General features: G+C 41.6%; 11 protein-coding genes and 1 long non-coding RNA gene across 22 annotated transcripts; 8 read left to right on the top strand and 4 right to left on the bottom strand.

Annotated features, from left to right (window-relative positions):
* Nucleotides 1-2,988: 2,988 nt before the first annotated feature.
* Nucleotides 2,989-10,754, bottom strand: LOC117453063 (uncharacterized). 5 transcript variants are annotated; one of them, XR_011643852.1, is made up of 7 exons: nucleotides 10,662-10,754; nucleotides 6,366-6,511; nucleotides 6,070-6,222; nucleotides 5,031-5,177; nucleotides 4,422-4,521; nucleotides 4,143-4,256; nucleotides 2,989-3,979 (listed from the first exon to the last, which is right to left on the bottom strand). It is a non-coding gene; the product is annotated as an uncharacterized lncRNA (long non-coding RNA). The 5 variants fall into 5 exon arrangements; XR_011643850.1 differs by having other exon boundaries at nucleotides 5,031-5,988; XR_011643851.1 differs by having other exon boundaries at nucleotides 5,573-6,222.
* A 6,088-nt stretch (nucleotides 10,755-16,842) lies between these two features.
* Nucleotides 16,843-32,475, top strand: marco (macrophage receptor with collagenous structure). The gene is made up of 11 exons (XM_034091920.2): nucleotides 16,843-17,048; nucleotides 19,896-19,994; nucleotides 20,796-20,947; nucleotides 21,725-21,842; nucleotides 22,198-22,269; nucleotides 23,795-23,884; nucleotides 25,889-25,975; nucleotides 26,324-26,359; nucleotides 29,019-29,078; nucleotides 29,687-29,851; nucleotides 32,116-32,475. Exons 1-11 carry the CDS (start codon nucleotides 16,940-16,942, stop codon nucleotides 32,244-32,246), a joined length of 1,119 nt encoding a protein of 372 aa, XP_033947811.1. The 5' UTR covers nucleotides 16,843-16,939; the 3' UTR covers nucleotides 32,247-32,475.
* A 3,755-nt stretch (nucleotides 32,476-36,230) lies between these two features.
* On the top strand, nucleotides 36,231-41,161 carry LOC117453061 (arrestin domain-containing protein 3-like). The gene is made up of 6 exons (XM_034091918.1): nucleotides 36,231-36,486; nucleotides 37,122-37,179; nucleotides 37,356-37,503; nucleotides 38,190-38,286; nucleotides 38,909-39,165; nucleotides 39,258-41,161. The coding sequence occupies exons 1-6, from the start codon at nucleotides 36,231-36,233 to the stop codon at nucleotides 39,927-39,929; spliced, it is 1,488 nt and encodes a 495-aa protein (XP_033947809.1). The 3' UTR covers nucleotides 39,930-41,161.
* A 953-nt stretch (nucleotides 41,162-42,114) lies between these two features.
* Nucleotides 42,115-44,927, top strand: LOC117452864 (arrestin domain-containing protein 3-like). The gene is made up of 6 exons (XM_034091662.1): nucleotides 42,115-42,391; nucleotides 42,914-42,971; nucleotides 43,053-43,200; nucleotides 43,468-43,549; nucleotides 43,668-43,924; nucleotides 44,229-44,927. The coding sequence occupies exons 1-6, from the start codon at nucleotides 42,136-42,138 to the stop codon at nucleotides 44,634-44,636; spliced, it is 1,209 nt and encodes a 402-aa protein (XP_033947553.1). The 5' UTR covers nucleotides 42,115-42,135; the 3' UTR covers nucleotides 44,637-44,927.
* A 2,122-nt stretch (nucleotides 44,928-47,049) lies between these two features.
* On the top strand, nucleotides 47,050-55,993 carry LOC117452663 (uncharacterized). The gene is made up of 6 exons (XM_034091371.2): nucleotides 47,050-47,206; nucleotides 48,546-48,949; nucleotides 49,144-49,300; nucleotides 52,927-53,040; nucleotides 54,081-54,171; nucleotides 54,698-55,993. The coding sequence occupies exons 1-6, from the start codon at nucleotides 47,155-47,157 to the stop codon at nucleotides 54,894-54,896; spliced, it is 1,017 nt and encodes a 338-aa protein (XP_033947262.1). The 5' UTR covers nucleotides 47,050-47,154; the 3' UTR covers nucleotides 54,897-55,993.
* A 14,992-nt stretch (nucleotides 55,994-70,985) lies between these two features.
* On the bottom strand, nucleotides 70,986-77,000 carry aqp3a (aquaporin 3a). The gene is made up of 6 exons (XM_034091411.2): nucleotides 76,853-77,000; nucleotides 73,369-73,495; nucleotides 73,010-73,147; nucleotides 72,750-72,865; nucleotides 72,411-72,628; nucleotides 70,986-72,267 (listed from the first exon to the last, which is right to left on the bottom strand). The coding sequence occupies exons 1-6, from the start codon at nucleotides 76,958-76,960 to the stop codon at nucleotides 72,066-72,068; spliced, it is 909 nt and encodes a 302-aa protein (XP_033947302.1). The 5' UTR covers nucleotides 76,961-77,000; the 3' UTR covers nucleotides 70,986-72,065.
* A 4,348-nt stretch (nucleotides 77,001-81,348) lies between these two features.
* Nucleotides 81,349-105,857, bottom strand: nol6 (nucleolar protein 6 (RNA-associated)). Its single transcript, XM_034090501.2, has 27 exons — nucleotides 105,696-105,857; nucleotides 105,297-105,603; nucleotides 104,742-104,951; nucleotides 104,506-104,622; nucleotides 104,224-104,403; nucleotides 101,023-101,191; nucleotides 100,741-100,875; nucleotides 100,426-100,589; nucleotides 100,187-100,307; nucleotides 100,005-100,063; nucleotides 99,808-99,909; nucleotides 99,601-99,716; nucleotides 99,147-99,324; nucleotides 98,801-98,923; nucleotides 98,310-98,458; nucleotides 94,926-95,001; nucleotides 94,194-94,334; nucleotides 93,933-94,050; nucleotides 93,537-93,691; nucleotides 93,199-93,362; nucleotides 92,772-92,924; nucleotides 92,559-92,656; nucleotides 92,313-92,437; nucleotides 85,226-85,315; nucleotides 84,907-85,107; nucleotides 81,872-81,973; nucleotides 81,349-81,718 (listed from the first exon to the last, which is right to left on the bottom strand). The coding sequence occupies exons 2-27, from the start codon at nucleotides 105,333-105,335 to the stop codon at nucleotides 81,569-81,571; spliced, it is 3,435 nt and encodes a 1,144-aa protein (XP_033946392.1). The 5' UTR covers nucleotides 105,336-105,603; nucleotides 105,696-105,857; the 3' UTR covers nucleotides 81,349-81,568.
* Nucleotides 94,959-98,317, top strand: LOC117452063 (E3 SUMO-protein ligase ZBED1-like). Of its 2 annotated transcripts, XM_034090508.2 has the most exons (3): nucleotides 94,959-95,015; nucleotides 95,206-96,785; nucleotides 96,934-98,317. In XM_034090508.2, the coding sequence occupies exons 2-3, from the start codon at nucleotides 95,232-95,234 to the stop codon at nucleotides 97,483-97,485; spliced, it is 2,106 nt and encodes a 701-aa protein (XP_033946399.1). In that variant the 5' UTR covers nucleotides 94,959-95,015; nucleotides 95,206-95,231; the 3' UTR covers nucleotides 97,486-98,317. The 2 variants fall into 2 exon arrangements, with proteins under 2 accessions (XP_033946399.1, XP_033946398.1); XM_034090507.2 differs by having other exon boundaries at nucleotides 95,008-96,785.
* Nucleotides 105,858-106,036: 179 nt separating the features above from the next.
* On the bottom strand, nucleotides 106,037-108,952 carry LOC117452064 (uncharacterized protein C2orf81 homolog). 2 transcript variants are annotated; one of them, XM_034090510.2, is made up of 5 exons: nucleotides 108,892-108,952; nucleotides 107,835-108,174; nucleotides 107,515-107,679; nucleotides 107,383-107,433; nucleotides 106,037-106,189 (listed from the first exon to the last, which is right to left on the bottom strand). In XM_034090510.2, the coding sequence occupies exons 2-5, from the start codon at nucleotides 108,159-108,161 to the stop codon at nucleotides 106,127-106,129; spliced, it is 606 nt and encodes a 201-aa protein (XP_033946401.1). In that variant the 5' UTR covers nucleotides 108,162-108,174; nucleotides 108,892-108,952; the 3' UTR covers nucleotides 106,037-106,126. The 2 variants fall into 2 exon arrangements, with proteins under 2 accessions (XP_033946401.1, XP_033946400.1); XM_034090509.2 differs by lacking the exon at nucleotides 106,037-106,189 and having other exon boundaries at nucleotides 106,196-107,433.
* Nucleotides 108,953-108,954: 2 nt separating this feature from the next.
* wdr54 (WD repeat domain 54) lies at nucleotides 108,955-113,189 on the top strand. Of its 2 annotated transcripts, none has more exons than XM_034090512.1 (10): nucleotides 108,955-109,037; nucleotides 109,344-109,627; nucleotides 110,076-110,138; nucleotides 110,269-110,335; nucleotides 110,777-110,833; nucleotides 111,470-111,597; nucleotides 111,758-111,858; nucleotides 112,099-112,261; nucleotides 112,437-112,511; nucleotides 112,658-113,189. In XM_034090512.1, exons 2-10 carry the CDS (start codon nucleotides 109,403-109,405, stop codon nucleotides 112,787-112,789), a joined length of 1,011 nt encoding a protein of 336 aa, XP_033946403.1. In that variant the 5' UTR covers nucleotides 108,955-109,037; nucleotides 109,344-109,402; the 3' UTR covers nucleotides 112,790-113,189. The 2 variants fall into 2 exon arrangements, with proteins under 2 accessions (XP_033946403.1, XP_033946402.1); XM_034090511.2 differs by having other exon boundaries at nucleotides 109,013-109,134.
* Nucleotides 113,190-123,585: 10,396 nt separating this feature from the next.
* On the top strand, nucleotides 123,586-176,889 carry rhobtb4 (Rho related BTB domain containing 4). 4 transcript variants are annotated; one of them, XM_034090503.2, is made up of 12 exons: nucleotides 123,586-123,671; nucleotides 124,314-124,449; nucleotides 153,753-153,954; nucleotides 154,277-154,380; nucleotides 158,226-158,411; nucleotides 158,763-159,582; nucleotides 159,707-159,926; nucleotides 161,008-161,126; nucleotides 169,964-170,114; nucleotides 170,391-170,479; nucleotides 170,624-170,729; nucleotides 171,310-176,889. In XM_034090503.2, the coding sequence occupies exons 3-12, from the start codon at nucleotides 153,763-153,765 to the stop codon at nucleotides 171,486-171,488; spliced, it is 2,166 nt and encodes a 721-aa protein (XP_033946394.1). In that variant the 5' UTR covers nucleotides 123,586-123,671; nucleotides 124,314-124,449; nucleotides 153,753-153,762; the 3' UTR covers nucleotides 171,489-176,889. The 4 variants fall into 4 exon arrangements, with proteins under 4 accessions (XP_033946394.1, XP_033946397.1, XP_033946396.1 ...); XM_034090506.2 differs by lacking the exon at nucleotides 123,586-123,671 and adding an exon at nucleotides 123,847-124,094; XM_034090505.1 differs by lacking the exon at nucleotides 123,586-123,671 and adding an exon at nucleotides 124,103-124,243.
* A 9,856-nt stretch (nucleotides 176,890-186,745) lies between these two features.
* On the top strand, nucleotides 186,746-217,679 carry LOC117452514 (drebrin). The gene is made up of 16 exons (XM_034091203.2): nucleotides 186,746-187,073; nucleotides 203,340-203,395; nucleotides 203,592-203,704; nucleotides 205,974-206,048; nucleotides 211,693-211,836; nucleotides 212,084-212,161; nucleotides 212,260-212,411; nucleotides 212,566-212,620; nucleotides 213,400-213,474; nucleotides 213,623-213,734; nucleotides 213,848-214,354; nucleotides 214,879-215,307; nucleotides 215,476-215,574; nucleotides 215,702-215,835; nucleotides 216,426-216,477; nucleotides 216,592-217,679. Exons 1-16 carry the CDS (start codon nucleotides 186,982-186,984, stop codon nucleotides 216,726-216,728), a joined length of 2,310 nt encoding a protein of 769 aa, XP_033947094.1. The 5' UTR covers nucleotides 186,746-186,981; the 3' UTR covers nucleotides 216,729-217,679.
* The last annotated feature ends 70,679 nt before the right edge of the window (nucleotides 217,680-288,358 follow it).

Here is a 288,358-nt window from a genome sequence, read left to right on the forward strand (position 1 = left end):
GCAGGCACGTAACACATTACCAGTAGAAATACATTGCTTTTAAAATCGTGCTGTGCAACACGACAAAAAAGGGGGAAATCGTGTTGGTGAACACGAATCAATAGATTAAAAATCGTGTTGGTGAACACGAAATGCCATGAGACTGGGTTGTATATTACCCACATTTCATTAGTAATGGGTTACATTACTTCGTTACAGCAAAAAGTAATATATTACTGTAACTCCGTTACTTTTGTAACGCGTTACACCCAACACTGCTTGGCATACAGGGTACAGTGATGAGTAAGTGCTTTACAATTTGTGACAAATCTCAGTGCGCTGTGTGTTTGTGTGATGGATCGTTGGAGCTCTTAGCCTGCAACCTAACCTGGTCCCGACCAGGTTAGCTGCTTAGCATATATTACCATGGAGATCTAGCCTGCTAAAAAGAGAACCAGCTTCGGATGACCGGAAAGCCGGAGTTTCCCCTGAATTTAGCCGGCTAAGCGAAAATCCTGCTTCGCAGTATACCCCCCAGGTTAGGTTGCAGGCTAAGAGCTCAACTCAGTGAAAGCACCGCCTGCTGACCAATCAGAGCTCAGTGTGCGGAGTTTAAAGCGATCAAGTCATATTACAGGAGAAAGGAAATACAGAAAAACTGCTGTCGCAGGAAAGACGGCCGGCAAAAATCACCGACTGTGTGAACGTGAACATGAATAGAATATCACCTCCATCTTCAGAGCAATCTGACTATTATAACATTAGCGTTAAGAAAGCTTACGTAAATATCGGTCACAACATAAGTAACCGGATCAGAGTACATTAAGTACAGTCCGCGGCATATCACTTCATAATGTATCATATATCTCCTTATCTGAGTCAGCTGAGCCGTATCTGGCCGTGCAACACTCACAGTGTCACATACTGTATGCAGAAGTATTATTTTAAGCAACACATTAAGTTGACGAAACACTCGAGACAAATGTAATTGAAGTCAGATCGTGTTTTAGACGGGGCAGTGATATCATAAACCTGTTAATGTACGCATTCAAACACTTTTTCTTTTGCCAGCTGTATTCACCTTGCAGGTGCAGCTCTGAGGCTTTGATCCTGGATAAAGTGTTTAAGTCATGGATGTTTAAAGTTTAACTTCTTCATTTTTGACTAGTATTAAAGTTCACTTTTCATTCAGGAAGTATGACGCTGCGCTGTCAGTACTCTTCTCCATGTTTGTGATTGGTCGAATGCTCCAAATACTACCCCTTTCATGTGAACGCGCACCTAACTAGATAGGACACGGCTGGCTTGAGCGATCCACTTGATAACCCGCGTCGTAGTACAGTTTAGCGAGAGCGCGTATGTTTTGGATTAGGCCAACCGGCCAACTCAAACATATCCAGGTTAGGTTGAACCAGCTTCGTAGTATAGGCCCCTGGTCCCGACCAGGTTAGCCGCTAAGCATAAGTTACCATGGAGATCTAGCCTGCTAAAAAGAGAACCAGCTTCGTAGGACCGGAAAGCCGGAGTTTCCCCTGAATTTAGCCGGCTAAGCGAAAATCCTGCTTCGTAGTATACCCCCCTGCTGTCAGACGATCAGCTGTGCGGCGTCATCACAAACGGACGTCGCTTCACGTGACGCCCCGAGGAAAGGACGTCCCATTGCTCTTACAACTCATTTCCCTGCTTCTCGTGGTTTCCTTAGAGGCTTCTCAATACTCAAATTTCCCCTCCTCAACTCCTCGACCCTCCGGTAGTGACCCGGAAATGAATTTCAGCGCGCCATTTTGAAGGACGTCTCATTTCTCTAAATGCACATCGAGGACCGAGGATCGAGCGTCGAGGAGGCTCTCTGGAGGAGCTATAACCGAGGATACACTGATGGTTCCTCCACGGCTCCTCCGCGGATGCATTTCCGGGAACGGTGGAGGCGTTGTCACTACCCGATCCGTCACCCTACCCGATCGGTACTGCGCATGTGCGAGATGGTCCGGAAGTCCGGACGGCAACCCAAGATGGACACTTGACACAGTGGCTTTTAGCAAAGCTCAAAAAGAAAAACCGAGAGAGATGAGTTATTGTTATTACAACGTGACTTCACTATTATTTAACAACTCTTTTTATTGGGTTCTTTTATTTGGGGTTAAGTACATTGTCAGAATAAGTGAGAAATAGATTTAACTTCTGTTAGACAGCTATCATACTGAATAGATATTTACTGTGAATGTATGCAAAAATGTATGGCATATGGCTGTCTAACAGAAGTTAAATTCATTCCTCACTTATTCTGACAATGTACTTAACCCCAAATAAAAGAACCCAATAAAAAGAGTTGTTAAATAATAGTGAAGTCACGTTGTAATAACAATAACTCATCTCTCTCGAGTTTTCTTTTTGAGCTTTGCTAAAAGCCACTGTGTCAAGTGTCCATCTGGTGTTGCCGTCCGGAGTTGTCCAACATGGCGGACCCTCTCGCACATGCGCAGAACCGATCGGGCAGTGACAGGCGTGACGCACGGCCGGACTTATCTCAGCCAGAGCCATAGAGAGATAAGAGTTACGACACTCTTTGATGTCGCCGCCAGCCGGTCACGTGGTTTATGTATGCCGGGATAGTTCAAAACGCACTTCCGTGGCAATGCTTCTCTATGGCAAAAACAGCACAAACATGGTCAAAATAGTCATAGATTAAACCAACGCTGTTATTTTTTAAAGATTGCTTTCATATTTACATGATGTGGTTACACTTTGTATGGATTGGCAATATTTACAAGTTTCGTTATTTAACGATATTTTGAGGGGAAAGTGTGGTAGCACAAGCAGGCTATGTTGCTGTCACTGCCAGGTCAGTCACGTCCGTAGTATAGTTGCGCTGTCATGTTCTTATATGGGACAGACAGACCGCAGCGATTGCGTTATTGAATGGTAAATATATATATATATATATATATATATATATATATATATATATATATATATATATATATATATAAAAAACACACACCCAAGTACTTTTTCAGCTGTAATTGCATACTTTTTATTGACAGTATTGCATTTGGAGAGGCAGGGTGACAACGGAAAGCTTGGTAGCCTATTACTTAGATACGTTTTACATTTTTGGAGGTAAACACAGCATGATCATGTTAAGACTATGAATATCATTTTACCACAACAGTGGATGAACAATTGATATATGTGTTTGAACAAGAACAACAGGAAGAACAAAGTAAAAGGGACGAACAAATGTGTGAACAAGTATTAAGAACAGTGTATGGAAAAAGTGATGTGTGTTAGAACAAAACAAAGTCAAATGAATGAGAATGAGAACAAAGAGGGTTAGGGTTCAACAGAAAAAGATTAATTCAGCCAAAAAACACAATTTTGATTAATCTAAAGTGTAAAACAATCTTCAACACAGACCAAATTAGTGCCCTTGGACAACAACATATATGGTGGGGCAAAGAAACGATAAATTTAATTGAGAGAGTGGGAGACTGAAAATGATTACTATGATAAATATTCAAACTATTTACAAAACTATTTACAGAAGCTCCTGTTGAACCATGGTTCAACAGAGCAACAAAAACAGGTTTGTCAACAATAACAATTAAAATGACGAGGCCACTTTGCCAGGGGGAGGTGATCCAGCGACGAGACAATAAAGCAATTCATATTAAGTTCTGTTGAGACACCACAGGATATAAAACCTTCCAAGCGATGACCTCTCCTCACCTTTCACCTGTATTTCCTCAGGAGACTCAGGTCCTTCAACGTCTGCAGCACAATAAGCACCCACCCACAATTGTTGTTCGCACAAGCATAATTGTGCGAACAACAATTGTGGGTGGGTGGGGGGGAGGCATTTTACAAATATTTACAAACAACTATTTACAAAAAAGCAATACAGAACTCTAGTCTAGGGCATCCAGGGGCCTAATCATTTTGAAAAAAACAAGAAGGTTCCTTTGTGAAAGGGACATCCTCTTCATCTGTTTCCTGGGCCCTAAAAAGCAGAGCAAGAATAGGAACAGTGGTGAATAATGGGAGAGAATACAGTTGGGAGCAGACTGAACAGAGGACATAGCAATATTCATGTTAAAATGTTTGCACAATAAATATTATGGCACTTTCGTTTATATTGCATTTTAATAGATCAGTTGTCATACATAGCATTTGGGTGCTCTAATCGATCCGAGAAGGGGTTCCGGATGTATGGCTTCCCTAAGGACGTGGAGCGAAGGAAGAGATGGATGGCAATGGTCAACAGACAAAACCTGTGTCTGAAAGAGGACAACAACAGCAGAAAACTCTGTCATGTAAGTAATGTTCACAGAGGTGACATGACTTATTAACATTTTAAAGGGCATCATATTTCCAAGTGTAGAGAATTATGACTCTTCAATGACATTTGAAGTGTGCAGGGGAAACTGATCAAACCTACGTACCCACAGGTACACTTTGAAGACGACCAATATATTGGCAACAAATCAGGAGGAAATTTGAGGTTGAGGCCAGATGCTGTTCCAACAGTATTTATACATCGGCCTAAACCGAAAAGGAGAAAATTCACGTCAAGGAGTATGCCTCCAGCTGTCAGGAATAATGACCACACCTATTACTGCACATCAAACATTGGTATGATATATGAAGCTAACAATGTTTCCCATGTTATATCATTCAAGGATAGACTACACTCCTAATGCAACTTTCAGATTATACAGCTTCAAAAATACCAGGGTTCATGAATTCTCTGAAGACTCATATACCACATGTACATAATCTACAGATTTCTTCATACTGTAACATTGCCAATAGACGAACTTAGATGAATGTCACTATAGGAGTATAGTGTACCCTTAAATGACAATAGGTGCACATGTAAAGGCAGCATACACATAGCAATTGCCTTGTTATTGTTACAGAGATTCAGGGAGATATTGAGGTGGAGTTCCAAGGGAATGAAAGGGACATCACAGACAGAGAGAGTGAGACAGGTGTCAGCAGACTGCCAGGGGCCAGTATGTCAGGGGCCGACAATCAAGAGGCCACCTTACCAGAGATCAGTGTGCCAGGAACCAGTCAGTCAGGGCCCGCTATGGGTCAGCTATGAAGAGGCCAGTTTGCCAGGGTCAGGTGCTCCAGGGACCAGACTGCCAAGGGCTAGTTGTGACCGGGCTCACGTGGAGGATCTAATGAGGCAACTGAGAAGGGAGAGATTACTAAGAAAGAGAGCCGAGAGGGCTCTGGTAAACCAGAAGAGGATTCATTCGGCATTAAAAACAAAACACAATTTGATTAATCTAAAGTTTCAAAAAATCTTCAACACAGACCAAATTAGAGCACTTGGGCAATCAAAAAAAGGTGGGATACGGTGGGGGAAAGAAACCGTGAAAAAAGCAAAACAACTAAGGTTCTGTTGTGGCACTACAGGATATAAAACCCTCCAAGCCATGAATATGCCTCTGCCTGACATCAGGACCATTCAGAGGAGGATGCAGCACGTCAAACTGGAGCCAGGAGTGTTGGGGGAGGTGTTTGATATGCTGAGGCTGAAGGCAGATGGCATGAGTGAGATAGAGAAGAAATGTGTGCTCACCTTGGATGAGATGTCCATCACCCCTAGCGTGGAGCTGCATCTGGGAACAGGGAGGCTGTTTGGGAACACAACTCTACCTGGCCACAAAGGCCAGGCCACTCATGCCTTATTTTCATGCTGGCTGGTGCTACTACGCGGTGGAAACAGGTTGTGGCTTACCACTCACCGTGGGCCAGTCCCTATCGCCAGTGCATACTGGCAGTTACGTGGAGGATGGATCAGACCACTTGGCAGACTTCCTGGACACGCAGAACAGCAGCTGCAGTCCTCCTGACGTTCTGAGAGTGGAGCAGCTAGGAGACCTGACAACACCACCTGACATCACTAAAACCGAGTCCTGTGTGCTATACCACCTTGCAGGATACATCGTGAAAAGGGTCATCAGCTTCTCACTTTGTGACAAATGCCAGTGTGCCCTAGTGAAAAATGTCAGTGATGGTGAAAATGAGAGAGCTGGTCTGCTGGTATTAAAATAATTTAAAAGGGGTGCACTTTACCGTCCATCAGATGAGGTTTTCACCCTTGTTCAGAACGTGGAGCAGCTGTTCCGTGTGAGGACGAGCGATTCCCTCATGGAGTCCTCAAATGCAGTGTCACAGCTGGAACAAGAAGCCATGTTGCTGGACAGCAACCTGCCCTCATGCCATGACCTGAAGAAAAAAATCCTCTCAACATATATCAGGCTGAGATTAAGGATTGCATCAGAGTGCATCAAGGCTGAGAGGAAGGATAAACATAAAGGGTATCTTGGCAGCAAGAGTCAGAGTAAGAAGGCAAAGAAGACCCAACAGACCTCTGCACCGAAGGTCATAACATCTAGGCGATGTACTTGGCATCTCCATTCCCGGTCCTCCGTCAGCAGCCTCCAGCCTCCTCTTCCTTCAGCAGCAGCAGCCTCCGCCAGCAGCAGCAGCAGCCATATGAGGCTGACATATGAGGCTGAATAATAAAAAAAGTGCTAATTATTTTTTTTACAGTGTTTATTTTGTTAAAAATAAACATTTTGGATGCATGACCATGTTTTAGGCTCATCCTTCATTCACTGCTGTAGAGTAGCCTATTCAGTAGGCTATCATTTGTTTAAGACTGAATAATACCTTTGAAGAACAATCATTAAACTAGTGTGTATATTACAACACAAAGGAATCTATCCTAGCATGCCATCAAGCATTGAAAAGTAGAGCTAGGCTAGTTGTACAGTACAGATGAGTTAACACGGAACAGTACAAAAAAGAAAACTAAGTACAATCAACATGTCACATAATGAAATGTTAGTATATCCCAAAATGCAATGAAATATTTATCACAAACGCCACCTCATTTCTACTAGCTAGCAGTTAAGTCATATCATACAGAAAAAGCCGACTAAGGATGGCTGACACGGTCAGGTTCAGCAGATAAAAACCAAAACAATAAAAACACATAATCAATCTAAATCCTGCTTGTTAGTTACCCAGCATCATTGATATATAAGCTGCTAGCGATTCATTACTGAAATCTTACCTTCAAAGCTGACGAAGTCGCGCTAGCTAACTAGTAGGCAATGCTAGCAAAATTGGTTGTGACAACCAAGATAAAATATAGATAATTACGCTGTGCATATACAAAAGAAGACCAGTATAAGCATCATAAAGGGCCTCTGATACAATATAGACAGTTGACAATTCAAAAGAGTTCGATATTTCAGCAACTTACCTCTGGAACTAATCGACGCGACGCAATGTAAGTGAATGAGGTCCAACGCCCAAATGACAATATGTTGAACTATTTCGATGTCCATACCCCGGAAGTAGGCGCCGCCATTTTTTACAACGGAGGTCTATGGGAGTGTCGTAACTCGGGGTTAGTATCTCTAGGGCTCTGGGTACACTATACTCAAGATGATGCTGCACAGCCTGTGCACCCGACTTCTGTCCAGCTAAGACATTACATTTATATGTTATCGTAGTAATCAGTACAATAGTAATATTAGTGAAAATAGTTTTTTTATATATATATTTGTCTCACTATACAGGTTCATTTTGATTGTTTGTTTTTGAAAAAAAGATGCATTCTTTTCATATAAGCTGTTGGAATATTCAGGGACTTCACTCCTCAACCTTTGAGGTTAAGAGTGAGAATCCAGAGTTCTTAGAATCTATCAAAGATGTTGATCTAATTATATTAACAACAATGAAGTCATGGTGCCCTCTATAAAATCAAAAAACATACGCAAGGGCAGAACATCAGTGGGGATCTTGGTGTGGTATAAAGGAGATATTTGCCGTCAGATCTCAGTAGTAAAACAAGGTAAATCACACATTTGGCTAAGGTTAGATCAAACCCTGGGCATAACTGACAGGAATCTATACGTGTGTGCTATTTATATACCCCCAGTAGATTCTCCTTATTTTGAAGAAGACATTTTTGAAACTCTCCATTCAGAAATCGCCTATTTTCAGGCCCAGGGAAATGTGCTTCTAACTGGAGATCTGAACGGACGAACAGGAATTGAACCTGATGTCATAGACCCACAGGGCAGCCACCATGTATTTGGTGAACCTTACCACACCAACCGTCAGCCATCGGAACAGCCTTGACTCTGAAATCAATCAGAATGGCAAAGAGATAATGCATCTCTGTCGGGCCTTAGGCCTGTACATAGTGAACGGGAGGTTCAGAGGGGACTCTTTAGGGAGATTCACATACTCCTCAGCTCTAGGGTCTAGTGTAGTAGACTATGCAATCACTGACATGGACCCCTCCACTATCAGTGCATTCACTGTCAGATAGCAATCCCCCTTTTCAGACCACAACCAAATCAATGTGTTCTTTAAACTCTCAGGTCCAATGAGTGACACAACAAGGGAATCCAGTAAGCTGTATACATTACATCCTACTTACAGATGGGCCCCAGACAGTGGAGACAAATTCATCATGGCCTTGAACTCACCTGATCTGATGAATGACATTCCACTATTTGACCAAAATCAATATGTTCCTACCAAAGATGGTGTAAACATGGCCATTGATTATATCAATATGATATTTCACAAGGCAGCTATTAAAGCTGACCTTATAAAACAAAAGCAGAAGCCTGTTAAAGGGCAAAACGCTGACAAATGGTTTGACCAAGAATGCAAGACCATCAGAAAAGACCTGAGAAAAATAGCAAATGAAAAACATCGGCAACCAAACAACCCAGCCTTACACATTAGATACAATGACGTTTTAAACAAATATAAATGTACAATAAGGAACAAAAAACAAAATTATACCCACATGAAACTTGAGGATATTGAGAAAGCCATTGATCAAAATCAATTCTGGGATCTGTGAAACAACTTCAACACAAAACAACCACAAGCATTACCCATCCAAAACGGTGACATCTGGAGAGAACATTTTGAAAGTTTGTACAAAGACATACCAATAAATCTAATGAATTCAAATCAATGTATTACAAAAGAGAAACTCCAAACATTAGAAGAAACTATTAAAGACAATCAAAACCCCCTTGATTTCCCAATGACTTGGGAAGAATTGACCACACAGACACAATCTCTCCGGCCAAGGAAAGCTTGTGGCCCAGACAACATTCAAAACGAAATGCTCAGATGCAGCACCCCAGAGATGCAGGGTACAGTGTTAAAGCTGTTCAATATCGTATTGCAGTCAGGATGTTTTCCTGACATCTGGTGCAAAGGGCTCATTTCCCCCATTCATAAGAGTGGAGACAAATCAGACCCTAATAACTACCGTAGCATCTGTGTCAGCAGTTGTCTGAGGAAATTATTCTGTAGTATTCTAAATAAAAGAATACAAGATTTCCTTAACCAATAATCCATCTTGAGTAAAAATCAAATTGGCTTCCTTCCAAAACACCGCACCACCGACCATGTATATACCCTTCACACTTTAGTTAACAAAACATGTACACCAAACACAAAATGGTAAGATATTCACTAGTTTCATTGATTTCAAAAAAGCTTTCGACTCTATTTGGCACGAAGGGCTCTATTATAGAATTCTACATTGTGGTATAGGGGGCAAAATGTACGATCTGGTTAAATCAATGTATTTAGGGAATAAGTGTGCTGTTAAATTTGGAGACAAACAAACTGAATTCTTCACCCAGAGAAGAGGTGTTCATCAGGGTTGCAATGTAAGTCCCACTTTATTTAATATATATATAAATGAACTTGCTGTTCAGTTGGATCACTGTGCTGCTCCTGGCCTCTCCCTCCTAGATAGAGAGGTGAAGTGTCTGCTTTATGCCGATGACCTTGTTCTGCTGTCTCCTACTGAACAAGGACTACAACAACAGCTGGACATAGTAGACCAGTACTGTAAGAACTGGGCCCTGGCAGTCAATATGAAAAAAACTAATGACATGGTTTTCCAAAAACGCCCCAGATGTCAGGAGAAAAAATACCATTTTACCATAAATAATCATATCATCGAACATAGTATGAGTTATACCTACCTCGGTTTAACCATAACAGCATCGGGAAGTTTCAACATGGCAGTGAATGCACTCAAAGAAAAAGCCAGAAGAGCTCTAAATGCAATTAAGAGAACATTTTATAATGTCCAAATTCCAATTAAAATCTGGCTCAAAATCTTTGATAGTGTAATCCAGCCCATTGCGCTGTACGGTAGTGAAGTATGGGGTCCACTCAGTCACCAGAGCTATACCCGCTGGGACAAACATCCAACAGAGTCTTTGCATGCAGAATTCTGCAGATACATTTTACGTGTTCAGAGAAAAACACCAACAAATGCATGCAGAGCAGAATTAGGCAGATACCCTCTGATCATTAACACTCAAAAGAGAGCTCTAACATTCTTTAACCACCTTAGATCCAGCCCCCGAGACACCCTCCACTCCAAAGCCCTGCAAAGCCAAGAGCTAACCCCAGAAAAGAGTCCCCTATGTCAGCTGGTGCTGAGGCTAGCTGCCCCCTCTCAGAGCCACTCTGACCAGTCTCTCAACAATACTGCTCTCCAAACACCAATCACAGTCAAACGCATTATAACACAATGTAAAGACAACTATTTACAACATTGGAAAGAAGAAACTAAAAGCCAAAGTAGATTAGAATGTTACCTGGCTCTAAACAGAGAGTATGAGCTGGCAGAATATCTCTCTACTGTCAGAGATAGAAAGCAGAGACAGATCCTAACCAAGTACAGGCTCAGTGACCACAAACTGGCAATCGAAACAGGAAGACTCAAAAGATCCTGGCAACCAAAAGAGAACAGAATATGTGGTCACTGTACGACATGTGAGACTGAGACAGAGATGCACTTCCTCCTGAAGTGCCAAACATTCAACGAAGTAAGGAGCATTTACTGGAACAAGTTGAACTCTGTAATCCCAGGTTTCAAGGAGGTTGATGACCTCTCAAAACAGTTTAAAAGGGGAGTGATTAGTAAAATATGCATAAAGAAAAAGAAAGAATGCTAACTAGGTAACATAAGATAAGAATAAACAAGTTGAAATGATTTGTTATTGGTTGTGATGATATTCTAAAGATGTTTGGATTATTGAAAAGTATACAGCTCCCTTTCATATGAGTGTTGAGAGCTGTATCCATAAATTCATGTTGTGCTCAAAGTGCACCAGATTGATGCATTTCACTTCAACATTTAAAAAACATCTTCCTAGGGGAGCATGCCCCCGGACCCCACTAGAGGAGGTGAAGACCCCCCTAGAGGAGGTGAGGTCCCCCCTAGAGGAGGTGAGGTCCCCCCTAGAGGTGGTGAGGTCCCCCCTAGAGGACGTGAGGCCTGTCCACCCCCAAATAAAGCAGGTTAAAATAATTAAATTGAATACATGTTCTTTTAGTAGACACTGAAAATTGGTCCCACAGACCCAAACAGCACACAAAGGTTAAAGGTCAGCATATAATAATGTTAAAATGTGCCAAATATATACACTGCAAAAAACAAAAAAAGAGAAGTAAAAGTAGCCCCCGACTTGTTTTATTTTTTGAAAGTAGCCCTCACCCTAAAAAAGGTTGGTGACCCCTGGTTTACACTGTCTGTCGCCTCATCAAGTCCCGGCGACGTGGTAGAGGTTTGCAGTACCTAGTACACTGGGAGGGTTATGGTCCTGAAGAGCGTTCATGGGTGCCCGCTCGCAGTATCTTTGACCTATCTCTCATTACTGACTTTCACCAGGCTCATCCCGATCAACCACGTGGGACGTCAGGAGCCGTCCTAGAGGGGGGGGTTCTGGCTCAAGTTAGACACTTATATTATTGTTTGTTTGGTGGCTCATCTAAACTCTCCTGTCATTTCAGATCCCGCCTTCCTCCAGGCCCTTGTAATCAGCTCACTTCCCTCACCTGGTCTCCCCAGCCCTTCCCCTCACCTGTTACTCGTTCCCTCATCACTCCACAGTATTTATACCACCTCACTATCACTTGTCCTTTGCCAGATTGTCTTGTCGTTTCCGCCAAGCTCTCCAGTGAGTGTTGTGCTCTAGCCTAGATTTTTGTCCTTGAGCATTTTCTTTTGATGCGAACAGATCTACCGCGGCTCGGCCGTAACACACCCACAGCTGACTCACAATTATTGGATGTAGAGTCCAGTCTGCATATAGTGGTGCACCTCTGGACAGCAGATCTGCCCCGAGGTTCATCACTCCTGGTACGTGTGTTGCTCTCAGAGAGAGGAGACGTCCGCAGCTCCATAAGATCAGTTTGCGTGCCAGCATGTGTAACTGGAGAGAACGCAAACCCCCTTGGCGGTTTATATACGATATTGTGGTCGTGTTGTCTGTCCTCACGAGGACATGATGTCCTCTGAGAAAAGGCAGAAAGCGTTTCAGGGTGAGGAACACCGCTAAAAGCTCCAGATAATTTATGTGTGACCGTTGGAGGTCTCTGCTCCAGAGACCCCTCACAGGTCGACCTTCGTATATACCCCCCCAGCCCATCAGACATGCGTCTGTGGTGACCACCTTCCGCAATAGGACAGCACCCATAGGCACGCCCCGTACTAGAAAAGTCGGGTGTAGCCAGTGGCGCAGTGCCATTACGCATTTCATAGTGACCATCCCTCTCCGCACGCCATGACGCGCGGGGTCCAATCTGAGGGCAGCTACCCAGCGCTGAAACTCCCTCATGTGTAAGCGTCCCAGTCGTACCACCAGAATGGCTGACGCCATGAGCCCCAGCAACCGCAGACATGACCTGAAGAGAACATATTTGCGTGGCTGGAAATGAGCGAGGCAAGCCCTGAAGGCTTTCACTCTCTCTGCTGACAGGCGGGCTGTAAAGGGCTCCGAATTCAGGCGTAGGCCCAGGTAGAGTACAGTCTGGGCTGGAGACAACATGCTCTTTTCTGTGTTTATTACGAAACCCAGGTCGAGCAGGTGTTTTACGAGGACATTCGTCTGCGTAATAGCCTCTTGCTCCGACTGTGCGAGAAGGAGCCAATTGTCCAGATAAGTTGCCAGGCGAATACCCTGTTGTCTTAACGGGGCTATCGCGGCTTCCGTACACCGTACAAACACTCGCGGGCTGAGAGACAGACCGAAGGGAAGTACTCTGTACTCGTAACAGACACCCTGAAAGGCGAACCTCAGATATTTTCTGTGTGGGTAATATACTGGGATGTGGGAAATACGCATCTTTCAGGTCGACTGATGTGAACCAGTCGTTTTGGCGCACGAGACGCAACAGAGATGTGTGAGTGAGCATTCTGAATTTGTATCTTTTGAGATATTTGTTCAGAGCTCTCAAATCTAGTATAGGCCGAATTCCGTTCCCTCCCCGTTTGGGAACGAGGAAATACTTGGAATAAAAGCCGCTCTGACTCTGTTCGGCGGGTATTATCGATATAGCCTTCTTTTCTAGTAGCGAGAAAATCTCTTGCTCTAGAATATGGGCCGACTCTCCCCGGGCCTGTGAATACAGAATGCCAGTGAAGTGAGGGGGGGTGACAGCGAATTGGAGCCTGTAGCCCCGTGTTACTGTCTTGAAAACCCATCAGAATCTGTGAGCATCCTCCACTTTTCGCTTCTCAAAGCGAGCAGAGATGTCACAGCTCCGTCGTCTGCCCTGAGTGTCTCTATTTGTTGTGTTATGGGGCCCTCTAGTGTCTGAATACGGTGGTACCCCAGGTTGACAACCCCGGCCGACACTGCGCATGCGTGTGGCGGTGGTGCCTTCACAATCCCGTCTATTGTCCCCCTTTTGAGAGAGGCCGTAGCCGCTCTCAAAAGAGGGGCAGACGACAGACTGTTTATTGTTTTTATTTTCATTTTTATTGACTGCGCCCTTGGCTTCAAGCCTGGAAACGACAGTGGGAAATGATTTATTCTTAAACAACAATGATGACATCAGGCAGCGGAACTTGCTGTCTTTGATGTTAAGTCCATTTCCCTGATGGCGCGAACTTGAAGTTGACGTTCTGGCATCACTCGAGGCGGTGGGAAGATGGGGGCATGGCGGCACCCCGAAAACACATGAGCATCTAACACTGGAACGTGCTCTGGAGCTGGGGAACAGGGAACTTCCAGCTCCTTCATCGAGGAGAGGAGAGGAGGCTGTCAGGCCGCCCGCTTCTTCTTCCTCGCCGCGTGGCTGAAAACCTGGGTCGGCTGGAACCGGCGATTGTCTTGGCCCGCTCCCCCTTGCCTCGTGCCTGGGCTGGGGACCCAGGACGGGCTGCGGTCTCTGCTGCTTCGGTATCTTGAACCGGGCAGGACGTGAGACAGCTTGAATGAAGGTCTGCCGCGGGACCATTGAAGGTGGCGGCTGGACCCTTCGGGGGAGAGAGAGCTGGAGAGCCTCGTCTCCCTTCCTTTTTTGACTCGCATCTCCGCTGCATTGAAGCTAGAGCGGAGCCAAATATGCCCTCGGGAACAATAGGCATGTCCAGAACATCAAACATTTTCCCGGTCTGGAAGGTTCGTCAGGGTAAGCCACCTGGCTCTCTCCTGTACCACCATCATTCCCAGTGCTTTGCCCGTGGCTTGGACTGCACAGCGCTGCACACGGAGGCAAATGTCCGTGATTGCTGCGATCTCGTCCCACACGGCAGGCTCAGGTTTGCTCGACATGTCTTCGCAGAGCTCCGCCTGGTAGGCGGTCAGCAGCGAGGAGACGTTGAGTGCCCTGGTGGACAAAGCTGCGGCTATATAGGCCCGTTTGGTCATCGCTGACTGGAACCGGTCTGCCTTTGCCGGTAGCATGGGGTTCCTGCTCGGTGTCGAAGCCAGCCTCGGTTGGAGGTGGGCTGCCACCAGCGGTTCCATGGGCGGCATGCGGAGCAGGCCGAGCCTCTCCATACAGTCACAGTCCAGGGAGGAGGCACCCTGGATTGGGGCCTTGTTGCTAAAGGGGCGGTCTCTCCACGAGGCCGACACCTCGTCCAGCATCTCCGGAAAGACTGGAAGGAGCTGCCTCTTTGTCCTCGCTGCTTGGGGCAAGTTCTTCCCCTCGTAGCGAGATCTGGAGGTCTCCTTGGCCACTTCAGGCCATGGGATGTCTAGCCTGGACGCAGCGCGTTGACACACGGCCTGCAAGTCCATACGTAGGACGGGCGAAGCTGGTGTGCTCTCGCCCGGGGGAGCGGACATCGCTCCCGGCTTTGCAGCCTGAGCCGATGAAACGAAGATGTCATCCTCATCTGAGTCAGACAGGAGGAACTCAGAGGTATCCTCTTCGTCCTCCATATAGTCCAACTCCAGGACATCCTCTGCGGGTGGGACCATGGTGAGGTCCAGTTGGGAGCCCCAGCTTGACACAGCGCGGGGCTCCACTCTCGCGGCTCTTGCCGCCACCGGGTCCCAGCCTGACACGGCGTGGGGCTTCGGTTCAGCGGCTGTCGCTGTTGTTGAGCTCCAGTCTGACACAGCGCAGGGCTCAATCTCTGCGGCGGACGCCACCATGTCTTGATTGCCGGCCGGCGAATCAGCGGACATGAGGGGGTCCTGTCCCGACAAGCTAGCTTGGCGTGCTTACCGTCGGCGGAGGCTCTTAATGGTGAAGCGGGTACAATGCCCGCACGAGCCGGGGTTATCGATAGCCTCCCGGGCGTGTTCCAGCCTGAGGCAGGACGAGCAGACCGTGTGAGTCTGTGCCTGAAATCTTAAAGCCGCAGCCGCATAGTCGAGCCTCCGAGTCCCTGACTCCTCTGGTGTGAGGGAGAGAAGGGTCCATCTTTGTTCGCCGGGGTGTCGGCGTGGAGTGGACGCGCTAGTAACAGGTACGTTACTGAGAAAAAAATCCAACCTTGCCGTTAGTCCGAAAGGAAAAAAGGTGACAGTGTAGATTTTATTCTTTAAAGAATATTAACTGGTGTGTTAATACCTTTTTTTTTATCTCTGTCTCCTCTGGTGTGAGAGAGAAAAGAGAACGTCCTCTTTACCGTGGTGTCGGTGTGGAGGGAAGAAAAAACTAGCAACAGGTATGTTACTAGCTTGAAGAAAAAAATCAAACCTTACCGTTATTTCGACAGAAAGAAACGGCGAGGCAGATTACAATATTAACTGGTGTGTTAATATTGTTCAGTCTTCTTGCAAAGCAAAAAAGTAACCGGCAAGCGCCCGTCGACCGAATGTTAGCTTTGGGTTCAGTTTGTGGACCGTTAAGCTAGCCCGGTTACTGATAATTCGAGATGTGCTCTGAAGCGAGAAGAGGTGTTTTGAATGACGCTGCGTCGTAGCGCAAGCTACTTAAAGGGTGCGTGGATTCCCTGACGTTGACGTCAAGATCACCAGCCAATCAGGATTGGCGTAATGAGATTGATGCTTCTGTTTGCATACGCGTTGAGGCGCATCCCATAGTGAGACATCGAATGGAGTGTTATGAATGAGAACTATCAATGTTGTTTAAATGTGTGTCAACCACAGACCTTATTTCGAGCTATTTTCCAAAATCCTATGCAGAAATTGCATTGCTTTTTTGTCGAAGGAACCCATGCGATTTGGTATTTCCACTTGAAATATGGTAGCTTTGATATCCTCATAATACTTTAAGGTGTGTGTTGCTAAAGACCCATGGGGAGTGGCACACACACACAAGTCATTTTAATCAGAAGTTATATATTAAGTTTCATTGGGGGGGGGGAGCAAACACAACAGAAGAGACACACCAACCAAAAGACCATGCAGAAACATACAAATTGTTTCTCCTTGTTTTGCAAGGCTTTCTTGCATATGTGGTTAAAGTGACTTCCTCATTTTACTTTCCATCTTTACTAAATGGGTGTTTCACAGCAACATTTGTGCAACCTCAGCTACCACTCAGATCCAGTTCCTTCCTCTACTTCAACCCATGTCCTTGAGTTCATCCATCCCACATCATGCACCGAGGGTTATAAGTGTTCCCGAAGTAGGAATTGAAGGTGACAAGGGACTCTAGAGAGCGCATGGAGACATCAGTGAACCAGACCATGGATAAGGTATCTTACACCCAGAGTAACCCACTGTTTGACTTGTCCGTCAGCACCACTGACCTCTACAGTTTCCAGCCCGAGGGTGAGTATTAACAGATGCTGAAAACCTTTCAAAGCCAATAGATTGAGCTACTATTCCAAAAACATGGTAACACGATTCACAAGATTTAGATTTTTAGAGGATCAAGTTAACATGTGAGAATGTAATGCTCAATTCAGAAAGGTATAAATAATAGCTATTAAATTGCATTGCAATACCAATATATATAAATCACTTTTGAACCATAGCTCTTCAGCGGAAGTATAATTAAGTGACGAAATGTTGTTGAAACAAAATCTCTCAACACCATCCATCTTCTCCCGCTTATCCGTGGTCGGGTCGCGAGGTAGCAGTTCCAGCAGGGAGCCCCAAACTTTCTTTTCCCTGGCCACATCAACCAGCTCTGACTGGGGGATTCCAAGGCGCTCCCAGGCCAGCGAAGATATATAATCCCTCCACCTGGTCCTAGGTCTACCCCTCGGTCTCCTCCCAGCTGGACGTGCCTGGAACACCTCCCTGGGGAGGCGCCCAGGTGGCATCCTTACTAGGTGCCCGAAAACCACCTCAACTGGCTCCTTTCGACGCGAAGGAGGAGCGGTTCAACTCCGAGTCCCTCCCGGATGACTGAACTTCTCACCTTATCCCTAAGGGAGACACCAGCCACCCTGCGGAGAAAACCCATCTCAATCCATCAATCAATCAATCAATCAATCAATCAATCAATCAATCAATCAATCAATCAATCAATCAATCAATTTTTATTTATATAGCCCAATATCACAAATGTTACATTTGTCTCAGTGGTCACAGTGTGTAGAGAATATCAGTATGACAATACGACACCCTCTGTCCTTAGACCCTCACATTGTACAAGGAAAAACTTCCGGAGAAAACCCACAGTTTAAAGGGCAAAATGGGAGAAACCTCAGGGAGAGCAACAGAGGAGGGATCCCTCTCCCAGGACGGACAGAAGTGCAATAGATGCCGTGTGATCTGGCCGCTTGTATCCGCGATCTCGTTCTTTCGGTCATGAATCTCTCAACACAATAAATGATTACATTGGTCCAGAGCATGTTCTGGAACATGCTTGGAGCTATATATTTAAATGTATGTAATAATATGATATTAACCTAAACCAAAAGAACAATTTAGAATATACTAAACTCCACGCAGTCCATTTGTGTCAGTTATATTGCTGAGATTAAATCATTCAAATATTACAGTTTAGTGTTGTTCACATTGCAATAGAATGAAAAAACACTTTATTTTCTTCAGGTACCTTAAACTCCAGAGTATTGTTGTTTTGTAGATAATTTACATGTTTAAACCATCAAATTATGTTTCAGTTGTTAGTGAAGTTTTTAACAAATAGAAAAACACCTGAAGTAAGTCAGATCTTAAAAAATAATGTGTTGGAGCCCTTAACATCCTTTTTAATTATGATGGAAATATCTGACAGATACAGTATATTTGAGTTTCATTATGTATAAAAATATTATGTTTAGAACTGTTCAAATGTTTATGTGATCTAATATTTATATAGTTATGATTTGATATGTACACTTTTGCGAATGAACAGTGTCAGCCTCCACCTGTGTGTGTAGGAGGGGGGGCTTTAAATGGACGCAACACTTGTGAGTTTTCGGGCCAGATGGCGGAAGTCCTGCAGTTTTCCGACCACAATAGGATTAGACACTTCAACATGATGTTGTGCACCGTCAAAAGTGTTAATCAGTCATGTTCCATGTTTATGTTGTATTGTTTTTCACTTCCTGTTTTGTTGTTGTCACGTCTCATTTCAGGTTCCTTGACTCCCTTTCCTTATGTGTTCTCCCGCCCTCATCAGCGTCAGCCCCGCCCCTGATTGTTTTCACATGTGTCTTGTTGTTGAGTGTTTAAATTCCCCAGTCTCCCAGTGTTCAGTGTCAGTTCGTCTTGTCCTGTCCTCATGTCAGAACTCTGGTCATCAGTTTTTTATTCTCTTGACACATGCCTGATTCATGCTCCTGAAAACTTTTTGTAAATGTTGTTCCTCACGTTGTGAGCGTTTTTTGTTGAGCCTTTTTGAAACTCTTTATTTTTGTCACCTCGCAAAGAGTGTTTTTTCTTTTTGTATATCCTTTTGGCAAATAAAAGTATATTACTTATACTTTATCTCTGTCTCCCGGGTTGTGCATTTGAGTCCTTATCCTTGTGTAACCAAGTTCGTAACACATGATACACAAATATAAAACAAATCACAGGTTGTACGGAAACCATCAGTCCCATGGCAAATTGGTGATTGGTTGATTTATGTCATCAGAGATGTGAATAAAGGAACAGGCCTGCAGGCATTAGGAGCGACAGTGAGCCAATACAGGGCTCTGAAGCACCCAAATAGAAATAATCTTTTTAATATTTACACTTGGGGTATTTATTATGTTAAATACAAAATATTTGCACTGTTGCCAATGAATAGTGTTGCGGCTGATGAAAATATGAAAACATCTAATTGCTATTCTAAGATGAAAAGCCTCACTGACCACTTTATTGTATACTTATTCCTCAAACCTGTAGACCGTACAGAAGCACATGCACACACATGCTCTGCTCACACATGCACACACATTCACCTCTGAAGCCTTCAGAGGGGATATTAGTTCACGTCTCCGTCATAAATAGTTTGCTCTGTCAGTCTCTTGACTTCACTGATGGCAAAAAGAAACCCATCTCGATTGCCCTGGGTTTTTATTGTGATTGACAGCTGACGGTCTACCCTGGTTGACCATGCTTCTAACTTCGAGAAAAAGCATTTGTATCAGTTGAACCAAGCTACTGTTGGTCTCCTGAAATGACTCAAAATATCTAAGTTTGCTGCAGATTGTTCACAGTTTCCTGTTTGTGTTTCAGATGTGAAGCAAGCGAGGCCCAGGAGACAGTGGTGTTTCAATGTGGTCATTGTTTACCTCATTTTACAGACTGCTCTTAATGCCTTTCTCATTTATAAAGGTACAAACCCATAGTATTATTTGTTTTCAAATATACAAATATTAAAACGTTTTAAATGTGGTATATTCAAGAGAATCAAGAATATTTGTATTTACATTACATGTTACTTCAATCAAGAGAGACGTGATGTAGGAAATACATGTTTATTACCGGGACACATAATATGAATGGATAGTGATTGACGGATTATAACAAGTGAATGAAATGGTGTTCGGCGATTAGGCCCCGGTTTGCAGGATGATCATTCAGGAGGGGATAAGCCGCTCTGATGAACCCCCCGGGGTCTAGACACTGGTGGTGGTGATAAGTAGTTTGGTCCGGTCTGAAGGGAGAAGGTTTTAGCTTGGCCCTGAATTAGGAGACAGGAGGGCGAAGGGGTGGAGGAGGGTTGCGCGTTGCCACCTGAAATGACAGCTGACGGAGAGGGAAGAGCAGATTTAAAGGGGTTAGCGGGTGCAATGATAGTGAGAATAGGGGGAAGTGATTGGCTAGCTGGGGAGTAACGCCCCCGATCACTTATTGAGAGAGGAGAGAGTATTGAAATGACGTGTAACAGACAGAAGATATTGGTCTTCCTGACTGAACTTGCGCTGAGCTTCATTTGTTAGACGCTTTTATCCAAAGCGACTTACATACTCCATACTGCGGGCAATCCCCACAGGAGCAATTTGGGGTGAAGTGTCTTGCCCAGGGACACAACGACATGCTGACTGCAGTGTATAATCAAACCCATATTATTTTATACTGTAAATGTGAGGTTAGTTAAGTGTCTGATCAGTTTCCTTATCCTCTCTGTCCCAGTTTTCACTGTGGAATCTTCAGTGTCAGAGCCCCGGCTGGAAAGGCTGATGTCGAGACTCCCTCTGGGTGGAGACACCTTCCAGACTCGACTCTACAACAACAGTCGAGACACGGAGACCCTGAGGGACCTTCTGTGGGCCCTGAAGAGCCAGGTCCTCCGCTCTTTATTTGGAATCAATTATCATCACTTATATCTTCATGTTGTTCATTTCATTTGTATAGGTTCAGTTTAGATGTTCAGTATTAACTGATTATCTAGTTGTTTCTTGACAAAAGATCCTACAGCATTTAGAAAAATATAGCAATTTTCGTAGAGTGAGAGTAGATATCACTCATCATATCACTCTCATGTCTGTTTGTGTACTACAGAGTTGGAGTCAGGATGCAGTTGGGTCAGCTTGAACCTAATCATTAATAAACTGTGTTTATGAGAAGGTTATGGGCTGGATTTATTTTTCCGGCAGTAAAAGCTGGTGCAGTGAGGTCATCAGGTTTGGCTCCATCTCTACAGCCGGACTTCAGAGAACAGGCTCACTGACTGACTCACAGATGGTTACACCGTTATTTGTCAAGAAGCTGTTTAAGCAATGAATTCAACATAAAACGACACAATGCAGACACGTGTCGAGTTAACGTACAGGATTTGCCACGTTTTCGAGAAGACATGGAGATCTCTTATGGAGATTCTAAAGGGGAGAAATTGTTTGAACCCTCTTTGCCTTGAATATTTGCTTCATGCAATTATTTTTATTAATATCATAATCTCTTTTGCACTTTTTATATCAAACCTTGATGAGAAAGTAGTTATATGTGTTTGTTTGGTATTTGTGGAGTTATGTTGAATACTCAGTCAACACTTTGAAGCAGTGGTTGGCAGAGGGGCATTGGGCTGATGATTGACAGTGTTCTCCACCTGTTGGAGAGGACAGGTGAGCGGGCTGTGTGGAGAGCAGGGTCCGCTGGAGAGACTGCAGGCTGGGCTGAGTCTGCTCAACAGCAGCACACACACCCTGGAGCACCACGTGAACAGTATCAGCCTCCAACCAGGTAGGACACACATACTGTATGTGTGTGTGTGTGTGTGTGTGTGTGTGTGTGTGTGTGTGTGTGTGTGTGTGTGTGTGTGTGTGTGTGTGTGTGTGTGTGTGTGTGTGTGTGTGTGTGTGTGTGTGTGTGTGTGTGTGTGTGTGTGTGTGTGTGTGTGTGTGTGTGTGTGTGTTTATATTTAAATACTATTCCAGGGAAATTCATTTACATCTCAAAAAGCGTTCGTAGCTGTTGCTTTCTTATAGATATATTTTAAGATTAACACTGCTGAACTGCAAATTGTAAAACTGTAATAACCTGAACATAACCTTTAGGTCAGAATGTATGAAGCTTTGCATCATTTGTGTGTCCCCAGGACCTCCTGGTTCTCCAGGTAGAGAGGGGCTTCAAGGAACTCAAGGTGTGCCAGGAGAGAGAGGCCTCAAAGGTGAGTCAGCATTAAGACCAATAGAGTAAAAGTTAGCACTAGAAACAGGATTGTGAAGGGCTGGCCAAATTGTGGCCCCACGCAAAGTTATGTGATGAGGCCCTGTGTGTCACGAGCGTCGGCGGGGTGGAGGGGGGTTCTAGAGGAGCACGTGCGTGAACTGTGAGCGCCCGAGCCTCGCAGCGGCGAAACTGTGGCGCACTGAAGCTGAAGTGCGCCGCATTTGCACATACGATGAGGCTCCCTCCGCAAGATTGAGCCCCCCTCCGAGAGGCCCCAAGCAGTCTGTGTGATCTGCGTGTAGTGAGGGGCAGCCCTGGGTTTTGTGTTAAGCAACCAAACATACCCTGGTGCTGAAAACACAGAGATACACAACCATGGGAGAAATATATGGACCTACACTAATCTCAGAAGCATCTCAACAATACTCATACAATGTTGTGTCTGACATCAGTGTGCTTCAGAAAACCTGTTGGAGCCCGCTGAACCTCTGAGCAAAAGAAACATCAGGACCTTATTTTGAAACGTTCATTGTATAACATCTGTGCAGAGCAGCATGTGTGTGTGCAGCATGAGACGTGAGGCCGCCATGATCAGGGCCATGATGAGCTGTCAGCCTGCTGATTATTCCGGCTGATGAACTCTGCCTGTTGGATGGGCTGCTGCCACTACATCACAAACCCACACAGTTTAGCCAGTGCACTGACATCACCTGAATGAAATATTTATCGGGGCTGGATAAAGTTGACTAACTACCTCTGTCTAATTTTTCTATAGAACCATTAGGTCAACAAAAATGTATGTGAATAAATTACATTATTTATAAATTAAAGGATTTACAAAGTAAGTTTATTAACTTCAATTAGGGTTAGGGTTACTTTCAGGGTCAGTTGGAGCCAAGAGATACAGTATTACTCAAATCATGGCTATGGCTGCAGCTCTAAAAAATCTCTTGAAAAAGTTTTACTTTATCCCCAAACTACCCCAGACTGCCATGCACTTAGCCATTTATGTTAGTGATCCGACAAGTCTAAAATATTTTGCTGACTGAAATTCCGGTGGTGCTTCCAAAGAGCGAAATTTCAATTAAAAAAACAAAACAAAATCCAACTAAAGGGGAATGCTGCATTATAAAATGTGAATTTCAAAAATTCAAATTTTACGATCTACTCCCTAGGAGGAGTTCGTAAAAGTTTGCTAAAAACCCAGGAAAAATACACATCATTTAAAATACACATCATTTAAAATGGCCGACTTCCTAATGAAACATTTTTAGCTTTTAAAAGTGTTCACAATTGCATGAGTAATTTGCAATAGGGAAATTTGAATATGTGAAATTTCAGAAAACTTAATGTGTGGCCTTTCCAAAATAAATTCTACCTGGTGGTGTTAGAGAGCTGGCCACGCCCGAACGCATTCATTGTAGAACCTTGCAGGTTTTTGCTAGTGAACCTGTGACTGAACTATATATTCATATAATTGTCACATGTGTGTAATGGCCTAAAAGCTGAAAACTGCTTTTCAGGTGACAGTGGTGGTGCTGGCCCTCTAGGACCTAAGGGTGAAATGGGACTCAAGGGCCAACCTGGAGAGCCTGGAGTTGATGGTCAAATTGGTGAGTTTCATAATAATTATTTGTAAATGTATTTATTTGTTGTAATCTTCTAGATGTGATTTTTTGAGAAGATGCTTGCATTTAGAAAAGACAACAGAAAAGGGGTGTCCCAAACAAACTGCTGAAAGTTGAAACAGTATAAATCCTCCAGATAGACACATTTGGAAAGACTTTACCTCTACCTCAGCTGTGCCTTATTTTTTTCAAATGTAGTCAACATTGTCCTGTTTTTAAGTTTTAATTGTCTCAAATAATTAGTATTTAAATCTTAAGAACGTACATTTATTTTAGTATAGTTGTACTCAATAAAAAATGCTGCCATTTCAGTCCTTAAAGCTTAGCAAACTTAGATAATCTATGTCTTCCTCACTGTGCTCACGGTGAGGGCCGCCCTAAGATATTCTAAAAAATAATATTTGAAAACATTAAAAAGAAAACGTTTTTTTTGGAATATTATTTTTTTTGTTACATTTTTCATTAGTTTTACCAAGATAAGTTGATTTAATTGTATTTAAAATAACATTTCCAAAGAAATAAATCCTTCGAATCTGCCTGTTCAGTTTCTGTTGGAATGTGAAGGGTTAAATGCTGTCTCTGCGAGTTACTGTGAAGACGGGAGAGCTTGTTGGTCCCTCTGTACATTCACAGAGGGCCAATGAGAGAGTAATGTCAATTGACCAATCATATCTTCCCTCTAAATGGGTGGGCTTTATTTTCGCGGACTTTATGACAAGTTCCCCCCCGCTGTGAGCTTTATACATGTGCAGTGGTGGTGGTGCAGTGGTAGTGGTGCAGTGACAAGTCGTAAAACCCGGAAGTAAGCTGTGCTTGGGTTCCCTCCATGGAGGTTCCCTCGACAAAAAAAGCAATGGGATTTCTCCATAGGATTTTGGAAAATAGCTTGAAATAAGGTCTGTGGAACGAACCTGTTAGATAAATGCACGTTTTGTTCAGCCGGATAATATCCATATGTCTACCCTACTTTTATTATTTTTGAATCATAAATCTAATCGATAGATTTATGATGGATAGATTTATGATTAGCATAAGTCTGTTCATGATGGCTCACTTCAGTGATAGTGATGACATCGTTGCGAAATTATTAACTGAGTCATTTTCAAGATTGAGTTACAATGATAAACTGGAGTGGCAAAGGATCAGCTGAATGACCCGCCATCAAGTGCTTCATCCAAAAGGACAGGAGGATGGACTTTGTGTTTAAGTTATTTGATCATCAGAGGTAGGCCATTTTCAATGTGGGCCGCCGTGCCGACTTAATTCATTTGTAATTGCTACTTGGCTGTGGGTGCCCTGTCATGATAGGTGTTTATATAAATGGTGTTGTTTTGTGTGGTAGATGCACCCGGGCCGCTGTTTTGATATTCCGGTGAAGTATATGCTGTGACGTAATAACTCTTCTTTTTTTTCTCGAGGGAAGGGGGGGTCAGAGGGCCTAGGTATAAAAGTCACGGCTCGCCACTGGTTTCATGTCTATCTACCTCTTCTTTTTACTACTTCCGTAAATCACATTTAATTTAATTGAATTCCCACAGGCAAAGTCTGCAGAAATGCGCATTACTTAAATTAGCTTTTAAGGGTTCACTTCAAGCAATATATATTTGACAGTGAGACAGCCTTATTGGGCCATCGACTGTATGACCAATGACTGAAAATCAGCAGATCAGCAGACTGTAATTGTGAAAATATGAAAATTCAGTTTCTCTTCCTCCTTCCACTTCTAGTCATCTCCTGTAATATCGCTGACACAGCTCCATTTCACATGATGTATGATACAATTTGCACAGCTTGATTTTAAGAAATATATGTGTGTGTGTGTGTATGTGTGTGTGTGTGTGTGTGTGTGTGTGTGTGTGTGTGTGTGTGTGTGTGTGTGTGTGTGTGTGTGTGTGTGTGTGTGTGTGTGTGTGTGTGTGTGTGTGTGTGTGTGTGTGTGTGTGTGTGTGTGTGTGTGTGTGTGTGTGTGTGTGTGTGTTTTGAATGCAGGTCCCAGGGGTTCATCTGGGGTCACAGGAGCCCCAGGGGAGCAAGGTCCAGGTGCAAAGGGAGAGAAAGGAGACCTGGGGGCCCAAGGTAAGGGTTTGGACAGTGTTTGGTTCTATTATCTGATGAGCCAGTTGCTTGTGTTCATACTTTGTTGTTGAAATTACTGTTATAGACCAATCTGCCTGTCGTTATTTATTTCAAGGAGTTTTTTTTCCCTGAAAAGTCGAGGGACTTCATTGAGCTGCACATACTGAGTGTTGTCAATCATTGCTTGTGTTTCAGTTGGAACAGACTCAGTTTATGTAACACTAACATTATGGGCAAGTGTTAGTTGGCCTCTAAACATGAATATGTCTTTAAACTGTAGATTGAATCCACTCAGTGATGTTCAGCAAGAGTCTTTCATAAGATGTATTTTTGTTATCTTGTCTTCAGGTGTACAAGGACCTCCAGGTTTCAATGGAACTCAAGGTGAGAGTATAATAAGGTTAGAGAAACCTCAGTTAGAATCATGTTTCTTCCTTATGTGATGTACTGTGCAAAGCATATACATTCACATAAAACATAGAATAACAAAAACTAATACAATATAAAAAAACATTTCAGATTAAGTTGAAGAACAGATTTAACACCAGGTGTAATGGCAATTTTAATGTTCCAATGTCCTATATCCTTTTGCCATTACTTCACAGGAGGGTTTAGAGTGATCCTGACGCAGACACAAACAGATGAATTTCCAGTCTTTTGCTGCAGTTTAGGATGATGTTTTATTTTTGCTTTACATACCAAGGTTTAAGTATACTTTGTCAAAGGGTTGTGGTATGAGCATCTGCCGGGCTGTGTAGAATCGGTATGCTCTTCCTCCTGTGTCCTTGTCATTTCCTGTCACCTGTGACCCCTTTATACACCCGGTGCAACTAAACCCCGCTACCAAGTGTTAAAAAATAATATTGCACTATACATATAAATAAGGTAAACTGAGACACCAACAACACCCAATAAAATGGCTCCTACACCAGGGTTTAAATGTATGAATGATATCTGAGAACAAAAAAACATCCAGTTTTACAAAAAGAACAGGAATAAGAGACATGTCTGTAGTTCTTACATCTTAAGTAGTAAAGGTGGGGTAGGTAATTTTGGAGAAACCAGCTCGAGTGCGCTAGAATTAGAAAATACACAGCCGGAAAAAATCTGCCACTTCCTTACAGAGCCCCTCCTCCAACACACACAAACGCGCACATGACCAATGAGAGCACGAGATAAGTTTGTGCCCCGATGGAAGGCTGACAGGCAGGTAGGCCATCCAATCCCTTTAGCCGGGCCGGCAAAAATGATTGGTCGTGCTTTTTACAGTACTGCGGCTTCCACAGATGACATTTTTTATGGATTTTTTGTCAAAGCACTTGAGATATTCTTTGCTATCGGGATGTGAAGAGCATTCCATGGAATATAACAAAAAGTGTATCTCGAGCCGGTTTCTCAAACTTACCTACCCCACCTTTAAGACCCAATTTACACGGGAACGTTTGCGTTTATGCACCGTATGCGTTTTCAAAAAAGTCTTCCGTTCACACGCATTCGGCTCAATTAACGTGTCTGTTCACACGAGACCTGGGCACGCTGTAGAGGCGTCTGCCGGGCCTGTAAGTGGCACTGCTGCCGCCACAAAATACACCAAAAGCAGCGAAGAAGACCCCGGAGTATGGTTGCCCTTCTGTTTATTCTCCGCGGTGGACGGCGTGTGCTCCTGCTGTAAATCTCTCTGGTAGTCCACCAGCAGATGAAAAACATCCACCTCTCCGCCTCTTCCAAGGGATGAGGGAACCATGCGGCAGAGTTTCCGTTAACATTTTCTTTCGCCGGTCAACATGTCCGTTAACCTGTTAAACCCCGAGCCTGTTTTTCAGGTTTCAGGCTCGAAAATGACATTCCCAGAACAAATGACCATATCTTCCCTTCTAAAAGGGTTAAATTAATAATCTTTTTTCTCAAAGTAATGATACACCTGTGAGTTGGATGTAGAAAAGTCAGAATAAATATAGATGTTTATTTTAAAGAAAATTCAGATTGAACATGGTAAAAAACTGTAAATGATAGTGTCCGTCCAAAAGATATGTTGTACTTATAGTGAAAACTAACCTTGGATGATGGGTTAGTAGACTAAAAGCTTTAGGAATCCAAAGTAAAACATATAATAAGTACCCTGTATCAAGATTGATGCAAAACAAGTGATATTTGACCTTTTTAGACAGATTTAGCACAAAAAAACCTCTTCTGGGGCCATTTGGGTGGATTTTCCATATCTCTGGCCCCCCTTGCTGGATTTTGACATGTGACATATCTTACATATCTAATTACAAGTGTATGTCATCTATATTTTTCATAATATGGAGAGTGTACACATGTCTGAATAAGGTGAGGGAGAAATAAACACTTAATGTTACTCAGCCCAGTTAGACTCCTTTGTCTTTGCCTACTACAACAACCCTAGCTTGAGTTTAACATTAAAAGCTTAAAAGGTTTAAAATGTGATTTTACCCAAACATATTTTAAAAACATTAACGGAAAAGAAAAATGTAAGAGAATATTCTCAACAAATTCCCTTGCAATCCAGAAGTCTAAATTATCTAGCAGTCTCAAAGTGGCTGTATTGATATGCACTCACATGTAAAGGCCTCCCAGCCTGCTGACACCTGCACTAAACCATGTTCAAAAAGACCTCAGACCTACATACAGGCCAATGTTGTAAATGTATTATCTTTTCAATGTACACACGGCATCTATTGCACGTCTGTCCGTCCTGGGAGAGGGATCCCTCCTCTGTTGCTCTCTCTGAGGTTTCTCCCATGTTCCCCTTTAAACTGTGGGTTTTCTCTGGAAGTTTTTCCTTGTACGGTGTGAGGGTCAAAGAACAGAGGGTGTCGTATTGTCATACTGATATTCTGTACAAACTGTGAAGACCACTGAGACAAATGTAACATTTGTGATATTGGGCTATATAAATAAACATTGATTTGAGGACATTCTCCTTTGATGGAGTGTCTACCTATCATTTCATGTAAACTGTCAGTGTGTTGTGAAGATCGATTCCCATAGATATATTTCTATAAACATGTTTCTTCCACAGGCCCCCCCGGTTTCCCCGGTGCCAAAGGAGACAAAGGAGACCCAGGAATAACACAAGAGAGTAAGTCAATAAGTGAATTTAGAAAGTCAACAATAGATTTAAAAAAACTTCTGAGTACATTAAATCAAATGCTATACTTAAATACATTGTTGAGGTCTTTGTATTTTACTTTATACTTCTACTATGATACAATTTGTAAGAAAATATTCTACATTTTACTTACATTTATCTGATAAGATTAGTTGCTAGTTACTTTGCAGGTTCCACTTATTAATCCAAAAATCTACACATATTTACTATAATGGCTTAAAAAACCTGGCAGTATGAAATTATTTAAATTAGCTCCATCTTTACCAGCTGCAACATTAATTTCACAATAATGGCTCGTTAATTATAATCCAGTGATATTATACATGCATTTTATTGATACAATTTGTCATTCTGCATGAGAATGTTTCCGTTTGGTTCTTGACTTATTTTTATACTAATTCATTTGTACTTTAACTTACATAAAATATGTGATTCTTCTTCCACCGACTACAACTTTAATAAATTGCTCTTAATAAAAAGGTCAAAGCAGCAGTACGCATATAAATATATATATACATACAGTATATTATAAATACTGCGTATATCCACTTGGACCCCCCCTCTTTGTGTCCTCACAGAGCTGGTGCGGCTCGTCCCGGGGCCATCTCGAGGCCGGGTGGAGGTGCAGCATGACGGGGTATGGGGCACCGTGTGTGACGACAGTTTCGACACCGTGGATGGGAAAGTGATCTGTAAGATGCTCGGCTTCCAGGCCGCCGTCAGCACCTTCATTGCCAGCGAAGGTGAGTCTGCTGAGGTCGCCACTCTGCAGCACACAGCAGCACACAGCATCCTACAGCACCACACAGCATCCAACAGCACCACACAGCATCCAACAGCTCACATCCAACAGCTCACACCCAACAGCATCACACAGCATCCTACAGCACCACACAGCATCCAACAGCTCACATCCAACAGCACCACACAGCATCCAACAGCTCACACCCAACAGCATCACACAGCATCCAACAGCACCACACAGCATCCAACACCACCACACACCATCCAACAGCACCACACAGCATCCAACAGCTCACATCCAACAGCACCACACAGCATCCAACAGCTCACATCCCACAGCTCACACCCAACAGCATCACACAGCATCCAACAGCACCACACAGCATCCAACACCACCACACACCATCCAACAGCACCACACAGCATCCAACAGCTCACACCCAACAGCACCACACAGCATCTCACATCTGTGTTTTTTCGAGAGAACTCTTTTCATGGCGTTAATGTATTCATTAACTAGCTAAGAGAGCAGCATGGTTGAGTGTTTGCTGGCACATAAAGGACATTTTGTCATGCACCTTGGATTTTATTTGTATAAGTTAAATGATAGATATTTTATGGATAAATTACTAATTACATAAGTAACAGCTGATCATCTTTGACAAGGCCAATGTTTGACAAGTAAACAATTCCAACACTTTGTCCAGTTTATTATAATATAAAAGCTGTAATATTAGCACACCATAAATACTGGAAATAATAAGAAATTAAAACATTTTTTATTAGAGCTCTTTTACAGGTGCTCAAAGCGCTTTACAATTACATATTACACATATTAGACATGTAAATGTCATTACTGTGGACATTACCCACAGGAGCAAATGCGGGTAAAGTGTCTTGCCCAAGGACACAACGGCCTGACGCAGTGGCGGCCGAGGCGGGTTTCGAACTGGAGTTCACCAACGCCCCTTAATCTGATGAACGCACTTTTAAGATTATGTTTTAAACAGGACCCAGGCGCAGGCAATGACTGAAGATGTTTAAATAGTTTATTGTTTCGGAGACTCAGGCAGGTTTGGTGATTATGGAGGTCCGGAGTGGAGGTAGGCTGTTCAGGCTGGACTGATAACTAGGGAGGTATGATGCAGGAAGAAGCAGGCAGGTTGGCTGGAAGCTCTGGTGGACGATGGCCGAGGGATTGCACTGGAAACACAAGGAGAAACTCGTTACAAAAAGTACGGAATTACACACAGACAGGATAACTAAATGGGCAGCCAGGAGGATGTAATACCACTGGTGTAGAAAACAATCTGGTGGTGAGTTGCTGGGAGACTGGAGTAGATAAACTGTGTCCTGATTAGATGATGAGGGACAGCTGAGTCGGACGGCCAGGTGAGAGCAATCAGGCTGCTGCCTGCAAGGGAAACCACACCCTCCACACACACACACACACACACACACACACACACACACACACACACACACACACACACACACACACACACACACACACACACACACACACACACACACACACACACACAGGGGAACAAACAGGAACACAGTTTGGACCGTGACACGCACTGCGCCAATGCCAAAACCAAAATCAGTCATTGCACCTAACCACAGAAAGTAAATTGAAACAGGACACTAGCGTGTAACGTTGAGCGAGCTACTGACTGTCATAAATAAAACATTCGCTTTTATTTTATTTTCAAATGATGTTTTAAACAAACCTGCCATTTGTTTAACACTGAATTTATACTAGTGCTGTTAATCGCTTAAAAAATGTAAACGCGTTAATCACGATTAATGACATTTGTAATATCTGTATTTGTATGGGAGGGGGGGTGGGGGGTGTTAGGTAAAGAAATGCATGACAAAATATGAGCGAAATCAGAGGGTTTTTGACTTTATTATAACAGGATTACTGAATAATTGGCATGAAGTCAGACAGTAATCTGACAGCTATCTAAAGCATGGACAGAGCCGCTGTGATTCCCCTCTGTGTAATGTGTGCTACACAGAGCAAATCCTCTCTGCTGCTATCATACTGTTCCTACAGTGGAGACCCTGTCCACTATATATATATATATACACCTAAAACTAACAAGTGCTGTTACAGTGAAGCAGTGATTGTTCCTACTGATGTCCGCTGGTCTCTAGTCAGGGCAGTAGATGTAGCTTTCTTTGCCTTTTCACTGCCATGGTAAACATCCATGCTGGAACCATATACAAATTAAAAAGCGCTGTCCTTCTGTAGGGACCGGGAGGATCTGGCTGGATGACCTGCAATGTTTGGGAACAGAGTCAAACATCTTCAACTGCCGTCACAGTGGAGTGGGTGTTAACGACTGCAAACACAACGAGGACGCTGGGCTGCTGTGTGTTTAGAGTCCACTCTGAAAAATGTGTTTCAAAACCATTCATTGACAATATGCACATGTCTCACTGGGGATATGAACAATGAATTGTGCTGCTACTAATGATGTTCACAGCTGGATTTATATTCATGTTATTGAAACACAGCATATCAAATGTCTTTTAGTTAAATTGTCACTGCATCACTTAACAAGTTCTGTCTGTAAAATTGATAATGGCATAAAAATGTTCCTGGAAAATATCTCTGGCATCTTTTCTTCATTCTGTACTCAGTGGATTAATAATATGTATCCCCAATTCAACCCCAAATCACTGCTGCAATGCCCTCCTCAGAATCAATCCCCTTCCTCCACATGGCCTCTCTTGCCTTATAATTGCTTTTTTATTATTATTTGATACCCTTTTTATCCATCTGTGGCCAGAGCTGTTGTTTTTCCGGCCTGTTCAACAGAACCATTTTATCCAGATATCTCAGGGACGTTTTTAGCAGATGTGACCACTGAAGGATTAACTCATTAGGTTTTTGTGTTCAAAGTTACTTTGAACTCATGTGTCCATTCATATAAACTTAAACTCAAGAATAAACAAAAGAAAATATGATTTGTCATTATGAACTCACAAAAAAGTTTTGGGCCAAAAGGTCTCACAGGATGTAAAATGCAACTTGACTATTCGGTAGATTTTTGTTTTAAGCTTGAATTAATGATAACATTCAAATATTTAGGATAGATGTACAGTATGATGAATACATTGGTAGGTAGAACTGATATTTTTAGACCAACTCCCTCCTGGTGAAATGTTAGAATACTTACAATCCTGCTCATTCTCAGTCAGTCAGTGAGGGGGTGAGATAACACAGAATGTACTTGAATGTTTGAGGATCATGAACTTTGAAAAATAAAATCATGTATTTAAACTTAAAATAAGTATTTGAAAAGTTAAGTTATATCCTTGTTAATTACACAACATTGATTGGTTTAAATTGTGTACAATGGTTTTGTGTTTTTCCCCTTCGACTCTGAGAAACAAATAGTTGTATCGGAGTTTAGGATGGCCGAGGACACCCCTAATCCTCAGCTATCGTTTGAGACACCATGCTCTTTGCTCGACAAACCCCGTGATTAGTCCTTAAACTCTGTGATTGGTTGACCTCTGACTGCATTCCATATGAAAAAAAACGTTTCGTAAAAGATAAAATCATACTTTATTCAGCTAGTGCTTGCTTTACTCTTTGAAAGTCATCACATAAATGCATTGTGATGAATGGTTCGGCTGCATTAAATATTACACATCTGGCTTAGTTCTTTATTTATCTACAGAGATTGGACCTCAGAATAGACCGGAAACTATTCTTTTACCCTTCTGTTTTAATTTAACAATAAAGTTAATAGTAATATTTTGTTTGATATTATATTTTTTTATTAACTAGACAGCTGGGTCATGTTAAGATCATCTTTTCTGTGTTGCTGTGGGTTTTTCCCATCGCTTTTGTGTTACAAATATCAAAACAATATGTGTGGTCGTCTGTGGATAACAAAATGTATCCGTCGTAAACTAAACCGGAAACAGCAATATATTTTATTGTGTTAACACTGTAAACTTCACAGCTTTTGAACCCAAACCACCTACTGGTTAAAACACGTTATTACACATTTAGAGTAATTCCAATGCAGGTAGATTGTGTTGCTTTTTAATTACTGTTTTTAAATGTCTTTTTCTTAATTAACAAAGGTAATCTGGTGTTTTTGAGTTGATGAGTAGTGGAGATATCACTGTCAAATCAATCGACAGTAAGGAGAATACTTACTTCCGGGTGTACAATTCTCCGTTATCCAATGGGAATGGAGGCTCACATTGCTTTTAAGAGCTGGCGACATAAATGGATGCGGTGCTTCCCTAAGCGTCAAATACCGCCGCCGATGGGAATACATTGCAATCAGTTGAAAGCTCTTTACGTCCGTTTATGAAGCTGAAGGAGCCTCGGCGTGTCACAACTGGACGCCACGGGACCCTGACCAAGCGTCGCTCATGGACGCTTAGGGAGTGAGAGTGTGTTGAATAAACACTTTGTCATACAATCTAAATGTAATGTTTTTTAGCATTACCTGGTGATTTCAAAGAAAGCTCTCTGGGAAATGTTGACTTACTGTTCGACATGAAGCTAGAAGCTACCTTACAGTACACAGTTGATCCTGAATCCTGTCAGTTAAAGTGTTGCATAGTTAGCTTATGAGCTTATATATGGATGTTATGTGACAGTATTTCTGAGAAAAAGTCATCTGAAATGGTGGCATAGTTGCCACTGCTTTACGTGTCGACAGCATGTTTGAACGTATTTGCAGCAGTAAATGTGGCTGTTTGGCCACTGACGTTGCCTGAATTTAAATGTACAACCTCTTTTTGTGACAGATTTTTGCATGAAATTATAATTATTCTGAATAATATTCCTATTGACAGCTAATTTCTATGTGAACATTATGAGATGGACAGCCAGAGAGAATACATGAAAAACAGTTATGAAATACTTATGACAAAACAAGAATACAGTTTAAAAGGGGAGTGATTTGTAAAATATCCATAAAGAAAAATCTGTTTACAGTTCTGTTTCATATGGGTGTTGAGATATGTATAGATCTCTTAATTTTGCTCTCAAAGTGCAGCAGATTGATGCTTTTAATTTCAATAACCCCCCTAGAGGAGGTGAGGTCCACTGTGTTAACATGCCTATTTATACAATATGTGTGCTTATGCTAACATCATAAGACAAAAGTTGGTTCCGTGTTGTGTGTAGTGAGAATACGCTAGAGTGAGGGGGGCCCACAAGCCAAAGCTCGCTTAGGGCCCCCAAAAGTCTAACCCTGGCTCCAACCCCCTCCAACCCCCTCCCTCCCCCCACATCTACAGGTGAAAATTACTTTAGCGACACATTCATAGCAAGAAGTGTAGCAAAAGTCAAGGCCGCAGATTCGTCGATTTATACTGCCACAGAGCAGATTCGTGAAGTTGTAATGACTGATTTGAGAGGTTGTAATAACCAAGTTGCAGTTGTAATGGAACATATATTAAAAAAATATATTTTCATCACTAAGTTCATTTTTTTTCTACAAGCTACAACACTTTTCTTTCTGTGACTTCAAATTTGGTTCACAGATACGTGGAGATTTTATACAAGTGTAAATGTATGCACATGCTCACATCAGGTTTTACAAGCATTTTGCACCATATCTACCTTCATCACTAATTAAGCTCCAAACAATTTCGGATATAAAGATTACACCAGTGTCATGTAAAGGTTTAACGACATTAAATTGAGCTATAGACTTGTCTGCCACGTATGCTGTCAATGTCTAGAGGATTTAACCAATATTAAGTAAGAGGCGTGTATGCCTATGTCACTAAATTAAATAAAAAAATCATTGAACTGACATATTTTGTTATTTACAGTAGATATTGTAATATGTGTTTTGACATCTTGATTTTAGTTAGTGGGTCGAATTATTTACCTAAAGAAAATGTTTCTGAAAGCCAGGGGCCCATATGGTCTTTGGTCAATCTTTAACGACCGCACCTAACATACAGTATCTATTTTATTTAGTTGTCTCTTTCTTCACCTTTGCTGTAACAATGTGAATGTCCCCTCTGTGGGATGAATAAAGGAATTCTGATTTCCTCCATTATTTGTGTTTACGTGTAGGCCGTTATTTCCTGTGATTAACCTCCAGGGGGCTCCATATCATTCTTTTTGAATGATTTCAATGTGCTTTGCCCAGCGTGATCTTCACTGGTTTCCTGAAAGCCTACATTATCTCATCTGTACATTGGATGGCGATAGAGGTCTTTGAGACTTTCGCAGGGCGTGTCTTCAACAGACCAGACGCCACCAATGCCCTCTTATCATACCATTCAAGGGAAGTGTTTGGAAACGAGAAATTGGATCGATCACATGGTTTTATTTATTTTACTTGTTAATCTCTACACTCGCCGCTCGCAAAGACAATGCCTTCGATTAAAAGTTTAACGTTGACTTGTGACGCGCTGAATGAGCAGGGGACGTTTTCAGAGGGTGACACTATCTCTGGAAAAGTAACCCTGGCCTTGTTAAAGCAGATCACAGTAGATAGCTTTTTCATTAAAGCAACAGGAGACGCAAACGTACATTGGACGACAAAGAGCGGCGATAAGACCCATTCACACTCTGCTCATACAAGATATTTCAAACTAAAGCAGTTTTTATTCCCAGAGGCCTCCAAGGGTAGGCGCTACATTTCTTGTCATTTATGCATGCCTTAACCCAGTGTTTTTCTAACGGGGGTACTAGGACCCCTATGGGATACTTGAGTCCTGCATGGATGCAGCCTGCCTCTGTACGCATGTTTGTGAATGGGTGAAGGATGACTTGCACTTTGAGGATTCCTAAAGACTGGATAAAGCCTTAATGTTTATCCAGAGGATGTAGAAATACTCAGATCTTGTACTTCAGTAAAAGTAGAACTACCAGAGTGTAGTAATACTCTGTTACAAGTAAAAGTCCTGCATTCAAAATGTTACTCAAGTAAACATAAAAAAGAATTAGCAGAATAATCCATTTCAGAATAATATTATATGTGTTGATTACAATTGTGTTTTTATCACAGCTGGTAAAGGTGCAGCTAGTTTTAGCTAGCTTGTGAATTGAATCCATGTTTAACTAAAGTCCTTTGTAAGTGTTGATTATATTTCACATTATTAATACAAATCTGTAAAGTAGTATTACATAATAGGGCAAAATTAGAACTTTGCCCTATTATGTAATTATAGCTTTGCCCTATTATGTAATAATAAAATGTAAAGCAAGCATTTCATGGATAAATATATAAATATTAACACTAAAATCAATTTTCCTTTTAGACACTGTACTTCCCCAAGGAATCCATGTCTACAAATTCAGCTTAAAGATTCCACAAGGGTAAGCGCACAAGACAATCAACCAAGACAGGATATTTGCACTTTCACTGTGTTTTTCTTTGCAAACAGGAACACATAGCCAATCTCAGCACATAACTTAATTTGATTCAATTTAAATTATTGATGTTAATTCATTTCAGATTATATAACAATTATTCGGCTGGTTCTCTATTTCAGAAGCGTGCCTTCATCCTTCAAGGGACCTCATGGAAAGATTGTCTACAAGCTGGAAGCCAAGCTGTCCAGGAGTTGGAGGATGGACCAGACAGTGGAACAGAAAATACTGTTTGTCTCCAGGTGTTATCCAAACCTTCATTCTCTGATGGTGTGTAAAAAAGTGATACTTAGATATACAAATATCAGGTATTGTTATTGGCATCGGTACTAAAAAGATGTCACAGTCGACAGTCATTTTCTCGAACACAGCATTTGTCATCGGGGGTGAAACAGAGAAGATAAAATCAAAATATAGGTATTACACCACATTCTATGTTATTCCTTACTATATCTAGCAATGTAGATAGTCCTACAGTTTAGGGATATGCAGCTATGATTATATATTCCACCACTACCCAACAATAGTGATGCACTTAATTTGGAGGGTTCCAGGTTCAAGCTATTGTGCACAGCAAGCTTGCTCACTGGTTTGGCTTACTAAGACACATATATATAGAAAAGAGCTATCGTAAATGGCATGAGCTTCACATGATAAGTCAAAACTTCTGCATTGATAAATGTCATCCGGAAATGGGATTTAAATTGGTCCTGCTTGAATTTCAATTAAAATGTATTTGCAACGTGTTTACGTAAGTTCTTCAGTAGAAATCTTTTCCAGTTGAAATTGCTCACCATGTACAGTAATGACATAATGTGTGTGTGTACAGTAAACAATAATATTCACAGGAAATGTGAGTGACACACAGTCCTCGTCCCAAGGACTGAAACACTAAGTCATGCAATGTATTGGAAGTGGATCAGAAGTAATAATTTATATAGTTTATTGTGTTCTAGTTGCCCCAAATTGGTGCAACAAAGAAAGAGATGGGACTTTTCTCCAAAGGACAAGCAGACATGGAAGTCACGATTGACAGGATGGCCTACGCCCCAGGTAATAAACAATCTCCTTCAAACAGGGTGGTTCCAGTCATGGAAAGTGTTCCTCTCTGTGATAAATGCAGAAAACCATTCATCACAGACTTGCAAAACAGGGAATTATTTTTAATAAAATAAAGTACTGGTGATATTATAGTTGAATTGTCATATCCTAAGTGTTACTATTGCCAACAAGAACAATATCCAGGGAACTGTAGTAGGTTTGTTTCACAACAGACATGTTGACATGTAATTCCAGGGAAAGCACTTGTGTAACAAATGGCATTAATAACAGCTGCTTACACCTGTGCCCTTGACAATTTAAAACATCTGCCATTAAATTAGTCTGTTGTAAGTGATGGTTTTAGTAAAAAAAAAAGTTGCTAAAAATAATGTTTTGATTAAAGTAATTTGAAGGAAGTAGCCTAAGGAATTGATCAGACAAAGGTTTCCAATAGCATGAATAAAATAATAAGTGGGTGGGGTTTAGCTTTTTAACTCTGTTGATGGATAAGTTGTGTCTCACAGGCATAACAATAAACTGCCTTCATATGAGACACACTCTTTAGCACAGTGCATTGTTCTATGCGGCAATGAATACAAAATGAACAATACATGTTATGTTGTTTTCCTCATAGGTGAAACTATCACAGTTTTGGCCAAAATCAACAATTCCTCGTCCAGTGAGATGACACCCAAATTCCGTTTGGGTAAGAAGGTGATCTACCGTGCCAGAGGTAGTACCAAATGTGAGGAGTGCACTATCATCAAAGTGGTCGAAAACCGTATTCAAGCCCATACAGAGCTGGAAGTCAGGTGTAGAATGAAGATTCCTCTCGATCAGACAGCAACTATCCAGAATTGTGACATCCTCTCAGTGGAATATCATTTAAAGGTAGGCAACAGTGTATCTTTATTGTAAAGAATAACAAGCTGCCTTAAGAAATTGTCAATTAAGTCCTAATTAAGCTGTCATATTTTTCTAAGGTGTATCTGGACATCAGCTTTGCCTTCGATCCAGAGGTCCTCTTCCCATTGGTCGTTGTTCCTTTAGGCTTTGCTCCTGTCCCTCAGCCTGGTATGGCTGCAGGTCCTTATCCAGCGGGAGCTGTTGGGGGCCCAAGCAACAGCGACTTCCCTCCTCCTGCAGTGTCCAGGCGTCCTTATCCTGTCTCCCCATCCTCAGGCAGGTCTGGAAACCCAGGAGCCCCAATGTATTCAGCACCACCACCACCTGTGTACCCAGGTAACCCAATGGTGTTTCCTTGTCCACCAAGTGTTTACCCTGCTCAGCCTGCACATGTGAGTGGGGGCTACAACAACCAAGTGCCTGAGATACCTTTTCCGTATGGAACTCCATTTTCATCTTCTGTGATTCACCCTCCGCCATCTGCCCCAACATTTCAAACACCCCCAGCTGCCCCAGCGATCCACCTATCCCCATCTCTCCCAGTGATCCACCCACCCCCATCTCTCGCAGCGTTCAACCTACCCCCTTCTTATTCACCCTTCAATGTATCCCCAACGGCTCCATCGTACAACCTGGGGCCTTCTGCACCAATGATGAACACAGACTTCCTGGGTCAATCGGATGAAGCTCCTCCAGCATATGCACTCCTTTTCCCCTCCACTACTACTGACAAATCAGTTGCAAAATAATAGTATGATTGCTCGATGACTGGATTTTCTTTTTTAATCATGATCGATCATGATGTTAAAAAAACGAATAGATAGTTCAAAGGTTTAATCCGGTCACTTAATTCGTGTCTTTATTTTTGTTGTTGATTTCTAAGCATGAATGTGATATTGAAAAGGCATTGTGTGCAACATTAACTTTTTGCATGTAAAAAAGTATACCCAAAATATCACTTATGCATTGTATGTGATGGTTGTGTGATGGTCAATTCAGAATGATCATTAGTGTTGCCAGCTGCTAACATAACTACTCAAACTTCAGCCTTCAGTATTGACTGTGTATTTCACGTGCCTTGTTTAACTCAGGTGTCTTTAACTGATCAATCTTTCAGTTGTATTGTTTACAGTGTTTCCCTTAGGTTTACTGCCTTGGCAGGGTGCTGCCGAAACTTTTCGGGACACCCGCATTTTTCTTATCCTCTGGAGCAGAGAGATGAGCTGTGGATTATTGTTATTGATATCGTACAGTAACAAAGTATTTGTACCTTAAAAAGTAATAAAGTACAGTGTTACACTGTACTGTATTACTTTTATTCAAACTGTATTCCATTCTTATCATGTAGCCTACACTTCTTCCTTTCGTTGACACATTTAAATCACCTGACTACAGCATATAACATACCTGCTGCAACCCTGTGCTGCTGCTGCTGCTACTTCTCTCTACCTCATCCTCTATTGCTGGAAGCAGCTCCACCTCTTCTGATCTCTGATATGAAAGCAATCGTGTTCTGATCATATTGAGCTATTGGTGTGAGTCTAACATTAAACAAGCAGTCTGCTTGTCATACATTGCTGACGATACATTTTAAGTGGAAATTTGTTGAGTCACTGCCGCTAAATGCCGGTAGCATCAAGCTAGCAAATCCTGCATTAGCCTCACATCAACAGGTGTAGTAGACAGAACATCCAATTATCCTGAGCTAAAAATAAATAAAAAACACCTTGAATTTCAGGCGGGGCTACGTTGGCAGGGCGCAGCGCCCCGCAAAGACAATGGGGGAAACACTGGGCTACATACTCTATCTGCCTCACTTATGTTTGGAAGCTATTTGAAGAAACTGGATAGCTTAGAGGTAAAATATAGGCCTGAATGTTCTTTGAATTTTACAATCTGTCAATTTTATACCAGAAAACATTTTTTTCTAATAAATACCCAATTCTTTGCAAACCTGATTTGTAATACTCTCAAACTGCCATTTTCTTCCCTGATTTCAATAAAGACTTTTACATATTTAATGTCAGTGTGAACACTAAATTGTATTCTGTTCTATGTTTTCAAGTCTAAGCCACAAGGCAGCACAACACTTATCTCCTGCATCTGATACCTCTCATATTAACATGACATACCTATATTTTTGTATTTATAGATAAACCATTATTCTCATTTTTAAACATTATGTATTTTCATTTAGTAATATTGTACAGTATATAAACCTCTACACACTACAACAGCACATTTAAATATAATACAAATAAATAAATAAATGGGTTGACTAGAATCAGATCTATACGAAAGGCCTTAGTACGTGTCCATGTACAATATAAAATAGATAAAAACAAAGGGTGACATAATTATCAAGTTCCAGTGTCTCTTTATGACCTCAAACACATTGCCTGTGGCTGCCCATCACTTTCAATACCATTCTCTCAGGACCACTTCAAAACATATTACATGGAAATGTCCAATGCAAAATCTACCCACCATCACAAAAAGCAATATTTGAGATCAGTCTGTACAGATTATGAAATATAGCTTTCTTCTTGTTTTTTAACAACTTGATTCCAGATTTGTAATTTCACGAATACCATTTAAATAGCCTAATAATTATATAATATTATTGAACCTATTTTAAGATAACGTTATTTATAGGGCACTTAAGTGGTGTAAAACCTGTATATCTGATTGTGTATGTTGTTGTAATACCTGGTTTGTTTAACAGCATGTTGTATTAAAGGTGTTAACATCATGTGAGCCACACCTTTAATAACCTTAGCGCTGAAACCAGGGGAGGGAATTTAAACTGCGCCCATTTTCAGCTGCACAGTAGCCCACACAACTTGTAGGCTACTATTGGCCAGTTGACAGATTGACTGAACACTATAAAACCCATAATCCTCCCCTTCCTGTAGTCACACCTGTGGTAAACAGAGCCCGTTTTACCGATCCAAAATGTCTCCGATTAAGGACTTCATTGTATCATACGAAGCTTCCAACGAGAAAGGATTTATTTCTCAAGGAGACACTATCGCAGGCACAGTCACTTTCACTTTGTCTAAAGAAACCGAATTGAAGGTGCTGGTGGTGAAAGTCAAAGGGAACGCTCGTGTACACTGGACAGAGGGAACCGGAGATAGACGGAAATCGCGCACTGCGCACAGGAGATACCTCAAACTCAAAGAGTACTTAGTGCCAGAAAATGACAAAGGTAGGCAATATAAATGCGTTGGCCTTTTGATTTTCGCAACTTTTCTCAACACTTGGATGTTATTTTAATATTATGGGTGTTAATTTGATAGATCTATGTGTTAGGGTTGTTACTGTATTGGCCTACTTGTATTGCTTTTAATATTGGTAATCTCTGCACTGGTTGCTTCTCATATGAATGATTTACTTGCAAATTACACTTCCATTACTTATATAGATAAGCTGTTTAAGAAAATATAAAAAACATTGCTGACAATGACAGGTAGCCTAAAAATGCATCTTGAATGAATGTTGTGTACTAATGTGTACCATATACTTTATTATGCTTTATATTTTATAAATCTACACAATTTGACCTACTGCAAATAAACAGAAATGGATAGGGCTACACAGGAACTTCCTGGAACCACCCAAATCCCTCAATCTAATACGCATGCACAAAGTAGCCTACATATGCTAAATAAAGCCTCTGTCATTTGTCAGGTCTCTACAAAACGTTAAATAAATCTCACTTATTTTGCAGGCACTGCACTCCCAAAAGGGGCCAATTGCTTTAAGTTCAGTTTCACAATCCCACAGGAGTGAGTACACATTACTAGCATATAGCATACTGTGTCATTGTTTGCTTTTGACCAATTACTGCATCTTGTTCTGTCTTACAGGGACATGCCATCATCCTTTAAGGGGTTTCATGGAAGAATTGTCTACATGCTTGAAGCAAAGATGTCCAGGAGCTGGCGTCCATCTTCTGTAGTCCAGCAAGAGCTCAAGTTTGTGTCAAAGTCCTTGTCACACCCTCGCTCTGTAATGGTAAATGGAACCCTAATAAAACGTGCTATGAATTTGATCCACTATTTAGACTTTCTAGAGGAGTTGTGTTTTAAGTCTAAAATGGAGAAAATTCAATTTAATACATTATGGAGAGTTTTCCCATTATGATATGTAACATTTGAGGAATCAGGATGGCCTAATCTAAAGGGAAACAGCAAGATACATTTTTCAACTGAATTTATAATTTCCACTATATGAGGCATTCAGTTCATATGAAATCATGTTTGTCTGTATTATTTGTTCTAGTGTCCCCAGTCTGGTTCAGTGGAAAAAGACAAAGGAAAGGTGCAAATGTCTGCTACCGTTAACATGAAGGTTTGCTCTCCAGGTAAAATCACCAGCTTAATACAGTGTGTATATACTGTATGTGTAATTATTTTGTTGTGGTCATCTTATTTTATGAAGGAACATTTGCATAATCAGATGTTATGATTTGTTTTTGATAGGTGACACTTTAACTGTTGTTGCCAAAATCCGCAACTCTTCATCCAAAAAATTGAAGCCCAAAGTCAGTTTACAGCAGAGAATAGTGTACCGCGCCGAAGCCTGCACTGATGTCAGCGACCTAAGTCTGTACAAAATGGAGGGGGACACTATCACATCAGGCTCAGAGGAAACTTTCTCATGCCAAGTGAAGATTCCTGGCGATGCAAATTGCAACATCCAAAACTGTGAAATCCTCTCAGTTGAGCATTACGTCAAGGTGTGTAAAAGGTCCTGTTACACTTAATTAATTGCATTAATGACTTGCTTTTGTTTGCAAATATTGGTGGTAAAGCAAGTGGAGCGCCATCAATTATTGTCTAACATCACACAATTCAACAAAATTAGAAATGTAAAACAACACACCAGCTTATGTATACATGTTTATAGTATAATCCAATAATAGTGTTTATAGTCAATCAGACTGCATGATCAACTTAATAAATAGTTCCATAAATGTTTTTTTATTAAAAAACTCTCTGATGTAGACAGATTTTACTTCTTGTTTTGTTTCTGTTTCCAAGGTGTACTTGGACATCAGCTTTGCCATTGACCCTGAAGTGAAGTTTCCACTGGTCATCATTCATTCAAGCTTGGCTGCCCTTCAATCTGGTCAGGCTGTGGGGCCTTACCCGGCTGGGGCTTTTGGGGCCCCAACTTACACCGACTTCCCTCCCCCTGCCTTCCCACCGGGACCCTACCCTGTACTAGCAGGCCCAGGTGCTTATGGGTTCCCAGCACCAGATCTCAGTCAACATGCAAACATGACAAGTGGCTACAATAACCAGTGGCCACAACCTGCTGCTCCATATGGTTTTTCAAATGCTGCTTCACCTCCGTTTCAGCAGGGTACAGAACCTCCACCCTACATGTCCCTTTTCTCCCCTCCTCAGGACGACTTAGGTAGGACTGGGTCCGATTATAAAAACTAAGCTTCAAAAGGAAAACAACATAACTAATACAAAAAGACTAGCTACCTCAGTAAGAGTTGTTCTTTTCTTCAGAGCTGTATATGTGAAAAACAATTTCATTTGTAAAGGGTGTGTTCTGATCTACAGTAGAGCCAAAATAACCTGTTTTGTGTGTTTGTAACTGGGGTGGAGTGCTGCTCCCTTTATCTTTGACTGTCCCTTTCAGAAACCAGACTTATGTTTTAAATATCTCAAATGCACTCCTGCACTAAATGTCAAGCTAATATCAGCAATAAAGCATTCTAACTTTAACCATTGTGGGACTGCAGTATTTGTTCAGTCGTTGATGGTGATTTTCCATTTGTTTCATGCAAAAAGGGAAGTTCTGTAACAAACGATAAAGGAAGCTCACATACATTGGACAGACAAAAGGGGTGAGATCATACAGTGCACACAAAACATACTTCAGACTGATTCACTCAAATGGTTGGCCATATGTATGTGTTGGCCTTTGATTTACTTTCTCATATGAACACTAGACACTTTGTCCAAATAAATTATTTAAATGTTGTTTAAATAATTATAAAATTATAAAAAATATGACTATTGTTTTCTTCCGCATTCGACTACAAGTAAGTACAATACCCAATATTGAGAAGTTTTGTTTTGAAACTAACATTTTAACTTAGCCATGTTGGTTTTCAAAAAGCTGACTTTTCAAAAGTCACTTTTTAGTTATCTGTTCTGGTTTACAGTCAACACATGACTGTAAGGGTTACAGGAAAACAGGAAATTCCTGTTTTATGTTGGCATTTCAATGGCCTTGACTGTTAAATGTCATTGACTTCCATTTTGTTGTATTTCATATTTATTAGGCTACAATAACAATACATATTTTTTTTTTTTTTAATGATTCTAAGTCCACTGTGTCAGGGAATAATTTTGCCCTACATGTTTACCTTTTGCTCTCTGACGCAGCTGACCAACCTTGAGCAGCCGTTATCTCCCTTAAGGAGGAGCTGTCCTAGCAAGTTGTTGTTACTAGTTTACGGCCGGGCAACTCTCGGTCAGAGATAGTTATTGTTGTGGGACACCTGGAACACATCATTCTCGAGGTGTAGATGACCCCGAGCCATAAGCTATAACAAATGTGATTCAGTTTCCCCTGCTGTTTAGTCTATCTATTGAATAATGTTGATTATTACACTCTGAACTAGTTCAAACCTCGAGCTACAGGAGGGTTCTTCAGAATTGATTGTGGCATCTCAACCGTGGCCCGTGATATGTCTTGTGAATTCTCCGGTCGAAGCTCCAAATAAACCGTCAGTGTTTGCCATCAAAGCTCCAGCTCTCCTCGTGTCTCTCTTTGGGTCCTGACTCCAATTACTTCAGAAGTTTCCCCCACACACTGAATGTGTTTATTTGGATAAAGGTTTACCACATGCTCTGTGGTGCATCATTACAGAGAAAAACATCATGTGACCATGCCGCCCTGAAAGCTGTCCATTCCTCACAGTTACAAATGGGCAATCCTATTCAGCCTGAGACAATGTTTATACGTATAACAGATTTATGTTCTTACATCTAATTGGTAGTCCATGGAGTTGTAGCACACTGGTTTAAACACATTTCATTCCTGCCATCGTGGAAAACAAGGAATGTCTATGAGTTGTTGATCTAAAAAAGGACAGTAACAGAATATGCAAAACAGCAACCTAATTTGCATAAACAGTGGAAAACAGGAATGTATTTTTTCATCTCAAAACCTTGTTACAGTGAAAGAGTAGAAATAGAAATGGGCAATCAAAGTTATCTATGGAAAAATACTCAGAGCCTGTCTGCTACTTAAGTAAAACTACTAATACCACACTTAAAAAATAATTTAATACAAGTAAAAGTATTTAGGTACATTTTACTTACATTTTAAGTACCCAAGTTCTATCAGCCAAGTGAACTCAAGTATCAAATGTAAAAGTACAGATTTTGCAGGATCGGTCTTCTAAAAAAACGTGTATTATTATATTATTCTGTTTTTATTTTTAGAAAATGCTTTAATGCTGTAATTTGACATGTTGGATACTTTGTAGTGGTAGGCCTATATAAATATGTCATTTGTATAAAAAGTACCCACTACAAGAGTCAAATGTACAAAAATACGATATTTGTTTTTGAGATGTAGTAGAAGTTTAAAGTAGCATAACATTTGTTCCCAAGTTCCCCAAACTACACTTCAGTACAGTGCTTGAGTAAATGTACTTAGTTACATTCCACCAGAACGTAAACAATGCATTCTCCCTGGACAATAACAGTGTATTTCAAAGGAATTCTGCATGTCCCCCAAAGACTGAGATGTCCCTCTGAAGAGTAATGGGGAGGAAGGCACGGATCCTCTATGGATCTATCCAAGTGATATATGCATACAGGGAGGGTGCATAAACCTTTGTTCCCGCCCACTTGCACTTGCTACTGTTGCTGAATAGATGCAGGCTGTATTGCCACTGAAGACCCCAAACTATCTGTGCCTGTGATCGCCATCACCATGGGAAGAATGCTGCTGTGTGTCCATTTGCTCGTCTTCGTAATTTACAAAGGTAATGTTAAGAAACCTTTAGCTTGCAGGTAGGCCTACGACTGAACTTTTTAACGCAGTTAGTTGTGTGATTTCTAGATTACTAAACCGAGAAGAAAGCGATTCCAATCCAAGGAAAAGGGTCATTTTCACCTGCAGTCGAAATAGTTGCGTAGTGTTTATCGTGTCAACACTTCCCAAGTCTGAGCTAACGTTAGCTAGCTAGAGTTATCTTTGTTAAACCCGTTTAGTCAACGTGAAATCGTCTCTCCTGTATCTTTCAGAAGAAGAATGTAGTGATGTAAGTGAGCTACGAGTGGATTTATCGCTACTTAAATACATGGGGAAATGTGTTGAAGTAGGCCAGAGGTAGAAGAAGTAGGACTACTAATGTGTTTATCGCAGCTCGTACAGGTGCAGCCAGTTTCATTTACTTTGTATGTTGCAGGAGCTTGTGAATGTTCCTCCGGGTAAAGTCTTGATTATATTTCCTATCAATAATCGAAATATGTAAGGTAACTAAAGGTGTAACGACAATGTAGTGAAGTAAAACTACATGATTTACCTCTGAATTGTAGTGGGGTGGAAGTAATAAGTAGAAACAAATACAAATACTTAACTAAAGTACACGTTTCTAAAAATGTTACTTAAAGGTGGGGTATGTCATTTATTTCAGAAACACTTTTTGTTGTATTCCATGAAATGAGCTTAACATCCGGATAGCAATGAATATATTAAATGCTTTGACAATAAATCAATAAATACATAAAAAAACCGTCATCTGTGGAAGCCGTGGCGCTGTAAAAAGCACGACCAATCATTTTAGCCGGCCCAGCTAAAATAACTGGATGGCAGACCTGCCTGTCAGCCTTCCATCTGTGCACAGTACACACTTATCTCGTGCCCTCATTGGTCATGTGCGCGTTCGTGTGTGTTGGAGGAGGGGCTCTAAGGAAGTCTGAAGGGGAAGGGGCAGATTTTTTTTGGTTGTGTGTTGTTCAAGTAGTACTTGAGTAAAAGTACTTAGTTACTTAAAGGTCCATGGCCATTTCTACTGATCATAATTCCATTCTTGAGGTATACTAGAATAGATTTATATTGTGCAATTTTCCAAACTCACATTGGTTTCTCATACAGCATCTCTGTATAGTATGTGTATTCACTCTCTGTCCTAAACAGCTTGTTGGAGCTCCTGCCCAACAATTAATTAAAAAATATAGCCTAGGTTAATTTGACAATTGTAAACCTAGCCTAGCTGCCTCCCCAAATACAATGGCTGAGAGGTAGCCTATATGAGTTGTGATCTATGGTTGTAATACTATTTTTAAAACAATGCTTTTTGTTTAATGTCCCTTCCACAGAGGTGTCTGGCTTGAAAATTCAGAACAAGCTGCTGGGTAAATGTCTGCAGGTTCAGGAAGGATCTTCGGGAGGGAGAGTATCTCTGGGTGAATGCAGCCCATTTTCAGCCTTACAGGAATGGCGCTGGCTCCCACAGAGCCAGGCTCTAAGCAACCACCACACCGGGGAGTGTCTGACTGCACCTGGAGAGCAGTATGAAGGTGTGCGCCTGCAGTCCTGTGTCTTTCTCGCTGAAAGTGGCAAAGCTGCTGCTGGAGAGGCAGTGGAGGATATAGGCAGAGAGGCAAGCAACCAGGCGTGGTCCTGTTCCAAGAGGGGCCACCTCACTTTGATGGGGAGGGGGCTGCACCTGAGTGCCACACAAGAATCCACTTTGGTCTTTCTTTCAAGGGAACATAAGCAGGTAAGAATGGTATAACAGGAGGAGGACCTGCTCCATGAGACAAAACATCTGATGTTAGTACATTAATCATATTACTTATTGCAAATTGGGAAGAAATATTGATATTTTATAACAAACCCTCTCTATACCAAGAGATTAAACCTAAAATATGTCTAATCCAGCCTGATTTTTTTCTGCCTCGTTTTATTTACAAGCCTGGCAGCAGGTGGCGGACACTTGACAACCAGACATTGTGCAAAGGGAGAGACATCAAACACAACCAACACCAATTTCACCACAACCTGGGGAAATCATTGGAACACAGGATTGTTCCAAGTGCCATGTCTGATATACGCAGACAGGCTGAACCATGTAAGGACCTAAAAGTATCTCACTAACAGTAGTTTAGTGTGTTGTCTTCTAACATTATGTGACTGATAAAAGTGGCAAAAACCTCCGTAAAGAGATAACCAGCAACTAGATAAAACCCTCCTTTGTTACTAATTTTTGAACTAGGCTACTTGACATTATTTTAAATTATATGAGTTCAAAGCCAGAGTTTCCGTTAGCCGGTAATTACAGGACTATGACCGGTAAAATATGCTCAAGACCGTCAAATATAAATCTCTCTCAAAATGTCGCTTATTGCTATAGGTGTCCATTGATATGCAGGCAATCATATCATTAGCTAGAACTAGCTACAGTAGTAGGGATGCCAGAAACTGACCATGATCAAATTCGAAAATCGGACAGCCCTGGCGAATATTAATCGATTACCAATAAATCAATCGCACGTGTGACGGAGAGGAGAGAGGGGGGGGGGGGGGTGTAGCAGCGCAGCGCAGGCGCAACAAACTGGTGGTGTGACCAATGGCCATTTACAATTATTAATACTATTACTATTATTAGCATTAGTCTATATTTTGGTTGAAACTAAGCCAGGAAAAAAAAGAAAAACATAAATAATAATATAAAAAAAAATATATATATATATATATAAAAAATATATAAATAAAATCAAATAAAAAAATAATAATTTTCGATTATGGAGACTGTAACGAATATTCGAAAAATCGCTGGCATCCCTACTAGCTAGATCTGATCGATATGGACATACACGCAAGTGAAGTCTAATCGGACAGGAGAGAGAGATCAGAGATCAGCTGCTGCTGACGGAGACACACAGCTCTGCATGATCACCTGCAGCTCCGCCCGCTTTGATGGACCGGTGAGCGGAGCAAAACACACAATTTAAGTTAGATCATCACACTTAGCTATTTCTAAACTAGTTATAAATATGTTTTTTTTTACTGTCGGCTCACTCATTACTGGATCAGCCAGCTGCATGAGACGGATACTGATGGGCTGTCAGGAGAGGGGGAGGAAAAGAGAGGCTCCGTTTATTATTCTTATATTATTATATAGAGTCGTTATCAATTTGTTTAAAAGCTCAATAAATAACAAAGAAGACCTTTGACCACCACTTTTCTCATTTTGTCCGGAAGATTTAAACGGACATGTTGACTGGCGAAAAAAGATTCTAACGGAAACTCTGTTCAAAGTGTATAAATACTCTCTAGCTAGCCGTTGTAATCAGTCATGCCAGGATGATTTACATTGATGGTCTATTTTTGAAAATAATTAATACTAAAAAAACAGTAGATTTTTTTTGTTTGTCTGGATGCAAATCAGTGACCATTTCCAAACTTGGTGGTGCATTCAATTATTATGTCAAAACTCAAAGTAAACACTACATTTGAAAAGGATAATACATTTAGTAATTGTTCTTACATTGAAAAGGTTGTTGTTCCTCAAAGCTTATTTCTCTTATTTATTCAGCGAGGGCTTTCACTTAATGGAGGGCAGAGCGCTCTTTCAGCAACACCCTCATCACATTCGCATAGTTCACATACACACCTGGAAGCTACCCAGTACAGCCACAGTCGGATGACCTCTGAGCAGAAGCCTTTCCAGGATTCCCCTCTTCCCATTCATTTTGATGGGTTACTTTTGTCAACGTTTTTAAACATTTGCAAGTTTTAACCATTTTGCACAATGATTAGCATTTAAACATATGTGTGCAAACAGTAGTCCATGGGCACAAACATTCAAACTACACATACCTTTTTGTCACTGGGGCGGTAAGGAAGGCAGGACTGAAACACAGTATGAAAGAGTGTAACAAAAGGCAACCTTGATTAAATAAAAAGCTGGTACAAAATAAACACAAAAAAACTGGAGGACCAGAGGCCTGTACTACGAAGCTGGTTCAACCTAACCTGGATATGTTTGAGTTAGCCGGTTGGCCTAATCCAAAACATACGCGCTCTCGCTAAACTGTACTACGACGCGGGTTATCAAGTGGATCGCTCAAGCCAGCCGTGTCCTATCTAGTTAGGTGCGCGTTCACATGAAAGCAGTGGTATTTGGAGCATTCGACCAATCACAAACATGGACAAGCGTACTGACAGCGCAGCGTCATACTTCCTGAATGAAAAGTCAACTATAATATTAGACAAATATGAAGAAGTTAAACTTTAAACATCCATGACTTAAACACTTTATCCAGGATAAAAGCCACATAGCTGCACCTGCAAGGTGAATACAGCTGGTATAAGAAAAAGTGTTTGAATGCGTACATTAACAGGTTTATGATATCACTGCCCCGTCTAAGACACGAGTGGATCTGACTTTAATTACATTTGTCTCGAGTGTTTCGTCAACTTAATGTGTTGCTTAAAATAATACTTCTGCATACAGTATGTGACACTGTGAGTGTTGCACGGCCAGATACAGCTCAAGAAGCTGACTCAGATAAGGAAATATATGATACATTATGATGTGATATGCCGCGGACTGTACTGTTACTTTGATCTGGTTACTTATGTTGTGGCAGATATTTAAGTAAGCTTTCTTAACGCTAATGTTATAATAGTCAGATTGCTCTGAAGATGGGAGGTGATATTCTATTAATGTTCACGTTCACACAGTCTGTGATTTTTGCCGGCCGTCTTTCCTGAAACGGCAGTTTAAACCTTTCTCCTGTAATATGAATTGATAGCTTTAAACTCCGCACACGGAGCTCTGATTGGTCAGCAGGCAGTGCTTTCACTGAGTTGAGCTCTTAGCCTGCAACCTAACCTGCTCCGGGGCAGGTTAGCCGCTCAGCATAAGTTACCATGGAGATCTAGCCCGCTAAAAAGAGAACCAGCGTCGTAAGACCGGAAACCCCAAGTGTTTCCTGAAGTTAGCTGGCTAAGCGAAAATCCTGCTTCGTAGTACAGGCCTCAGGTTAGGTCAAAAAAAAAAAACTAGCAACCAACCGGGAAGACTCAGAAAACTAGACGAGGGAAATGTAGAACATGCCGACAAGAGACTAGGAACCACACCAAGGAAACAACAACTGAAAGAGAACACTGGGGGAAGACAGGCCTAAATACACACAAGACAATCACCAAAACAAGACACAGCTGGGGAGGGGAGATCACACACAGGGGCAGCAGGTGAACATAATCAGGCCCAGGGGGGCAAACACAGGAAGTAAAACCAGATAAGACACAAAGAGGAAATACATTTCCAAATAAAACAGAAATCTATAAACACAAAAACTAAGCTCATGACACCTTTTAAAAGATATTCCATGTTCTATATTTGATATCTGATGTATTTTGCCATGGCCTCTAGATTTGTATTACAAAATGCCTACTTGTAGCCTAAGGATCTGATTTATTCACCAGACTCTTGACTGATCAATATTTCCCTAAAAAGGCAGCTAGACAGGCCATGAATTTGCATCATTGAAATGTGATCCATCTTGTTTCTACATCAAGCTGGTCCTGGATTAACTGACTTCTGTCTCACTAATAAAGATGGACAGACACTACTGTAGCTTATTTGGTCAAAAGGCATATCAATTCAACTTAGGATGTTCAGTTTTAGTCCTTGCTTTTAGTTGAGTTGATTCGTTGTAACATGTTCCCTTTTTTCTCCACTTCCAGTTGAAGGTTTAATGGCCGTCTCACAAACATATCCTGTAATGGATGTGCCTCATTCATCCCTGAACACCAAATCTCCTGAAGATCCCACCATGATTTTCTTTAGTATGGACTATGGTAAGTTTGGTAACACATCATTTAATGTAGGCTGACATAGAAGCATAGAAGTATCTGAAGTCATTAGTCCATTTAGCTGAGGAAGGTTTCCAACTGGGTGAAATTATTACATGATAAAAGCCATTCAAATGATCTAAATGTCAAGGAAAAGGTGCATCAATGCTACCTTTCCTATGTCCTTTAGCAACAGGAACTCCGGACCATCCTTTACCAAAGCTGTTTAATTACACAGATTGAAACATCCTTCTTAGGAAATGTGATTTTTATTTTGGACAGGAATCAGAATCAAGTTTATTGCCAGGTACGATTAAACATACAAGGAATTTGCTTTAGTGTCTGGTGGTGCAAATGTTAACGATATAAGAAAAATAAGTTGCAATAGGTCAAACATATGACAATAATATCAATTAGTATTTTTAAGAAACTGTTTAGCATTAATAAAGACAAGTATTTAATTTTAAACAGAACCTTAAAAGCTTAAAAAACTAAAACACAGAGCTGAGCATGAACATGTCTCCCAGTATTAAGAAAAAAAGAACAACATGTTCTTCACATGATGTGTATTAATGTAATGCATAATGTTTGTGGGGTGGATAAACAGTCACTCTCAGTGGGGGTCCCTGTCCTTGTTGATGAGGCGGTAGCAGAGAGGAAGAAACTGTTCAAGTGACGTGAGGTTCAGGTCCTGATGGAGTTATTACTTTTTTTTTAATTGTATAGCATTCAATTGTCTGTTATAAATAAAGTTGCTTAGAAACATAGGCTGTCACATTATGTTAGTGCAGTCTGATTCTCTTAGCACTGAAGTTGTCATTTCCTTCTTCAGTACAGATGTAGTTGTTTTTCACCTCTAGGTGGAGATGGATGGCTGTTGATTTGAGAGCAGAGTATATAGTGGGTGTGTTGCAGTCTTTGTAAAGGAGTTTCAATGGGCTTTTATTTGCAGGGTCAGAATCTTGACATAAATGTTAACAAATGCAATGCAATGTGGGTTGGGTAAAATGAATGATGTGTGGCTTGGTCTTTGTATATGTATACAGGAATGGGCTGGAAGATAACCATGTTGGTACTAAGCTCTTTGGCTCTGGTCCTGGGGACTCTCATTCTTATCCTCAGTGTTTACTCCAATAGGTGAGTGCTAAACACACACACACACACACACACACACACACACACACACACACACACACACACACACACACACACACACACACACACACACACACACACACACACACACACACACAAGGGATTTGATCAAATGCATATTCATTTACTTTTGAAATGCTAACTTGATAATTAATCAGTAAACCAACATAACATAAATGTATTTTATTTTTGCTTATCCATTAATAATTAAATGGTAAAATAGAAAACATTTGACCTGTAACAGTTTCTCTGAAGCTAGAATTGCTTGTTTATTTCTATTTTCACGTCATTGCAGGTCAGATACATTGGTCTCTATAGACATTTTAGGGTAATAAAACAAATATATAAATGATTAATCATATCATATATGCCAATAATAATAGTACACATAAGACATTGACAAACATTGGATAGAATAAATAGGGCAATATATTTCAAAGAGCTCTGGTACAAAGCCACATGTTTTTCCGTCGCCAACTTTCTGCCCTTTTCTGTCTTGCTGTGACAGAAGGAAGAAGGTGGTGTGTGTTTTGAAGTCATACACACCGAGGCCAGAGGCGAGTGTCCCTGGGTCCCCGGTGCTCAGTGAAAGAGCGCCGCTGACCCAGCATGCAATGCGGTTCCCACACTCCACCCCGACTTTACAACGAGGAGAAATCCTGATTGAGTGGAAGGATGGCACTGTTACTCCACTGTACGAAGCCTGAACGTTGGACTGTAAATAATGTTTAACATGGTTCTGTCTGTGCAAGCAAGCATTGTTTTTCATGCAACTTTATTATCTTCTGAATGTATCTGAAAGGGTTAAAAGAAAAGAGAATATTTTCTCAGAATGTTGGCATCCAAATGGAATTAAACAAAAAGTTTCATAAAATGGAAAGTCAAAGGATCAGTATCGGACCATTTCTGTGATACTTGCCAAAAGGAAGATGAAAGCTGCTATGAAGCCGCCAGAAAAGAGTTGGACTGTCAGATTTGAAAAAGATCTAACTTCTGCTGATTTAAGAGATAGTTTATTAGATTAAATAGTATTTGTTTTTAAGCAAACCATTATTTGTATGCTTAATAAAACTACAACTCAAGCACTTAACAAAGTAACCAATAGCTTAGGCCTTTAGTTGGAATAATACTAAGGAAAGTTATTTTTGTTTGTTGCATATTATGAAGATTTGAACACTTGAGTTACTTCAGGTGTCACTTTGGCTCCTGAGACTCAAACCCTTAATTTTAGGAATTGGGGTTTTACAGAAAAGTGTAATGACCATTGTGTTGCAAGAAAGATGTTTTCAGAACAGAATTAAGTATTATTTAGCTTGTATTTTATATTATAAATATATAGTTATTGAGATTTTTCAGAAAAAAATCATAACCTAGTTTACATAAGTAAGGCCACTAGACTGGCAGCATAATCCTGTTCTGGAATACACTAAAGTGTTAAAGGGGGGGTACTTAATACTAAAATTGCCTTTGACCTCCACTCAAGGTCCACTTGAGCATATCCTTCCTACACTTTCTTCATCAGCAGAAGAAGTTAGCTCTGTAGTCATGTAGATGTATTTAACTTGCCATTATTCTGAGCACTTTTGGGGTTTTGCATCCTTAAAAGCCCACTGTGAAGATTGTTGATAAAGTTAAAAGCTCCAGAACCAGCTTTTGAGTGGAGATTGTTTCGTCAACTATAATTTACTTTTGCATTTGATATGGCTACCTGGCAGACCACTAATTTGCGGCAAATGTGTTGGTTATTTTTTTACTAAAAAAGTATTTTCATATTGTAAACTATCTAATAAAATCATACAGATGACTTGTGCTGTTTTTATGACTACATAGTATTGTGATGTTTTATCTAAAGCGCATGCTCTTCTGTGTTTGTTGTATATCAGCCAAATCATTCCCATAGTAGTTTCATATCATCATCTTGAGTTAGGAGGAAAGGGAATGGTTGCTGGCAAAAGCACCATTTGTAATAATTTCTTCAGACTGTCTGTGGGCTGCAGTAATCCCAGTTAAACTAATTAAATTGACGATGTTGATGAGGCTTCCAGAGAACATGGCATTCCCTGTGGCACGGAAACTTCCCAGCAGGAAGTGTGTTTACAGCAGTAAACCAAAGGCTGTTATACTGTTGTTTTCCTGGGAGAGGCCTCTGTGTTGTTTGGTAGGTGAAGCACATCCCTCTAGGGGTGTAACAGTATCCGTATTCGTCACGGTTCGGACGTCACGGTTCGGCACATGCAGTCACATGGCGAATACGCCTTTTTTTATGAGTGGGGAAAAAGTCTGTCACTCAGGGCAGTATTACACTATATATAATCCAGGGGGCGGTATTGCGCCTAAAAGCCAGCTACCTGTAAATGACAAATGAAGAACAAAACACAACAAAACGAACACAATACATGAAGAAGAAAAGTTAGTAGCTATGGCGAGTTCACGCAACACACAGGAGCTAGAAGACCCACCTGCTTCTTTTAAATCAGGTGTGTGGGAACATTTCGGGTTCCCTGTGGACTACAACAATGATGGGGTGCGACCGTGCGAGTTGTGGATCGGACGAGGACGGTGTGTCGGCGGTGTTCGACAGCGGTGCGGTATGCTAGTGGTAACACGTCAAACATGCTCAATCACATCCGAGTCAGTCTCAGTCCCCAGCGAGAGGGTTTTCTCGACGGCAGGTGACATAGTTACTGCCAACAGATCTGCCCTCACTACTGACAACTGGGTTACGTAATTAATAATTAATTACGTAATTAATAATTAATTACGTAACCCAGCTTCTATGAGTATGAGTATAGGCGCAGCCCTCTAAGGCTATAGCTATTGGGTAATCCCCACTGCACGTGTGCAGCACTGACATACTTATTCCACGCCCACCTATGATGTGGGCCCCACCTCCAGGCTCACTTCCGTATAAATAGGAAGTAGGCCCTACAATCCACTCCAACAGCTTTTCTTCAGCTATTCGCGGAGCCAGTGGGGCCCGAACCTTAGAGGGCTGTGCCTATACTCATAGAAACTGGGTTACACGTAACCCCAGTTCTATATCGTATAAGGCTTCGCCCTCTAAGGCTATCACTATTGGGTTAAGGGCGAAGCAGGATGTAGTCCACGCCCCACTGGTTCCGTCCGTTACCAGAAGCACAAAACACACCTACTCAGTTAATAACCCATGTCCATTTCGTCGTGCGTAAATGGAGCATCCCATTCCCGGGGAATATAGCATTAAAAAATGAATATTTCTCCATCAGGGAACGAAGGTAGGCTTACTCGGGCTACCTGTCGTTTATAAAAAGTAGAGATCGAGTCTCACTTGTTAAAAACGATCAAGAGAAGGGAACAAAAGGCCGCTCTCTAAGTGCCGACAGGCAGGAGAGAGGGCATGCAATTGAAAACCCCCGACATTACTCATTCTGGCAGGCTATTCAGTACTGAATGTGTCAGAGAGGAATGGGAGACATCCCTCAAATAAAAACGAATAAAAGAACAGGGTGAAGACCAAGATGCAGCAATGCAAATGTCTTCCACTGTCATTCCTCCGTGCAACGCTGTAGACGTTGATATTCTCCTGGTGCTGTGCGCTTTAATGTTTTCCGGGGGATCCAACCCAGAGGAAACATACGCCTGTGACACAGCCTCACACAGCCAGTGTGACAGGCGCTGTGCAGATAGAGGCTGCCCTAATGAGCGCTCTCTATAATGCACAAACAGACGCTGGGATTTGCGTAAAGCAGACGTGCGTGCAACATAGCATGCCAGCGCGTGCACGGGACGGAGGAGATGAGATGTGGCTTCCTCCTCTGATGTGTGAGGAGGAGGAAAGAAGCCCTCCAAGGTTATCACTGTCGATCTAAACGAGCTTGTGATCACCTTTGGCATAAAAAACGGGTTAGGGCGCAAAACAGCTGAGCTGCCATCTCCTTGGATCTGGAGACATGACGGAGCCACAGAGAGAGCAGACAAATCACTCACCCTTTAAGCTGATGTCAGAGCCAAGAGGAGAGCTACTTTGGCTGACAAGAACTTCAGGGGAACCTGATCTAAAGGTTCAAATGGAGCTTTACTCAGTGCGCGTAACACTAAAGCCAAAACCCATTGAGGCGCCAAAGCGCGTGACACAGGTCTGAGTCTCTGTGCTCCCCGTAGAAAACGTTTTGTCAGAGGGTGACTAAACACCGTGCTAACCCCAAACCTACGTGGCAAGATGAAATGGCAGCAGCATATGTTTCGACCGTGCTATAGGTCAAATTCCTGTCCAGCAACAGCTGGAGGAACGACAGCACGAGGCAGGGGGCCCGTAACGGGGTCCAGGTTTTTCCCTACACACAAAACGGAACATTGTCCATTTGGCTGTGTAGGATGTGTGTTCAGCAGCTGCGCTGATCGAACACCTCCCTGGCGATTTATGATTTATTTATGTACGCTGCTTTGTTGTCTGTTCGAATCAACACATGTTTATTGTACAGCAACGGGACGAAGTGCTGGATTACTTTCCATATAGTAATTCCAGCACGTTTATATGGAGAGACATGTGACCCGGCCACTGTCCCCCCACTGCCTGCGACATGCACGTTCCTCAGCCTGCGAGAGATGCGTCTGTGAACACTGTGGTGTGTGACGTCACTCTGCTCAGGGGCACCCCCACTGACGTGGAGATTTTTCCATGGGTTCAATCCCAACCCACGGAAGGAGGAATGTACACCATGCGTCTCCTCTGACGCATGGGGTCGATACGCAGGCAAATAAACCACCTCTGGAGTCTCCTCACTGTGAAGGAGCCCCAGGGGGATCACCACGTGACCAGCTGATATCCTGCCTAACAGCTGCATCACGGAGAGGGCCGTCACCGCCCCGCGGGGTGTGACGCGCCGGAGGAGAGCTGTCCGAGCTGCTTAAAAACCTATAGGTTTTTAAAGACAGCCGGTTTATGCAGCGAGCCATGATGCCTATAACCGACAGGTCAGGGGCAGCCGGCTTAACCGGTGAGCCTTGCTGCTTATTATTATCCATCTGTCCATCGAACACGCGCGTCGCCACTCTGAGTAATACTCTTGAGAGCGCGCGACCTGCTCTGGATGTGCTGTGGTTGTCATGGTGACGAGCCACGTCAGAGCCCTCGCCGCCATTGCCCGTGAAGCAACCCAAGAGGGGCCCGGTCCGAAAAAGGCTGTGAGGGGGCCTCCACACACTGCATCTTACACCGGCTCTCATCCTGTCTCTGTTTAGGAGAAGGCTCGTAAACTGGACATTGAGGCCCGTTCACGCTCAAACCTGCTGAGGAATGAGCGGAGGTGTGTGCAGTGCTATTCACACAGTGATAATAACAGCCCTGGGCTTATTACGACCGTGTGTAGTATAAGGCACATCTGGGACAGAGGAAAAACCGTGCTTCCTGCTAACCGACAGGTTAACAGCTGCACCGGAGGAGAGCTGTCACTTTCTCCATTCTCTGCTATGAGAGTCGCGCTCTCATGCGGGCTGAGTTCAATTCCACTCCCAGTTAAATGTCTGGGAGGGAAGAGGACAGCTCTTCTTCCAGTTGATAATGAAAACCCAGGCTTGACAGATGAGATACGAGCTGTATCGTCTGAAAAACCGCTTCCTCCCTGGAGCGAGCCAGCCACAGCTGGTCGTCCAGGCAAAATAACCCTCATCCCCATTCTGAGTAGCTGCTCCAACCGTCTCCACCCACTTTGAAAAAAGTGTGTGGAGCCAGGAATGAGAAACGCAGGAATTTGCTGTGTTTCGGGATGATGGTTACGTGGAGGTAAGCATCCTTCAGGACTATGGATGTGCACCTCCCTGGTGAACACACTCCAGCACCTGTTTGATCGTCAGCATGGGAAAAGGCCATTCCCTTGTTGGAAAACTGACAGATCGAGGACGGGTCTCATTCCCCCCTCCCCGTCTCCTTCTGGACCAGAAAATAGCGGGAGTAAAAACCCCTGATTTTCTTCCCTTTGAGGAACCCCGGGAAAAGGCTTTCTTTAACCAGAGTTCCTGCCGCTCTGCACGGAGCACGAGACACTGTTCTTGGGATGACAGGACTTCCTGTATCCCGTAGAACTGCGGGGGGGAGAGGCGAATTGCAGAGACTACCCTCTGCCCATCCGCCTGCTCATCCATCTGTCCATCAGACACACTCGCCGCCACCCTGAGTACCATACAGTACTCTGATAGTGCCGGGTGTACATTCTCTGGATGTGCTGTGGTTGGTAACAAACCATGCCAGAGCCCTCCACACGCTGCATTCTACACCGGCTCTCAATATGTCGTTGTTTAGGAGAATACTCGTAAACTGCGCGTTCACACTCAACACCACTAAGGGATGAGCAGAGGTGTGTGCAGTGCTGTCCACACGAGGCGTAATAATGGCCCTCCGTGGGCTTATTACGACCGTGGGTAGGAGGTGTCTGAGACAGAGGAAAAATCCATGCTGCCTAAACCCAAAAAGTTTACGGTAGACGGATTTGAATAGCAAGCCCAGCTGTTTTATTAACCGATAAGTTAAAAAACCCAGCCGGCTTAGGCAGCGAGCCATGCTGCCAAGTAACCAATAGGCTATTGGCAGCTGGCTTAAACCGGGGAGCCTTGCTGCATATTAACTTCCCTCTGTCCATCTAACCCACACGCCGTCCTCAAGGCGCGAACCTGCTCTGGATGTGCTGTGGTTGTCATGGTGACGAGCCACGCCAGAGCCCTCCAGACGTTGCATTTCACACAGGCTCTCCTTATGTTGCGTTTAGGAGAAGGCTCGTAAACCGGACATTTAAGGTGCGTCCACGCTCAACACCCCTAAGGGATGAGCGGAGGTGTGTGCAGTGCTGTCCACACTGTAATAATGGCACTCGTGGCTCATTACGACCGTGTGTAGGAGGTAGGTTTGGCACAGAGGAGAAAAATCCGAGCTGTCTAAAACCCAACAGGTTTTAAAGACAGCCGGTTATACAGTGAGCCATGCTGCCTATAACCGACAGGTTAGGGGCAGCCGGCTTACCCGGTGGGCCTTGCTGCTTATTATTATCAATCTGTCCATCGAATACACGCGTCGCCACTCTGAGTAATACTCAGCGCACGCCTGTTTTGGATGTGCTGTGGTTGTCATGGTGACGAGCCACGTCAGAGCCCTCCACATGCTGCATCTCACACCGGCTCTCATCCTGTCTCTGTTTCGGAGAAGGCTCGTAAACTGGACATTGAGGCGCGTTCACGCTCAAACCCGCTGAGGGAATGAGGTGTGTGCAGTGCTATTCACACAGTGCGTAATAACAGCCCTAGGCTCATTACAACCGTGTGTAGTATAGGCACCCATTACGGCGCTCACAACAACAACAACAGCGTTGGGTCGATGATCGTGTTGCTTTTAATCACACGAAGCCAGAATAAATTGAATAACGACTTCTCCAACCTTATACTTTGCTCCAGAGTGCCGTGGTTCATTGTTTATTAATGTGTTTCTGCAGCATTTACCGACCGCTGCAGTGCTGCTCTTCCACAGGAGTTTATTCTCCCGTTAGCTCCCGGTTAGCTCACACTGCAGCGGCCGCTCTAAAGTATTCACTGTCCGACTCACACAAGCAGCTGATGCATATCCCCAGTTCCCCTTAGCCTAAGTGAATGTGTGTCAGTCTGAATTGACACTGTTTGGTATCACAACGCTGTTATGAAAGTTTCTCTGGTATAAAACGGGTGATGTTAGCATAGCAACCGAAGCTAAACTGACTACTTGCATCCGATAGCAATAATACAAAACAACACGTCTGCCTCTCTCCACAATGATCGATAACAGTGAACGGATGGTCAAAGTAAGGTACAAATAAACAGAATCACACGAAGCCTGGTTAGTGTTGCCTGACTTTATAAAGTGTGTTTATAAGCACTACTGCTTGTAGGCAGGCATGACAGTCGACCCATGTTCAGGGGAGGTGGGTTTAGTTTCCTGCACGCCTCGACGTAAGAGAGACGTAAGCGACGTCGCCTCTTAGCTCCAAAGCTCTTGCCTCTGGACCGACAATTTTTTGGAGCTGGAAATGAACCCGATTCCGGAGCTAAGAGCCGGCGCCACTGCGGTGTGAACAGGAAAACCCGGCGCTTTTCAGGCTCTAGCTCCGAGCCGGAGCTGAAAAGGCGCTGGTGTGAAAGGGGCATGTGACAGCTGGGAAGACATCCCTCATATAGGACAAAATAGGGCTTAGATGTTCCCATATGGCTGGGGGACCCTTCAGTCGTGATGATGAGATGGTACTGAAGCACAAGGGCTCATCATTTAATCCTACATATAAAACTCCAGTGTGCAGTGTCGCTTGCTCATGAGATGCACCAAAGTGCACTGCCTGGATCTCTGATGCATATTTACATGTATAATTCTCAGAGAAGTCAACATGTATGATACATTCGTTCTCTGACATATTCCTCTTCAGTTCTCTGCAATATTTGTACTGTTGTCGGATGTTGAATGTATGGCGTTTACATTTCACAAGCATGGTAGTGAAGATGTTGATGAGGTAATTGAGTGTGATCTCGACCATTTTCTTTACGGTCTTCTGAATGTTGTTTGAATATTGTTCTTGTCTTGTCCTTTAGTGTCCTCTGTGACCCACTGCATACATGCTACCCTGGCGTAAGCCTCATATACCCCGAGAAATGGGAAGTATTTCTCTTTGCAGTCCACACAGTCATTGTACATGCACTTCTTACTAGTTTTGTCACAACAGATCTGTGCCATCAATGTCTCTAGTTCAGGGGTGTTGAGCAACTTCAGACTGCAAAGCTTTTCCGCTATAAAGCTTAAGTTCTCATGCAGTTTGCACAAGCATGTTTCCCTATCTGAAAGTGATGGGTGCACAACCCAGTAGGGCCTAAGTCTGCACAACAGAGAATAGGAAATTGATTTCCTTGAGTTCTCTGCCAAGTACTTCTTGTGCAGGTTGTGCAAGGTGTCCATGAGCAATCTTTTTTGCATCTTGACATTGGCATCTGTTAAAGTCTGCTTTTTTCCTGTTGTTATACGGCTCACATCATCTCTTGTGTAAAAGGCTCTTATTTTGTTTTTATATTCTTCTTTCATTCATATATATTAGAGGTCTCAGATATACAAAATATGTCTCTGAAGTGTTTGGCTGTTTTGTGACAGTGCCTGACGTGACAGGTCAGGGCTTGACGTGACAGGGCCTGACGTGACAGGGCCTGACCGTCGGCCATTTTAACTGCCATTACTCAGCATTTCAACATGTTAGCTTAAAAATAGTTAGCTTGCTAGCAAGGGATTTTAGTGAACTTTAATACATGTTTTAAAAACAAAAACAATATAATCCTTTTCTGGGATATTTGAACGTGACAGCACATGACCCTTTAGCTTGTCCACGTAAAAAAAAAAGGTGTAAAAACAAGATTAAAATATTAAAATTCAAGGACAGAATTTACCCAATTCAAGGACAGCTCCTCCTCAGTCAGATGATGCAACTCTTTCACAATCATGTTCTTAAAGGTGTATTACACAATTTTTTAAGGAGTATTTTATGAAGCGTGACAGGACTGACCAAAAACATGGGGACTGTTGTAAAACACAATTTTTTGGTCAAATGTAAGCATTATTCAATGTTTTCAATGAACTGTGGTAAAAGATAACAAGTTAAATGTGTTATTAATGACGTTTGTTTTTAAAATAAAAGTTTTTAGTTCATTAAGAAATGTAGACCCCTCGCTCCAATTTGGCTGGGGACAGGCCATTTTTAAGAACTTCTATTTTTCAAAAGTGTTTTTCAATAAATTAAAAAACACCTGAAACCCTAATGAATCACAGACCTATGTACAAACAACTCACAAAACACAACTATCTCATCAGTTTTAAGATATTTTATGGATTATAATTTGTATTCACTGTAACAATCCCAGGACAGATAATATACGTTTCTGGTAGAATGTCCCTGTAATACAGTTAATGATTCCAAATGTTAGAGTTCCTTATTTTCATACCAAAACGTTCACTACTGTTAAATAAATAACAGCAAAAAAATTATGCATTTGGGACTTTTCTTTGCTTTTCCTTGTTGTACCGAACCCGTACAGAACCGTGACCCCCAAACTGAGGTATGAACCGAACCATGACTTCTGTGAACCGTTACACTCCTACATTTAATAAGAAATGAGGAAAACGTGTTTGGACAAAACTGCCGGAAGAAGAGCTTGTTCTACATGATTCTGTTAAAAGCGCATTAGCAAGCAGTTCTCTTCTCCTCTGGTATATGTGCTTTTAATGGACATTTTTGTACACTCAACCTGGAACTTGACACCCCGTTTCCCCTGCTGATAGTGTTTGTACTAATGAGAGGGCTCAACGTTTAATGAACAGCACACAGCACCCTGGAAATGAAATGGCATCCCACACCCTCCCAAACCTCCCAAACCACATCCACATGCCTGAAGGTTACTTTGTTTGTTTCTTTAATTTATTTTTGCAAACGAATCATTTAGCCTTCACACAAATCATATTTGTTTTGATAGGCCAGTAAATGTTATCAGGGTATTAGATTCATCATACTTTATTGTGTTTTATGTTGAGTTCTGCATGATATTGATATCAATGATGATGGTCCATATTCAGAGGGACACATTTATTTTATGTTTCTGTTGCTCTTTGGATTTAAAAATAAACAATGCCAATGAGGGCACCTTTCAGCTCCACTATAATTGGACTGCTAGGTGTTTACATACATTGCACGAAGAGTGTTAGCACTGTAACCCTATTATTGTCCTTCTCTGCAATGGACTGTAGTGTCAAAACTATTTGGATCAAGTCAACACCCTCAAACTCCCTTAAAGCAAGCACTGAGGCTGCTCTTTACGTGCACTAACATGTTTTGTTTGCAGGTGAGGCAGAAGAGGATGAGTGAATAAGGGATGTCTGAGAGAGGACTGACTCAGCACTCTGTATACCTGTCGAATCATATTTCCTGTTTCACAGTCTCCAAACAATGGTTTGCTCAAACTTGCATAAATATCCTTGTAAACTTTGTTGAGATGTTTCTGCTTGTTCCTGGGAATTTGAATAGCACTCCTTTGTCTGTATTCCTTTCCTTTTTGTTTTTGTTTACCTCAAGTAAATGTTTTCTTTGGGAGAAAAGTAGTTTATTAGAGACTGGAGTACCACATCCTGCTCATCCCTAAGCACCATACCACAAGACAGTTACTAGATGAAGCAGAATGTTTTTTTACCTCAACCTCCATATGACTGTTCAGAAAAGTATAGTGTTTTCTATATAAATAACCGCCAGCAAGAAACAGTCGGGGGAAAAAAGCTCTTTACATTGTGAAGTGGTGTGGACAACATTTTAGTTTGAGACTTAGAGGAAAGGGGATCAACAGGAGGAAGGAACAGAAGCAACCTTAAACAGATGTGTTCTAAGGACTCAGAGATTTCTGAGCTTCCTCTACCTCTAAGCATTGCATGATGGATACTCTTCAATTAATTTCCAAATTCCAGAACAAAAAATGCTAACATCTTTGGAGCGTGTGTTATTTGTTTTTGTTTAATCAGTTTTCAACACATACATAGATTGACACTCACGGAATAATACACATTTCACCCACACTTGAGCATTCTTTCTGTTACACAGTAGCAAAGGTTGTAACTAAAGATTAAATGTCGCTTTTAGCAAGTTTTTGGAAGTCTAGTCTGAAATTAATACAAATATTTTAGAACCCCAATTATAGCGTAAATCTGCTAATGGTTACCTCCTTTCCACTCATGGACAAATTAAATGCAGTCTAATTTTGTAGGATTGTTGGACAGCCTATTTTTATTTTGGCTGCAATTGCACATTACATTCGATAATGAGGGTAGTTTATGTCAAATAATAGGAACCAATTCAAACATTTGGTGAAGAAGTGTTCTGAATAAATTATTGTTGGTCCAAAAAGATCCGTAAAATGCATTTTATTCTGCACTGCATAGTTTAGAAGTTATGAATATGTCATGTGGATTATTGTGACCATCCATGCCAGAAAGATTTATTACATTTTTATTAAATGCTGCTAACAGACAGAGAAGTTGACCAAAAACAAAACATTCTTTGTTAAGGTTTAATATAAAATGTTGCATTGAGCACCACCTGAGTTTTGATTCATTTTGATATGTTTCAGGTTTTTTAATTAGCAAAAAGTAGAGAAAAACTACTAACGAGAGCTTGAAAGAAAGATTGATACTTTAAAAATATGAAAATGCACCTACCAGTATGGATCAGTTTATTTTGTTGTGTGTGAATGTGAAAGATATAGAATTTATAGTACTTTTCACCATGTTTAACAACAGAGCATTTAACAATAAAGTGTTTTTGTGTATAATAATAATAATAGATTTAATTTGTTAGCGCATTTATAGGTGCTCAAAGACGCTTTACAGATATAGTGAAGAGAAAATAAAATAAAGGAACAACAAATAAATATAAAGTTAAAGTCAAATAATACAAAAACATTCACACATTAAAAGCCAGATTGAAGAGGTGAGTTTTTGTAAGTTTTTTGAAGGTTTTTTGAAGGTGGTGGTATGTCTCAGCATGTGGACTATGTGTCCATAGTACTATTGTTGGCAGAGGTAGGAAGGGTCCATTCACTGCCTCACAGGTTGTGTCTGTCTATTGTAAATCCCAAAAAGATTCTAAATGGATAGGAATTAATCAAGTCCCTCATAGTTCCCGTTTTGATGTAGCTGTTTATTTTCTGGATTCACTGCAGCTTCACAAAACTGTCCACAGATGGCCGGCACATGGTACTAACTCTTCCCTCAGGTGTTTTATGTGATGTATAAAAAAGAGACCATTAGAGTCCAAGCCTGAACCAGACACACAACTGTGTGAGATACATTTTATTGCTCTGTAAAAATATATGGTGAAAGTTGTTTGAACTTCCTAGGGCCATTCACCTTATTAAGTAACTTTTTTTCCCTGTCTTTCTGTCGTTCTTTCTTTGTAAACCAGACATTGTGATAAGAAGGTGAGAAAGCTGATGTTTATCTCACATCTATCAGCTTGTTTTTCCTGTGAAAGTGTTATACAATGCATCACCGTGTTTTTCCTGTGAAAGTGTGTTATGCAATGCTGAAATAAAGCCAGTTGCAAATATTTTGAGACTCTGGCAGGACTCTGGCCTTGGGGATATGATGGAGATTTTTCAGGTATACTGGGTAGCAGAAGGATTATACTTGGTATGTGGGATGCTATATTGAACGCATAATACAGGTTTAAGGCAAGGCAATTTTATTTATATAGCACTTTTCAGCACCTGGCGATTCAAAGTGCTTTACAGATTAAAAGCAAACAACATTTAAGAACAAATACAGCACAAATACATTATTAAAAAGGCATTTAAAAACAGGCATAATAAGCAAAGGTAATGAAATAAATTAAATAAATAAACACAGCAGGTACAGAATACATGACTGAAAAGGCATAGCCTACTGTAGTGTGAGTATGGGAAGCTCAATTAAAAGCAGCGGCAAATAGGTGCGTTTTTAGTCGGGATTTAAAAATAGGAAGTGTTTTGGCGGACGTGCATGATTTAGGCAGTTTGTTCCAAATTGTTGGGGCATAATAACTAAAAGCTGCTTTTCCATGTTTAGTTATTCTCGGAACAGAGAGCAGACCCGACCCAAAAGACCTGAGACTCCTGGATGCTTCATAGTGATGGAGTAGGTCGTCTATATCAGTGATTCTCATTTTCAATAATGTACCCCCTTTGAAAAAAAAATTCAGCCAAGTACCCCCTGATCAGCACAAAAACAATTTGTTAGGGAAGAAATGCCTATTATAAAGAGGTACAGCACAGTGCTGCACCATCGGTGTCTGATTTATTAAAACAGCAACATTGTAACTGAGAAACACTTAAATGCTACATTTCAAATGTTTACAATCCATCACTAAATTCATGGCAAACCAATTTTAACATCATGCAATAACACTAAGACGACATTAGTTGCATTGAACTGATCTTTTTAATAAGTTGTACTTATAATTTAGTGAGAAACATGGGCTTGTGCTTCACTGGGGAGCTTTGTCATTCTGACAGGGAGGCAACTGCAGTTATTACACTTCGCGTTTTGAAATATGTGTAACTCTGTTAATATAAAACCCACACTGCTCAAACTTCCTTACTTTTCCTAAAATTGGTATTTATTTTTTCATTAACATAAAAATAAATCTCACGTCCCCCCTGCAGTACTCCAACGTACCCCTAGGGGTCCGCGTACCCCCATTTGAGAACCACTGGTCTATATACCTCGGTCCTAAGCCATTTAGTGATTTAAAAACTAGCAGTAGTATTTTAAAATCAATTATTTGGCAGACTGGAAGCCAGTGTAATGATCTCAGAACCAGAGTGATGTGATCCACTTTTCTAGTGTCAGTGAGGACTCGAGCAGCAGCGTTCTGAATCAGCTGCAGCTTTCTGATCGATTTTTTAGTGAGCCCATGTGAATACACTATTGCAGTAGTCGAGTCTACTGAAAATAAAAGCATGGACAAGTTTTTCTAAATCCTGTTGCGACATTAGTTTTTTAATCCTTGATATATTCTTTAGGTGGTAGTATTGCAGACCTAATAACTGTTGTAATGTGACTGTTAAAATTCAGGTCTGAGTCCATCACTACACCCAGATTTCTTGCTTTGTGAGTTACTTTGTAGTCTGCCGACTGAAGCTCTGTGATTACTTTTAATCGGTCCTTCTTTGCTCCAAAAACAATTATCTCAGTTTTTTGTTTGTTTAATTGGAGAAAGTTCTGAGTCATCCAGTCAGTGATGTGCTCAATGCACTTGCTCAGTGTTCTAATCGGAGAATAGTCTCCCGGTGTAATTTTAAAATAAATCTGGGTGTCATCTGCATAGATGTGATTTCAGCCAGAGGTAGCATATAAATATTAAAAAGCAAAGGTCCTAAGATGGAGCCTTGAGGAACCCCGCATGACATATTTATCAGGGTTGATTTGTAATTGCCTGTTGAGACAAAGTTTGTTCTGTCCTTCAAGTAGGAGCTAAACCAGTTTAGAGCTGTTGCTGAAACTCCTACCCAGTTTTCAAGACGGTCTAACAATATGTTGTGGTCAACAGTATCAAAGGCAGCGCTGAGATCTAATAATACTAACACTGATATTCTGCCACTGTCTGTGTTCAAATGGATGTCATTTTTGCCTTTTTGTAAACCCGGTATGCCTCTTGTCTTGCAATATCATATGATGTTAAAAGCTTTGCCTTCCAGATTACTAACGTCCACATACATTTTTCATTGTACAGCTGAGTACCTGCTAAAACAAACAAACAATTTTATTTTATTACTTTTTATGGGTGGTAACAACATGTTGGCTTATCATTGTTAGATTTTGGCAAACATTATATTTCATATTTAAAGGCATTGATTCCCCAGTAATGTCTATGTAGTTGAAATAAGCGGTTGAATATGAATATGGCTAGCTGCTACATCTGGAGCTAAGTGAATCCTATGGACCTCAAAATAATGATTCAATAATAAAAATGGCAAAGATTTATCGAGACAATATCTTACAGAGCCATAATACATCAAACCTGATCTGATGTTAGAATTCCACCAGAGCCTCTGGCGGGACTGTGGGATACCTTGCAAGGCGGCTGAAGATAGAAAACACATGGTGAGAGCTGTTTGTCTCAGCTCTTTCAACCATGGTGGCAGGTTTGCACATGTTAGTCCATTAACTGAACATTGTGTACCTCACAATAATGCTTACAAGTTTCCAAATCCCAGTTAAGATATTTTCGAATAATTTCTTTAATTCATGGAAACCATTAGGTCTTGATATTTCATTGTGGCTTTCGGCTTCACTGCTATCACCTTGAAGAAACTTGAAATGTCTATCATTGCCTATTGCGAGGAACTGTTTTGAATATTTCTCCTTCTGTGTGTAAGATTTATACCACCATTGTAGGATCTGGGTTTGAATAGCTTTGCAAAGCATAAAGACTGGAAGCAGGGGAAAGTAGCCTGACAAACCTTCATTGCTGATTTTTGGCAAACCTTTCAATAGCAGTGACAACAGCAGTCCTTTTTAACAACCTGTTGAATCTTAGTACAGTGTTTCCCCTCTCTATACCTTTTGGTAACCCTCAAAGCAAACAGCATTAGGATTATCTTGAATTTTCAATAGTATTTTGCTTGCAATAATAACAGTAGATTATGTTTTCCCCTCTGGCTAAGGCTTGGTTATGCACTACAAGGAGGGGAAAGTAAGCTCAATATTAGTCATTTTTATTCATTGTGATTTTATTGGTCTCCCTTTGTTATCATGAAGAAAAAGGGAACTCAATTAACTGCTTTTAATCTACTTTACTCATGCAAGTGACCTGCTCAGACCTGTTGGATGTAATTAAATAATACTGCTGATTTATACTGGAAAAAGACCAGGCATATTTAAGCCTGCATGTTTCCATATCTTGATTATATATAGGTGGCAAGTGGGCAATAGTTTCTATCAAAATGAACCCTTGCCTTATTTGATTTATGCTCTAGGACGGCAGCCCAGTTCTGGTTTTTGGATACTGAGGTTTGCTTGGAAATAAAGTGAAGCCTTTAAATAGCAGTGCAAAGTATTGCTTTCCACTGCATAATAAGGAGCAAGTCTCCCTTTGGAAACACAACATCCTTATTAGAGAACAGCTGAGTGAATGGAGTGACTGCTCTGTTTCCTGCTTTGCTAACTTATGACCCGGCTGGTTCATTCTCTTAACAGTCATTTATGTTGTAAATGCACAACACAAGAACGTAACATGATCCACGTACACCAATCAAGAACAAAACTTTATTGTATAAGTACAAAAGCATTTCCCCTTAACCTACATACAATCTACCAAGGTGCTCACAGTCCAGTTTAGCACCCAAACATCAACAGTCATAAGGAAGAAAGATGTCAATAGGTAAAAACTTCATAAGAATGTAGTGGTAGTACTTTAAAAAAAACACAGTCATTTGTTAATACATATATTTCTCAAGCATGAAATTATAAGGCAAGGCAAGTTTATTTATATAGCACTTTTCAATGCAAGGCAATTCAAAGTGCTTTACAAAAAAAAATGAAAGACATTAAGCATTCAAAAAGAAAAGCTAATAAAATAAACATTAAGGAAAAATACATGGATAAAAGTTACAGTGCAGTCTAAAATATGAATAGTTCAATTAAACATTACAAATGATTCTTGTTATTAGATTTAAGTCACAATAATTCTAAGCTTGTTTAACAATTCCTGGTTATGGCTTTTACAGGGAAAAAAGAGTGTTTATAAAAAGAAAGCCGCTTTAATATGGCTGCTTTTAGATAGCTATGGTACAGTGAAGAATTTCGTGGGAAGGATTTACGACTATCATGTAAGCTTTAAACAAAAACGTTGACTTTAACGAATAACATGAACATGGAGTCATTTCACTAGCTTTTATTTTGAAGTTTGAAAAATGTTTTTTCCCAATTTCCTGACAACTTCCATGAATTCAAATGTTTTGGACGGAAAAATGTCTTATTACAAGTTTTCAAATATTATTTAAAAAAAAATAGGTATAACGCATACAATACTGTTAAAACTGGAGAGCTATAGACGTTAAGATCCAAATGTTCATCTCCTAAATGAATTAATGTAATTCTGTGTTTATGAAGTTGTGTTTCTCTCACTCGCACACAATCGTTCTCTACAATATAATACAATACATTTATTATGAAAAAAGAATGGCCCTTTTCCCCAAACACAGCTTATTTGGGAAATATCTAAACAGCTTTGAAGATTCTTTGTAAAAAACATTTGTGGCCGGAAGGTACTTTACTGGGGTGTTGGTATTTACAGAAAGCGCATATTTTGCTGTGTATCTCTCTCACACACTCACAGATGTTCTTTGCTAGTGTTATTTGTTTTGTCATTGGAGTTGACATTGGTGAGTCGGACATTCTCCTCCGTTGGCCTTTTCTGGTCATGATATTCTCCCTCCGTATGAAAGCCGACCATCAACTGGTAGATTATCACACCAACAATGGTGCCAATGAAAGGGGCGAAAACAGGTACAAGGAACCAGCCGTTTCTAACCCTACGGAGAGACAAATAAAAAGTCAATTATACAAGAAAAGTCCCTCTGTCCTGAAATAACAAGGTCAATAGATAATGAGCGTCTAATCTTTAAGAGTGTCACAAGTTCACATAAACACAATTATTAAAAATCTTTGAACTTACGTGAAAACCTCACTGCCCCACCCAGCCATAGCAGTGAAAATACGTGGTCCAAGATCTCTGGCAGGATTTACAGCATAGCCAGAGTTAAAGCCCATGGACAATCCAATGACCAGAACCACAAATCCCACAGTGAAGGCCTCCAACCCCTGGGGGATGGGGTTGTTGTGTGGATCCACAATTGCCAGAATGCAAACAATTAGTGCTGCTGTGCCGATTATCTATATAGCGGAGGGGAACATGTAAGAGGAGATTGTGAGTTGGACACCTGAGTTGTATAACCTATATTTGTCAAGTTTGAATTCAGTTTATGAGAGCTGTTTTCACATTTTAAATGGGTACCTGATCAAAGAAGCCATTGACAAGGGTGAGATGTTTTCCAGGGTATGTAGCAAAAATGCTAGCGGTGGCGCTAGGCCCAGTCACATTAAAACATCCAGGAATGTCCCACAGGGCATCTAAAAGTAGACAAACAAAAAAAGAAAAGCATAACACATTTTATATTTGAAATGTTGTATATTTCACATCTGTTTATATACTGTAAATGGTCGTAACAAGATTTATTTTTTAAATATCGCTCCATCTCTAAAGCCATCCCTTACCGTAGTACATGCCGAATATGATAGCTGCGCCGAAGTAAGCACCGATTGTCTGAAAGAGGAAGTACATGGGGAACTTTCTCCAGGGCTCTCTTCCGAGCAGGCACATGGCAAAGGTCACTGCTGGATTTAAATGCCCCCCTGCAAATGTACAGTGTGACAGTAGGTCAGTGCATTTTATAAACCAAACCTAAAGGCAACATCATTACCTAATTATATAAAAAAAATGCAGACTCCCAGAACTGTCTGAAAAGGGTTACATTTTTACATTATTCTGATTAGGGAGTTAATCTCATACAGCAAAAATAATACCAATTGAGTCATGTTCTTTAATTTGAATCATAATATTTAATTATATGTACCTGATATCTGGCCACAGACCAGAATGCCTAGCATGGCAGCAAAACCGAAGGCAAAGTTGACTGTGAGGAACATGCCATGGGAACCACTGCTCAACACCTGCTGGGCCACGGCACCACAGCCGAACATCTGAAGAGAGAATAAAAAAACAGGTTTATGCTTGGCTCCAAAAACGTCTTGTGCGTGCACATAATAGCTTAAGTAGTTTTCTTTGTTGGGACAAGTAATCTGATGATGTGATGGGTGCTGTGTGTGATATTGAGGTGTTATTTGAAAGAAATACAAAGGCCTTTTGAATGTCTAGTGCCCATTTTGCACACAAACCATGACCTAGTCTCAGACTTGTATAAAGAAAAAACATGAATACTGTACATTTAGTGCTTAGTCAGGACATCGAGGTCAAGCCAAGGACTGAAATTAGACAATGTGACGTTAATCAGTGAAACCGTTTAGAACAAAGACCCATTATATAAGCTCTTCTTAGAATTATATCAGCTCCATTGTGTTTGTAATGGCACACAAGAGTACAGTATGTCATTTCTACTGCTACTGCCCAGCTGATTTTTCTGGGAAGCGGAAAACACAGGTCGGTTTCTACTTGAGGGATGAGGGAAAAGAGAAAAACATATGTTTAAGGGCGACGTGACTAATTCTGTCAAATGAAGCAGGATTTAAGAACATGTTGCCTTTAGATGTTAGCTCTGCCAAACAGGTGCCATACTGTTTATTCTGCACACTGATTATCAGTGTGTGTGCTCATCGTATACATGTTTAGCAAGAGTAATATGTGTGGTCCATGTCTAGGCTTCTGCTCTGTAAGCCCCCTGATGAGGATGCTTTTCAGTCAGACCGCAGTACTCAAATGTTGAGGTCAGCTTGAGGGGAACCACACTCAGAAGGACTGGCGCCTGAGGGGAGTTCATCATCACTAGGCTCAGTATAAACTCTTTTCCAACCCTTATCCAGCCAGACATTATTGGAAAAATACTTCATAAATATTAGAATGTGCTTAGCTTACTTTTTTTTGGAGTGTGGGAGAAAGGCTTCCAGATGTTTTGCCATGATAGGCTTGTGTGATGTGACAATACAAATAAAAATACTCATGACTTTTCACTTCAGAGTTTTTTCTTAATGTCAGAGGCATCGGATTACAAAGATGGTCCATTAGCTAGTAAGAGCCAATTCACTTACTTGGATCACATTCCACTAGAAAGGTCTGAAGTAAGTCTCTGAATCTGTGAGCCAATCGTATTATCTTAACTCTGAAGTGCTCATTCACTAATGTGTGGTCCCTCTGTTGAATTATTCCAACAACTTGCTGTGTTGCTGCTATAATGTTATAGTTAGTTAACAGCACCCCACCACCTCCTCAGCCAACATTCAATTGGCTGCTTTAGCTTGCACGCATCCATGCAGCTACTCCCAGCTTTTAGCACAGCTGGGGACCTTATAAAAGAAAACCCCACAGTAGCCAGTCTACTAAAACACATATTTGGAAATTGTTTAGGAGCTGAAGGCAAAACAAAAAGAAATTGCTGGCCTGGAACCAATTTCTAAAACAGTACCTGTGTGATGATGAAGAGCCTTAAAACCCCCCTACGGCTACTCAAGGCACGGACATTGGTTTGAAGTGCACGTTGTGAAAGTGCATTGAGGGGGTTAACAAAACAGTCACAGTAAGATAACCAAAGACAATAACTGCCTATAGGTGACTTTCAAGGACATACTTTCAAAGCCCCTTTATAGTGACCTATACCGGACTAGACAAACCACTATGCTGACATCAGCCTGTAAGCACACAATGTCTTCAGCATGACCTGAGTTCAGAAACATCCTGTTTAATGCTCCGAACATGTTGCTAGGAGATAGGGAAACATGTCAAGAATGCCAAATCGTTCAAAGAGTTAAACACACCTACTGTACACACACCCTCACACACGTCAACTATCCTGATTTCCAAATGACTTGTTGAGTTTGTCCCTAGTAAAACAAATATTTTGGAGAGAGAGGATATTCAACATTGTTTATTTAAAAGTGAGAGAGAGAATATCTCTGATGGGAATTATGTCAGTCACGTCTGTGATGTGCTGCCTTTTATCCATGACTCTCCCAGTGCTGCCATCCACATGTGTCACCATTAAATTACTCTGCCACACCTTTCTGTCACATAACATACTAAATGTCTGACTAACAACAATAAGTAAATATGTTCAGTCCTTAGCTCTTATAAAGTAAGAAGTTTACCTTTGCACATCTGTGTTTATCTGTGTTTACAATGTATTCATTTATATTATTATATTGTGCTAATTGAAATTCGGTCTAAGGTGTAATGGAGGGAAATATGACATATCTTTTAAATAAATTGTAAGATTCACTTGGATTGTGTTTCAGAATAAAATGTTCACTTAAATTAAAAGTACCACGCTTCTATGCCTTTAGAAATGGCTTTGTTTATCCCTGAAAATGAGTCACTAAGATCACCACAGCCACACTTTACATTTAAACCATTACAAGAGCCTTTAGGTTGCCCACTAAGCTGGTGTATTTAAAGTATTTCAATTAAATGACACGTTTCTGCCAACACAGGGTTAGTAGAAACCATTGAAGAGTAGCCTTTGTTATCAGTGTAGATAACCTTGCCTATGGATCTCTTTTACTTAATTAACAAAGCAAGTGTCTGTTTATGCTACAGTGCAACAATGTTCATATGATTCTTTCAAACGAAAACAGCTTTTATATATTAATATGGCTAACTTAAACAATTACTGATGTTTGAAAGTGCAGTTTGCAACTTATTGTCTTTGATACTGACTTATTATTTAGCCTTGACATTATTATGCACTTTGACAACACACAAAAACCAAATTAAATAATAATAGGATGCCATGAGGTCTTGGATCCGGGACCACAGCTTCCAAGCAATTATAGGTGTCATCTTAAAACCTCCTTTGTCTACAAAGCATCAAGTCCTGAACAACCTGTTACTTACCTGATTGTTCTTAACTCAGTAAACTCAAGTTATACTCAGTTTGAAGTCTATCAATGGTTTATAAATGTCATGTTTATTTTGCAATCATTCAAACACGATACAATAAGAATGCTGTCATATGAAGGGTTATTGATCATATTGCAACATCAGAAGAAAATGGAATGGTAAATTAAAAAAGAAAACACTGAGAGAGGATAGAGTTCAGCTATTATAAATGTACATGTACAGAATGGTGATGGTGTAACCACTTCATTTAAAGCTTGATAGCTCTTTTAAAATGTCAATTTTCACAACAATCTATTTAAGATTTAGATGATACGGTGTAAGTGCCATGCAAACACACACACACACACACACACACACACACACACACACACACACACACACACACACACACACACACACACACACACACACACACACACACACACACACACACACACACACACACACACACACACACACACACACACACACACACACACACAATCACTTACCACAAGGATGAGGGTTCCAAGACATTCGGCCAGGGCCTGGCGCAGCAGCAGGTTTCGGATATGAAAGAACCGGGATAGTTTGTCCAAATACACCTTCTGTCTGCCCATGTTTTCTTTCTGGAGGCTGATAGGACTTTGAGAAGCGAGATGGATGTAGTTCTGAGTGACTGTGAAGCTGGGAAGACTGGGCTCCTCTTATATAGGCAAGACAGGCTTGGTTAGGCGCCCCACCCTCTGCCACACACCTCCCTTTATGTCACAGGGTGATTCAGATTCAGAGGTATTCTCACTGGTACACTTTCTCCCTCTCCCTCTCGCTCACTCACTCACACTCTCTCACACACACACTCACACTCACACACACTCACACACACACACACACACACACACACACACACACACACACACACACACACACACACACACACACACACACACACACACACACACACACACACACACACACACACACACACACACACACACACACACACACACACACACACACACACACACACACACACACACACACACACACACACACACTTTTCAAAACCATAGCTTCCCCAAGTGTAATCTGGTTATCTAGCAGCTACAAAAATATATTATTTGTGATGAGTCTTCTTTCTCAATCAATCTAAATTAGATTTTTTAAAAGGTGGTATGTGTATATTATATATATTTGATTTTGATGACATGCAATTAAGTTTACTTTGAATGTTATTTTGCACACTTAACAAATCTATTTGCCACCCTCAACATTTAGCATTAGATACTGAGTGCTCTCAATCTGCTAAATCATAAATTCAACTTTTCTATTATCTACTTTTTGTAGATTTGAGGTCAGTTCCTAAGAATAGTCTCCGATTATGCAATTGAGTAATATAGATAAACATAAGGAGAACCGCACTGCAAAATCCTCTTAACAGTAAATGGAGCCTTTATCAACCTTAATCCAACAATCTGCCTTTTACATCTTTTTTTTCATAATAACATAATTATTAGTCTAACTTTAACCCAAATTCCAGTCTTAAAATACCCCCTTTGAAATATGCCAGATGCCCCTAATTTCACATCATTATGAATATATGTTGGTCTTCATAAGAGTAGAAACAAAACACATACAGTAATGCTTATTTGTTTGCCCGGTTCATTCCCACCCGCTCACATAAATCTTTATCTTTTCCCTTTCTGTCCCTCACCTAATTTTCTCTGTCCTGTTCTTTTGTCCCCGTGTGAAACCTCATCACTACATATTATACCTTCTTTGTCTGCTTTCAAAAGAGGTGTGAGAACATTTGCAGTTTTGAAATCCCACAGATAGGCTACCCCTTTTCCACCATAGCGGTTCCAGGGCCAGATAGCGAACCAGTTTTTCCTGTTTCCACCGCAGCGAGTCCGGCTCTCGGCCCTTAAACCTGGTTTTCATTTGGAACCAAAAAACTGCTGGGCAAGAACCAATACCTATTCTGTAGTGGTGGTGGAATACATTATAATCCCGCATTTCCTTAACATTAAACCTCTGTGGGCATATCTGTATTTATACACGTGCCAAAGAGAGCTTTATTTAGTTTAGTTTTCAATTACAGAATATCCCTGCTGCCCAGGGCCGTCCCTGGCCAACTTGGGGCCCCAAGCGACATTGTGAGATGAGGCCCCGGCCCCCCCAACCGACAGGAGTGAAACATTTTTTGTGTGGAAACAAAGTAGGCTACTTTGCAAATAGGGGGGGGGGGTACGTGGAGGGGTACGTGGAGAACTGCGCGGAGAACTGCACACAGCAGCTGAGGCCCTCTGGGCGGGGCCCCCTGCGCAAGGCGGGGCCCCAGCCTGCATGATTGGCCGGTAGGGAGGGGCGGCCCTGCTGTTACCTATGAAAACTGCAGTAAGTGAAGATAACTTTAATATCTGTGGGAATATTCCACTTCACAGGCATGCAGAATGTTTTTTAATGAGAGCATGGGCATACCATAGTTCAGTTAAGGCCATAGTACGTCACATATTTCATAATTTAAGGACCCTGAGGCATTCTGAGTCAGTCTTAACACAAGCGTCAAACCTACATGAGTAATGAATGTTGCACAAACTTTCACAAAAAACTGTTTCAATGTAGTCTCAATTGAGAAGGATGGGGCTGAAGGAGGTGACTGGTTCATCAAAATGTTATTCCCATCTGTGTCATACAGGGATGTTAACTCGAATTTCGGTATAATAAATGTATGCAATCCAAATCGACGACAGTAATACATTTGATAATTTAACAAGAATTACATTCAACTTTGTGGTGCGTTAGGGTTTCTCAGCTTGACGGGGGTTGTCACTGCATACCAGTGCATACAGTGATAAGTAGAGGAAATAAGCATTATTTTGTATGAAACTTTTCAGTTATACTGCATTATCCCATTATCCTGTGGTGCATATATGTGGTCAAGTCCTAAATTCCTCTGGTATCGGCTCAAACATTTGAATGTACTAGTCATTATCTTGTAAAAAATGTTACCTGGCCAGGGTTGGCATCTTCTATAAAGATAGATTGAGGAGTGTGCTTTTATTTATTCTACTTTGCTTTTTTTCTTTCTGATTCAGTTAACCTATTCGGGCCTCCAGAAGGAAATGGCCAGAGGAGCTGCATTTTTGGGCCATATGGTTTTGAATCACTTTTCCTGGAATGGTTTGGCTCACAGGCAGGACAGTAAATCGGAAAGGGAAAAGAATGGTGGTACCCACAAACATAACGGAAAGCTATTGAACCAACATGAATTTCTATGCATTTCCAGAAATAGCAACTCAGTTTTCTTGTTTGATAAAGTTCCTTTTTTACAAGACTGAGGTCCTTAGGAAATTGCACTGATCATTGTTGTTTCTGTTTGTGAGTCATGTCCTTATGTCTACCAGATGTGTTTGTCTTCAGCAGGAGTGCCAGTTTGCCAGTTGTTTTCCATCAGAGGCTGGAAGACAGCTTGAGCACAGACAGGTGAAGATAGATTTATATTTCTCAGCCAGATTGAACATGGGGCGGGAGCATACTGCCTTGCGGGCAAAGATTAGGTTAGCAACAAGTACACACTGAAATTAAAAGGTCTCAAACACTTCACTGCAGGTTAAAAGTCCTAAAAGTAGCACATGATAATCTCTACTTCATTTCACAATACAGCAACAAGCACCATGGCATGAATCCCGACTGTGTGAAAGGGAAATCTGAAGTCATGTCAGGTCATGAAATCCCTGAGTAATGCCCAAAGTTACTGTCACCAGGTTTAGGGATCCCGTAATGTTACTCATCTTGCATCCTCAAATCATTTTCCCAGGAAATGTTTTGCAAATGATCAGTGAATAATTCAAGTCAATTTTGGCAAGTTGTGGTTTGCATCCAGACAAAACTTTGACGTGGCAAGTTGATTTAATGATACGCGTTAACTGGGAAAAGGTTAAGTAAGTCGTCACTGGTACATTGCTACTTTCTCTATAATTATGATAGACTTTAATTGATACAACCTGCTGTCTGTCAACAGCTGCAGACATAACACTCATACACATCCTATGACACAGCTGAATGTGTCATCTTGGCATGTTTGTCATTTTATATGCTGTGCTTTTCACGGCTATATTTTTCACAGTGACATGACAAACAGACTGTGGATCTATACTGTACCGTTGATCATCGGATAGATCATTATTTCTTTCCTAAATGTATTAATTTAAAGAAAAAAGTTAGGTCATTATTTTCAGTAAGACAATGCTAATGCAAACCAAATTTAAATTGTAATAAACAAATGCATTAAAGATACACAGTAAACTAGAAATACCATCTTGCGTTTTGATTTTTCGCCAAACCTCTTGCATACATTTGACTAGATTACATTAAGGACTCCTTTGTTCATAACATAATGTTACAGTGACATCGATTCCGACAATATTTGACTACATTTTATAGCCGTGTTAAATACCTCCCTCACCTGCATCTCCGATTGTATTGCCTTTCAGTAACAGGTGGTTATCATGAAATCTTACACTAGCCTTGCAGAGGGAGAGAGGGATTGTCACGCAACAAGCTGTCTTTAAGTAACAAAAAGCCTACCTGCATCCAGGTTATTACAGATTTAAAACACACACGTCCATGTACATGACTTATTGTCAAACCAAGGAATAAAAGCAGTTTAACTGAATGTACCCATTATGTTCTGTAAGTATATTCGGTCTATTTACACACTGCGAATAACCAGCAAAAACGGTTGTGTTGCATCACAAGCCTGTTTATCGTCACAGAGGTCGGGAAGGCTGACAACATCCGTTTCATGAACGTTAATTAACAGAAGCGACAAGCATAGACATAAACTGGTTTAGTCCTAATAAATATATGAAGTGCTATAATTTGGAGCATGGACATTTCCAGAACAAAATGTGAGAGCTAAAAGTCAGTCACTGTAGTGTCCAATCTGCCAAACTTTCATCAAATGTCATCTACTGATTAAGAAAGAAGGCAAAGGGATCAAATATGAATCAAAAAGTGTAGATAAGCATTTATTAGACATGATATTGCATCAACAAAACAAATCACCTGGCTCATCTTTAACAGCAAATGTATTAACCTATAATATCGTTAACAAAATGTCCAAGATGTCTTTATGTTTCCATTGTTTGAATTTTTCAAGTCAGGCACAAACAAAAACAAAGATATTGTAATGCACTGTAATGTACCTGGTGAAAATACTACGTTTAAAATGACCATTTTTCAGTCCTGGCTTCCACTGATTTGATCAAACCCTTTCCCATGACGCAGAAGTCCTCCAGTATTGCTTCAACGTTAGGAATGGTTTTTGCTTCATCTCCAGTCACCTCCACGCTCCGAGCTGATAGCTGTGACGTCTGTGAGGAAGGAAAAAGTAAAACATAGGAGAGAGGTTGATGCTGACGTGTGACAAGAGGAGGATGAAGGAACTAAGGACACATGATGCAACAAAGCAAGCTGTTTTTACTTAGATAAAGCTTGTTATAGATGGAGGACATCTATAGGCTTACCTTAAAGGGTGTTGGCATGAAAGCCTTTGGCTTCCACAAAACTGCGATCACTGTTCCACCATGCGGGTCACAGAAGAAGAGGGCCAGGTCCCCGAAAGCTTCCTGAAATAAATTAGGTAATATGATGAGTAGACATTCAGGACACAAGTGTGACATAACATATTGTGTTGCAGTGCTCTAGGCAAAAAGTCAAGGGAAAGTTTTATTCAAAACAGAACTACACGCCAGGACAAGAAAAGCAAGGGAAAATCGAATCCTCAGTTAGATATAATCTCAATCTTTATTTATTTATATAGCAGATTTAAAACAACCTTTAGTTGACCAAAGTGCTGTACAGGCAATAACTACAATATTAAATAACACAATGGGAGTACAATAATAAAACAATAATTAAAAACATGATAACATAGAAATAACTAGAAAACATATAAAAAACACATACAAATGTAAAAATGTAATGTTCAACTAGTGTTAAACGCCAGTGCAAAGAGGTGAGTTTTTAGCTGAGATTTAAAAAGTTCAATCGACTAGCAGTCCGGATATGTACTGGGAGGCTGTTCCAGAGTCTGGGAGCTGCAACACTGAAAGCCCTGTCACCTCGGGTTTTTTTCCTGCACCGAGGAACCACCAACATATTTTGCTGAGCTGATCGCAATGCTCTAGCAGGGGCATGGGGGTGCAACAACTCAGACAGTGTGGTGCCAGTCCATGCAATGAGTAAGTAAGCTGAACACAAATATAAATGCAGCACTTTTGTTTTTGATCCCATTTTTCATGAGATGAACTCAAAGATCTAAAACATTTTCTAGATACACAAAATAACCATTTCTCTCAAATATTGTTCACAAATCTGAAAAAATCTGTGATAGTGAGCACTTCTCCTTTGCCGAGATAATCCATCCCACCTCACAGGTGTGGCATATCAAGATGCTGAGTAGACAGCATGATTATTGCACAGGTGTGCCTTAGGCTGGCCACAATAAAAGGCCACTCTGAAACGTGCAGTTTTGCTTTATTGGGGGGGTCTGGGGTGTCCGAAAACCAGTCAGTATCTGGTGTGACCACCATTTGCCTCACGCAGTGCAACACATCTCCTTCGCATAGAGTTGATCAGGTTGTTGATTGTGGCCTGTGGAATGTTGGTCCACTCCTCTTCAATGGCTGTGCGAAGTTGCTGGATATTGGCAGGAACTGGAACACGCTGTCGTATACGCCGATCCAGAGCATCCCAAACATGCTCAATGGGTGACATGTCCGGTGAGTATGCTGGCCATGCAAGAACTGGGATGTTTTCAGCCTCCAGGAATTGTGTACAGATCCTTGCAACATGGGGCCGTGCATTATCATGCTGCAACATGAGGGGATGGTCGTGGATGAATGGCACAACAATGGGCCTCAGGATCTCGTCACGGTATCTCTGTGCATTCACAATGCCATCAATAAAATGCACCTGTGTTCGTCGTCCATAACATACGCCTGCCCATACCATAACCCCACCACCACCATGGGCCACTCGATTCACAACATTGACATCAGAAAACCGCTCACCCACACAACGCCACACACGCTGTCTGCCATCTGCCCTGAACAGTGAAAACCGGGATTCATCCGTGAAGAGAACACCTCTCCAACGTGCCAGACGCCATCGAATGTGAGCATTTGCCCACTCAAGTCGGTTACGACGACGAACCGGAGTCAGGTCGAGACCCCGATGAGGACGACAAGCATGCAGATGATCTTCCCTGAGACGGTTTCTGACAGTTTGTGCAGAATTTCTTTGGTTATGCAAACCAATTGTTGCAGCAGCTGTCCGAGTGGCTGGTCTCAGACGATCTTGGAGGTGAACATGCTGGATGTGGAGCTCCTGGGCTGGTGTGGTTACACGTGGTCTGCGGTTGTGAGGCCGGTTGGATGTACTGCCAAATTCTCTGAAACGCCTTTGGAGACGGCTTATGGTAGAGAAATGAACATTCAATTCACGGGCAACAGCTCTGGTGGACATTCCTGCTGTCAGCATGCCAATTGCACGCTCCCTCAAAACTTGCGACATCTGTGGCATTGTGCTGTGTGATACAACTGAACATTTCAGAGTGGCCTTTTATTGTGGCCAGCCTAAGGCACACCTGTGCAATAATCATGCTGTCTAATCAGCATCTTGATATGCCAGACCTGTGAGGTGGGATGGATTATCTCGGCAAAGGAGAAGTGCTCACTATCACAGATTTTTTCAGATTTGTGAACAATATTTGAGAGAAATGGTTATTTTGTGTATATAGAAAATGTTTTAGATCTTTGAGTTCATCTCATGAAAGATGGGTGCAAAAACATAAGTGTTGCATTTATATTTGTATTCAGTGTACTTGAACTGGATCCTGTAACTGACAGGAAGCCAATGAAGATCTGCCAAAACGGGTGTGATGTTGTCATAACGTCTCTTCCCAGTAAGAAGGCGGGCAGATATAAAGTTTACTTTAACACTTTAACTTCTGGTTAAACTGGTCTTGTTATTAACTCTAGGATTGATTGCATGATTCATCATTATTAAGTGTAAGTGTAGACTTTTTCATACACTGCAAAAAAAAGAAGATATGTCTTAGCGTCATAACATAGCCTGTGTCTTATTTATCACACTATCATTGGAGAAAAAGCAGAAATAAGGAAACGGAGAGGCCCTATTTGTTCACATTACTCGACAACAAGGAAAGACCCTGGCCATTAAACATGCTTAATGGTGCACCAGAGTGTAAGGACAAGTTGAAGGACAATCTGAAGAAGTTGCTGACTTTGTTTTTAGGAAATCTATCCGTTTTGTGAACAATGTAAGAACCCTCTTGGTATTTCTCTTCTCTGAATTTCATTTTTAATGTCAGGAAGCTGCTGGATGTCACAAAGAATTGACTTTGTTCCTGAATAGCCTAGCTGCGACTTGCATGAGCAAATCCTGCTGCATAGCTTCCACATCCCGTGTCAAAGAGGCCTCATTACCACCACACATCCTTTTTAACACAAGATTATCCCCGACAGACAACACTCACTCTGAGCTCTGCCAAGTAGAGGGTCACAGGGTTGTAGTCCACGACAGGCAAGGCCCCTCCAGTCTGGCCCGCACTGCCGGCGATGGCGCCCCTGCTGAAGGTGACAGTGGGGGGGTCCACTGCCTGAACGAGCAGGGGAACCTGCTTGGGGTTCAGCTGAATCAGCACGTCGTAAGCATCCAGCGGAGGGCGCATGACCACCTGCACAATCACAGACGAATGCATCACAAGGCAGAAATATTCTAACCAAATTCATTCCGATAGTAGGATATTCATGAAGATAATAGTAAATGAGACACTTGAACTGCTTTCTACTCACCCTGACATCTTGTGTCTGGTTGCTGTCCATCAACTGATGTTCCAGTAATTTAAGACTCTCTGCTGCCACCATCACCACACGCTGTAGCATCTGAAGACACACACAAAATACAACACTATTATGGTTACACTTGGTAGCATTTCGTATTCACTGAAGATATTCTGAAAGGTCATATCATGTAATATATAACCCTTCATTTGTGGTTTTAAAGCTATACATCATGGGGAGGCAGTGGATAGTGCATTGGTGTTCGGATCAGGGGAGCACAGGTTCAAACCCCACTGCAGTCAGCATGTCGTTGTGTCCCTGGGCAAGACACTTCACCCCAAATTGCTCCTGTGGTAGGGATGTGCATCTCCATCACTGAGGCCGATGCGATGCGCATCTCGATACGTTGCCACGATACGATACATTAACGATACATTTTAAACACCAGGCGATGCGATACGATACGATTCACCCCTGTTGCGATACAGTTCGATACGATTTGATTCAACATTATGCGATTCGGTGCGATACGATGCGAGTCAACACGATGCAAAAATAATGATACTTCAATATGGTACGACAGAGGATTTTTGTTTTATTCCTTACTATATATGCAGCAAATCATACATTAACAAAAAAGTGCTTTACATATTTGGTACTGCACATCTCATCATGCCGTTTACTTTTTTACCTTTAAAAGCTCTCCAGAGTACAGTACAATTGTATTATGTAACATTTGTGATATTGGGCTATATAAATAAACATTGATTGATATAACACCTCACAGTAAAACAATGTAAGGATGCATTGCTCATGATTAACAATGTGCTAATAACAGCTACCATAGTGCCATGCCCATACAGCTGCCAGCCTGATGTGCTTAACACTCATTCATAGGCTAACTCACCAGTGAGCAGAAAGCAGTGGGTTCCATATGAACAATAAAGAATACAAATAACCTTTCACAAACAGGTATTTCATAACTGCTTACAGTAAGGAAGACATTTAAATTATTATTGGCCGTCACAGGCTGCTGTAAACTAAACACCACTCTCTCTGACAGAACACCTCACTGAGTGATTTAACTCATAGTCTAACTTTCAGGTTTCTCTTTTCAGCCGCAGACCCCATGTCGCCTCTTTATGTGCGTCGCTAAGTTCCTCGTACTACTTGTGTACTTTAAAGCGGCTCGGCATCGTTAACAATTTGCGAGCGATTTTTCAAGTTGACCGTCTGTAGTATATAGTGCCGCGCACATATACCATCAGGACGTTACTGATGGGGTGCGGCTGCGGAGTGATACTGTGTGTATGCAAGCCCGCATCTAGGACGGATCTATGTATCATGGCTGTAGACCTGTTAAGTAATAAAGATACCTCATACAAAGGTCTACGGATACCTTATTACTCTCCATGACCTGCGGTCAACTATAGAGCATAAAGGACTATTACACCGTCTTTCTTGAACAATCCAAAGTGTTGCCAAACGTTTGATTTGTAGGTAGTTTTCGGTGCGCTGTGTTTCTCTTTCTCCTCAACTTCCGTGTGTGTTGATAACTGAGACTCTCGGCCTCCGTAGTGGCGAAGCAAATATCAAAGATCGTCTCTGCTGAGCGTTGACAAGATGAGGGGATTTTATATGAATGAATCGGTTTTTTACCTATGCAAAGACGCTACGCAATCGATGCATCGCGAGTTCAACCCGGTTCAACCCAAACTGTAGCCGATGTGCACTCTTTCAACCGGTGCACTCGCATCTTGAACGTTTATGCCGGTGCACCGATGCGAATCGGTGAATCTTAACATCTCTATCCTGTGGGGATTGCCCACAGTATTGAGTATGTCAGTTGCTTTGGATAAAAGCGTCTAACAAGTAACATGTAATAATGTAATGTAACATCAGCACTGGCATATTCAATAGCCACTTTCACAGGGCACAGAAAATACAAACAGCAATTCCAGACACGAAAAAAGACAATAACAACATGAACACCATTATATAGAGCGATTTCCAGCAATTGTTGTATTACAAGGAGCCGCCTACTGTATTTTGTCAACACGTATGATGAAAGTACACCCATATGTTTTTTGTATCAGTGCAAAAACGTAATTACATTTACAGCTGGAACCAAACAAGGTCATGTGCCAGTGTTTCTGACTTGAAGTAAATGAATGTGGGTACAGGGCTAACCTGAATATGGGCTTGACGTTGATCCGTGTCTTATATTGGATCTAATATTTATGGCTCTCAAGTAAATCTATACACCTGCAAAATGTTTGAAGATTCTTGTCTTTGTCATTTTTGACAATATAAAATCAATGCATGAAGTTGTCCAATAAATGTTCTTTATGAAATTCGACATCACTATTATGCCATTTGCACTATTTTTAGCAAATGTTATGCCTTAATCTCCTTAGGCTTTGGTAAAAGGTATTTAATTAGTTAAAGCAACTTTCTTCCTACTGAAAGGGTTTCCTATAACCCATTTTTTCCAACATTTAAACTAGTCATGACTGTTTTTTGGTTTACAGTTAATGAGATTATAACCCATTATCATTTATCATAGAAATGTTAAATGCAATTTTTAAACCAATAATGATCTTTGTGAAAAGGAACTCAAATGTTGGCCCAATTCCAAACTGCCCCTACACACTACCCCTCCATTCGCGGAGGGTCTGCCATATTAAGTGCTGTTCCAAACCAACGAGTGTGACGGGGTAGTGGGTTATCAAGCCCTCAAACAGCGAGTCTGCATTGGTCCTGACTTCACCAGAGGCCTGTACTACGAATCCAGTCTGCATTGGTCCTGACTTCACCAGAGGCCTGTACTACGAATCCAGTTCAACATACCCTGGATATGTTTGAGTTACCCGGCTTACCTAATCCAAAACAAACGCGCTCTCGCTAAGCGGTCCTACGACGCTGGTTATCAACTCGGTAACTCAAGCCAGGGTTTCTCTGTCCGACTGAGTGCGCGTTCACATGAAAGGGGCGGGGTTATCAACATTTGACCAATCACAAACATGGAGAAGCGTACTGACAGTGCAGCATTCATTTCCTGAATGAAAAGTGAACTATAATATTAGACAAATTAAGAAGTTAAACATCCATGACTTAAACACTTTATCCAGGATAAAAGGTGAATATAGCTGGTAAAAAGAAAGTGTTTGAATGCGTACATTAACAGGTTTATGATATCACTGTGGATCTGACTTTAAATTACATTTGACTCGAGTGTTTCGTCAACTTAAAGGTGGGGTAGGTAATGTTGGAGAAACCAGCTCGAGTGCGCTACACTTACAGAGCCCCTCCTCCAACACACACGAACGCGCACATGACCAATGAGGGCACAAGATAAGTTTATGCACAGATGGAAGGCTGATAGGCCATCCAGTTATTTTAGCCGGGCCGGCTAAAATGATTGGTCGTGCTTTTTACAGTACTACGGCTTCCACAGATGACATTTTTTTATGGATTTTTTGTCAAAGCACGTAGGATATTCATTGCTATCGGGATCTTAAGAGCATTCCATGGAATATAACAAAAAGTGTATCTCGAGCCGGTTTCTCAAACTTACCTACCCCACCTTTAATGTGTTGCTTAAAATAATACTTCTGCATACAGTATGTGACACTGTAAGTGTTGCACGGCCAGATACGGCTCAGCTGACTCAGATAAGGAAATATATGATACATTATGATGTGATATGAATGATAATGTGACACATCGAAGTCTGCACTCACAGTGCCGCGAACTGTACGTAATGTTTGATCCGGTTACTTATGTTGTGGCAGATATTTAAATAAGCTTTCTTAACGCTAATGTTATAATAATCAGATTGCTCTGAAGATGGGAGGTGATATTCTATTAATTTTCACGTTCACAGTCAGTTGATTTTTGCCGGTCGTCTTTCCTGCAACAGCAATTTTTCTGTATTTCCTTTATCCTGTAATATGACTCGATAGCTTTAAACTCCGCACACTGAGCTCTGATTGGTCAGCAGGCGGTGCTTTCACTGAGTTGATGCTCCGGAGCAGGTTAGCCGTTCAGCATAAGTTACCATGGAGATCTAGCCCGGTAAGAAGCAGAGGTGGGGACTCGAGTCACATGACTTGACTCGAGTCACATATTTTTTGACTTGAGACTTGCTTGACTAACATTGATAAAAGACTTGACATTCATGACTTGAGACTTGACTTAAGCTTGAGACAGATGACTTGAAAGGACTTGACTGTTTAAAATTAAATATTTGCGTTTGTTTTTGTAGTGAGATATTACGTTTAGTTTTTTCAAAAACGTGATTGGGTGATTATAGCGCCATGCGCGCAAACCTGGCAACCCACTAGAAGGCAGGAGTGTCAGTTAACATGGCAGCGGCTAGCTTTACTCCAAAAATAGTGAAGTTTAGAAGAAGTAATAAGGTAATAAGAAGAGAACAGCGGTATGCAGGGTCTGCAGCATAAAGACCAGTGACACGACCACCACAACATCCAACTTCATTCGTCACTACAAAAAAAACCACAGAGAAAGGTAGGCTACGTGCATGTGTTGTGTTAGCTAGAAAGCTAACGTTACCTTTAAGCTACGTTAGACTTGGTTTCAAATCGATTAAGCATTGCAAAGAGAAGACAAAACAGAGAGAGAGAGAAAAAGAGATGCCTCGTTTATTTCCCCTGTGTTATTATCAGAAGTTACTGTAAACTTTTGAATAATGTAGTTTATCTACTTTTAGTAGTTTGTTTAAATGTTTTAATTATGTTGTTTTTGTTTGTAGAAGTGCATCATTCCTTGATTTATTGTAAAATTAATCTGAACTTTTTGATCTGTTATCTGTTATAAACTGAATTAACCCAATTAACTGAGTTTTAAATCGTCCTACTTAGTTTCTAAGGAAATTATGAAGAGGAACAAATTAAATGATTTGAAAATGATATCTATGTACTGACGCTGTTGGCGGTTCTAGTGTTAACAGACATTTAAATTAAATATGTGTAATGGCAAATGCCATATACGATTTTCTTACCTGGAATTCTGCCTTTTTGAACAGGCTTTTTGATTGAGTCCTAGCTATATTGTCTGTAGTTCTAGGGTTAATATGAATCTAATATGATTGTCATCGGTCTAAATTAGACCGTGTATGTAATGAAGATCATAGTGTGGGTTGAATCCATGTTCATAACCACTGTCTTTTAACCGATTTAAATGCGGAATCTGGGCTTATTCATCAGAATTTCGTATGACTTGACTTGCTTGACCTGAGCAATGACTTGACTTGCTTGACTCTCATCACAGTGACTTGGGACTTGCTTGATACTTGTAGGTCAAGACTTGAGACTTGCTCATGACTTGCACATGTAGGACTTACTCCCACCTCTGGTAAGAAGTGAACCAGCGTCGTAGGACCGGAAACCCAGAGTTTTCCCTGAAGTTAGCTCGCTAAGTGAAAATCCGGCCGCTGCTGTACTACCTGACCGGACTCAACGCTGTTTGTGTTTACAAACAGTTCCGTGGAAACATTCATTGATAAACTGCACAACAAGAGCTATTTCATATCTTCATACAGATGATAACAACTTCATGGTTACCTCGTATTTGTTTAAACTTAGAATAAGTTACTCATGTCTATTCTAAAAAACGGTAAAGGTTTACACAGATTTTTGCTAAAACTAGGCGGCTTATAAACATCAGATTTTAAGACAAAAATATGTTTACAAAAAAGATATGCCATAAAAGATTTTTAGAGTTTTCTTTTTGTTATTTTTAATCCAAGAGATGCTAATTTGAAACCGTTGTTACGTATTATGGCATTTCCTGTTTCAGCTGGAGAGGGGAGTTCATCCCAAAGCTTGCCGCTGTATTTACTCCCTCCACCTGGAAGAAGGGAGCCTCATTAAGCTGCGAGTGTGACTACAGACAGGAGTGGCTAGGGTGTGGTTTGGAATTGGGCCGTTATGTTTACCATCACCTCCTGCTCCCTAGTGGCCATTCAGAGGTATTGCGACAACAATAATAACACTGAGCCAGGAACATTCACTCGACCCAGCTATTTGTTTTAAAACGATTTAAATGTGTGCTAGTCCTTGAAGGTCTCTTGTTTATTCAACAATAGCTGATGTATGCACCCTGTGCCACCAAATAAAGTAAAATTGAAATGATCTTGTGCATTGTGAGGAGTAAATAATGACGTCTCTGTCAAGACGTCACAGAGCACAAAGTTCCTGTTCTCCGCCACCGGTATAAAAGGAGGATGCTGGGGAGGCTCAGTGTTAATGTTGGGCTTGCAGAGGGAGTGAGGTGCTATAGCACAGGAAGTTTATCTGGGTCAACGACGCACGATGGGAAGTTGCCGTGTTCCCCTTTTCTGTTCAGTACTGTATGCCACTGGACTCTTCTACAGCCAAACAGGGGGATACAAAACCAAACACTTCACTTATTTCACCACGACAGAGGACAGCAATGAAAGGCAACTGGTGAGCTACACCTGATAGTCTCCCAAAGCACAAGTGCTAGTCAAAATGTTGTTTCTTATTTGATGTTCTGCTGATATTCTTAAATTCCTTCAAGTAATTCATAAAATGTCTGCCTTTTCAGATCATTGATTTACATGGAGTTTTGGAAAGACTACAGAACAATCCATTTCCAGCTCTAAGAAAAAAGCATGGCTATCTGTCTGTGGTATGTAATGTAACAAATCTGTCCATGTGCAATGATCTAAATCACTTAAATCAACCTATTCAGTCTGTTTAAAAAGTATTTATTATCTTTCAGTTAAACAATTTATTTTGGTGTTATATATTTTCAGTGTGATCCAGGAGACCAGTGTGCACTCAGAAAAGGCTCAAGGATCGGGAAACTATGTGACTGCCATCTGCCAAGAACATGCAACTCTTTTCTACACCGTTGTTTGTGATTCTCTGTGTGTTACAACATAAAACAAACAGGGTAAAAAAATCTATAAACTTGTGATCTATTTGATTGCATATTATTATTTGATTCGATCTTTTCTTCTGCAATAAGCATTTTTCAAATTCAGTTGAGTCCTATTCTATTAAATGTGTTGTTGAGCGAGTGTTGAGTGCTTGTATTTTGTTCCACTGACCTGTACAGTGGGTCCTTTCTTGGTCCACATGGATTGTTTCGTCTCTTTAGGCGTAGCTATAAACATGACAGGCAGAGACTCCCTGGAGGCCATGAAGTCATTCTTGATCTCTGTGTAGTCGGAGACTGCACGTGACAGAGAGGTGTACAACAACTTAACATTGCGTTCTTTCAGTGTGTATATAAAAAGAGGTCAGAGGTGTATTTGTTTGCGTGTCACCGAGGGAAAGGGGGTGTGAGAGCTTGCCTGCAAGCTGGTTATTGAGGTTGACTATCAGCGGGTTGTTCCTCCAGTCAAAGGAGGCGAGCAGATGAAGGAAACGAAGGAAGCCAACCTGAGGAGAACTGAGGGAGACAGAAATATATTGACATGACCTACTGAACGAACAAAGAGAAGTGACAAAACAATGTGTCCACTAATGAGTTTGACAATTTATTAAAAAGTAGAACTGGTAGTTACCCAGGAGGAGTAAAGGGTGCGGGCTGCAGGAAGAGGGACGCCACCAGCAGGTCTGCTGTGTCCTCTGTGACGTCTTCACTGAAGAGCTGAGCCCCCAGCCAACGCTTGGCCAAGCGACACACTGCCCCGAAACACGGGTGCTCCTGCTGGAGACTAACGAGACCAAGATGATATGTATAAGATGGAGCAAAACAAAATGAGATAATTGTGCATGCAGAGCAAGCTAAATAAAATAGGAAAGAGGCAAAAATATGTTGACCAAAGGTTGACTAAAGTGAACATTTAGAACCAATAAAAATGTATCATGTGTTATTATATCAGCAACATGTAAGGTTGAAAATAGTGTGGTAACCTGTAAGAGCACAACAACCCTGCTTTACCAAAACAAACACACAGATATTGCTTTGTGTCACTGTTTTAGTTTTACCCATGCAATGTGCTGGTGAGTATCGGCTTGTGATTTGTGGCCATCTCCAGAGCCTGAGCCTTCTCGTTGTCCCTAACAACCAGCAGCCCCACGGCATTCACACTCTCCCTCAGCACTTGAGGCTCCCGATGGTAAGCAACCTGGATGCGGAACACCAAGCCATCCTGGATGCACAAAAATATTTGAATTAGCTAGCATAGATGAATGAATACGTAGAAAAACTCTATGAAAACAACTTTCCTAGACATAACACAAACGTATAATTAGATTCCTCAAAACAAAAACCACAGTCAAATTACAGATAAGTGCGCAACCTCTACACAAACTCAAAAATATACCTTCCAGACATCTAGGTGTGTAGGGCAGGGCTTGCATGTATAATTATGGTGCTTCTTGAGTAACTCTCCCATGCGGATGTGGAAGGCGGTTCGGATGTGGCGAATGGCTAAGCGGTCATGTGGCCACTTTCCACTCCCCTCCATGTGACAGATCACTGCAAAAGCAGGGTTACCAATGATATTAGTTTGCATATCAACATGAGTTCCAATAGCTTAATATCTGTGGTTAAGGACCTATGGGTATTCCTACTTTGAATACATGGTTGTCACATAGCAGGTAAATTACAGAAATGAATACAATACACGAAAAAAATAAAAATAAGTTAGATGTAGTTTTAAACTGATTAAACAAGAGTTAAAACTCCTAAGTATTTGCTAGTAGTGGTAGGTGTTTACCTGTGATAGGGGTGATGTAAGCAGGGCAGGGTTTGCCTTCTTTTGGCACCAATGATCTGGAAGTCTTTTCTTTGTCAAAGAAGGAATAGTCCATCTTGAGTGGCACAGGAGGAAAGACCTGCAAGGCACAAACGAAATGTTGGAGCGGTCCTAACGTCAAAGTCACAATTTATAATATTAATTCAAATTAGGAGAAATTACTTAACGTTCACTACTACTACAGTAATAAAAGCAGTATGATGTCAAGAACAAGAGCTTTACCTGTGTGTATCTGAGTGCAGGGTGGGCTCCTTGCACTGCTGTGATGGAGAGAGGCAGACCTTCCAGCCTCCACAGTTTTCTACTCAGGTCATCATAGGACTGAACAACCAGTAAACTCTCCTCCTCTCCAGTACTAGGCACCTGCAGAATACAATACACGTCAGTAACTTGATATATATATATATATATATATATATGCATACACACGCACACACACACGATTAATACTATAAGAGGAAACAGCAACAACAATCTCCCATCTGGTGGACTAGACCATTTAAATAAGTAAGCAAGAAACTCAAAAATGCACATGTAATACACCATTAATTAAATGTATGTTCCAACAAGAACAAAAACTACTAAATGTAATTAACAATAATGAATTAAATACAAATAGCATTTAAAAAAGATGCAGGATCTTCTTTTTGGATAAACATAGCACAACAAATGAAAAACTCAATTCTGCATGTTTTTAATGAATAACACAATCGTTTTATATTGTATGTGTTGTCTAAGCCTAAACGATTTGGCATTACCTTTTAACATCAAGGACATGGATTTCAAGGCAATATACGAAAGTAAATCAAGAAATGAAGTAAACAAGCTGATCTTCAAGTTCCTCAAAACACTGGTCTGAGGACAAGGATTTAGTATGAACATTACATAAAACAACAGTAGGTGGCGTTTATGCTCCAAGTGGAAGCGATTCGCCATTAAAGAAAAGCAGATTACCTCACTTCCTGTTTTGATGACGTCATCCAACAGCGCCCCCACATACCGTATAGCACTTTCGGGGATATCTGCATGCCTGGTGGATAATAGGTATATCATTTTCTTTATAAAAACGAGTTTGCAAGAAATTCAAACACACATTCGCCTCACTGTACATCTGTTAGGGCAATGCCGAAGTGAAACTGGTCGCATGTTGGCTTTTTATTAGCCAACAGACCGATTTTGCGAGTTGGCGTACAATTTGCTAACGCTAGCTTGCTAACCTAACATGCATTTTCAGATATTAGTCCTCTGACTGAATAAACAATGAAGCGTGCGAGCAGGAGACGGAGCTCTGTGTGGGACTGCTTTGAACAAGAGGGGAAGGTTGTCCGCTGCATGAAATGTGACGCTACATTGAAGTACTGCGGAGGAGCTACCAGCACCATGATTAGCCACATGAGCAGACACCATGCGTCCACCGCACCGCTGGACGAAGACGAGAAACCGGTCATATGCCGTGTTCAGAGCCTCGAGGAGGAGAGTACCGCTAATTCGGAAATAATGCAGGTTGCTATTATGTCCTCCAACATAAATATCATGAATGCAAACCCCACTGAGCGTGACTGCGGAGTGAAGAGGCGCCCGAAGAGGAGCTCTGTGTGGGACATTTTCGTTAGAGTGGACGACGAGGTTCACTGTACGATGTGCGACACAAAGCTTAAGTACAGGAGCAGCACCACCAACATGATGTACCACATCAAAAACAACCACCAAGGCACTGCATCTCCCCTTCGGGGGATTAATAAAGGTCCATCTTCATCTTCTTCTTCTATGCCCAATGCTGGTGTGTCGGTCGCAGCCCACACAGAGGTGACTGAGCTCATCTCCAGAATGATTGAGAAGGACATGCTTCCCATCAGCCTGATTAGAGGTGATGGTTTCCGTGAGCTACTTGCATACACTGTGCATACTTATAAAATGCCACCTGCTGAAGATATTGTACGCCTTATAGAAGGACATTTCCAGGAGAAAGCAGAGGAGCTTCTAGTGCAGCTTGGTAAAGTGGAGAAAGTGTCTCTCACTGCTGACTTCTGGACAGCCCTCCCATTTCAGAGATATGTTACAGTTTCCTGTTCATTCATAACAGAAGACTGGCAGGGCAGGTCAGTTGTGCTGCAGACACACAAGCTATCGCCCGACAGCCACACTTCTACAGACAGTGTCACAGAAAGGCTTTTTAACACTGTGGAAACCTGGGGTATTGATGGGAAAGTGACTGCATGTGTTCATAACGACACACAAGGCATTCTGTTCACCCATGAGTGTCCCCCTGTCACCTGGGACTATGCCACTTGCTTTGCTACTACATTGCAGCTGGCAGTCAGTGTTGGGCTGAGTGAGGATTTGGTCCGCATCATCGTTTCCGCAGGGAAACTAGTCAAACACTTCAATCACAACTTGCAGGCATGTGAAGCCTTGGAGCAAAAGCAAGTTCACATGTGTCTGCCACAGCACAAGCTTATCCAGTCAAGCAAAGCTAGATGGGACACAATCTGTGATATGTTTGAACGATTACTGGAACAACGGTGGCCAATTAAAGCGGTGCTCTCCGATCGCACAATCACCAACCGACAGGAAGCCCAGATGCTTGAGATTGAAGACGATTGCTGGCAAATAATTGAGAATTTCACACCTGTGCTTGCAACTCTGAAATGGGCGACAACAGTGATATCTACTGAGACAGAAGTGTCCATTTCAAACATCTACCCGATCACATTCAGCCTTATTCAGACCCATCTGGTGCCAAAAGAAAACGATGTGGAACAAGTCTCCGAGTTCAAGCTGAAGGTTCAAAAGCTACTTCAAAATCACATGGAGGTAGGCATAAACTAAATCATATTTTACTGACTGAAATATATTTTGAAATCATTTTAGCAGAACAAGTGCTAACTAACAACATTTGATTATGATAAACAATCTGCATTCCATTTAAATAACTATATCAATTTAATTGTATTGTTCGCAGGTTGACTCGAATGGCCTCGCCTCCAAACCAGCTCTGATTGCCGCTATGCTGGACCCTCGTCACAAACATCTCAGCTTTCTGACACCAACAGGAAGACTGTCGGCAAAGGTGAAACTGCACGAACTGGTTGCAAAATTAGATGTGATGACTACTACTGTGGGCCTAAAGGATGAACACCAAGAGATCCTGGTCACACCTGATATCAGCCAGGAGGCAGCTATGCCCTCCCAACTGAGAAGTGACACCAAAAACACCATGATGTTGCTCCTAGGAGACAACTACAGTTCCTCCTATGCCACAGACTCTGAGGCTCAGGTCGATTACTATTTGAGAGACATTGCGCCCTCTTTGGACATAAACCCCCTTGACTGGTGGAAGGTAAATGGACCAAGATTCCCCAAACTGGCTACTCTGGCGAGACACTATTTGTGTGTACCCGGGGTATCACTGCCGTCTTTATTGTCAGAGTCTGGGCAAACATTTGCAAAAATGCGTACAAGACTGGCCCCAGAGCATGTTGACATGATGATCTTTGTAAACAGAAATGCATAACTTGTATGACAACCTATATTCATGTTAGAGAATAGTTACTGTATGGTAGTGTCAGGTTGACCCTTTGATTAGATGTTTCAAGAGTATGGGAAAAGAAGCTGGTAGGTACTTTTCCACGGTTGATGTGTTATATTTGTAGGCGCAAGCAACGCTAAACATATGAATTTCTTTAGTCGACAAATGGTTAGATATTTTTTCCCTCGGCAGTTGTAATGAGCTGAGCAGCAATCAAATACCTAACTATCTAAATCTTACATTTAAATTACATTATATTGCATTTAGCTGACAATAAGTGCGTTCGCCCAACAAAATACAAACTTGAAGAAAACAGAATCATATAAGTACATCAGGTTTCATAGAGCAAAAACATTTCAAGTGCTACTCAACTGGCTTTAGGTAAACCAGTCCTTTATTAGTATATAAGTGCTTTGTTAATAGTTCTATTGCTCGAAGTGGAGGCGAAAGAGATGAGTTTTCAGTCTGCGCCGGAAGGTGTGTAAGCTATCTGCTGTCCTGATGTCGATGGGGAGCAAATCATGGTAAACAACCATCTTTAGCTGTCTTTGGCTCTTTTTTCTGCTGTAACAAATGTAAATGTCCCCTCTGTGGGACGAATAAAGGTATTCTGATTCTGATAAATCTCAATTGTAAAATAAATGAAGGAAAAAAAGCACTGGTTTGTTCCTTTGTACCAAGATAGCATTCTTAATATGTGCATTTACAATACAGCTAGAAACTCACTGACCAAACTAACCACTGTATTATTAACAGAACAAAATGTGTATCGTGTCTCTCAGTATGTAAAGCAAAAATAAAATACATACAGCTGTAACAGGTGTGTAATGATCTGTCTGGGGACCAGTCGTTTCTGGCACATGCTCTTTCCATCCCATAGCACTGCCTCAGTGATGGCACCGTCCTGGAAGCGACGCAGCTCGGAGCGAGAACCCCACAGCTGGCGGAACTCAGCCGACTAGCAGAAGAAACACTATTATTGTTAACCATAACATACGCCTTGCAACACAAAATAAAACAACTTTAAAACAAAAAAACTGACAAACAAGACAACCCACTTGAAAGAACTCATTCCATAAAATCATGTGACAAGTTTTTCTCTTTTTCCCCCAATAAGAAAAGCTTTTTTATAAGTTTATATTCAAGCCACACAAAAATATAAGTAATTGAGTGTCTATGAATGCTAAAACATAAGTACAATGTAGTACAGAGTAGACACTAATATAGATGGGCTCCTTTGTAGCATTTTTGATATCTAGGAAAATAAAACACGCACAAAAAACAGAGACAGGTGGCTTACCTTAGGGCTGTCTGCAGGTGGGCCTCTCTCCAGGACAGAGGATGCCAGCTCTGGCTTTAAAAGCAAACCGAAGCAGAGGGGAGGCTGGGCTTTGTGTTTTGGGGCTTCACTCTCCACAGACCACTGTAATAAAACAAAAACAAAGCACAAACATTTAGTGATTTATGATTGTAAGGCACGTTCAAACTCAAGTTATGAGTCAAAAACATAGTGTTAAAAGTAGTAGTATTACTGCTGAAGAAGAATCTGATCTATAAGACACCATTGTAATGGAATCGTTATTGATCAAATCTTATCAATTCCCAAAGCCAGAAATTGGTAAACCCTGAATTAAAATGTTTCCCACCTCAGGGTCAGGAGAGAGGGAGTGGGTGAGGAGGCTGATCCTTTGGCCCAGTCCTTGCTGTAGCAGTGACAGAATAAAGGGGAGCGCAGCGTGGACATAATCTCCACTGTGGTCCATCAACTCACTGAGGAGGTCCAGTTTCTTACAGCTGGACTGAAGCTTTACCAGCTCGCATAACCTGAGTAACAGATGAAAAGCACAAAACAGATGATGTGACCAGAAAACGTACTTTAGTGATGAAAGCGAACAGTATTTTTCCAAAACAACATTATTACCCATAATTTAGGTGATAGGAGGGTGTATGAACTATCTTTAGACAGATACAACAAAGAAACAGTAAACACATGTGATAAACCGTGATAAATGTAGTCCGTGTGTGAGAAGGTGTAAAAAAGACTGCTCATTTAGTAAATAGAAAAGTGACAGGATTTTGATTTGTTAAAAAGATCCATACTGGAAGACATGGTCGCTTGTCCTTATCATGGGTTTGGGGGTCATGAGGAGGCTGTGGAACCCATCCACCGTGGGGTTGTCCCAGAACTGCATTGACACAGATGCCTCATGCTGCAGCTGAAAACCAAATTATAAATAGTCAATAGAGTGCCGTTTAATCTCACCAGTGTAAAAATGATCTACACACATTTGTTTTTACAGTATTTACCTGTTTGTAGGTACAAGCAGTCATGTCAGCACACATGTTGAGATGTCCTGAAGGGTCCACAAACACCACCTGGAAAACATTGTGGAACTCTTCCATAGATGGCTGTAGGAAAAAGAAGAATAGGAAAGAATATGATTAATTGAGGAGGTTAAGAAAAAGTGTCGGTTAAACTACATGCACTGGTTTATACAACTCACAGCGGAAGAGTCAGGATCTTTGGCGAGGCTTATTCCATTCACTGTCAGGTCTGTAGATGCTGAGGGTTAGAATTAGGAGTTGGGTGAGTCGCAAGATATTCAAAACAGCAATACGAGCTAATTGCTCTAAGACAAACTACTGTATAACATGTATCATGTTTAGTGAGTTTTAAATGTCTTACCCAGGAAGTTCAAGCTGTTTCGAAGCAGCTGATAGGCTGTCATGGAGTTGCTGATTCTGCGACTGTTCAGCAAATAGGCCAACAACATTGAAGCCAGGAATCCATTGAAACAACCAGTGCCCTATAAGACATTAAGAGAGCAATACAAAGGTGAGGTCAGAGAATTGGTGTAAGAATACTAATACATAATACATGTAAAAAGTTCTCAACAAGTCAGAGAACCCTTTCAAGCCTCCTACCTGGTCGAGCTCTCTTTGTCGAAGCCAGACTTTGAGCAAAGCCACCCCATCTGCAAAAGCGAAGCACTGGGAGCCAACAGCAGAAAGAAACTGGAGGTGCGGCCTGGGCAGTAAATCCCCCAGAACAGAGCTATTGTAATGAGGGGTGGGAGGTTCGGTGCCCTCTGCAACAAAGGAAAAACAAATATTACGATATTTATTTTGGATTGTTGCTGAAAATGCAATCATAAATAACGTATGACCATTGTCTAAGAGAGTGATTGCAGGGGACAGTGAAATTGTGATGGCTGATTATATTTAGATGAACAATCTTACCAGACTGAGAGTTCTGCAATCCACTGTACCACTCTGTCCGGATATTATTTTTCTGCGGGTGGAAACGGCTGGGCTTGAAGAATCCAGGAGGCGGACAGGCATGGATGTTAACAGTGAAGCTGGAGGAGTCTTTACCTGAAATATCAGACAACACATAACATATAGCAATCACAACTCAAACTTGTAAACACTGTGAGATTAAAGGATTGTGTACATTAGGAAATTAGAAATTAAACTCTTCCAGTAAATAAATAAATTATACAAAATCAAAAAGTGAAATACCTGGAGGTGTTAGCAGCAAAACGGGTCGGAGTCGATTGCCATGGAGACAGGAATAACGCATGGTTCCAATTTCAGAGGAAGATGCGAGATACTGTGCCAGGCCTGCCAGGTAGAGTGCCCGTTTCCTCGGATACCTCTGGTTCACAACATCCTTTGGATGGAGGACATCCTAATAACAAAAAGACGAGGCACCACAAACAATCAGTCTCTATTTTAATATTATAAACAGGGGTGCACATAACTGGTACGCAGGTACGGCACAAATCTGAATTGCGTGACGTCACTTGTGTCACTACGCGCCTTTGCGTACCTCAAAACATCCAAACAAAACACATATTTTGTCTACACGTGTTTCTTGTCAACACTCAAGTAAACTTCTAGACATGTAAAGGAAAACAAAGACATTAAGCAGCTATGTTGCCATTTCGCTCCCTGCTAAAAATCTTCTGTCTTTCTATGACTGATTGTACTGTGCTGGCCGAGCCGCGCAGGACATAACCGACGGACCTGTGAAGCTTTACAGGAGGCAGAGGCTTAGATCACCGGACAACAGAGTTGTTCACCGTGTGCACAGACAGGGTTAACGTCAGTATGAACAACAGAATTGTGCCAAAACTCCGCCAACTGGCTGCAGTGGGAGACTCCCCTGTGCACATTCTGTGCTCCGCACAAACACTGGAGCAAAATCAGCTGATCACAACGCTCACGCTCTGTGGTCAAGCTGCTGCAGTTTCGTTTACAACAAAGTGGAGTAAAACACACAGTTGCAAACTTACTCGGGGTGTTTTAAGAGTTTGAAATCAGATCTTGTGTAGGAATACTCTGTTACAGTAAAAGTCCTGCATTCAAAATGTTCCTCAAGTAAAAGTACAAAAGTATTCTCATCAAAATATAGTTAAAGTAGCGACAGTAAAAGTAGTCATTGTGCAGATTGGTCCATTTCAGAATAATATATATATGGTAGGTTTTATAATGATTGATCATTAAAGTGTTATCAAAGCTGGTAAAGGTGCAGCTAGTGTTAATGACTTTGTATACTGCAGGCAGGGGCGGACTGGGACTAAAGAACAGCCCTGGAATCTCACCCAGACCAGCCCACGCAAATTGTCAACGGAGGGATTTAAAAACATTAAAAAGTAAGGCCGGTGTCGGTGCCGTCAGCGAATCAAGCCGGCCGTCACCGGCCCTTGATGACCGGTAGCTTGTGAATTTACTCCAGGTGGAACTAAAGTCTGATTTTAGACTTGAATATATTTCACATCATTAATCCAGATCTGTAAAGTAACTAAAAGGTATTCAATGTAAGAAAAAGTTATTAGAGAGTTGTCACCATGGACAAGTGAGTTTGGCAATTTACTTGTCCGAATACATTTTTCACTTGTCCAGAAAAATCGATCAGCATTGTATTTTACATTTTCCCACGGTTTTTACGACACCGTTAACGTAAGTGAACGGTAATATTTTACTGCATCACACATAGGGTTGGGTATCGTTTGGATTTTAACGATTCCGGTTATGCTTTTCGATTCCGTTTTTTTTCCGGTTCTCGATTCCGGTTCTTTGGGAGGATACAAATAAGTCCCATGACAAACTGGGAGAAAAATGTATTTATGAAAACATTAAGTCAAATCTGTATTCCTATTTACAAATCACTTCATACTGTTTAATTTTGTTACGGTTTTTGAATACAATTATATAAAAAATAATTGTTTAGTTAGTTCCAAGTGGTGCAGTTTGAGAATGTACAATTGGCCCAGTCTCCTCTGATGTTAAACTGCAACCTGCCTGTGAGACAGAGTTCAACCACACACTCCGTCTGTCCAAAACATGTCCTGCAATACACATGCTGCAGCTGCCCAGCTACTCACTGTTTGTAAAAGTAAATAAAAAGTATTTTCATTTCAATAATGTACTTTCTATACCCTGCTTCATAAACAATACTGACATCCCTGTGCTGCTCCGAGTCTGGGGGTCCGGGGATGTGAGGACAGCGCGAGGACACAGACAGGGAGGCTGTTTCACTTCATAAAAGAAATGGCGGTCAATATTAACAACACAGGAGCTAAAACGCTTAATAACCTTGTTTACGTGTTAGAGAAAGAACATAAGAAAGTTTGACAAATATGAGGCTGTTAAACGGGCAGCGGATCTGCTATGTGTGTAGAAAGAGAGAGAGAGAGAGAGAGAGACGCTGAGCTGCACCGTGCAGCGATCAGCTGATACGGAGGATAGAGAGAGAGCTGCGGTCCGCGGGATCGGCCTCCGCCTCCTGTCCTCACAACTCTTATTAATCCCGGTACCGGACAATTGTTATTTGTTCTTACTCGGAACCGAGTTTTGCTCACATTGGCAGGGTTGGGAAGCAACGGCAGTGCCACACGTCCCGTCCCGCCCCGTCTAACAGTACAGAAAGCAGCGAGATGCCTTAGGAATCGACGAGCAACACCACAACAATGGCGGACACGGACAATTTGCGAATGAGTTCTGCCTTTTGTAAGCTGAATTTATCAATAATTTGTCAATAAATAAGGGCGAAAAACGTCACTTGTCCATCGGACAAGTCAATTGAAAGATCTACTTGTTCGATATTGTGAATAACCCGTCCCGGACGGTGGGACGTGTGCTTTTTCGCACACTGGTATTAAATACATGTAGTGGAGTAAAAGTACACCATTTACCACTGAATTGTAGTGGCGTAGAAGTACAAAGTAGCATCAAAGTCAAGTAAAGTACAAATATCTCAAAATTGTACTTAAGTACAGTACTTGAATAAGTGTACTTAATAGAATAACTTCCCACATCTGAAATCAGATATGACTTCAAGTCATGTTATAATTTCTTAGTATTTTATCTTTCCACTTGGCCTCAGGAAATGCAAGGACTTCACAGTTTTGGCAACACGTTTTGGAGAAAGCAAATCGGAGGCTTAAACAGGGACAGGGAGGTGCATCTTCATCATCATCTAGCATGCAAGAGGTGTAAATAGAGGACAGTGAAGGAGACACTGAGGAGGACCATGCTTCGTGTGGAGTGAGTACCAAACGCTGTCTCCTGGTACTCATCTGAGTAACTCACTAAAAAGGTTATGTGCGCCCCTGATTATAAATCAATTTTTATATTGCATTCAGTACTTGGTAATAGCACATTGCTTTCAAGGCTTGAGGTGATGTATTAAAATATAAAAGGGGGCAGGAGACTTACAGCTGGGATAGTGACAGCCAGGTCCACCCTGATGCGTGGTTTGGTGCAGGTGCCCAGGGGGTAGCTGCCGATCAGATCCACAGAAGCAGGAGGCACCATGTGGAACTTGCCCTTCGTTGCTTTGGGCACCAGGAGGAAAGGGACCTTCACTTCACTGGACAGCCATGACAGGTCACTTACCTGAACATATAGAGAGATTAAGAGATAAATAAGGTCACAGGTTAAAGTGTGGGAAGTTTTGCCTTTTCATGAAGCTTTTCTTAAAGTTGAAATACTACATACCTCAACCTCTGGTGATTCTGGTACAGTCTGGATCAGCTTGGTGACTGTCTGAATGAAAGAATCGATTTGCTGTTTCTTGCGCTCACTCAGGGCCACCTCTTTCAGCAACTCTTCCATCTGTTATTGGTGATAGATTATAGACATTTTACCACAAGCGTGAGCAAGGTTGTGTGTTATTGTTTGACAGGTTTCCCTTAAGTCACAACTTCATTCTCTGTCCTTGTCAGAGGTCTTACCTGCATCTTCAGCAGGCTGCAGTGAAACAGACTCTCTGCCTCTTTCAGCTGGTTCAACTCCTCTGCTGAGGGGGGTTTGTACAGATCACTCCGGGACAGCTTCACCGGATGATACACACTCTCCTCCCCCCCAGCGTCTTCGGGTTTGCTCCTTTTAGCTTTAGACGGAGCCGCGTTCTCCTGCTCCTCATGACTCTCGGGGGGAATCATCTGTAAAACAACAAAATGCAGTGGCATCAACAGCAGCTCGGTTTTATCCAACTTTGAATTGTATAACTAGTAAGGCATCATAATCAGGGTATACGATACACACTGGGCCTACTAACTAGTAGTTATTGAAGCGTTTGTTCTAGTGTGTGTTGCTTTACCGGAAAGCACTGCATTTCTATGATTAAAGAGTGCACATTAAGTCTCAACAATGTAACGTAGTTGGCCATTTGCAGGAAAAGCATGCAAGCAGCACCCGTGTAGCCCTAGGTAAACTGCCTCGTTTGTTAACTAAGCGGTAGTTAGCCACCTAGCAGCTACAATCATAATACATGTCAGCAGTCTTACCTCTGCTGCGTCGTCGGCAACAGGTTGCTTATTTTTCATGTCTGATCTGATTCCAATGTGAGGAAAAATCCGGTATTTTGAAGTTTTGATCAACACTGCTTTCTCTTCATATCGCTCTCACATGTGCACAGGGTCAGTCATACATGCTACATAGCAAAATATTCCGCTGATTGGTGGAAGAGTGGCCGGGGTGAAATGTGATTGGCTCACTGTATGTCGAGCGTGGTCGAGACTCGTTCCGGCTTCAACAAGATAGGTTGCATGAACAGTCTTCTTGTGGCACTGATGTGTCGGGGTCCAGGGATGCCTAAAGTTAAATACAAATAAAACCTCATGCGGTAAAACACTTATTTATTTATATATTAACTTAAGTTGTTATTTTCTGAATCCAATACCTACAGATCTGTGGCAGATGTTGACGGCAGCAGATGATTATGACTTGTCCCCACCACTTTTTTAAATGGACTTAAGTGTTTATTGGATCTGTTGATTTAAAAGTATGGTTTTGAGGATGGATTCGTTAATGCTGTTGAACTGTAGTTATTATACAAAGAAGTGTTTATCTTATTAGCCTACCTTCAGTGATACAAATGTTATGAACCAAATAGTAGAAACTCCTGTAATATAGGGGTCATGAACAGCAGATGTTTATGAAGGCACAACGCATGAATTCGTTGTTACACATGCACAACACATATTTAAATGTATCACTGTTTTGAGTTTTAGATAACAGTAAAAAAAAGTGGCTAAAACACAATCTGGTTCCACAGTAAGTGTTTATCTTTGCATATGACAAGATGGAAAAGAGTGAAAACAGAGAGCCTGCAGTCTTAATAACTCATGCTTAAATGTACTTGCATCACAGTGTTGTAGTTGTATATCTTCTTTGCATGCTGTGGGAGGCAATTATAGAACACAAAGCTTTCCTTTAATATACAAATATCATAGAAATGTCAATGGATATATTGTAAAAAGTGTATTTTGGTACTTCAAAAAGAACAATATAAATGAAATATAATATTATTATTATTAGGTACTGTTGTTTCCATGTGCACAGTGCATCTCCTCACTGCATTGCAAATGAAGATTTGCTAAGAAATACAGATGGATAAATAATAGAGTCAGAATCTTTCAAAAATAAGCCTACAGCAACATACCGTTTTCTTGTAATACAAGTTTGTTTGTTTGTAGCCTTTATTTAACCAGGTGAAGCCCCTTGAGATCAAAAGATCTCTTTTTCAAGGGTGACCTGCAAGTACTTTTTTCCCCATTTACATATGCTCTAAATACAACCACAAACATGTATCACTCAGTTTTTCTATTAGTTGTCAAGGTTCTTGGACTTGAGCAATGGGATAACCCGAGGTGGTTGCCCTGTGGTAAACTGATCAACTGAAAACATTGGCACAGCTGCAACACTTTGTATCGGCCTCAGCTTGGTAGAAAGAGTTGGAGGGTTGCATCTGAGAGGGCTTATTTCAACGGCTTGGCGATCCACGAGAGAAACTCCCTTTGCCAAAACCATTGTGTCCAGCCTCAGAGGCCCAGAGGAGACCATCCTTTCCTTTCCTTGTGGAGGCAGTTTCTTCAGCCAGACGTCTGCCTCATTTCTCCCCTTTGCTGGCTGATCCTTGGAACGGTTTAGTTGCTCACTCTGCTGCTTGACATATCTTGGTTCATGTTTGGATAGCCCACTTGTTTTGTTGCTGTTGGGTTTTTTATGGTTGTCGTCAATAAGCTCATACTGAGGAAAGATGCAGTGTCGAGGCAGGCTGGATGGATCAAGTTTTGTTGTTGGTTGCTTGTTATTATGCTGATATAATGATTCAGTCGAGTAGTTACAAACAGAATGTGTCCGGTCTTCACGCTCTTTACCCATTTCTTTCCCCCCTGCAGAATAGGGCAGGGGTGGCAGTAACTTGCCCGCAACAGGTTTAGGAGTCAAATGAACCTGCTGCTTTTTCTTTAGATCAATTTTTGGTGGGGGGCGAGGACTAAGCACTTTGTTAATGACAGCTTTTCTGGGAGTTGTTTCTTTTTTAGATTGCTTTAGCAAGATGTTTGTTTGGGCCATAACATTACACACCTGGTTGACTTTTGGCTCTGTTTGTGCTGGAATCTGGTCAATGTCAGCCTCCTGTTAGAAACAAATAAAGAGATATAGATTTACAACATAATCTGTGGTGAGGCAGGGGGATGTTCGAGGGGTAGCACTTACGATTGGCACACATCCTTGAACCCAGGCATCTAGGGTTGCTGGCAAAGGCTCTGAGTCTTCTGTTCTCAATGATTCCTCTGATTCTTCTCCACCATCTGGGCACATTTGCCTCTCCAGAATATTGGTGAGGTAGCTCTTGGCCCAGGATGCAGTGAAAGGTACTAGCTTAAGGGCAAAATGCAACATCATAAATACTAAATGTATGTGTGGATGAAATTGATGACAACACAATCAATATTTTCATTGGTCTGTCCATTGGTTTAGCTCAGTAGGCAGACGTTCACATTTTTGGGTAATCAAAATACACATTTCACTTTTACCTGTCTTTCAATGTCCACTTTCAAACAGCCTTCCATGACCTTGCTCATCAGCTCTTCCATGATTGTATCCACTGTCTCATCTGTGTGCTCCTTGCTCAACATGTCCATCAATTTGGACTGAGCTGGAGTTAGAGGTGGCAAACAGCCTTCCATGGCTTTGCTCTTCAGCTCTTCCATGCCTTCTGCCACTGTCTCATCTGCATCCTTTTTGCTCAACGTGTCCGTCAATTGGGACTGAGCTGGAGGTGGAGTTAATGGAGGTGTGTTCACTTGGATAGACTGCTTAGGCGTTCGCTTATCAGCGGACTTGGCTGCAGAGCGGGGCATTGTGTCTCAGACGCTGGTGTGAAACATGAAACACAAATTATGGGGAAAAACAACTTTGAAGAGAAAATCAAAAACCCAATATCTTATAGTTTAGTATATATTTATTTGGGAAAAAATCAACAAATTAAGAACATCAGTTGGCATGTTGCAGTGAAATGTCAGATGGTAGGCATTAGCGCCATCTGGTGGTGTTAAACAGGCAGACAGGTTTCATTTCATCTTGGGAACTTTGATGTCAAATATAATACCATCAATCATTACAGAACTGTATTTGCATAGCAATACAATGCTCCTGATTACAAATCAATAATTCGGTGCATTTTAAATCCTAAAACAAATGTGGACAACAATGTGTGAGAGCCACAAACTAAAGATATCTTCTAAGTAAATACTAGCTTGTGTAGTTCATTTTTGTGAAATGTTTTACAGTCCTTCCCCGTTTATGTCAACAAAATCTTAATCGTCATGTCAAATATGTTGAACATTTCTTAATACTATTTATTTAATTATTTATCAAAAATAAGTCATACATAATCAAGCTAGCTAAAATTGTTGTCAGTTAGTTCAGTCAGAGCTGATAGTAGCCTACTAGTGTGGGCTGTAAAGTGTTATTGTATTTAAGGTAAGCTATTGATAGCCACACGGTTAAAATGCATAATAATACATAAGTTACTGCTTGCGAATAATCAACATTATAACGTTACGATGCGAGGTTTATTTAGTAACTTACCATACGCTCTTCTTTTTTATACCCCTTTTCTGTGTAGTGTACGGTTGCTCGGCAACCGAGGACGCACTGATGACGTTTTACGTAGAGCTGGCGTTGTATCTATGGCTGCGGACGACGCGGAGGTAATCTGTTGCTTTCAAGAAGAGGTAGAAAAGTACTTCGTTTATGGCAACTTTATGTAATGGTGAATTAAAACAGATCCAACAAATGCTGGATCAACTGTAACGTAATCTAAAAGGAAGGGTAAGTGCAGCACAGAAAGCAAACGGTGTCCTTTAACTGCGATGTTTTGTATCGCTTTTAGCTAACATAGGTTAGCTTGCTGCTAATGATAAGTGCTTAGTGTCATCTATGCTTAGTGCTGCCAATTGCTACAAACAACGCTGTGTTTTAACTGAAACTTCTTATCAAATTAAACCAGAATGTGATCCCCTTTTTTATTATTCTGTTAGATTTACAACGGATCGTCTCCTCATTTGTTTAAACTGAGCTGCTAAGAGAAGTAAGTGCAATGTATCACAAAGAGAAGAGCATCCAGATCAAAAACAGCGCATCAGCGCTGTACAACAACCTCGGCGTGCTGCGCATTGCCCCGAGGAGCCTCACCTACTTCACGGTGGTCCATGCTAACGTGGTGAACATGGTCAGCGCGTCCTGGGACGGCCTCAACTATTCTCACCGTCAGCTGCAGTCCAAGGAGCCAAATGTCGCCACAAGCACATCGCTCATCATGCAGGTCAGCAGCTCCCCATGCAACATCTGCAGCGAGAGATCATAACAAGGAATTGATACCCCATTTGTATAGTTCCTCAATTTGAGGGGAGAGAAATTGATGGCTAAATTAGGGCACCACATATATCTGCAGACTGATACACATTCAGGGAAACACTGGCCCTAACAAAGTATTCTTTGTCGTCTATGTATATTTAAGGTATTGCTCTACTGCATGTCCTAAAGTTAGAGAACTATGTGTAAAGAGGGCAGATCATCTTGGACTGTTTGCAATTAGGGATCCATGCATTGCACCCTCAATGTGAAATCTCTGAAATACATTATTCAATAAGTTGCTGGCAAAGATAACAATATGTATTTTTTTAACATTGGCTCATTTTGTATTTTGCTCTGGCATATTATGCATCATAAACAAAAACGAATGAACAAATCCTGTGTTTTCTTGTTTTCAGGCTGCATTTTGTGCTCTGCCCTCTCGTGATCTGCTGGTGGTGACCTCTCAGAAAGGCATCCAGGTGAGTTTTGCTTTCTCTGCGTTCATTGGCAGCCTCTATGTCTGAACTGAAGTCTGTCATTGAGTGTGTTTTTTAGTATTTATGTATGTGTTTTACATCCTTTTATTTGCCTATACATCCATTTTTATAGATTTATGAATCTGATGGCTCCACCATGGTGTATTGGCATGCACTGGATACTCCGGATACACCTACAGGTACATTTAATCTAAACTGTGGATTTGGAACAGATGCAGGCACTCAGAGTCTCAACTATTTGCATTAACACTTTGTAAAGATTCAATAAATATGATGCAGTTTAATAGTGTGAGATACTGTATAATACAATAGAATATAAACAAAGATACTTTTTGTTCCGTGGAAATGTGTCAGTGTACGTGAACCATCCTCACAACACAAACATAATTAAAAACATCATTGGAAGGACCTGATTATTATAATCAAATTAACATTTTCCAGACATCTACACCTACCTAATTATATCTAAACAAGCACAAATGGGAGGATCTGCTTGTCAGGTGTACTTATTGATACCACTGATTACACATCTACACATGTGTTCATGTATGCATAGTTGTGCAATCACACATTCACGTGTGGGATAAAAAGCATTAATCCAGAACTGAATTGTATTCCAGATCAGGCCGTGTTTGCTCGGGGGATATCAGCAGTGGGGAAGAGTTATATATGTGTTGGTAAGTAACAGAAATGGAAGTCATTGTTTTGCAAGTCACAAGTATGTCTCAAGTATTTGACCTCCTGTACCATGCCAAATCCCAAGTCAAGACTGACTGGTCTTAAGTCAAGTCCCAAGTCCTAAACTAAACTATGTTCTATCCTAAACGGGTCAAAATGTGCTCTTTAACAAATGTAATGCAATTTCCGACAAGCAGGTTTTGCATATTGCAGTCTGTTTTTGTTTAACAAAAACTTCTTGTACACAAACTTATCTTACACAAATGTATCTTTAGTATTTTCTTCTCCGTGGGGCTCAGTAAAGTAACGTTGGTTCTTAAGGTTTATTTTTACAACTTCATTGGATGCTGTTGAATTTGTTCAAGCTAAGAGGAGCTGGGGAATTAAGTCGCAACTTGTTGAGAATAAGCAGTGAAAACATGAAATGAGTGAAAGTGTAAACTATGACATTTGATATTTGGGCTTGGGAATCTCAAGTATTTCCATATCAAAGGGCTCAAGTAATCAAATGTGTGACTCTGAGTCCAAGTCAAGTTACTCAAGTTTACACTGCTGTTTTGTACTTAGTGAACAATATTTATATGGTATATTCAAATACAGGGCCAACTCTCCATCGTCTCTTTCACTGTCTCTAGGCGATTCATCTGGTTCAATTCTAGTATTTGATGTTCCCAGTAAAGGCAGTAATATTACTCTGTCAGACGTCCTGAAGGGTCACAAGAAGTCCATCACTGACATTGCCTCGGAGTGCTCAGGCAGCCAGGTATGGTGTGTGTGCTAGTTCTTTGTCTATCTAAACCTATGTTGAATTGGAATATCTCTAACTTGTCCATGATTGAAAGACATACAATACATACACATTAATAATTTACCTGTTTTAATACATGATCCTATCAATTCTGTTGCTGCCTTTGTTGCCTCAGGATTGCATAGCTGATCTCATCAGTGCGGATGATGGGGGAAACCTGTGTGTGTGGAAGTCCGGGGAGGAATTTCAGCGGTTCAACAACATCCCTGGCTTTGAGTAAGAACTTGCATAATAATGGATGTCTTTTGAGTGGTAAAATATCGAGCTTTGATAATGAGATCCATGGTAAAATTCCATCATCACTCGTGCATTGCATTGTTTTATTTATCTACTCCACATTATGTTCGGTTGCACTGCCCATTATTCCTTATTAATTTTCCCTCCTGGCTCTAATCTAATGTCCATGATCTTTTCCCTGAACTCCCTAATTGCAACCATCAACCTCACTGCTTTCAGTATAAGCTGCACATCGGTCAAGTTATGGAAAGGTACAGCCGTGGCAGGTTATGGCACAGGTCAGATTCGTCTCTATGAAGCAGTGACGGGAATCCTGCATGCTGAGGTCAATGCCCACGCTCGCTGGATATACTCACTGGACATTGCACCTTTTTCTGGGCTGGTGAGTTGTATAAATCAAATGGATATAGAGTTGTTTATAGAGATAACAAGAACAAGTTGTTATGATTTTTAGATGTTCTAGTTAAAATGAATAATTACTTAAATGACCAACATTATTTAGATCTTAAGCTCTTAAGGTGTTTGGGCATATCTCATACATTTTTCTTTTTCTTTAGCTTCTGTCTGCTGCTGAGGACTCTCTGGTCAGGGTCTGGCACCTGTCAATCAAACCAGAGTCCCTAAGTGTGGAGGTAACTGGACTTGACACAAAATACAAAACTTGTTTGTTTTAATACATTCACAATCAAGGCATACTTTTCTAGTGAATTCCTCCACGTTTAAACAAAACGTACTCTCAAAGCAACCCTAACTGTGTGTTTTCCTCATTTCCTTTTAGGTTGCCCATTTGCACAATGAGTGTGTGACAGACACACAAATCTGTGGTGCCAAGTTCTGTGACGGCGATGGTCACGCCTTTGCAGTGACAGGGTATGACCTGAGTGAGATTATTCGCTACACCCAGTCATAGGAATTTGCTCTAGTTGACGTATATGAATGTGTATTTGGTAAATTGGAGAATTTTCTGAAAGAAATCATGAACTCAAAGAAACAGAGTCATAAGTGGCCAGCTTAAGGTCATGGTGGCATTCTGCAAGGATCATGGGAAAATCATTACATGTTACATGCTATTTTTGTCTTTAAATGTAGGAAGAAAATGTACCTATTACAGAATAATTCAAAAGTAATGTGTATAAAAAGTACACGTATGTACATGTATGTACATGTAGCTTTAACATTTATAAATATTATATTATTCTTTCTGACAAAATGTATGTTTTAAACATTTTTAAACATTTTTATAAAAAAAAAAACCCTGTATCTTGGTAATTCCGCACTTCACAAATCCACCAATAGATGGAGCTATTAAAGTGGACTATCTAAAAAACCATAACATTGTGATTTTATTTTGTGTGCGGCCCCACAGGCCCCTCATGCCCAGTAGAGCACTTCGCACAGGGAGGGCATTTGTTTTTTTGTCTCTCTCTTTCTCTATGCAACATCTCTTCTCTTCCAGGCATGTTCAAAGACATGTGGCAGACTTTCAATGTATAACTAGATTTGTTTTCAATGTATTCACTTTTTTCTCCATTATTGTAATTTACTGTTATAGGGCAAGACATCTACATACACGGGAAAAGTGAAACACATTTCCAACCATGCCTATGAGATCTCTATGATGTATACGTTCACCTTGCTTTCTTGTTATGTTTCCTACAAAAAGACATGAAGAACTAGAACACATTTTCTTCAGCCAAAAGCAATCTACTTACTAACATAATCAATTTTTCAGAATGACTCTGCAGAACCAACTCAAGACACAACATCCCAAAGTACACCCGATATATTGTTTTGTAGGATCTGTTAAAACAAGCTAAAAATGCCTTCACATTCAATTGCCATCTCAGCTTTAAAACCTGGTCTTGTTCATCACAGATCATGGGAATTTTTTAAAAGTTCACATCAGGCAACCAAATAATCCCACCAACCTTATCGTGACAAGATAAGAACGAATTAGGTCAGCGAGGAATTGCGTGCTGTTAGTCAGTTTATGGCAACGCGTATAGAATCCTACGGTACTAGTGTTATCTGGTTTGCAGCCAACACCGGTCGCATAACATCAACTGACAAGACTGTTTTGAACCCACACACAAGGCATGTGATGTTACTCAAATGAAGTAGGTACCAACTGACAGTCAGGTAATGCTGATGGCTCGACACCAGTAACATGAAAACACAAACTCGTCATGAAATCAAACATTTTCAGAATGTTGTGTCATGCTTCCCAGCTGCCTGGAATGGGGTAACTAACTATACTGGCTGGAGAGTGTCAATGGAGAACTAAGCTATCGATATTCGGTCACAAATGACACACACACTTAGATTACATAACTAACTGGAACAGAAGAAAGGGAGGGAACGGTTCGTCAAAAGTGATACATGGAATAAGCAAAGGATTTAAAAAAGCAGAGAAGAGTATACAACTTGTAATAGAAAGGGTTGAGAGTATAGAGACATGGAATATGACTTCACGTTTCACAAAAAAACGTGGATACAAACAACAGCAGTGATTTATTTCTTGTTAAGTAAGTCAATAGTTCTGTTCAACGCTCTAGTCCCATGCACAGCCCTGGGGCCGCTCATGCTGTGTTGCTACAACACTTGTCAATAGTCAGATCTTAGGTGATACACACAGCTGAGCACACAATGTTGGGGAGATCAGAGCTCAACATCAACTGTTCTCAGATATGATGTGATTCTACTGTGTATTCATGTGTGTGTACGTGCAGGTGTGTCAAGAATCAATAGTAGTAAAGTAACATTCTTCTCTAGTCATATTCCCCAGTAGATACTTATACTCTATTAATGTGAAGCGCAAGTCAAACATTTATTTTGCAAGGTCGTCAGACGTGTCTTTCTTCTATACATCAAAGATAAACACACTGCTCACAATATGAATAGGACACAGTGTGTTGTCATTATGGCATGTTTATTGGACTGGCTTTTTTTTCAGCTGTCCAGCTATTAAGAAGTGACGAAGTTTCCCATTCTTATTAAATATAGTTAATTGACCGACAAGACAAGCTAGTCCAGCGCACAACTGTACATTCAGTATCGACCAAGCCCAGTCTGCCTTACCCAGGTTACAATACAAACACATCCACCAATGGCAGTTATGATCTTATGCTTTAGTGGGTGTTGTAGGCATCTGTATGTGAAACCACAGCATGCATTTTTGTGTTTCTTCATTATTGTGGTGGAGAAAGAGCATTTTATCCCAGGCCCAGACAGCCTTGTGGCAGCTGCCTAGGCCTGTGCTGCTAAGCCTACGGGGACTGAGCCTCACCGGGGGGGATGAAGAGTCTAAAGCCTCTCCAGCCTGCTGCCACAGACAGCCCAGCTCTCTGATGAAGCAAGCACCAAACCAGCCCCTGTAAACATGCTGTATAAATAGATATTTAATTTTAAACACATTGAAATGGAAAGGGAAGAGTGGTACTACACACTGACGGAGCTGAAAGGCTGTCAATGCTGACTGACAGATGAGCAGACAAACCACAAATAGGTCAAATTACAATCACAGTTGATCAGAAAATATCTTTATATGGTTAAGTTTATTTATACAGTATAGCACGTTTTCCGACACAGAGGCAATCATGGTATAATATGCCAGGATTGCAGCAAGGTGAACATTGCTTGTAAATGCTGTTGTTGAAAACATTGAACATGTACAGTACTAATATCTTCACTTTATGTGTTGCATAGGACTTTTTGAATGTCTGTATTTTTTCTGCTACCTCCACGACCCGACCACGGATAAGCGGGAGAAGATGGATGGATGGATGTATTTTTTCCACTGGCTGGAATAACTCAGTAGCATTGACAATCTGGTACTGTATTGTAAAATAACCAACAGCTGGTATTATAGGCTTCATTAAATCCTTATTCTTCTGGAAACATTTGATAAATCTTTAATTATTTTAAGTTGATATGGGGAACTTGTTAGCAAACTACTGTTTATTACAGATCTAGTGGAGCAACATTATTGTTTAACTGGAGTTGGGTTTCTGGCCATCTGGCAAATATGTCCAATTATCATTCTCTTTGGCTCTGTTTTGGCTCTCTTTCAATCTCTGAGGGAAATATTGGGTTATTTGGCTGCTAAATGCTCCATTATATTATTTTAACAGGAGGTTGAGAGTGAGGCGTTAGTACTTTTATGCTCAAGCTGCAGCAAAGAATGGCATTGTTAGACCAATATAGTTACAGACAATTTACTCAACAAATTGGCTCAGACTTGCTTTAAAGCTCTGTCAGCTAAGTTGACTTGCAGATCTACGTTAGAGTTCTTGAAAGGTTCGTCACTTTGAGCCACCCTGTAAATATTGTCTTATTGTTTCACACTGTGATTTTATTTTGCTACAATACAAATATGGATTAGGTACTTTAAATCATAGTTTTGCTCATTTAAACTGTTGTAATTGCAGCCAACCTTGATATATTTTTTAGCAGTTAAGGATGGTTACATACAATTGTTCTCTTCATATCAACTTTAATTATTCTGTGCTACTGACTGGTTTGCAGGATGACAGGGCAGATGGAACCGGTTAAGGAGAAGAAAAAGAGGGCGTGTAAATAACTACGATTTCGTAATGGTTATAATGATAATTGGAATGTGGAGTGACTAAAGAGGCCTGACTACGTGGGCAGCTCACCCTGTCTGCAAACATGCACAAATTACTGAAATGAGATAATAGTAGTTTAGCTCTGTGTCAATACTACAAACTGCCTCATACTTAATCCATGCCAACCCACTGCCGCAGCCACAGCTCCTGTACATCATTAAGCTGTACCATGGAAAACCATACCCACACATGTCATGGCAGGACAATCCACCCTTCCTGTTGCGAAAAGGGCCTCTGATATAGGGGCACTACTGTATGTTGAGACATTTTGCCCCAAATCAGTACTATTGACTGACTCACTGTTTGCAAAAGCTCTCTGGAGAATCGGCTCATGAGAAAACACGTTAAGGCTCATCTGATGAAAGAAAGATAAGGGTCCATTCATTATGATGACAGATTTGCTTGGTAGTTGAAAGACTTGTTAAAATCATTGACTCTTTCATTTTTGGTTTCCAACAAGAAAAGTCTTAAAAGTTGTGAATACAGGGGTAAGTCAACACTGACCATTTAGCTGACCACCCGCCAACACTAACATACCCCCAGTAACGTCATGTAAAAGGCATGGGTAGGTATTGGGACTTGAGTGCATCAGATTGAAGTAAAATATACATGATCAGAGCCATCTGCACAAGGCATAGTTGCCTAGCACTGGGCACTGTTTGGATTGTCTGACGTTGATGTGCTGACGGTGAAGTGTGTGTCCTTGTGTGCGTGTGTGTGTATGCACGTATTTGTGTGCGCTTGTGTGTGTTTGTGTTCATGTATATTTATATGTGTATGTGGCCATATGTGCAGATGGCCTCAGTAAGATCATGATGAATGATTTATTTTCTTGACAGTCTTCCAAAGAAATTCAGCCCTGTCTGGGATTTGAATCAGTATGTCAGTCAGTGCACACTAATGTGTGTGTTCTTGTGCAAATGTTTAGTTTGAAAGGATATTCATTGTTTTATAATTCATAATATGAACACTGATAATTTGTGTTTAATGTTTATCATCAAAATAACATTTCATTGTGAGACAAAACTAGACTGACATGCTTTGTGTTGATTATTCCACTAGAGTAAATCATATAAATAATATAATATAATTTGATATAATATAATATAATATATCACTCTCATGGTAATACTCTACCAAACTGAGCAAAATATGTTTTTTTCATTCCCATCAACTCTTTTTATCACACCTAAATACCCCTCTCATTACCTAACAGAGTTATTGAATCTCAAAATAGAGTCACAGTAATAACAACAGCAATATCCTGGCAACCCATATCGGCGTGCTCTGTCAGTGAGCCTGCTAATAGGGTTAATGTGAAAGAGATGAATGGGTGTCTTCAGGGCACAACCTTCATTTGAAATACATAAACATTTCCGTCAAGAGTGTGTTCGTCGTTTCCTGCATGGGCTCATGCAGATGAACAGAGTAAGAGAGATGCAGGGTTTATGAGTGGACCAACAGGGCATTCACCTCAGTGAACACGCACCATTTCTCATTGGCAGCCATGGAGAAAGCCCAGGCAAACTTACACTGCAGAAACAACATATAGAAGTTATCTGTTATTCATCAATAGAAAGAGATACGCAACAAATAGTCATTTTTATTTATTTCATCGTCAAGATCAATTATCTATCTATCTAAATATTTGGAAAATCACTAAAATCGCTTTTGGATGGTTATTTTTTAATGCAGGTGGAAAAGTAATTGATTTTTAATGTTAGCCTTAAAGCATCAACACAGAGAGGGCAGCTTCTTATAGCACCTGCTGTGTTTCCACAGAGGGTCTTCAGTTCAGCTCCAGTATGCATGTGTGTGAGAGCATCTGTGTGTTGGTGGTAGCATTGGAGTTCATTAGTAATCAAGACAGCATTTGTTCTGAGAAGTTGAGCTAATCTCATCTATGTAACTACAGTCCAAGGATGAGAGAGTATATTGTAGCAAAAATAGATCTAATTCATTCTTCAGAGATTGGCCAATGAAGCTCTAGTGGAATTACAAACATTGAATTGATCATTTGAGTAACTTTAACCATACCAGTGATATAGTTACTCAGCTCATTTCCACACATTCACACCTGACTGCATCCCAGTTGGAGCTTGAGGTAGTATTTTACGGTTAGACACTGTGTCGATAATCCATTATGATTCCATAACCTCTATACTAATTTGAGTTTTCCTGACTTTTCATACTTTCTTTTGCAATACATCTCAATTCTGACTGAAACATTTTATCATTAAGAATTTGGAACTGTAAGTTGCTAGTATGTAATGATATATCAATATAGCATACATTAAGTGAGATAATACTAATACTTGTAGTTATTAAGGGCTTAAACACACAAGTTATCATATCAGAGCAGATAAGATGGAGTGGCGCTGACCCCCTTGCCCAGCACATTCCCCAGCTGCTCTGTCACTCGGCATTACTGTGCATGCACCACCAACACACACAAATTAACTGTGTGCCCTCATATCCTTAAACAAGGATGACCCATATAACTAACTGGGCATGAACTTAAGACGTCGATGAGTGAGATATAAATGACACTTGAAAAGTGTTTTTCTTAGGTAACAGTAAACAAGATGTGAGTCTTGCCTCTGGTTCTGTTTTTTACATTAATCTGCCTTTCACAGTAAATAGCTTCAATAGATGACTGCAGTTCCTCTGAATAAGCTGATAAGAACAATGCTTGTGATGCGGGATCTTTCATCTTTTTTGATGAAGTGTAATATATGTATTCATATTTATAAGGCTAAGCACAAACAGGAGAAGATGGGAAGAAGGGGGATTATCATTGGTTTGATATATCTAAGTGGAAATCTGAAATCATGGACCAATCGTACACTGTCAGGATATAAAGCACCACGATACCAGGCATAGGATGCAGCTGCTGAGAAACGCCTGTCTTTTAGTTTAGTTCTATTTACTTAGTACCTGTCCCCTCCACCCATCTGGTGTCCGGCCCAAGCCAGGACATTGTAAATGATGTTTGGTAAATGGAGCAGAAGTACAAACACTGCAATCTGCCCATTTGTCCCGAGACCGGACCGCCGTGAAAAATGCAGTGACCCACACACATTTCCATTTAGGCCAGTCACTCGAACACTACATGCCTCTGTGAATGGAGGGAGAGGAAAAGAGAGAGAAGTTTGCTATGATAGGAAGTCTGGCGAAGTTGTTGGCCAAGACTTTGAATAACAATATTATCAGTGTCTGTTCTTGTATTTGTCATTAGAGCAATGACAATGGCAAAGACCTTACCACTTCATGAATATAAAGCCTTCTGGGTTGAAAAACGAGAACGACCACAACAAATAATCTGGAAAGAAAGTCAGGAGGAAATAGAGAGAGAGAGAGAGAGAGAGAGAGAGAGAGAGAGAGTTTGTCTGAAAAACACAACCACTGAAAGTCAGGGCAGAGGTAGCTGTGCTCATCCCTGTTTCCATGGTGACCCGAATGTGCTGTCAGTGCAGTGACGCCAGTTAGAAGCATTGCGTTGCGGCCGTGCTGACATGAGTCACACGTGCCAATGCCCAGCTGACAGCACTGAGCATACGCCAGCATCTATTCATAGCAGCTAAGTGACACTGGAGAGGGACACAGGCCGCCTGGAGGGTGGACCAAATATCCAGGTGCCCAAAACTAGGTGGGCACCTCTTAATGGAGGTGGAATGGTAAAGGTTATATCATCTTCTCTGATCTCTGTCCACACTGACAAAGTGACATCTGGCCTCTCTGTTACCTCAAAGCTGCCTGCTTTTATAAGGTCTCTAAACATATGCACATGCACAAAATGTGCGTATGTGCATGGAAAACATACCCACAAAGAGAGAAACTACACCATCCTGGTAGGATGATGAAGGGTCAAACAGTTTAGGGTTCAAGTTTGGCTTTATTTGGGTGTACTCACCAGGTAAGATGCAAAATAGCATATACTGTACAAATTGAGAACATACTGTGGTATGTTTGTGAGAACATGCTACAGGAAATATATCCGATAGAGAACCAATCCAGGAGCAATCACAGCAAGTAAGAAGGGTGTTGTAGTTTTGGGATAGGTTTTTTTCTCCCAAAACAGCCAGTTCCTACTAGAATAAATCACGAGTTTGTAGTTTATTCATTTCTAAGGACTCATCACTTCCTTTTCTCAGCAGAATCATGGGGTGAGGGACCTTTGTTGATTCTCTGTTATCTTGCTCACAGTCATTGCTATTTAACTTTAGTCACATTTCCTGTTTTGTACTGGGATGTCTTTAGTATTTGAGTTGAATTGTAATTAATTACATTTTATTTTGTGTAAATATAAATGTACATTTTGACGCCCCTCTTCACATCAGAGCTGACTGTCACTTTACAAATAAAAGTATAGCATTTAAGAACGGTTGCACTGACAACAATTACTTAAAGTACTCATAATTCAACAGTAACTCTATAGGAATCCCATGGACTATGCAAAATGTATTTTTATAATTATAACTTAATAAAATAATCCAGATATTTTCATTTGAGACGGTACATATTTGTGGTATTTCATATTATAAATATAACTAAAGCAGAGTCTCACACTGTTCTGTACTACAATCAATGGAAAAAACTTGACTTTTGCTAGTTCATTGTTATCATCTTTCTGAGCAGGGGTGCGTTTGATGCCCATTTCACTTCACCCTCACTGCCCAATATGTGGTACAGTTGGCAAGGGGGTTTGGAAACACCAAGTCAGTGCCTCCTTTGTCAGTGATTGTTCAAGCTCAATTGGTACTTCTGTAACACTGCTTTGTCTGTGAGATCAGGCAGAAGAATAGCAGAGGCTCTGAGGCGTAGAGAAGCCCATTGTGGTTGGTCAGCTCCCAAAGCTAGATGTCATTGTGGTCATTCGAGGGCTGGTGTCAAAGGCCATTGTGGCTCCTAACATGCCACAGTAGAACGTACAGAGTTGAGTGAAATTGATCTGAACGGGGACAAAGATCATCGTTTTGTGTATTTGTGTCGGTGAGTTTTGCATTGTTTATTTATGTCTGTGTTGAGTGCTGTGTCCTGTGTTTGTTTGTAGAATCTAGCCGATGCAGGCCTTTCACACTGGAATCAGCAGTTTGCCCCCTCAGAAGAGAGACTGACAGAGAGAGAGAGAGGTGAACCAGTTGCACACACCCATTATGCCCCTATTGTGCCCATTTGGCTGCATCAATAGTGCAATAGCAGAGGCCACTGGCAATGGAAAATTGCTGTTCAAGACACTTTGAGATAAAGGTCCAGTCCATAAAGAAGAGATGGGACAACGAGCCTAATGATTGAAGAGAAGTGGACTAAATACACACACACAGTCAGATGACCTTCACTGTGTACTCAGTGTCAGCAGAACAGCACGCAAAGTACGTAGAATAGAACTGAGGCAATCACATTAGTAGCTCAGTCAAACGGTATCCATCTTATGGCTACAGCATGTTCCTGGTTAGTGTGCATTGGTGTGTATGTGTGATGTCTGCATGCCTGCTGGCCAAAGCCTGAGGACAGTTGCCTAGGACTTGCATGCACATTGAGGTAGGAGCAAGCCTGGGCAGGTCGCTCCGTTCCCTTCACAGGACAATGGCTGTTTCAGATGCTTGACTGAGCAGGAGTCTTAGAGAATCTGTGAGAGACACAGGGGGCCTCTCACAGCCTGACATTTATGCTTTTGCCAAACTCAAGACAGAGTAAATGCATACACCGAGAACAGCATTTCTGCCTTTTAGAAATGCTGATTAAGGATTTTCTGGCAGCTCAGAGAAACAAGTTGACACTAGGCTGAATTATAGGCCAGTGCTTTTCTCATTGTTGTGTCATTTTGCTAAGAGGGGTATTTAACCTCTTGCCCCTGCTTGTTTCTAAGGGGGAAGTTTGATACTTTATAATTAGATATATGACAACTGATTGCATCATTCAGAAGAGAGGCTGTAGTTTTACTGGGAATAATATCACTAACAGTGTCATCAAGTTTGGTCAAGTTCACTTGTGGGGTGCTTCATGTCCTAATACTGATAATAAAGAATAGCAATGTCCTGTGTTCAAATCTGACCTATGGCCCTTTGCTGTATGTGGACCCCTTGTCTGTCTTTGGCTGTATACATAAAATGAAAGAAAGAGAAATATCCAAAAACTAAACTAAAAAGAGAAGAGGTTAGGCAGTAGCGGATGATTTCAAAACAACTGAACTTTGTAGAAATGTTTCGTATTTATAATGATGAGACTTAATGACACTTAAGACAAACTGGGTTACTAAACTGTCTAAATAACAACAGACAGGGCACACACATGGCAGATGTCGGAGTAGTGATTCACTGTTTCTTCTGTACTCCTCCTGGCTGTGCGCAGAATCCTATCTGAGGTTGGGAACCTGCTTACACACAATACATCTTTACTAAACTTGTGCATCCACCCAAATAGTTTCTATTGGGTGCGTAGTTGTAATGTAAGGAGAGAAAACAAAGGTGAACAATGCTATTATATCAATGAACAAACAAGCAGGTTCCGTATATACTTGATGAAGTACAGTGTGACAGACAAGGAGAATCTGCTAAGGATACAGAGACGGTGAGCACCAGCTCTCTTGAAGTGCGTTTGAGCAATACTTCACATTATAAGCTATGTAAATGTGTGTAGATATCACAGGATATAAAGTTTCATATTAAATTGTGAAAGACAAAAATAAATATATTTTCAAGTAATTATACAACTATTCTCTTAATTGATCTTGAACTTGACAATGTCAGATTGCTATTTCAGTTTCCCAAAGCCTAAGGTTATATCCTTGTGGATTTCATAAAACGGGATGACAAGTCGCAAAAGATCCACAAATATGAGGCTGTTGTGACACAAGAATCACTTACAGAATATCATAACCCAGTTATATGGCCCTATAGGAATATGATGTAGTGTTTGGCCTGGAGGCTGGCACTGTCTCTACTTTATGAATGGGTGGGTGTGGCACTGTGGTGACTAGCAATGATGCTGTCGTCACTGTGCTCGGTGATAGGCGCTGGGCAGGCTGCTGTGGGTGAAGGCTGGTCTACGGAGTAACATAACTGCGCTCTGCCATCGGACAGACAGCGAGAGAAGGAAGGGGAGGAGAGGAGAGACAGCAGCTTCAGCTCATTGCATGCGAGAACTTAACTTCTGACGAGACATTTGGTGAGATAGGATAACAATGGTAGAAGAAACTGACTTTTATAACAGGATGTGTTTGTTTTTTTCTAAATATGGGAAGCAGACAAATGAAATACAATCATTAGAGATGAGACAGATGCTATGATGAAATGCATGCGAGCTGAATGGTGAAAAAAATCCCTTCTACATTTGTGATGTAAAGTAAGAGTCGATTCATTATTTAAGAAAACATCCTGCAATTACGAGCAGCACTGATGTGTAAAAAGACAAAAGAAAAGTCGAGATCCCCTCCTCCATGTGCTCCCTTCTTGAAGCAGACAACAAAGGGACGTGGAAAAAACTCGCATCAGGACCACAAGCGGACACCAGACAGATCGCAGAGCACAATAGCGGGGAACGGCAAACAAGAGCATGTCTGCTGCTTTTGCAATATGCAGCAGTCTACATGTAATTACATTCCTCATGGCGTCTCTCGGCTGCAACAGTCGGGAGTATTTTTCTGCTGTCAGTTTTGGCAGGTCTTCACTAAACACGCGCATTTAGAAACGAAGCCGATCATTTGAGGACGTTCAAGTCCGGAGCAAGTGTTAACACATGTGAGTTAGGGTTAGATGTTGTCATACAGAGGAGGGCTCTGAAGTGATCGCATGTGTTTGTGCCTTGCAGTTTATTTGGGAGAAGCAAAGACGAGCGCTGCCCAGTATTAACTGAAGGGAAACGAGCAGCGGAGAGGTGTGAACTGAAAGTGGACGACGAGGGGAGAGAGACCTGAACTGATTCCAGAGGTGAATGTCTAACAAAGGTAGGAGCCACTGAATATCACAAATACTCAGTTTAAACATGTAAACTGTAAGATATAGCACATCCAGGGCAGACCACATGTGGACAGGCAGGCTATAGGGTTGCATAACGGTTCAACAGGGTTGTTCACACTGTTGTTTTGCACTTATTTACGACCCTCCGGTTGAACTTGATGTTAACTTCTGCAACGGACAGTTTATGGGGAAAACACCCCTAAAAAGTCGTCGGAAGACATCTTATAGTTGGACTGCCTTTTGTCAGACGCCTACAGTTGCTAAATCTTAAGAAGTTATAAAAACACATCTTATCTTTGTATATGACAACTAGAAAAAACAAACTTTAAGAAATCAATCAATTTATGTAAACCCAAGACTGAAATCAGCACAACATGAGACAAATCATGTGGCTTCTGATCTAAAGGGGAAGTTTTATTGTATGGCAAGTCAACTTTTATTGCCTGTTCTGTTTTGAGTCTTTGTTTTTTTTCAAGAAGGAAGATATTGAGTTAAAATGGCTTACGCAGAAAATGATTTTGAAAGGATGCAACACAATAGCAGAATGTGAAGAAGTAACAGGATTTTTGAAAATGGGAATATAACTTTGATATGAAATCTTATAATGACATTTTTTGTATTATATTATGATGCAAGTATTCAAATACAGTATACAGAGTCAACATTATAGTTGTTCAATTATATCAAAATACTTGAATTGCCTTAATTGCCTTAAAAAACGCTCCCTGTGTTTCCCTGTGGGAATATTTAAACAAGGCTGCATTACATAACCTTCTTTGGCTAAGCCCAGGTCTGCTGTACCTTAATTGGGTTTCTCTTTGGAGATACAGTTATCCATCAGTGAGTAAGTCTGTGCTTTTTTGTAAGTTTAGTTTGCTTTGCTTGGTAAACCACAGCATCAGATATCTTCGCCACCTGCAGCCTGGAGCGGTGACCTCCAGGTTAAATGCAGGAGTGGAGTCACTCAGAGCCAAACAGTGGCTGCTATTATGCTAAAACACACAGGTCAAAGCATGGCAGGACATCTGGTATCTCTGACGACAGCCAACACCAGTTATCAGCTACACCAACAATGGCTACAAGAGTAGAATAATTCCTAATGTTTTTTTTGTTCCTTCCTCTTCATTTTTCCTACACTGCGAGCACAGAACAGATGGTGGGTGTGGGGGGGATGGTTGATAGAGCTGACATCAGTTCCTCCGCTCTGTCCCACTCCTCTGTGTTTTTCTATCAGCTGTGGAATTTGAACCATTCTTCCTTTGGGGTGAGGCCCGTCCCTCTGTCTGCCCCTGCTCAGAGGAGTAGGTTGTCTCCAGAGGAGGCTGTGAGAGAGTCAGTGTGTGTGTGGGTAACTGGGGCTTTCCAGTAGAGTTGCACACCAAACATTCCTGGCTGCTGGATGGCCAAGTCCACACAGCTGGGAGTCATATAAGAAACTGTGTCTTTGTGTGAGTTAAGCAATATCACACACATTTGATCACATCCATACACATGCTTGCTCTCAGAAACATACACACACATGTATGATGTATGTGTGTGAGTCTGATTCGAGTCCCCACCTCCCTTCAACTGCTCTCAGTGTGACTGGGGGCGTTGAGATGTGTGCATGGGAAATGTTGAATTGTTTGTATGTGCATGGATATATGCCTGTATGTATGTTGACAAAGATGGGGAGTTGGAATTTAAGTTTTAAAGCAATCCGTATTGAAAGACACACATCCTGGACACCAACACAAGGGAGTAAGAGAGAGAGTGAGAAACAAACCAAAAGGGATATAGAAGCAAGTGATTGTGCTGGTGATGGCAACTGTACACAGTTTGTTTCTCTCTTACTGGCTGCCTTTTTGGTTGTTTTTTAAACAGTGTGTCAGTGAACAAAGAATGTGTTTGCGAGAGCAGAAAGCAGAGCAAGGGGAAAGTTAAGGAACGTGTCACATTGTGTGTTTTGAGTAAAGGAGAGAAGAGAATAGAAGAGAAGCAAATATTGTTTTGAAAATGACTAAGAAATAAATGAGCTAGGAAGCTGAAAGAATAGAGGAAAATGGAGTGCATATCCTGTGGGAGAGGGACACGAAAGGGGCTTTTTCTTAGGAAAACAGGGCAGGCTGAGGGAGCGAGAAAGAGAGGTTGAGAAAGAATCAGCTGCTATACTGCATGACTATTAAAATACAAAATCAGATGGCACACCTCACATATTTCCCCATTTCCTGTTCTAAGTTTAAGACTTAACATTTTAAGGAAATTATTTTAGAAATGTAAATAGAAACAGTTAAAGTTTCTTTATCTTTGTCCCGGTCAATAGCTTTAGAACAATAGAATCCTAACTAATTCCACATGTTAATCTCCTTTGAACATCTGTCTTAACTTCCTCTTATGTTTCCGCTGCACTCTCTCTGTCTTTACTGTATGTGTGTGAAACTGGATGTGATTAGGCCCTTTCCTAAACAATACATTACATTACATTTTAACTAAAAATCAAACATGCCTGCAACAGTTTTGTATACATACTCCCAATGTCATGTATGTGAGAAGTAAAACATACCTTTACAAGGCCAGACATCTCACGAGTGAGGCAAAGAGCTGTTTGTGTGTGGTGACTGAGAGAATTGGATGAGAAGGTGTCGTGTCGCCAGCGAGGACAGGAAAGGACAAGAGTGCGAGAGAGGAGATAAGATACATTTAGGGGAGCGTGTCTTCTTTGGGTCAGGGCCACTTACAGCGCCGGGTCTGACAGGGGGTTGTCTGATAGAGGCGTGTTACACAATCTCACTGTTGACACAATATAAGGAGAGAGTTCTAGACCTCATTGTTGGTATGATCAGTGCTTTATGCTTGTAATACTTGTAATGTATCACCTTATGTCCTACAGTTTATGTCACTCTTCGTACACTAGGAAACTGTGCCTTCTCACATGATCACATTTTGACATTAGATGGCTTCAAAATGACAGATAACCTCAGGCCTAATAGGGTCATGGCCATGAGCTGAAGATTAATGAGGATTTATGCTAGAAACCCACATTTGCCAATATGCCCAGACACACTTTTAATCATTAACAGCACACAAAGGCTGCCTATTCCTCCCCTTTACCGACACTAACCAACACACACACACACACACACACACACACACACACACACACACACACACACACACACACACACACACACACACACACACACACACACACACACACACACACACACACACACACACACACACACACACACACACACACACACACACACACACACACACACACACACACACACACACACACACACACACACACACACACACACACACACACACACACACACACACACACACACACACACAACACACACAGTTCATGTCTGAGGGTCTGTGTGTGTGTTCAGAAAGAGACAGCATGTTATGCCACAGACAACAAGAGGCACAGCTTGGTTGCTTGGCTGTAGCTCCTCTCTATTTATGTTCATGCTTGTGTTTGTATGCTTCTCTGTATCGTGGTGTGTGGATGTATCACTGCAACAAATATATCCTGCTTTGTGTCTACGTGTCATTATGCATGCATAGTTTTGTTAGTGTGCATCTCTTTATACAATTTGATCCTGGGCTGTCTTTTTCTTTAGCATCTGTCCTCATGTTTGTGGCTGAAAGCCAATCCCCTTGGGCGAATTGGCTCCCAAGTCCCATGACTAATGATATGCCAAATAGGTACTGAGTGTATGTGTGTGTTCTGCACCCCATATGAGGTTTTCTGAGGGCTTCTTAAATGTAGTATATGGCATGCTTCAAGCGTTATGGGACGATCGAGGTTGTCCTTGCATCTCATACATGAATTCTTAAGCTGACCCATGCACTAACCACTCCCCATGTCTGTGTATGACGAAACAGCCCCATATGTCTGGCTTATGTGTTGTACACACACATAATCTCTCGCCTCTCTCCTTTTCAATGCCTGCAAGCCTCGTCTGTTCGTCTGTTCATCTTCCTGTTTGTTTTCACATCTTGTCTTCCTGTCGGTCCACCTGCCTTCCTGTAATAACTCACATCCCATCACACACAATATTCAGCGGCGGTGGCTTTTATTATTCGAGAATTAAGAAACCCCAATTAGCACCCACAGCGACATCCATTTTTGGTTTTGCTTGGCTGTAAGAAATAGAGTTTGTTCACAGTTCACTTTCTTGTTCATCCAAAAAAAAAGATAGAGAACAAGTGAATGTTCTGGAGTTGCCATTACATGGGTTAATGTCACATAGATATTGGCCTTTATGTCATTTTAGTACTGACTGCTGGTGATAATTGGACACAAATGTGATGGAGAACATTGGGGAAATTATGTTTTAAAGGTTTTTTGTACCCTTTGTTGTACCTTTTATGTTCTCGTCATTCTATTTTCCTGCCCCACAACCTAACAGCATCACATTCAAAAATCATCACTCCCAAACCCATACACACATGCACAAACACAATGAGAACGCATTATGTCCCGAACCCACAACACCTTTATATAGACATAAACACATTGACACATGCATATGCTGTCTGTCTGTCTCTGTGCTCGTAAGAGCTGGAGGCTTTAAACTAATTAGTAGTGCGAGAAACGCCCAAGGGTGCCATTCCTGCTAATCAGGGTCAGACCAGTTTCATTGTTAGCCGAGCAACTCATGAAACCACAGCATATTTATCTGTAATTGTGTCAGTGTGTCGGTGTTGTCCAAAGTTTAAGGTGTTTCCCTCCATCTATTTTGATACATTCTTGACTTCTAACCGCCCATGTGACATTAGATTGAGCGCTGCTTGATTTTTTTGCAGCTTCAGGGGACTGATGCAACCTGACTGACACTCTTTTTCACACACACACACACACACACACACACACACACACACACACACACACACACACACACACACACACACACACACACACACACACACACACACACACACACACACACACACACACACACACACACACACACACACACACACGCGCGCGCGCGCACACGCACACACACACACACATGAATTAGATTTGCTAACTGAGCAAGTTGTAGATGATAGCTCTGTCATCATCAGGGGCGGTTCTAGGGGGGGCACGGGGAATGAAAAAAAAAGAAAAAAAAGTTTATAATTAAACGATTTCTTTGCTGACGGAATATGCGGAACTAACGATATTTGTCATTCTAGTGGGACCCATTAGAGCAGGGGTCCCCGCGTAATTTCCACTGGGGACAGGGGGGACATGTCGAAATTCTGTTTCCCACACTTTACAAATATGTTTAACACAAGCTGTCATCGCCACAGAGGAGGCACACAGCCTCTGTGAGCGAGTGAGACAGACAGAGAGAGTGCCAGCGAGAGGGATAGAGAGAGAGCACACCTTTATCTTTTCAATATAGTTGTAAAAAATAAAGTAAGAAGTCATTCCAATGTGTACTATAAGAAAGTAAAAAAAAAAAAAGTTTAAAAGGGGAGTGATTAGTAAAATATGCATAAAATAAAAAGAAAGAATGCTAACTAAACTATAAGAATAAACAAGTTGAAATGATTTGTTATTGGTTGTGATCATATTCTAAAGATTTTTGGATTATTGAAAAGTATACAGCTCTCTTTCATCTGAGTGTTGAGAGCTGTATCCATAAATTCATTTTGTGCTTAAAGTGCACCAGATTGATGCATTTAACTTCAACATTTAAAAAGAGAAATGCATGCACCCGGACCCCCTAGAGACTCTAGGGGATGTGAGGTCCACCCCCCAAATAAAGCAAGTTAAAATAATTAAATTGCATACATTTACTTTTAGTAAACACTGAAAACGGGTCCCACAGATCCAAACAGCACACAAAGGTTAAAGATACTGTAAGCATATCATAATGTTAAAATGTGCTAAATATATACACTGCAAAAAACAAAAAAAAGAGGAGCAAAAGTAGCTCACGACTTATTTTTTGAAAGTAGATCTCATCCTAAAAAAGGTTGGAGACCCCTGCATTAGAGCGTACAAACTTTAACTATAAGTATCTGACATAAATATGTGTAATGAAACAAATAACAATAACCGTATTGCATTGTTTTCTTATGCGCAATTACTCCGTACTGTCTTTGTCTTTTTAGTCCTGCATTTATTGTGCCCCCCTCAGAAAAATAACTGGCCCCCCCAGTCAAATTGGTCTAGAACCGCCACTGGTCATCATCCCAGTGTTTGCCTGACTACATTTCTGTGGTTGGCCCCATTAAATCTGCTATTGACTCATCGTGTATTATATGGTTTGGTTAGCCAGTTTCAGCTTGGATATATTTGTATCCATTGCATACCTCAGGAAACTTTCCCATAATTCTAACAAATTGAAGGGGAGAAAAAAATAGTAAAGAGCAAAAAAGTCATATTGTTTTTCTTTTTTTAATATTGAAATTACTTAGTATGTTGATATGTAAATTAACCATATATTTTATGATAACCTTGTGGGTTATCATGGCAGAATGAGCTCCTCAAAACACCCACTGCAGGGGGGACTGTTACAGAAGGAGTGTGAAAAACGTTATTACCGGTTGTTTGTATATCTGTGCACTTTGTGCCCCTGTCCTGACTTGGAGATGCAGCTGGTATGATCCTATCGCAGTATTTAGTGAGTTGTAGCTCATATATAGATTAATCTAAGTAGTGCATCACTCTGTAAATCAATCATGGTCATCTAAGGACAGACACTTTTTACATTTGGATACAATCTGGCAATAAAATAATCTCTTTATCTCTATTTCTCGCTCTCTCTCTCTCAGTCTCTGACAAAAAATATATCACTCTCACTTCCAAATGCATTTGTTATCATTTTAATCAATATAATTCCTATTTAATATCATGTGCTAAATACTGATGCATTTCTCAACCGAGAAATATTGACTTCCTGAATGTTGTTATGCTCCATTATTGCTGTTATGGTTTTCTGTTCATTGCTTTTCCCTCCGCTGCAATGATCAATAAAACAGTATAGGTACCGTACAGACTGTTTATCTAAAATAAATGGTTAAAAGTCATATATATATTGGACATTTTGAGATCAGTATATATTTCATTTTGTTTATTAAAAATCATAGGTTATCTCAGTGCGCCTCATTTAATATTTTCTTGTCTGAATGACCACTGTTACAGTAAAGTAACATCCAAAAGAACTTCCACCCTGTTGCTCCTTGACCTTATTCATATGATAAAAGCATGTGCGGTGGTGCTGCAGCTTGGCAATGAATGACATGTGGTCACAGTGTGAGATGTCAATTGTATGCCGGTTGTATCACCAGGCCCTCTGCAGCAGTGCGGAAATAACCGGACACCAGTATAGATTTTTCCATCACACTATTTTAGGATGCCTCCTGTGCATACTGTATCAGTTGTGCACTACAATGTACGTGCATGCATGTGTCTCCTAGTTTTATGATATTCCAGCAATTGGAGATGCAAGTTGACCTCTATTTGAGAGAATTAAGCAGTATGTAGGGCATTGCATTCCACTGCTTTGAGGCAAAATCGTATCTCTATATTTGGGGATTTTTGTTGCCAGCTGAAGGATTACATGGTTCCTCTACTATCTGAGAAAATGCTTTGACCTCTCCGGGTTATGAAAACCTACTCAAAGCCTGATTGGATAAAATAAAAATGCCATTGCCATACAGATGAATGCATTGCTGTTTTTAACTCGCAACAGGTTTGTTTTTGTTTGTGCAAGTGCGATACAATAAGAGGAACTCTAACTAACAGCATGGATAAACAACATGCAATTGCTTTTGAAGTAAACACAAAAAAGGACCTTCCTGTTATGCCTCAGATCTCTTTGTGGTTTATTTGTCCGCCTGCGTCTCCGTCTGTCTGCGATTTTTGCTTTTCTAGACTCCTGTATTTTCCCTCCCCTCCATTTCCTCCCATCTATTTATGGATCTTTGAGCAACAGTTTTTTTTAAGTTTATTTATTCGCCTGATACCAATAAAGATATTTAGGATTTGTCGTGTTGAAAAAGGATAACATATTGGTAAATATTAAAGTTCACATTTAAACACGTTTTATACATTTGATCATCAGAAAGTTGTGACCACATTAGTATAAATAATTGACAGTCAATTCAACTTTACATTCAAGCAAATACATACTCCTGTCCATCCATCCATCCATCTTCTCCCGCTTATCCGTGGTCGGGTCGCGGGGGTAGCAGTTCCAGCAGAGAGCCCCAAACTTTCTTTTCCCTGGCGACATCAACCAGCTCTGACTGGGGGATCCCAAGGCGCTCCCAGGCCAGCGAAGAGATATAATCCCTCCACCTGGTCCTAGGTCTACCCCTTGGTCTCTTCCCAGCTGGACGTGCCTGGAACACCTCCCTAGGGAGGCGCCCAGGTGGCATCCTAACTAGGTGCCCGAACCACCTCAACTGGCTCCTTTCGACGCGAAGGAGGAGCGGCTCAACTCCGAGTCCCTCCCTGATGACCGAACTTCTCACCTTATCCCTAAGGGAGACACCAGCCACCCTGCGGAGAAAACCCATCTCGGCCGCTTGTATCCGCGATCTCGTTCTTTCGGCCATGACCCATCCTTCATGACCATAGGTGAGGGTAGGAACGAAAATGGCCCGGTAGACAGAGAGCTTTGCGTTCTGGCTCAGCTCCCTTTTCGTCACAACGGTGCGGTAAAGCGACTGCAGTACCGCTCCCGCTGCTCCGATTCTCTGGCCCATCTCACGCTCCATTGTTCCCTCACTCGAGAACAAGACCCCGAGATACTTGAACTCCTTCACTTGGGGTAAGGACTCATTCCCTACTTGGAGTGGACAGTCCATCGGTTTCCTGCTGAGAACCATGGCCTCAGATTTGGAGGTGCTGATCCTCATCCCAGCCGCTTCACACCACCACCCCGGTCTGCCACTCCTTCGGTACTGTTTCCGACTTCCACGCAACGTTGATGAGACGTGTCAACCATGACAGTCCCTCAACACCCAGAGCCTTCAGCATTTCCGGGCAGATCTCATCCACTCCCGGGGCTTTGTAGTACAGGACATACTCCTGTACTACATTTAAATATCTGGCAACATACAGCATTGTATCTTATCAGCTAATAAAAGCAGCACACAAGTTTAGCATTCAGGCTGCAGTTCTCAACGTGGGAGAACTAATTTCTGCTTTATTTCTTGTGAATATTAAATATTTGCATGTCTTTTAACCTCTAAAAGTTATTAATTTGATGCATTAATAACGTTTTAGTTTAACTTGTCACCACTGGCGGACACGTGATCCCTGTGATGAGGGGTTCCAGGTACAATTTGCTTCATTTGAACACAATCACAGGCCAAAAAGGCTCTGAATCCCTGCTATACAGCATGTTGCAGTGTTCTGCACTGACTGTGTACAGTGTGATATCTGCTTCTCTGTGCCAGACTGAAGTCCAGAGGTGTTTGGTTTGGCTCCAGTCTTTGTTTGATCAGGCTGTTTCTAGAATACTGACTGACCTGTTCCGAGCCAAATGCATCTCTCTCCTTACACACTAGCATTTATCCTTGCTGCTACGTGCCCCTTTTCCGTTACCATCACATTGGTCGGAATTCTGCACAAATGTGTGATATTTTTACAGATTTATAAATGTAACAATATTGAGGTTGCTTTGTAATCCATGCATTACCAGATGAGTGCAATGTAAACAAGCAAAGAAGATGTGTCTTTTTTGGTTCAATGTTTGAAACCTATGAGAGTTCATTTGCCTTCCCTAACCTTTTCGTTTGTTTTCTGATCTCAACCCCAGTCCAAAATGTACACTGATACATCCTCACCAGAGCGTGAGAGTATCTGCAGACATGGCTATGGTTCAGAGAGGTTATCAAAATTCCCAACATCACCACAGGTAGCAGTGTTCCACAGGTACCGGAGACCATAAACGGTTTTGAAAACTTCTGTGACTTAGTGATCATCTTCTCAATAAAATATCTTTGCTGATGTTTTTTCGAGTCTTCTGGCCAATCAGAATCAAGATTGTTGCAGGAAGTCCCCACGGAAAATAACTTTGCGGTAGAACTATTCTTTATACATTCCATGGGTACAACTTCAGATACAAATAATGAAAATATAAAATACATAATGAAATATGACCCCCGGTTTGATGATTGACAGGTCACAGAACAATGGGAGCTATCTACCCTTACTTACCCACAATTTAAAGTAAGTCACACAGACTATCTCCTCTTTGCTCTTCTCTCTGTGTGGAGCAGCAACTTCAGCTGTCAGAACAAAGTGAAAAACAAACAATGGCATAAAATATTATTAATATGTCGGGTAGCAATAGATTTATTTATTTTCTTCTCAGAGTGTCCCCTCTTATCCCTGTGGATTTGCTGAAAGGCATATTAAGACGTTACAGGTGAATATATCAGGTGGATTACATGTAAATCATTTTCAAACTGACATTGAAGCCACAGTTTATCTGTGGAGTAACTGTCTAATAATATAATCAGATGTGGCATAAAGATTACGTTTGGTGGATTACACTTGCCAAACTTGTAAAAGGCATGATGTAACAGAGATTGCTATGCCCTTGTTGAGTCAAAATACCGCCATCAATTATTATTCCTGGGTCTATTCTTTATTCTTCAGTGTTCATTGCTATGCTTTGTCTTTGACGTTATTTCTGGTCAGACCTTTGACCTAATCACCTAGCTCATCTTCATCACTATGATGCCCCCAGGCCTGCACAGCCAATGAATCCTCTGAGCCTCCCAACAGGCACTCCAAGGTAATTCAAGTAATCCTTCACTTTCTGGAGCATTTGCACATCACTTGGTATTTGTGCTCCCTTATGAGTAAAACAGACACTATTTAAATCACCATCATTATTTGCTTTCAATTTTGGAGAATATTTTCTCGTGTAAATCCCATACATATAATGCCTACATGAAATGCTGTATTTTATGTGCATAAACAAGACATTGCTTCATTTACAAAAGAGACACACTGCAGTTTTTTATGATATAATTATAATCAAATGTCATAATTTTACAGCCAGGTGAACTATTGCTTTAAGAGTTTGGACCCACAGCTGAAGAGAGCCTTAATAAGATTAGCCCATATAGTCTATGGATTAGCCCTACCATTTGACAGCCACAGCGTAAGAGGCACCTTTACTGACCTCTGTGTCTCTATCCAGCAGAGATTGTGCACTTGTATTTGTTTGCATCTGTATGTTTTATCAATTGTGTTGTTAGTGGGTGAGCCTTTTTATTTGTGCTTGCATATATGATTAATTTAATGCAAAACCAGGAGTCAGTCATGCCAAGACTTTCTGTGTGTATATGTCTGCATTGGTCTATACATGAACTTTGGAATTACATGACATGCCTGTGCAGCCTCAAGTCAGAATGCAGAGTGTATTATGTCTGCGTTATGCACAGATTGTCTTTATCGTTTTTGTGCCACTCAAGAATTTAGAGTATCTACTAAACCCTTGAATCTCTCCGAACTCCCTGTCCACCATGTGTATCGACAGGCACTCTCTTGTCTTAAGCTGTAATTTTGGATGAAACGGGCTTAAAATTACAGGCAAGAATGACACTAACAAGCAAAACAATTTTCAGGATCACTGGACATTTTCACCAAAATGTTTCCAACTAAGCACTCAGAGATGTTCCGACCATGCTGCTTAAGCTGTGCTTGAGGCCATATCTAGGAAACTGTAGCAACATGAAGGCTGATGGTGGCAGATATGATGTTGTTGGTGGTGGTTTGGCATGCCAAATGCCACATGACTCTAAATGGGCAGTCTGAGGGCAGCTAGTTGTTGACAGTGAGGAATATGCAGCACTGTCCTTTTCACCCCTGTCACTGCTTTGTGAAAGCCAGGCATCTCACAGGGAAACATTTAAGTTGGCATTCACATCATAATCAGAGGTCTGTTTATTATTTCTCAGATGGACAGCGTGTAGTTAAACACACACACGCACGCACGCTCGCTCACTCACTCACTCACTCACTCACTCACTCACTCACTCACTCACTCACTCACTCACTCACTCACTCACTCACTCACTCACTCACTCACTCATTCACTCATTCCACGCTCCAAGCTTCCCTTAGGCTAAGCCATTCCCACTTATATCCAGCTCCAGGAACTCAAGTCACTTCACATTCCCGACATATTCCACCATCATGGGCCATGGCCCATCATCACCAGCACAGACTTGACCTGCTGTTACCTCAGTATTAAAGTCAGTAAACACAGACTCACAAACTGACCGTCATAACATTTTCTGCATAATATGTCACCATAAAGTGTTAGGCTCTTTTTCTTCTAGTTTTTTGTTAAATAGTGTACCTCATAAATCTTTTTCTTTTAATCCATGATATGTTTTGTGGGCATAGCTGATGCAATATTACAACTGCCTGCACATCAAACCCACTTTTACAATTAATAATCGATTTGTTTCCTCCTTTTTTAAAATGTTGCAGAGTTTGTGGATGAAAGTAATAACTTATTATGGATGTTAGAGAAACAAAAATACTAACATTTGTAAAATTAAACAACTTTCTTTTGGCAAATGTGTTGATTTTGAAATGTTTTACAGTCTTTGGTCTGCCAGTAAGAAAAAATAATAAAGGCAATACCAACAAAACACAAGGGTTAGTAACCTGGTCTTTAATAGCCTTTTTATAATGACATACATTAAGCATGCATAAAGAGGTTTTCAAATGGACTTTGTTTGAACAACAAATACAATGTAAGGTATGCATACAATCTCCACTGAGAACAAACAAATGTAAGAAATTATTACTTTCAAAAGATCCTGACTAATTTGCTGTAGCCTTTTAATCCATTGTAATGTTTTCTTTTCTGTTGTAAGCAATGGAGTAATATTTGTCCGTTAGGATATAATGAGGCAACAACAGCTGCTCACAAACATGGAGTTTTCCAACTGTAGATAAGACAATCTACTGATAACTTTTAAAGAGTAAACAATCCCTGCCTCTCACACTTGCACTCTGTCGGTCTGTCTCCTTCTGTACCTTCTCTCAGGCCTTATCTAATGTTGAATATTTTTACTTAAACTCACACTCTAACATGGCCATTACCCGTCGCCAAATAGGCCGGCTGTTACAAAACACTCTGTTTCATGCCAGGGGGCGGATTTACAGCACCTCATCTCAGCCACCTCTCCACGTCAAAGTGTGTGTCATAGATTGAATAGATTTGGGTTTCTGTGTATTTGTCAGTCTTCCATGTTCTTATATAACTGCTCATTTGGGAATGCCAGATTTCCCAAGGCTGGTTTATTTAGCCTCGAGTCATTCCATCGCACACCTTTGACCTCAAACCAAATGATGTGATACTATAGTGTGTGTGTGTGTGTGTGTGTGTGTGTGTGTGTGTGTGTGTGTGTGTGTGTGTGTGTGTGTGTGTGTGTGTGTGTGTGTGTGTGTGTGTGTGTGTGTGTGTGTGTGTGTGTGTGTGTGTGTGTGTGTGTGTGTGTGTGTGGGTTTGTGTGTGTGTGTGTCCCCGGGATGCAGGTAGAATTGAATCTCTGATACTGTTATCAGTATCATGATGCTAGGGGCCTGTTGGGAAGACCCACTGCAACTCTGACCTACTTATATTAGTGTACAGGGCTGCATGTATATGTTTGTGGATTGTTTGTGCATTTCTACATGTGTGTTTGTTTTATAGTGCTTGGGACTGTGTGTATTTAAGGCAAAGTCTCTGTGGACGTGGGTAGTATGAGAAGCTGGGTGTTTTGACAGCTTTAGAACAGTTCCAGTACAGTGCTGAGGCAGGGGGTGTGCAAGCCTGTTGGGTATTTGGGCGAGCTGTAAGGGTGAGTTTAGGGTCAGTGGAGGAGTGGACAAGAGGGAATGAGATGAGGGGAAGAGTTTTATTTCAAAGTGCTCTACGGCCATTAAAATGATACCTGATATCCATTGCTTAATACTTCTCTATATGAATTCAGAGCACATCCATTATTGAGGCGATGCCTCTCAGTTATCAGTGTTTGCACTGCAACAGAGCTAAAAGCTGGTTGGGAACAGTTATCAGCGGTAACACAAGTGCAGTGCAGCGACAAAGACTCCCGTAACACATGCATTCTATGCTCTGGATGGCATAACTCCACTATATTTACATAGCAAATAGTTGTTTGATACTTTACTAATTCCCCTAATGTTGTGTATCGAACCTTTCATATAACAAAAAACTCATGATGTCATCTGAAATCAATCCATCTGAGCCAAAAGTTATTAACTGTCTCCATAATGTAAACAAGTAGAACATTTTACTGATCACCTGCAATAGTTCTGTTTGAACAGGTGTCACATATTTTTAAATGATGGCTCATGGATGGCATAATGGGAGAAAACATTCACAGAGATAATATAAAAGTATTTCAGAAGGGAATCAGGAAACCACCTAGTTATTTACTGAACTGGAAGCAAATGTTTTCATCAAATTAAAATAATTCAATCTTTCCAAAAGACTTTAGGAACATTGGATGGCAATACTGCAGACTCAACTGAATATTTATCCAAGCAGCAGGACACTCCTTGTTGAGGTAGTTATGCCAAGGAATGATCTCAGCTCATTCTCCCAACTTTAATCTCACCAAAGTGTAAAAGCAATGGGAGTAGACTTCCCACACAGTTAATAAAAGAGCGATAAAGCTCATAAACAAAGCCACTCAGTCCTTTTTGTAGTACTGTAGCTGGAAAGGCCAGACATAAGATCAGACTAATGCTTGAGAGTTCTCTCCCAAGTCTACCTCTCCAACAAAGGGGCCGCAAAGGGGCCGCCTCTCCCCATTCTCAGTGCCAGCGCTGTTGAACCCCTGCTTTCCTCAGCAGCATTCCAGCCCATCTTTCATGCGGTTTCATTCTGGCCATGCCAGCCAGGTCAGGGGCCAGAGCTTTCTCAGGGCTTGAAGACAACACTGGACAAATAGATATAAAAAAATACATCTCCACTCGGTTGCAAATTTGAACTTTTGTTCACTCGTGTTGTTGATTCTTTGTTATGCGTGTATGCTTTAGCAAAAAACACATGGAAATACTCCTCTATGAAATGTGGGGATAGATTACGGAGCAGAAGGGTCAAGTAGTAGGTGTGTGGTTCGCTATGGCCTTATTCTGCTTCAATAACATGTTGCACTGTATGCCTATATAGTCTGTCTACCACTGCTGATCGATGCTAGATCTGTCACAAAGATGTAGTCTATTGGCGCAGTGGCCCTGAGTGACAACACTGACATATTCTAGCAAAGTGCTTATACCTTTGATTCAGAGGTCAGTATCAGATTCTACCAGTAGATGGCTGTCTTCAGTCTTCCACAGTAATGAAAGGAAAAATATCAAAAATGAATTAGATCTAATGCAATCAAATTCTAAAATCCACATCTAATCTCAAATTCCAGGCATGGCTATAATGAAAGGCAGATGACTCAGATGAAGGTTTCTGTCCTAAAAACATGCCCGGGCAAGATCTTCAGCTGGATAACATCACATTTACAAAAGTTGAAAGTGAAAATGGTTTTGCTGGCAGAATAGTGATGTATTTTCACCTCCTGGCAACATGGCAGCATTTTTCCTCTCTGGTACAGTTTAACATTCCAGAAATGAATTCCCAGATATCGAGATCTTGGAAAAATGTGAAGGGTAGAGAAGGCTGTGTATTATCCACAGCAATCTATGATATGCCTTTTCTCTTGGCTCCTGCATTGGCTTTTGTTGCAACACAAGTGTTGCTATGTGTGGTAGCTAGTTGCTATGCCTGCACACCCAGAATAACCATAGAAGAAATATTCTCGCCACTGGCCTTGACACATAACTACACAATTTAATATTTATCTGTATTGAAGTTGGGATTGACGATGACAAACATGAATGAGCAAAGATTCAAAGAGAAATCAATTATTGTCTTTAATATGATGGCAATTTAATGTTTTCCAAAATGTTTTATTTTATTTGTAGGCTATTCTTTTTTTGGTAAATGGTTGCAATCCTTATTTTGTACCCATCCCTCGTGTTTAAAACATAATGAGACATAATAATGACAGAATCTACAACCAGCACAGCGGTGGATGTGAACAGGACGGAAAGAGCAAAGTTTCGGGGCGGGGATACTAAAATTTCTGAAGGATATGATTGGCTCCTGTGTCCTAATCTCTTATGATACGTTTATGTGGTAATTTTCAGCTCCACCATCCAATGCCTTAAATCTTCAATCTAACTTTTTTTATTCAAAAACTTTTGTCGAGTGATATTTATGTCGAAGAAAGCTACTTGGTGTCTGTCTTTAGCGCCAAGTCACACAGCACAGCAAAACTGGTACAAAAGTACATTTAGACGCTAGGGGTAGATTTGTATCGAAATGAATCCACAATCATTTTTTTAGATAAGATTTTCTCACTATTCATGCTTTATATGCTTTATATTCTACTCCAGAATACCACGGCTGTGTGTCGGTGGGGTCTATTACACTAGGGAGGATTTAGGGGCGGCATTGTACCCGAAAACTATTTTTTCTGATAGTACCTGAACACAACACAAGATGAGCAGGGCTACTTGTGTCATGACGCGCAGTCCTTGGAGGCGTGAGTCTGAGGAAATCAGCTGGGGAAACAACAACAGAAAAGGAGGTGACTCAGACCAGACATATATTTAGCCCGGTCATGTTTACATTTTTTTTGTAAAAAGCGCTCCGATTATAAATAACAACAGCATTTTATCAGGTCTGCAGCAGCGAGTGTGTGCTTGCTAAAGTCTGAGAGACGCTGGATTACAGAGGCAGCGAGGGGAAGTGAAAAGTAGAGGATGTGACAGGGTAGAAGTCCTGCATTTATATGAGCTCTTTGACCAAACAACTGGACCCCTGCGACCACCTCTGCATTATCTCCACGCGTATTTGTCCGGTTTCACAGACCGGCTAATCCCCCAGCAGAGTGGCATGTGGGTCAACTCCGGAACCGTCGGAAGGTAGGCACCCCTCCTGCAGAAATACTGGGTCACATGCTCCCAATGCGATTCTCGATGTTCACAATGCAATCCACACACAGTTCACAAGTACTGTCCTTATCTCTAAAGATACAGAAATCATTAGCTGTAGGTCTATTTCATTCAGTGTGACTTCATCGTACGTAGTGGGCTTTTAATCCCCTCTATAAAGTCTCTGTAATAGTCTCAAGGGCTCTTATATGGACATGTATAACATTATTTAAGCAACGAGATGTAACGATGGTAAGTATTACTTTTTAACCCACGCGTGTACACTGCTGCTTCAGAGTGTTTCGATTCAGTGTTGGAGTGCAGCGGATGGGCTTGGCACATTACGCAAGAACCGCATAATTTCGGATGTAGGCTAATCAACCTGCCTTTTACAACATAGATATGTGTCAAATGCTTATTTGCCACCGCGCTGGATGCCAAGTGTAGTAGGCATATAGGCTGCTTTTTATTTCTCCACACAATGATGCCAAATATAATGTCTGATTTGATGAATCGGTTTCCCAAAAAAATATGAATGAGCCAGGTGGTTATGAATGGCTGCGGGACAAGGCGGCGCACGAGGTGCTTTTCATTGATGAGTGAAGTGATGCTTCAGCCCAGAAACAGCAAGAAGAGGATACATGCGACAAATCAGGACAAAAGATAACGTTCAGAATATCAGTTTGAAAGAAAGCATCTGCACTCGCGAACGCACGCGCATGAATACACACACACACACACACACACACACACACACACACACACACACACACACACACACACACACACACACACACACACACACACACACACACACACACACACACACACACACACACACACACACACACACACTAATCCTTATCCTGTGGCCATGACGTCATCAAACATATTGTGTTACGCAGGTGGCTGTGGCTGGTGAAGAAGCCTTTTACTTTTACTTATAGATAAAGTAATAATATTCTACAAGGTGGTTATCAGACTTTATATTCATTAAAGGTGGGGGAGGTAATTTTGGAGGAACCAGCTCGAGTGCGCTAGAATTTGAAAATACACAACCGGAAAAAATCTGCCACTTCTTTACAGAGCCCCTCCTCCAAAACACACGAACGTGCACATGACCAATGAGGGCACGAGATAAATTTGTGCACAGATGGAAGGCTGACAGGCAGGTAGGCCATCCAGTTATTTTAGCCGGGCGGGCTGGCTAAAAGGATTGTTCGTGCTTTTTACAGCGCCACGGCTTCCACAGATTACAAATGTATTCATTGTCAAAGCATTTAATATATTCATTGCTATCGGGATGTTAAGAGCATTCGATGGAATATAACAACAAATGTTTCTAATATAAATTACATACCCCACCTCTAAGCAATTAATCATATCTGTAGGATGTGGTTGCATAAACAATTTAGCACACCTGCCTTGCATATTCTCCAATCTTTGTCTGGTACAGATAATGTTTTAGTTTTGGTTTTAGACCTTCTATAACTAATAGTGTTAATGAATTAGTGATCGGGGCTGTCATTGTGTATAACGTCAGATGGATCTGGGACAGAGCCAGGGGCGGACTGGGACTACAAATTAGCCCGGGACTCTCGACCGGCCCACTTCGGTACCGCCGGCCCACGCGGTGCCGCAAGTAAATAGGCTTGTTTGAGACACATTGCGGCTCGCCTCGAAAGTAGACGAGAGTAGCCGATCGCAGCCGGGGGAGGTGTCAAAAAGCTCGTCTTAAATCGGACAGCTCGGACTCGGAGTCGGCTTGACTGGCTGGGTTTGCAATGGCGGAAATTGCGTTGACGTTTTTCGTTGCAGATGAAGTGGATGCAATAGAAATGCTCCTCCCTCTTAATGTTTGCAAAACTGATAGGTGGACAGGCTACAAATGATCAGTCCCTTCAGATCCGCACACATGAAGCTTAATGAGCATGAATTGAACAGACCTGCTGCTGTGTTAATTCTTTAGCTGCCACTTTAAGCTTTATGATGTGTACAACATGGATGTAATTTGATTTAATCTTGCCATTTTAAATGATGTATTCAATAAATAAGGTTAAACCAAATCATTACATTACAATAGATTTTATTTTAATGATTTGGTTTAACTTAAAGAGAAACGTTATTGTTATTGCACATATTACAGGTACTGAGACAACGAAATGCAGTTTAGCTTCTAACCAGGTGCAACAAGCAGTGAAGTGGAAAGTAATGTACACAATCTACAGAATAACATATAGAATGAATTGAATGATGAATAAACAGTGGGGTATGAATACACTAGATATCAGCCTGTGAGCAGTATGAACAGTGGGGTATGAATACACTAGATATCAGCCTGTGAGCAGTATGAACAGTGTGTATGAATATGCTAAGATATATAAAGTATGAAAACGGTAAGCAGTATAGTATAAAATATATAGATATTAATTTCATGATGATAAACATTATGGAACAATGATGAAAAATGGGAATGGATGTGGCGACGTAAAACTGACACAAAACAAAAACCAACTGGAGAGTTTCATCAGCAGCACGTAAAAACCACCAATGAGCACTCAGCTCGAGATACCAGCGAGCCGTTTCCCATCAAGCATTTCGCTTCCGCAGCTCGTGGAGAGCAACTGCGCCAACTCGCTCGCCTCGCTCTCAAGGCTGCGGGCGTCTTTGTCCCGCGAGATTTCAAAGTCTCATGTGGGCGAGCCTCCAGAGCAAGTCGGACAAAATGACTAACCATCATGCAACGCACTAGCAAGACGTTGATCGCAACTGCGCAGGTCTGCGCAGGTCTTGCTTGTCTCAAACAAGCCTAATACCGCTAGTAAATTGTCGACGGGGGGGGCGGGGGGGGGGGGGTGTGCTAGTGACTTACCGCAGAGGTAGACATTAAGGGTAACATTGACTTGTATTATCACTGGCCCCACCATTGTAACCACTGGCCCGGAGCATTCTACAAATGATCAGTCCCTTCAGATCCGCACACATGAAGCTTAATGAGCATGAATTGAACAGACCTGCTGCTGTGTTAATTCTTTAGCTGCCACTTTAAGCTTTATGATGTGTACAACATGGATGTAATTTGATTTAATCTTGCCATTTTAAATGATGTATTCAATAAATAAGGTTAAACCAAATCATTACATTACAATAGATTTTATTTTAATGATTTGGTTTAACTTAAAGAGAAACGTTATTGTTATTGCACATATTACAGGTACTGAGACAACGAAATGCAGTTTAGCTTCTAACCAGGTGCAACAAGCAGTGAAGTGGAAAGTAATGTACACAATCTACAGAATAACATATAGAATGAATTGAATGATGAATAAACAGTGGGGTATGAATACACTAGATATCAGCCTGTGAGCAGTATGAACAGTGGGGTATGAATACACTAGATATCAGCCTGTGAGCAGTATGAACAGTGTGTATGAATATGCTAAGATATATAAAGTATGAAAACGGTAAGCAGTATAGTATAAAATATATAGATATTAATTTCATGATGATAAACATTATGGAACAATGATGAAAAATGGGAATGGATGTGGCGACGTAAAACTGACACAAAACAAAAACCAACTGGAGAGTTTCATCAGCAGCACGTAAAAACCACCAATGAGCACTCAGCTCGAGATACCAGCGAGCCGTTTCCCATCAAGCATTTCGCTTCCGCAGCTCGTGGAGAGCAACTGCGCCAACTCGCTCGCCTCGCTCTCAAGGCTGCGGGCGTCTTTGTCCCGCGAGATTTCAAAGTCTCATGTGGGCGAGCCTCCAGAGCAAGTCGGACAAAATGACTAACCATCATGCAACGCACTAGCAAGACGTTGATCGCAACTGCGCAGGTCTGCGCAGGTCTTGCTTGTCTCAAACAAGCCTAATACCGCTAGTAAATTGTCGACGGGGGGGGCGGGGGGGGGGGGGTGTGCTAGTGACTTACCGCAGAGGTAGACATTAAGGGTAACATTGACTTGTATTATCACTGGCCCCACCATTGTAACCACTGGCCCGGAGCATTCGTCCAAAAACAAATCGACTAATAATGAAGAAAATTAACACATTTGTTGCAATAGTAATTTATGCACTAACTACATTACTACTTGTACTACAACATTTGAATCATCAGTTCTTCCTCATTTTCCTCAATTGTTCATATTTGTTTTATTAAAATAATGATATTGTGGTCATTGTTAAAAAATGTCTGCTATTATTATGAGATTATTATTTGTATAATGCACTTTCTGCCTTCCTGTCATTAGGAGTTAGACATGTAATCAGTGGCGTTTCTATATGTACAAAAGTGGTGGGGCACAAAAAACTCAGATGTCTATATATTCTTTCACACACACATACGGGTTTTGGGCCGAGGGCGACACCGTACTTCCGGTATGCGCCATTTCACGCGAGGTGCAAGCAGAATATCATAGTCTATTGCCTTAATCAATATAGTCAACTCTAAAATACCACATGAAGCAATGGCATGATAATATTATTTTGACAAGTGGGGTATTCACCTGGTGTTTCCAGAAGATAGACGTAGATGCAGCCAAAATCGACCGAAGGCCACTTTCGAGAGTCGTTTTTCCATACATCTGCAGGCAGTCTGTAAAGGCAATCCGACAACCCACACAGCTCTAGTTTACGCTGGTAACGACCTCGAGCACACCCCTCCAGTCCAGAGATGTAATCCGAAGACATGCAGCGATTTTTTGGGTTGTTAATTCAGAAAAAAAACCTAGTGCGCTCTGCCTGGCTACGTTAGCTAGCTGTTTACATTAGCACCTCCAGGATATTGGCACCTCCAGGAAAATGGCGGATTTATAAATATATCTATGGCGCGCGTTGCATTGTGGGTAGCTCGTGACGTCACTGTGTGTGAAAGAATAAGCTTCTGCAGAGAGGTTCATGGCTGGTGAGGCACTGGCACTGACTCTTCAGGTTTACAAATATATTAAATCAAAATATAATATTATTTTCAAAAGCTTTTTTTGGCTGATGCTTCAATTACTTTTAAACAGACAGTTCAACAGAAGGATACCCACAAAAATGTAATTTTATCATTTAAATATTGAATTGTTCTCTCTTAGTAAGATCCCATTTTCAATAAAATTGCAGTCTTACCTTGACTTGAAGATGAAGTCCATTTGCCTATCCTTCTGGACAAAAATCTCTATTACTTTTTTGTAAAAGTCCTCCTTATCTTCTTGTAGTTTCAAAAGTATATCATAAATCTAATCTAATCAATAGATTTTTGATTCGAAAATGATAAAAGTAGGGTAGACATGTGGATATTATCCGGCTGAACAAAACGTACATTTATCTAACAGCTACGTTTCCCACAGATCTTATTTTGAGCTATTTTCTAAAATCCTATGGAGAAATCTCGTTGCTTTTTTGTTGAGGGAAGCCATGCGCAGCTTACTTCCTGGTTTTTGGACGCCTCACTGCAGCTCTCTCTCCTCCTCTTCACACACCACACTTTTCGCGGCACACGTACTTACAGCCAATCAGCTCTGAATTATGTGAGATGACGTATGGTGGGGATGGCAGCACTTTGCCCCTATGGTCATTATTTTTTGCCACACACATTACATAGGAAAATACTCTGAGCATGCGCAGTGTAGTTTTTGCAGTCACCGTTCACTTAGACCAGGGATGGGCAAATGGCGGCCCCCACCTCCTCTTTTTGCGGCCCTCATATTAATTTATAAACAACGTAATTAATTAAAAAAAAATTAATTAAAAAAAAAATATTTTTTTTTTCATTTGTTTTACTTGTAGTACTGATACCGTCCACTAGACTCCTAGTTACGTCGCGAGCTGCGTACATAATTTCAAATGCCACCAAATAATCTGTGATGCATTTGTGTGTATTGTGTTTGTTTCCCGGGGAAACCCTCACAAGAAACACCGGCTGTTGTTATGCCTGCTGTGACGTTAAATTGCCTCTTATAATTATGCCTTTACAATCTTAAAAGTTGTATTCATCATCTGAATTTGGCGAAAAAAGTTTAATATTCTTAAAAAGACTTTGTTTATTTGAAATCAGATGAAAACAAACTGTCACGGACCCTGGTGTTATCTATGATTACTACGCTTTTCATTCATAATTTCAGCGGGAGGGAGGGGGAGTGGCGCTGAGGAACAGCAAAGTGCGGGCGTGTTGACATTCCCCTTATTGTGGAATAAGGAGAATGCAGAGACTGGCTACAAGTGTTTTAGGTTCAAGTTAGACAACTAATGTCTGGGTTAATCTCAATACACACCATTTCTGTGCTTTCCAATAGTTTAAAATAGCTTTATTCCACTGTTTAATAACCTGTTCAATACAAACATGCCACTTGTACAAATGAAATAACATTTCTGTGAACTAATATTTGTTTAGTGATCTTATTAGAGGATGTTCCCATTTATTGGGGATGTTCCCTTTGATTGTAAAATGTCAATGAAGATGTCAGACTTAGTATATTTGTTAATAATTACATACAACACATGGAATTTGTGTGTGTTCCAAGTGAATCTGCGGCCCCCTGGTGGCCAGTACATCAATTATGTGGCCCCCACCACCATTAAAGTTGCCCATCCCTGACTTAGACAGTCAGAGGGAGGGGCAGGATCAGGTTTTGTCCCACATGGCTCTAAACAGCTCGATAGGCACACACTGTAGACACTCATTAGAAGAACACATACTAAAACAGCAATGTACAGACGAATCAGATGATTAAACATGATCTTAAAATATATTTTATATATTTTTTAATTTATTTTTTGCATTTTGTTGTAATCATTATTTTAATACTTTCTGCTGACACTAGGTGGGGCTGTGCCCCATCTGCCCCTAATGACCAGTCGCCACTGCATGTAATGGCTATAGATTAGATCCTTCATTATCCTAAACTGCTGGGACATTTCGCCAGTACCTTTTATATTGTCTACTCTTCACTTACTTGTCAGCATAGGTCGGCATTGATGTACAGAGCCGACAGAAGACCATAGAGATGTGCAGCCAGTGACGCGTCCTGAAACCAGGAAGTAAGCTGCTGGTTCCCTCGACAAGGGTTTTGGAAAATAGCTGGAAATAAGGTCTGTGGAAAACAAACCTGTTTGATAAATGCACGTTTTGTTCAGCCGGATAATCTCCACATGTCAACCCTACTTTTATAATTTTCGAATCATAAATCTAATCGATAGATTATAAAAGGGTTTTAGGACGCGTCACTGCACCACAGAAGCCAACTCCATCGATCAAGCTGAAACTTTCTCTCCCTCTTCTTGTCATGATCCCTGTCACTCCTCCGGTGACTTTCTTTTATTTGAAGATTGTTTTTTGCCTGGCGCTTGGCCGGTTACCGCTGGTATTAAAAACATTTTGGCGAAATAGTGAAGGAGCGCGCTGCCGCTCACGGGAGCCTGCTCGCGCTGCACTCCGCAGCAAACAGCTGTTTGCTTTTCACCCAACAACGACAACCGACTCACGGAACGCTATGTTGTAGCGTTGATAAACAAACCAATTTAACTAAATTGCTAGTCAAATAAATACCAATACCACAGGACAATATTTTTAAAGCAATATTTTTAGTGGCCCGAGCGGGCAAGTGGAAAGTACGTTATGCTGGCCCGGGGTGTCTAAATAGTGCTTCCGGGCCAGCGGGCCATTTAATATCGAGCCCTGCCGGTTACCGGGCGGCCCACATCGTCCGACCGGCCCACTTCAGTACCGGCCCATCGGGATTCGTCCCGAACGTCCCGATGGCCAGTCCGCCCCTGGACAGAGCTATTTATTGTCCTGGGCTGGTTAGGCCCTATGCCCAACGCTGTGTCAACAGCTTTGAGATAACAGTGCAGCACTGACAGGCCCACATGGAATAGTCCACCAGCATTTTATGGCTGCCTTGAATGTTCTGACCCCTTTATCAGGCTGTAGCAAAAGGTAAACAGGGCAATAGACCATGCAGTTGTGTGTAGGCCTATATGTTATGCTTTATGTCCTGTTCTGAACCCAGTATGTTATTACATGGAGCGTATAGCATTGGTAAAAAGTAGAGAAGAAAATGTGAGAAAAAGTGGGAGATACGATTGAAAAATAGAGAATATGGTAGATATTAAACAGAGAAATTGCATGGATTGAAGTAGATAAGGGAAAAAAAGGGCGTGAGAGAGAGAGAGAGAGAGAGAGAGAGAGAAATATACGGGCAAGGGAGGAGGAAGATGGGGAGGGATATAGGAAATGAGGGCATCAAGAGGAGCCTTCCTGTACACAACTTTATCGCAGCAGTGAGCAGAGAGGAGGATGGCTTTCTCAAGCAGGCTGATATGCTGCTCCCAAAGACCCTCTCATTCACTAGGATTGATGTGTACATATTGCCGCCTGCTACGGGCCATGCAGTACCATCTGTAGTCCGTTAGGCAAATACATGCCGACATGCATATGTGTATGCATGTCTGCGCTGGTGTGTGTGAGTCTGAGGTCTCCTGTTGTCAGCCATCCAGGGAGCCAAGCAGAGGAGACCACATTATATAACTAGTCTGTGCCAGCTGCGCCTGTGGCAAACCCCCACATAACACACCCACATGTTCACTCCCATGCTCACCTAAAATCATACAGAAGTGCAAATGAGTAAACATTTCCCCTCATGTTAGCAGACTTTTGATACAAAATATAGAAGAATTAGGTTGCACACATGACTACACATATAGCCATCGTTTCTTCCAACAATTACACATGGACACTTTGACTATGCAGTCAAGCCTATGATAGTGTAAACCCCATAGCTCTGTGTGAGGGCACAAGTGTTAGCCCATGTATAAAGTGGGTTATTGGGGTCATTTATTTTGCAAGGCAGGCTGGAGGGAGCAGAGAGGCAGGCGGGTCAGTCAGGTTGATGGTATGAACTCTTGCCCCCAGGAAGAGGAGAGAAAAGGCGGATGGGGGTGGTGGAGGGCTTTAGGATGAGCGGTGGCTGATAGTGGATCAGTAAAGGTGTTACATAACAGAGGAAAGCAGACCGAGGGGGAAGAAAACCGGATGTGGGGCAGCTGTCTGCTTAATGCTGCGCCTTGATGGCTATCCAGAAAAGATTGAGGTAATAGATAGATAGAAGGATATACAAATGACCAAAAGGAGAAAGGATGGCATGACTTGGTGTGGTTTAGTGGGCACGTCTGGGATCTAAGCATACAGAGCTAGACAAACAGAAGGATGAATGAACATATTAATATAAGGGAAGTGTTTTAAAAAAAACTAAAAGTAAAGATGACAGGAACTGTGCAAGGAAGTAGAGCTGCAAGCCATCTCCCTATGAAACCCCCTCTGGCCTTAAAGCAAAGCCGTACTGGGACGCACAGTATCCAAATTATGCATGAGCTTCTTTGTCTGTCTGGTCCTCCTGCTCCAAACACACACTTGCACAAAGACACTGACTCAATTTGTGACAATACAGATTAAACCAGAAGGTCGGTGTATGTGTGTTGAGTGGGTGTTTGAGTTCCTGTCACAGCGTTCCTAGCACTGTGGTCTTGCCTGCACCCATCAATATGTCACTATAAGAGTCAGAAATACATGCAAAAAAACTGGGACAGCACCTCCTGTGCTGCCTTGTTAGGAAACTGACACTGGCCAGCAGATGAAGTCTAGACGTCTGTGTACAGTTTACTATAGGTCCTTGGCTACAAATGAAACCTGAGCTTTGCAGCTTCTCTTTCCGCTCCTCTGAACTGCATGGCTCTCACAGACTCCTGCTCATCCTTCAGTCAGGCAATTAACAAACATTGTTGAAAGCTTGTGAAAGTTCATACCAATTAAATATAAACCTGAGAGCAGGTGCATATATTTCAGGTGCAGTGATGTGCAACAAAATAATTGTGTTATGGTAGTTGACCGATGCATGACCACAATCTCGCTTGAAGCCCGATGCGTAGCCTCAGATGGAGGATGATATATGGGAGCTTGGAACTGTTGATCCCCCCGAGAAACTCTCCACACCACCAACGCCGCCTCCTGGTTACTTCACTGCTCACATCATTCCATGCCTCACAGACCGGCCCTAAGCTCATTACCCGAACACACACACACACACACACACACACACACACACACACACACACACACACACACACACACACACACACACACACACACACACACACACACACACACACACACACACACACACACACACACACACACACACACACACACACACACACACACACACACACACACACACACACACACACACACACACACACACACACACACACACACACACACACACACACACACACACACACACACACACACACACACACACACACACACACACACACACACACACACACACACACACACACACACACACACTCACACACTCACTCACATGCTCATATGCGTACTGACTTCCAGACTCCCTCGGGTCAGTAGAATGTTAAACTGCATGTCCCCTGGTCTCTTTTATCTTTCCGTTAGAGAGCCACACATTAGAGAGAAGCAGCATCAGCAGCAACAGCAGGAAAAGCTGTAATATTTCCCCCTGGGCAGCCTTGGTTATTGTCGCTCTTGCCCTTTGATCCCAGTGGCATGACTGACTGATTCTAATGCTGGGTTGACAGTCCCTCTCTTTCTCTCTAAGACTCTAATAATCCCCTCCCTGCCTTGTCTCTATTGCAATCCCTTTTGCTGATCTACTGTTGCATTGGAAGTGCTAGGATTAATACTGTGCATCCTCCCCCTTTACTACATATTGTGGATGTTGCTGAACCATTTATGTATTATGTCAGGATTCATACCTCATACCCTTCATCTTTTGGCTGTTGTCCTAGTGCAGCATTACAGCCTGCTACATTTGCGGTGACTGCCCGGCAGATAGCTGTTAGATAAGTGCTGTGGTAACTTTGTATTGCTTCTTCTATCTTTTTGCTCCTGCAGTTTGTGTCTCTGAAGGTGTCGCAGCTAGGCAGGGGGCAAGGGAAAAAGAGTATTTATAAAAAGGCACTGTTTTTTCTGTTCCATATGGACCATTCAGGAAACGGCAACCTTGACAGACACTTTTCTTCAGCTCACATAGACAAAGGTAGGCTCTCTGTTCTGACATAATTGGGACTACTTTTCACAGGAAATATGTTTTTGTTGTTGTTAACAAGGGAAATCATTGCCTGAGGTCTCTGTGGTAGAAATATGTTCTATATTGCAGCATTAGCATTATATGGTCTGAGGTCTATAGTGACATTGACAGCGGGTCAAGGCTGTTAAGCTGGATGCACACATGGCTCATGTGTCCTATTATGAATGGATGCCATTTTTAGCTGCTGGTGTCTGTCAGTGCCGGACTTAAGTGTTGCACGTCAATGGAATAGTAAGTGAAGGCCTTTATGAATGTTTCAGATGCTCTATTTATGGAGCTTTGGGGTGGGTCTTTGAACTAGTTGCAAGAATGGATGGACTGATTAGCTGGCTACAGGTCTTTGTGTGTGTGTGTGTGTGTGTGTGTGTGTGTGTGTGTGTGTGTGTGTGTGTGTGTGTGTGTGTGTGTGTGTGTGTGTGTGTGTGTGTGTGTGTGTGTGTGTGTGTGTGTGTGTGTGTGTGTGTGTGTGTGTGTGTGTGTGTGTGTGTGTGTGTGTGTGTGTGTGTGTGTGTGTGTGTGTGTGTGTGTGTGTGTGGTGGTCTGGTTATGCAATACAGCAGATTCTTCCAGGATGTGTTTTGACATGTCAGAAATGTTTGTTAGCAGTTTATAGGGGGATTTTGATAAGCTTCACAGGGTTATATGGTTTTAAAACAGGAAGTCAGTTGAGCTGTGTACATTGCCCCATAACCACTTATGTCTTGTGTTATGGTTAAGTCTGTTGACAGGTTCTCTGCTTACTGTAAATGTAGTTTACCCCAACGGATGATGGACATCCATAATTATTAGAATGCATTTTTCTTTTTGGATGCATTGGATGCCATCCAGAATAGATAGACGGAAAGACTGACAAACAGAGGAAAGGACAGTGAGCTCAAGGGATGTCTCTTTTTTTTGTCTTTCTCTCTCTCAGTGCTGTTACAGAAATAGCTCTGCAGTCCCTCTATTCCTCAGCCTGTAAACCTTGTGTTCTTTGAGGAGTTTGGCAGAAGCTTCCGTACACTGGTCAGTGCAGCTATGGGGGCTTAGAGCCTTAACAAAGCTTCTCTGTGCTGGACTGCAAAATTGTTAAAAACACTGTGCCGAAATGCAATGTGTGTGATTCCTCCTGGGATTCGTGATCAATGAGATTTTAATTGACCATGAATATTGAATTAACCTCTTTTCGTTCTCTCTCTCTTTTTGTTCTACTCTCCAGGGCCCTCTCCATGGATATAGACACAGACTATGAGCGGCCCAATGTGGAAACCATAAAATGTGTGGTGGTAGGGGATAATGCAGTAGGCAAGACCAGGCTAATCTGTGCCCGGGCCTGCAATGCCACCCTCACACAGTATCAGCTGCTTGCCACCCACGTGCCAACCGTCTGGGCCATCGACCAGTACCGTGTATGCCAGGAGGTGGGTGCGCACGCACACATGAACACACAGCCAAACACAGTATGGGAAAAAATCACATGTAGACAAACTCTGGCACACATTTTGACCTGGTGCTGTGGCTAATTGTGTTTATTGCATTTCTATCACAGTTAAATGCATCTCTTTTAAGGCCTTTGAAATCCAACTTGATAACCATTTTTTACCATGCAGTTGGACATTGTACATAGTTTTTCTTCCTTTCAAAGGGCTTGCATAATTACTTAATTTCCTCTAAAAACTCCAACACCACAATGAAGTGAAGACCTTTTGACCAGCTAACAGGGATATGTGTCTGTGTTTGCAGGTGTTGGAGAGATCTCGTGATGTAGTGGATGAAGTCAGTGTGTCCCTGAGGCTGTGGGACACATTTGGGGATCATCACAAAGACAGAAGATTTGCCTATGGCAGGTGAGCGGATACAAAAACATTTTCAAACATTTTAGCATCGAGAATCTAATTGACCACCTTGAAACATGTTCGAAAATATAGCTGTGTCTTGGCTGAAGAATTTGTGAGGCATATACACAATTTCCTTTGGCCACTATTTGACCAAATTAATTGTTGCGCAAGTAAATTACAATGAGAACGGATCTAATCCATCACACCTACGTAAACATGCCCACATAACATTTACTTACCCAAAAGTTAAGTTTTTTTGTGTAATCCAGCTGCCACGCTTGAACTCTGCCCTCAATCTGTTACATCCTTCTTCCACCAGACATGATTGGATCATCGCTCTATCCTCTTACTCCCTGTCCTTTCATGTAATCGCTTTTATTGGCATGAAATGCAAAGTACTTATTCCCAAAGCAAAATCAGCAAAAACCAATCCCAACGACAGAGACGAAGCTTGACCACATGACAGTGACATCGAAAAGTGAAGATACATTTTATACATTAGTTCTACATTGCTGAGGCATTAAAACATATTTATTAAGTAAAGTGATACACATTTTTTGGTTTCTTAATTTCACCCATGTATGATTCCATTGTATCTATTTTAAGCTACCCTTCATAATTGAATGTGTCTCTTAGATAGTCAGAAGCCATTACCAGACATCCAACATCCACACACATGCATGTAAATCACAGTGTGCAATCTGTGAGTTCTGTCAAGGGTGGGTGGAAGCACTTTGTGTAACATGTCATCCTGTTTTTGGCTCAAATTCCCTCCCCTCCATTGCGTTCTCCCACCTTTCAGTTTCTGTACTTTTTCACAGTGATCTGCCTCTGTTTGCGTGTGTTTTGATGTGTGTGCGTGTCTGTCTACATATCCTGTATGCTTTGTCAGACTGCAGTCAGCTGATAAAGACACAGTGCCAGCTCAGCTGTTTTCAGCCTGCCTCCCTGGAGTCTGCAGCTCCAGGCATCATGCTCTTCCTCCTCCTCCTTCTCCTCCTCCAGCCTGCCCCTAAACTCCTTTACCTCATCCCACCTCTCTCATCACTGCGTAACTCAACTCCCATCATTAGTCTCCTGTATACTCATGACACTTTGCTGCACGTTAACCCTCTCCACACCTTCCTCCGCTCTGTAGCCTTTTGTTGATATCTACACTCAAAACATCACATTGTTAGACAATACCTAGACTGTCACATGCTTTTTTACGTGAACAACACTCTGGCTAGGAAACAAAACCGGCCTAAAAACAGTCAGTCAAATCTAATTTAAGCCCATCTGAAAGAATGTTTTCAGTCGGCATAAATGTGTTTAGAATCTAATTCTGTTGCTTAACTTAATAAGTAAAACACTTGCATATTGCACTTGTAAGCATTCGTGAAGGCTGCTTTTATCATATTGTCACAGACTCAGTGACTGATGAGGGTTGTCCTGCCAGGCTGTGTTGGAAGACTTATACAAATGTTTGCACGAGACCCATTCAGTCTATTCAGGAGATCTGATTATATGGAACATCTGTGCTGTATTTATGTTTGTGTCCCGGTGTCCAGACAAATGTGTCTTATATAATCTGACAGCTGATGACCTTTGTAGTTTGGATCCACCACTAACATGCATGCATGCATTAATGAGCTGTAAAACAAGTTGGGGTGGTAAGTTATTGGTGGTAGTAATGTTAACCTTTTTGCCTTATCATTTGACTTACATGCGCTTTCTCATTCAGACAAACTTACATTCAGTATAAATACACGTCTTCAGTGAAGCAAACATCCAATGCTATTCCAAACAAGTTATCCTATCCAGATTGTAGAAGGCATAAACACGCCATATCACATACATAAATACAATTTGTAGGTAACCTGCGTTGACCTGCAGGTTGAACTTGAAAAAAGCTCTGCGGTGCAAGGCAGCAGAACTAATGGGTAATTCTAGTACACATTTTTTAGGCGTTCAAATAGGTGCTTTTGAAAGATAGGTCAATACTGGACAGGTTTAAAGCCTCCAGGGGCTCTTATTAACGATAATTTATTATGCTCACGTAGAGGCACAAACTGTGGCAGTGGCTGGAAAAAAATCATTTGACCACATGAACAAAAGCACGTACACATAACATGACCTCAAACACACTAAGCCATTATAACGATCCCTTGACAAAGTGCTAATGTGCATTCCTGTGTGTGTGTGTGTGTGTGTGTGTGTGTGTGTGTGTGTGTGTGTGTGTGTGTGTGTGTGTGTGTGTGTGTGTGTGTGTGTGTGTGTGTGTGTGTGTGTGTGTGTGTGTGTGTGTGTGTGTGTGTGTGTGTGTGTGTGTGTGTGTGTGTGTGTGTGTGTGTGTGTGTGTGTGTGTGAGAGAGTGCTGTGAATGCTTTGGTATTGTATATAATGTCCTTGGGAATAGGAGATTTTCAGAGATTACATTAGTGAGAGTTCATTTTAACTATGGAACCTTTGTCTGCAATTTCAAAAACAAGAGTGATTTTTGTACTGTGTGCTTTCATAATTAATTCAACTTGTCATTTTTGTAATGCAACTTAATTTGTTTTATAAAACCTCTCCAAAGTTGCTCCTTTTTTTAAGATTTAGAAAAACTCGTTCTGACAACACAAAAAAGAGGTGAAATTTGAAAGAATGTTGTTTTTAGAAATGTTATCTGATTTAAAAGTAAAGTAAAAAAGATAATAAACAATATTATGGCAAACAGTTATGCTTTTGTATACTCCATATGTAGGCCATGTTTGCTCTAGAACAGGTATTTTACCTGCCCAATGCAAACAGTGTTTACGTGGTGTGTATTGATGCTGTCAAGTTCAGGATGTTGTTTAGCACCTCAGATCGTCTTGTGTACACAGCATGCCTGACAAATATAAAAAACAGGAATCTCTTCAATATCTGCAGGCTATCAATGATGGTTTTTGTAGCACACAAGTTACGTAAGTGATGCAATGCAAAATAGGCCTGGCGCTGCAGGGGTCAAAAGCCCTGTGTTGTGTTGTTTTAAGAAGTAAATGATTTAGGAGTTTTAGAATCTCAACTTTCAGCATTGTAATGGTTTCTAAATAAATCCATCTCACTGTCACAGCGCTTTAATTAACATTACCTAGAGACACATGCACACACATGCCATGGAAAAAACAGCACCAGATAACGGCTGCAAGTGCCGTCTGCTTGCTCAAACCATGGCTCAAACACATTGGTTGAGGAAATGAATTTGTGTGTGCGTGTGTGTCTGTGTGTGTATCCTGATCTATTCTTAGCCTTCTTTTTGTGGTCCATGTAGCCTTGGAGGGCTTAGGGATATTTACGTAAGAGAGAGAGAGAGATTGGCCTCCCAGATCACCAGTCCAGACACACACACACACACACACACACACACACACACACACACACACACACACACACACACACACACACACACACACACACACACACACACACACACACACACACACCACACACACACACACACACACACACACACACCACACACACACACACACACACACACACACACACACACACACACACACACACACACGCACACACACTCTTGTGACCCCAGCTTGCATGATGGCACTGTCCAAACTCCCACACTGCCTTGCAGTAGATGAACAAGCTTCTTTCATAAACATATCACATATTTTAACAAAAACTGACAAGATTTTGAGTGACTCAGGATTGACCCCCTTTTCTCTTTCTCTGTTCCCTTTACTCCATCAAAGACCATATGTCTTCTCCCTGCTGACATCTCTCACTCACAACAAATCAGCTCTCTTCTGCCTTTTCGGTCCCACCTATGATCTATATTAGTATGTAAGTACAGGAAATCAATACTTCTTTCTCTCCCTCTCCTTTAGGTCTGATGTTGTTGTGCTTTGCTTCTCTCTGGCAAATCCCAATTCCCTGCGCCATGTACGCACCATGTGGTTCCCGGAGATTAAGCACTTTTGTCCCCGGACACCCATCATTCTGGTTGGCTGCCAGCTGGATCTGCGCTATGCCGACCTGGATGCAGTTAACCGTGCACGACGACCACTAGCCAAGTGAGAAGCCTTCTTCATCAGGCATTAACAGGCATATTCATATAGGAAATGCGCCACTGACGTTTTTTTAAGTGAGGGTTGCGTGTGTGATTGTTCCAGTAAATATAGATAAGTATAAGCTTTGTAAACATTGTTTGGCTGTGAGTAATTTAAATAATTAACTTCCATCCCAATTGTTCCATCATATCAATAAAGTAAAGTTAGATCTTAAAATGTGTACTGAGATGAAGACATCACAGTATTGCTTTGTGCAAATTGTATAAAATATATTCACTTCCTGTTTTCTTGTACTTCTTTTTTTACTTGCAAACACTGCCTTCTTTTACATCATTATCTCTTCCTGTCCCACAGACCGATCAAACCTACTGATATCCTTCCCCCGGAGAGAGGCCATGAAGTGGCAAAGGAACTTGGGATTCCTTACTTTGAGACCAGCATCGTTGCCCAGTTTGGAGTCAAAGATGTTTTTGACAATGCCATCCGAGCCGCCCTCATCTCCCGTCGTCACCTGCAGTTCTGGAAGTCCCACCTGAAAAGGGTCCAGAGGCCTCTCCTCCAGGCCCCCTTCCTGCCTCCCCGCCCACCTCGCCCCATCGTGGGCATCCCAGACCCCCCTCCCACAGATGGCGAAGGCCCAGATTCCCTTTTCTGCCAGCCACTGTGTACAGATGTTCTTTTTCTTCTGCACGGTGGTGCCACTCGCGTATTTGCACACAAAGTATATCTGGCTACTTCCTGCTCAAAGTTTAATGACCTCTTTACTCTTGATCTTGGTGGATCATGCATGGTGTCACAGGGGGATGAGCAGGAGAGGAAGGACAACTTGGAGAGTGGGGAGGAAGATGAACAGAGCAGGAGAGGAGCCAAGGAGCAAGCTGGGCGCACCAAGAGCCTGGACATTGATAAAGACGGGGCTGATGGAGGGGTTCGCGGCCTGAATCGCCCCCAGCTGCTGCAGCAGGGCTCTCTGAGGACTTCCCAGAGTGATAATGCACTCCCCTCTCGAGCCCACTACTCCCTGGGAGCACTAGGGACTGGCCGTGCACTTTCAGGATGGGGAAGGGGGTTCCTGAGTGTGTGTCTGGAGCATGTTGATGATCCCATGACTGGACAACCACGACTCATGACTGTGGTAGCCATGGATGCACTTATACAGGAAGAACCATTCAAGGTGATAGACCTAAAGATGACTAAGATATATTCATGCATTATCTGTTGATGTGATTATTATTATTACAGATGTTTTTTTGGTGTTTCACAGTTGTTCCAAAGCTGTGTGTTTGCTCTGGTTTCAGGCAGTGCTTCAGTACCTGTACACAGGCAGTCTGGATGAGGGCAGGGGGGATCTGATGCAGATAGCCACCATCGCAGAGCTACTTGAGGTGTTTGACCTCCGGATGATGGTTGCCAATGTTCTCAACAGAGAGAGCTTCATGAACCAGGAGATCACCAAGGCGTTCCACGTCCGCAGAGCCAACCGTATCAAGGAGTGTCTCAATAAAGGGACCTTTGCTGGTAAACCAGAGTGCCAACCATTCAGCACATTAATACTTTCAATAGCATTAGTGTGTGTAGATGTTTTCCATATATGCATTAGTAGGTGCGTGCATGTGTGGGGTGTATGTGTGTGTGAATCGTGGAAGATTAAGAAAAGCTGATGGAGTGAATGTGCAAGACTGTTTTGCTAATTTCCAGCATTCTTTCAGTCTCTGAAAATGTACACTCTGTACATTTTTATACATGTTGTGAACATTTTGATCATATATTTGACATATGAATATTTGCTATAAAATATTAACTGTTTGTTGTGGTCGTGGTTTGCCAGTTTTTTACTTCCTTTTAAAGCCATTAGGTGATTTAATGAGTGTTGTTTAGTCTGGTCATTTGTTCGCTCTTGTGTGCTTCCTGTGTCTTGTGTTTGTGTGGTGTTGTCTGTCCCACTAAGCTGTTATGTATGCATGTTTTCACAGTATTTGCAGGCAGAGCCAAACATCAGCTGTCTCAAAACAAAGCCCGTCTCACATTCACTTCTTTCTGTACTTTCTGTACTTTCATCTTTATGGTTTTAACAATGGGATTTTTTCTTTAAAATGCTTATAGGAAATGATATTGATAAACAAAGATATCAGAACAATTCTATAATGAGATCTGCTTTATCCAAACTTTATTCAAGGATTGAATATAAAATATATAAAATCTTTGCTTACAGATTTAGCCCATTATGACATTTGAACACTAACAGGGTTGTTCTCTATCAACATGTTCCATTCCAAAGCTCTAGACCAGAGTCCACACAGGATTTACTGCTTGACCTACTACCCTGCGCCTGCTCTCTTTCCCTTACTCTGTGTCAAAAGCTGTTCTGTCTTTCTGTCAATTTATCTCTGTCTGTCTACCTGTGTCTATGTCTCTGTGTGTCTGTCTCTCTGTCTGGCCTTCTGCTTGCCTGTGTGTGTGTGTGTGTGTGTGTGTGTGTGTGTGTGTGTGTGTGTGTGTGTGTGTGTCTGGACGTCTGCCTTGTCTGTCTTTCCCCCTCTGTAGCTTGGGCTTCTGTGGCACTCCACGAGATGAATGCTCTTTTCCACCCCGGTTTTAGATGTGGTGTTCCGCCTGGATGATGGCTGCCTCCCGGCTCACAAGCCCCTGCTCATCTCCAGCTGCAACTGGATGGCTGCCATGTTCCGTGGCTCTTTCATGGAAAGCTACATTGAGGAGGTGAGTTAAGACAACTAAATTAATTTAGGCGAGTTGCCTTAAGTTTTGAGCAGGGATTTAGTTTCTGTTTTCTTAATCTTTGGAAGAAAACTCAGGTCAGACTTTAGGGGAATCTAATCGCACAGTAACATATGATAAAAGAAGAGATTAGGCAAAGGTGAAGGGGATAAGGTTGTACTCTGGACATGTCTGACCTTCAAAACATTGTACAACCTGCACATGTGTACTTCTGGTATGTAAAGGTTTACTGCTCCGGATGCCTAAGGCCTGTTATCAGATTGACGTACAAACCATTGTTTTACCTGCAAATGTGGTTCATGTTCTGCAATTACTAGACCCCAGGAGGTCATGCATACACAATTAGCACATATTGAATGTACCTACAGGAACATTTACATGTAAAACACTTTTTCACACACCCTGTGATAGCAGATGTTGAACTAACCTAATCTCAGTACTCAAAGTAGGCCCAGAATAGTACTTCTTTTGAGATCAGAATCCTCTTTAGTGGCAGGTCTGGTTACATCAGCTGTGCTTTCACCTGAGGATAAGCTTCAGGTCGTCTTCTGCCTCCTGCAAGGCCAGTGCCTGTGCACCGGACCTGACCTTGTCATAGAGGAAGTTCATGTCTCCGTCTGTCTTTAGGTCGGAGCTCCCCGGACTGTGTTGCAGAACCAGATTCCCTGGGGTATGGTTACTTTCGAGGTCAGCAGGATTTTGGTTACATAGGTTCAGGCCCTCAGAGGGATTGGAAGTAATCAGAGAGAGACAGACAAGTAACACAACTGTTGCATGGTCAGTTTAAGTTTAAAGCTCAATGTTATTGAAGGCATGTGAGAAGAAATAAACCATTTTGTTTTCATGAGGATGGCATGGATGGTTTTTCTAAGACACACCATGCTAGTGGGAGTGAAAAAAACAATTGCGGCTATTGTGGACGATGGTGAAAACAGGACATCAGCATCAGTGAGGGGGCACAGTGTTTTCTGCCGGTGGGCTGCCGGTGTCTATGGTTACTCTAAACGTTTCATATCAGTGACTATTGTGGCATTGTTTATGGCCTGAGGCTGGCAAAGAAGGCAGGTGCCCTCGAGACAAAGACTGAAAGGCAGAATGCACAACAAGCTGTGGGCACCAGTATTTATATTTTCATGTATCTGCATTTTTCTTGCAAAGCTTTTCTTTGCTAATTAGTGAATGTGATTTTTATATGTAAACCAAAAACATGCCAGATTACCAGATTGTAAACTGGCATACGTATCATGTTCACTATCAGGCACTCATTTTATAAACCAAAGCCATGATTTAATATTATTGTTTAACTTCCATTGGAATCATATCTAAATGATTGGTTTTGCAGTTATTTCAGGTAATATGTTAAAGCCATCTACCTCAGTGAATCAGTTTTATACAGGGGAATATTCTTAGACCTATTCCAAATAAGCAAAACATTTACACTTACATATAATTTGTCAAATTTAACTGGGCTGTTTCATTCATTTTAGGACAAGAACATGAAGAATAAAACATTAAACAAGGGTTAACATGGGTTTTATATAGTGAATCATCTCAACAATAATAAAACTGTTGCTTTAGGTTCAGGAAGATTGTTATTTAAATCAAGGGTGCATTCACACCTAATAGTCCGCTTCTCTGGTGTGCACCAGACGACAGTTTGTTACATTGTTTCATTTTTCAGAAGTTTCGGTTTGCGTTCACACGGGCAAAACTCAAACGGACTATAAACTTTAAACACAATTCATGTGCACGGAAATGCTGTTCAACCATTGGTCAGACATTAAGGGGGTAAAAACGCAAATCCCGGCAATTTCGAGATGGGTCTGGCTGCAGACCGCAGCAAGGAGGCGGATCCTATAGGGGCGGATCCTATAGGGGCGTTTCCTAACTTTTTTTATCCAATAGCAACTTAAGGGATTCCAGCTGCTTTTATAAATCCTCGCAGAAGAAGTCATTCGTTCTAGTGATGGGAATTCCGGCTCTTCTTGGTGAGCCGGATCATTTGGCTCACCAAGAAGAGCCGGCTCTTTCGGCTCCCAAAGGGCTCTTCAGTTTACCACATATTATACCTTTTAATTAAATCAAATGTAGCCCTGTTTTGACTAATGATGTATATGTGTACACATATATCACTTAAATTATTCAAGACATCCTTTGTACTAAAGTATTCAAAAGTAAAAATTACATGTTTAATATAAATGATTTGCTGTGGCCAATTGTTTTCATTGCATTTACAGACCCGTGTAACTCTCTGATACCACCCAATGAATGCATTGACTTGCTTGTAGAACCACGCTACACAAAACAGATAGCAACACCTATAAAAACTATTTAAAAAAAGGGGCTACTGTATCAACCTATATAAAGTATATAAATATAGTTTTTCTCCCTGCAGGAGAGGGGAGCGTGCTTTGAGATCAACTGCTAGGCTGCAGCGGGGAGAAGAGGGGGACAAAAAGAGATCTCCGTCCTCCGTGTTTTATTCTTATAGAAGTAAGAAGAGAAGTAATGGGGCAGAAACCCTCCTTTTTACGCAGCGGTCCAGACATAGACATCATAGCTACGGCGACACATATTCAGTTGCCAGTTACTTTTGGCATTAGGGCAGGGATATCTAGATACTTTCCAAGGTTTGACATAATGAATCGTGCTACTTTTAAAGCAAGCAACGATGTTTTCAAATCTGTAATCAAAAAGCTCCTCAAAAACACTATAGAAGCAGTTCCTGCCGTTGTTACATTAGTCAAACAGTAACAACGGACTACTTTTCTTAGCGGATGCATGTCAATTTAAATCAATACATAAAACTATTTTTTAAATCAATAAAATCTTTTTCTAAATCCATAAAAGCATTTCAATTATTATTGGGAGTCATGTCGTTACTTTGTTGAGAATGTGGCCATGTGTAATAAGCGGGATAATGTCCACATTGCACATTGCATAATGTGCCTTCATGCCGATCTAGATCCCTCCGCAAGAACAAAACAAAAAACGGCTCGTTCGCGGGCGAGAGCCGGCTGCCGTCGTTCACTATAGGAAACGCCCCTATAGGAAACGCCCCTATAGGAAACGCCCCTATAGGATCCGCCTCCTTGCTGCGGTCTGCAGCCAGACTCTATTGGCAATTTCTACCAGAGCCTCCGCCATGGAGCATCGGCACTTTCGGCAGGTTATTCTCATGCTACTGTTAATCTGGAGATCAACAGACACTAGCAGCCCGCGTATATGATTATATAATCAGACAACGTCCATTAAAAAACATTATAACATAATGAGAGACGTTCTGCAGTAAGGAGGGGCGTTTCACCGACGACAGGTGTTCTTAATTTTATGTAGCTGACGGAGCATTTTTACTTTACACGACACTGTTCAACACTTCATTCTGCTTCACTCTTTATTTAACTAAACAACCGCGGATGTCTTGAAAGACTCTTTCGCTAAAGATTTTTGAAGACATCCGCGTTCTTGTGACACGTAAATACTACGCTTCCTATGTTTTGGTGCGGACTGCGTTCACACCAGCAATGAACCGCTCCAGAGTTCGCAAGCAAGCGGTCCGAGACCACCTATTTTAGCGGACCAGAGTCCGGTTGTTTAGTTCTCTTAAGAGGTCTCGGACTGTGTTCACACCGACCCAAATGAACCGTACCAAGCGGCTAAACGCACCAGGGTTCGATTCAACCGGACTATACAAGGCAGGTGTGAACGCACCCACTGCAAATTAATAGAACCTGTAACTATAACTGTGAAAGTAGCATGTGATCAGCCAGCGCTATGCTATTTCCTGCTCATCTCACACTTCCTTCCTGGTATTTTTAGGCTCACACATTTCAGTGTTCATGCGGTTGAGTGATAACAAGACCAGTCTAGTTTTGTGCAGAACTGCATTAAGATAAGTGTTTAAAAGCAGGATTATTATCAGAATAACTTGTATTTTGTTAAGTATTCGTAACATTATAGACACATTACCAAGTAATCATCTTTCTGGATATCAGTCATAGTTAAAAAGGTGTTATCTATGGTGTCATAAACCACAAGTCAAAATAAATGTTTAAGGTTTGTGTGGACCGTTGTACAGTCTCACCACTGAGTGTGTCATGGTACACCCCTGGATTATGTTCCAGGTGTCTGGTTTTGTGTTCATCATCGAAGTGTGCGTCCCAGTAGAGTGTGACAAGTTGAGAAGTCTGTTCCTTTCTTGTTCTGCTCAAGAAAAAAGACTACAGATTTGACAGGATTTTTTTTTAATCTATGATGACTTTTTTCATAGTAAAAGAAGAATACGTCTCATTCTTACTCCTTAAACCACCATCCTTATCTTTGGTGGTGGCTGTGTGACTATGCTTCTCTCTCACCCACTCATTATTTTAAATATTTTCAACTCATTACGTCTCTAACTATTCAATTGCGTTGAGTTTAGGTTTTTTAAAGCCTAAGTGATGTCCTTGAAGGGCTAATCTATTGTATCTGTTGTTATGCAAATAAAAATAAACTTGCACTAAACTAGTTATTGAGCTCTAGTACAGCAGACCAAGAGAACACCTGTCAGCACAGCTCATTGGTGTTATCCATACATGTCCTTTCAATGTGAATGTATCCACTCACTATTGCTTCCTGGCCTCAGCTGGGGCTTCATGCTCTAGAGACCACCCTTGTCTTGGTGTTGTGACTTTTCAGTCATAATGAGAGGTCGCGCCAGCTGACATTCTCTTAATTGGCTATGGTAATGGGAGTTGAAGAGCGTCTCTGTGGGGACACTCGGAGGGAGAGCTCCTGGAGGGGGCCGGTCATCACTTGCCTCAGCATTAACCGTCCTTCCACCCTTCCTGGGGTTAGACTGCATTACCTGTCGCTGAAATGCCCAGCTATCAGTAATTAGGCCTGTTTGAAGGTCAAGCTGTTTTTTATGCATATATGTACAGTGGGGCAAAAAAGTATTTAGTCAGCCACCAATTGTGCAAGTTCTCCCACTTAAAAAGATGAGAGGCCTGTAATTTCCATCCCAGGTACACTTCAACTATGAGAGACAGAATGGGGGGAAAGAATCCAGGAAATCACATTGTAGGATTTTTAATGAATGAATTGGTAGATTCCTCGGTAAAATAAGTATTTGGTCACCTACAAACAAACAAGATTTCTGGCTCTCACAGACCTGTAACTTCTTCTTTAAGAGCCTCCTCTGTCCTCCACTTGTTATCTGTATTAATGGCACCTGTTTGAACTCGTTATCAGTATAAAAGACACCTGTCCACAACCTCAAACAGTCACACTCCAAACTCCACTATGGCCAAGACCAAAGAGCTGTCAAAGGACACCAGAAACAAAATTGTAGACCTGCACCAGGCTGGGAAGACTGAATCTGCAATAGGTAAGCAGCTTGGTGTGAAGAAATCAACTGTGGGAGCAATTATTAGAAAATGGAAGACATACAAGACCACTGATAATCTCCCTCGATCTGGGGCTCCACGCAAGATCTCACCCCGTGGGGTCAAAATGATCACAAGAACGGTGAGCAAACATCCCAGAACCACACGGGGGACCTAGTCAATGACCTGCAGAGAGCTGGGACCAAAGTAACAAAGGCTACCATCAGTAACACTCTACGCCGCCAGGGACTCAAATCCCGCAGTGCCAGACGTGTCCCCCTGCTTAAGCCAGTACATGTCCAGGCCCGTCTGAAGTTTGCTAGAGAGCATTTAGATGATCCAGAAGAGGATTGGGAGAATGTCATGGTCAGATGAAGCCAAAATAGAACTTTTTGGTAAAAACTCAACTAGACGTGTTTGGAGTAGAAAGAATGCTGAGTTGCATCCAAAGAAAACCATACCTACTGTGAAACATGGGGGTGGAAACATCATGCTTTGGGGCTGTTTTTCTGCAAAGGGACCAGGACGACTGATCCGTCTAAAGGAAAGAATGAATGGGGCCATGTATCATGAGATTTTGAGTGACAACCTCCTTCCAACAGCAAGGGCATTGAAGATGAAACGTGGCTGGGTCTTTCAGCATGACAATGATCCCAAACACACCGCCCGGGCAACGAAGGAGTGGCTTCGTAAGAAGCATTTCAAGGTCCTGGAGTGGCCTAGCCATTCTCCAGATCTCAACTCCATAGAAAATCTTTGGAGGGAGTTGAAAGTCCGTGATGCCCATCGACAGCCCCAAAACATCACTGCTCTAGAGGAGATCTGCATGGAGGAATGGGCCAAAATACCAGCAACAGTGTGTGAAAACCTTGTGAAGACTTACAGAAAACGTTTGACCTCTGTCATTGCCAACAAAGGGTATATAACAAAGTATTAGGCGCATTCACACCGCAGTACTTTTCCCACAAAGGTTCATGAGAACTTAGTTCATGAGAACTTAGTTCATGAGAACTCTTTAGTTCTCATGAACTAAGTTCAGATCGCGTTCACACCGGAATAAGTCCCTGAGGGAGGAATAGGCAAATGAAGCCGCTGACGTCACTTCTTCTTCTTCTGCTTTGGGTTTACTGGCAGGCCGCAAACCACTTCACGGCCTATACTGCCGCCCAAAGTCCCCGGCCGGAAGTCCCCGGAGTTGGGGACTTGCTTCAGTAGAAGCTGCTGGGACTCCCAGCAGCTTCTACTGAAGCCTTCCCAGTAAATCGCCAGAACGCCGACACCTCCTCATCTCCACCGCTCCCATGTTTTATTTTATCTTGCCATAAGTTAGTCTCTCTGCGTTTCTGCGCTGGGTTAGTGCTAATGCTAATAATGCTAATGCGAGGATAATAAAATGGCGGCTTCACAAAACTTTTTGGGAGTTTTACGGGGCGTGGTTTGCAATCCGCCCAGCCAATCAGACATAGGAACCTTTTTCTCCCACGAAAGTCCCTGCTCTCTAGCAGGGACGGAAAAGGGGGTGAAAAGGTTGTCATGAACTAATTTTAGTTCCGGCTCTTTTTGGTGTGAACGCAACATTTCGGAACTATATCGGAACTAAAGTGCGAAAAGTACTGCGGTGTGAACGCGCCTAATGAGATGAACTTTTGTTATTGACCAAATACTTATTTTCCACCATAATTTGCAAATAAATTCTTTAAAAATCAGACAATGTGCTTTTCTGGATTTTTTTTTCTTCTCATTTTGTCTCTCATAGTCGAGGTATACCTAGGATGAAAATTACGGGCCTCTCATCTTTTTAAGTGGGAGAACTTGCACAATTGGTGGCTGACTAAATACTTTTTTGCCCGACTATATATCTCTACCAAGTGGAGAAGTGGTACAAACAAAAGAGAAGCATGACCAGGGGGCCTTTAGTAGCTATGGTCTAAATGATGGTATGGCGACATCTAGAGGTCATTGCCTGTGATTGCTTTTATGTGGACTCGAAATATATGTTGTATTCCCCTTTACTGACTTTACCTCTGTGTGTCTGTTGTAAAGTCATCACTTACAGTTGCTACCTTTTTAAGTACATCTCTAGACATGCTGATGCATGTATCTCAGGAGAACATTGAGTCTATGCGAGTGCTTCCAGGGCCAGATAACAGGGTTGCCTTTGTCTGCTTTGGGGTGTTTAGCCATATTGACAACATGCTTTCCACCAACCATCACTTTTATCTGAGTCTAGATCAAAGTAAATGGAACCAGAAAATGTCTTCTGCCCTTTACCTCCAAAAACCCACTACACTGGTTTCTTTGATAGTACTTTGATAGCACACAGATTTACCTCAGCACCAAATCCCCCCACAACCCCCCCCCCCCCCCCCCTCACCCACATTGAATCCTGTCTGACTGCAATAAAATCCTGGATGCAACACAACTTCCTCAAACTCAACAGCAATAAAACTGAACTCCTCCTCATCGGCTCCACCCTCAGCAAAACCCCCAACCTGACAGTCACCATTGATGGCACCCCTGTTTCCCCCTCCACCCAGGCACGCAACCTTGGCGTTATATTTGACCCCACCCTCTCCCTCGAGCCCCACATCCGTCATGTTGTAAAAACCTCATTTTTCCACCTCCGCAATATTGCCAAACTCCGTCCCTCTCTCACCCGCCCTGCAGCTGAGCGACTCATTCACGCCTTCATCTCCTCCCGCCTTGACTATTGCAACTCACTCCTCTACGGCATCAGCAATACATCCCTCAATAGACTCCAGCGTGTCCAGAACGCAGCCGCCAGACTCCTCACCCACACCAAATCATGGCATCACATCACCCCGGTCCTCAAAGAACTCCACTGGCTCCCCGTTTCACACCGCAACCATTACAAACTCCTGGTCCTCACTTACAAAGCCCTCCACCATCTGCCCCCCCCCCCCCCTACCTCACTGACCTCCTCATCCTCTACCAACCACCCCGGTCCCTCAGATCCACCTCAGCCGGTTTGCTTTCCATCCCCAAGGTCAAACTCCGGAGCTTCGGGGATAGAGCCTTCTCTGTGGCAGCCCCGAAGCTCTGGAACTCCCTCCCCCAATACCTCTGTGAGTCTGAGTCCCTCACCCTGTTCCAGTCCCGCCTCAAAACCCACCTCTTCAACTCTGTATCCATAAGCCCCCCCCCCCTCTCAACAAACTTCTTCCTGACTGCTTTTCTGTTTTGTTTTGTTTCTTTGTTTCTTTTTGTTTTTGTTTTGTTTGTCTACCCTCCCGCCCAAATGTAAAGTGTCTTTGGGTTCAAGAAAAGCGCTATAGAAATAAAATGTATTATTATTATTACTCTTTTCGACCATACACCATTTCTAGCCATTACATTAAAGCCTACATTTAAGTCCCTAATTTCCACATTGACATACAGCTCTTCATTACTCTTCATTTTTGTTTTGTTTTATCTTGGTCTTGTCATTTTCAGGTCTCCATCCCTAACACCAGCGAAGCCTGTATGCGCGGGGTGTTGGAGTTCCTGTACTGCAGTCTGCTGACACCCTCTCCTGGGCTGGAGCCCATGGAGCTCATTATTCTCGCCAACCGTCTGTGTTTGCCCCGCCTTGTCGCCCTCACAGGTAAAGACTGCATCTGCAGTAATAGAAATGTTGCAAAGAGAACTATCTATTTATTTGTTTATTTCTAACAACATGTGGCAGGACATGGTTTTGAAAGAGCTTTATTTCTGTTTGCACAAAATGCCTTTTAAACATATTGGAAGTGCAGAGAGTAGTGGTCAATGCAGACTGCAAGACAGACCCAGAATGTATGACTGGAAGATACAAATGTGTGATGTCAGTGGTGCATGTAAAAAGTTATATTGACATGATTAGGAACATTTTGTGCATTTTCAGAACAGCACGCTGTGGATGAGCTTCTCCAGTTGTCAGCGAAGGGAGGTGACATCGATGGACAAGTGCTGGCTTACCTCGAGCTTGCACAGGTTTGTTCATACAAAACTGTCCATTTACTTTTATCCCATTGATTTTAATATGATCAATAGTTTTTTTCTTACCTTTTTAAAGGCTTTTTCTTCTAAAGCTGTAAAATAACATCTTTAACAAGTATTTTTCTTCTGTTTTTGCAGTTCCACAATGCCAAGCAACTATCAGCTTGGTGTCTCCATCACATCTGCACAAATTACAATAGCATCTGCCGCAAGTTCCCCAAAGAAATGAAGGTCATGTCTCCAGGTAAAGTCACCTCCCCCAGGATAATCTGCCTTTCACACATTCAGCTTTCCCCTCAGTTCATCTATTACACATTTTGAAACTTGTTTAAGCATTTGGTTGGAGTGGGAGAGATGTTTTTTTATTTGTTTGGTAAAACGAAAGGAAAACATAATAAAAATAGTAGTTGAAGAATCCCTCATGAGCTGTTTTCTGTCTAACATCAGGTACATTATAGACCACATCAAATCAACATTTCATGAAGGTGTAAATTCATTTTACTATTAGGTTGTAATGTGATCCCAAGGAAGCAGAACTACTGCTCGAAAGTAAAACACTTTGATCTCATGGGTTTAATGCGTAAAATAATCTTTAGTGGCCCCAACTTATTCACTTGTCCTCACACCTTTATTGCTGTTGTGTCTTTGTCTCGTCTTTTTTATGTCATTATTATTCCTTTAAACTTTTATAGCTTTCTTATGTAGTGGCTCTTTCATCCAATCTTTTACGGCATCAATGAATTATTGAAGTGACACCTGAAATCCTAAATCCTTCATCTTTTTGATCACCTTTTCTGTACATGTCTTTGTCCCCCTCTCTGTAGATAACCAGAGGCACTTTGAGAAGCAGCGCTGGCCTCCTGTGTGGTTCCTGAAGGAGGAGGACCGCTATCTGCGCTCACAGAAAGAGCGCCAGCGTGAGGAGGAGATCTTACGCAAGCAGCACACCAAACGGGGCTGGTGTTTCTGGAAACATCCGTCCTCCTCTCCCCACGTCTCCTAAACGGTTTCTCCCATACTGTTCTTCATCCTGACCTGGATCATCCTAGCCCTGAATAACTAACCCCCCCTGTAACACATATAGAGGATGTGGCTTTGAGTCCTCTAGCAGTGGCGAAATGACTCTCAGTGCTACTACGCCTGAATGTCAGCATGTTTGGGGGAATGTATGTGCCTCTTTATAATTGTGGGTGACTTAATGAGTGCATTTTGGTAAGCTTGTGTGAAAAGTTAGGATTTAACTAAAGGGTATGTGCGTTGATGTGTGAGTGTATGTTTGTGGTTGGAATGATCGAGTAATGCTTCCGAGTTTATGCTTCCCAAACGCCCTGATCTATAAGGGCAGCAGCGTTGCATTGCAGCCCCTTGTCCCCTTCACAAGAGCTCCGCCGCCCCACCAGCACTCACAGTGTCCCAGCCTTTGAGTGATTGGACAGGGACCAAGGGCTCTTTATCTCTCTCAGTCTCCTTCCTTCACATTGACCTTAATGACTATACACATTAACCACTGCTGCTTCTCTCGGGAAGCTTACCTCTGCCTTCACTTCTACGCAGACTGTTAGCTTGCACATGCAGACTGGTGCAAAAGATCCTGCGCTTTAAAACCAGCACTGGAATCCCAGGAACTGACACTTAACAATGTAATTATTATAATTTTGATATTATTTGATCTTTTTATCTGCACCTTCTTGGACACTTATCAGGGGAAATGACACACACTACTCCCAGGAAGTGAACCTTGATTACCATTGCAACGATGGGACTGTTCATCTGGAGCCTTAGTTTGGTAACCCTAAATCTGTTGGCAATCCAGTCAGAAGGCTTGATCATAGCTATTAGCCTCCAGTCTAGTATTGAAGTGGTCCTTGGTGTCCATCATCCACCCCTGCAACTCCCACCGCCTCCTCCTGCACACCACATGCGCATAAATGAGAAACACAAGCTCTCCTTGGTTGGATTCACCAATATGCACTTCAGAGACATTGAAAGTGACCACTCTATAGCAATGATGGGGGTAAAGAGGGCTCGCCTTACTCGATGCCTCTGCCATTGAGGAATGATGGATGCAGTATTAAACAAATGTGCATGTTACGTCCATTGCACCTCAGCCAGCCTGCCTTTACACCCCGACACCACTAGGGGCATCACTGCTCAGGGCCCCGGCACTAACCTTCACACTAACAGGAGTTGTTGTGCCTGCGCTTGCGTCACTCTAGTTTAAGTGATTGAGTTTAGTATAACTTAAATTCTTGCAGAGTGTTGAGAGAAGGCTAAGGCCCAGTGTTAATAGTGCATTTAAAAAACGGAGTTAATGTGACTATTCATTTTCACGTAACTCTGAAACCAAAGCTGTGATTGTTTTGATCGTTTTCTTTCTCACTTCCCTCTTTTCTGATTCCCTGCTTCCTATAGGGATGGAGGAGAAAAGAGAAAGTGGCTTGTGGGGGATGGAGGCCGTCTGGTATTTTAATCCCTTCTCGTGGTGTTTTCAGCCTGTGGTGTCAGGAGAAATGTATAACTGCTGGACATTGCCTTCCATTTGTTTTGCTGGAATTGAAAATGGTGCTTAAGACACAATAAGACAGTATGCACATGAACAAACACACAAACATTGGATTTTATGTTCACAGTTTAGCGTGTATCTAGTTGTTTAGTGTTGACCTGCGATTAACGGGCAACATATTAATGATGGTATTCAACTTTGTCATTGTTTGACCTTACATTTTCTTCTCCAAATGCTAGTCTCTAAGAGGTCTTAATTGTTCATTTTAGAATGTGTAGATTTCTCATTTTACATACAGTGGTAACAACTTTAAAGGGTTTGAAATCCTACTGAATTCAAAAACATTGGTGTGTTCGGTTATGCTTCATTGTTAACCAGGAAAATAATATGACCTTAGATTGAATTTCAAATTGTGAGGTTCCTCTCAAAGGATTTGATATATTTCTGCAGATGAAATTATTTTCTCGTTAAGGGTGCTAATTTCTTTGGGATTCATCACTGAATGTGAAAATGAGACTTTGCGGCAGCAAGTTTTCCATTAGCATGTTGTTCTATTTGTGGGTTTGCACCCCTCAGCTTTAACCAGGCAACGGTAGGAGATAGAGAGATGGTGTTAGACATGTGGTGCATTCTGACGATCACCATGGGAGGTGTGTTAAAGTCATTGTCGGCTACAGAAATAGAAGTCAGACAGGATCCCACGAGACCCAAGTGAGATTGAGCTGATTCCTTTCAGAAAAGAGTGAAAGTGGTGGAAAAATGTAACAAGTCTCAGCCAGTATTACATGCAACCTACATAATTTGGATGTACTACTGTTTCAAATTCATCCCATTGCAGTGCTTTGGGAATTAAGAAATAAAATAAAATAAAGGCTTGGACAGTTTCTGATTGACTTCCATGGGCACCTTTTAGTTTCTAATAGAAGGGGTGGCTATTAGCTTTGGCTTATTGATGGTTGGAATGACCCATTAAGACTCTTCTTGTGGTCTGTGTGCCTTATAGTTGGACAAAACAAACAATTAGATTGGGATTTTAGCAAGATCTTAGTTTAAACACGCAGACAGGTGCTGCAGTGTTTGACATGATGGATACAGTGTACGATGTTCATGATAGTTTAAGAGCTGTAAAATGGATGACCGTGTTGCTATATACACTCTTAGCCATTATAGTTCCTGAGGGGATTTTTGAGCCAACTGGAGCCATGCCTGTGGACAATATTCAGGCCTGCTGCTGGTTTATATGCAGACAAATGGCCTTAACTGAAACTCTTTGTAGAGTGTAGTACAGTAGGTTCGACTAATCATATAGCCTTGAATAAGCATGTTTTCCAGATTGGTAATAAAGTGGATGAACAATGACACCATGGTTGGACATTTCCACTGTTGATTGAGAGGTAGTGATACAATTGGACTTACAGGTTGATTCCTATACTGTAACTTCAAAACCACTGACTTTGAGAAAACAAAGCTTTTTAATGAGCACTGGCTGGCCTGTGTGCTGGAAAAGTGCTACTACTTTAACATTGTGGTTGATTTGCATGGTGGCCTAACTTTGTCATTATAATGACACTTGGTGTTGGAATGCACTTTCTTCTTTTTTTGTATATGACTATACCTTTCTGTGCTTAGCATGAATTGTTCCTTATGTAAGATTGTTTTTGAAACCTGATGATTGTAGCATGATATTTCCACTTAAGTCTTTCAGAATTTCCTAAAATTTGCTCAGTGACGAGCTGAAAAATACGACAATGTCCAGCTTCTTTACTTAGTTGGTAACAACCCCCACAGTAGCTGTGGCTTTATGCACAACTCAGTGTTAAGAAATAAACTCAGCACAGCTCAAGGTAGCATCACTAATTATAAAACATGCTGGGACATTTGGTTGAAAAAAAGGCAATGCAGAGGATCTGTTGTCCCCATTATGCTGTTACTGTATTTACTGCAATCAATTAAGCCTGTTCTTGTGATGTGTAAGATACTGGGTACAGGGCCAAACCTGAAAACCATCATAGCAACATTTACATTTAAATCATGCTCTGTTATGCAAATATTTTTAGAATAGAATTTCCAAATGGCTAAAGGCCAAGTGTAATGTCTGGGTTTAGCCTGTATGTATTTATACAGTCAATGGTAATGACAGATGAATGGGGTAAAACATGATGTATGTTTCTGTTTTTCGACAGATGCATGAGTATATACAGCAGCGTTTCTTAACCTTTGGGTCAGGATCCTATTTCAGGTCACTTGGTATGCATTTGGTGTAGTGGGATATTTCTTAAACTAAAAAATGATATTATTTAATAAATGATCATAATCAGTATAATATTTATTTTTAGAGATGTTAACCTCCAGTTCATGACATGTTAAGAATTCTCTAATAAATATTATACATTCAAAATGTTGGGATAAAGAGACGGGGTCATGGGCCAGAAAAGGTTAAGAAACCCTGATATACAGAGAGGGAGAAACGGAGATTCTACATTTGAACTTTTAAACCTTGTTGGCTTTATTCAGCCCTCAGTTTATGCTCCACACTGACCCCTAGAGGCCAAAGCCACACAGAGTGGGAGATACGGTTTTGGTATTCATCCTGATTGTCTTGTTCTATCCTATCACATCCTTTTTACTGTCACATTCGCTTTTCTTCCTTCTCCGCAGGCCTGGCCTTCCTTTTTAAATGTCAGGCCTAGTGATTGAGAGAACACCTTGTTTTTAGTCTTTGGTGTGTCCTTTCCTGTGCCTTCAGTGATATCTCACTCTTGGCTCTGTACAGGCTGGCGGCGCTGCACCTGCAGCCTCTTGGGCTCAATATAAAGTTGATCAAGCCAAGAAATACCCACCTAAGCACAGAAATAAAAGTAGGCAGCTTTCTTTAATGTACATTATCTTAGCACTGGCTATTTGGGTCTTAGTGAAAACTTCCAATTATGACACAGAAATTGAGCTTTACAGCATGGTATTTCATCTATGCTAAAGCTGCGCAACTTAAATCATGAAATGACCAAGAAACCCAGCAAACCAGCAGTTTTAAAATAATGTTTTGCACTCTTTCAGGTGCCTGCACTTTCTATTATGTAGCTTAATACATCATTTTTGATAAGTATGTTAAGTCTTTATATTTACCAGTTTTCTTCATCCAAGTAAAATATATTATTTATTTTCCACTTTTGTGTGATATATTTCTCTCTAAGCCAAATGTAATAGTTTACCTTAATGCTTCCACTATTTAGCAGCAATGTATTAAGTTGCAATCCAGCATAAAATCAGATGGGGATCATATTTGGACTACTGGTTGGATAAAAGGCAGATATTAGCTGTGAGTGACAACTAAATATATTATGCTTTAATTATGATAGTTGTTATCCAAAGTACAGTAAACTGTTGCCATTTTGAGTCACAGCTGGATTTATCCATTCACTTTATAACTGTCACCACACTGTATTAATATGCTAAGCTGTATAGGATTGTAAGCACAGAAAGGAGAGAGAGAGTGTTTGTATAGACATACGACATGTGATTAATCCTAGGTCTATATACTGTCATTCTTAAGTGGAACGTGTAAACTGTATGTATTGTTACAAACTTTAGTTTCCATTGACTCATACATTGAGTTGTATTAACATTTACTGCTTATATAATTGTGTGTATTACAACAACAGGCAAAAGAAAGAACATACCACACTCACAAAACTATTAAGGGCTTTCAAGAAAACATACAACAATCAGAATGTTTTGCTGCTGTTGCAAAAATGTTTTGGAATTTAAAATTTGTAATATTTTTCAACCACTGTGATTTGTACAATATTTAAAAAAAAAAAACAGTTAGAAAAAAGTTGTTTTCCTTTTATGCCATTTCAGTATTTTGATGTTTGACATGGATTTTATTAAACTGTTAATCTTTTGAACTTGTCTGATATTTGTGTTATATATGTGTGATATTGTGTTTTATGTATAATGTATGTCTTTCTGATATAAAAGCGTGTTCTTTTCTGGACTTAATGATACTCAATTTCAAGATGCAATTCAATTGCATAATTTAACCTTTATTTAGGGTAAGACCCACAAAACAATATAAATCATTAACAACCATCATAAAATCAACGATCAACTCTCATATCCTACATACAGTGTGTTAAAACCCTAAAACTAAATAAAAACACCAACCATCAATAATCAATTGTAATATTGACAAGGAATAACTATTTAAAGCATTCACAGAACTCACCATCACCTTTATTCATTAAGGAGGAAATGCAGGCCCGGTTCCAGAACAAAATGACTCAGGGTGCATCTGAGATTAGAGAGGGTGCAGTGGTAAAGTGCTATTTTTTATAAGTGGGGAGTGGACCTAACACCCTCTAGGGGGGTCCGGGGGTATGCTCCCCCGGGAAGATTTTTTTTTTTTTAATATTGAAGTTAAAAGCATCAATCTGGTGCACTTAGAGCAACATGAAGAGATCTATGGATACATCTCAACACCCATATGAAACAGAACTGTAAGCAGATTTACTTCTTCTTTATGGATATTTTACAAATCACTCCCCTTTTCAGACCGAAATGTCTACAGGAATATTCCAGCCAATCCCTGTTTTGAAACCATGAGCTGCAAAATGAGCGCCTTAGCCCATTGTACAGGCGAGTTGGGTACTTTTTTAAATATACCTGCAGGCTCTGTTTTGCCCAGGTCCTCTGGCACATGCGGGCCGCCGAGGGGTGGCGGTGTTTGGGGCAACGAAGACGGCTGCGGATGCTCCGCCTCCGTGGGCGAGGTGGGCAAAGCCGGCGTGTCGGGCGGGAGGACGTTAGTGTCCACGCTGCGGGTAACGTAATGTCCCCATGATCTGAACTGTTATTACCTGCAGTAGATGCAGTGTTACTGCTGGCATCACTGACTGCTGTGTAAGCACCTTGCAGATGACGAACGCGCAGCGGCACAGGTCACGCGCACCAGACATAATAACGTTACTTAACGTTTAAATTGACCAAATAAATGCAGCAGACAATGTTATTTAACCACCATTTATTTTATTTAAACTATATTCTTCTTCTTCTTATTATTATTATTACTCCTATTATTATTATTATTATTGTTATTATATATGTAATATTTTTCACTTTTAATTCAGTTTTATTTATTTTTTCACTTTAAATTTTTCAAATGAGGGTGCATAACGACTCAACTGAGGGTGCAATGCACCCTTATGCACCCCTGTAGAACCGGGCCTGCGGAAATGTGAAATGATAAATGTAAATACAATATAACTAAGGCAAGTTACCTACAAGTGATGATGGATTTTTGGTGAAACTATATTGCAGTAAGTGTCTCTTCTAACAGTTCAACATATCAAAGGAAAGGAAAAGGAAAGCAGGAAACAGTATCGATCCCCCTCCTGAACCCAAAGTCTCACACAATGCATGCACACTTACACATTTGATGCAACTCTGCCACCTAGTGGAAAGAAACTGTACTATGATTCATGTAATACATTTTCTTTTGGGAATAGATTCAAAACCTATTCTATTTGTTTTGCGTATGTATTGCCACCCAGGGTACAGCAGTTCAAGGTTTTCTGGCAGCCTCTCTACGATAAGCAGGGGATTCTTTGAATGATTTACAATACCCAGAGGTTTAGGCCCTCTGAGATGCCCAAAAGAAAGATCATTGTTGATAAATGTTTTACTTCACAAGAGTTACCTGAATTAATTAATGTTGAGGTGTACATGGATATACGCATGTACATCATCATGCTTTATTGATTGATCTTGATTCTAATTAAAATACAATTAGGAAAAACATGTGAAACACCACAATCATCTTCTATCTTATCATCAATGCCTTATTTGCTCAGTTATCAATCAATCAATCAATCAATCAATCAATCAATCAATCAATCAATCAATCAATCAATCAATCAATGTTTATTTATATAGCCCAATATCACAAATGTTACATTTGTCTCAGTGGACTTCACAGTTTGTACAGAATATCAGTATGACAATACGACACCCTCTGTCCTTAGACCCTCACATCGTACAAGGAAAAACTTCCGGAGAAAACCCACAGTTTAAAGGGGAGGCAACAGAGGAGGGATCCCTCTCCTAGGACGGACAGACGTGCTGATTGTATTTTAATTACAATCAAGATCAATCAATAAAGCATGATGATGTACATGCGTATATCCATGTACACCTCAACATGAAGATTATACATTTGCAACATAGGTAGTCCAAATGTTTGGAAATGCATGTGTCTCTAATAAGAAGATGAATCCACGAGGATATCCATCCAGGACTTATGATCCAGGACCACAGCCACGACTCAAGATCCAGGGCTCGCGATCGAGGACACAGGACCACAGCAACAGGATCATCCATGACTCCGGATCCCGGCGTATATAGACACCAAAACTAAAGAAATGTGGGGAAGCTGAGTTAATCGGAACATGAGAGTACACAGGTATAGACAGAGAGAAGGAAGAAGTATGATGTCCCCCGACAAACTAAGCCTATATCAGCAAAACTAGGGGCTGAATCTAATCAGCCCTAACTATAAGCTTTATCAAAAAGGAAGGTCTTAAGCGCACTCTTAAAAACGGATAGGGTGTCTGCCGCCCAAACACAAACTGGAAGCTGATTCCACAAATGTGGAGCTTGATAAGAAAAGGCTCTGGCTCCCATTGTACTTTTAGAGATTCCAGGAACAACCAACAACCCTGCATTCTTGGAACGCAATGCCCTAGTAGGACAGTAGGGTATAATGAGTTATTTAAGGTAAGATGGCGCCTGCCCATTAAGGGCTTTGTAGGAGAGAAGAAGAATTTTAAATTATATCCTGTGTTCTAAAGGGAGCCAGAACAGGAGTAATGTGGTCCCTTTTCCTAACTCTGGTTAGTACACGAGCCGCAGCATTTTGAATCAGCTGAAGCGACTTGACTGACTTCTTGGTACTCCCTGATAATAAAGAGTTACAATAATCCAGCCTAGAAGTAACAAATGCATGGACTAGTTTCTCTGCATCGTTTTGAGGCAAGATATGCCTGATTTTTGCAATGTTACGTAGATGGAAGTAGGCGGTCCTTGAAATTGATTTTATGTGGGCGTTAAAGGATAAATCCTGATCAAATATAACACCAAGATTCCTTACAGTCTCACTGGAGGCCAACTTAATGCCATCCATAGTTAGTATATCTTTAGATAATTTATTTCGTAGATTCTTCGGGCCGAGTACAATAACTTCAGTTTTGGTCGTGTTTAACATCAAAAAGTTTAAGGTCATCCACGTTTGTAAGTCCTTGAGGCAGTCTTGAATTGTATTTCGATGATTAATTTCATCAGGCTTGATTGATAAATATAGTTGAGTATCATCCGCATAACAATGAAAATGTACAGAGTGATGAGTTATCATTTTAAAAGATGACCTCGAAATATTCTAGGAATTGCGCTGTTTTAAATGTTTATACCTTTATTTTATTTTGACATTTTCTTGAAAACTAAATCAGATTGAATCAGCAACTCTCATGCAGGGGTTCCTTCAGCACATGCATCATCAAGATCGACATGCTGTGAGCAGAGACTTTTAATAGAGCAAATCTGGTGAGGCATCCCAGAAAGCCACAGAAACATGGGGGAGTGAGCTGAGTGTTCCCATGGTGATGTTTAGTGATGTGGCTGATGATGAGAAACTTGATGAGGTAAGATGGCGGTTGTGGGAAATTGAACATGTGTGTCCATATCCCATCATAACACGTGTTTGCACGTGTGTTATAAGACTTCTTGGAAAACACAGCAGTAAACCTGCATTAATACGTCTTGACAACCAATGACGCACACCAGTTCCCTCTTACTCTAGTAAATTGAGATATTTACTAGAGGGTGTTCTGCAGCGGAGACCTCAGCATCATCCATGGTCACGAGCATCGGTTTGAACACTGATTACAGACCTTTATGCTGGGTCAGCTGTTTGATCTGTAAGCTGTGTTCAAGTTTCCCAACAACTTTGCCCCTCGTCTTGCACCGCAGCATCGGAGAACACAGTTTAAGATTCACAGACACGTGCTGACATGACAACATCTGGCTCTCATTTAGCAGGGCTCCCCTGGGAGTATAAGAAGATCTGAATCTGAGAGAAAAAGACAAAACACTGTCCAACAGTCCAGATTGTGAATGTGTTCATTGACCATACAGGTACGATAGAAGCTAAAAATAGATGAATCTTCTATGATGCTTGAGGAAGAATACGATGATTTAAATATAATATAGGATGTTTGATTTAGGACAGCACTTTTTTATGTTCACAGTCTTAGCTGATCAAGGGTAGGATTGTATTTGAGCAGAGCTTCAAAGCTTCCATGGCTACAATCATAAACCTTACACACATAACATATCACACACATTTTGTGGACATTTTATAAGTGGAGCAAACTCAGAAATGAGGTCACTTGGTTAAGGAGTGACCGACACATTCCTTCCTCTATTTTACCGTCCTTCAAGAGTCATCTAATCTCATCTACTTGTTGTTGGTCCAGACCTCCCGAAGCTCTGTTCCATAAACAAAACGGTCTGCCCCCCCAGCATGCACACACCTCTAAATCAAGGCCTCTCAGAGCAAAGTTTATGAATACCTTATCATCCTGACGCCACGGTCTAATTTAAGACCTGTTTCGTATAGGAGGCGGACATGGAGTTCCTTTTTTAACAAAGATTTGTGGTCTCTTTCTATTTCTGCATAACCCTGCCATTTGCTTATGCTTGTCATATTTCACTTTAGCAAGGCAACCTCAAAGACTTGAGGGGGTAACAAGCTTATGTTTAAGCGCAGTTAAGGTGAGAATGAAGCAGTTTACAAAGAAAGTGAAAATCTCACAAATGCAAACAAAGACTCTCTCTCTCTCACACACACACACACACACACACACACACACACACACACACACACACACACACACACACACACACACACACACACACACACACACACACACACACACACACACACACACACACACACACACACACACACACACACACACACACACACACACACACACACACACACACACACACACACACACACACACACACACACACACACACACACACACACACTGAGACTCAAGGGGAAGATATCTCAAGTGTGTTGTGAAGGCGCATAGCTGAGCAGTGATCTCACCTGGAACCCGATGAGAAGACACCCAGATTCAAAGAAAATGTGCAGACCTCTCTCTCTCTCTCTCTCTCTCTCTCTCTCTCTCTCTCTCTCTCTCTCTCTCTCTCTCTCTCTCACACGCACACATGCACACACTCTCACATAAAAGTGCATCTATGGCCATGTATTAGTGCATTGTGTCTTTTGTCCCCCTCTTTCCAACACGTATTTTGTTTCCAACTTTGCCACATATCTCTGATGCTTCTCTTTCTTGTATCACGCCGGTCTGATCTAAATCGTTTTTTTAAATCCAAGTCATCTGCTGGTACGTTTGTGAGTTCAGCTATCAGATAAATGTTCACAAAACACTAGTGACACACTCCTACTCACTTGTATCATTGCCACTTGAGAGCCTCAGCAACATCCATAGTTTTGAAAGATTTGTCAGGCTAGTCGAACACTTTTTACTCAGTAACATCACATAGCAAACATACATTTTCTGTTTTGTAGAACAAATGTACTGGGTAATATACATTAAATAGTTACTATAATGCTAAGGCGGCAGGTTTACACAGGGGGAACATTGCTTGATGGTCTCCATGGGATGAATAAATAGTATATGCAGCAAGGTCTGACTTGTTTGAAATACAACTGGCACATAAGGTACTCAAAAGTCAGGACACATTCCAGCTGTTCATGCTGTAAAACAGTAAATTCACAAGACGATGGGTTAATGTCATAGGAAAGGCTGTATTTATGACAACTTGAACAGAAGATTACAACTGTTCATACACGCAAATATGAAAGCACATGCTCACACATAAAGAGTAGGTCAATTCTGGCCTTTCATGCTGAGAGGAGAAGTGGAGAACATGTTATTAGAGAAGTATTGGACAACAAGGGGACAAAGCTCAAGCTGTGACCCCTCAACCCAAACAGATCTCTGACCTTTTGACCCCACCCATCAGGCCTGAGCACACATAAACCTGCCATGCAAGCCACGGCACATGGAAAACAGGATTTGAACCAATCCATGCCTAAGTGGTTAGTTCACAGGTAAAAAGTTATTTTGTATGATGAAATGGAGGCCAAATATGGATAACGATAATTTGGTGTATGATATGTAATGCCAAACATCATTAGAGCAACAGTCACATGTAATATAACTTGTTCAACAACTCAATGAATTGTCTCAGGGACTTGCTGATGAGTGGAGATTTAAAAGTGGTCTTTAGTGGTTTAAAAGAGACGGTGGGAGGATGTTGCGTGTGACTGGACCACTCAATACTTTGTCACCCACACTCTGTTAGTTTAGACTATGTCAGGAAGGCAGGAAGCTGAACCAAAAGGCTGTGACAATTAGAGGAGTTTCAGTAAATAAGGAGAAAATCCCCACTAGCACACACAACACACACACAGAAAAATCTCCAAATCCCCATTGGACATACAATCTTTCCCACATTTAGACCCCATCTCCAACAACAGCTGCCACCGCACCCCAGCAAAGGAAATGCCAAAGTCCTCTGAAGTGGAGCATAACAGCATTGCAATTCACATCCACTGTGAAGAGCTAAGAGGCTGGAAGGGCAGGAGAGCTTCTAATAGCAGGAAGTTGTAAGAATAATAGCGGCATGGGGATGTCATGCCCCCTGTCCCTTTGGTATGCAAGCTTTGGCCCAAACACAAGAATCTGTGTGCTTGCTCACACAGCTAGTGTAACATTTTTCACACAACTTACATTATGAGGGTTTACCAGACGTGAGCTTAAAGGAAAAAAACGTTTACTTTTCCAAACAAAAGAAGTTTGGCTTTACAGTTGAACAACATTGTGCCAGAGGTGTGTCAGAATTTTTACTTTTTTGAAAAATAACGTTACTTTTATTGTGTTTTGTAACACCAAAGATATTCTTTATTTCATAGATGCTACCTTTCTCTAATTTAATTAATACAATTATGTTTAAAAAATGCTTTGTATTTGCAGTCTATAATATTTTTACGGACTCATCATTAAGAAACTGTTATAATCTTAAAGATGAATAATGTACCAAAGGAAGGTGACTACAAAGAAATGAAAACTCTTTGCCTTAAAAGGAAATAGTTATTTTCACAAGTGATAGTGCCGGGTGATTGAGTAAATGTCACGATTCTTGTGTTGTGTCACGTTTTTAGTTTTGTGTGTCTGCAGTGGGTGTTTTGCTTTTCTCCTAGTCATGTTTTCCTCCCTGTGTATTGTCTGGTCTTCCCCTTCCCCTGTGTTTTCCTGTCTGTCGTTAGTTTCCCTGGTGTGTCTAATTTCCTGATTGTTTTCACCTGTCACCCCTTCTGTGTCTCCTGTGCTCATCAGTGTCAGCCCCACCCCTGATTGTTCCCACCTGTGTCTTGTGTCTGTGTTTAAATTCCCCAGTCTCCCAGTGTTCAGTGTCAGTTCGTTTTTGTCTATTGCCATGATCAGTGCTTTGCTCTTGTCTCTTGCCACAGTCAGGTATGCTCTTTTGTGTTCTTGATAAGTTTGATCCTCACTACGTTTTTGAGTGTTTTTCCTTTTGTTCTCATTTTTGTCATCTCAGCTAGAGATTTGATAGCGACCATTTTTTGTTGTTCATTTTTGCTATATCTTGGAAAAATAAAATATCTTACCAATACTTTACCTCCGTCTCCCGGGTCGTGCAATTGGGTCCTACCTCCTAAGTGCCTGAGTTCTTAACAGTAAATCCAATATTGACCAGAGGATTACTCATGAGCCACTGTGAACTGTTTTCAGATCAAATTGTAGCAATACAAAACATGGCATTGTGTTTTAAATGTTAGGAAAAGAGAGAATCAAATGTCATTAAGCCAAATAAAGCCAGAGTCTGACACACCAGATAATAAAAACCTGTGACTTTTATCCCCTACATCTGTCTGACTCCTGGATTATGTAAAAATGTCTGTTAAATAAATTACAGAGCTCAGGGACATTCCCATAATCCAAGTCCTTAAACCCCCATTCCACTGTGCCACAGTCCAACATCAGTGTCAGTGTACATGTGCGTGTGTGTGTGAAACAGCCCTGTTTTTATGTGCAGCATGCTTCAGACTCAGTTCCCATGAAATGGTTCCTTCTCTGGCTGGTTCAGAGATTGTCCTGCGCTGTAAATGGCTTGTCTGGAGTCTGCCAAGGGCCAGTGGGGGCCAATTCAAAGGTAAAAGGAGACAAAAGAGACTGACAGATCCTAAGCTGTTGCTCTGTCCCTGTAGCCTAACACACATCAGCAAATAACATTGTGTTTTGACCAGGCACGGGCACACAAAGTGGGCTTGAGCCCCTGCCCTTTTTCTTCCTCCAGAGAAAGTGCCCTTTTCCCCCCCTTTTTTAAAATGTGTATGAATATATATCTACTGCTGTTTGCGCACAGTTTCCCTTTCCAAAAATATATTGATTGAATACAAAATATCAGGTCGGGAGATTAGACTGTGAAGTTCCGTAGCCCTCCCTCCCTCCCTCTCTCGAGTTTACAGCTAAAAGACAATAACAAATATAGTTAACTAAGGTAGGCTACTATAATGGATAAGTTAGCTCAAGGTTTAGCTAAGGCAATTTATCATGGGCATACAGGCTAATGTACTTTAAGGGGAGACACTTAAAGTGAATACAGTAAAAATGTCTATCTAATAACGTCATCACAATCACCACATTGATATGCAAATTAGGCGTTAATTATGCCTAATTAAAATGCGCTAATTTGCATGCAGTTACCAAGGCATTGCCGGTGAAAAGGATGAAACTAAAAAACACCACCTCACAACTTCCCCAGATAGTTACATACGTCAAGTCAGTATTTGTTCCCGGAAATGTCATGTTTAAATGCAGATTAGCTTTAAATCTATAGATGAATTCAGACATGGTAGTACAACGAACACCATTTATGTGTTTCTTGGCAGTTTTATTTCCATTAGAGTGAAAGAAAACATGAAAACAAAATAGACCAAAATAACAAGTAGGCTACATTAAAAAAACGATATTTTTGCCTGTAATGTCCTGCCTTAAACAGTAACTTCATAATTTTGATTGTTGGCTGCTCATTTAATAACTATTAATTTGACTAGTTTGCTGTCTGCTCTTGTGCATTGTGAATATTAAACAAGACCATTGTCTCTGTGTTAGCTGATTGTTTTTGTAGACTTCTGATTAAACAATTGTGTGAGTGTGAGGGTCAGTAAGTCAGAGATGTGCAACTATATTTAACTTTTTGTTTTAAAACATTTTTTTATAAATTATTATGGGAAGTGCCCTTTTTCTCACTTGAGCACCCGCCCCCCAAAATGTCTGTGCACGTCCCTGGTTTTGACTCAATCAAAAGCTCAGCCTTTAGAGTAGTTGTAACCATAACTATAATTGGCAAAAAGTTAAATCATATTTTAATCAAATGTTTGTTGGGTGATAGAACACCAGAGTTTATTAAGTGAATATCAAGATAAGCAGGATGCATGAGACAGTTATGATCTGTACGTTTTGCTGAGCAATTGCGTTTCCCTGCAAATGACCCAGCTAGTGAAGTCATTATGCTTTCCACTCTCTCAACGGGAGGTGGGGCTTTATAGTGAAAACGTATTCCACCCCTTGCACAAAGACCAGTGTGCAGTCACAGTCTCCTCCACGCTGTGAGTGCGCAGCGTCTGCACAGATCGCTCCAAACTGGAACTTAAACTCACTTTGCATGAATCTGCACAACTTTACTGCTGTTTTCTCGGCTGTGAACGACCCTCGGTGTTCCGCTGTGGCTGTTTTTAATCAGATACTACGACCCGAAAACCGTCGGGACAAGTGAAGATAGAAGCAGCGGGAGTGGTCTGGAAACTTTTGCCATCATGAGCAAGCAGACGGTCAACCTTGATACCTACAGCCTGTCGTTGCTCACGGCCAAAGAGGACATCCTCAACCCCCGTTCCTCCACCAACTGGTAAAACATAAAAACTAAATTATTTCTGCCTACCATACCAGAATGCTATTCGCATGCATCTTGATTTATAAAATGTATAGCCAACTGTATGCGTCATTATAATGGGAAATTAGGATTCAGTAACTTTAATAAAACTCTCATGTTCTCCATCTTGTTTTACTGAGTGAGTAGTAGCATTTTAAGCAAGTTCGCTGTTGCGTAGACATAGTTTTGATTACAATTAATCCAATGAGGGAGACGAAGGTGGTCATACAGGGACAGCACGCAACCTGGACTTTCTTTATAAGTAGTACAGTAATGACAGATGCATGCACTGGGGTTAAGACTCCCCCATCCACTCGGAGAGCTGGTGAGAGGTGTGGATTGCCGTAGATTACGCACGCCAGGCGGCTGGTGGTGTGGCTCAGAGCGCAGCACCTGGCCGGCGGCTTGCAGTCCAATGGGTCGTGCTCTCCATGACTTTGCTATTCTCCCCCAGGAGCTGTGAGGCTTCATTCTTTGTGCCAGATCATGTTTCCGCTGATGTGCTGATCTCTGACAGGAGTTGTCTTTCAGGGAGAGGCTCTTTAAATTTGACAGACAACATAGTATGCATGCATGCATGAGTACCATCCACATAATAATAATTGCAATTTTGAGCAACTACTGAAATGTGAATTGGTAAAGGTTATGAATGAAAGCATTAAGAATAACCATTATTCAGACTACAATCTGAGTATAAACAACACAAAAAATAGCTAACTGTTTTCATTTTCAAAGACTATGATTCGTAGATACATGGACACCTGAAATGTTTCATTAATGTTGCTCTGGCATAATGTGAGACCACGTCCTGCTGTTACCCTATCACCTGACACTTGGCTAATTTCTTTGTCACAAGGTTTGGCTGGCATGTAACTATGGTGACCTATCCATCTTTCCAAACATTACCAGTCTCCCTGTCTCATCTCCTTTCTTCATTTTCTCCCCTCTGTGTGTGGGGTATTCATCTCCAGCTATAGACATTATGTCATTGGCTATTCTCTGCTAGCACAAAGAGAATACATTATACAATGACCCCGCACTTTCCATGCATCTACTACACTTGATGTGGAAGAGGACTGATTCTGTCCAGCTCAGTTTCATCTTCCTCTGCTTCATATATCTCACTGCTACAGGGTTTTAAAGCCCACATCTTCCTACCTTCTTCCTTTTTTCGTGACGTCATGCAGGGTTGAGTAAATAGTACTCAGAACACTATGGGTTAACTTTGACAAGTTTAAATTGGGGTGGAAATAAGTTCCCCATCCAGGCAGAACATGCTTAGTTTCCATTCTTTCTTGCATTTGGAAAATGTTGAAAAGTTTCCATGTTCAGTATCACTATGGAGGTTTTGTCCCATTGCAACATCTCACATTGATACTTCACTGATCCAGCAGTTTCTCATTGGAGAGCATTTCCCTAAAGTTTTAGGGAACAACAGATCTGCATTGTGTCTTTGCCAACCCACAGCCTGTGAAACACATTGACGCAATACACACAAACAAAAACACGTGTACATGTGCTTCTATCCACCACAAGCACGTGTTTGGTTTAGCTTACAAGAGAATAAAAAGAAAAGACAGAAAGAAATCCCCCAACAGATACTCCGCCCACTTTAGAGGGCGAAATAGCTCTGCTGGGACTGAATAGAGAAGTGGGGGGACATGATGATGTCATGATTCCCACCGTCAAACCCCCGAAACAGACAACAACCAGGAGTGTGTTTGTCTGAGTGCAGGGAGTCTTTCTACATGCATGTGAGTTTGCATGGGCAAATATTTGTCTGTGAATGTGCAAATGCATCCTGCCGAGACTATTAAAGGGAGTCAAAGGCGTAGAGAAGTTTGCATGGAGAGGGGTGGGAGTCTTGTTTTGTTGAATGATCCCGCCCCCACTGTGTGGCCTTGAGGTCCCTGTGTGTATTATCTAATGACCTTGTGTCTTGAATGGGAAACAGACCCATTGTGGGGGAGACTATGAAGAAAAGAGGAGCAATTTCAATGCATCCTTCATTCAGACCCCTCTGCTCAACATACAGCCTAGGAGGTCTCTCCTCAGACTTCCAGACCATGGAGGACTACAAAGTGTCTCACTCGTAGGCTGGAAATGTGCACTGTCTGCATGTGTTTTGTGTTAGTGTGTGCTTTGAGACACAGAAAGAAAGAGAAACAAGTCCCCGAAAACATTGTCTAATAACTCAACAGGAAACACTTTTTATTCTCAGCAGTAGAAATTATGATTTAGGTCCAGTTTACACCAAAATAAATACCTCAAACTTGCACTTTAGTGGCAACGGGCACATGGAAATGTTTGTAGTTTGTAAAAAACTACCCTGACATCTTTCCTATAAACATTTCCTTTTCGTTTTGAATGAAAGGAAGTTGTGTAAAACTCAATTCAATAAAATATTTCAGTGAGCTGTTGTACACAGTTTCGTAATAGCCAATACGACCAAAGCTACATGCTCCACCGGATGTGTCCTCCTGCCAAGTATCAAATATAGTGCAGCACCAACTTAGCGAAGCATGATAAAGAGGGGGAGAATCAGTTTGGGGTATGTTTTAAGCATTGTTTCAGCCTTGCAAAGCATATCAGATGGGAATGTATATTGAGTTGTGGAGCAATTTGACCTTTTTTTGACTTGGGTGTGTGCTGTACCCAGACATCTTTGGGACTTTGAACACACCTTTTTCATAAACCCTTTTTCTTGCTGTCCACACTTTGATAAAGCTGTAAGTGTTTCATGATGTTCTCTTGGAATTATACAGTCAGCAGTGGGTGACACATAAAGTAAATATCATATTTCATTGTAGTAACTGAGTCATTCAGTTTAGACAGAGTATTAAGAGACCAGTCAATCTTGTCTTCATTCAGTCCAAGTTAAAGTCTACTTCTGTTTGAATGAAATGTTTCAGTGAAATGTTCTGTAGCCATATTTAATAAAGAAAACAGGGTACTTACATTGTCAAAGGTTGTCATATAAGTGTTACTAGATTGTAGAAAGAGAGAATACAATTTATATATATTTATATAATAGTATAGTTACTAGCCCAGGTTTAATTTTAACAGGTAAAGACAGTTCTTAATTGATTTGAAAGTGTAATTGCTTTCATAAATGTTAGGAAGAAATAGATGTTGGAAGTTAAGAATTGTTTGTGATAGTCGTTACTAAGTAACCTAAATGCCTAAAAGGTATTCTTTTGAAAAATAAATTCACCTCTGACAACTTAATTTCAGAAACACTGTATTTCCAAATTGTTGTTCTTTTGCAGCTGTTCCAAAAATAATCTTAGAGTATAATATAACATGTAATGTAGCCCTCTGAATTCATAAATTATCTGGCTATAGATAATTTCTTTTTAATTTGTACATTCACTCATCTTTATTTTTTAATGTTGTGTCTTAGGGAAACCTAAGTAATGACTCTTACCCAATTTCATTGAAGAAGCAACACAATATCCTCTCCTTTCCAGGCGCCTGATATATTTTGAAAGCACCATCCCGTTGATAAATGGAGGTGCCTTTATTTCAGCGTCGGCCCGGGGTGTTTTGCTGCTGCTACTTGCCAAAATGTCCACAGGCTCATGCATGATTTACCAAGACCTAAAGAGTTCCTGGGTCTAAAGTTACGCGCTACAAGGGAATACACCTGTGGTTGTGGGGAGAGGACAGGAGGGAGGAAAGTACGCAAGCTGTCATTGTGTGTGGATGCACATGCTTAGTCTTTCTGCTTGTGTATAGGTGAGGTACACACAGTATTGTTGGGCCTATTAGTTGACACTAGAATGTTATTGGACATTGAAACTGTATTATTTTCTTAAGGGCTTATTGATTTTGTTGTATTTGATTAACCTGTCATCTTATTATATGATCTCATATACAGTATGATCATGTGCAATGCAACTATTATATTTAGTAGGTTCATTTATGGTCAAGCTCACTCAGGCAGTTAGGGCAGCTCAGGGGTCCTACAGGTGAGACTCAGAACGGGGCAGAGGCAGGCATCAGTAATTAGACCAAGCCGAAATTATCCAGCTACGTTGCAGTGAGGTGCTTGTCTTTCTGTCATTCCAGGTAAGCAAACATGTATACAACTAGTGACACAGATGTGCAATGAGCAAGTAAGTGTAATGAATGAGCGGTAATGCCGATTTGAGATTTAAATCTGATTTTTTTGCGTCGATCTACCAGTTGAGAGTGTCCAACAGTGGTCCACCTGTCCGCTAGTATGGATGAGTAGTGTCACCACGTAGCCTATGTTCTTTTTGCTAAATAATGTCAGTCATTGTGTTTTTCGGGTTAAAGTACACGTGGACATGATATTTGAATGTTTATGCAAGTTTAAAAGTGTAAGGCTACATGAATGTTGATACAGGCTTCATTAATTAGACCAGCCGACAGCGTTGCACTGATGTGATGGCGTTTCTGTATTTCCAGAACGAAACAAAGTAACACATGCACATCAGGAAATCATGTTATGTGCAACATGTGTACAGTATTTCCTGAATACAGAGGGAATTTGTGTCAGTTCTCTTGTTTGTAAAGATAAACAACCATTATCAATCATCACACTGTTATCAAGCAGTAACTCACTGCCTGAACTTCCCTGCACTTGGTTCTGCTTTTTGTTCAGTTCCCTAATTATCCACAAACACTGTCAACAAGACGCTCAATGGCCAATCAAGGCTAGCTGTCGAAACATGAGCTGTTGTGTAAACCTTATCTAGCTTTGTAAAGGTTATCATATCTTTCTGAGTTGAAGAAAATTCTTCTGATCACCTGACAGTGGAATCTGACGAAAAACAAGCAGTCTGGTTGGTTTCCTTTGGCTGTCAGGATAAGGCTTCAAAGGCTGCACGCTGTGTTGTTGTCAAGCTGAAGGAAAAACAGTACGTTTGATCGATCCTTGATATAAATAGAAATATCTGTACATAGGAAGTTAAAGGTTAGTTACAATTCCTCTCTCACTAAATCTCTGTCTCTGTGTCTGTCATAGATCTGCCATGGTTCCAAAAAGGCATTCATCCTATTGCTTATTGTGAGAGAACAGCAACACAAACACATGGTTTGATGTGTGTTAGTTGAAATATTTATTGGGCCTTAAAATCCCAAAATGGGACTGCTTTTCACAAAGCCAAACTGTACAGGAACTTGGCCGAAACTTGGCTTTTATTCTTGCTTGACACTAGGGCACTTGAAATCCAACTACTCCTGACCATAGTGGTAGCCATTCAAGGCAATACAATGCGGACAGAAATAAAGCACTTTTTCGTGTCCCATCAGGTCACAGACATATCCTTGTTACATACATGTTTAAATGCATTTGCACAGAGCTAACAGTTTACATTTTAAAGATACAAGGCTTGCGCCTGACAACAGTCCAGTGTAGCTTTTGCTTTCTGCAAAGGGTGCGCTCAGCATACAGTAGCTGCTTGTGTGATCCTGTCTGTGGGTGGCATGTGGAAGATGATAGCAATGATGGCTATAATGGCTGTTATATCTATTTACATGAACTTAGAGAAAAGCTCCAACAGTAATCACTAAACAACTGCTTACTACTCCTTTAAACATTGTTTAGGTTCATTGGGAAGATGAAGCTGCAGTGTAATAGTAGGTCTCATACACGAGGAGACATGACTTTAGAAGCTTATATTGTATGTGTTTATTGTGTGTGTGTTTCTAAATGTTTGGGTTCTGTAGCATTCAAACTGTTGGTTGCAAGACCACAAATTGAAACTGTGTTGCAGTGTGACTTGTAGTTGCCCCATAGAAGTAACACAGTGTTGGTAATGAATGTTTCATGGCTTAGTGGCACTGCAGTTGTCACTGTTATTATTTTTTATGTACATTTTCTGTCGTTAAAAACATAAATTCAAGATAAACACAAAATAGCTTCTACCTTGAATACATAATGGTATCCAGGAGGTTTAGCATCCCTTGTTTTGCTATAATAAACGTGTTATGTAAAGATGCCTGTGAACAATAACGCACAAAGTATTTTGTGTCGTCCCAACATCTGACCTTTCTATGAAATACTCCTTTTGTTTGTTCAAGTTTCTCAGAACCGTTGACCTTAATTCAGATGCCCTCTGCACATTGTTTCCACTGGAAATGGGTCCTTTCTATGCATACAGTGAACACAACAAATAAGTTATTGTTTCTATTTGCAGTTCAAGATCTAGGCTGAGACGCTCTGCTGGAAAGTGTTGGCTAAGTGTTTGTAAAGCCAGTTAATCGCTATGAAAAATGTCTGGATCGAGGTGAATTGCTTGTCTAATCTATCTAATGGGCCTTGAGTGTAGCAGATGGAGTGGTATTTCCAAGGGTGTGTCAGATAGCTGTCTAAAAACATCTGTATTTTAGTGTTTCTGTAAACTTCGGCAAGAGTGTGTGCCTGTGTGTTTCTTTACTCTGTCTGTGTGTGTGTGCATGAGTGTGTGTTCCTAAACCAGCTGAGGCACCCTTGGGGATGTCTAAGCCTTATAAAATGAATCAGATATGAAACATCTTGTCTGAAATGTCAAGTTTGCCAAAGATATTATCCCTGAAACCAAGGTTCAGACACTCGCAGTACATTGCAACTCATATTCTAGCATTGCAGATATGAGGGTTACCTATTAATGTTGATGTACGCTTGAATTGCAATGTGCTGAAGCAGGAGAGTGCTCTCTTGTGCTTTGCTCCCACAGCCTTCAGAGTAGCTCCCACACAACCTTCTAATTAGTAAAGATTGAACTCAGGAAAGACGGTCTTAGAATAACATCTTAAGAGGGTAATGTCTTTAAGATCCTTGTGGGGGGATGACAGTGCTGTTTCCTTTATTCCGGAAAAACAAAAACAAACATGTGATATCTAAAAAAGGTTGTATGAGTTCTAATGTCCATAACTTATTTCAGGCATCTTCATCTCTAGGCTACTGAATTAGCCAGAGCCTGAGTGAATGTTGTGAAAAGAGTAACCAAGGGCACGCTGAAACGTCTTGTCGTGTTCTGTGTTGCTGTGTCTCGTCTTCTTGCGAGCTTGCCAAGCACAACACCAGCAGAATCTGACAGCCAACCATTTTGTTCTCAGACGATAACATTTATTTGACTCTTAATAACACAGTTACAGGTATGAGATGCTCAGGCCTACGCACTGGCACTTTCATACATAATTAATACAACAGTGCATTGACACCTTTAATAAGGACACAACCGTCTCTCATTCCCACAGCTCTCCTGACGCTGTGAGGTATCATCACCATGTTCTCCCACTTCACCACGGTTACAAAGAAGGACAGTGGTTCAAGTCATGACATTCTTAGGGTTAACTATTCGGACCTTGAATGGGAACTTTCTTTTTTGCTGTGTTGTTTGTTCACTTGCTGGTGGTAGAATTGTGTTGTGGGTGGGAGAGGAGAGTTGGGGGTGCTCTGTTGTCCTGGCGACTCCGGTGGGAAAGCTATGTTGTTTGTTAATAGAGAGTGAATGAAGTGGGGGAGATGAGTGCAGAGGGACTGAGCAGGCTGGAAAAGGGGGTAACATTGAATGGGCAAGGACACTCGGTAAGACATTTAGAGGAATAACAAGATGAGAAAGTACAACACGTGAGAGGAGAGAGAAATAATGGCAGTGAGTGCAGAGAAGTTCAATGGGGTGGTCTTGACAAGAGGTTGTGGAAAAGAAGAATGATTGAATCTGGAGGAGTGACAGAGCTAAGAGAAGGGAAATATGAGAGCTCAGGTGGAGGGAGGAGAAGAAGATCAAAGCGTTAACGGAAGCACAAGAAGAAGACGGGCCAAATGAGGTCTAAGTGGGTCTGTGATACTTGAGAGTTTACTTTGTTTAACGGAAGGAAATGGTTGACGATAAGAAGCCACATGACTTTAATGGTCCCATAACAACTGTGATATAGAGTTTGTGTGTGTGTGTGTGTGTGTGTGTGTGTGTGTGTGTGTGTGTGTGTGTGTGTGTGTGCGTGTGTGTGTGTGTGTGGAAACAACATGCACAGGAAATGCCAGACTGATCCCAGTGGACCACAGATTTAGAGGATTTATTGTCCCTCATTCCTTTTCTCTCCTCTCTTCTCCGTGTAGTCTTCCCTACTGTATGTCAGGTGTAAGAACATGTTTGTTCCTTTTCACTCCACACTTCACTTCACAAACCATAAACCTCCCTGTAAGAGTCGTAACAATTTACCCCATAAGGACCCCTGGTAACTCCATCAAGACACTTGCCCCCAATAACCACATACACATCTGTCCCCTTGGAAACACTCTGGCTGTTTACCTTTGTGCTCCATTGTTAAAAGTGTCCCACTTTCTCTTCACTCATTTATCTATCCCCTGGTGCTTTTCATTGCCTCCCAATGTGAACCCTATCTTTGAGTAACCTTTCTCCATCCCAAACAGATTTGTCATTCCTCACCATGTGGCCCATCACTCTCGAGCACACGCCCGCATGACACTGTACTTTACATACCCATCTATTATTAAACCCTAAACATTGATGTCACTACTGTTTTATCCCAGACATAATGCTGTATTTAAGTTTTGAGTCTAAACATACTTGCATCACTTAATTATCAGCTCTTGTATCTATGTATCACACACCAGCAGAGGTCTAGACTGCTTCCTCTTCATATACATCCTATACCTTTGAAAAGGAAGATGTGATTCCTGTGAATCTCTAAACAAGCAGTGAGACTTAACTGCTCCAAGTGTCAGTCTGTTCAGGGTTTAGGAAATAGTGCAACAAGTCATGGCCTATTAAAAACATTGTTTGCATATCCTGCGTCTTTCTTATACCCACACCTACACTGGAACTAGCTTTCTTCAAGTTTGGTATTATATTATACGGAGAGAACTGGTCACAAAGAAATTGCTACATGTGCTCTCCATTTTTCACCGTACATTTTAATTGAATTCCCATGTATCTTTATGATAGATTGATCTTATTTTCAACTCTCTACTTGTGCAGTGTAGTTAGAATATAAAGCAAAACTATTTGTAGATGATGGACTAGTGTTATCTGTGGATTCGTGGCTGTAAGACGGGACACACTAAGTGTTAATGCTGCGTTTTGTCCTTATTTGTAGTTTTTGCACATTATGAACTGACTAACATCTACTTTACAGCAGCATGCTTGTTGTCTGTCTCTCTCTTTGTCCATCCCCCGCTCTTTTCCCTCTCCCTCAGCCCAGAGATGGTTGTTTTCTCTCACTGGTCCTTGGCACTGATTTAATTACTTATTTGTTTAGTTTGTCATATTCTAAACTTCTCTGGCTCCGTGTTTTGCTGAGAAAAGAGATTTCCCTCCCTCCCATCCTCCTGTCAGCATTCTATCCAGTCTCATCCCCCACTTACTGATTGTGTATGCATCCTCTGTTGTTTTACTTTTCCATCCACGTTTTCCTTCATTTAATTTAGCAACACTTTCTGTTCTTTCTTATAATTTTGTACTCCATTGCCTCTGTCATTTTCTCCAACTACTTGCCATACCCTTCAGGCCAAATAGCTTCAGTGGTCTGTAATAGTCTCCAGGGGAGTCTGCTGTATCCTCCACCCAGTCAAATGTTGTACAGATCAGTCAGTATTATGCATTGGGTGGATCTGAGCAAGTATTTTAATGGGAACTTTGGCAGTAAAAGACCATACAGAATACCATGAGTAATGTGGTTATGTTATATTGTAGTTTCCACCAAATAGTACATTAGCTCAATGGCACACCTTCTAATGGGACATTTTATCCTATCAAATCAAAAGTATTAATATGGATTCACGTTGGATTTACAGTTTATTGTTGGTCTGAATGGTCAGAGCCTAATGTGGAGCTTTTCAACAAGGTTTCTGTTTGTTGCCTTTGTGGTCAGGCGCCTGAATTAATCACAAGTTAAAGATCAGGATTGTTTATTTTGAAATCTCATTGAAGCATAGTGGCACTTACAGATGCATTGTTTCTTTTGATATTAAAATGAAAGCGTCCTGAGTGTTTATTCTCAGAGAATATAAGCCTTTCATCCACAGAACCATTGGTATAAATTATTAAACCAAATGTTGACTGAAAGAAATCTGTGTGTGAGTGTTCCCGGTATAGGATATCCTTACAGCTTGACCAGCATAAATGCGGTTGATTGGGACTTGGCACCCATTGATTATGGGATGGAGGTTTCTGTGCTGGGCACCACCATCACATCATAACCCAAATGTAGAGCCTCTGCCAGAGGTTTACATAAAGCCTCTCCCTGAGCCAGCTCTACTGTTCTGACAAAAATAATACACGTGAATTAGACAGGACATTATATGGTGGACTGGAGTTTGAAAGTATGAAATTATACTTCTGATTATTTGTCTTGCACAACTAGTCAGTTTCATATACACACCCCTTCTCATGGGGCATTGCTTGATTGCAATCTCAGCAGGAGAGGGAAATGTTAGGCAATGTCTTCAGTTGAAATGGCAGCAAAGGGATATTACACTTTACCTTATAAATCATGCTCTGCTTAAGGATATTTGGCTTGATCATCTGTGACTCCACCCCCCAAATCATTGCCAGTATCCTCAAACCTCAAGTATTGTTTTGACTTCTGTCTGCTCTATGACTTTATCAGCAGTTCACCCATAAGCAAAACATTTGAATATACATTTTGTTTCTCCATTTAATGAAGAACCAATATGCATTTAGAGTAACACTTTATATTAGTTACACCAATTCACCATCAACTAGTTGTTAATTAACATACATATTAGCAGTATATTGGCTCTTTATTGGTCATTATATCACACTTATTAATGCCTTGTTCTACATGACCATATTCTGCAAGTAATAGGCCATAATTAGAGGGATATTGAGGAAAAACTCTCAACTAATGGCTTATTACTTGTAGGATATGGTCAAGTAGAACAAGGCATTAATAAGTGTGATATAATGACTAATAAAGAGCCAATATACTGCTAATATGCATGTTAATGAACAACTAGTTGATGGTGAATTTGTGTACCTTAATATAAAGTGTTACCGCATTTAGTTTTGGAAAATAGAGAAATGACATTTGAAGTTGTCCTTAAAGTTTAGGAGACTTGGTGCCGTGTTTCAATCCCCTCCTTCTCCAGCTCGTATTAAGGGGCCCTGTTGCTCGGTCTGTGGGGATTACAGTGCGTCCAGCCCACCCTCTGCAGGGCACCTGACTGAACCCTCTGCATCTAGCCATGAGAATGAGAACCAAGACTATTCCTTTTTCTTCCAGTGTTGTTTGTGAACATTTCGTTCGTAGCTTTTCAAGAGACAGTGTCACATGACTTCTTTATCCTTTTTTTCTCTGGCACTCTTTCTAAGCACTGAGAGGTTTTCACATAAACAGCATTCATCAGCAGCAATCTTTTATATTTTGACATCCACACTTCATCACTTAATGAAGGACTGAGAGGGTAAAGCGTATCGGGGTCACTGCAGTTTTAAGTATAGGGGAATGTGGAAAATGTTAGACAAGTCTTTGTGTAAGGGTTTGAAAACCACAACAATGTCAATCTTTATGAAAATGTCTTTATTCTTCCTTTTTGTTTATGCTCCCTAGCAACATCTGTCACCACATTACAATTTCGAACGTGCCTGTGGTTTACCATGCCACGTTTTTCAGCCCCGATGTTTGCCGTGATGCATCACCTTAGCACACACTGTACCACACTGTACAAGCCAGACACATGTAGTGGCAATGGCATTCTCTCTTTTCTTCCTATTCCCAGCTTATTCTGCTTTAATGCTGTAAAACTCTCTCATTCCGTCACTTCCTCGCTATTGCTCACATTTCAGAACCCTTACCCATAAACCTCCACATGTCTCTGCAGTCCAGACGGACGGAGGAATGCGTGCACCACTGGGGTCGTTGCATGCAAACTATATGAGTAACATGCCGGACAGGGGAGAGAAAGAATGACTTTTTCAGGAAAGAAGTCTGGCTGGACTTTTTTTGCCCATGTTTGGCGAGAGGAAATGAGCGCTGTGTGCTCAGGGGACGTCTCTGAGTTACCCCCCCCTCCAACACAGCCAGAGAGGTAGACGGAGAGACTAAGAATAGCACTGGGAGCCCAGGTCAGCTTCAAGCCAGGAGTAAGAAGTTGGGGGGCGATTGGGGAGGGGAACAAAAACATATGATGTAAAATGAAATGAACAGAAGGAGGCTTGTGGAAAGGTAGATGTTATGAATATCTGAAAGAAGTTAGAGCATGAAGTAAGCATTGAAAAGACTGCATTGTCAAAATCCCAGGTCTTGACAAACGCCTTACACAAGTTGGAGGGACCACTGGGGGATGTGTGTGCAATATGTTGAAGAGCAGGGGGAAAAAGGAGCAAAATAATAATCTGATCGAGGGTGTAATCTGGGCAGTGAATTCTGGTGGGAGCTCCCAGCCTCTCATCTATTTTCTCATATCTTTCTCTTCATGCACAGTTTATCTTATCGCAACAGCGTGCATAACCACAAATCTCTCATATCTCCCCCGCTGGCAAACATGGAATGAATCAATGACCTGTGAGCCCACAAGATCTTCCTGTCAGAGACACAGAGGGTATAAGTGTGGAGTCGAGGGAGAAAAGATGAAGATGAGATATTGCTCTGGTTTGTGAAAGAGGTGTGTTGTGCCACAGGATTTCAAGTAGGAGGGGAAGAAATATGTGTTGTAGGAGACGAGGGTCAGAATAATGAATTCCGCGAAGTAATGATGGTGAGATATCAACAGAATATATGAAGAGTGTCGGAATGGTGAACAAAAGAATATGAGAAATATATGGTTGTGGGACTCAAGATACGGTTTTATAGGTTTACTTTGTTCTTATTGTATAACAATGCACGATTAAAAGAAAGCATGAACACACAATTGAATAAGAACACAAGGAATGAAAAATCTCTTAAAAAGTCTCTTTAGAAATGGCAATACAAGAAAAGTGTGTACGTTGTGTTCAAGTATTTTCCACATAATACTACACTTTGATGGTTCTTAGTTTAGCCTGGTGTAGTGGAATGCCTAGTTAAGTGAAAACAAGTCCTTTTTCAGTCACAGCTCACCATCTGCTTCTGTTATGTCCATCTTGAAATGGTAGAGCGGAGCATGTTTGGTGGTATTTCAGAGGCTCAAGTAGTCCAAAACAAACAATCCCTATTGTTACTGGCATAGAGTATACTTTGTGTGTGTGTGCATGACAGTGTGTATGTATGTGTCCCTTTGTGTATACTCTCACATGTCTGTTGGCTGTTTATTTGTTTTAATATCTGAGTGGCAGGCTGCACTAATTATGCACATATTTGATAGTTACTTTAAAGCAAGTTGTTTCAGATTTTGCCACCGTTGTTTTTTCTCTTCTCATCTCTTTCTCCCCCATCCCTCCCTCCCTCTCTCAGAGCTGAGGTCATATTTGGCTGGGTTTGGTGTGGGCTGGAGTCTGTTTTTCTCATCAGTCAGTGTAGCTCTCAAGAATGCTACATGTGTGAAGGAAAGGGGGTTTATCTGCTCTGTTGGTTATGAAAGTCTTTAGTATGGCTGCTTCGTCATTACAACGCTAATCAAATGGAGAGAAAGAGAGAAGGGCATGCAGTTGGCTAACTTGGGTGGGACTTGTAGCTACACAGCTTTAATTGAGCTATTCATATATTAAACTGCACTGTAACTTTTATTCATGTATTTTTTCTTTTAAAGTTTATTTTATTACCTTTGCTTTTTAATGACTTGCCTTGCCTTACACAAGAGGGACCGTAAAACTGTTTCTGGATTCATTGTCTTGCTCAAGGACACTTCAGCAGGGTATAGTATACACTTGTGATGTGAACCTGAACACTTACCGTCTTGTGAAGTGAGAACTGTCCCTCTGTGCTCACTATACCACATTGCTGGCATATCTTTAATATCGATCAGTGGCAACATAGTAGAAGAACATTAAAAAAAAATTATAATATCAAGAACTCTGAAAACTGAAAAAGTAGTGTTTCTTGATGGCATCATTACACTTTATTTACTTTATTTCAGTGATACGTGTCCTTCCTGTGGATAGAAAAGAGAAGATTTAACAATGTCAAAGGCAGGAATTGTAGGAGGTGATCAGGTCCTTACTCTAATAATAATACATTTAAGAAATATATATATTTTCAATTTTTTCTTAACTTTCTATTTTGTGTTGCTTTTGTAAAAATCATTGCTTTTGTATCACCTTGGTAATGTCCAAGACAGGGATTAAGTAAAGTCCTGTGGATAAAAATGCCTGAAAATAGGATATTTGCAAATCCATCCCAGTGAAAGCTCTGGCAGAACAAAGAGTCTCCCTCAGCACAGTGTACCTCATGTGCAAGCCTGTTCCAGGTGGGTGGAGAATTTGTGCATGCAATTAAGACTCCTTCAGAGGCATAGTGACCTTTGACCTTGACTGCTCGTAAATGGTGACCTTTAGGAATGTCTTGAGGACCAAGGATTGGTAATTGTGGATTGGTGTCTGAGCTCTGGATGCCGGTAGGACTAATGAGGGAATAGAGAGTGTTGTTTATATAGTTACTGTGGCTAGACTAATCTGTAAGGAGATATGTGAATGATCCGGGCGACACAAAGCTCATATAATGCCTGGGAGCGCTTCAGAAGGTTTCCATTACTTGCTCATATTATGACGAAATCTTATTTAAAAATACTTGGTTTTGCTTGGTGTTATAAGGAATTTTAAGGAAACGCCTGTTCGCATTAACTGAAAAATAAATAAATGAGATTGCATTTTTAAGTTGCCCGCTCACACGTGCAGGGTCAGCTTGCAGATGGCTCAATTGGGCGCACAATATAGTTATTGTGTCCTCAGCACACTCACACACATACCAATTGATATTTGTTGCTCTTTGTTCTTTGGACAGACAGAGACTTGTTGTGTCAGGAAAAATTGATTGTGATTCAGAGATGCTAACTGAGTTAGCTGGCCTCTTGTCAGCCTCTTTGCCAAACTGCTATTATTTTTAATGTAGATCTTTGTGAGAGTAGGCCCAAACTTTTTTTTCTATTTGTGTGTCATTCTCACTGTGTCTCATTCACTTCCTGCTTCAGACACACATCCATAAACACAGACCAGTCACCTTTGGCCCACTGTAATAGCTGCTCATGGCCTTACACTCTTTCCACCCCGCTCCAGATGTTATTGACACACCCAAGGAGTCCTGCAGAGAGACATTTACGGAGACACGCAGCCAAACACACACACGCACACAATTCTTCTCTCTGCATGTAACCTCGTAAAGTTACACACACACACACACACACACACACACACACACACACACACACACACACACACACACACACACACACACACACACACACACACACACACACACACACACACACACACACACACACACACACACACACACACACACACACACACACACACACACACACACACACACACACACACACACACACACACACACACACACACACACACACACACACACACACACACACACACACACACACAGAGATAATTCAGGATGATGTTAGAGTCATGTCAAACAGCACGTGGGTTTGTTTTGGACTCTGAACTGTTGGTTTTGATAACATGCAGGGAGACGCTTGGCCTTACACGCCCCAAAGTAAAAATCCTATTTATCTCTTGGTTTGTTTTTCTTTGGTTGATTATGAGACCTTGGAGATTCTGCAACAAAGCGAACATCTTAAAATAACACTGCGCTTAGTTTGTTCAGCAGTAGAGTTATATCTCACTGATCTCATGGTAACACATCATGAGTTGTTGAGTTGCCACGGTGACCTGCAGTTTGACTGACTGCAGGGTGCGGTAGAACAGGTTTTCACCCGCAAAATATGTTTGTTTCACAGTCAGGAGCCATCCATCTGAGTCAAACACTGAATGAAGGTCATTGTGTTGACCTTCCTGTTTTACGCATGCACTGTAAAGGCCTCTGGGAATGGGGAAACAAGTATGCATGTATCACAGCTGAAGAGAATTCATATTGGTTGGTGCAATGTAGAGAAGTGTTTTATGGCTAAGACAACATGTGTGCGGTAAAACATCTGGCTGTGCAGGTCTGTGTGTCCTCTGTGAACAATAAAATACTGAACACATGGCGTACGCAGCTCTCTACATACTCAAGCTCGGATATGGAAGTTTTAGGCACACAAATCAAGCAGTCGTTTTGTTCAACCTGTGTTTTGTTGACATTACTACTGTCATGTCTATGTCACTCCTATTGCACAGTAGCTGACCTGTGTGTTTCTCTGTGTGTCCTCAGGGCAATATTCGCATATGATGGAGTCACCAACAAGCTCAAGCTGGCTGACTCAGGAGGTAAGATGGATTGTAATAAGTGGCGTGATTGTAATGCTAACTTTGTATTTCTAAGCTAGGCAAAGAATGACACTGACAGGATGTTGACTGTAAGCCTAAAAGGAATACACCTCACCTCTTGTGTTAAGAGAACATTCTTACAACTGTTGAGCAAAAATGGATCATGTCATTGCATTTGTTCCCTAATTTCTAACAGCGGGTGGTGTGGCAGAACTGGCCGGCAAATTTCACATCTCCAAGCCTCAATACGGACTGTGCAAAGTGGGAAGTGTGGAGACAGGAGGCCCCCGGATTGCTATGATCAACTGGGTGAGTGGCAGGCTGGCTCCTGGGGCTTAGCACTTGTAAGCACAAGCTTATCACGTTAAAGAAACACACAGCAGCACAAATTACAGGAAGACACATAAACCTATGAAAACACAGGTACAACGAGGTGCTCACAGACTTGCATTCATAAAGATTCAGCAATGACATTTAGCAGTTGCAAGACAATGGGTTTAACATCTTAAGTAGTCACATATTGACAACTCTATGGGCTCATTAATCTGTTAAATGCTCTGTGGAAAATCCTAAGCTTCTTGACTTATTCACATTCTATAGTTTTGTTTTGACATGGGCTTATTTGGCATCAGACATGTGGTAGGATGTATTATAACTTAATTGTATTACATACAAATCTTTATGAATCGCAGGGCATGTCTAATATTTGTATTTATCAGTGTACTGCACTGAAATGAATCTATTGAATTACATTTTTTGCAGGTCTGTAACCTTGATTTGTTAATAATATATATATATATATATTTATATATATATATACAGTGTTTCCCACAGATCTGAAATATACTTGGGCGGGAGGTGGCAGCGGGCAGGGGGGGGGTGCCTGAAAAAAAAAAAAAAAAAGTGTTAACAACATGTTTATTTATTGACTTTTCAGTCCTGTATAATCATTTTGCGCAAAGATGGCACTGTTTGTCAGAGCACTTCATCCTTCTGGGATTTCATGAAGAACAGCTCCAACGCCTGTGTGTATGGGAACACCTCTGGTGCTGGTCCAATAACTGCCAGTGTTTCCCACAGATCTGTTTCCCACATATCTGAAATAGCGGTAGTGGTGGTAGCGGGGGGGGGGGGGTTGGTCGCTTGTTAGCAGACCCTTCACGCGATGGCAGGGCCCATAATGATAGCCCTATAGTTTAAATCTACTACCCACACATGAACATATGGAAATGGGTATGTATTTATAAATGTATTTAGGAACCTATCCATGTGATTTTTAGTGGGGGTCGACCTCAAATCCTCTATGGGGGTCCAGGGGCATGCCCCCCCGGTAAGATTTTATTTTTTATTTTGGAGTTAAATGCATCAATCTGGTGCATTTTGAGGGGGAAATAAAGAGACTAGATCTATGGAAACACCTATATTAAACAGAACTGTATACATTTCAATAATCATAAAATCATCATAACCAATAACATACCATTTCCAATATGAAAAAAACACTGAAACTTGTTTATTACTTTATTTTTGGTTCATTTATAGTTGTGAGTGTGTCTGTGCTCCTGAATCAGCCTCTCCTGTCTCCCTCCTATCCTCCCTGCTCCTCTTTGAGGCAGCAGCAAAGACTAGTTTTCTCTAAACAAGTTTTAAAAGTGTATCTTACCTTTTTTCAACTTAATATGTGTTTACATAACTGGTGACCACACCGTTTGAGACCCACTGAGAACTTAGACTAAGTTAACTATCTAAACACTCAGAGAGTCCTTTACCTCACCTGAGCTGAGCTTATCCCGAGCTTGAATGACACACAGAGACCAATCAAGGGCTTTGATTTATGATCTGTATGACAGTGGCCACGTCGGCAGGCCACATCATGTGGACAGCCAGTCACCCTGTGTGAGGCAGGCCACTTAACAGGCCAGAAGGAGGCGAGATCAGTGCAAGGGAGCGAGGGATCATTGTCCACAAGTTAATCGATCGCAGATGGCGTCGTGGTCACGGACGAATAAAAAAAAAATTATAAAAGAAAAAAATATTAAAAAATTATTATAAAAAAAACAACCTAAATGGGTCGCGAAATATACTTGGGCGGCCGTTAATATACCTGGGCGGCCCGCCCAAGTATAGTCTATGTGTGGGAAACCCTGATATATATATATATATATGAAAATAAGTCCAGTAAAATAATGCTGAAAGGGTTTACAATGACACCAATCTGCTGTTATATTGGCCATTTGTTTGTAAATACTCAAAACAATACCGATGCTTTGAATTATACTCCTTAATACAATAGCTGCCCACTGCTCCTAGTACTAGACTCCTGGTACTAGGATGGGTTAAATGCAGAGGTCACATTTCACTGTGTGTGCTGTGTGCTCTGCATGTGTGACCATTAAAAGAGGGTTTCATCCCTCCCAATTCTAATTCTAATAATGAGCTTCTATGTTTTCATTATCAAAATGGTGAAACAGAGATTTTACCACAGCAATGTGAATCCTATTGTTCTAGTGTTATTTTATTCCACTCCAAGAGAGGTATGATATGAATGTAAGTGTCCCCATCCTGTCTTTGTCTGCAGGTCGGTCAAAATGTGGATGACTTCCGAAGGACAGAATGTGCCAGCCACATTCCAGCCATCAAAAACTTTTTCAAGGTGCAGTACATCATGACGTGCAAAATCAGAAATCACTAACCCTTGTGGGCTTCATCCATAAGTTTGTCTATTTGTTTAGTTTCCCATTAAATGTGCATTAAAGATGACAGAATTGCAGCTTTGATATTTGCGGTCAGGGGTGAGACTCAAGTACTCATGTTCATGAAAAGAATATACCTGTCAAAAACCGAAATTCCTGCTAAACAAAAAACATTTCTGTCCAACTTCCCCCCCCCCTGGACTCTAGACTTTGTGCTCACAAACTCTATATTTACTCACGGGAGTTTACTTTGTATTGTTTAGAGAGTTTCCTGTCCTCAGTCCACTTCCTGTTCTGTTGCAGTGTTGGTCATGTGATTGGTCTATCCATGCCATGTTGCTATCAGGGAGAGACAGCTACATTTGGGCTTAAAAGCTCCATTGTTTGCGGTGCTACCTGCATTCACGTCACAAACTCAAGCCGTGACACGAAGTAGAGGGAATAGAAAAAAAGCGAATTAATCTATATTTGTTATGATTCAGGTTCATGTGTTTTTTATGAATAGTATATAAGCAACTCTGTCCAACTCAATGTTAACTGCAACTTCTGTCAGTGTGTGCTCCTCAAACTGTGTGTATTTAGTGTCACAGCAAACTAGAGGTTCTAATGACCCCTAGGTTTACTAGTTTCCATATAAAGGCATCATCCAGTCAACTGCAGAAGCATCTGTGGAATGTTTGTTGTTTTTTGTGCCTTTTTTGTTAAACGGTGAAAGTCAAGACTGGGATATGTGAGCCTCTGACTGAAACCCCTCTGTGTGTGTGTGTGTGTGTGTGTGTGTGTGTGTGTGTGTGTGTGTGTGTGTGTGTGTGTGTGTGTGTGTGTGTGTGTGTGTGTGTGTGTGTGTGTGTGTGTGTGTGTGTGTGTGTGTGTGTGTGTGTGTGTGTGTGTTGGTCCTGTGTGCATGTCATTTGGGATTAGAAAAGTGTACAGAAATGATTACATTGTAAATATTACTTAGATTAAAGAAATGTGTCTATCCTTCAGAGAATCGTGGGACAATTGTGACCCCCTAACCTTGCCACACACACACACACACACACACACACACACACACACACACACACACACACACACACACACACACACACACACACACACACACACACACACCACACACACACACACACACACACACACACACACACACACACACACACACACACACACACACACACACACACACACACACACACACACACACACACACACACACACACACATACCATGTATACATCACTTCAGGGGACATTACATTGACGTACATGCATTTCCTGGAGACTTATCCTAACCTTAACCATAACCAACACATGCCTAACCCTTACCCTTACCCTTACCCTTAACCTAACCCTAATCTTAAACCTAACCAAGTCTTCACCCTAAAATTAATGATTCCCCTCATGGGGACCTCCAATTTGTCCCCATAAGGGAAGCCAGTCCCCATGTGTATATACATGTAATGTAAATGTAATAGCCATATGTATAGTCTTGGATTATTTAGAAACATATGACTGTGATAATAAATTACATATTCAAAATACATGTGAATTAAAGAGCCACATTTTTTTTTGAAGAACTCATTTTCTAATTATCAAACTGGAAGAACTTGTGAGAGTAAACTATTTCCTACATTTTTGTCCTTCTCAACCATGTCTTACCTACATTCTTCACTGGTCCTTTGTTAAATGTTACATTCTAACACACAGTGTCCTTCACACACACACACACACACACACACACACACACACACACACACACACACACACACACACACACACACACACACACACACCACACACACACACACACACACACACACACACACACACACACACACACACACACACACACACACACACACACACACACACACACACACACACACACACACACACACACACACACTCACACTCACACTCACACTCACACTCACACACACACACACACACACACACACACACACACACACACACACACACACACACAGAAAAAAGTGCAACTCAATCATGACCAAACTGTTGTTCTGAATAGTTTACACTTTGAGAATAAGAAAGAAACGTTTCTTAGATGTATTATATATCTGGTTCATATTAATAGACAACATATTATATCACCTTGCACCATGGCCATCTCTGCCAAGCATATGGATTGCATTTGCCAAGACTGTAGTGACATAACTGTGCTATCCTGTTTCCTGTTCATTCCAACTTTACGAGCAAACGTGGCGTTTTCACACATTTTTAAGGCACAGTAATCCTTTCGACTCATCTTTCCCATCAAGTTCATTGCTCGTAAAGAGAAAAAAACGTTTTAACGTGCTTCATATGCCGGTAAAGAAAGCATTGTTGAAAGCGTGTAAAGCACAGCTGTCTGCGTCATATCTCGCTCTGTAAATTCATCTGGGATTGGCGTGTGATTAATTCCTGAAAAAATATTACTCACAGCAGTTGGATAATAATTTATATTTATCTTCAAAAGGATTTCACATCCACATGGCAACAATTAGTACACCAATAAGTGACCCACTGTATAGAGATTCAGTAATTGTAGATACCTCACAGATTTCTCATGTTTTAAAGATAACAGGCATCAATTACTTCAATCGCCGCCTCCATGTATCTGTATCTTGACAATTTTAACTTAAGAAGCAATGTTTATTGGTTAATTAAAAAAAAGTCAATCAATTAATACATTTATTTTTAATTCAAAGTATTTTTTTTTACAATAATTGTGAATGTGGCACTTTTTAATAATGGTTTATTTTGACAAAAGGAAATCCAAACTTTATCAGCCAAGTCAAGGACATGGCATTACAAAATACATTTTGTGAAAACTCAAAGGCTTCCTGTTTTTAGGCCACTTCTACATAATTCTTTTGTGAATTAAAATATAATGAAACAGTTTTTATATGTTCTCAGGGGATGTTGGAGGGGACGTTGGATAGATATTAATATTACAGGTTTTACAAGGTTGTATTTAAATGTTGTCCACAGAAAATAAACAGACGCCGCAGCCGAACAATCCTGACTCACAGCTAAATTCATACTTGACCTTGCAATGTACGGGAAACAGAACTACTGAGATAACCCATATACATAAATCGACTGATGTGATGATAACTGGGGGCTCAATTAACTTGTTTTCTTGGAGTCTTGGCTTTCATTGCCTTGGATGCAGTTAGTTAGATTTTCCCTTGGCACTTACAGTAGTTGGTGTGTTTTTGTTGTTTGCCTTTTTCCTCTTTCATTTTGTTCACGTTGTCTTCCTGGCTTGCTGTGCTGCATGTCCCAGCTGGCAGTGAGGGGCTTTTTTTAAGGCGAGTCTGCAGCAGCAGATTTGGATACATTACATACTGTACTCCTGGATGGCGTTAAGTTATGACAACTTTAATATGAATAGGGTGCAGCTGATTTCATTGTTCTCCGATAACACTAGAATAATAACTGAATAAAGTGAGTCAGAAGGGTGTGTGTGTGTGTGTCAGATCAGATGTTGATACTGTGAGTGATACACTGGAGGATAACATGATCTAATATAGTATTAGAAAGTGTTGTACAATTGGAAATGAAGCAACAAGTGAAACTGAATAATTTTTCTTTAATTTAATAAAAAATCCATGCTTTAATTAATCAAACATTTAAGAAGCATAACCATATTTGTCCACGAAAAGGTCTGACAGAAAAACTGTCTTTTTCTGTGGAGCATGAGATTTGGATTTCAACAAAGAACAATAATGCTACTATAAACGTGGAGCAAAGCAACTTGTACAGGTCGAGGCACTAAACCCTGAAGCACTTCATCATTCTCGTCTGTCCTGTCGCCCGACACACACTTGAGATCAGAGGCTTTACTTTCATGTCAACCAACATAGGCCTCTTTGCTCCTCCTGTCTTAATTAAACTGAGGAGCTGTCACTACCAATGTAGAACATTATGTCATAAATATACCAATAAATAATCTAACTGCCCATGAATCACCTAACATTATCTTTTTTATATTTAAAGAAACTTATTCAACACAGTGATATACACAATTGAACAACATTTTAATGAGGAATTCTTGGTGCAATAATAAAACTTATTATAATTCAGTCTGTGTGAAGCCGTTCCACAGCGGACAGTTTGTGTAGAGTTGAGCACAACTATATATTTAGCCTGTATTTCGCAACCTATATTCTTATTCCCATCGTCATTTTCATCGCCAAGGTTAATAATGCTACAAATACTTGATTCTAAGTCAACATGCCGTTGGACGTTATGCAGAGATGTTTCCTTAGATATGGGGGATTATGCCTCACGTTCCTGAATAAAGCAGTTTACTGTTGAAGCGGCAGTAAAACATCTTGCCAATCGGCATGTGTGAATACTTTGCATTTACAGCAAAACACATGTAATTGGGTGGAAACAGATGGAAAAGAACATTTATGGAATTGTGAGAGACAATCTTAGGGACTTTATTTAAACTTTAACACTTGTGATTTACATCTTGAATTAAATAATACAAAAGGAATCCAGGTCCTAAAGTGCCTCAGTGCTGTTAAATGACTCCACAAGAGTTTTAAAAAGTAAGGTACATATTTAGAGATCATTTGCGTGCAGAATTGTAGAAGCATGGAAGAAAATATCTTATTTGTCCTGCTTTTTCATAAACTATGAGTATAGTGACACCATCACTAACCCTGGCAGTGTTTGTACCTCCTGTACCTCATAAAAAACAGTTCATGAGGATAAAGGGTTGGTGTCATGTGTAATGGGTAAACTTGTTCTGCTACTGTGGGCTTTTTGTGTAGATTGTGGCTCTGTCTGTTTCCATGATTTTCCAAGACTCCCTGGCAGAACTGTGGACTGCTTGTTTGGTGTGTGTGCAGTTGGCAGTGACAGCTGGAGTGATACGGATTATACACTGCGCTGACATGTATTATAGGGCACATTGAATGCTCTGTTCAGTGTCAGTGTCAGCGGTGCCACTCAGATAAAGCCGTGGTTTCCTGTTGGAGGCAGACAGACCTGGCTCTCCATCAGAAAAGCCTGGACTTACTATGAAAGGAAATCATTCTGAGGTGCTGCCCACATACATGAATGAGTTCAGCTTATGTCTAACACCTATCCATCCCATAGAAATAGCATCAGTAGAACACTGTGTTATTGTTCTGTGGTTTTTTAATATGATCTGTTGATAGTGTTTTTATGTCTCTTAATCTCCCTTAAGCTTGATTTCCAAGTATTGAGCAACTATTGCATGTTAACTAAGACCCTGTCTTTCTCTACTTTTTGCAAAAGTACAAGCTTTCACACCCTTGTGTTCTTACTTTCCCCATATTACGCCCTATTTTCCCCCTACTGCCATCAATAACCATCCAAACCAATGCATTCCTATGCTCATTCTAAAGCCAGGGAGTATTTTCACTCTCACAATCCTTAAAACTGAAGCAGTTGCACAACTGTTTGGCTCTGAGTTTGCATAACTCCAAGTAAGACCAAGAGAAAACCACCAGAGGGACTATGTGTACTTGTGTATGGATTTATTGTGTCTACAGAATGTAACGGTGGAATAAATTCACATATGTCTAAATCTATGTGCCGTCTCTTTCTCTTCGTGTTTCAGGAAGCTCATGTGTTCATTAGTGCAGAGAAAGTGGAGGATGTGACGGAGGAGAATATACAAGCTGAGCTCAACAAGGTCCAGGCCAATGCTCCCACCCAGTGGGCGAGAAGGAGCTCCAGGTCCGCTGACAAAGAGGACTTAGTGGTGAGTCTACTCTACTGCAATACCACGTCTGCCCATCAGATGGAGACAAAGACTTTCATAGACACATTATGACATCATTCAAGACAGAAACTTACCTCCTTAGTGACTTCAGTGTTTTACTTTTGCTATTAGTATGTTGTTTAACCATGCTCGTGAAAATAATAATCATTAAAAAAAAAGCTGTTCATATTTTGACATTTTAAGAATGTGTGGCTCTGCATTCACTATTCCTTCGTATTTCATAAAGGGTACAAACTACAGAAAAACTAATGCTGCCATGGAGATGAGACGTATAAACAGAGACTCCTTCTGGGCCCGTGCAGAGGTATGCTAAAGTATCCATCTGTTTGGCCACATTTTAGAGGCTTAAATGTAGCTACCCTGCCGTTTACTCTTTCATTGTTTCCCATTGTTTTTTGCAAGCGTGAAGAGGAAGAGAGGAAAGACGATGATAAGCGACGAGCAGCAGAGGAGAGACGCCGCATTGAAAGAGAAAGAGTTTTAAAAGAGAGGACGGATGCAGAAGAGAGAGACAAGAGGATGAATGAGAAGCTACAGATGATTGAGGAGCAAAGGTGAGAGCAACGGCTTTCAATACTGTCCTATAGTGGCTTTATTTTGTGTAAATTGAAGGAGCAAAGTAAATTAAATTACACAGTAAATGCACCAATGATTATTTACGGGAACACTAACAAGTGGTGCTGTTTTATTGGTCTTCCTGTCTCGCAGGAGAAAACGGGCAGAGCAAGAAGAAGAGCTAGGCAAAAAGGAGAAATTAAAATGGGTGAGTGAAATGATGTTTAGCTAAACCTTTCAATGATCGTCTAGCTTTGGCTTGTAAAATGATTGAAAATGGTCAATCAAATGGCTTTGGGTAGTGGCAAAATGGACACCTGCTTTTCTGCCTTGTGGTTTTCCAGTTTGGTCAGATATGCCTGAAGTCATTGACCGCTGTGTAAGAACTGGATTGACCTTTATCCTTGAGACGTTTGATTCCAAAACTATAATTGTTTCTGAGGATATTATAACTGAACCTTTAATTCATGACCCCCTTCATCATCATATAAACTGCTATATAAGCAAACAGTGGAGTTATTAAAATGTACAGGGGAATGTGGACCCGCTGCTGATCGTTCAGTTCGTAATGAGACATTTAATAGATGCATAGTTGATAAGAACATTATCATTTAGCTAATTAACTTGTCACTGATTCCTTGTCGCACGCACTGAATGGTTGCTATGCATATTCATTACATTGCATGTTACTTGTTAGACGCTTTTATCCAAAGCGACTTACATACTCAATACTGTGGGCAACCCCCACAGGAGCAATTTGAGGTGAAGTGTCTAGCCCAGGGACACAACGACATGCTGACTGCAGTGGGGTTTGAACCTGATCCAAACCCCAAGGCTCTATCCACTGCGCCACACGCCGCCTTTTCAGATCATTAATTCAGGACTACATTTTGAAACATTCAAGTTACACTAATCTCAGGTGTTGTCATCTACTTTATCAAATAGTTTAAAATGAAGAGAATGATTGCTGTGTTTGTGCACTGACAGGAGCATCAGCAGAGGGAGCATTTTGATGACATGAGGGCTCGCCTGAGAAGGAGTGAGTCCATAGAAAAAGCAGCAGTAAGTGAATCTAATTTATTTTGTACTCTGTCAAAGACCTGACCTGTCTTTTAGAATGCAGTTTGTTGTTGAAACCTTCTTAAAAACTGGCCAAGTCTGTTTAAAAATGTCAATTTAATTCTTATTCTGTATGTTTTTTGACCTGCAGGAGGCAGCAGAATTAGTGTCCCAGCGCTCCATGAACCCCAGGGAGTTCTTCAGGCAGCTCTCATCATCATCATCATCACAGAGTCCCACCAGCCCTGGATCCTCCCGCTCTGGTACGTTCACTGTGTGAGCTTAAAAGGAGAGAAATGCTGAAACTGTTCAAGGTCCGGACGAGCTTATTAAATCACAAAGATCAGCCCAGACAAACTGTTTTCTCTCTCTCCAGGCAAACCCTTCAGACGATACCAGCGCAGCCTGACAGACACAGCCTTCATCTTCACTAAAGCAGAGGACTGCACGTCTTCCTCCCCTTACAGCTCACCCCTGGTCTCCCCATTCTCTCGGGCTGCTACCTCCCCCATCTATCGTGCCACCTCTCCCCCTATAAGCCCTAATTTCCGCCCCGTCACCTCTTCACTAAGGCCCAGAGCCCCCATGTCACCGCCTACATCACCCCTTCGCCCGGCCCCTCCGGTCTCAGCCCTGCCCATCGTTCCACAAAGTAAAAACCAAATTCAGGCTGTTGTTGAGCCCAGACCTCCGTCACCCACAGAACCCTCTGCACCTCCTGCTTCCCCTGATCTCTTGGCTTCATTGTCCTCCTGTTTGGTTAGAAACAAACCCTCCCACTCCCATGCAGACGCCCTCCCTTCCTCCCCCCCAAACACCCCAAACCAGCCCGAGGACTCAGCTTTCTGCTTCGAGCCTGCTCCTGTTCCAGAGAGAATCACAGGTAGGCCGAGATGGGACACAAACAATTATATTGGGATCTGATAATATAATGATATTCCATTTATTAGGTAATTATTATTTTCTCTCATTGCAAAAACAAAAGTTTCGTGCTGCTGAAGAAGAGAAAATCACTCTGCTTAGTGCCTTGCCAAATACATTAATCAGCTGACATTTAGAAGTAATATGGTAACATTATTTTATTAAAGGCTTAAGTGACTTAAACACTTTTGAAATAAATGTATTCCTCCTACTCTGTGCAAAGCAGCCCGCAGCTTTAAATCAGTGGCCTGTTATACAGAAGGCTTAGCATATTTTTCCAGTCACAATTAAATATTTCTAGAATAATCACACACATATATATATACACTTTAATTCTAGCAAATCTTATCTGTAATGTGCACCCAGAGAACCAGTCTTTTGTATTCCTTATAGTCATAGTGTTTCAGTTCATACACTGCCTTTTTTTTTGTCTTTTAAAACAATTTACAACCTTATTAAATTCCGATATCACTTTCCAATCAACAGACCTCAACACATCCACTCATGGGCACACTGAGCTGGTCTCAGACATTGCCTACAAAGTACAGGCTGTACTGGTGGAGGAGGACGAGGAAGAGGAAGAGGAAGAGGAGGATCACGAGGAAGAAAAGGCTGAAACACAACAACAGTCTTGCACTATCATCGCAGAACCAGACGAGACTGAGGATCACGAGGAAGAGGTAGAAGAAAAGAAGGAGGAAGAAGACGAAGAAAAAGAAGTAGAAGAGGACAACAAAGAAGAGAAGGAGGAATTAAAACAGGAAGCTGAGCTTACAGTGGACCATCCAGTGGAAAAGCTGCAGGAGGAAGAGGAGGCAAAGGAAGATGAAGAGGAGAATGACCAATCAGAAGACGGCCAGGATCCCTCTGACATGGCTGTGCTTTCAAAGAAAGAGGAAGAATCAACAGCTATAGGTAGCCCTTTTTTCTTCTTCACATATCCTGTTATTTTGACGGTATTACCATTTGTGACACACTGTCAGACAGCATTTACATTTAAATGATGTACCTGCAGCTTTCCATAAGTTGAAATGACATTTGTATAAAGTGCACAATGACCAAAGATTACAACCATTATTTCAGATGGCGAATCAATTTGTGAAGTAAACAACCACGAGACTGTGGTCCTGTCAACCAATGGGATCACAAATGGCGAGGGCACAAAGGGACAAAATGGAATAGGTTTGGCAAATCAAATGTTCAAACAATATTATACAATGTAGGGTTACAGTATTTAGCGATAACTAAATACATGAATTACCTGTGCTGATGGATCTTTGTCAATGCTTTTTCCTCTGGTGTTCCTCAGGGCGGTCTCTGAGTCCCTCTGACACAGAGCTCAGCTCACCAGAGCTGACTGGGAGCTACGATCTCCATGGCACTGCAGAGGAGGACGACGTCATTGAGGAAGAGGACCAGATCATCTCTGAAAATGGACAAGAGGTACTGTATCTACAAACGCTTTGTACTTGTACATTGTTAGTCCGAAACTCAACATTTATTTTTAATGGACATTTGCTATTAGAAAAATGTATAGTTGAATATTGACTTCTAAGTCCAAAGGTCATCATTGATCATATTTCTCTTATTTTCAAAAATGTCCTATGAGAAAAACAAAAGTCTGTCCCTCAATACTTTCCTAAATAAGATTTAGATATTTACAAATAAGTGACAAACATATTTTTACTTTGAAAAGGTTCATTTATGTTTTTTAATTACTTAATACTGTAGTTTTCAGCGAACAGAAGTACATCGTACATGTGTTTGGGACAATTTACTACTAGTTGGTATTTAAAGCACCAGCGTTTGTGGGATTTTAAATGAACTGCAATGGGATAGTGAATAACTTTTTTAATAGGAATTCAGTAGTTTTGTTTAAACATATCAAATATGACAAGCCTTAATCTTTAAAATTAAAGTTAATAAATACCAATATTTCCATGTTATTCATTTAGTTTGCCTTGTTAGTTAATCAAGACATGCCGTAAACATGATTACAGCTTTTTCTGATTCCATCTTCCTCTTCACTTCAGGTTTCAGCCGAGCGACAAATGTGTGTCCGAGCGTTGTATGACTACCAAGCAGGTAAGCTGCCATTTACAGGATAATCGCCACACATGTGCAAATAAAGTGCCTCCACTTATAGTAATTACACTGTGATTAGTGGGTCTTCACCATGTTATCTTACGGTTCCCACAGAGGACGAATCTGAGATCTCCTTTGAACCCGGTGACATCATAAAAGACGTGGAGACGGTGGACAAAGCTTGGTGGAGGGGCTGGAGCAAAGATGGACGCCAAGGCTTATTCCCTGCCAACTATGTAGAGACCATATAAGCAGGCAGAGAAACACACATACTCAAACTCAGGGAAACCATCTCCCCTTACATTTGTTCATGTTTTACCTTAATCCTCCCACTCAAACTTTGTACTCTCTGTTTTGTTGGAAGGATAAAGAACAATGTGACTCTCTGTTTTGTAGAAAGCATAAAGAAACGTGTGACTCTCTATTTTGATGTTTTCTGAGCAAAACAAAATATACTCACAAGTATGCAGAAATTACCCAGCCTTATTTTCTTGGATGAAATAGCGGATACCTTTTCATGGACCAAAATAACTTATTTCCTTTTGAGATAGAGGAGGAATGTTGGTGGGAGGGATGAGATCACGATGACAAAGGATCAGAAACATGCTTTTCTTGTGACAAACACAAAGAGTTTTCATAGTGTATCGTCGTTTTTTTTATCCAAACATTTAACAAGCATTCCATTCTGCTCACATTTTGCTTTGTGTGTTACATTTCTAAAAAAATAATTGTACTGCTCTTGACTTGTATATATAATCAAGATACATGTATCAGACATCATCTTATAATCACATTCCTGAGTTATTTTGTAGCACTGTTTTGTTACTGTCTCACAGAATATTTTAATTACCAGAACAGATAGAAAGCAGAGGAAAAAAGGCACCGTGTTGACATCAGTGTTTTGTTCATATGGTGATGTCCGTCAACAAATTGTGTTATCCCGTCTCGTCTTAATTTTTCATAGATTTAAAAAAATGAAAGCATTCACTCGACACACGGATGATAAGAGAAAATTATTTCTATTTTAATCTCCTGTAATATCTTAATAATCTACACTGTATATAAGAATGTATAAAAAGCATCAAAGATCTTCTCTTTTCTATACTTTGCTTGTATGTTGTATGCCTGTTTGATGGTGTGTATGTACTTTGTATTTACTCCAAACTTACAAATATACAGCATCAACAAACTCGGTTTTAAAATGTGTGCCTCCTGTTTGATTCTTCATATTCACATGTTTGAACAACCAAACAAAAAACTGTAACCGATATTATAATTTTTGTCAGATGTTTCTGAGTGTCCACAACCTTTCCAATTTGTATTTATAGCATCTCTAATATGTTGTCATGTTAATGGGCCAAGACCTCTCCGAATTTAAATCGCAACAAAGAATAATTCCTTTAAACCTTCAGCAGGAATTCTACAATTATTCAACATTGCACATAATAAACCCTAAATACGTAATTTACATTAGATGCTAATTACTTTATAAAGCAATTGAAAAATACTATTTCCATTTTTTTATAATTATAACTGTAAGAGCCAGCAGGTGTTAGCTGGTCTCAGATAACGAATTGCACACATTGTGTCCAATGTAAAAAAAACTGTAAATAGCTTGTTTGATGATATCATTTTCAGAAAAAAGTACAGTGCATAACTATAAGTACATTTTTAAACAACGTTTTTCCTGAGTAAACTTAATTTCAATGAATATGTTTTTCTTATTGTACTCAACTATTGCGTTGATTCTTGAATACATTTGGTAGATGAAGAAAATGTTGTGAATTGTAGTGCTGTGTTTGCCCCTATAGGTGGAGACATAGCCTTTTCCAATAAGTCTGTGGCAACATTATTTAGAAGAAGCTTACTGAAATGAACAGGTTCCTCAGGACAAAAGGCAAAATGTTTTGACAGGCAGAGAGGAGGCTCATTGTTACACACATTTTAGAAGCGGGATATCCAGACATTTCCAAAGCTAAAAATGGCTAATGCTGCTACACCTCAAACAGGATGTTCCCCTTGGTTAATAATGATTGATTGAATATGACATTAATATTTCTCAACCATACACCTTTACTATTTATGTTAGGGCTGGGTTACGCTCTTGTAGTGCCAGTTCAATAACAGTATTTGGCAGATGTGCCTCTGTTCTGAAATAGAGAGGTAATGTTTGACATGGGTCTCATCCTGCGTGAACTGATTCCTGTTGACAGACTAACTAAATCTATCCAGGAGACTATTCTGTCGAGGTTATCCCACAAGGCTAATCATCAGTGATATGTGTGAAAAGGTGATGAGCCTCTTATGAACTACTAATTGGGTTGCCAGGTGAATACCATGAAAAGCTCAAATGAGCAAGATTGAGAGATAAACCCTAATTTAAGTTTTTAATAAGGAAGCAAAAAAAACATTAATCATAGAGAAAATATAAATTTAAATTGGTGTGCATGAGATAGATAAACAGCCATAGAGTAAGGGATACACTGGTAGAGAGAGGCAGATGTGCACAGAGAAGGTGAAGTCAAATTGATCTCGACAGTTGTGTCCCCTCTTCTCTCTCTTCGTTCCCATGGTCATCCCATCAATCCAAGAGATCCCTTGTCTCTTCAGATAAAACAGAGTGATAGGGAGACACCCGCTAATGTGCCAGTCAACTTTCCCCTTCCCCATGCCCCTTTGTCTTTAGGCTGTTCATTCCTTCTGTGACCCTCATCAGTAACAAAAACCCTTCGACTGGGGTGCTAAACTAACAGAGAACACCCCCCTCCCTCCTCCTGACTTTCCCGTTATCTCTTATTTAACTGACAGAGCCTATCTGACCAGTGGAGGACTGACAAGTGTGGGACGGCCGAGGTGAAGTGGTGGTAGGGAAGTGCCACTCATTGTGGTGTTATCAGCACACAGGCCAACGACAGACACCTAATCTGACCTGGCTGCTGATGGCTCGTGGCTTATTGGCCGGGTTTCTGCTCTGAAGCCGATTCTGGCAAACCTTGGAGGGAGGATAAGCTCAGACACACACAAACATATCCACATAAAAAAAGGTTACACACATACATGGACAAACAACAGCAAACGCCCACTATTCTTAGCATCCATTTCTGAGGTAACCTCATTCTCCTTGCCACTCCTGAACCCCTGCCTGTCATCGTCTAACTTATAGTTTGCTGCAACTTATTGTGATTAATTGTGTGTCAGTTTACAAGAGACAAACATCTTACCACAGCAGTCTGATAACTCTGTGTTCAGCCTTCTTTCTTTACTGTACTGTTGCTGCAAGGTAAAGTGTGCAAGGGTGAGGAAATGGGAATTTCTTAATGACTCATTGTTATGCAGAAGGAAACATGAAGGTCACCTGTCTGTCCTAAAGGCTTCAGGTTACCATTCCAATGTTTGTGCCATACAGCTGCCCAGTTGGATCTTCTTCACTCCTAAGAGCTTTGAAAGTTAAAGTACCCACAGCTGTCTTGTGTTCACAAATACTTGGCAGAACTCCGGCATAGCATGTTTATTTTTAAGACTTAAGAAGCTCCTGTTTCTGTCTTCCCTTGCCGAAATAAAGATCAGTGTTTGTAAGCACCTGAACGTAAGAGCATTCACTGAGAAAATGGCTCTCATTTTCTTCTTGGTTCTTTGTTCTGCAGGGGCAACATTACCACAGGCAACATCTCATCCATCGGATCAAACATTACCCGCAGGCACTAGAAACTCCATTGCAACCCTTGGTGCGATATCAAAATGTGAATCCACAACTGATGCTGTTTGCTTTTGAGGCGATCTCAAGGCTATAGCTGTTATCTGGGATAGAATAAGAAGAAGAATTTCTCTAAACTGTTATGCTTCCTCACGTAAATCAGCTTTAGCTGGGTGATAATTCCATCTAGTGTAAATCTTGATTAAACCTTTGCTTTTACACATCTCTCTTGTTCTTGACATTGTCATTTTCTGTTTTCCCTTTAAAGATAATCTTCAAAACCGCTGAAGTAGATAACGCCTCGGAAGCTCCTGATGGCTCCAGCCAAGATTTTACTGTCAGCATAGAAATCGGCCCATTAACTTCTGAAGCCCTCTTTGGCAAAGCTCCCTTTCCCCTCCATTGCCATCAAAAAGCTATTTCCCTCGGCCAGTCCCACACAACCCTAACAATGAACATAGGATTAGAACATCTCTCTGTGTTGAAGCAAAAAAAGAATAGAAAATAGATTTGAAAGAAATCTCTTTTCACCAGTCATCGTGGAGACTAGTTGGCAGCATTTCCTCAGAGGGATTTTTCTGACAGGATTCCCAAGAGGCGCTTTTTGCTTTTACGATACAATTCTTGAGCTTACAATCAGCCAACATGTGGCATTGTGATCCAATCACAGATATTTCCCCCCCCTCTCAGTTTGTAAATGGTTAAGTCTCTTAGTCTATTGTGAAGGATTCTTCAAAGTGGTTGGGAACCACAGGGGAATATTGGTAATTAATGCAGCAGACTCCGTACAAATGCTTTATTTTCCTGATTCTAAAGATGAAAAAAATAAACCGTGCTTTGAATCTATAGCAACTGGCTGTATACCAATCATTTATGTTTCCATTCAGTAAATTGACGTAAGATGTGTTTTGCTTAAATGACATTTTCTGGTCTTTATGACTATCATTGAATTTGAAAGAAATGGGAAACATGACAGCAGCTGTGGTAACCGCTGAAAGGCATCTAGGAAAATTGTCCAAGATGAATGATGGATAATAGGGTTTAATCTTAAGATTTTCTAAATTGCTTACAATCCAGTAAATGACTTTAAATGTTTTGGATTACTTGTAATAGTACACATTTTCATATATTTTGTTAATATAAAAGCAATTTTAAACCGTTTAAAGTAAATGATGACTTTAAACTGAAGACTACATTGCTTTCAGAAGTCACCAGTCAGCATGTGAAGAAGGGTTAAGTCCTGGTGCTCAATAATGATGTGAGCTGTCCTTTAAGACTAGCAGGGGTGAAAGCCCTCGTTCTCCTGGTGACTCACACACACACACACACACACACACACACACACACACACACACACACACACACACACACACACACACACACACACACACACACACACACACACACACACACACACACACACACACACACACACACACACACACACACACACACACACACACACACACACACACACACACACACACACACCAATCACTGCCAGATGTGACTTTCTTTAAGACAAAGTGCATAAGTGTGTGTGTGTGTGTGTGTGTGTGTGTGTGTGTGTGTGTGTGTGTGTGTGTGTTATATGAGTGATGGGGATATGCCGGTGGCAGTGCATGAAAAGGACACATATGAGATCAGATAGAGTTGATACTAATTCACAGCCTGGCCTAAGGACATTAAGCAGGATAAAGTGAGACATCTTTTCTCACACCACTTCGGCTAAGCCCATGGGGACACGTTGTTTATTTATTGGCCGAACTACATGATTTCAGGCTACAATTGTGGTTAGAGACACAGAACAAATATATAAACAAGTACCTGCAAAAAACAACACAGGGAAAACTACTTTGAAGTTTGAAGGTAACGGACAACATTTTTTACAACCCAATCAATTTAAATTGTTAACCCTGCAATATAGGACATGTAGAATCATTTGTGCTTACACTGCTGTTAGGATGATTGTGATGTTAACCGTGCAGATTTATAGTGGATGAGACACCCAGAGTCAGCCCTTGGCAGGCCAGGCGCAGTGCCCGCCCCAGGGGAGGTGGATGATGGAGAGCAAACAGCTAATAATTAATACCATGATTACACAGGCTGCAACAACACAGGGAGACAAACCTTCACACACCCAGGCAGGGACCTGACCAAGACTGATAGCACAGGAGCACGTAAGTACACACACACAGATGCACAAATATACAGACACAGAAATGCATGCACTGTACCTGTCACACACACACACACACACACACACACACACACACACACACACACACACACACACGCACGCACGCACGCACGCACGCACGCACGCACGCGCGCGCGCACACACACACACCCCCACACACACACACACACACACACACACTGTATACATCACTTCGGGGGACATTCCATTGACTTACATGCATTTCCTGGAGACTTATCCTAACCTTAACCATAACCAACACATGCCTAACCCTAACCCTAACCCTAACCCTTACCCTAATCCTAACCAAGTCTCCACCCTAAAATTAATGATTCCCCTCATGGGGACCTCCAATTTGTCCCCATAAGGGAAGCCAGTCCCCACACGTGACTATATAAACAGATTTAGGTCCCCACAAGTATAGTAATGCTAGACCACACACACACACACACGCACGCACGCACGCACGCACGCACGCACGCACGCACGCACGCACGCACGCACGCACGCACGCACGCACGCACGCACGCACGCACGCACGCACGCACGCACGCACACACACACACACACACACACACACACACACACACACACACACACACACACACACACACACACACACACACACACACACACACACACACACACACACACACACACACACACACAACCAGTAACAGCAACCAGAGGCAGCACTGACTCAATTAATACCACAGCATCTAACAGCTTTGTGTTCAAATTTAGATCAATTAAAAAATGTAAAAGACACACTGGAGCATTAAAGGAAATAGTATTGTTCTGTTTCAATTTCACCATGAGTGTCCTGCATGGAAGTTAAAGCCTAACTTATATTATTGTTTACTTTTTGGAGATGTACTGGTGTTTGACTGTTAACAGGGCGCCAGTCGCTCTCTGTCAGTTTGGCAGCTTAAGGTAAATAAATCCCCCTTGCTTACCAACCTTTAAACCCTACCTGCCATGTGTAGAGCCGATACTATAATTCAAAGTCTAAAAGACCATAAAAATGTGTTTAGGCTGTAACAATACCGCCCGACCCTCCTGTATGTGTGTGTGGATATTACCTCCCAACCTACAGCCATTGCCCAAGCCACACAGTAGGATAACAACATAAAAACGTCACAGTCACCCTCATTAGCAGCCAGCCTGAAGTTCTTTTGATTTGTACGTGCATGCCGTGGTCTGCGATGGCTTCCATATGGGCCCCCCTTCATTTCTTAAATTTAAACAGCATCACGTTACTCTGAGATGAGGTGATACCAATTTCTCCAAACCTCAAGTATTTTTCTAAATGTGCTAGACATGTCCAGGATTTCCTACCATTTGAGGGGATACAGGGGCGGTGTGTGTTTTCACTACAATGCGGCTTGCCGAACTCCTTCGTAGAAGGAGCGTGTGTGTGTCAAATCCAGAGTGGGAGAGAAAGACAGGTTGTGCACAGTAATGTGTATGTGTGCATGAGAGAGAGTGTTTGAGTAAAGAAATGCCAACCATGGAGGAGCCATGCAAGGCCCAGGACTCACAGCCCCTGGCCACCACTTCCTCCCCCTCCGTGCCACATTGACTCTGTTTCCATTACCACAGTGGAAGGAACAATAAAGGGCTGATGTGTGGATGTGTGGTCTACACAGCAGAGGCCTGGTCAGCCAAGGACGGATTTGTCTAAGCTATTGAGACCTGTGTGTGTGTGTGTGTGTGTGTGTGTGTGTGTGTGTGTGTGTGTGTGTGTGTGTTTATTGAGACCTGTGAGTGTGTGACTGTGTGTGATACAGATGTGTTACATTTGTGCATGTGAATGGCCTGCCTAAAAGACTAAATCCCAAAGTGCCCTCCAGAGGGAGTTTCTCTACCACACACTCCACCCTGCCTGAAACTCCTCCATTGGACTCCTTTGTCTACTTCTGTAACATAGTGACATCACTATGTAACACTCAAGCTTCTATTGGCTGCCGCTCCGACACATTATGCGTGACAGGTTAAGGGGCGGGCGGGTGCCAGCTGACCAATCAGACCAGACAGGGCTCTGTTTTCAGACAGAGGGTGAAAAGAGGTGCTGCAGCACGGGCAACATGAGACAATTTAAGATTTGTAACATTAAAGCATGTTACCATTTCACAGCAGAGGCACAAAATACAAATATGAACCTCAACATTAGCATAATATGTCCTCTTTAAGTTAAGTATTGACCCAACTACAGTATGGTTTATCTTTGATCTATTTCATATGGGTCTGGATTTGGTTGTACACCTGCTGCTCTAGGCTAAAAAACTAAATCATGGTTAAAACGGACTCTATTGAATTAGATTGGAATTTTAACTGAGTGTGATGACAAACAAAAATTAGCTTATGGTACAATGAAGAGTTTCTCATCCCTTTGTTTCTTTGTTTGAGGAGATGATGACACATTTGATCCTGTCTCACAGTGTCACATGTCAACCTCTTCATGCCCTGTCATTCTGACAGCTCACAGCCCGCGAGGCAAAGGATCATGGGTGCTGTGTCAGACACAGCGGGGAGGTCGGAGGAAGGCAAGCTAAATGTACGTTGTGTGTTTCCGTGTGTGAGCCTATGCGTATGTGTCTTTCTGCGACTATGTGTGTCAGTCTGAAGGGATGGATGCATGCCAAAGGCAAGAGCAACACCATGTCAGAGTGCTAGCAGACGATGCCCATTTCAGATACACTAATTCAAACAGTCAGCTCAGCCATGAAACCATTTCCTCCCATGATTCCTCCGCTCCCTTCTTCTCTGCTCCATGTGCACCAGCAGAGTATTGCAAGGTAAAGCATTATGTTATCTTAACCTTTTCCACAAAACAAAAAACTTGCTCTAACAGCTGTAAGAGCAAGCTTTTCCATTACCTTATGATTAACAGGTTGTAGCCGCCATTAGAAGATTGAATATTGAGCTTCATGGTTTTTCCACTTTTAAACATGCTGTATAGAATCAGATGGAAAACATCTAACGTAATAGTCGCTTCAAGTGGAGAATGGGGAGATCTAAAATGTTTGCATTTATCCCCAAAGGTTTTGTGACCCATCTCAAACATATTTTATAGCAAAATACCAATATCTTGTGACGTTGCAAAACTGTCCTCGAAGTCGAGTTTAGAGTTTTGAAAGCAAATCAATGTTACGAGCTTGGAGTTTTGATGGGGCCTTCTGTATCTTTCTGAAGCTCCCTTCATTGATGTGAAAGCCCCCTCAGTGGATAACCTATCAAAGCTAATGACCATGACACTGACGTTGATAGGGGTTGTGGGGGATATGCATTTCTTGACGGTTTCTGCATGTACCCTGCAGAATACTTTTTCCCCTTTCAAAAGTGGCTCAATTTTTATATTCATTTTTTACTTAATATTGATGGATGCTTCTTAAAAATACCTGAGATTGCAGATATGTTAAACTATAAGTGTACAAATGTATTTATTTCCATATTCATCAGGTCTGATTCACTTTCCATGATAATCTTTTAACTTAGCAAAGTTTGTCTGTCATAAAGTTTCAGCCTTAACCCAACATCTAAATGTGTGCCTTTTTCTATTTATAAAATATGCTGGTTTGTCCTTAGTGTCTGCTTGTTTTGCTGCTGTTGTTTAACCTCAGGTCCAGCTCCCAACCCATAAGAGGATAACTATCACTTAGACTGACCAGCTTCTTAAGTGGCACACAGCCTTGTACTTCACCATGACCATCCATCAAAACATATTTGCATATTTCTATTGGCTGAACATTCCTCTCCACACACACATACATACACAAGCAGCAACAGAAAAGAAAGAACCACGTCATTCAGTTTTCCCACTTCATGGCAATACTGTAATCTGTGGAAAAATGTCTTATTTTGTAGAGTTCATGATGCCGTATACAAATGTGCGAATAGAGATATTAAAATAAAAATACAATTCTGAATGACAGCATGTTAGAATGAATGAGACAAACGTCATTGCAATGGTAGCAATGGTATTAAATAATAAATGGCCGGGCCTAAAGCGTAATTGCCCATCAGAGCCTGGAACATTGCACGATTATAAGATCGGTCCAACAAAGACCATTCTGTAGTTTAAACCAGAGAGCAATCATATTACATACAAAGCTAGTGTGGAAATTGTGATGGCCTCATAGAAAGATATGAATAGTAGGCCCATAATAGTTGTGGCTTTGCCTGAATGATCCCTTTTGAACCAACAGTTGGTTATAGCATTGCCTTCAAATTGCTTTAGCTGTCCGCCACTGTCAGACAAAAAGAAAACCACCTACTTTCAGTGTTTGGTCAAGATATAATGCGTTTCACAGGTGTGGGAGTCTCGGGGTAATTGGTTATGGGCAGCAGCAACTGGGGCCCCTGTGTACCACCTGGAGAATCATGTTACCCTGCCAACAACCACCCATTTACTCCCAAAGCACCCACCCAGAGTCACACACCCACCCAGAGTCACACACCCACCCAGAGTCTCACACACACACACACACACACACACACACACACACACACACACACACACACACACACACACACACACACACACACACACACACACACACACACACACACACACACACACACACACACACACACACACACACACACACACACACACACACACACACACACACACACACACACACACACACACACACACACACACACACACACACACACACACACACACACACACACACACACACACACACACACACACACACACACACACACACACACGAACACACAGTAGTCACAGAAGGATGTTCCTTGAAAGCAGAAAGAGCGATAACTGGCTTTTGATGTGGTGGTATAAATAGTCCTCACACTGCACAACATGTTCTGTTTTGATGTAATTATGGCGCAGGAAGAGCCTGGTTTAGCTGGAGCGCTCTTGGGCAACCGTTGTTTGGTCGTAAGCAAGGGATTTGGTGAGAAAAACGGTTGCACCTGGCTGAGCTTGGTTTGTTTTGGAGTAGGGAGGTAAAGGAAAGACGTAAGGAGTGTGTGAGACAGACATAGAGCAGGAGAGAATGAGGGACACTCTTTCTAATAGCACATAAATGCACACACACCAACTGTTTCAGGAACACCTGGACTAAAACCTGCTGTAAAGTGGAAAACGACGCAAATTGAAGGCTCAAACAAGCTGGGGCTCTCGTCCGAAATGGATCATTTAGGCCCCGATAAGTCACTAAGACTCACTTGACAACACGTTCAATTGATTACATTTACTCAAATCCCCTGATCGCAATAGAAGAGGCTAGTTAAAAATATGAGGAGATATTTAATTGGAAGACCTTTATAAGCTGATGTAATGCTTACTGTGCTAAGAAGAAAGGAAGAGGCCGAATGTGACGTGAAATACTTTTTCCAGGTAACCACAGTGACAGAGAGCACACTATTTTAATGTGGCCTACAGTTGCACTGTCCCAAAGGGTATGATCCCAGTTTATGAAACCTGATTGAGGTCTTCAGAAAGAAATATGTGTGCTGAACACAAGGGGGAGCACTTATCCTTTCCCTGTGTTTCCCAGGCCCACAGCCTGCCATCACTTCAGAGCAAAGCAATCTTTTCCAGTCCATTGTTCCCTCTTATAAATCATAAAGTACTATGTATGTGTGTGCCTGTGTATGTGTGTGTTTGTGTGTGTGTGTGTGTATGTGTGTGTGTGAAAAAATACTGAACAGAACCAGTCTACTCAACCTAATCACACACACTGCATACATATGGAATATATAAAGAAGCAACAAACTTAAAGTTTTTTAAAAAATGGAGCACTTGAACAGACCGAAAATCTGAAAAAATACAATAACAAAAAACAAACACTCGACTGAAATACTGGAATGAAAGATGTAACCTTTTCAGGACATGGAAGGCAACTGTTTTAATTCCAAAACACAATGGAGCTCAACACGCTCCCTCTTAACACTTGTTCAGGCCTGTGGCATTGAACGATTTGAATTCTTACTCTGGTGAGTTTCCCCCCTTCGTGAATTAATTAGTCTTTGCCAAAGCGGGCCACATTTGTCATTCGAATTTATGCTAATGAGTGCAGAGGTCTCGTGGAAGAGCTGATAGGCCAGAGCAGCTGCTCTGTCCTTGCGGGGCCTAACTGTCTCCCCCTTTTTAACTGCTCCATCTCTCTGTCTACTCCTCTGTCTGGCTCCTCATCCCATTTCTCTCTTTCAGGTTTTGTCTGCCTCTCTGCCCCCTCCCCCTTTCCCCTGTTCTCCCTTCAGCTCCTTCTCCCACTCTCCCACTCTCCCACTCTCTCTCTCTTATTTGTCTCTCCTCTTGTGGCCTTATCATCCACCTCCTCCTTTTCTCCAACCTCCTGCTGGTCCTGGGCTCCATGACCTGTCAGTGGAGGGGAGACTGCCCGTGTCCCAGGCTGATAAGGCAGCTAATTATCCAACACTTCACACACCAGGGGAAGTGGATCGGCAAACAGACAGCGTGCTATATGGGCTGCAAAAACAGTGTCAGACTTATGCATGCACCACTAGGAAAACAACACAAGAACACAGGTTTAAAACCTACATAGATAGATAGTAAACAAAATTAAAAGAATAAAATGGGGGGGAAATGATTCAAAGCAAAATCAAAAATACCTAAACAACTGGTTGCTCCTATGTACTCCTGTACTTGTATGTACAGTAACTGAAAGCTAGTGGAAAAGTCAACGGCATATCTTGGCAGCAATTTTAGGAGCTGAGCACTCCAATTCAGCCTAGAAATGGGCAATTTGGTGCTCCTTCTGCAAAGTCCAAATTGGTACCATTGAGGGAGAGGTCCACATTCTGTAATGGTCTATTTTGAAGTTTGCTTCAAGTTTAGTGGTGAAGCGGTTGAGAAAGTGTCTGAGAGGACAATCCAACCAGGAGATATTATGCATTTTCCTTTTTTTGTCTGCGTAGCAAATAAAACACTGTTTCTGACCTGGGTTTCAACATGGTTTTGTTTGGTATGTTACATTAAAGAATAACACATTGAATAATAATGGGGCTTTGATAAGGCTTCCGTCTATTACATTTTAGTAGCCAACAGAGGATGATGGAAAGTTTAGCATAGTAACCGTTCACTATTTCAGTGACACTATTATATGGACCAGATTTCACATACTGTAGAGCTTCTAATTGGCTTAGCATGGGATGCTGAGCAGACACCATATTTATACTTTTTAGACTTAATCAAATTACATTGGGAACTTTATGTGTTTATCATATCGTTCCCAACACCCTAGAGTGTCTTCAGTAATTTGGCTCAGATACCATCCACCTACTCAAAGAGAAGAGTGAAGACTAATGTCATTTCGAGGGGATTATTGTGATCTTTCAACACATCTTTGGGGGGTTAAGCATGTTGTTAAAGGGAGGAAGGGAAAAGCAAGAGAAGTGATAAAACCCTACCATAGAGCCTCTGTTTTAACTTTCACATTTTCTCCCCTCTCTCTCCTCCTATCTCTCTAATTTTCTCCCTCACAGCACCATAAGACATATTATGTGCTTGTCAAGATGGATAAACCCCTCAGCCAAATGTTTAGATGAAAACAAATAAGTAGGAGACGTTCATGTAATCGCTTCTGCCAGAGAAAGGCTTTAAGAAGAACATAAACACTTTCTGGAAATGTGCCTCGCATGTACTAATTCCCTCACGCTTTTGTTTGAGTCTCATTCAACTTCAGGACCATTTCATACTGCGCCATGATGAGATGTCACCATCGGAGACACGCTTAAAACTACTTTGCAACACGGTTAGCAGCAGTGAACAAAAATACGAGATCATATTACCTTTCTGCTTGTAAAACTGTCATGATTATGTTCTCGGGAATTAAGGAGAGAATTCTTAAATAAACCTGGCTACGATCACGAGTGTGCAGAAAAATATCTTTAAAAACAGGATAAACCCCGCCACTACTTTTGAAAATGATAAAACTCAGAGTGCTACATTATCAGTTCGCGGATGCCGTTTGTTTGTTGTGTTTTTCTATGGGATGGCTGGGCCCTTTTCTCATGATAAAAGTTCCCAAACTCTCACAATCCTTCCGTCCAACCCATCTAGTGAAGTTCTCATGGTCCTCGGACAGCTCACAGACGAGTGCTCCAACTGCTTCAGTCAGATGGGGACTTTGCTTTGGTCGGCACACCATAGTGTGACTTCAGAATTATTGACCAACTGCATGCAAACTACTGTTTATAAAAAATCTAAACATTTTCTTTCTCAAGCATGAATTCTAAATGTTACTTTAGTCAAGGGTGAGTGAGAATATTTGGTTCAAGTCAGAGTTTAATAAAGAAAAAATTAGGTCTCAGCTAGCTCCCTTTTCCCTTTCTACACTGGGTCTGATGCACAGATTGTTTTCTGCAAGAAAAAATAAAGCAGATTTAGCAGGGAGCTTAAGAGAGAACGATAGATAGAGAGAGAAAGAGAGAGAGAAAGAGAAACAGATGATAGATGAGGAAAGAAATATGGTGACCAAGAGGATGCTCACGAAAGTTCCTGAGAAAAAGCTCTCCTCTTGTTAAATATTAAAGCAGTAGGACACTCAACTTTCCTATCAACTTCCATGAGCTTCTTAAATTCACTCGGTGCGTCAATGTCTCTCCTGAATCCAGGCCTGCAACTAAAAGGTCTGTATTTTTACCTTGCTTCAGTGCTTACAATTAAAGCTTTCAAGCAATGTCTGTTTCAAATGTCACATCAACAAAACAAATACACCTTACATGACTTTTAACACTACATCTATAATCAATTTCTGTTTATACAGTGAAATGGCGCAGCTCGAGAATTGATTTCTCCACGGCAATCAGACGTCTAAAAAGAAAAAGAAGTCCATTTGATGTGGTTAGAATTTTAAGGAAAACAGTTCAGCCTGATAATGGGTAAATCCCCAAAACTAACACCGAGCTTGTTAAAAGGGAGCACTGAAAAGTCGATGCTTTGGACTAGCCTTATTTCAAGGCAACCTGATCTCACCAGAATGCGTGACTCCACCACGCAATGCGGTGTTAAGTCACGCATTCTGGTGAGATCAGGTTGTTTCAAGGTGATGTAATGCACACAGAGCACAAATAGAAACTGGATGAAGGGCTGCGGCCCTGACCTCTGTGTCTAGGGAACTCATTTTCATAGTAACTAAACACCGATGAAATATCTTCCCTAGGATGAGCCAAGCCAGAGCACCAACCGTACAATAAAAGGGATGGGGGTACGAAAACATGCTGAACAGGAAATCATTTTGGGGATGAAAATGTTCTGATGATCCATTCAATTTCCTCTGAACAACATTCAATCTTTTACTTTTTCAATTTATTTAGAAAACTCTGTAGTACATTTTTGTTGAAATGTTAAATAAATAAACTACATGTATGTGAACGTGCTTCGTATCTCAGTGCAGTTTATAGAACTGATAAAAAGCTTTTTCTGTGAGCTTCATTTGGTAGTGCTGAGCAACTGCCTTTATACGATTCGCAGATTACCTGTCGGAAAAAATCGGACAAAATTCCAATCAAACGAAATCATCCAGAACTGTAACTAAATCACACAGATTAAATTACTCCCCATAAATGAGCTGTGGACAACCATGTAAGCCTGGTTTTAGGCCTGTGGCATGTTAACTAAAAAGCAGGCAGAACGAGTGAAGCCTGCGGGCCAGCTGGCAGGGCTCTAGTGTTTGTGTTGTGCTAGTTGGGATGTCAGGGCTAGAGTGGACTGGAGGGGGCTGGAAGACCAGGCCACCTCCGGACTTTGCTGCTCCGACTAAATGGACCAGATCAATCACATTGGACGGCCCTGTGACAGTGAGTTAAGGTTCTGCAGCACGGCACAGCGTTTTTGGACACAATGGCCCTCAGCATGGCTAGCTGACTGGCTGGCAGACGCACACGCCCGTTCCTCTCGCTTTCCTTGGGCTCAGCAAACAGATGGCGATGGCAAGGACGGAGGCAACAAGCCTGCCGTCAATCCCAAACCCCCATCCATCCAGAGACAAGTGATAAAATAGATTAGGCTGTGGGAGAAGGATGGAGTGGATGGTGTGGGTGGAGGGTGGACTGGTGTCAGCCAGGCCTGGGCTCGATCACACAGCTGGGCAGGGATGGCCTGGCCTGAGGCTGGATCTATGAGGCGTGGCACTGGATAGTGGTTTGGGGATACAGTGTCAATGGAGGTCCCAGACAGTGGTGCAGCATGGTAACATGTCTGAGGTCTGCCTGGCACGGCCTCTGTCGGAATGTGTGTGTGTGTGTGTGTGTGTGTGTGTGTGTGTGTGTGTGTGTGTGTGTGTGTGTGTCTGTGTGTGTGTGTGTCTCGAGGTAGTGCCAGCTCTGTGTTTGGTGGCATCCAGAGACGGGGCAGGGCTAGGCTCATGCTGAGACACGCAGAATTGGAGAAATATATGACACACTACATTGCCATAGGAGAGCGAGGATGCTTAATGTGCAAATAATAATGTGCATGTAATCTCATGTACAATTGTATTTTTTATTTTATATAAAAGTCTGACCAGCATACCTTTTTCCCATAGAAGTTATGGAATAGATGACTTTTTTCTGCAAAGTTGTTGTTCAGACTATTATATTTCGAGGTTGGTAACATATATTTTCATAAATTATATCAACACCACTAATGGTAAAAGATGCCATACGTTGGGTAGTTTGACCTGATTTTCAATGACTGTGTCTAAAGAAAAGATCAACAAAGCCCCATGGTTTTGCAGAAAAAATAATACAATAATTCAGTTATTCCAGATTGTGTGCCGTGGTAAGTATAATGCTCTCAATCCATACTGTTGAAAGGCGCATGAAATGCCATAGGCATTTTATTCCTAATCCAGATTTGATCTGATTCTTTGTTGTGTTACACAAACTGGGGGTTGGGTGGTTGGGTATTGGCTTGTCAAAGTGCATTGTTTACTTTCTGACAATGCATCCTCCCACTTATTTCTATGCAAGTGGCACAGATTGTTTTTATTCCTGAGAAGCCACATTTCAAAGCTCCAACATACTCCATTACAACATTACTTCGGTTTCTGTGCAAATATGTAATGTATTCATGCAATGCAAGCGACTTTGCTGGGTTTATTGATTTTTCTATAATAATGTTGTCAAAATTGTAATTATTATTCAATCCATGTGTATCAAGATAATCTAATCCAGTTATTGAGCATCCATCATTGCGTTCAATGTGCAGTACATCTGTTTCACATCATTAAATGGACTGAAATGAATACCGTTGCAAAATGATTTTAAACCATGCTCAGTGGTTATATTATTGAATTCTGGTAATAGTTCTGGCCCTGCAACATGAAAATACAAATTGGCATCTATGATCTGTTTCATGGTTAGAGACAATTATATCCAGAAAAAAGGAATTTCAAAAGGGCAATGTTAAAGAACATTAACAGACTGTTCACTGAATGTAATTGCAATTTACATTGAACAGATCTTATAGAACTAAGCCTTTATTGTTTTTTCACTCTTTCCAGCTCTGTAGTTTACATTTCAATTGAGACCCTATGGAAAAGTATTCAACTCATATCCACCATTAACTTTGGATGATAACCAGCAGACCAATGGGTTCTAAAACACATAACAAATATTTATCAGAACCGTCACAGTGTCTCGCCATGCTCTGGACACTGTAACTAATTGGATATCCTTTTTTGTTATCACTTCTCTCTTGGTGGTTGAAATGTAAACAGGGTGTTATGAAAGTGCCCTTATGGCGTGGAGGGAAGCGAGCGAGGCCACTCTGGCACTTACACGGCATGCCTTATAAATAAGTAATGGTACTGGACGTGTAGCGGTTAGTCATAGAGGAGGAAGGTCTGCGCATCAACCCCACCTCTGTTTGCCTTGTACATATTTCATAAGATGCTTGGGTGGAGGGAAGTGGGAGGTTGTGGGGCATATGGGAGGGTGGTTGAAATAAAAGGCAGCTCGCACAGGCTCCTCTCTGTTCACTGTCATGGGTCTGTTACTATTAATAATACCAAGTGTCCTCTCTTTTCTACTGATACAAGTTCATGGTGTTTTCTCCTCCCTGCCTTCCTGTATTTGACAACAAAATAGAGCCAGCTGCCGCTGCACCCGATGTAGCCGAGGGAGAACACAGTACAGGTTGCACAGTGTTAGTTTAAACAATTAAGACAAAGTTTCCTTTACAGACTCCAGATGACCATTTTCTCAAGGGCTTTGATCAAAGTTGGCATGGAAAAGTACACACAAGCATTCATAGTTCATACTGAGAAAGCCATACATGTGTTTTATGATGTGTATTTTTTGGGGTGTCACTCATTATGTTTACCCTGTTTATTCTTATTTGTATTAGTTTACAAATACTAGCTCAAGAACACTTTTTCCAGTTTTGGTTACAGTGGCATGTATTGATTAGAAACTGTAGGGATGAGTCCATTTTCTTACCACTCCATTCACAAACATGTTGTCAATTAAATGGAGCTACATATGAATCAGCTTGAACGTTTCTAATGATTCCCCACCAATCAATGACCTTCGTGATAACATAATGGAGGTCATGTTATCTAAATAGATCAGGTTTCGTTTACAGTTTACTCAATGCTCTAAAACACCTTGAATTATTGATTGGAAGGAAGGAATTAATCCTTAAAATCAATTTGATCCAAACAATACTACATGTAAAAAATAGGAAGAAAGCAGAACCACATTAATTGAGTGGCCTCTGTGGAAAGAAAATATTACGGATGTGACACCAGTTCACACAGTTACACTTCTTTAGGTCCTAATAATCCCTCTGACACCCCGAGAAACATATATTTACAGGAAAATATGTCAACAAATAAATCTACAATCATAGCTTTTATTCCTTATATTTCCATAATGAAAAAGATTGTGTCTACCTTTCCCAGTCTCCAGCTCTAGTGCTCTAATGCTGTACCCACCAGCATGATTAATGGCTATGCTACCGATCAATCCCAGACAAAAGCATGCGCTCATAAAAATGTTGATCTTGAGTAATGTTGAGGATAGCATCCACTAGTAGAGTAGAGACAATGAAGCGAACACAAACACATATATGAACACTTATTCTAAGTAAAAGTCCTCATCTAGGCCACAGTTTCCTTATCAGAGGCACATGCAAGAATCCACGTTTCCTCTTTCCTTCCCCTATCACATTTTTCTTGATTTAATTTGATAAGAGTCTTTTACATACAGTTTCCTTTCCTACCTGCCCGTTTTTCTACACAATTTAAAGTCTTTTTGCTCGAAGAGTGAGTGAGTTTACCTGGCTTTCTCTACTGTGGTATATATATATATACATTAAAGCACACAATCAGGGAAGATTACCTAACCTGTTGCCAGGTTACTGCTAGCCTGCAAACACTGCCTCTCAAGTTGGAACAAAGACGAAACAGATAGCTAGCGAGCCTCAGCAGCACACCTCTAAATATAAAGTCTTCAGCTCTTGTCTGTTTGCAGTTCTCCCCCCCCCCCCCCCCCTCTTTGGAGGAGGTTAATGGGAGGCGATGGTCGCACGGTCTGTTGCCAAGGGCAAGTAAGCCTCAGGCCAACATCTGACTGTCCTTTATGTGTGTGTCTGTGTGTGTACCGTGAGCGTAATTGACCAGTATATCTACAATGTGAGAATTAAATCTACTTTGAGGACAAATAAAGCCCATTTTATGCAACTCATAGAGACTAACTAGCCCTAATAATCACAAATTACACACAAGCAATGTGAATAGTCATGTTATAAGTTCTTAGGTCATGTGAGGACAGCCTACTGTATATGCAATCCTTAGACTGAATACAAAGGGGACACTCGCAGGATACTAACATGGAACAAGATTTGCCCAGGGGCCTCTATTGCAAACTGACACAAGGCCAGGGGCCAGTTATGACATTTGAGGCTTGGCCGAACCTATGCCAGTGGTTTTCCTTCCCAGTATACTGTATGCCATGAATACTGTATGTCTGTGGTAGGCAGATAGCATAAAGGGTCTTTAACTTCCATTTATGAATCAACAAGATTTATTAGTCTATTTTAGAACTTATTTTATACAAAAATCCCATTGTGTATCATCTTATTTTCATTGTGATTTAGAAAATGGTCAGTGTGCCGAACCTTATCTGGTTCATAGGACGTACGTTTAAGGCTCATGTAGCAGCATGCTGTTCAGGGAACTGCAGTGTTTGTCACCTTCCAGTTGGATTGATCTTGTATTTCAGTTCTTACCTTTTTTAGTACAACATTATATTGTTTGTGTAATGTTCATCTAAGATTACACTTACATTTGATCAGAGCATCAAAGCTGGTATGTTAGCTAAGTCAACAGAAGTGTAAGTTTAAGTAAAGTGCTGTGAAACTTAATGTATGCTGTTGCTGTACTGTACCTAGCGTCGAGCTATGTGGGTCAGACATTGTGCTCCTGGGGGCCAATTGTAGCCTGCAGCTGAGGGTTTGGGCTGAGTCAGCATCTCCAGTCCACTCTGGGACCAGGATACAGTGCTGTGTTCCGCTGTGACTAGGCAACCAGCCTCAATGTTATGTGCACACATGCAACTGCTTTGCCTCTCTCTAATTTAAGTCTGGCTGTGTCCCACTTTTACTACATGCAGTCAGGAGGACAATATAGCTTCATAGAATAAGTTTGGGTTATGCAAAGAAAAACAACAGCACATCCAGTTTCACTCCTTAATTTTTTACTGTAGCAGCGGCATTGTTTTATCAAGACATCCTAAGACATCCACAATAATATTAGGATTTATGAAAATGTAATAGCCATATGTATAGTATTGGATTATTTAGAAACATATGACTGTGATAATAGATTACATATTCAAAATACATGTGAATTAAAGAGCCAACATTTTTTTTAAGAACTCATCACATTTATCTTTTGCATTTTCTAATTATCAAACTGGAAGAACTTGTGAGAGTAAACTATTTCCTACATTTTTGTCCTTCTCAACCATATCTTACCTACATTCTTCACTGGTCCTTTGTTAAATGTTACATTCTAACACACAGTGTCTTTCTCACACACACACACACACACACACACACACACACACACACACACACACACACACACACACACACACACACACACACACACACACACACACACACACACACACACACACACACACACACACACACACACACACACACACACACACACACACACACACACACACACACACACACACACACACACACACACACACACACACACACACACACACACACACACACACACACACACACACACACACACACACACGCACACACACGACCAAGTCCTCCTGCAAAAGTTAAAATCAGATGAAAAGTGTTGTATAGTCAGATGATGCAGAGATTTGAAAGGTGCGGACGAGAGCTCATATTGAGTTCAATTCTTAATGCTGGGGATGACAGAGAACTGAGTTGTTAGGGTGATGAAAATGGATATATTGTGTTCAGTATCTTGCACTGCCGAGCTTGTGATTAATAATAAAGCTGTATTCATTTTTCTCCATCTATGCTTCCATGTGATGAAACCTCACACTGACGTTTCCCCATTTCTTCTTTATGATCAGATACATGCAGGTGTCAGGAAGACCAGAAAAAGGTTTTTTTTGTTTTTCAGGGCTTTTTTATGGTCATCAAAAACACAGAGGGAAGGGCAAGTTGCAGAGGCTTTGTGCCTATGAAGAGACAGAGGCGTGTGGCAACAACTCCATAAATCCAGGACGGTGGTTCTCAAGTCAGAAACATATTAAAACCGAAGAAACTGTAATGAATTAAAATTGAAAACATACTGTAGATATTATTAAAATATTGTGTATAAAGAAACAAGAAAAATCGCCTTTCTCTCTTTCTGATCAGGTAAGGCCACATTATAGAGATATTACTTTACTTCTGAAAGGTTACCCTGGAAAAAAGGCCATTACTTTATCGCTCAGCTTGTGGCATTTTGAGCCACCTCTGCCTACCCTACAATTACAGTACTTAATTCCAACAATTACATCCATTGTTTTTTTCAGCTGTGATTTGAATAATAGTACAGTGAACCATTTCTGAGCCAAGTGGAGTGCCTTGGATAATGCTACGGATCATTGTGAATGGTGGGTAATTGTGAAAGCTTTTCGTGTCAATTGAGGTTGATAGCATTGGCTGTCCATGGTCATTTCTCTCTCAACACATTGATTATGATGGACACCAGGGAATCATAACGTTATTTAGCGAACCTGTGGCAGTTATTTAGACTGAGCAATTTAGAGTTCAAAAATGCAATCGAACAGGGGCACTGACCTGTGCTATCAAGTATCTTGAAACATCTTGTCGACTTTTTCAAACATGTCTACAATCAGATTTCCAAACCTTAATGTGAAAACGATTGTCAATATTCTTAATAAATACTCAAACCTTGTATCTTTCTTACACACACATATGACCCACCCACACAGAGGGTGGGAACAAAACAAGCTATATGTCATCTTGAGCACAATGCGATGAACGACACGCAGCAGCGTTTACAACATTTCATTTACAACTGCCACTCCATCAGCATGCCTTTATGAGCCCTGGAATTCCTTTTCCGTGTGGCTTTGCTGATGCATTCGTTTTGTGTGTGTGTTAATGTGTGAATGTCAACAAATCACATCTCAGAGGCCGCCCGATTTTACAGTTAGTCCTGATGACAATGCTGTGGTACATAAATTACAAACATATTTTTTCCAGCCCTCCCCACGGGGAAAACAATTTGTTTCGCCCAACATAAACACAATGCCATAATAAGAGCTCATTATGAGGCGACCAGATTCATTTTGTCTGTAACAGGAGAAAATACTCCAGAGATTTAACATGACAGGTACTTTACAAGGATAAACATTTTCCCTTGATGCATTGCTGATTTCTACTTGCACCAGTTCCATTATCAATAGCATTTTACTGAATTATTAGACAGAAGAAAAAACAATGTTTGTGCCTCTCCTTTGATGATAGATGAGAGTCATCAAGCACTTAATTCAGTTCCTATGGTTACATCTCAGATCAGTCTTACTCTGGGTGATGTAGTGGACCAAGGAAATATTTGCATGTTGATTTTCTCCATGAAATATACGGCTAATTGCTAAAATATTGTGATAAGACTGTATTGTGACAACATATAATCAAAGTAACCCAGATATAGTGAGTATTAAATGCTCTCACTAGACTTGGAGGTCTTTGGTCGATTAAAATCAAAGAAACTGGCGCTTTCCTTTTCCACCCCCTCTGTGCCTTTGTGTTCCTCTAAGCCCTTGGTAGTCCTCAGCAGACAAGTGCAAAGGGCCGCTTGCAGTTACTTAATGCTCTTCAGTAGAGAATTTATTTTAGGAGGAATAAAGTGCATCATGCCAAAAGGAAGACTTTCTGAACCACAATCTGCTTAAGCCTCAACCAAGGGCACAGTGAGTTACGGCTCCCCACAGCACGGTGTCATGAAGAGAAGCATGGAGGAGTAGAGGTCTGGGGAAGAGCGAGGCGCGTGGCAATCGATTTCTCTTTGGGAGAATCCAACACAGACACCGTTGTCGCCTTACTGATTCCTCTTTTCCACCTCTCTTCCACCTCTCCCTGCCCTCTACTGCTCCCTAGTCCTCCTCACTCGCAATTTATTTATTTTGCCTCTCTTCTACTCTCTCTATCTGGATCTCTCTCACCTCACTCAGGCCATTCTGCCAGCTGCAGATCTGGAGGGGTTACTTCACAGTATCTTGTTGCTAGAATTCATCAGCCTAGCTTTGTGACGCTGGCCTGACCCAGCCCTAATTAAACGCAATTAGAGAAATCCAAAGGACTCTGGCATAATCCTCTGGACTGCAAGAGAAAGCACAAGCAAGAGGGATAGTCGAGGGAAAGAGGGTGACTTGGCAGGGGAAGGGACAGCACATCCCTGCAGAACAAAGCCAAGCGGAGCGTCTAATGTATCAAACACATGGATTAGCGGTTAGCTGGGAGAGCTGGGGCTGAGCGAGAGCCTGTGGTTTCCAGCTTTCTTGGAGGCTGACTTGGCCCAGTGAGAGACAGGGGGCCCTGGTTAGTCTTGTGGGAGGCTGGAAATCCATTTTTGAATGTGTAAATTGACAACTGTATAAAGATAAGTAAATATATCATAATTCTGTCTAGAAGGATTTATTTTAGTTTAAAAAGACAGGTGCTGTGATTATTAGTTTACCACATATATGTAACCAGAATCCCATGATGAAACACCGGATAAAAGGGACGACTGAGAAACAAGGAAGGACTGCAGATTGATTCATGCCACGCTGAATAGAGGCACACTTCTTAGTCCGCTTTCCGTGAAAAGTAACATTAATGCATATGTTCTTTTCCACGTAGAGTTACTCCACACTTTTAGATGGATTGAAAATATTATCTCTCTATAATTCAAGAATCCATGACCAAACAAGTCTCAAGCAGGGTCACTTACGGATAACCGTTTCAGAAATAACGTCTTACATTTCAATGTGTTAACAAGTAGCTCGCACAGAACAGTAACTGTGAGCCTGTTTCTTATGATCATCTTCTCACCTCTCCTATTGTGTTACAAAGGCTGCAATATTTTCATAACCGTGGAAAGATAATCTTGCACTTGACTCCCAGTATTGAGTCATTTCAACAGACCCACTTTTGGCCATGTATTATTCACGGGTATTCAAGCCCCACTCTGGCCCAGGGAGGAAGTGCTCCCTCCCAGTCTCCGTCACAGGATATCAGCCTCTTATTCATTATTCAACATGCTGGAGCAGGGCCACTCAGTCTAACTCTCTGAGAAGCTGCCTGGACAGGAGAGGATGGTGTGGGACTGCAGAGGCTGGTCTGAGGCCTCCAGTGATTTCCCTTTCTAGATGGACGAGTGGATGGATCTTTCTATCTAGGTTTCGGATCTTGTTACAGAATTTATGCTGTGTTGATCTCAGCAATCACAGTTGTTTACTCACCTGATGAAGACGATGATGATGCTGTTAGTGATGATAATGACGCTGCAGCTGTGGCTGCTGCCAGGAATGATGGCGATAATGTTGAAACTAATGACAGAAATGTTAAACTTTGAAAAACGTTACAATTAATATGTACAATGTTTTTCATCGTATTGCGATCTTAACTTATTCTGCATCTGCATCATCATTTCCAGTGTGAACGCAGTAACACAACTTCCCTGATAAGCATTGCCAGACAGATAGACTATGTAATGTCTTCATTCAACTTTTAAAGGACATTTGGAATATTTTATAGACTTTTAAGGTCAGACAGGCATTGAGCAAAATATACTTCCTCTGTCCCTTTAAGTTGTGTTTTAGGAGGCAAGGGGCAGGTTGTACTGATAAACTGATATGATATAAAGAATTTCACAATATTTGAGTTTTGCTTCTCCAAAGATGTTATGTTGCATTGTGCAAACATGTTGCTATATTTTCATACAATAATCACTACATCATGTGAATCTCATTGAGATTGAAATAAGGTACAGTATACACAATTGATGGATTATATTATTATATTGTGACTACACTTTTCCGGCATATTCTCAAATGTTCTAAATACTTTTTAATTGGATCACCAAACGATGAAGTGATCATCAGACAAAGGTACACAACATGTTCCTTTCAGAAAGAGGTTATCACAGCAATTCCTGAAAAAGCAGTACACATTTTCAGCACATTGAACCTTGTTAAACAATAACAATGCCTGATCTTACTGCAGATTTTCTTCACACTGCTATTCTCTTTTCTGAATCTTTCTACTCTTTTGATATTACACTGCTTTCTCGCTGTCAAGAAAAAGTAGAAGCAGTAATACAAATAAATAAGACAGTAGTCGGATAGAACTGTTGGTAGATAGATTCACACTTTTATATGCATCTACAGTACAAAAAAAAGCTAAGTATCCATTAAAAGCCATAACAGCCTACAAAATGAAAGTTTCCAATCCACTTTTGTAAGTGTGAGGAAAGTGGTTAAGAGGTCATATTTGAGGGCTTGGAAAAAGATCAATCAGTCTGAATTAGGTCAGTGCCATGGAGGTCTCGGGAGGTGGACGACAGAAGGGAGAGTATCTAGTTTTGGGTCATCTGTGCCCCTGACATAGCTAGCTGCATACTAGTGGGCAAACAACAGACCACCATTCATTTCTGGGCTTCCTTCCTTAGATTTTTCTCTCTTGCTTTCTTTTATAGAGCTTTGCTCCATTGCATCGCCATCATCCTTCATTCATCCTTGATATCTCTCACTTCCCATTCTCATTTCCCTTCTCTGTCCCATTATAATCACCCTCTCCATATTTTAATCACTCCCCACTAAAACCATTAAACCTCCTCTGTCATTTGTTGGAACAATACATTGAGTCAATTAATATACACTCATATATTTCTTACATTCTCAGACATATTTGTGCTTGACAGTTTAAGTCAAAGTGATCTTTAAGGAAATATATAATACACAATTTTCAACTTATATAACTATAAATGCAACACTTTTGTTTTTGCTCCCATTTTTCATGAGATGAACTCAAAGATCTAAAACATTTTCTATGTGCACAAAATAACCATTTCTCTCAAATATTGTTCACAAATCTGAAAAAATCTGTGATAGTGAGCACTTCTCCTTTGCCAATGTTCAGTTGTATCACACAGCACAATGCCACAGATGTCGCAAGTTTTAAGGGAGCGTGCAATTGGCATGCTGACAGCAGGAATGTCCACCAGAGCTGTTGCCCGTGAATTCAATGTTAATTTCTCTACCATAAGCCGTCTCCAAAGGCGTTTCAGAGAATTTGGCAGTACATCCAACCGGCCTCACAACCGCAGACCACGTGTAACCACGCCAGCCCAGGACCTCCACATCCAGCATGTTCACCTCCAAGATCGTCTGAGACCAGCCACTCGGACGGCTGCTGCAACAATCGGTTTGCATAACCGAAGAATTTCTGCACAAACTGTCAGAAACCGTCTCAGGGAAGCTCATCTGCATGCTCGTCGTCCTCATCGGGGTCTCGACCTGACTCCGGTTCGTCGTCGTAACCGACTTTAGTGGGCAAATGCTCACATTCGATGGCGTCTGGCACGTTGGAGAGGTGTTCTCTTCACGGATGAATCCCGGTTTTCACTGTTCAGGGCAGATGGCAGACAGCGTGTGTGGCGTCGTGTGGGTGAGCGGTTTTCTGATGTCGATGTTGTGAATCGAGTGGCCCATGGTGGTGGTGGGGTTATGGTATGGGCAGGTGTATGTTATGGACGACGAACACAGGTGCATTTTATTGATGGCATTGTGAATGCACAGAGATACCGTGACGAGATCCTGAGGCCCATTGTTGTGCCATTCATCCACGACCATCACCTCATGTTGCAGCATGATAATGCACGGCCCCATGTTGCAAGGATCTGTACACAATTCCTGGAGGCTGAAAACATCCCAGTTCTTGCATGGCCAGCATACTCACCGGACATGTCACCCATTGAGCATGTTTGGGATGCTCTGAATCGGCGTATACGACAGCGTGTTCCAGTTCCTGCCAATATCCAGCAACTCCGCACAGCCATTGAAGAGGAGTGGACCAACATTCCACAGGCCACAATCAACAACCTGATCAACTCTATGCGAAGGAGATGTGTTGCACTGCGTGAGGCAAATGGTGGTCACACCAGATACTGACTGGTTTTCGGACCCCCCCAATAAAGCAAAACTGCATGTTTCAGAGTGGCCTTTTATTGTGGCCAGCCTAACGGTACGTCCACACAGCAGCTTTTCAAAAATCTTGAAAATCTTGGAGCTGGGCGTGTCTGACAGCTTGGGGATTTTTTGCGAGCAATGCGACCAACAACCAATCACATGAATCTCCCGCCCCCGACATACAAAGCAAAAAACCCCAGGGATTTTATGCGAGCAATATATATATATATAAACTCCCCAAACAGGCGAAAACCTTCCAGTTTCACCCACTGTCTCTGCCACCTCCCTCCATGCCTGGTTCCTCCGGTTTGTATCCCGTTAATAGTTCTGGTCGTAAAGAACCGGGTGATTTGCTACCGTAATTTCTCGTTTGGAATATGAGGAAATGAACTGCGGTCTGGCTCTCCCTGCTTACACGCGGTTTGATTGGCTAGCGCTTCTACTGTCAGATTTACATAAACGTGTTTGATTGGCTGACGCTTCCAGCTCAGCTTCAAAAGTTGAACATTGCTCAACTTTGGAATCCTGGAAATCCTGGACATCCTGGAAATCTTCGCTTCGCTCCCCCACAATGCAGTTCGGCGAAAAGCGAGGCAAAGTGACGTCATCCCCATTCAAAGTCAATGGGCAGAGAAGCGTTGGAAGCGGTGGAAGTTTCTTCTGAAGCTGCTGTGTGGACGTACCGTAAGGCACACCTGTGCAATAATCATATGTTGTCTAATCAGCATCTTGATATGCCACACCTGTGAGGTGGAATGGATTATCTCGGCAAAGGAGAAGTGCTCACTATTACAGATTTTTTCAGATTTGTGAACAATATTTGAGAGAAATGGTTATTTTGTGTAGAAAATGTTTTAGATCTTTGAGTTGATCTCATGAAAAATGGGAGGGAGCAAAAACAAAAGTGTTGCATTTATATTTTTGTTCAGTGTATGTGGAAACATTGCACAATTCAAGTTTCAAAGTTGGCTTTTACCATGACTGATATTTAAGAGTTAGTGTTGCCAGGAGACTCCTTCACATTTCCTTGTGTGTTAACAACAGGGACATAGAAATGTAAAACCTACTAATCTTGATGCAAAACCTTTTCCCTCTTTTAAAAAAAGGCACACAGCATTGGCTATGCGCCTATGCCTATGTTTCATAAGGAATTTAGGATATCTGCCTCATTCCAAAAGACATAATTTTTTTATAGTAAGTAAAAGTAAGTCTGCCTGCTAATGCTTGCACACATTCTCACTAGGCCTTTTTTTGGGGATGTTACCCCAAACACCTGCTGTTGGAGTCATTAGCAGCTCCTGCAGGTGTAGGTTACAATTTTCTTTTTTTTCAATTTTTTACCTTCACTGTAACTTTATGAAGGAATGAAATGTACACAATTTTTTTTCCGAAATTAAGCATAGTCAGGTAGAGAGATTGTATTGGCTAATCGGCATCAGCTGTTGGCAATGTGCTATAGTGATTGGCTCATGCAAAACTGTAACGTCCAACCATTATTCACGAACGTGTATTGTACAGAAAATAACGTCACAGTTTTGCGTTGCTTATTGAAACGTTAGCTGAAAGTACGGTTTATCGTTTTTGACGACTTTATGTGAAGTGAATAATCGCGGTGCATTGCGCATCTATTGCAGTGGTCAGCTTACTGTAACATCTCCATAACTCAGACGCCAGGACAGAGGCCCTTCTTCCTGTGTTTGTTGCGGAGCCTCGACCGTATTCCTGGAGATGGTTCACCTGACTTCGACTTTGAAACAAAGTAAGTGGGATTTTCGCTGCTGTAGTTACTGTCTGTGGTTGTATGTATTGCTAATGAAATGCCATGTGTTGGCTAGCTACATGTTGTGTTAGTTTGGGTTTGCCAATAAGCTAACCATAGCTGCGTTGTTGTTATTTCTTGGGTTAGCTTTGCTGCTGTGCAGTTAAGGTGAATTGGTGATCAAATTGGCACCAGTGCCATAATGCACACAGAAAGATTCTTAAATGTATTTCAGGATGTATATGTGAATGACTCAACAATAATGCTGTATAGTTATCATTGGAACAATATTAAGTTAATTACATGTATTTCTGATGCATATAGGCCTACTCATATTTTTGTTTAAAATATATTCACAAATCTATTTATTTTAAGTATATGCAATTACATATTTAATGTTACAATTATAGGCTTTACAAACTTTTGGTCCTGCATTTGGTAACATTAACTCTACTGTATGTGTACAGTGAAGGCCGCTTAGTGTATCCTGTAAAACACCTATTGTTATAGCGATCTGGCCAATAGATATGAACAGAAATGTTTTGGCATTTATGGCTTCTGCATTCTGCAGGTCATGCTGTGCTGCTGGTTGCTCACTATTTTTATGCTGCTGAATGTCTCTGTGTATTATTTGCAATGTGTAAGTGGAATAATTTGCAATGAATGTGCATTTAAAATCCAAATGGTATTCTCCAAAAAATGTAGTTAGTTGAGTGTTGTTTGGCTTATGCTTGCATTATTGCTTATGTCCACAGAGACATTGTGAGTACTCTGCATGTGTTGTCTTGGTTTAGGGCAATTCCCTTTGGGTTTTGGTTGTTCACATCAGAATGAAATAGCTGAACTCCTGCTCTTTGCTCTTATGGTTAAGTAGATAGGAGAGAAAGCCTGGCTTCAGCAACATATGTTTTATTACAGTCTAAATACATTTTATTTGTTAAATATATTCCCATAAAGATACCATGAGTGTAATAATCTCGCTCAAACATCAGACCTTTTTGTTTTGCTACATTTATGCTAACTGTAAAGGCTTCCCATTTGGTATTAAATGTTCAATCCCTTGAAGGGCCTCTGACTAAAATAACTGTAGTTCAGAGGTTCACAATGTATAGAAAGTAAGATATTTGTTTGATATGAATTGATGCCGATGTGGTTACAATTTAAGTAAGAAGGAATAGCTTGACAATATCTGGAATATGCTGATTCGCTCTCTTACATTGAGTCAGATGAGAATAATCTCTACCGCTCTTAAGTATGAACCTAGAGCCAGGATAAAAATAAGATTAATTTAGTTTAGCATGAAGACTGGATTACAGAATGAATAGATTACTAGTTACTGCATATACATAAAAGCTGTTAAACCCCTGTTTCCAATAACCTGCTTGCGCTTAATTCTTCACAGACTTGAGCAGTGATGATCTTTTAATCTAAATCTGAAATAACAAAAACAAAAATCTGAAAATTAGGTCTTAGTTTTTTCCCACATGTGTAATAGATGACATTCAGATGGGTACAAATGGCACGGTTGAGGTAATTATTGTGGTTTGTTTCACAACTGTCCCTGAGCATCTAAAGCACAGGTGCAGTCGGGATGGGGGCAGGTACCAGATGTGTCCCAACCACAGCCTGTTTCTGAATAGATAGGGATAGGCATCTCCACTTGCCTCTCATATCATTCATGGCTCATTAAGTCCACACTGTACACTGGACATCTGCTCTGCATTTATGTGTGTACAATATTTTACTCTCTGTATTTTTTTTACACACTATAAACAATTTAATCTCTTTCATCTCTGCTCACATTTCAAAACACAGAAAAGATGCTCTCAAAAATTGCATTTTCGGCACACGGGGGTATTTGATGTATAGCTCTAGCCTCGGATAAGTGCATAGAAGAGATTACAATGGGATTGACCTAATTGGCGGTTGGGATAATTAAATTTACACTGGTTTAAATGATCCATGTCTTAAGTGGGAATGATCTGAAGAAGATGTTTCCACTGAAAGTGTCTCAGTTCTGAATTTTGCAAACCTTTCCTATAATATAATTTCTTCATTAATAAAGTATTGCATTACAAGTTCTTGCTCCACACACAGTCTCAGAGAGGTTGTCGGGTGGCTAATTAACTAGCTGTAGTGCTTTGACACCGGAGAGCAGGTGTTGTTTTCTTAGATTCAGATACTTTAATGTTAGAAAAATGTTTGAATTTAGGTTGAATATTAAGAAAGAAAACCTTTTGTATCCTCTGCATTATGCCAGCTTTGACTTGTCCAGTATAAAACCAACACATACATCTTTCCCTAACATAACTATGTGTCTTATATTTCTTACTTTTCAATTGTTTGTCACAAGCAGATATTTTAGAAAAAATGAACTAAATGTGTTGACCGTGAGGTTTTTTTAGATGTATTTAGGGCAAAGTTAATCTTATGTTAGCTGAGCTTTTGAGGGGTTCTTGTAAAATAAAACTGTTCATTCCGGTTTGAAAGCCATTCATTTTTATTGACATCAGCATTGTCCTCACAAAGCAAGTTGCTCAATGTGCTCTCAATTATCCAGTGAGTTGGGTTTATGAGGCCCCTTAAATATTGTATTTTTTGTCATGAGAAGCTATTACATGGTCATCTATTTCATAGTCAGTCTACTTGTTCAAAAGAGTTGATTATTCACAGCTGAATGTCTGTCCTTTTGTTGGAGCAGGTCAGTGGTTTTGAAACCCCCAAATATATTAGTTTTTTTTAATTATTTTATTATGATATCATTTTTTTCCTTCTGTGTTGATGGAGTTTGTCTATGCAATCGAATCACAACCTATCAAGGCAGTAACAGATTATAAACAGTGTGTTGTCGAGATTATTAAAAATGGCTTTGAATATGTTTCTAGTCTGAGCAATGGCGTAGGAAGTGGAGAAGAGGCCGCTAACCCGCCCACCTTTTGCCGCTTGTCTGATTCGGTGATGCTTCCTAAATGAAAATATTATGCAAAAGATAATATTAAAATAAATTATATAAAAACAAATCTTTACAAACATATATAATATACCATAAATAAAACCAATGGTCAGTAAAGCAACAATGTTTTATGAGAAAAGCTTTATCTTATAACTCACTACTCTAAGAAGAAGAAATGATTGATAATGTCATTTCCTCACACAAAAAGTTTCAAGTAACACCAATGCATTCGCCATGTACTTTATAATCTTCCCAGTGCTCATTAAATAATCATTGCTGTGATATTTCTTTTTCAAGCAACATGTTCAATTAAGTGCAAATAGACTGTGAAATCATAAATATTTGGAGTTCTTCAAGCACATGATAATTAAATACATCAGCCATACATCAATACATTGTTTACTTGCCTTAGCAGGTTCCTTATTGCGCTAATAGGGCATGACAGATTTTGCTTGTTAATAAGTATGCCTGTTGCCTGCTAGAGATGATGGATGGGGTGCAAACAGCTGTGGTATCAACATGCATTTCATGTAAAACAGGGACATGAAGACATGTGGTGTCTGTGTGTGTGTGTTTGTGTATGTGTTTGCACTATGCGTTGTTTGGCACATTTCATGGAGGGGTGTGTGTTATCCTTGTCTTTTGGAGTCAGACCCGAGGCTATGTCTAATTGGAGTCTTCACACTTTCAGGCTTGACTCACACTGACACCTCGACCTTGGCTCTCCTCCCTTTGCCATGAAAAGGGAAAACAGTGACACAGAAACATTCCTTCTTTTTGACTGAGAAGAAAAACTTTGCCGCTACTTATTTCTTTTTTTTCTCTGCCTTCTTCTGCTCTTGTTGTCTGCTTCAAGAGACTCCTACACTATCTTTTTTTTAATATTATGAAGAGATGAACTTTTCAACCATAGAAGCATGATCTAAGAGACGTGCAAAAGGTCATAACTGTTTTCAACACCGTGTTACAGCTGGACAGATTCTTTATCTTAATTACATGTATTTTACGTAGCACATCAGTAGTGAGATAAAACACATTCATACAGCACATGCGCATTACTATAGGGTCAACACTTCTACTTCTCGGAACTTGGACATCAATATACCTCTCACCATACATTTCAATCGTCGGTCCCTCAGGTCTCACTCCCCTTTTAGCATCCAAGGGCCTGTTTATGGGCTTGATTTTTCTCTTCCCATCAGGCAGCATTGATCAAACAGCACACTTAGGGTTTTTCAAGGTGGACATTACTACTGATGGCAACCAGTACTGGCGGCCACGGCTAAAAACTATGGCCATTATTCACCTGATTGGCCTCTCCTCCATCTCTCAGTGGTAGGCATTTCATGATTCGGCTGGTATTTATATCCCCACAGGACCAAATCCGCATCAAAGTGTCAACTGTGAAGTGCATGCTTTCTGATGGTATCAATTTACTTGTTTAGTACGACCAAGGACAGGGTTTGGGTAGATGATTGCAATGATGTGTTATAGCTCAGCTAGGAAGTCGGTTTCACCTGTCGGGTTGTCTGCCAAGTGTTTCAATTTGTCAGCTTGGTGGCTCCTTTTCTAACTTTATAAGTAAGTATAATTAAATAATGCGTTATTATAAAATTCATTTTAAGGTATGATGCATTGTAAAAAGATATACTGTAAACATTTCTTGGAACTTAAGTGTAGTTTGACTGAAGAAATACAAAAATGAAACCGGGCTTTATATTTTTGTATCCTATTTATTCAGACTTGAAAAAAATTCAGAGTGAGAACTGACGCTTTTGTTGAAATGGAAACCTGTTAATAATGTATTACTGCCAAATACTTGGTTAATGTGCCATAACCACATGTGGCTTTGTGTTGTTCATCCATGCCAATTATTCACCAACACGCAATCCTCTTTTCCGACAAGAATAATTGCTGAACTGCTTATTCACATGTTTGCATTGTTGATGTAATTGTGTTGATCATTTCACTGATTAAAAACGATTTCATAGTTGAAATTGGGCTTTGGAAGAAGCGTGATGTTGCCAAGGAGACTGAGACTTTTACATTCCTTTCCCTTGTCAGTGACTGTGACTCTCTTTCTGAGCAGCAAAACAACAATTCCTTGCACGGCCATGTCTGCTCCTACTGTAGTCCAATTGGCCATATATACTTGGTCTGCATGCATAGATGCACTCTGTAAATAATGGAGCAATATACAGATGTGAAAGTCTTCATCTTTTAACGACAGAAGCAGCAGAGGAAGTGGTAATTGAACAATAATTGTGTATTTCTCTTGTGGCCTTCAGGCCTGCAACTTAACATCACAGTCAAGACATCATGTGTGAAAGAGATTGACAGACAAGCAGCTGCCTCCTCAAGCAATGCACATGCATACACCATGTGATGTAATTTAAATCAACCAGGATTTCTCTGTATTAATACCACTGGTAGAGAAAACGATTTATATATGCAGAAAAACAAAGATATCTAAATATCCTCTCTTCTCCATGTCGATATTCTTCACTACATAATATTGTCTTTTTAGGAATCAAGCTGTAAGAGGTCAAACATTAGTGGCTGCTCATGTCCGTTAAGAAGGTGTGTGTACTTGCGAGTGAGACTCTCATTAGCACTTAATAGAGATGTTTCACCAGTGAATGGACATGTGTTCAGTTAGATGTGTGTCTGTGTTCGGGGGCGAACACAGGGGTAAAAAAACATTTTATGTCCTTCTATCTCTTCCAGCCATTCCGGGTGATTTATTCATTCCAAGCTGACATCCGCTGTGTCCCTAAATGTGTCCATGTAACCAAGAGTTGGCATAATAGACCCTCCTCATTTGTTTCCTGGGCTCATAGTGACATGGTTCACCATGACCTCAGCCTTGACATGTGCTGGTGCCACGAACTGTCCTTTGTAGCAGGGGTGTTTTTGAAGGGTGCCCAATCTTTTCAGAGGGCATTGTGACAAAGACTAACATTGTAATTCTTTATATGTGTGTGTGTGTGTGTTTGAGTTTTGTGTAAGCAGAGACAGCTGTGTAAATGTCATGGCATCTGTACAGCGACCCATGGTTGTGGTAAGCACCCCTTTAACACCTAGAAGGCAGAGATAACAGAGGAGCAGCCCTATTTGTCTGTGTCCACCTTTTGTCAGATACGGCCATTTAAGGACCTACACACATCATTCCACTCATACAGTCCATGCACACATTCAAAGGGACAAAATCACTTTTACTTCACTTGTCTTAAAGAACAAGGTTAAATAAAAAATGGTGTAACATGTTTTATTCATAGTAAAATATTGCATATAATACACCTGTTGGAGAGATACAGTGTATATGTATGTTTGTGTATAACAATGTTAAAACAATGCAATCATTCTACAAGGGCTTTACCACATCTTGTTAGAAGTTTAACATTTTAAGTGTCAAAGTCACATTTGATCACCCACATCAGACTCCAGACGGAGAGAAAATTAAAGGGTAGTAATGTTCTGCTCACATAAAGTCTCACATAAAGGCTTTTCCATTTCCTCTGAAAATAGTGAAAATTGAGTTAACAGTGTCTCATTACATTTCCGACTAAAGCAAGGGACCTTTGGGGTCTGATCCATAGATGAGTATGAGCACTCTTGGTCTGTCGTGTCTCACAGAGATGCACAGAGAAAAGGTCCTTAAGAATATCTTCCTCGCACTTGGACAGGAGGCGCAATTATGCCTGCCACGATTCCAGCAGAGACGCACGGATACCCGTCATGTTGAGTGGGTTTGCAGGCTGTGGGCGGCGTGCCAGGGGAAGGTCAGAGTGCCCATCTTGTATCCAGATTTGTCGGCTCTGCTCCTACATGTGTTTTGTCAGTGCTGTGCGGTCCAGAGAAACCCTGAAATAAGAGGGCTGATTGCTGTGATTGCTGCGTTGCCATACACCTAGTATGACATTTCTCAAGAGATGTGGAGGTAGAATATCTTTCTTTATTATTTTTTAAATAGGTTTCATATCTTGATAAATTATATTTTCACATTTGCAACATTTACGTAATGTCCACACGGTTCCGTGGCGTGCTTCAACAGAGACTCTTCCCATTCACTTTGAATGGGGTGATGTCAAGCTTTGCCGAACTGCATTGTGGTCGCGTTGCTTTGCCTCCGTTGCTTTGCCTCCGTTGCTTTGCCTCCGTTGCTTTGCCTCCGTTGCTTTGCCTCCGTTGCTTTGCCTCCGTTGCTCGCTTCGAAAGTTGAGAAAAGTTAAACTTTTCAAGCGTCGACGGAAGCACCAGCCAATCAAATCATATGCCAGTACAAGCGCTAGCCAATCAAACCGCAAGCTTGTGTGTCCGGGGCGGGAGATTAATGTGATTGGTTGTTGGTTGCGCGCCAGACATGCCCACCGGCAAGCTTCAACGCAACGGAACCGTGTGGACGTAACGTTAGATCTACAGCTGGGTTTCTATTCAGTTTTACTGACATCATCCCTGTACAACTTTCTTTTGTAAAACATAAGAAAATAAGCTGATGCACAATGAAACGCAAACTACTCTATCCCAACATAAAACACTTGGTATTCAGAGCTTTACACAATCAGTCTCTGAGCCTGTTCATAATTCATACAGAGCAGGGCACTAAACACACCATGAAAGTGGGTGCCAGAATGAGGAGGGGGCTCCCAGGGGATTCCCATTCCTGCATTTGTACCATATCATACCTTTTCTCAGGTCCCATCTGTTTGCCTGCTCAAATCCCTCTGGCCTGTTCTAAACACAGTGCTGTACACTCCTCTATGATTGGGGAGGGAGAAACGAATGGGCAATATATGGTATTTAAATGTGGTCTCTGTGATGCATGGTGTTGCTCTGATGAAGCTGTATCCCTAGAGTCACATTTAGCTACTGCTGAGCAGGCTACACATGTGGATTGGTGAGTTAGCGGCACCCACACACTGTAAGTTGAACAGACTGGGAAATGAATAGCAGAGGAAGTTGAGAGGGAATAAGTAATGCTTCACCAGCAGGCTCTAGTTGTTGTGTATATTAGTTACTTTGTAAGACAGATTTTCCTCTGAGGATGCTCATTTCCTCGTGACTCAATTCACTTTGTGAGGCAATTATCCTTCTAAAACCCCAAGCACCCAATCTCTTCAGCTTCAACACAACTCTACATACAGGCAAAAACACTGCTTCTGTCAGGTTGAACGACTGATTACAGATCTGAAACGGAAACCATGATGATAACTGTACGTGTACACCTCAGGAGAGAGGCGTTCCTCTCGTGTTACGAGTGTGACACAGTCAAACCACCTCCCTGTGGTGCCTGACAGGTGCAGGGAGTTGGGGTTTTCTGGATCCTCAGCAGGGGCATTGGACAGGATATCACGCCCTCTGATCCCACACACTGTGACCGGGAAGATGCCTGCCTTTTGTCTCTAACCCACTGTTGACAAGTACCTCTTACTGCCATGTGGTCTCCTGGGGCAGCTGTCATGGTGAGCAGAGCCCCCCATCACAGACTACACTTTATTAGTACCCACTACTCCTTTTTCACCCATTCATAACATGGGATTCTATTCCCCAAGGATGTGTTCATAGCTTAGCTATGGCAGCCAACATGAATTTGAACATGACAAATGAATTCAAAGAAGGTTCATTATTTGACCAATTAGAGAAGCAGGGTTTATCTCAGTTGTCTGAGTTGTATTAAAGCTTTGCCATTTGGTTGCACTGCCTTTTTTGTGGTCTCTAATGAACTCAAACACGTCATGTTACAATTATTTTGCTGCTTGCTCATGTCAGGGGTACTTGAGTGAGTGACATGCAGGCTCTGCATGCACAGCAAACCACCAATCACAATCAAATCTCCAAAGCAAACGGACCCGGTGATTAAAGGTAAAAACACTGAATAAAGTAGTTTCATGTGTTTCTCCAGGGCAGTTCGGTGCTGCTAACCGAGCTAGCTCAGCTTGTTGCTCTGATAACTTAAGATCCAGACGTCCGTGACTACAATCCTTCATTCGGTTACATATAGTTAAAAAAATACTAATTGTATAGCATTAAAGTTCAAGAAAGGATGGTTTGCGCGGAAAAAAACGGTCTTTTCTTCAATTCCTGTATGTTTTCATATCGCAATATATATTGGAGGGGGAAATAAAATCGCAATGTCAGTTTTTTCCAATATTGTGCAGCCCTACTGCTTATAGTATCTTAATAAATAGACAACACCCCAAACATAGCTGGACTGATACATATCAAAGCCTTTTAAAAAAAAAAAAAAAAAAACGAACACTCTTGTGTCAATTCTCTAGCTGAATAACAGTAATGCATTTATGTTTGCTGTTCCCAGTTATTGGAAGCTAATGAGGAGGAGAAGGAATGTAGTTTCTGCCCATCTCTGCAATCTGCCTCCCTGCCTGCCTGGATGTCTCTGCTGCTCAGGGTTGTCACGGTGCTCTGAGCTCCTGATGTAGCGTATTAGGCAGGACAATCGTTATTAAGCACATTTCAGGCTCAATTACCACTCAAATGCACAGCCATCAAGGCTCCACCATGGGCTCCCAACAGATGGTTGCGGGTGTCGGATAGACAGGACTGGTGATGTCTTTGTCAGACTAGGTGCTGTAGTGTAAAGGAGGACCATATCAGCACCAGAAGAAGCTCATCGCCACTCCGTGCTGTGATTTCTCTTCTACACATTTATCTCATTATTCATCACAATAACTAGAAGTATAACAAATTGTGGACACTGATCTTCAAATCACAGCCTATCTACAGCATCATGTGCTTTGCCTCGATATATATATACACTAAACAAAAATATAAATGCAACACTTTTGTTTTTGCTCCCATTTTTCATGAGATGTACTCAAAGATCTAAAACATTTTCTAAATACACAAAATAACCATTTCTCTCAAATATTGTTCACAAATCTGAACAAATCTGTGATAATGAGCACTTCTCCTTTGCCGAGATAATCCATCCCACCTCACAGGTGTGGCATATCAAGATGCTGATTAGACGGCATGATTATTGCACAGGTGTGCCTTAGGCTGGCCACAATAAAAGGCCACTCTGAAATGTGCAGTTTTGCTTTATTGGGGGGGTCTGGGGGGGTCCGAAAACCAGTCAGTATCTGGTGTGACCACCATTTGCCTCACGCAGTGCAACACATCTCCTTCGCATAGAGTTGATCAGGTTGGTGATTGTGGCCTGTGGAATGTTGGTCCACTCCTCTTCAATGGCTGTGCGAAGTTGCTGGATATTGGCAGGAACTGGAACACGCTGTCGTATACGCCGATCCAGAGCATCCCAAACATGCTCAATGGGTGACATGTCCGGTGAGTATGCTGGCCATGCAAGAACTGGGATGTTTTCAGCCTCCAGGAATTGTGTACAGATCCTTGCAACATGGGGCCGTGCATTATCATGCTGCAACATGAGGTGATGGTCGTGGATGAATGGCACAACAATGGGCCTCAGGATCTCGTCACGGTATCTCTGTGCATTCACAATGCCATCAATAAAATGCACCTGTGTTCGGCGTCCATAACATACGCCTGCCCATACCATAACCCCACCACCACCATGGGCCACTCGATTCACAACATTGACATCAGAAAACCGCTCACCCACACAACGCCACACACGCTGTCTGCCATCTGCCCTGAACAGTGAAAACCGGGATTCATCCGTGAAGAGAACACCTCTCCAACGTGCCAGACGCCATCGAATGTGAGCATTTGCCCACTCAAGTCGGTTACGACGCCGAACCGGAGTCAGGTCGAGACCCCGATGAGGACGACGAGCATGCAGATGAGCTTCCCTGAGACGGTTTCTGACAGTTTGTGCAGAATTTCTTTGGTTATGCAAACCGATTGTTGCAGCAGCTGTCCGAGTGGATGGTCTCAGACGACCTTGGAGGTGAACATGCTGGATGTGGAGCTCCTGGGCTGGTGTGGTTACACGTGGTCTGCGGTTGTGAGGCCGGTTGGATGTACTGCCAAATTCTCTGAAACGCCTTTGGAGACGGCTTATGGTAGAGAAATGAACATTACATTCACGGGCAACAGCTCTGGTGAACATTCCTGCTGTCAGCATGCCAATTGCACGCTCCCTCAAAACTTGCGACATCTGTGTCATTGTGCTGTGTGATAAAACTGAACATTTTAGAGTGGCCTTTTATTGTGGCCAGCCTAAGGCACACCTGTGCAATAATCATGCTGTCTCATCAGCATCTTGATATGCCACACCTGTGAGGTGGGATGGATTATCTTGGCAAAGGAGAAGTGCTCACTATCACAGATTTTTTTCAGATTTGTGAACAATATTTGAGAGAAATGGTTATTTTGTGTATTTAGAAAATGTCTCATGAAAAATGGGAGCAAAAACAAAAGTGTTGCATTTATATTTTTGTTCAGTGTATTGACTGCCTCTGTGCTCATCAGATACCAGATACTTTTCTTTTCACATAATGTCACTCTCTAGTCTAGATGCTACTATTTTTACAAGTTACTTTACTTTACACAGGGTAGCTGGGTTTTACCGCATGAAATGTGCTCATAGAGTAACAAAGTTAATTAGGTTTTTGAGGCGTGATATTGCTTTCTTTGCAGTGCATTATGTGAAAATGCATGTTTTCTGTTCAAAACAAGTATTTAAAGGTCAATATTTAATAATAGAGGTATAGTCTAGTCTAGATGCGGGTTTTAAAAGTCATATATTTTACAAGCAGATATTCTATATAACTGATTTGCATTCGTGCCATGTGAACATAACATATTAGACAGCCCTTCATTTTTACCCAATAAAAAGCCTACTTTTATACTTTTCTTTTAAATGAAATATTACTTGCCACTTGCTTTAATATTTAGTGAAAAATACTGTACAATGCATCTTCATTTTTCCATTTGAAATGACAATCACAAAGCGTTATCTCGGTACTGGAGCTTCACTTAACAGAACACTGTCAGTCCAAGGTAAAAGTCCAGTTAAGGCTTTGTGTGCTGTGCGGTTTAGAGAAGAGACATTACTTAGCCTTCAGATATAGTGACTCACACTCTGCTTTACAGACAGCCAAATTATATAAAGATAATCACGTTCAAAGATAAACCACTTGCCGTTTCCCCCAGTGCACGCAATGTTACTTAGTCACTTTAGCCTGTCAGGGAGAATTACCCATGGTAGAAGTGAAAATGTAAATCTATAACTTAGGGCAACATTTTAAACCTCTTCACTGAGGAAAACACTTTGTTGTCTAGTATCAGCATATGACTTGTGGGCCTCCAGCAAAAGGTTATCATATCTATGATTTAAATTTGATATACCTCAATACCATAGGATCATTTTCAGCTTTCATCTTTAAAGTCTATATCTAAATCTCATCAGAACCAAGCATCATCCATCAAAGTGTATCTGAGGGTGGATTTGTGTTTGTTTTGATTTAATTAAAATTTATCTCGGCATGTTTTGAAGCTTGTAAAGAAGCTTTACAGCCAATACTGTTACAAAACATCTAATGAAATCAAATGTTTGATTTATACACATCCATTCCAAAACGTTTCTTGTGATGCGGCAAATATGAAAATAACTCTGAGCACTGGATGCTTTGGATGATTATGATAATGCTGATCTGCTAATGTCATTTCGACTCTGAGGCTGAGGGAGCTATCGTAGTAAGTAACAGTCATCCCAGCAAATCAAATCAAGAGCTTTGGTTTGTCTCCAAAACAACCTAGAGATATAACAGCGACGATCTTTGAACTATAAATCACATTTACAAAGCTCTTCGCGTCTCCAATTTGCAGTGTTTTAGCTACTTATCAGAATATCTCCCATGTGAAAGTGAGTGCGTTAGAGATGCTACAGTTAGCCTATTTAACCACCCACCTGGGCCCATACCACCCACCTTAGCATCTGAGTCACACTCTGCCTTCTCTTTCAGATAGGCTGAGCAGCAGAATTAACAGCGCAGCACAGGACAGCTCAGCTCGGTGTACGTGTGTGGGTGGAACAGCCTTATGGCTTCAGTCATTCAACCAACCATGAGGGCATCAAAGAGACACAAGCAGAGAGAGATAGAGAGAAAGAGATAGGCCGGGCAGAGAAACAACAACTCAAAACGAGATGTCAAACAAAGAATAGGAGAATATGAGGGGAGGTGAGGATTCATAGACAGACAATGAAATAAAAAAGCAAAGAAGGAGCAGGACAGACAGACCAGACACCAGGGGAGCAAGCATATAGAGAGCAGGATGCACAGCAAACAAAAGAAACATGACAAACATCCTCTTCTCTACATCCATAGCCTGACACACAGGCAGCCACTGTTGAGAGCGGTAATATTACCTCCACCACAACTCAACTCATATTCCCAAGAACTTCCTTCGGCAGGATTTTTGGCATGAGTGCTGAAGCTTTTGTTCTGCCAAATAACATGAGGAGGTGGGCAGGCAGAAGAGACAGGGCCCGCTTCTGAGATGGCACAGATGCCGGCAAAGAATGTGTGAGACCAGTTAAACACAAGGAAGGGGATTGTACGGAAGTGACAGAAATGACAGTGAAGCTTCCTGCTGTGGACACTAATGCTATTGAGATTTTGTCTCTTATGCATATTTTAGAGATTAACAGTATGTCAGCAATGTTCATAGTCAAGAGATGTGATTTGGGAGTGGTTATTACTTTAATGACAATTAATTCATCTTCTACTTATTGTGAAAAGCACCGTGAAGAAGTGATTAAAACTAAGAATGACTTTTTCCACAAGTTCTCGTGATCAAACCCTGCTATATATTTCAAGAGTTTATGACAGTCTACCACATGCAGATACCAGTGTTCCCTCTACCCCCTTTCTGCCTCCATTTCTGACTAAAAAGCATCTTTTTTGAATACATCAACTCCTTTCTCCCTTGGCTATAGCAGCCATAGCTCTGAAGAGCCATCTACCACTAAGCTCCTCTCCACATTGATCCTATACTTTAAGTCAGGCCTTGACTAACTGTCAGCAAAAGCAGTCTCTTGCTGTTTTTCACATTATGTATCCTTGTATTGTCTGTTCATTTCCAATGTCCTCCAGCACTTAACAGATGATACATATTTTCAGCTAACTGTGAGACCAGTACTTCTTGATAGCTTCCTCTGATCCCATCAAGGAATCTTTGTTTTTAACTGCTGACGCTATAATGCTTCTGTCTGAGCAAAAAGCGGATGAGTTCCTAAGCCATGGAGAGAATGCATGTTTTTCCATCCCCATGACTGGGTGAGCGTTGTGCGTTAATGTGATTAGTGAGACATTAACGCCTCCATGCTCAACCAGGCAGACGCAATAACAGGCTTGCTATAGAAAAACTCTTTCACTTTCATGCTCTCTTTCCCTTATTCTCAATGGAGGATGCTACCAACCCTGTGGTTGTTTTTGAAAAGATGCGTCAGTGTAGGTTAAAACTAAAAAGTATTTCAACGTTTTTAATCTGTTGATTCTTAATCTAATTGAACAAACGTTTGAATCATTTCCAGAATTGTATTAACTGTAAAAAGCGTGCCTTTTGGACAATGCTCTTTTACCACAATTATAAACAAATCTTAAAAAATGTACATCGGAGGTTTAACCTTTCCCTAGAATAAAATTGATAAGTATAGGCAGATATGTGAGGTTTGACCAAGCGGCAAACTCTGGGGAACAGCCAGGAAGCCAATACGGAAGTGCCACACACTGCAGTTCATACATGGGCCGCTAGGGACTGGCTGCAGAAAGGAGCAATTTCCATAGACCCCCATGTTAAAATGCCCAACTTTACAGCAGATAAAAACATGTTTCTACCCATGGATGCAATAAATATTATTATCGATATAGTTAGATTCCACCTTCATGATTATGAATCTGTGAGTGAATTGTTTTCTAACACAACCCTTTTATTTATATTAGGTCTTAACGTTTTTGCATAAATTAGGGCGTGGTCACGTTGATGGACACGTACATGCCTCACTGTCAGCTAACAGCAACTTGTCCACTCTGCTAGGCTACAACCATAGAGACTACAACGTTAGTTAGTCATAGTACTGTACTTGACCCTTCAGCTTTAGCCGTGTTCGTGGTGATTGTGCCTTTTAGGGAATATTGTTACAAATACCAGACAATTAAAATGTCGTGCTGTGCGCTTGAATGTACTAACAGAACTGCCAAGAAGTCTAAAATGATAATATTATACATGTTAACCCGTTCGCAGGTGTTTGTGTGCTTGGTAGCTTAGCTTGTTACTTATTAGCCAGCTAAGGACGTAACCCTTTATGCATACATATACATTTTAGTTTATGATTCAGCCTTGGGTAAGACTTTTATAGTCTATGGCTATGACGCCCATAATGCTAAACGTGAGCAAATGTTAATAGGGGACCCAATTATCCCAGTGGTGGCCGCCGGAGCTAACGGAGCCGCAGGGGGCTAGCTCCAGCCGGCGTCCCTGAGCTAGCCCACTGCGGCTCCGTTATGTCCGGGCGGTGGAGTCCGTCTTTTCTCAACGTGTGAATGACAAGCATTAAGAATAACAAAATATAGCTAATTCTCTTGCAGATTGTCTCATTTGATTATGAATGTAACGTTTATATAGGGGAACGACACTGTTAGCAGTAACTTGGTATGCATGTATTTCATGTTAGCTTCTTAGCCTGAGCTAGCTCTGTTTACTTCCAGTTCGGAGGCAGCAGGTCCCGCCTCGGCTCCGCCTCTTTGCCCGTATTTGGAGCAGGCGGGACTAGACTCTGACGTCACAGTCGAGCCGTTAGTGGCCGACTCCGCCTACTAAGGGCTTCACGGCAACTCTGCAGAATCCTATGGGTGACGTCACAGACACTACGTCCATTTATATATACAGTCTATGGGTTTGACATTAATTAAAAAACAAACATAAGATACAAGCTAAGCTAATATTATCAAGCCTTCTACTAGCCAGACATGATTTGTTGTTATATGAAAGCTATCAACACAACCTTTAAAACCTACGGTACATCTGGCCAAATAAGGAGACATCAATGATCCGAAAGTGATGTAGGCCATCTGTAAGCTAGCAATTCCAAATTGATGACATTAAGTCTGAAATAACCAGTGGTGCATACCTAATTAATTGTAGACAATACATTGGCAAAGGCCAAGTTGGATGTTTGGGAGGAATTGTGCTGTGCTCACTCAGAGACTGTGAGAACAACGTTGTCAGTGGCTTTGCTGCTTGAGAAAAATGCCAAAAAGTATGAGCTTTTCGTAGCTAGGCACATGCCACATTGCCGTCATTGAGGAAACAAATTGACAGCTGCAGGAGCACAGGTGCTGGGCCGATTGACAGATACTTTTCCAAGAACACAACTCTCATATCCCCAAAGCAGAAGGATAAGGAGACCATATCCCATTTATTGGTAACCATTTTGTGCTGGGATGTCGGATCATTTTAAATTGAGTTGTGATGGATTCCTCACAGGGCTGGATTGACAACGGGGGCCTGTGCTGGACTTGTAGACGTTTGACAGCTTCTGCCTAATCCAACAACTGTCTCTTTCTGCATTCGACACAGCGGCTCTAACTCAATGCAGACACCTTAAATGCAAACTTGACAGAAACAAATTAAACTTCACCAAAACCAACCTAGTTAGTTAAATGTAGCTGTTCCAACAATCACCAACTCTGGTTTTGGTCAAAATAAACCCTCAATTCACAGAGTAAGGTGTGCAGATCTTAGTGCCAAAGCAAGAAGATAATTTATAGCTTGTTTAGAGTCAGGCAGAGATAGGCAGACAGCTTAATTTGAACAGAAGAACATGCAAATACAAATATTAAAAACACCCATTATTTTATAAAAATGAATGAGATTGAATTAAAATTGTATTAATTTATTTCTAATTCTATTCAGCAGCTAGAAAGTAGCTCAAATATCAGTCATTATGACTTCTGAAATGAGATTAGAATCTTTTAAAATGTCCTTACCTGCTACGATTGATGGAGGCAGGGGCCCATATTAAATCTCCCAGATGTGGCAGCAACATTATGACTGTATAGGGAGGAATAGTTTAGAAACTGGTATTTTTGATAATAATGGAGACTCAGAAGAAGTTCACTCTTAAGTCATAGGTTTAGATAACAATAAAGCATGTTGAATGCTAAGGTAACTTCTGAATACAATCTGTTCAGTGTCACTTTATTATGGTTCCACAGATTTGACATGATATTGCTTTGTCTTAAAAACTATAACGTTTAAAACAATGTGTAAACATTTTCGTGTACGAGTGCTTTAAGCAGAGTGATGAATGTGCTGGAATAAAATAGATCCATCTTAAACCCACTTGCTCAGAAGAACCCTCTTGGCTTTCACTTCCCTCCTCTGAGGACTCTATACCCGTATACTCCCACCCTTTCATATCCACCTCCCTGCCTTACTTTTACTTTCTTGCTCTTTTCCCCGCTCCTCCTTTTCCAGCCCCATCCACCCCAACAGCATTTGCTACCCAAATCCTCTTCATTACACAGCACAAAGAAACATATATAGTAACGGGGCGAGAGGAGGTTGGCCAAAACCCTGAAGGAGGTGCAGTTTGAGAGAGTACGGCAAGGACGTCTACTGGGGCTTGAGGGGGTTGATGAATGAGTGAATGAGGGAAAAAAATAATAATATTAGGTGAGTGCTAGAAAGTGAGTCTTAATATGTAGACTCAGAGGGTCACTGTGTAGGCAGCAGCATGTTGTTTGTTTTATCAGTGCCCCACTGGCGCTATGGGATGGGGTTTGAGTGAAGGCCAGTGGCCACAGCTTGCCATGGAGGGTCCAGTGATGAATGTTCAGAGGCAATCTAGGACACTGCAGCAGAAATACCATCAATTCAGTAGCCGTATCACAGCACGATTGGGAGGAACTGTACTGTGGAATGTGTTTTTGTATATGTGCGCAAATGTGTGTACCTACAAATTCCATTGTGTTTAAGAAAGTTTGTGTGTCTTTTAAACTCATATGGGGGGGTTAAAGGATTACAGCTGTCTCTTGGCTGTGGGAAGTAGCTGAGCAATGCTTCCCATTGGTCATTCCCATGAACCCTTGCTCTTTAAGGGGCACGGTGGGAGGCAACAGCGAGGACAGAGGAGTGTATCACCACTGGCTGGACCAAACACAGCCAAACTACCAGCCCAACCTTGAGAAAATAATCTTTGAGTATGTACATCTTTTTGACACATACATTACTAAAAACTTTGATTGTGGCATGCACACACAGACTACAACTTTCTAAAACAATACACAAACACTTAAAAAGTCCCGAATATGCCCATATTTATTTGTATTCCCACTCTTTTCCAACTATGGTTTATCCTTGGTCCAAGTCCAAGACTCAACTCCAGGCCTTGTCCCTGCCATAACACCAACCACTTATCAACAGGTTTTCTGTATGTGAGGTCTGCCAGGCTCTTTCTGCTGAGGGTATGATTAGGATGAGAGGGGTGGGCATTTTGCCTCAAACACCAGCCAGAAAAAAAACCCACACGGTGATAAGGGCAAAGAATCCCTAGCACGTCATGCATTTTACCGGCTTGTCATGGTTTTGCTCCCATCCCCGGCAGCAGAGCATATTTACTGTGAAGGAAACGGCACTAGTAATCTTGTTGCCTCTGCCCTAACTGTATCAAAATGTTGTTTGGGGAGCTTCAAACTTCTCAGTCCCTCACTGTCACAAAGATAGAAAGGATGACTTCACAGAGCTTTTCCTGAAGGAGAAATATCTTGGCTGAATGTTTCTCTTCCTGGCACTAGCTAGATGGATGTCTCAGTTAAAGTGTATAGCCCGTGGAAAATGTTTCTGTAATTTATTTGATCACATTAAAATCGGGAACAGATTTGTTTGCTGTGACAATGTTTGTTGAGTTAGGGGCAGCCAGACTGTCTCCCACAGTGGCCTGTTGGATGTGTGTGAAGCTACAGGCAAGAAGTCTGTAGGCCTATACAAACGGCGTACTTTACCTTAACCAGCGCTGTCAAGGAAACTGTTCGTATGGGCTTGAGAAAATAACACATTTACGGAATTTTCCTACCTCACCATTAAATATTATAATATGTTTCAACCTAGAATGCAATTATGATTATTAGTGCTTTTTTAGAGGTATTGGGCAATCCTGACCACAAACTATATTTATCCTGTAGCTTTACCAAATATTCCACTGTTTTGAATATATGGTTAATGGGATGATCAAAGGGCTCTTTGACTGTTGAGCCAAAATACCCCCATATCACCTCCCAAGTGGTTGACCAGCAAAAGCTACCAATCTTCAAATGCATGTCCTGTTTTTGGACAGCTGATGCATTGTAAGCATCTGAGAAAACTGTAACTTCAATGTATTATTGCATTAGTATGATCCATGCTACTTTTAAAGTTGACTCTGTATGGCGTTTGATCGCGCAATGCCAGTTGGGATGAATGGTAGCCTCTCATTACGTGTGTTATTTCTTGGTATTTTTGAATTCACACCCAACCCTCCCACTTTGGAGACTGTTTGAAACTCATGACACATTGTCTGCTGTCCAAAGAACACAGAAGACTCAAAAGAGCAGCAGCTAACATTCTCACATTCCTTACATAGCTTGCACATAAAGGTCATTAACAACAACAACACGCACATCAGCACACAGCCTTGATTAAATAGGGATGGGTAGGTGGGTGCTGCTGTGACAATCTTTTTATAGTCATCATCCACCTGAATTTGGTATTATTTTCCTACTGTATGCTGTGAATAATAATGAGATAGTTGGAGATCAGATGTACAAGTTTTTATTTCTAAAGTCACACACTCAAGACCACAGTCCTCATTTAGCTGATGTGCAAATTAGTTTATTTCAGAAAAAGGCCTTGGTGGCTTTCATGTAGTGATATCAAAGGCAAAGAGAAAGTTCATTATAATTACCAGACCTTCACCCTGTTGTGTTTGTTCAAATGTCATCTGAGGAGGAACATAACTTTGAGACTGGACAGACTGGAACTTTTCATCAACAACTCAATATGTGTTACATATTTTAAATCTCATTTGGAGAAATTAAACATGTATTCCACTGCAGTGAGAAGTAAAGTAAACATCATCAGAGTATTCCAAACAATGCGTTTGGTTTTGTTTCACTATCAGACCTCATGCTAAGTCAACGCACGTTGCAAATCACACAGGGAATTTGACCATTTAAATGAAAAACATTTGGACATAGGGGAAACGGTGAAAAAGGTTTCTGTGCATGTACATTGATGGGTGGGCAGGAGGAACGCCTAGAATTGTTGTCTATTGCAGATCAAGATCAGAGACCATGGACCTCAATGTCACTGCCAGTCTAATGCAGACGCCAGAGGAATATTATGGGTCTGGCGGAAATGAATTGTGGGCACAGAGAGTTCCTCTTGTAGCGCAAGACAACACTGGTGTGAGAGAGGGAATAAGGGCTGCTGCCTCTGGGCAAAGGCCCATGCCAAGTAAACATTAGGCATAACCCACCAAAGGAATATTTTGTAAGATGTCTTTGAGGCCTCACCTAGAGGTTCTTTGATTCTTATTCAAAGGCGAAAAAAGCGAGAGTTCTTGAAAGTTTCAGAGTTGGAGCTGCAGAGACAAGAATTGGACATGACAAGAGAAACACTCATAAGAATGAATGAGAAAATCTGAAATGGAAAACCTAAACTGAATTCTATATTTCAACTACTCACTAGGAAAGAAATCTACTTTTCTACTACTACACCTGCATGTTAAATCTTCATCTTTGTTATCAAAATGCCGACCCGCTGTTAAGAGAGTACGTTCAGATTTCTAAAGCTTTTACCTTTGCCGAGACATCAAACCCTTAACAGCAAGAGTGTACGTCCCTACTTGCTGATAAAGGGGATAACAGGGGCTCTCTGGGAGTATAAAGCTAGGTCTCTGGGTAGTTAAGTGGCCTAAGGGCCTGTGTAGAAAAGCTACTTCACATTGACCACCACAGTAATGGACTAGCAGAGCAGATATCATTATCATTATCTATCATTAGTGACACAAGTGTAAGTCACCAAAAAAGACCATATTTGGACATTGGCATTGGTCAGTGTTTGGTCTATATATATATATATATATATATATATTTATATATGTTAGTCAGATCTATTCAAAGTACACTCACTACTTAATACTCAAATGGATGCCAGCCAGACAATTGCATATCTCTGGTTGCTCCAGAACTTAATATAAAATGTGAAAATGTGTTTTTTCTTTGTCAGAATCAAATGTTCTATTATCACGAACAACACTATGCCATATGTATGTGTATAGGATTGTCTTTTCATATGAAATCTGAAAATGTCACCTTTTTGTTTCTCACCTTTAGTTAGACGTTGGGGAGTGATCATTTTAAGGTGCCAAATGTTCACCTTTTTATCTCAAGCTGAGTCTTACTTGGCATTTCCTTCACTGAATTGTATTAATCATTGGATTTATGCAATCTGGATTGCATATGGCTTTGATCTTCCTTGTTCAAGGCGGTATCTAATGCATTTTTGTGGTTACACAGTACATATCAATTCCCAGAAATTAGAAAAGACATATTATGACTTGTATGTTCTTAACTAGCTGGTATAACATACGTTGATGTATTTATTTAATTTGATTAAATGATACATATGAAGTAGTAGAATAGACTGTATGTTTGCCCTCTCTTATCTATTATATATATTCTAAAGTGTTAACACCAGTGAAGGAGGACATTTAGATAACAGAGCAAACAATTACAAATAACCACAAAATGTTACCTGCAGTTGCAAACCAAACTTTTACAATGCTTATGCTCATTTTACCCCCATAACGAGTGTAATATCACACCTCCTCAGCATTACTGCTCCTCTGAGCCACACCTGCACTACTTACAGATCGGTGTGCTGATTAAAAAAACAACTGGCATCAGCAGTGGAAAAATGAACAAACGCCTCGTGTCACACTTCCGACCTCAAGGTGAAAAGGTGCAAATGAACGAGTGATCAGTTGGCTCACTATCTTCTATGTAATGTATCTTCCCTTTTCTGCCCTCACCTGTCAGCCCTGAAGTCCTCATGATATGAGACTGTTACTGTCCCCACCAACTACTCTCTCTCTCCTACACTGCTGACCCCCTCCCCCCCATCTTCGTCTTTCCCTGTTCCTCAATTACCGATTTTATGCCGTGGCACCATATGTGACAAAGTGTACGGTGTAAGCCCCGCTGGTGCTTTTGACACTTAATAAAACATTTCAGTAAAACCAATTACAGTTAACAAGGTGACTGAGAAGCAGAGTTTCTTTTTAATTGTTATTGCAACATTTTTTTGAACTTCTTTTTTGTTCAAGTCCTCAAACTGTGACAATGACATATGAAGCTTAGCGCAAGTTCAATAAGGAAGACCTAACACGAGTCACTTACACGTCACTCGATGGCTCCCTTCCCCCCTCATTAAATATGAGGGCGTCACCCCTCAGCAGCCAATAGCTGCACATGCTAAATTCCTTAAATGCCTGCTCTTCCTCCCTGTCAGTTGTCATTTGCAGATGACCGCAAACAGTAGCAGTACTATACTCCTCCTCGTGAGAAAAAAGAAAAGAAAAAAAAAAGCACAAGAAAAACTAGCTCGAGATGTCCAACGCGGACAATTCAGATCACGAACCTGGTATGGAATTATTCGAGCCCGGTTCGGCTCCCCACAGCGGCCTATCACCAGAGGCAGACTTCCTCATCGCCCGGCTCCTGCAGCAGGACATCCCCACAGCCCCAGGCCTCACTCTCTCGCAGCTCCAAGAGCTCTCGGATCAGGTCTCCAGCACAGCTCCTCAGTCCGGGGCAGCAGCTCCAGTCAGCTCCCCAGAGAGCAGGGCGAGGACGCTGCCGCAGCCGCGGAGGTAATATAAAAAAGGGCAGGAAGTCGAGCCCTCCAGCCAGGATCCCGTCCACCTCCAAAATCCACCCCTTCCCAGGCTGCCAGTCCGGGAGCGTCACTAACACACCCCTCATGGAGAGTAGCGTGGCCGGCTCCCTGCAATCCCTGGCTAGCTCCATGATAGCTATCGATGCTCGCCTCCAGGCCCTGGAAGACTCGTCACAGGAGCTTCGACTTCCGTGGCACTCGGGTCAGGTACTAGTGTTAACGAAAATGTTTGCACTCACCCACACAGGGTCGGGTTGTAACGGAATAGATGTAACGGCGTTACGTAATCAGAAATACAAAAAATCATGTATGTATAACATATTTCAAGGAAAGGTTTTAAGACTGTACAAGAATGCAGTATGGGTGAGTTTTACGTGTGGTGCAGATGAGAGCTGTCCAGAATGACACCAAGATGTCGTGTTGTGCTCTTGATAAAACAGTAAAATACGTGTCTCCCGTTCACCAAAACATACCCATCTGTTATGGAAAAGAAAGTATTCAGAAGAAGAAGAAGAAGAAGAAGAAGAAGAAGAAGAAGAAGAAGAAGAAGAAGAAGAAGAAGAAGAAGAAGAAGAAGAAGAAGAAGAAGAAGAAGAAGAAGAAGAAGAAGAAGAAGAAGAAGAAGAAGAAGAAGAGAAAAAAAAAACTCGGAAGTATTCTAAAAGTAATCTGCCAAAAATCCGGCCCACCTTATATTTTTACAGGCCCACCCTAAAGTACATTTTTGCCTACGCTACTGTTTTTTGCGAGCAACGTGACCAACAACCAATCACATGAATCTCTTGCCCCGAGATGCAAAGCAATAGCAATGTTAACAATTTTTTTTTTTTAAAAAAAGTCCAACAGGCAAAAACCTACTGTCCCTGCCACCTCCCTCCATGCCTCGCTCCCCTGGTTTGTATCCCGGTAGATGAACAGAGACCGATCATTCAGCACCGGGTGATTCACTACCGCTATAATGAATTTTCCCTCCATTTTCCGGAATATGAGGTAATGACCTGCGTAGTCTCTCCCAGCATACACGCGGTTCGACTGGCTAGCGCTCGTACTGGCAGATTTGCATAAACGGGATTTCATTGGCTGACGCTTCTGCCGAGGCGCCAACAAAATTGAACATTGCTCAACTTTTGAAGCGAGCAACGCCAGCAACGCTCCACGTCGCTTCCCAAAATACAGTCCTGCTAAAAGTGATGTCACCCTATTCAAAGTGAATGGGCAGAAGCGTTGGAAGCTTTAACGCGCGCCACCGTGTGGACGGGCCGTCACAGTAGCTCTACGCCAGAAACCTCGTGGAGGAGAAAAAAAAAAAAAAAAAAAAGAATAATAATAAAAATTGGAATACCACCCCTCCACTCCCATTATCATCCCTCAGCTAGCAGCTGCGCTATCTACTCACCCAGATTCCGTGTTCGTTGACTATCTCTGTCAGGGCTCTCCCAAGGCTTCAGGGTAGGGGTCCTCCCATCTCCCACAGTGACTTTCGTAGCAAGAAACTTAGTCAGCCGCTAAAGAACCCAACATAGTTTCCCAGCTCATCGACAAAGAACTTCTCAAAGGATATATAATCGGCCCTTTTAGCTCCTCCCCCTTCTCAGTGTTCCGTTCAAATCCCATCGGAATAAGCCACACGTAAATAAAAGGCTGATTTCGATCTGTCCGCTCCCCGCTCTGGCCATTCAGCAGCGTCAATAGCATCATCCCTCCAGATCAGTTCTCCCTTCACCATGCCTCAGTGGATAATGCAATAAAGATGATCAAGTTCACAGGGCACGGAGCTCGGCTCTCCAAAGCGGACATTACCGATGCCTTCAACATCATCCCCATTCATCCGTCTCAGTGGAATTAGTTCGGTATTAAGTGGGAGTTCAAACTCTATTTTCGCAGAAGCAGCCCCTGCTTCTTCAATTCCTTCTCGGAAGCGCTCTGCTGGATCCTGCTGAAACCCGCTGAACATCGTCAGAATCCCCTCCGTCCTTCACCTACTGGACGACTCCTCCCCATAGTCCCACCACAGGACAGCTCAGGGATCTCACTGGCCAAGCTTAAACACTGCTTCAGGAGTTAGGTGTCCCTCTCTCCAAAGAGAAAATGTTAGGTCCCGACACAAGCTTAGAGTTCTTAGGCATCATCCTCGACTCCATAGACATGAAGGCGTCTCTCCCCTCCGACAAATTGCAGCGCATCCGGGACATCACCAAGTCATACTGCGAGCAACACGTTATCACAAAATAACAGTTGCTCTCCCTTCTCGGACACCTCAACTTCACCATGCATGTCATCCCCCAGGGGCGCTCGTTCATCTCCCGCCTCCTGGACGCAGCATCAGCGGTCGACAAACTCCATGACTGCGTTTTCTTAGACGAAGGCTGCCGCTCAGACCTACGTTTCTGGTCCCTCCTGCTCGCCCTCTGGAACGGAGTTACTTTCTTTTACGATGACCTCGTGCGTTCCTCTGACTCAATGAGGTTCTTCACGGATGCCGCCCCATCCGTGGGTTTTGGGGGTTTCTTCCAGGGAGAGTGGTTCGCAGGGTCATGGCCCCTGTCAATTTCTACCTCAAGCAAGTTCTCATTAAATCCGGCCTATCACCTATATCATACCCGGGACATTCCTTCAGGATAGGTGCAGCCACCTCTGCTGCTAATCAAGGTCTCTCTACCTCATCCCTACAACAACTAGGACGGTGGTCCTCCTCCGCCTTCACAACCTACATTCGCCCAGACATCAGCGCCGTACTGGCTTCCCAAAGATCTCTCAGACCCTGACTATGGTATCTATGCATATAACTGGTGGTGGCTCATAAATACATTCACAAGTATACATGTCTCACTTAGGTACCTGATATTCAAACTGCATTCCTGTCCTCATTCCGCGGGCCCCGCCCACAGGGAATAATGGCTCGTCTCACGCTGCAACTACATGTAACGGGCTTCATCTCCGGCACACAGGTATTTCATTCCCAGGCCTCGCTCAAACGTATCAGAGTAAATGTATTTCCTGCAGTCAGGCATGGACTCGGCCACCGTACACCCCTGTGGCAGTTACAAAACAAAGGAAATAAAGAAAGAGAAAAGAGTAAAGAAAAATATATATATATATATATAGCCTGCGAAGTCAGGCGTGGCGGAAGGCCACCGTACACTTCGGTGTCAGTTACGAAAGAAAGAGAAAAGAGCAAAGAAAAATATGTATATAGCCTGCGAAGTCAGGCGTGGTGGAAGGCCACCGTACACTTCGGTGTCAGTTACGAAAGAAAGAGAAAAGAGCAAAGAAAAATATGTATATAGCCTGCGAAGTCAGGCGTGGCGGAAGGCCACCGTACACTTCGGTGTCAGTTACGAAAGAAAGAGAAAAGAGCAAAGAAAAATATGTATATAGCCTGCGAAGTCAGGCGTGGCGGAAGGCCACCGTACACTTCGGTGTCAGTTACGAAAGAAAGAGCAAAGAAAAAGATGTATATAGCCTGCGAAGTTCAGGCGTGGCGGAAGGCCACCGTACACTTCGGTGTCGTGGCGGAAGGCCACCGTTACAAAACGAAACCGCTCGCTCCTCGGCGTAGTCAAGCCCTGCTGGCCAGGCATGCGACCCGCAGGTCGTTTTCAGGTAAGACCGGCACTGATTTCGGCAGTCAGAGTCTCAGCATGACCCGTAAGCTCCGGCAGTGATTCCGGCACTATGTCGCTCATATACGTGTTAATCTATTATCTTTCCTTCCCAGATCACCAGTCACCCCACAAGGTAAGCAACTCAGTTCATCTCAGTATTTCATACTTCACTGGTTTTGGGGATTTCATCGGAGCGGTGCTTTCCCTCCTAAATGATTATCCTGCAAACCGGGGCCTAATCGCCAAACACCATTACATTCTCCTGTTGTATTATCATGGCAATCATTTCATTCATATGACGTGTAAACAATAAATATGTAATATCTTACATCACGTCTCTCCGGTTTGAAATGAAGCTTAGCGCAAGTTCAATAAGGAAGACCTAACACGAGTCACTTACACGTCACTCGATGGCTCCCTTCCCCCCTCATTAAATATGAGGGCGTCACCCCTCAGCAGCCAATAGCTGCACATGCTAAATTCCTTAAATGCCTGCTCTTCCTCCCTGTCAGTTGTCATTTGCAGATGACCGCAACCCGCCTCCACCCCTCTCGCCTCCAGTCTCCTCCAGGACAAAGCTAAACCTTCCCTCTTCAGACCGGTCTCACCTACTCAGCACCACCACCAGTGTCTAGACCCCGGGGATTTCATCGGAGCGGTGCTTTCCCTCCTAAATGATTATCCTGCAAACCGGGGCCTAATCGCCAAACACCATTACATTCTCCTGTTGTATTATCATGGCAATCATTTCATTCATATGACGTGTAAACAATAAATATGTAATATCTTAAATCACGTCTCTCCGGTTTGAACTATGTTATGCTCAGGTTCCGACATATTGAGACTTTAATCTCTAGTTCTGGAGATCAAGATTTGTGAAGGAAAATCAAATGTTGAGGCCTTGTCGTTTTTTTCTCTTGTAAACCGTTTATTTATGAACAAATGATATAGATATGAATACTGATAGCCTGGCAAAAAATCCCACCCACATACTAGATGGAGGTCTGTGTTTTTAAAAGTTGGGTTGCAGACATCGCTCGCAGACCCCTTGCGCTGAGGGAGTTTTCATCTCACTGTGTGCAGAACTGTAAATGAATCTGATTTACATGAAGGTATTCAACACATCAAGCAGACAATATAATATTATTTCTCTGCACAAATCTTGATGACATAATGCTCCCTTTTGATACCAATGGCATTTACTAATGATTCACCTCATCATAATCTCCTTCATTGTTTCACAGTACATACTAAATTGCTTCATTAAATAATAAATGGGCTTGGATACAACTTTTTGATTATTGTCAGTCATCTCAACGTGAAACAGAAAAAATAACAGGACAACCAAGACCATGTTTCCAAAACGAACAAAAGCCATCAGTCGCTTCAGCTAATGCCCCCACATGAGAAATGTTTATGTTCAAGTGACTGAGCCCCACAGGCGCTGGCCATCTTAATTATTACCAAAGTAAAGCAGGAAGTCAGGTGATGGTGTTATAGAGCCATACAGTCCATGTAGAGATCTGGATAGAGACTGCAGTTTTTTACATTTACTGTACAGCAATGTGTTGACGTTTTGTTCTTTAAATGGGCTCCACTGTCTACTCAGACTCCCACAGCAGCCAGCAGAGTGTCCTCTACCAGTCCCTGCTGGAGCCTATTAAAGCATCATTAACTTCATTAACCACATGGTAACAAGTGTGTCCATGGTAATAAGGCTTTTCTTACCTTAACACATTATTCATTCATACCCAAACCTAGATATTTCACTAAACCTAACCAAGTTGTATTAGTCAGGTTTAAACAAGCGTTAGCTGTGTGAGGCCTTTTTTTTGCAATAGCGAGTGGTTTGCAAGATGGCTTTAACTTGTTTTTGTCATTAGAGATCTGCTGTCACTTAAGCAACATCTATACGTTTTACAATGCCTACTTTAATGTGTATGGGAGTCTGATGCATGCAATCAATGCTAATGTGATAATAATATGCTGGATATGTTGCCGTGAGGTAGAAAGTGGTTAAGGAACAAAATGAATAATTCAATAACATAGTTGTTTTGATGAATATCCTTCATATCATGATGGTCCAGAGTGTGTTTTCTACAAAGTAAGTGGTAAAATGGCGCTGATTCAGGTTTGCTCCCGCTTTCTCCCTCAGCTGTTCTGCTCTAGTGAGCAACAGTCACCCAAGTGATTCTGACTCGGCTTGACCTAGGACAATATTCTCTCACCGGGTCCAGTTCCACCTCACTGGGTGCATATTGCCACTTATGCACTTAACAGTAGCGTGCTCTCTCCATTCCCCACCTCATCCTCTCTGTCGATCTCGCAGTTGTCTCCACAATTTCTTTTTGCACACTCCTCCCATCACTCGGCCTTTTTGCTCTTTCTTTTTACCGTCTGTTACTCCAACTCTCTGTCGATTTGCGCTCATACATTCTTTACTCTGCTCCCTAGTCATAATTTAATAAGCAGAAGTAAGAAGCAGAAGAACGTTCTCCTGCTCAGTTTTTTTCTTCTTAAGATTTGCACAGTCACGTCCAATCAAATTAATAGACGTACTTGAACACCACTAAAGTGAGATTTGTATTTTGAAATGTGATATATGAGACTGTCTCAAAACAGTGAGGAAACTAAGTAAGAGTGCCTGTACAATATGTCTGACAACTGATGTAAAACAAAGCTTGTGCTAACACAGCAGCTCACGCATGCACACACACATTAACAGACCACCTTGACCTGATAAAGACACATCCACAGTTGTAACCCTCGCGGCTCAGGTAAGGACCACAGTGGCAACGTCCTTGTCGTATCTCCTTCTAATGGTGCTAATATTTGTGCGGGCCATAAATAATGCTAACAAATAACCACATAAAGAGAATTAATGAAAAGCAAACAGAAGTGGAGCACAGAGATGCATTGTTATACACAGTAGCGACAAATTACCCTGGAGGGGAGGGTGGTGGGATGAGGGGCTTCGGTACAGTCATTACTCTGTACAGCGAGTACGGTCTGGCTAACACCTGTGTTTCCCTCCGATCTGCCTCACCCTAATTAGCCCACACACACCCTGGGGATCCTCCGACACACTGGGCTGGGGCCGGGGAGGGGAGGGTTAGATAGGGGGAGAGAAGGGAGGGCATACCAAAGTGTAAGGTAGCGGTAATACATATGAAGCGTTGCTAGAGAGGGTGGAACTTGTAGTTACACTCTTCTGCTAATATCTGATTACAGAATATTATTATGAGTCAGTTACAGAGATAGGAGAGAGGTAGCAGCGCAGACAGAAGCTAACTGACATCTGCTGACAGCCGTAAGAACTGGAGGCTGAGAGGTGGAGGAGTCACGCTCCCCTCTCAGCCCATGGTTCGGAAGTGTGGTATGAAATATTTGGTAATTTCAGATGTCACTTTCTTTCTTGTTAAGAACACCTGGAAGCCCTGCCCATCCTCCCAGTGATAATACAATTCCTCACTGTGTTCCTTGACATCCGCAGCCTGACAGTCCATCTCTTTCACTAAGGTGTCTCACCGATAACCTCCTGCTATAACACATTTCATAACTTTCTTCCTTAGTGATTATCGCTGTATTTTTTTCTGTCAGATATATATAATGTATATATTTCACACTGCATGATTGATTGACCAAGTTCTTTTTCCTTGTCTTCCTTACTTTTCTTGTCCCTAAGTATTCTTTCAGTCATTTTTTTTAGTTGCATATCCACATTGCACTACCTTCTGGACATTGTGTCTTCTCATCTTAATCCTTCTATTTCTGTGATTTTTACTGGTGAGTATTCAATAAATGAAAGAAAATGATCAATGTGATCATGTGATCAGTGTGCATCTAGACCGGGTGACGACACTACCTATTGACGCAGCAACCACTGTAAGTTATATTCTTGTTTAATTAGACTTCTCTGTTTCATTTATTCTACTCTGTATAATTGTTCTGTATTTATTGTAGCTAAAACGGCGCTTTTGAGAGATTTTAAATCTCAGATCTGCTCAAGTGAACCTGTTACACAGGTCTCAGTGGGGCACTCAACCCTGCATTACAATATAGGCAGGGACACTCTGCTGATTGCGTGAAGTACAACAGCGTGACTTAATCATCTTTCAGCTAAAAAGCACTGAAATACCGCATTTAAAATCTGAAGAACTCAGTGTGCATCTAGACCGGGTGACGACACTACCTATTGACGCAGCAACCACTGTAAGTTATATTCTTGTTTAATTAGACTTCTCTGTTTCATTTATTCTACTCTGTATAATTGTTCTGTAGTTATTGTAGCTAAAACGGCGCTTTTGAGAGATTTTAAATCTCAGATCTGCTCAAGTGAACCTGTTCCACAGGTCTCAGTGGGGCACTCAACCCTGCATTACAATATAGGCAGGGACACTCTGCTGTCGCCCATCGGCTGTAGAGAGTGAACTAATTAGAGGGGCGTGGCCCCACAGCTGTGAGAACTCAGCAATCAAGCGTCCATTTTAGGTAGATCTTTCCTGGAGCGTCAGCTTCAGCGTCAGACAGCCAAATACATTGGAGTCCTGCGGGAGTAAGACTGACAAAGACATTGGAGTCCTGCGGGAGTCACGAGGGTGGCAAAGAGGAGGCAAATCCTCCTCTGATTGAGCTAATTACCGCTGGTGTTTTATTTTATTTTATTTAGTTTTCTAGCCCCACATGCTATAATCATGTGTATTTTCTCCATTCCTGTTCATGTGTCTTCTCGCAATTATCAATGGCCCCGTGTATCTCCTAATCGCTATAACCGGCCTGCTCTCGTCTATCCCACATGCTCCACTGAGATCCAACATCTAGTTTCAGGTGGCCTGTGGAACTGCCAGTCAGCTGTTCCTAAGGCTGACTTCATCTCTGGCTATGCCTCCCTGCAGACCCTGTATTTCCTTGCTCTCACTGAGACCTGGATTACTCCATCCAACACATCCACCCCAGCAGCTCTCTCCACAGCATATTCCTTCACCCATACACCCAGACCCACTGGCAGAGGAGGTGGCACTGGTCTCCTGCTCTCTCCCAAATGGAGATTTTCCCTCTTCAAGCTACCTAACTTCACTCCTTCCACCTTTGAATTCCATGCCGTCACAGTAACCCATCCTATACAATTAACCATTGTTGTTCCCAACCGTCCACCAGGCGCCTTGGGGGACTTCTTGAAGGAATTAGATAATCTCCTCTCACACATCCCTGAAACTGGCCCTCCCGCTGTACTTCTCTGAGACTTCAACCTCCAGACAGGGAAGATAGACGAACTAACATCTCTGTTAACCGCCTTTGCTTTCTCACTGTCTCCATCCCCACAGACTCATAAAGCTGGCAATGTCCTTGATCTCATATTCTCAAGGAACTGCACTACTTCTAACCTCTCTGTAAACCCGCTCCACACATCCGATCGCTTCTTCATTTCATTCTCTCTACCCCTTTCCAAACATAACAAACTAATCTCTTCTCATCCTGCACCTGTCCGCTGTAACCTTCGTTCCCTCTCCCCCTCTACCTTTGCCTCATCGGTGCTCTCAGCCCTCCCTTCCAACTCCTGCCTCCAAACTCTGCTGCAGAAACTCTCCTCTCTACTCTCTCATCCTCTCTGTCCTCTCACATCTCGGCAGGCTCGTCAGTCCCCTCCTGCTCCCTTGCTAAATGACGCACTGCGTGCTAATATAACCATCCTTAGGGCAGCAGAGCGGAAACGGTGGAAATCCAAACACCATGACGACCTCCTAACCTATCAGGCTCTCCTCTCCTCTTTCTCTGCTTCGATCTCTCAGGCAAAAAGGACTTTCTTTCAAGATAAGATCCAATCTTCCTATTCCAATCCTAAAAAACTATTTTCCATCTTCTCCACCCTCTTGGACCCTCCCAAAGCCCCTCCCCTCTCCTCACTTCTGTCAAGCGACTTTGTTAACCACTTTGAAAAAAAGGTTGATGATATTCGCTCTTCTTTTTTTGACTCACCTTTACTCACCGCTGGGTCACCAGACCCTCCTTTCACCCACACACTAACCTCCTTTTCCCCTCTCTCTCCAAGTGAGGTTCTTACCCTCATTACCTCTGCCCGCCCTACCACCTGTCCTCAGGACCCATTCAGACTATCGCTCCTGATATTCTACCGTTTCTCACCCATTTCATCAACACTTCTATAACTTCTGGTCACTTTCCAAATAGTCTTAAGGAGGCAAGAGTAAACCCTCTCCTAAAGAAACCCACTCTCAACCCGTCTGATGTTAGGCCTGTCTCTCTCCTCCCGTTCCTGTCTAAAACACTTGAACGCGCTGTCTTTAAACAACTCTCCTGTTATCTCCATCAGAACAACCTTCTGGATCCGCACCAGTCTGGTATCAAGGCAGGTCACTCCACAGAAACTGCCCTCCTTGCTGTCACTGAGGAACTGCACACTGCTAAAGCAGCCTCCCTCTCCTCTGTCATCATCCTGTTGGACCTGTCTGCTGCATTCAACACGGTGAACCATCAGATCCTCCTTCACACTCTCCAAGAACTTGGAGTTTCAGGCTCTGCACTTTCCCTCCTCACCTCATACCTCAAAGACCGTACCTACAGGATAACTTGGAGAGGGTCCGAGTCCGACCCTTGTCAATTAACTACAGGGGTCCCTCAGGGCTCTGTTCTTGGTCCCCTCCTCTTCTCCCTGTACACAAACTCGCTCGGATCAGTCATTAGCCCGCATGGTTTTTCATACCACTGCTACGCTGACAACACCCAATTAATTCTGTCCTTTCCCCGCTCAGAGACTCAGGTCGTCGCAGGCATCTCTGCTTGTCTAGCAAACATCTCTCAGTGGATGTCTGCTCATCACCTCAAGCTCAACCTTGACAAGACTGAACTGCTTTTCCTTCCAGGAAAAGATTGTCTCATTCTTGACCTGACAATCAACATCGGCACCTCTGTTGTTTTCCTGACTCAGACTGCAAGGAATCTGGGTGTGATCCTAGATAACAAACTGTCCTTCACTGCAAACATCGCTGCTACAACCCGTTGCTGCAGATACACACTTTACAACATCAGGAGGATACGTCCCCAGCTGACCCAGAAAGCCACGCAGGTTCTGGTCCAGGCTCTCATCACCTCACGCCTAGACTACTGCAACTCCCTCCTGGCTGGTCTACCTGCATGTGCCATCCGACCTCTGCAGCTCATCCAGAATGCAGCGGCTCGCCTGGTCTTCAACCTTCCTAAATTTTCCCACACCACTCCGCTCCTCCGCTCACTTCACTGGCTTCCGGTAACTGCTAGAATCCACTTCAAGACACTGGCACTTGCATACCATGCTGCGAATGGATCTGGCCCTTCCTACATCCAGGACATGGTTAAACTGTACACCCCAGCGCGTGCACTACGCTCTGCATCAGCCAAACAGCTCGCTGCACCCGCACTGCGAGGGGGACTCAAGTTCCCATCAGCAAAAACACATGGGTTTGCTATCCTGGCTCCAAAATGGTGGAATGAGCTCCCCATTGACATCAGGATAGCAGAAAGCCTGCACATCTTCCGGCGCAGACTGAAAACTCATCTCTTTCGACTCCACTTCGAGCGATAGAATTACTAACAAAGAATTACTAACAAAGCACTTATATACTAATAAAGGACTGGCTTATCTATAGCCAGTTGAGTAGCACTTGAAATGTTTGGCTCTTTGAAACCTGATGTACTTATATGATTCTGTTTTCTTCAAGGTTGTGTCTTCCTGGTCGAATGTACTTATTGTAAGTCGCTTTGGATAAAAGCGTCAGCTAAATGCAATGTAATGTAATGATCAGGTTCCAGCTGACCAATGCGTTGATCCAGCTTGATGCCCAGAGGATGGAAACGATTCAGAGAGAGAGAGAGAGAGAGAAAGAGAGAGAAAGTTAACCTCCCATAGTGCCAGACTGGCCCCATTGAACTCTGGGTGCAGTACATGGGAGTTATATTTGTGTGAATTTCCAAGAGTAAAAATGTATATAAATGTAGCTGGGCAACAAAAAGACACATGAGTTCATAACAGCATGTTTTTGACGCAGAACGGGAGTTCAAACCGGAGAGACGTGATGTATGGAATACATATTTCTTGTTACACGTCATATGAATGAAATGATTGCCATGATAATACAACAGGAGAATGGAATGGTGTTTGGCGATTAGCCCCCCGGTTTGCAGGATAATCATTCAGGAGGGAAAGAACCGCTCCGATGAAATCCCCGGGGTCTAGACACAGGTGGTGGTGATAAGTAGGTGGGACCGGTCTGAAGGAGGAAGGTTTAGCTTTGTCCTGGAGGAGACGGGAGGCGCGAGGGGTGGAGGCGGGTTGCGTGTGGTCACCTGAAATGACAACTGACAGGGAGGAAGAGCAGGCATTTAAGGAATTTAGCATGTGCAGCAATTGGCTGCTGAGGGGTGACGCCCTCGCATTTAATGAGGGGGGAGGGACCAATAGAGTGACATGTAAGTGACTCATTGTTAGGTCTTCCTTATTGAACTTGCGCTAAAGCTTTCATTTGTTTTTGACAAGTACATGCCTAGATAATTATACTTAGTTGCTATACGGTTCGCTGACCTTAAATACTGCAGTTTCACGTATTCAAGGGTTCTACCTGGAATGATTGATTAATGAACCAAAGAAGTTTACAGTTTCATATGCATCTTTTCTCTTTTCTCTTTATGTCAAACTCACTTCACCACTTTCAACAATGATGCCTGCACAGCAAGACACTAACTGACAAAGACACACACAAAATCATCAGATGTGTCTTTGAAGGCAAGTTCATTCAAAAATAATTGAAGTTAACATTCAAACATTTTGTCAAACCATTAATGATCTCTGCCAACTCTGGTAGTGTGTTTGTATATACGTGTGTGCATTTGTGTGTGTGTGTGGGAAAACACCAATTCCCCATATGCTGACTCAAAAGACAAGCGTGGATCATATTACCCTTTGCCTGAGGACCACACACACACACGCGTGCACGCACACGCACACCCTGTACATTCTATCTCTTGCTCTCCATATATTTATACATGTTCATTAACTTTAAATGACCATATCCACATCCTTTTTTGTAAGACAATGTTGGTTTTCACTGAAATGTGTTAAAGATTATTAACAAAACAAAATTATTTGTATTTAATTACATTGGAAAACATAGAACTGCAAATGAAGCAGTTGTAATTTAATATTTCTTTGTTTTCTATAAATCACATGTAAGTCTGATATCTATAAATAAATCATAAGCCTTCAAGATGGGTGGTTTGTGGTGAAGAAAATTACTGTGTTTCAAAACATACAAGGTGTTAGAGTGAAAGTGTTGATGCAGAGTAGAGTGGGCAAAAACGTAGACATTGTGGTTTTCCTGGGCCTCTCCTTGCTTAAAGAAACTACAACACAGTGGAATTTACACAGAATATGCCGGCTGGAATTTGCAGAGTATTGCAGACGTCAACAGAATGTGCCAAATATCCCTGTATTGGGCCTGATTTAAAGCGAGATTTTCCCACTTCCTCTTTAAAGCTTACTATTTCATAATATCACCTCTCACTTCCACTTTTCCTTTTTCTATCTACGAGTGTTTTCTCCTCTCTTTTGTGCTCCTCAAACCTGAGACGGATCTGATTCTCCTCTGGCGGTGACAGAAGTAGGCTGTGCACGCCACAGTGCCGGCCCAATCAGTGACTATCTGCATGGTAATGTGTGGCAGGGGCGGGATAATGAAGTTCCCAGCTTGCCGACTGGAAGGCTATTCTCCGGTGTGCGGAGTGATTTATCTCCTCTGTCAAGAGCCAGGACAGCCAGGACTTGTCCTTCCCCATGGTCCCCGGGAACAGGAGTCGAGCGGAGCCAGATAAGAGATGGAGAGAGCAGAGGGCCCAATTTAATAGCAAAACATGAAGTGGAATATATATAATAAACCAAACGGATTAAAAAAACAAACAAGATATCAATTAGAATTCCTGGAACAGTTTGAATTTGAAAATGTATTTTTTGGGGGATAACCATTACATTTATAGTTATTTGGACATCCCCTTGGGTTTTTTTCTGTCATTTGTCCCCTACACTGTTGTCCTATCCATCACACTCATCCTGCCCGAAGCAATATGACAAAATGCGAAACAACTTTCATTCATGATTTACAACTCTTTTGTAATATAGCCACAAACAAAATCCTACATTGATGTCTATTATGCAGAATGCAGGCCAGAAGAAGGAAGGAAGGGGGAAAAACAGTGTAACGTGGTCCCAAGATACTTGTTTGAGGACTTATAGTATATTTATTCCTGCTATAGCTGCATGTGTGATCAATTAAGATAAAAGGGAGAAACTGACATGTTGAGTCTGTTGGCTTGTCAGCTATATCTTATTAAAGCATCATAAGATTATTCAAAACAACTTTCACACTGATAGTACCAAGCATTTGAAATATTCAGAATCATGTTAGTTTTTAATGTTAGTCATAGTGTGTATCTATTAGCCATCTCCTTTAAAAACATTCACTAAAACAGTTTCCTTGTTTTCATAATGAACTGCTGCTCAGGAGCCTTTGCTACTGTTATTGTGATCTGCTGGCATAATAATGGATGACAGATTGGTGCATGACCCACAAAAAGCTTTCAGCAACATCAGCTCTTTCAATCTCAGTTCAAGTTCTTTACTTTCAACACAGTGTGGCGTGATGATTGAGTTGATTTATTTATTCTACAGGCGATGGGGTACAGCTGTAGGCAGACTGCTGTGTCATTAGATAGTGTTTTACTCTCTGAACTCTTAACCCAATTAGCTTTATGCTATTTATATTAAATGTAGCACATGGATTACAGCCATGGTCAACAACCACAGTTATTTTGCTCACCTGTAATCTGCTACAATGGCTCGTCTTCCCTACATCTCTCCCTGTTTGACCTAACCAACTTGGATTTGTTTTCCATTTTCTTACACCAGCATCTTTTCTCTTCCCTCTTTTTGTACATGTTCTTTCTGGCACTCAACATTGTTCCTTGTCTCCCAGGCCTACAGACTGGTCACTTTAAATCTCTGCCAGACTTGACCTTGGACAAATAGTTAAATTAGTCCAGTGAAGTACATAATGAGTTCATTTAGGTAATTAAGCATTAAGGTGGAATGAACTGCCTGAATATGCCTGAGGAGTTGTTCATTTTGCTGAAGCTAGATGATCCAGATGTATAATATGTCTCATTGGATGCTCTCCCAAATATAACACTTTGTAAATATATATATATATATATATATATATATATATATATATATATATATATATATATAGGGTTCTTGGACGGATGAAAAACATCTCAGTGTCACGGTTGAGTGAAGGAAGCAGGACCCAAATGCAGATAACTCTGATAAACCTTTATTTCAAGGATAATGAAACTAACATAGACAAAACAACACTAGGGCCAGCAGGGTGGGTGGAGGGGGTCTGGAGGACGGGTTTTGGGCTGACAGCCCAGGAGCACAGCGGAGGGCCCGGAAGGGATCTCGGGCGGATGGCCCAGGGGCAAGGCAAAGTCCAAGGTGGGGGTCTCGGGCGGACGGCCCAGGGGCAAGGTAGAGTCCATGGAGGCGCGAAGACCACAGCGGGCAAACTCAGGGGGCCGAGCATGAGAGCAAAGGCAGCGGCAGGAAGAGTCAGGGGGCCGGGCTCGAGGGCGAAGACCGCGGCACTCAGGGGGCCGGACTCGAGGCCGAAGACCGCGGCTCTCAGGGGGCCGGGCTCGAGGGCGAAGACCACGGCTCTCAGGGGGCCGGGCTCGAGGGCGAAGACCGCGGCTCTCAGGGGGCCGGGCTCGAAGGCAAAGACCGCGGCTCTCAGTGGGCCGGGCTCGAAGGCGAAGACCGCGGCTCTCAGAGGGCCGGGCTCGAGGGCGAAGACCAGACAGCTCCGGAGGCCGGGCAGGAAGGCGCTGATGGGACAGCTCCGGAGGCCGGGCAGGAAGGCGCTGACGGGACAGCTCCGGAGGCCGGGCAGGACCCGGTGTCGGCCGGACAGGAACCAGAGCCGGTGGGACAGGCTTCGGCAGAATCCCCCACGGAAGAGGACCAGGAGTTGGCAGGACCCCCGGCGAGACAGTTAACGGCGGAACCTCCAACGGAACAAAACATGGGATTGGCAGGACTCTCAGCGGGTCCTCCAACGGAACAGGACATAGGGCTGGCAGGACCCCCGGCAGAAGAGTCGTCGGCGGGACCCCCAACGGGACAGGACACAGGGTTGGCAGGACCCCGGCAGAAGAGTAGTCGGCGAGACCTCCAACGGCACAGGACATAGGGCTGGCAGGACCCCCAGCAGAAGAGTAGTCGGCGGGGCCTCCAACGGCACAGGACATAGGGTTGGCAGGACCCCCGGCAGGAGAGTAGTCGGCAGGGCCTCCAACGGCACAGGACATAGAGTTGGCAGGACCCTCGAGAGGAAACTTGAGTCGACTTGAGAGGGATCTTGAGCGGGAACTTGAACGGAGACTTGAGAGGGGACTTGATAGGGAACTCGAGAGGAGACTTGAGAGGGGACTTGAGAGGGAACTCGAGAGGTGATTCGAGAGGGGACTTGAGTGGGACCTCCATAAGCCAGACGAGTTCCAGAATACGACTCCTGGACAGAAGCAGGAACTGGGGCAGAAGCATGGGTTGACTCCAGACGGAACACACCGAGATGTTTGTAGTCAGCAGGCTGGAAATCACACACCCAGAGGAAGTTCAAAATCCAGCCAGGTAAGAATTTCACCAAGTCTGGTTTCTCCATAGCCAACCGGTGCGCCTCTACCAGAGCGGCCTCCTTCTGCAGAACACTGGACGCTCCCTTCCACCAATCATAGCAGCAAGGCAAATAAAAGGGAAAATGTTGTAGTTCCACCTCAAAAGGATAATCTGCTGGGTCCATTTCTGGTTGGTTCGTACTGTCACGGTTGAGTGAAGGAAGCAGTAGTGATGTTACATATTGTGCCGAGGCTTCGGAGCGTGTGTCAAGTAATCCCCGAAGCTTTTTGTGAAGCCTGTACCGAGGCTTGTATCGTTTTGGGCCAGTGACGTCACCGATGACAAACGAAGCCTCGCTGCCTGTTGATACCACGTGACTGCTTCAGGAAGCGATTCAGATCGGTTGAACCGTTGAACCACAACGCTCATAATACCAATGGATGTATAATAAGAACCATATTACCCCTCCTGTACCCGGGCCCGGTGACACGATGGAATCAACAGAGCTCAGACCCTCACTTATATAGAGGTCTGAACATGTCATAGGTATAAAGAGATACAAGCATAAATAAATGTAAGAATAAAAACATGAATAAATAAATGAATAAATACAGGAATAAATATGATGCAGTGTTTTCAGGGAGATTCAGTGTGTGTGCTGTGGCTCAGCTGGAAAGCAGTTGACTCATGACCACAGGGTCCCTGGTTCAACGACTGAACAATACGTATTTTTTGTTGTTTATAAAAGCTACAGCTAAATGAGATAATGTAGTTAATAAATGTATTCTTTGATATGGTTTAGCCTTTCTCAGGCTACAACATGGTTACGTTTATGAATATTATTAAGGAATACAAATCCCTCTTTGCAATGTTTACCGGCCTCCTTAGGCTTTTCAATCACAATCATTAAACTGGAATAAATACAATATTGTTAACATGAACATATGATTTAATGTTCGTTGTTTAGAGTTATTCTAAGGCTTTACTCATTGGGAACTCGGTATGAGATACAGCACACTGTTGAGATGTCCAATCTGCCTGTTTTACACACTTTGACCAACAGGGGGTTTGTGTTCAAATGAAGCCCATGATAAAGCCTCATGAGATGAACCCTTTTGCGAACCAATTGGCTGGAAAGCTTCAAAGCTTCATAAGGCTTCATCTCGCCATCACTAGGAAGCAGGACCCAAATGCAGATAACTCTGATAAAACTTTATTTCAAGGATAATGAAACTAACATAGACAAAACAGAACGATAGTTACGGCTGTAACTACGGTTCTATGAGTCCCGGATGACCGCCAGAGGCGGTGCTTTAGCACTGGATATGTCCATCGCGCGCATGCGCAGCTCGAGTACCAATAACAACAAAGTCACCTGTGACCCACGTGACACCGGCTACATCAGCCGGTGTCGACAGAGGATCTGTTCCCAGAATCTTCTCGCGAGCACACAAGAATTCTGAGTGACAGGAAACTCTGGCGGTCATCCGGGACTCATAGAACCGTAGTTACAGCCGTAACTATCGTTCTATTTCGTCCCTACTGACCGCCAGAGGCGGTGCTTTAGCACTGGATGACCTATACCAACCATGTCATGAAGAATCCAAGCACTTACTCACCTAGTTGGAAGCAGCGGAGCTTGGCCACAAGACCACCCCCAGGGGGTGAGGAGTGGCGACATTGACCCGGTAGAACCTGGAGAATGTGCCAGAAGACGCCCATGACGCCGCGGCGCAGATGGTCTCCAGGGGCACCCCTCTTAGGGCAGCTCACGATGTTGAGACGCCTCTTGTAGAGTGGCATCTGGCCCCTGATGGCGGGGGGCGGCCACTGGCCCCATAGGCATATGTGATGGTATCCACCACCCAGTGGGACAGCCGCTGTTTCGAGAGAGCACGACCCTTCCTAGTGCCGCCATGGCAAACGAAGAGCTGCTCTGACTGTCGTATACAGGCCGTAGCATCAATATACGCCCTCAGGGCACGCACAGGGCACAGCAACTCAGGTGTGCCGTTCTCCTGTGGAATGTTAAAGCGTGCCAGCTGGATAGGCCGATTGGAGTGGGCTAGTGGAAGCACCTTGGGCAAGAACGCCACATTCGGCCAGAGGGTGACACCCGAGCCATCGGAGTTCCACCTCAGGCATGTACTGCTTACGGAGAGGGCATGAAGCTCTCCGACTCGCTTCCCTGAGGTTATGGCAAGCAGAAATGCTGCCTTCAGGGACAGCCATTTAAGCCCGACCTGGGCCAGGGGTTCGAAGGGAGGAGATGATAGGGCATCCAACACTAGGGGCAGGTCCCAAGCCGGGGCCCTTGGGGTGCTAGGGGGGCGCTGCCGTAGAGCCCCTCTTAGAAAGAGGGACACCAACCTGTGGCGCCCCACTGTGGCGCCATCAACTCCGACATGTCGGGCAGAGATAGCAGCCATATACACCTTCAAAATGGAGTGAGAACGTCCACTATCCAGAAGGGACTGCAGAAACTCTAAAATGGTGGACACGGAGCAATGTCCCAGATTCTCAGCCTTACTCACACACCAGTGGGAGAAGAGCCTCCATTTGCACTCATACTGTGCCCGAGTGGATGGAGCTCTGGCATTCAGGATAGTTTCCCTGACAGATGCCGTGACACCGCTCAACAGTGGGTTGGGCCCTGCAGAGGCCAAACCCAGAGCTGAAGGCGGCGAGGGTCGGGATGCCGAATCTGACCCTTGAGCTGTGACAGAAGGTCCTTCCTGTCGGGGAGACGCCACGGTGGGCTGCAGCAGAGACTGCGTAGCAGTGGGAACCAGACTCTCCCCGGCCAGCGAACCAGAGGGGGCAGTGCCTCGACTCTTCCGAGGCAAAGAGATCCACCTCGGCCCATCGTGACACTCAATCTAATGAAACAAATTTGAACAATTCATTTTAGAAGTCAGGATTTAGCTTCTTATTGTGATTATAATATAATCCAAAAGGTGACAGTGTTGTCCTTTATCCTTGAATATAAGTATAAGCTACACAGGTAATTTTCAATTACATTTTGCATCGAAAGGAGCCAGTTGAGGTGGTTCGGGCACCTAGTTAGGATGCCACCTGGGCGCCTCCCTAGGGAGGTGTTCCAGGCACGTCCAGCTGGGAAGAGACCAAGGGATCCCCCAGTCAGAGCTGGTTGATGTCGCCAGGGAAAAGGAAGTTTGGGGCTCTCTGCTGGAACTGCTACCCCCGTGACCCGACCACGGATAAGCGGGAGAAGATGGATGGATGGATTTTGATACAGAAAAGCTGTATGGATTTTCAGCGACAACCACACTGGTTAGGTTCAGGGACAAATCATGTTTTTGTTAAATGATAATAAAAACAATCCAACCATGCATCTTTCTTTCAGTCACTATTGACTTTTTGAAA

This window comes from Pseudochaenichthys georgianus, chromosome 9 (assembly GCF_902827115.2).
Source record: "Pseudochaenichthys georgianus chromosome 9, fPseGeo1.2, whole genome shotgun sequence".
Lineage (NCBI taxonomy): Eukaryota > Metazoa > Chordata > Actinopteri > Perciformes > Channichthyidae > Pseudochaenichthys > Pseudochaenichthys georgianus.

Coding starts and splice junctions, on each gene's coding strand:
- LOC117452514 (XM_034091203.2), top strand. CDS start 186,982: ATGAGCAAGCAGACGGTCAACCTTGATACCTACAGCCTGTCGTTGCTC. Junction 212,621..213,399: donor AAAAGGAGAAATTAAAATGG/GTGAGTGAAATG, acceptor GTGCACTGACAG/GAGCATCAGCAGAGGGAGCA. Junction 216,478..216,591: donor GTTGTATGACTACCAAGCAG/GTAAGCTGCCAT, acceptor CGGTTCCCACAG/AGGACGAATCTGAGATCTCC.
- wdr54 (XM_034090512.1), top strand. CDS start 109,403: ATGTATCACAAAGAGAAGAGCATCCAGATCAAAAACAGCGCATCAGCG. Junction 110,336..110,776: donor TACTCCGGATACACCTACAG/GTACATTTAATC, acceptor ATTGTATTCCAG/ATCAGGCCGTGTTTGCTCGG. Junction 111,598..111,757: donor CGGAGTGCTCAGGCAGCCAG/GTATGGTGTGTG, acceptor TTGTTGCCTCAG/GATTGCATAGCTGATCTCAT.
- LOC117452663 (XM_034091371.2), top strand. CDS start 47,155: ATGGGAAGAATGCTGCTGTGTGTCCATTTGCTCGTCTTCGTAATTTAC. Junction 48,950..49,143: donor TTTCAAGGGAACATAAGCAG/GTAAGAATGGTA, acceptor TTTATTTACAAG/CCTGGCAGCAGGTGGCGGAC. Junction 54,172..54,697: donor CTCAGTGTTTACTCCAATAG/GTGAGTGCTAAA, acceptor TTGCTGTGACAG/AAGGAAGAAGGTGGTGTGTG.
- LOC117452864 (XM_034091662.1), top strand. CDS start 42,136: ATGTCTCCGATTAAGGACTTCATTGTATCATACGAAGCTTCCAACGAG. Junction 43,201..43,467: donor CACACCCTCGCTCTGTAATG/GTAAATGGAACC, acceptor TATTTGTTCTAG/TGTCCCCAGTCTGGTTCAGT. Junction 43,550..43,667: donor CATGAAGGTTTGCTCTCCAG/GTAAAATCACCA, acceptor TGTTTTTGATAG/GTGACACTTTAACTGTTGTT.
- nol6 (XM_034090501.2), bottom strand. CDS start 105,335: ATGAAAAATAAGCAACCTGTTGCCGACGACGCAGCAGAG. Junction 104,404..104,505: donor CAGAATCACCAGAGGTTGAG/GTATGTAGTATT, acceptor CTATATGTTCAG/GTAAGTGACCTGTCATGGCT. Junction 94,051..94,193: donor CTGCACTCAGATACACACAG/GTAAAGCTCTTG, acceptor TGTGCCTTGCAG/GTCTTTCCTCCTGTGCCACT.
- aqp3a (XM_034091411.2), bottom strand. CDS start 76,960: ATGGGCAGACAGAAGGTGTATTTGGACAAACTATCCCGGTTCTTTCAT. Junction 73,148..73,368: donor GGTCTGTGGCCAGATATCAG/GTACATATAATT, acceptor GTACATTTGCAG/GGGGGCATTTAAATCCAGCA. Junction 72,629..72,749: donor TCAATGGCTTCTTTGATCAG/GTACCCATTTAA, acceptor TCCGCTATATAG/ATAATCGGCACAGCAGCACT.
- rhobtb4 (XM_034090502.1), top strand. CDS start 141,397: ATGTGGGTCAACTCCGGAACCGTCGGAAG. Junction 170,115..170,390: donor CCGCCTTGTCGCCCTCACAG/GTAAAGACTGCA, acceptor GTGCATTTTCAG/AACAGCACGCTGTGGATGAG. Junction 170,480..170,623: donor CTTACCTCGAGCTTGCACAG/GTTTGTTCATAC, acceptor CTGTTTTTGCAG/TTCCACAATGCCAAGCAACT.
- marco (XM_034091920.2), top strand. CDS start 16,940: ATGGAGACATCAGTGAACCAGACCATGGATAAGGTATCTTACACCCAG. Junction 17,049..19,895: donor CTACAGTTTCCAGCCCGAGG/GTGAGTATTAAC, acceptor TTTGTGTTTCAG/ATGTGAAGCAAGCGAGGCCC. Junction 19,995..20,795: donor TGCCTTTCTCATTTATAAAG/GTACAAACCCAT, acceptor TCTCTGTCCCAG/TTTTCACTGTGGAATCTTCA.
- LOC117453061 (XM_034091918.1), top strand. CDS start 36,231: ATGCCTTCGATTAAAAGTTTAACGTTGACTTGTGACGCGCTGAATGAG. Junction 37,180..37,355: donor AGCTTAAAGATTCCACAAGG/GTAAGCGCACAA, acceptor TCTCTATTTCAG/AAGCGTGCCTTCATCCTTCA. Junction 39,166..39,257: donor CAGTGGAATATCATTTAAAG/GTAGGCAACAGT, acceptor TATTTTTCTAAG/GTGTATCTGGACATCAGCTT.
- LOC117452063 (XM_034090508.2), top strand. CDS start 95,232: ATGAAGCGTGCGAGCAGGAGACGGAGCTCTGTGTGGGACTGCTTTGAA. Junction 96,786..96,933: donor TACTTCAAAATCACATGGAG/GTAGGCATAAAC, acceptor TATTGTTCGCAG/GTTGACTCGAATGGCCTCGC.
- LOC117452064 (XM_034090509.2), bottom strand. CDS start 108,161: ATGCCCCGCTCTGCAGCCAAGTCCGCTGATAAGCGAACGCCTAAGCAG. Junction 107,680..107,834: donor AAGTGGACATTGAAAGACAG/GTAAAAGTGAAA, acceptor TTTGCCCTTAAG/CTAGTACCTTTCACTGCATC. Junction 107,434..107,514: donor TTCAAGGATGTGTGCCAATC/GTAAGTGCTACC, acceptor TGTTTCTAACAG/GAGGCTGACATTGACCAGAT.